This window comes from Seriola aureovittata, chromosome 2 (genome assembly GCF_021018895.1).
Source record: "Seriola aureovittata isolate HTS-2021-v1 ecotype China chromosome 2, ASM2101889v1, whole genome shotgun sequence".
Lineage (NCBI taxonomy): Eukaryota > Metazoa > Chordata > Actinopteri > Carangiformes > Carangidae > Seriola > Seriola aureovittata.
Window position 1 is genome coordinate 15,883,298 of NC_079365.1, and position 272,690 is coordinate 16,155,987.

The 272,690-nt window shown below is 40.9% G+C and overlaps 35 protein-coding genes and 1 long non-coding RNA gene across 56 annotated transcripts in view; 19 read left to right on the forward strand and 17 right to left on the reverse strand.

Moving 5' to 3' along the window:
* The first annotated feature begins 19,595 nt into the window (after positions 1-19,595).
* On the forward strand, positions 19,596-29,165 carry LOC130177923 (von Willebrand factor A domain-containing protein 1-like). Its single transcript, XM_056389943.1, has 7 exons — positions 19,596-19,659; positions 19,887-19,993; positions 24,862-25,395; positions 25,589-25,867; positions 26,392-26,667; positions 26,949-27,224; positions 27,349-29,165. Exons 2-7 carry the CDS (start codon positions 19,912-19,914, stop codon positions 27,366-27,368), a joined length of 1,467 nt encoding a protein of 488 aa, XP_056245918.1. The 5' UTR covers positions 19,596-19,659; positions 19,887-19,911; the 3' UTR covers positions 27,369-29,165.
* LOC130178263 (uncharacterized) lies at positions 26,501-43,541 on the reverse strand. The gene is made up of 4 exons (XR_008829136.1): positions 43,466-43,541; positions 39,517-39,619; positions 30,313-30,406; positions 26,501-26,612 (listed from the first exon to the last, which is right to left on the reverse strand). It is a non-coding gene; the product is annotated as an uncharacterized LOC130178263 (long non-coding RNA).
* LOC130178046 (olfactory receptor class A-like protein 4) lies at positions 30,566-32,702 on the forward strand. Its single transcript, XM_056390133.1, has 4 exons — positions 30,566-30,841; positions 30,917-31,177; positions 31,412-31,657; positions 31,879-32,702. Exons 1-4 carry the CDS (start codon positions 30,566-30,568, stop codon positions 32,089-32,091), a joined length of 996 nt encoding a protein of 331 aa, XP_056246108.1. The 3' UTR covers positions 32,092-32,702.
* LOC130177995 (olfactory receptor class A-like protein 4) lies at positions 33,034-34,455 on the reverse strand. The gene is made up of 2 exons (XM_056390063.1): positions 34,369-34,455; positions 33,034-34,280 (listed from the first exon to the last, which is right to left on the reverse strand). Exons 1-2 carry the CDS (start codon positions 34,453-34,455, stop codon positions 33,258-33,260), a joined length of 1,110 nt encoding a protein of 369 aa, XP_056246038.1. The 3' UTR covers positions 33,034-33,257.
* On the forward strand, positions 36,705-38,811 carry fndc10 (fibronectin type III domain containing 10). The gene is made up of 2 exons (XM_056390074.1): positions 36,705-36,814; positions 36,984-38,811. The coding sequence occupies exon 2, from the start codon at positions 37,132-37,134 to the stop codon at positions 38,200-38,202; it is 1,071 nt and encodes a 356-aa protein (XP_056246049.1). The 5' UTR covers positions 36,705-36,814; positions 36,984-37,131; the 3' UTR covers positions 38,203-38,811.
* Positions 40,380-45,264, forward strand: ssu72 (SSU72 homolog, RNA polymerase II CTD phosphatase). The gene is made up of 5 exons (XM_056390276.1): positions 40,380-40,648; positions 41,631-41,774; positions 43,519-43,658; positions 43,909-44,027; positions 44,317-45,264. The coding sequence occupies exons 1-5, from the start codon at positions 40,569-40,571 to the stop codon at positions 44,416-44,418; spliced, it is 585 nt and encodes a 194-aa protein (XP_056246251.1). The 5' UTR covers positions 40,380-40,568; the 3' UTR covers positions 44,419-45,264.
* A 505-nt stretch (positions 45,265-45,769) lies between these two features.
* On the forward strand, positions 45,770-47,800 carry LOC130178240 (transmembrane protein 240-like). Of its 2 annotated transcripts, none has more exons than XM_056390318.1 (4): positions 45,770-45,966; positions 46,194-46,300; positions 46,907-47,115; positions 47,689-47,800. In XM_056390318.1, the coding sequence occupies exons 2-4, from the start codon at positions 46,209-46,211 to the stop codon at positions 47,754-47,756; spliced, it is 369 nt and encodes a 122-aa protein (XP_056246293.1). In that variant the 5' UTR covers positions 45,770-45,966; positions 46,194-46,208; the 3' UTR covers positions 47,757-47,800. The 2 variants fall into 2 exon arrangements, with proteins under 2 accessions (XP_056246293.1, XP_056246285.1); XM_056390310.1 differs by having other exon boundaries at positions 45,770-45,905.
* A 318-nt stretch (positions 47,801-48,118) lies between these two features.
* On the reverse strand, positions 48,119-54,701 carry atad3 (ATPase family AAA domain containing 3). Its single transcript, XM_056389871.1, has 16 exons — positions 54,385-54,701; positions 53,738-53,814; positions 52,877-52,978; positions 52,708-52,767; positions 52,544-52,613; positions 52,275-52,440; positions 51,953-52,022; positions 51,299-51,454; positions 51,149-51,205; positions 50,925-51,050; positions 50,704-50,828; positions 50,556-50,607; positions 50,367-50,437; positions 50,076-50,243; positions 49,549-49,657; positions 48,119-49,437 (listed from the first exon to the last, which is right to left on the reverse strand). The coding sequence occupies exons 1-16, from the start codon at positions 54,575-54,577 to the stop codon at positions 48,970-48,972; spliced, it is 2,070 nt and encodes a 689-aa protein (XP_056245846.1). The 5' UTR covers positions 54,578-54,701; the 3' UTR covers positions 48,119-48,969.
* A 548-nt stretch (positions 54,702-55,249) lies between these two features.
* mrpl20 (mitochondrial ribosomal protein L20) lies at positions 55,250-57,936 on the reverse strand. Its single transcript, XM_056390304.1, has 4 exons — positions 57,714-57,936; positions 57,370-57,480; positions 56,671-56,748; positions 55,250-56,561 (listed from the first exon to the last, which is right to left on the reverse strand). The coding sequence occupies exons 1-4, from the start codon at positions 57,798-57,800 to the stop codon at positions 56,388-56,390; spliced, it is 450 nt and encodes a 149-aa protein (XP_056246279.1). The 5' UTR covers positions 57,801-57,936; the 3' UTR covers positions 55,250-56,387.
* A 294-nt stretch (positions 57,937-58,230) lies between these two features.
* Positions 58,231-62,846, forward strand: sdhb (succinate dehydrogenase complex, subunit B, iron sulfur (Ip)). The gene is made up of 8 exons (XM_056390158.1): positions 58,231-58,350; positions 59,287-59,420; positions 60,118-60,203; positions 60,731-60,867; positions 61,316-61,432; positions 61,535-61,636; positions 61,762-61,884; positions 62,276-62,846. Exons 1-8 carry the CDS (start codon positions 58,279-58,281, stop codon positions 62,354-62,356), a joined length of 852 nt encoding a protein of 283 aa, XP_056246133.1. The 5' UTR covers positions 58,231-58,278; the 3' UTR covers positions 62,357-62,846.
* A 1,190-nt stretch (positions 62,847-64,036) lies between these two features.
* On the forward strand, positions 64,037-70,004 carry mfap2 (microfibril associated protein 2). The gene is made up of 9 exons (XM_056390302.1): positions 64,037-64,174; positions 66,022-66,083; positions 67,195-67,242; positions 67,675-67,701; positions 67,795-67,884; positions 67,987-68,028; positions 68,115-68,202; positions 69,000-69,073; positions 69,158-70,004. Exons 2-9 carry the CDS (start codon positions 66,053-66,055, stop codon positions 69,259-69,261), a joined length of 504 nt encoding a protein of 167 aa, XP_056246277.1. The 5' UTR covers positions 64,037-64,174; positions 66,022-66,052; the 3' UTR covers positions 69,262-70,004.
* A 72-nt stretch (positions 70,005-70,076) lies between these two features.
* LOC130177790 (rootletin-like) lies at positions 70,077-91,416 on the reverse strand. Of its 3 annotated transcripts, none has more exons than XM_056389754.1 (38): positions 91,230-91,416; positions 88,711-88,968; positions 88,213-88,339; positions 87,981-88,126; positions 86,450-86,641; positions 86,288-86,371; positions 86,113-86,204; positions 85,845-86,010; positions 85,637-85,743; positions 85,303-85,530; positions 84,745-84,835; positions 84,555-84,641; positions 84,266-84,478; positions 83,618-83,817; positions 83,322-83,504; positions 82,687-82,831; positions 82,437-82,583; positions 81,366-81,596; positions 80,780-80,973; positions 80,565-80,692; positions 80,181-80,350; positions 79,887-80,066; positions 79,502-79,636; positions 79,238-79,381; positions 78,606-78,844; positions 78,348-78,507; positions 78,041-78,208; positions 77,522-77,945; positions 76,584-76,747; positions 76,332-76,452; positions 75,825-75,988; positions 75,052-75,267; positions 74,602-74,826; positions 74,366-74,515; positions 74,030-74,230; positions 73,284-73,415; positions 72,051-72,224; positions 70,077-71,016 (listed from the first exon to the last, which is right to left on the reverse strand). In XM_056389754.1, exons 2-38 carry the CDS (start codon positions 88,765-88,767, stop codon positions 70,930-70,932), a joined length of 6,072 nt encoding a protein of 2,023 aa, XP_056245729.1. In that variant the 5' UTR covers positions 88,768-88,968; positions 91,230-91,416; the 3' UTR covers positions 70,077-70,929. The 3 variants fall into 3 exon arrangements, with proteins under 3 accessions (XP_056245729.1, XP_056245722.1, XP_056245736.1); XM_056389747.1 differs by having other exon boundaries at positions 88,711-88,971; XM_056389761.1 differs by lacking the exon at positions 88,711-88,968.
* Positions 91,417-92,256: 840 nt separating this feature from the next.
* necap2 (NECAP endocytosis associated 2) lies at positions 92,257-97,464 on the reverse strand. 2 transcript variants are annotated; one of them, XM_056390219.1, is made up of 8 exons: positions 97,307-97,464; positions 96,355-96,455; positions 95,317-95,421; positions 94,689-94,770; positions 93,988-94,096; positions 93,725-93,869; positions 93,542-93,590; positions 92,257-93,384 (listed from the first exon to the last, which is right to left on the reverse strand). In XM_056390219.1, exons 1-8 carry the CDS (start codon positions 97,399-97,401, stop codon positions 93,339-93,341), a joined length of 732 nt encoding a protein of 243 aa, XP_056246194.1. In that variant the 5' UTR covers positions 97,402-97,464; the 3' UTR covers positions 92,257-93,338. The 2 variants fall into 2 exon arrangements, with proteins under 2 accessions (XP_056246194.1, XP_056246185.1); XM_056390210.1 differs by having other exon boundaries at positions 93,542-93,626.
* Positions 97,465-98,380: 916 nt separating this feature from the next.
* Positions 98,381-102,879, reverse strand: LOC130178210 (SUZ domain-containing protein 1-like). The gene is made up of 4 exons (XM_056390303.1): positions 102,747-102,879; positions 101,572-101,621; positions 101,168-101,437; positions 98,381-101,030 (listed from the first exon to the last, which is right to left on the reverse strand). The coding sequence occupies exons 1-4, from the start codon at positions 102,795-102,797 to the stop codon at positions 100,919-100,921; spliced, it is 483 nt and encodes a 160-aa protein (XP_056246278.1). The 5' UTR covers positions 102,798-102,879; the 3' UTR covers positions 98,381-100,918.
* Positions 102,880-102,958: 79 nt separating this feature from the next.
* Positions 102,959-111,223, forward strand: fbxo42 (F-box protein 42). Of its 2 annotated transcripts, XM_056389849.1 has the most exons (11): positions 102,959-103,091; positions 104,275-104,488; positions 105,440-105,719; positions 105,936-106,052; positions 106,893-107,027; positions 107,878-108,031; positions 108,161-108,271; positions 108,636-108,732; positions 109,140-109,196; positions 109,344-109,460; positions 109,547-111,223. In XM_056389849.1, exons 3-11 carry the CDS (start codon positions 105,446-105,448, stop codon positions 110,603-110,605), a joined length of 2,121 nt encoding a protein of 706 aa, XP_056245824.1. In that variant the 5' UTR covers positions 102,959-103,091; positions 104,275-104,488; positions 105,440-105,445; the 3' UTR covers positions 110,606-111,223. The 2 variants fall into 2 exon arrangements, with proteins under 2 accessions (XP_056245824.1, XP_056245833.1); XM_056389858.1 differs by lacking the exons at positions 102,959-103,091; positions 104,275-104,488 and adding an exon at positions 105,147-105,297.
* A 1,651-nt stretch (positions 111,224-112,874) lies between these two features.
* slc25a34 (solute carrier family 25 member 34) lies at positions 112,875-118,853 on the forward strand. The gene is made up of 6 exons (XM_056390097.1): positions 112,875-112,978; positions 113,457-114,181; positions 116,698-116,763; positions 117,427-117,579; positions 117,659-117,793; positions 117,910-118,853. The coding sequence occupies exons 2-6, from the start codon at positions 113,681-113,683 to the stop codon at positions 118,084-118,086; spliced, it is 1,032 nt and encodes a 343-aa protein (XP_056246072.1). The 5' UTR covers positions 112,875-112,978; positions 113,457-113,680; the 3' UTR covers positions 118,087-118,853.
* Positions 118,854-119,175: 322 nt separating this feature from the next.
* On the forward strand, positions 119,176-121,391 carry LOC130178012 (transmembrane protein 82-like). The gene is made up of 6 exons (XM_056390086.1): positions 119,176-119,459; positions 119,587-119,659; positions 119,747-119,933; positions 120,118-120,535; positions 120,858-121,042; positions 121,198-121,391. Exons 1-6 carry the CDS (start codon positions 119,378-119,380, stop codon positions 121,297-121,299), a joined length of 1,047 nt encoding a protein of 348 aa, XP_056246061.1. The 5' UTR covers positions 119,176-119,377; the 3' UTR covers positions 121,300-121,391.
* Positions 121,392-123,636: 2,245 nt separating this feature from the next.
* fblim1 (filamin binding LIM protein 1) lies at positions 123,637-129,545 on the forward strand. Of its 2 annotated transcripts, none has more exons than XM_056390038.1 (9): positions 123,637-123,782; positions 123,937-124,175; positions 124,535-124,904; positions 126,002-126,168; positions 127,211-127,298; positions 127,411-127,580; positions 127,736-127,914; positions 128,129-128,249; positions 128,358-129,545. In XM_056390038.1, the coding sequence occupies exons 3-9, from the start codon at positions 124,559-124,561 to the stop codon at positions 128,466-128,468; spliced, it is 1,182 nt and encodes a 393-aa protein (XP_056246013.1). In that variant the 5' UTR covers positions 123,637-123,782; positions 123,937-124,175; positions 124,535-124,558; the 3' UTR covers positions 128,469-129,545. The 2 variants fall into 2 exon arrangements, with proteins under 2 accessions (XP_056246013.1, XP_056246002.1); XM_056390027.1 differs by having other exon boundaries at positions 123,639-123,782; positions 123,891-124,175.
* Positions 129,546-130,488: 943 nt separating this feature from the next.
* Positions 130,489-149,970, forward strand: si:ch1073-335m2.2 (msx2-interacting protein). 4 transcript variants are annotated; one of them, XM_056389683.1, is made up of 15 exons: positions 130,489-130,763; positions 132,041-132,355; positions 135,361-135,837; positions 135,959-136,113; positions 137,813-138,013; positions 138,168-138,319; positions 138,406-138,531; positions 138,624-138,737; positions 138,852-138,965; positions 139,075-139,175; positions 139,412-146,822; positions 147,183-147,251; positions 147,356-147,550; positions 147,639-147,797; positions 148,932-149,970. In XM_056389683.1, exons 1-15 carry the CDS (start codon positions 130,681-130,683, stop codon positions 149,061-149,063), a joined length of 9,804 nt encoding a protein of 3,267 aa, XP_056245658.1. In that variant the 5' UTR covers positions 130,489-130,680; the 3' UTR covers positions 149,064-149,970. The 4 variants fall into 4 exon arrangements, with proteins under 4 accessions (XP_056245658.1, XP_056245666.1, XP_056245674.1 ...); XM_056389691.1 differs by having other exon boundaries at positions 135,364-135,837; XM_056389699.1 differs by lacking the exons at positions 130,489-130,763; positions 132,041-132,355 and adding an exon at positions 132,377-134,053.
* Positions 149,172-163,838, reverse strand: LOC130177947 (mitochondrial carnitine/acylcarnitine carrier protein-like). Of its 3 annotated transcripts, XM_056389973.1 has the most exons (16): positions 163,743-163,838; positions 163,533-163,645; positions 162,013-162,105; positions 161,267-161,363; positions 160,478-160,550; positions 158,329-158,331; positions 155,194-155,447; positions 154,801-154,836; positions 154,582-154,721; positions 154,261-154,367; positions 153,980-154,133; positions 153,688-153,789; positions 153,327-153,401; positions 153,162-153,227; positions 152,835-152,973; positions 149,172-151,236 (listed from the first exon to the last, which is right to left on the reverse strand). In XM_056389973.1, the coding sequence occupies exons 2-16, from the start codon at positions 163,629-163,631 to the stop codon at positions 151,112-151,114; spliced, it is 1,563 nt and encodes a 520-aa protein (XP_056245948.1). In that variant the 5' UTR covers positions 163,632-163,645; positions 163,743-163,838; the 3' UTR covers positions 149,172-151,111. The 3 variants fall into 3 exon arrangements, with proteins under 3 accessions (XP_056245948.1, XP_056245956.1, XP_056245965.1); XM_056389990.1 differs by lacking the exons at positions 149,172-151,236; positions 152,835-152,973; positions 153,162-153,227; ... (5 more) ...; positions 154,801-154,836; positions 155,194-155,447 and adding exons at positions 159,551-159,675; positions 160,282-160,391; positions 161,583-161,673; positions 161,783-161,910 and having other exon boundaries at positions 158,160-158,881; positions 161,267-161,384; XM_056389981.1 differs by lacking the exons at positions 153,162-153,227; positions 158,329-158,331; positions 160,478-160,550; ... (2 more) ...; positions 163,533-163,645; positions 163,743-163,838 and having other exon boundaries at positions 155,194-155,452.
* Positions 163,839-164,775: 937 nt separating this feature from the next.
* LOC130177839 (NCK-interacting protein with SH3 domain-like) lies at positions 164,776-173,750 on the reverse strand. 2 transcript variants are annotated; one of them, XM_056389828.1, is made up of 13 exons: positions 173,389-173,750; positions 172,316-172,428; positions 172,009-172,219; positions 171,055-171,130; positions 170,269-170,810; positions 169,136-169,306; positions 168,308-168,394; positions 167,864-168,002; positions 167,686-167,766; positions 167,254-167,382; positions 166,928-167,017; positions 166,649-166,821; positions 164,776-166,527 (listed from the first exon to the last, which is right to left on the reverse strand). In XM_056389828.1, the coding sequence occupies exons 1-13, from the start codon at positions 173,557-173,559 to the stop codon at positions 166,303-166,305; spliced, it is 2,208 nt and encodes a 735-aa protein (XP_056245803.1). In that variant the 5' UTR covers positions 173,560-173,750; the 3' UTR covers positions 164,776-166,302. The 2 variants fall into 2 exon arrangements, with proteins under 2 accessions (XP_056245803.1, XP_056245794.1); XM_056389819.1 differs by having other exon boundaries at positions 170,269-170,813.
* Positions 173,751-174,260: 510 nt separating this feature from the next.
* ndufaf3 (NADH:ubiquinone oxidoreductase complex assembly factor) lies at positions 174,261-177,336 on the forward strand. Its single transcript, XM_056390300.1, has 5 exons — positions 174,261-174,416; positions 175,759-175,954; positions 176,049-176,115; positions 176,539-176,639; positions 176,769-177,336. The coding sequence occupies exons 1-5, from the start codon at positions 174,328-174,330 to the stop codon at positions 176,874-176,876; spliced, it is 561 nt and encodes a 186-aa protein (XP_056246275.1). The 5' UTR covers positions 174,261-174,327; the 3' UTR covers positions 176,877-177,336.
* An 893-nt stretch (positions 177,337-178,229) lies between these two features.
* zgc:112334 (uncharacterized protein LOC619199 homolog) lies at positions 178,230-181,478 on the reverse strand. The gene is made up of 11 exons (XM_056388615.1): positions 181,437-181,478; positions 180,578-180,685; positions 180,365-180,461; positions 180,129-180,263; positions 179,830-180,028; positions 179,601-179,732; positions 179,383-179,482; positions 179,115-179,286; positions 178,766-178,910; positions 178,594-178,648; positions 178,230-178,492 (listed from the first exon to the last, which is right to left on the reverse strand). Exons 1-11 carry the CDS (start codon positions 181,476-181,478, stop codon positions 178,346-178,348), a joined length of 1,332 nt encoding a protein of 443 aa, XP_056244590.1. The 3' UTR covers positions 178,230-178,345.
* Positions 181,479-182,517: 1,039 nt separating this feature from the next.
* Positions 182,518-187,924, forward strand: LOC130177972 (transmembrane protein 43). Its single transcript, XM_056390014.1, has 12 exons — positions 182,518-182,662; positions 183,375-183,521; positions 183,675-183,809; positions 184,310-184,404; positions 184,523-184,572; positions 184,696-184,765; positions 184,869-184,939; positions 185,061-185,188; positions 185,304-185,378; positions 186,308-186,409; positions 186,496-186,613; positions 186,703-187,924. The coding sequence occupies exons 1-12, from the start codon at positions 182,558-182,560 to the stop codon at positions 186,903-186,905; spliced, it is 1,299 nt and encodes a 432-aa protein (XP_056245989.1). The 5' UTR covers positions 182,518-182,557; the 3' UTR covers positions 186,906-187,924.
* Positions 187,925-188,503: 579 nt separating this feature from the next.
* LOC130178146 (transforming protein RhoA) lies at positions 188,504-192,379 on the reverse strand. 2 transcript variants are annotated; one of them, XM_056390288.1, is made up of 5 exons: positions 192,250-192,379; positions 191,134-191,294; positions 190,219-190,339; positions 189,331-189,461; positions 188,504-189,249 (listed from the first exon to the last, which is right to left on the reverse strand). In XM_056390288.1, exons 2-5 carry the CDS (start codon positions 191,287-191,289, stop codon positions 189,076-189,078), a joined length of 582 nt encoding a protein of 193 aa, XP_056246263.1. In that variant the 5' UTR covers positions 191,290-191,294; positions 192,250-192,379; the 3' UTR covers positions 188,504-189,075. The 2 variants fall into 2 exon arrangements, with proteins under 2 accessions (XP_056246263.1, XP_056246271.1); XM_056390296.1 differs by having other exon boundaries at positions 191,134-191,291; positions 192,250-192,376.
* Positions 192,380-194,957: 2,578 nt separating this feature from the next.
* Positions 194,958-198,913, reverse strand: LOC130178120 (cytokine-inducible SH2-containing protein-like). The gene is made up of 3 exons (XM_056390253.1): positions 198,591-198,913; positions 197,632-197,788; positions 194,958-197,122 (listed from the first exon to the last, which is right to left on the reverse strand). Exons 2-3 carry the CDS (start codon positions 197,768-197,770, stop codon positions 196,617-196,619), a joined length of 645 nt encoding a protein of 214 aa, XP_056246228.1. The 5' UTR covers positions 197,771-197,788; positions 198,591-198,913; the 3' UTR covers positions 194,958-196,616.
* A 1,247-nt stretch (positions 198,914-200,160) lies between these two features.
* LOC130178051 (twinfilin-2-like) lies at positions 200,161-205,803 on the reverse strand. The gene is made up of 9 exons (XM_056390146.1): positions 205,779-205,803; positions 204,857-204,934; positions 204,577-204,755; positions 203,673-203,768; positions 203,479-203,583; positions 202,994-203,119; positions 202,704-202,854; positions 201,624-201,745; positions 200,161-201,414 (listed from the first exon to the last, which is right to left on the reverse strand). The coding sequence occupies exons 1-9, from the start codon at positions 205,801-205,803 to the stop codon at positions 201,247-201,249; spliced, it is 1,050 nt and encodes a 349-aa protein (XP_056246121.1). The 3' UTR covers positions 200,161-201,246.
* A 1,547-nt stretch (positions 205,804-207,350) lies between these two features.
* Positions 207,351-210,503, reverse strand: LOC130178039 (WD repeat-containing protein 82-like). The gene is made up of 9 exons (XM_056390121.1): positions 210,085-210,503; positions 209,741-209,841; positions 209,549-209,615; positions 209,035-209,134; positions 208,497-208,613; positions 208,221-208,376; positions 208,034-208,103; positions 207,799-207,941; positions 207,351-207,703 (listed from the first exon to the last, which is right to left on the reverse strand). Exons 1-9 carry the CDS (start codon positions 210,243-210,245, stop codon positions 207,671-207,673), a joined length of 948 nt encoding a protein of 315 aa, XP_056246096.1. The 5' UTR covers positions 210,246-210,503; the 3' UTR covers positions 207,351-207,670.
* Positions 210,504-211,264: 761 nt separating this feature from the next.
* On the forward strand, positions 211,265-215,292 carry LOC130177986 (pseudouridylate synthase RPUSD4, mitochondrial-like). Its single transcript, XM_056390051.1, has 6 exons — positions 211,265-211,738; positions 212,426-212,633; positions 212,782-212,875; positions 213,139-213,289; positions 213,400-213,497; positions 214,847-215,292. Exons 1-6 carry the CDS (start codon positions 211,351-211,353, stop codon positions 215,039-215,041), a joined length of 1,134 nt encoding a protein of 377 aa, XP_056246026.1. The 5' UTR covers positions 211,265-211,350; the 3' UTR covers positions 215,042-215,292.
* LOC130177814 (transcriptional regulator QRICH1-like) lies at positions 215,246-221,716 on the reverse strand. Of its 4 annotated transcripts, none has more exons than XM_056389788.1 (12): positions 221,352-221,716; positions 220,100-220,360; positions 219,878-219,952; positions 219,337-219,474; positions 218,344-219,246; positions 217,797-217,956; positions 217,417-217,571; positions 217,217-217,331; positions 217,026-217,134; positions 216,770-216,921; positions 216,578-216,668; positions 215,246-216,484 (listed from the first exon to the last, which is right to left on the reverse strand). In XM_056389788.1, exons 1-12 carry the CDS (start codon positions 221,388-221,390, stop codon positions 216,295-216,297), a joined length of 2,388 nt encoding a protein of 795 aa, XP_056245763.1. In that variant the 5' UTR covers positions 221,391-221,716; the 3' UTR covers positions 215,246-216,294. The 4 variants fall into 4 exon arrangements, with proteins under 4 accessions (XP_056245763.1, XP_056245769.1, XP_056245776.1 ...); XM_056389794.1 differs by having other exon boundaries at positions 221,364-221,715; XM_056389801.1 differs by having other exon boundaries at positions 221,067-221,714.
* A 732-nt stretch (positions 221,717-222,448) lies between these two features.
* On the forward strand, positions 222,449-226,971 carry LOC130177851 (proline-rich transmembrane protein 3-like). Its single transcript, XM_056389837.1, has 3 exons — positions 222,449-222,963; positions 223,909-224,440; positions 224,710-226,971. Exons 2-3 carry the CDS (start codon positions 223,939-223,941, stop codon positions 226,377-226,379), a joined length of 2,172 nt encoding a protein of 723 aa, XP_056245812.1. The 5' UTR covers positions 222,449-222,963; positions 223,909-223,938; the 3' UTR covers positions 226,380-226,971.
* A 3,144-nt stretch (positions 226,972-230,115) lies between these two features.
* Positions 230,116-242,960, forward strand: tmcc1b (transmembrane and coiled-coil domain family 1b). Of its 3 annotated transcripts, none has more exons than XM_056389902.1 (9): positions 230,136-230,173; positions 231,143-231,211; positions 233,464-233,638; positions 235,791-235,834; positions 236,639-237,413; positions 239,657-240,076; positions 240,727-241,211; positions 241,310-241,445; positions 241,524-242,960. In XM_056389902.1, exons 5-9 carry the CDS (start codon positions 236,814-236,816, stop codon positions 241,836-241,838), a joined length of 1,956 nt encoding a protein of 651 aa, XP_056245877.1. In that variant the 5' UTR covers positions 230,136-230,173; positions 231,143-231,211; positions 233,464-233,638; positions 235,791-235,834; positions 236,639-236,813; the 3' UTR covers positions 241,839-242,960. The 3 variants fall into 3 exon arrangements, with proteins under 3 accessions (XP_056245884.1, XP_056245877.1, XP_056245895.1); XM_056389920.1 differs by having other exon boundaries at positions 230,139-230,173; positions 237,151-237,413; XM_056389909.1 differs by lacking the exon at positions 231,143-231,211 and having other exon boundaries at positions 230,116-230,173.
* A 2,932-nt stretch (positions 242,961-245,892) lies between these two features.
* LOC130178087 (protein B4) lies at positions 245,893-248,163 on the reverse strand. The gene is made up of 5 exons (XM_056390198.1): positions 247,022-248,163; positions 246,660-246,916; positions 246,473-246,581; positions 246,329-246,384; positions 245,893-246,228 (listed from the first exon to the last, which is right to left on the reverse strand). The coding sequence occupies exons 1-5, from the start codon at positions 247,113-247,115 to the stop codon at positions 245,959-245,961; spliced, it is 786 nt and encodes a 261-aa protein (XP_056246173.1). The 5' UTR covers positions 247,116-248,163; the 3' UTR covers positions 245,893-245,958.
* An 840-nt stretch (positions 248,164-249,003) lies between these two features.
* On the forward strand, positions 249,004-256,284 carry LOC130184850 (uncharacterized). 2 transcript variants are annotated; one of them, XM_056400937.1, is made up of 13 exons: positions 249,004-249,096; positions 250,015-250,041; positions 250,725-251,036; positions 251,676-251,726; positions 251,823-251,882; positions 252,039-252,077; positions 252,156-252,206; positions 252,278-252,355; positions 252,843-252,944; positions 253,479-253,519; positions 253,905-253,971; positions 254,297-254,337; positions 254,458-256,284. In XM_056400937.1, the coding sequence occupies exons 1-13, from the start codon at positions 249,066-249,068 to the stop codon at positions 254,548-254,550; spliced, it is 993 nt and encodes a 330-aa protein (XP_056256912.1). In that variant the 5' UTR covers positions 249,004-249,065; the 3' UTR covers positions 254,551-256,284. The 2 variants fall into 2 exon arrangements, with proteins under 2 accessions (XP_056256912.1, XP_056256919.1); XM_056400944.1 differs by lacking the exons at positions 253,479-253,519; positions 253,905-253,971.
* Positions 256,285-256,605: 321 nt separating this feature from the next.
* On the forward strand, positions 256,606-261,481 carry LOC130175011 (mucin-5AC-like). 2 transcript variants are annotated; one of them, XM_056385274.1, is made up of 9 exons: positions 256,606-256,885; positions 257,161-257,436; positions 258,436-258,495; positions 258,592-258,666; positions 258,996-259,049; positions 259,142-259,198; positions 259,516-259,617; positions 261,011-261,054; positions 261,138-261,481. In XM_056385274.1, exons 1-9 carry the CDS (start codon positions 256,771-256,773, stop codon positions 261,228-261,230), a joined length of 876 nt encoding a protein of 291 aa, XP_056241249.1. In that variant the 5' UTR covers positions 256,606-256,770; the 3' UTR covers positions 261,231-261,481. The 2 variants fall into 2 exon arrangements, with proteins under 2 accessions (XP_056241249.1, XP_056241257.1); XM_056385282.1 differs by having other exon boundaries at positions 261,014-261,054.
* Positions 261,482-261,921: 440 nt separating this feature from the next.
* cacna2d3 (calcium channel, voltage dependent, alpha2/delta subunit 3) overlaps positions 261,922-272,690 on the reverse strand; it is a 33,627-nt gene continuing 22,858 nt past the window's right edge. The window contains exons 16-39 of the mRNA XM_056385292.1: positions 272,374-272,445; positions 272,132-272,212; positions 271,974-272,048; positions 270,926-271,009; positions 270,567-270,638; positions 270,391-270,452; positions 270,211-270,278; positions 270,012-270,057; positions 269,802-269,899; positions 269,508-269,601; positions 268,567-268,662; positions 268,317-268,438; positions 267,577-267,654; positions 267,195-267,256; positions 267,075-267,119; positions 266,923-266,985; positions 265,890-265,960; positions 265,705-265,780; positions 265,437-265,477; positions 264,955-265,010; positions 264,698-264,815; positions 264,416-264,529; positions 264,069-264,150; positions 261,922-262,810 (exon numbers count right to left, since the gene is read on the reverse strand). Of these exons, the coding sequence (XP_056241267.1) occupies positions 262,718-262,810; positions 264,069-264,150; positions 264,416-264,529; positions 264,698-264,815; positions 264,955-265,010; positions 265,437-265,477; positions 265,705-265,780; positions 265,890-265,960; positions 266,923-266,985; positions 267,075-267,119; positions 267,195-267,256; positions 267,577-267,654; positions 268,317-268,438; positions 268,567-268,662; positions 269,508-269,601; positions 269,802-269,899; positions 270,012-270,057; positions 270,211-270,278; positions 270,391-270,452; positions 270,567-270,638; positions 270,926-271,009; positions 271,974-272,048; positions 272,132-272,212; positions 272,374-272,445 (1,869 nt within the window). The 3' untranslated portion in view covers positions 261,922-262,717. The remainder of the gene's footprint in view (positions 262,811-264,068; positions 264,151-264,415; positions 264,530-264,697; positions 264,816-264,954; positions 265,011-265,436; positions 265,478-265,704; positions 265,781-265,889; positions 265,961-266,922; positions 266,986-267,074; positions 267,120-267,194; positions 267,257-267,576; positions 267,655-268,316; positions 268,439-268,566; positions 268,663-269,507; positions 269,602-269,801; positions 269,900-270,011; positions 270,058-270,210; positions 270,279-270,390; positions 270,453-270,566; positions 270,639-270,925; positions 271,010-271,973; positions 272,049-272,131; positions 272,213-272,373; positions 272,446-272,690) is intronic.

Here is a 272,690-nt window from a genome sequence, read left to right on the forward strand (position 1 = left end):
CATTGAGACATGCCTGCACATTCCTGCACTGACAAAGCAACAGAGCTGCTGCTGCTGTAAGATTAGGTACCTCTGGGATCCCCTCATTTCCCTCTGTTCGTGGTCAGAGCCTCTAAAGCCGGAGCAGAGAAGAGTTATAGTGGATGGATTACAGCTGCAGACTTAACTGAGGGTAAAGAATAGTTCATGTGGGTTTTGATTCATGGAAAATGAAAAAGTTATTTAAAAAAGACAGTTACTTGTATTATTACAAATGAATTATTCAAGTAAATTAGTTAGAATAGAAACTTAACACATTTTACAAATCCCTTTATAGAAGTTGGAGGTTACAGATTTGACTTAACTTATGTTTTAAAGTTTCTTCTCCACACCTTTGTTTTCCGAGATGACAATGGAAACTCTTCCCATGATGTCGGCTGGTTACACTTGGAAGAGGGAAGCGGTTTTTAAAGTGAAGAAAGAGAGATCGCTGGAGGTTGAGGCTGAAACGTCTTTTGGCTCCCGTTGTTGCATGGTCAGCTGTTTTCTGAGACACACTGTCTAAATAAAAGTGTTTACCTTCCCTCAGGATGATAACATCTCCACATATGGCTGTCTGAATATCAACACTGAGGCTAGCAGCTACACGACATTCTTCTTCCTCTCAGTCTTCTTCCACTTAAGCAGTAGAACCATGAATGAAGCCATGAGCCTCAACCAAAAACAAACAAACAAAAAGAGGCTTTGTTAATATACTTCCTGTATTTATATACATGTTTTATAACCTAGTAAATAAGACATGATGGCAGAACATCTTGTCATCTTGCCTCTAATAATAACTGAAGTCTAAGAAAAGACTTTTAGTTCATTTTTATCTGACAGGATGTTTAATTCTAGTGGCTTTTTGGGTGAACTTTTTTGGGGGGATGGAAATGTTGGTCTGTTAGTCCTGTCCATTGGTCGATCCTCTACTTTGGTCCGGACTATATCTCAGCAAATATTGGATGGATTTTTTTGTACATTTTGATATTCATGGTCACCAGAGGATAAATCCTGAGGAAATTGGTGATGCCCTTTGAGTACATTGTTTCAACAACTGATTGATGGATTATTACCAAGAAGTTTGGTCCAATCATTTATGTCCCCCTCAGCATGAAGTGACTTTTTATCTCGCTCCACCATCAAAACTTTAATCTATCCAGTAATTTAATTGTCATGTTTTATGGACCGGACTTTGGCAGCAATGACTCATGCCCTGAATCAGCTTTTTGGCTTGAAATGACTTAAAGTCCCCAAACCAAAAGATTTAAAAAATGTGGTGTACAGCATATTGCATAGTACGAAGGGCAATGGCCTCGCAGACCTGCAGGTAGACTCATAATTGAATTTAAAGTTTCTTACTGTGAACACGTGGTAACAACTGAAGGCAAACTAGATGATCACCATTTTTATTAACTCAGATCCTCTTGCATCAGAATTACAACAGCTGGATGATAACACTGTTTAGAAAAAGGGTGCAGTGAGTAAATCAAACTGCAACCCTAAAACTGTAAACGTGTGTGAGGGTGGTGGAACGAGGAACACGATTTTTAAAAGTCATCATGCTCTTGGTCGGGCCCGTGATTAAGTAAAAGTAATCAGGTTTCATTACTGACTGTGACCCATGAAGCAGCAACATATGAACGTGCAGGATCATGTCCTCAACCACAATCATATTTGATGAGAAGTCCCAGAAGCACGCACACAGACTAAAGCTCAAAACCAAAACATAAGAAGTCATCTTCACTCTCCTCGGTGTGCCGTGCCTCCCGCCTCAGATCGATACTACAGGAGGTCTCAGTGCCTGAACATCTTTTATTGTACTTGTCAGTCTATACCTGCTCCTGCAAAATGTCTTCCTTTAAACCATCACCCACATCTCTTCATATATGATTTAAATACAAACAAAGAGTAAAATGCAATTCAGTCAGTGTATAAGAAATAGTCTAATTGGATCATTTTAATAAACTGGCAACACATAAGGGATTTTTATTAATCAATTGATGTATAGGCCCAAAGCATTAGTGAATGATTCATCAACCATCAATACAGTTTATTTATAAAGGATGTTTGATGCTGACATTGTGCCTGATTTCACATGTAACTCCGTTGGTCAGCTCCTTCACGCTGTCCTCTGTGTGTAGGTGTCAGCTGCTTAATCACAGCTGATTAGAGCCAGCTGGTGTCTCAGGTGTAAGATTAGTCCTGATTGGATGGCGGCAGTGGAAAGCAGCGCAGCGCTCTGAGTCCTGTGGAGGACTGACAGCGTGATGTGTTCAGGGTTAAGTATGAAGAGAGCTGCAGAATGATGAGTGCTGTATGTAGTCATGTCCTCCTCATGGACACAGTGAGCAGAATAACAATGAATCTGACAGACAGAAAACATGCTGGAGATCGAAAGCTGAGGAGGTCAGGAGGGAAGGCAGGTCCACTGTTTGAAGTATCGATGGTAAATTTAGAAAAAGCCCACACGCACACACAACTGTCAAAAGATAGTGTGATAGTGATGAATATTAAGGTCATAATTAGGTGTCACATACGAGTCAAGTCAGTTTTTATTTACATAGCGCCAAATCATAACAGAAGTTATGTCAAGGTAATTTTCATGTAGAGCAGGTCTAGACCGTATTTTTTATAATATTGAGTACAGAGACCCAAACAATTCCCGCCATGAGTAAGCACTCGGCGACGGTAGTAAGGAAAAACTTACGAGACAGAGTCCTTGAGCAGAACCAGACTGGTGGTCTACTGAAGTATGGTAGGTCTTATTGGTTTGAGGATGTTTGGGGAGTCTGGTGGTCCACCGGTTTTACTTTAATGTTCAAGTGTCCTTGGTCCGAAAAAGTTTGAGAAACACTGATCTGCACTAAAGCAGAGATTCATATTCAGCAGACTTGTAGTGAACTCTGAACCTCTTCATCACATTCCTGTATATCACACTGTAAATGACTGAACTGGGCAAACTTGATGTCGTTTGAAATGCCTCATTAAGAGACAGGTCCCTTCAAAATTTTGTGCCCCTAGCTGCTTCTTTCCCCCCCAAGCAGTCTCACAGACAGACAAGCTAACACACAAACCGCTCTCCAATTATAGTAGCAGGATGTAACATAGGTATGTGTCACAGTACACATTCACAGATGAGCGATGGCCACAAGATAAAATACGCTAGTCAGCTAAAATCAACTGTATATGAACTCTGAAGGTGTAATAATAATTGATGCCGTATAAGATTTAATTTTTATTTCTTATAAGGAAACATCCACTTCGCCTTTTGCACAGCACAGTGTCTCTAACCCTTATGAGGGTAACTTTTCTAACACATTTGAGGCCAGACCCCCTAGAAACTGTCAACTCCTCAAACTAGAGACACACTGTGAATTTATTCTTGTCTTCTACGTGTCACTTATATGCTGAGTTTTCACTCGACTTGAGTGTAGAAGGTCTTTCTACTGCTACGCATGTGTTCTCAGCAGAAATGGTGTTTTGACACATTTTCTTCCGGCGGCATACCTGCCATCCTCACCACACACAGATATCTATGAGCCTGCGAGAAATATCCTGTAATGTGGTGCACCAGGCAAACAGAGAGCACCCATAAATAAAACAGCTCCCTCTCTGCCATTTCCCTCTTGATGTGCTGCGCTGAGAGCCGAGCCAGACTCCTCAGTTTGCCCCCAGGGGCAGATGAAAGAGAAATACTGATGAAGAGGAAGCAGCTGATGGATGCCAGAGACAGCGAGGTGAAGGTGGAAATTGGGAATGAAGTTAAGAGGAGCGAAAGGTCAGACCGACGAGGGGAAAGAACTGAAACTCAGCACAGTGTTAACCCAATACAACAGGAGGTTGCTGTCAATGTTCAGCACACACTCATCTGAACCTTCAAAAATCGGGAGAAAAAAACGTATCTATCAGGAACGCCTAAGCACTCATTACCTGAACAGCAGGAAAAGAGTGTCTCAGATATGCAAATCAGGAATCCAGTGAGTTTCAACTACTTAATTTTCCATTTTGAGGCTTAAATGTCCTGAGAATCATGAGAGTCATTGTGGTGTACAGGTATAAAATATAGACATGTGTAGAAACGGTAGAGGGGATTGTTGTGGTCTGCAGTGAGTAAATACAGCCTAGACCTTCAAACCTCATCACACAAGTTAATTTAAATCTGACCTTTTAAAGCTAAAACACCACCATCATTACGTTTTTTTTCAATTTCGAGGATCGATTAATGTGACTGTCGATCACGTTAATCCCAAAGCCCAAGTTCAAGGCTTACGACTAAATAAACCAACATTCACATTTGAGATGTTTGAGATGATTTGAATGAATTATTTATGAGTAAAGTTAATTAAAACAGTCTCAAGTGAATCTTCTGTTGACTCATTACTTGATTAACTGACAAATTGTTTCACAATCCCAACTCATGGTCCACTTATTTATTTTTATTAGTCAATTAATTTATTTAATGGTTTATTAAACAGGGACCGTGTTTTTCATCTGTAGTCCAGGAAGTCATCTGAAAAACAATATAAGATTAAAATTACAGAAGTCATTGAAATAATTTATAAGATTTCAGAGCAATAATAAAAAAATTTGAAGATTACATAGATTACATTAATAAACCATGCAGCACAGAAGCACATAAACTAAGCAGTGAAATGGGGAATACTTATATATTCACAAAGTAAGACATTTTTCTGCATTATTAAGCACAAACTGAGACACACAGAGCAGATGCATGCAGTCAGAAAAAGTTCATATTAGCGTTTTCTTCAACAACCATCTTTCGTATGTTTATACTTTTCTTACATGATAATTTGTTCATCAAACAATTTGCTTGGCTCTTTATTCAGAGGTTCATTAACAACACCGCCACACCATTAACACAGTAATTACAACATCTGTAGGATAGTGGAGTTTATTCTCTGAAAATGACTTTAATAAATGCAAAGCCGGAACAAGAAAATTACAAAAATATCTTTTTTCCATGTGAATAATTTTTATCCTTCACACATCTGTGAAAATGTAACTGATAAGTGACATCAAGTGCTTGAAAGGTGTCATATTTACGTAAGAGCTGGAGGAAGAGATTATAGCATAGACCTTTTCTAATCTCTCTAAACCAACAGTAGACCTCCTCACTCCCCTGTGTCTCTGCCTCAGGCAGGAATACGAGGCAGAAAATACTGCTGAGCACCTCTCACCCTCCCTCTGTGCTTTACCTGTCTCTTTATTGCTTCAGTCAGCACCAGAGTGCCAACTGCCTGTGTGTGTGTGTGTGTGTGTGTGTGTGTGTGTGTGTGTGTGTGTGCAAGGATAGAATATGTATGAGGATTGCTCTGACATTGCAGTTCATCAGTGTGCACACTATTTCACATAATGTAACACACTCACCACACAAACAAAATATCTGGTAGATTAGATATAATATTCAGTTTTTAACATTGAATGTCATGATTTGTTAAAGATACAGTGAAATACAGAAATGCAGATAATATGTTGGTTAAAATACAAATAAACTCTATTTAAGGTAAAAAGGTCCAGATGAGATTAGGTTTCAGGTGATTGTGGGATTAAACCAGTGCCAGTGCAACTACAATACATTTACTGAAAAGCTACAGAAACTGAAATACAAAAGGCTGATAAATAACCAACACTGATGCATTACTGAGGGAAGAACAAATGACAACAAGATACAAGCAGATAATGTTTTAGACACTGTCCAATGCAACAAGAGCTACAGACCTACACATTAGGAAGACAGAAGAGTGAGAGCATGACCCAGCATAGGAGGATCAGCAGTTTTCCTAAAGAACAGGCGGTAGAGTGCTGCAGCGATGATGTATTTTTATAGGCCAACCTGCCCTGGTTCCTTCGACAAAAAACCAAAGGGAATTTTCCACTGGCTTTTGGACTATTGTAGAAAATAGACTTTGTGACTAACAAAAGTTTAAGATACTCACTTGTTTTCAGCGGGATAACTTTCACTAATAGACACCACTTTTTAGATTGTTGAAGCCTAAATACAATTGCGAGAAGTAAAAGGCTAACGTCGTCTGTTATAAACAAACTACACCACTGTTGTAGGACTTTAGCATAACCACCACTAAGCTTCCAACTTGTCATTTGGTTTAACACAAAGCTTTTCCTTCTATAAAGTAATAGTTTGCAAGAGAAAGAGCATGAACACAACGAGGCTGTAAAGGCGGACTGGTGAGTAGATTGGGTTTCGTGTTCGGTGTGATGATGTTTGACGTCCCTAACAACCTCTGTAGTCTCATTTAGCCACTTGTTAGCAACCCGCCTGTTTAAGACACATAAAAGGTTAGAAAAAAAAACACAACTGCTGTTTTTACTGATGTATTTTATGTTGTAGAATAAACTGTGAAAATGTCTTGAGCTTGTGTTAACCACAGAGGTAATTTCAGGCATCTGACCAATACCCACTCAAAAACCCACTGACTTACGGAGGTTCTGTGTTTCAGGACTCTTTTTCCTGCAGCACTCTTTTTCTTTGCAGCCAGCAACAAAGACAGATGAAGGTTTGAAAAAAGCAGCGAGGAGGCCTGGAACAGCCCAAGAAAAGGAAAAACTGAGACACCTGCTGCCAACAAAATGCTTTCCTCAGATCCTTCCCAGGCGGTCTCACACCAATTCACACCTTGATTCATGTGACTCTGGCGACTCTCCCATGACTGTTATATGACACCAACCACGTACATGTGACTCTCAAGTCGACAACGACCAGCAGAGGTTTAATTACCTGGAAGTCTTTAATCAATCTGCTGCTAAAACCTTGTGGATTAGTGGAGAAGTGTCTCCAGACAAGAAGCCGAGGAAGTACTGGGCAATTGGATCCACTGTTGTCTGTCAACATTTACATTACTTAAATAATGTTATAAATGTAATAATGTAATAAATGTATTTATTACATGCACCGTTATCGCTAAGGGGGGCAGAGGAACAACTAAACATTGGACACACGGAGCAAGAGAGAGGGCAGGAGAGTGGGAGGGACAGAGAGAAGCCATCTGTAACTGCAACCGGAAATGAGACCATACACTTACTGCAGCACATCAGCACAGCAATAAAAGCCCTGTCCAAAATAAAAAGATTCTGTCCACTGAAATGCTAGAGGGCTTTTAATCTGTAGAGTCACAGGAGTGGATCAAACCAATTACACATACATATCTATCAGCGGGAATTAAAAATAAAGGCCTGTTACCTTCGGAAGTTGAGGTAATTAAAGGTCCTGCTGTGCTGACGAAGTCCAGGAACAAAAGTCTCTAAATTGTTGTCAACACTGCGGGCCGTAAACGTCTTCCCTAATAGACACTGTTTGCCTCAATTCATTTTGACAGAGAGAGTTGGGGAAACTCCAGCTCGGCCATGTGGCCGTTGGTTGACCAATGGAGGAATTATGATCACTCAACTATGACCGCTCACTCAGTCGGTCAGTCAGTCATAGAAATTGGCTGATTATAGGTCTGGCCCCACTGTTGCAGTCCAGCCCAAAAAAAAAACAATCTGATTTACAAGCAAACATAAAATGACACAAAGGAACTATGTGAGCAGCATGGAAATAATCCTATCCACTGCTGAGCACTTGAACAAACCCCCAATCTACTAGAATAAGGCAGTAAATGAGAAGAATGCATGAAGGGCCCTGGAGACTCGCTATAAACCCCAAAATGAACAGATGTTTGAGACTACAATACAGCACCAGTGCTTCAAAAATGGATGAGCTGCGTGATGCAGAAAACCTGAATAAGAACAGGGAGACTGCCTCCTGGTGACCTTTATGACTCCTCCTCACTGACTTGTGGACATAATAATAGGGCTGCTACAGTCACAAGAGACAACAACCTGTCGCTGCCGCCATTTTTGCACAGTAAGACAATTTATTACCAAACGCAGACCCATGCCAGAACATTGATAGTTAAAGGAAAGCGCTGCAGTGTCAGATACCGACAGGAAATATATGAGAATATTATTTCTACCCCTCGAGTTTAAAATTATACACAAGATAGTATCTCCTTACCAAATCAAATGTTTCCAAAAGTGTACATATATTTATGAAATGTCTTGGATTTCTTCTTTAAAACTCAAGAGTTTTTCTAATAAACATGTCCACTGTCATTTCTGGTGTTTACTACGTTGGAAAATCTCCTGTACCCTACTTCTTCTCAGAGATATGATATGATTTTTTTCTAACCTATTTAACAGCTTCAAAAAGCTACCTTCCAGTTAAAATGTACTTACACCACTACCAACCAACTACTGTCGTCCTTTTCTTCTTCGAACAGTCTTGTTTATGTGGTAACCTTTGCTGTTATCTCTGTAGTTTCTGTGTAGTGGTTCCTGGATTTACCACAAAGTGATTTTGAATGTCACTGATGTTATCAATCTTTATTTTATCTTCCTTGTCCTTTTTCATTTTTCATGTGTGTCCCATTTGTTTATGTTCAGATCAGGATGGGGGTGATTGAAGGGTAGATGTGTCAATGATATGTTTTGTCTAAAAGAAACGATCTTGGAGGAAGGATAACTTCAGAGAAAAATGAGAGCGTGAGAGGGGATTTTTTTTCTTTGAAGAATTGCTCTTTATGTAATCAACTCTCTTTAGATAAAATTTTACTGCAAAAAAAGTAATTAAAGGAAATGAATTTCTTTGAGAATTAGATGTGAACGAGACATGGTTAGCTTAGCTTAGCTGTGTCTCAATTAAGACGCTGCATCTTTCGGTGGACGCACTGAAGGCCGATTGAGTCGCAGTGGCGTGACGGGGCTGTCCCATTTCAAAACACTCCTTCAAATGCAGCTGTTTCCTAAGCAACAATGTCTCCAGTTGGTGAATCTCTCACGGCATCACAAGATTCATTGCGTGCCAGTGATGAAAGCACATTGTATCAGGTTTGTTTTATTTCTATATGCGAAATGCAAAACCATTTTGTGGTTTTAGGCAGGGCGGGGTAGAAGTAGGTGTTTTTTTTTTCAGCCTAGCTGTTGACCTCTTCTTCCAGTCTTAATGCTAAGCTAAGCTAACATCGACCTGCCTCCTGATACAGTATGAGAGTGGGCTCATCAGTCTTCGCATGTCACTCAGCAAAGCAGAATAAATGCAAAATAATCATCTTAATCTAAATAATCAGCAGACAGAGACCAAGCCATGATGAAACCAGTCCTTAAACAGCTTCATGGGATGCAGGGAGATTTTTCATCATTTCATGCCTCAAATTCAAGTCCAAATACAAGTCATAAGAATATTATGTGTCTAACAAATGTCAACAAACGCCCAGTGACTAATTCAGTGTCAACGGTTCACAGTGTCTGCTGACATTATCAGTGTTAGTGTCTGATTTCCACGGTGGAGTAATATGGTAAAATAAATGTAGCAGCAGAGTGTGAATTCTGTTTAAAGGTTTATCCCTAATCAATCAAGGATATTTATATTTGACTCATCTTACTGTTTAGTCTGTTAATTGTAATGCTGTTGGACTTTTTCTTGGCAATACATGCAACATTACAGACTTGAAACACTTAAAATGTTAATACTTCACTTGGGCTACAAGATCATCTAAATGTATTATTTGAAAAACAGAAAGCTTTCATATTTTTTTGAAATGTTCATCTGAATGTTGGTGTGCATTAAAATACTCACTGTGAAAGACAATTATAGGATAGATGTCAGGTTTGTTTTCCATTCAATGAGGTCCGCAGGTTCATGAGGAAACAGCCAAATGTTAAAAAAACAAACAAATTCTTTCTTGGATCTGCACCAAAAATAATCACTTGCACCTTTTCTAACGAATGTCACTGAAATATGTGAATATGTTTTTTTGGAACCTGTTAAGTAACAGACAGAAACAACGGGACAGAATAAATAAACCTCTTTAGCAGAGGAAAAACACCTGAAGCCTCAGAGTGACGACCGCAGACCCCTGAGAGTGCTCTCATCAATGAGCCGTGATTAGGTTGTCCAACATGCAGACACTAGGTCGATTGATCCTTTACTGGTCTGATACACTCCGATTGATTGATTGGTTCCAGGTCACAGGAGGTCAAACATGCAGCGACACTGTATTTATCTATTCCTGCTCAATGTTCCAGACAAAGGCAAATCAGTGTGTTCATTTTTGCGCCCGAGGCTTCGGCACAGACTGTGAAATATAGTGTGTGACCATAATATTGACCTTGCTGCTGTTTTTATGGTTATATCAGTGGATATTCTCTGCAGCCTGCCGGAAATCGATGAGTAAATGTGCTGTATGTGTGCAGGGCACAAACACGCTGTTTGATATGAGCTGCTGCTTTTTTGAATGTTTACTGCATCTGTCTGTGATGTTCAGCTACACCTGCAAGTAGCGGATCGTTTTCCCCTCTATTGTCAGTCTGCTGGAGAGTTAGTGCATCATTTACACCACTTCATGAAACTGAAAATGAACTGATTTATATTATTATAGGTTTTTAAACGAATGATCAATCGTGTTTTTCATGATTTTCCTCATTTTCAACCACAGACAGTCAATATTGCAGCGCACCATTTTCTAAAGCATTCTTTACTGCTTTACTGATAATGAGTTTTCCCAACATCCAGAAAGACATTATCTAACATTCATTTCCTTATAAAAATCAATAAATGATTCACTTCATCCGCCACAGTGCACATCACCATCTGTTTTGTGTTGTGTGTAGTCAAAGTTACATTTTCACTGCATCATAATACAGCTCTAAGAGCAGACGAGAAACTAGTGTGATAAAACAAAGAACGGCCCGATGTTCACAGTGTTGGTGACCCATCTTATGAAGTGTTCCTGACTCCCTTGAAAGATGTTCACACTCTACAGGAATGACTCGAAACCAGCTGCTTGGAGAGTAAGAGTAATGCATCAAATTATCCAGAACAGTGATTCCCAGTCTTTGTAACTTGAAACCCCCGGAAACACGTCTTGTAACCCGTTTACAGTTCAGTCCCTTGTTTTGTTTGAATAGTCCTGAAGTAAAATTAACCAGTAATTCATAAGGAAGATTAGAGGAACATTTTAAAAACAAGTATAACTTTGTGTAGCCGACATCAGCAAGATCTTCATGAAACCAAACCCCATACCATTGTTGACAGAGTATTCTCACAATGAATTCAAATTGCCTTCACATTCACAAAGGATTCACAGGTATCCATAATTTCATCTCACTGATGACGGCCATTGTTTACTCTGTTGCACATTAAAAGCACCGAACTGCTGAAATGTGGTGAAGCAGCCAAAGAAACATAATCATAATTGATCATCATCAAAAAAAAAAAAAAAAGACAATGGTAATTTTCTGCATTTTTTCATCAGCTGATCATTTCATAATTTCGAGCAAAGGAACAAGAGGGAACGGCCACAGTGCGCTGTGAGGTGAAGCATTACAGGTGACAGACTGCAGACCTCCTAACGCCTCAGCAAGTTCATCAGCTGTGCTGCGTCCTGCTGTTGTGCGGAAAATGACTTGGGCTGTGTACAGGCAGATTATTGGCAAACGTCTTTATTAAAACAATGTGAGGTTGTTTGGTTGCACTGTGACCACACTGACCAGGTTCTCCTCTGTTCAACCAATGTTAACTGCCGCATTAAACTGTTTGTACAATTTCACATTTGAAGTACGTGTAAAAACTGGTCTGGTCCTCTGGTGGTTTGAAGTCTTTTTTTAAGAAATAGATTTGGGATCTGTAACTTGCACTTTATATCGTCTAGACTTGAAATGTGAAGATGAAAAGTTGCTGAGGGAAGAAACAAACAGCTCAGTTTGTCTTTACTAACTGGAATTTCACTGTTGGTAAGAAAAAATAAGACAGACAGTCATTTCATTTAAAGTGGGACTTTGAGTTTTGCTGGAAACTGGGCTCAGATTGCTGCACTTGTCCCATTACTGAAGAATGTGTATTTCAGTATTTCATAACATGTGACTCCTCTGGAGCACACTGCTCGCTGTCTGCAACTCCAACACACAAATGAAAAACAGAGCGGATGACAAAAAGGTCTGCGTCATTGAATCTTTAATAATGTGGCCCTGAACATGTCAAACCTAATCTGAGCCTAATGATTAAACCAGAAAATTAAGGAATTCATAAATGACACTATTATACCACCATCTATTCTCGCTGCAGCTTTCAGCAAAGGTCATGGCAAAGGTCAAAGGTATTCAGATACATTACAAACATACGTACATTTCTCCGCAGCTTTCGCTCTCTGCTGCTAGCGTTTTTTGTTCCAAGCTCATTTTCCAGGTTTTGCGTCAGCGGAGAGCTACTTAGTGTTGGCTTCGCTTCAGTTTTGACCTCTGTTTTCTCTCCCAGTTGTCTCTGTTACTCTAAGCTTATTCTGGGCGTCCCTCACTCTAGTTCCTGTATCCTTTCCCTAAAGTCCTGCATTTTTCTTCATAATGACTGTTCTAATACTTTTATCTGATTACAAATGAGACTGGTAGACATTAAAGTCAATTACAGGACTTCAGCTGCCCCATTAACTAAATGGCGTTAGAATCAGAAACCTGCCATCATCCGTTACACTCCAGTCAACCAAATCAGCCTCTAGATGAATAGATGAATGGGGATTCAAGTATGCTTTCAGAGTGCGGTGTCAGAGTAACTAACTGGCGAAATGCCCATAGCCTACGTGCGCAGCCAAAACTGAATTCATGAAGCGCTCCTCCGTGTTTTATGAGGCAGCTGAAGGTTAGTGCTCTCTAGACTGACACTGAAGAGTTTTATTTACTCCAGCAGTCTCATCCTCCGACAAAGCTCTGAAACCGGTGATTAGATTTTACTCTGTGCCAACTTTCTAACACACTCACACACACACAAATCACAAGTAGACTACACATAGAGAAAGAAGTCATTTCACACTTTGGACATTTAAATTGGAGCAAAATTGTGCTTTGTCTCTTCCCTCACAATGTAGAACACCGTAACAATCATAAATTGATAAACAAAATTGATCGATTGAAGCTGCAAAAGTTATATAATTACATCTCTTTCCTTCTTACATTCTCTGTTTTTCTGTTTGTGTTCCTCTCCGGCTCCTCACCGTTCACAAAGCTAGTGGCAAGGCAATGTCAATCTGACGTATTTGAACCAAAGTGGTTGGGACTGAAACTATTTTTATCTACGGATGGAATAGTATGAAATTTTGTGCAAATTATCATGATTCCCAGAAGAGGAATCCTAATGACTTTGATGATCCCCAGACTTTTCCAATAGCACCACCATGAGGTTGACGTTTGTGGTTTTTAGTGAAATAGCTCAACAGATTTGGTGCAGGTATTCATGTTCCCCTCCGAATTAATTACAATAATTCTATAATAATACATTCTATAAAATAATAAATCTTGCTCCATCGCCGTTACTTTGGTTTATGACCAAATATCTGTAAAACTAATGACATTCCCATCAGCCTCAGCTGTACTTGTGTATACTGCTAATCAGCTAAATGTGCATGCTAACACAACAACTAAGATGATAAACATGATAAACTTTAGAGCTGATAAACATCAGCATGTTGGCATGCTGACATTAGCATTTAGCTCAAAGCACAGGTATGCTTGAGTACAGCCTCACAGAGCCACTAGAATAGCTGTAGACTCTTATGCCATGTTCAGCCTTGTGTGAAAAACACAGTCCACTCATTCATTTGAATGGAGTCAGTCCGTCTGTGCAGTGTGGGTGCCAACACAGAGAGTGTTCTGACAAAACAACACAAGGTCATCCAGCGCAAAAGTTGAACCTGGTTCAACAAACACCAGAACGCAACATCAAGGCGCCTCAATGGCCAATCGCAGATTCCTGGTAGAGTATTTTGTGACGTGAACGCCGTATTATTACTAGCTTACCTGTCTGTGAGTATAACAAACCATTGTGGTGCGTTTTGGCACCTGACAAGCCTTTAAATATATTATATCTATATCTGCTGTATAATATTTCATTGTCTCCCCGGTACCTTAAACAACACACACCCATCAACGCGGCATCCTGCGCTGTTTTAACGCAGAGTTGCTTGTTTTTCCAAATTATGACTCCGGGGAAGAAGGCGTGGACTATTTCAAATATTGACTCCGCCATGGCCAAAACATGGTCACAATAGAAAAATAAAAGAAAAAAAAATTAACATTACATTAATGATATATTTGTCATAAAACATAAGAGAAGAAGAGAAGAGGAAGAGAAGAAACTGATTAAACTGTCTCACAATGTTAAGGAAAATGATTAATAGAAATTCCTGCTTAAACCGGATTCACACCAAAATTTAAGTGGTTCTTTTCTGGCCCACGTCCCATCCCTCCACTCAGTTTAGTGCAAAACACACCAACAGACGGCGGTGAAAACATACTCGGTGGAAGTTTTAGCACACATCAAAACTCACAGGTACACATTCACACACGCCCAGACTCTCAAACACATATTATGCTCATGTACATGTTTGTCATGAAGAGACAGTTGTCTTTGCCAAACTCCTCATCATGGGAAATTCCAGTTCCCATCTTACAGGGAGAGGGCTTGTGATGCTGCAGGTCCGGACATGCACCAGACAGCAGATGAAGACAGAGACGGAAGGAAGGAAGGCTCCATCATTATTAATCTGTCCTTTAAGTCACTGCCTTCTAATCAATACCTGTAAGTGCTTTGTATGTTGCATTTTCACTGCTTTCATAAGGGAGTTTTTTTTTTTTTTTTGTGTGGTTCAAAGCTGTCCTTGAAGGTTTTCTCTGCCACCAGAGTTCAGCCTAAAAAACCATGGACTCTGCCTTTTAAAGAGCAATGTTCACAATGAAAACATTCAGACTTAAAGGGACAAAGGTTAATACTTAATTCCTGTCCTGTGTGGTCAATATTATTGTATCACTGAGTGCGTTTATATCAAGCAGCAACTTCCAGGATGAAAAATTTACGCAGAAGCAAAAACTGCAGTTCTTTGAATGGCCGCTTGAGTCTGGCTCCAAAAGTGAGCCAATCCCCATAAACATGTAAAAATGCCCAACTTCAAGAGAAATAAACATGTTTTAGTCTCTATAGCTAATTTCCCCCTTCATGACAACTGTAGGGGGGGTGAATTATTTTTTTAATTTTATGACTGAGTTACGGAAGCTACATCCGTCATTATTTACAGTGTATAGATTACATACACACTTGTTTCCTGGTTCTGCCTGGGTTTTTGGAGTATATATGGTTATATTTTGTGCATGTAAACTGCTTCTCACAGTTTCAGAAACCTGGATAAGACCTTATCCCCGTTCTGAGAAACCTGGATAGACCACCTGGAGTGCTCTGATTGAAACCAGACTACTGTGGCATGTAAACACCTTATCCAGATTTGTGAACCATCTCATAGTGACTGAGATGGTGAGAAATCACCGCACATCAGCAGTTACATGATCAGAAACCTGGATAGTTATTATCACACAGGAAAATGAATAGGCAAGTTTTCATGTTCCATGTAAACACCATGTCCCAAATGTAATCAAGAACAGGATGAGGTTCAAGATCAGGATACTAATGCATATGTAAACACACTCACTGCGCTGTGATAACAACTCCTGTTAATTTGTGTGGCAGAGGCAGAGAGCTGACAGCACATTAATCTGAAACTTAATCAGCAGGACTCCTCAGAAGAGGCAGAGCTCATCAACATGGTGTTAATAAAATGGCTTTTTAATAGCATGTCTTCCTTCTTTGTGCACAGTCAGGCCATGCGTTTTTTACACTGTGAAGAATAAGGCGCTGGTAGTTTGTTAATCGAGGATGTTGTCATGCTGCATGCACAGAAGGAATTTATAATACTGCTTGCACAGCTTTCTTACAGATTAAATGAGTTAGGAGCATGAACACATAGACACACACATAATACATAGACTCCACTACAGTGGAAGTTATTATCAATCAAGCAAAAACAGCATGCTTTCAATGCACCAGAGTTAGTCATGAGGTGCTGATGATGGCGAAGAGGACTCATCCATCACTTTAGAAACAATGTGAAGCAGTGTGTGGCCTACAGACTGTATCTGCTTTATATGACTGTTAGACCATCTTATTTATCTGATTATAAACTAATATTGTGAAGGCTTTATAATAACAAGCTGTGTTCAGGACTGATAACATTTGCTGTTGTAAAGTCAATCAAACAACTACAAAGAGAGGCTAAATGACCGCATAAAGAGACAAAACAACCACAAAGAAATGCAGTAATTGTTTTTCGTCTGTTTGAATCTGTGGTCTGTGCCCATTGTCTCGTAATCCGTCCATGGATACGTACTAATAATCATCCTAGTCTCCTGTTTTAACAGGAACTCAATATATATATGATTTTGGTTGTAAATCAAAGTGCAACTTTGGAAAGTTACTGGCAGTTAAACATCACAAATGCTTTTTGATTTAATATACTTTTGATTTTCAGCAGCAGCAGCTCCTCCATTTCCTTTGAGTATTGCATTGTGGGAGAATACTGTCCACAGTCGTCTCAAAAGTCATGTTTATTATGCATGCTGTCTGGTTTGAAACACTTTGAATCAGTATACAGTATGGAACTGGGACAGGGAACATCTATACTCATGCTAGTGGCTCTGTGAGGCTGCACTTAGGCTTTGAGTATGATACTTATGGCAGCACATGTACATGCTCATGCTGATGGGAATGTCATTGGTTTTTGTCATTGGACACATTTAAATTTTACTGGATGACGGTGCTATGTGAAACATTATCACAAAAGAATTTCGTGGCTAAAAATGTGAAGCAAAGTGTGGTGTGTTGACTGTATCTACCTGAAACGTTAGACCTTATCATTAGTCTGAGTATAAAGCTGGGAAAAAAAAAAAACTGTGGCGGCTTTATAATAAAAAACTTTAAAAACCTGACGTCAAGTCTGATTATATTTCTGTCTCACAAGCTAAACGACAGTAAAATCAATATCCCAAAATAAGATGTTTGTGTTCAATAAGCGGAAAACTCAAGCTCAAAGGTTTAAATGTAAAATATCCAAGACAATGGGTTTCAAAATGAGGAAACGTTCATGGATACCAAAATGTCTCACTTGTGCCCAATGGCACATTAGATTCTGTTCTCAATTAAAGCCATTATGTGCTCCTTTGAGCCTGAGTGTGCATGTGTGAGAGTGTGCATGTGTAATTTTTCAGTTTAATTATGGAGTGTCTGGTTAGTTCAAGAGTGTGGAGTCGAGCTGGATTTAAGGCTTCATACACTGTGGCCTCAGATATCGAACATATTACAAAGCCTCACCACAACTTGCATTTTAAAGGGATAGTTTGACATTCTGGGAAATGAACCTTTTTGCTGATGAGAAGATCTCACATTGGTCCGTACAATACGAAGCTACAGCCAACTTGTAGTTTAGCACGAAGACTGGAAACTTGTGTAAAATGTATATGGAAGTCATTTTGTGTGGTGTTGAAATTATTTTTCTGTCCGGACTGAATGAACTGATTAGATTTTGGTCAAAGAGCAAAGGTCAAGGTCACAGTGACTTCACAAAATGTGGTTTTGGCCTTGTGGACATGATATCTCAGTAATGCTTTGAGGGAATTTCTTCAAATTTGGCACAAACATTCACCTGGACTCAAGGATGAACTGATTGGATTTTGGTGGTCGAGGGTCAAAGGTCAAGGTCACAGGGACCTCACAAAAAAAGGTTTTGGCCTTGTGAACCTGATATCTTGAGAATTCCATATGGGAATCTCTTCAAATTTGGCACAAACATTCACCTGGACTCAAGGATGAACTGGTTAGATTTTGGCTTTAACACTGAGGTTTAAGCTTAAAGTTCAAGACTTCACACAGAAATAATGACCAAATTTCACACAAATGGTTCATATTTTATATGATTCTGGATAAACATGGATGCAACCTGAAACTAGTCTGAAGCATACAACTGCAAGGCGCTAATTCTAGTTTATGCTAAGCTGAGCTAATCACTATGAGAGTCGTATCAATCATTTCATCTAACTGTCAACAATAACATGAATAGGCATTTTTCCCAAAATGTCAAACTATTCATTTAAGGTGCTTGGAGGCCAGCAGACATTTACAGTCATTCATTCGCTTCAACCTCTTGAAGATCCATAAACCTCCAGACAGACTGTATCTTTGTGCACAGACTTAATGCCTGCTTTACATCTGCACTGTCTACTGGTTGGAGATACCAGCCTGGTATGTAAGCAAAAGTGTTTTGTGTCACATATCAAGAGGCAGAATCAAAATATATCTTCTCTAAAAGAAATCATCTTTGTACTATCTGTCTCTGTCCTGCCATTCCACCACTATCTAACCCTGAACCTCGCCCTGCCTGGGTGTTTCCACAAAATAAAAAAAGGTTATAAAAACGTTGTCATATTCTGGCAAATTCTGATCATCCACATTATTTCCACTGTAGCAGATGTGGGCACATGCTGGGTACTCTCATCTCACAATGGTACATTCAGTCAGTGCGCTCCATTTAGTGAGCCTTTTACCTTTATCTGGTTACACACACACAGGGTAGGCATAGACGTGGGTCCTATTGTAGTCAACTGTAATAAATGCATGTGAATAGCCTGCACTTGATCCAAGTTTTCTTTCTAATAAGTGGCAGCTGTGGTATTTAGTGTAATCCTGTCTAATGGAGTGGCTGAATGGTTTCCTATGCTGCTGCTTGATCCAAATGGATGTCTTACCCTGCTGCCGTTTCCCAAAGTGGGGTCCAGTTTTGTGGTCAGTTTGAGGGGCTTCCAGGGAGTCCCCAGAGAAAATAGAGATCAGATCATATTCACGGTTATTTCTCTAGCCATGGATGGATTACTCAATGGGTCTACTGGGCTACAGGGGCAGAGAGGTCAGAGGGGCCCTGGGCCAGAGCATTTGTTTGACTGTTAACATTTCTTTTTGCAAAGTCAATCAAACAACTATTGTAAAAAGAGGTGCAAAGAAGGACATGAAATGACCACAGAGAGACAAAATTATCACAAAGACACACGGAACAACCTCAAAGAGACATACAACAAACAATGTGAGATGCAAAACAACCACAAAAAGACAGAGACCCAAAACAACTACAAAGAGTTGTTCAAATACAAATAGACACAAAATGACCATAAAAAAAACACAAAGTGACGATAAACAGTTGCATCGTTTGCAAACATCTCTTTCAGTCTGGCCATCTTGCTCCTATGTAAGAGCAGTGGGGGGGCCTGATCTTGAACATGTCTGTGCTCAGAGACGCATTGTCTCATAGTCCACCCATGCTGCTAGCACAAGATCATGTACAGGCAAAACAGATGTTATTTTTCTTGCAGCCAGAGCCACGTTTACATCTGGCATGCTTATGATGAGATTTTCTTGGTTCCTCTGGGGCACCCCATCTTTTGTCCATCTGGTCTAGTGCCTGAATGTTTGTATGATTAAGTGTGATGACCCCTGGACTGTGAAAATTACAGTACAGGAGGAAAGCAGGGAAACAGCAGTCATCCTGGAAGCTTTTTAAAAGTCCCATCAAAGTCCAAAGTCCAGAAGAAGGTGACAATGATTTTTATTTCCTGGCTCAGCAGCTGGAGGAGGAGGAGTAATCTCAGCTCCCTGGAAAGTGAACTGTGTAGAGTCATGAAACAGTGCGGGAGACTGGGAGAGTAAGTAATGTTACATTAATTGAAATAACTGCACCGCGGAAACAACCCTGTGGAGAGTGAGGAGTATGAATGACGCAGGTGTTTTCTAAAGAAAATTTACCACAAGTGGCGGCAGCGCTGCTTCGACACAGAGTGGATCATTAGTGACAGTGATCAGTGCGATGGGAACCGGGGGATCCGGTGTGAGTTCTTTCACTTGATTGATCTGTCTGTTTTTAATCTCACAGGGGTTTTTGATGCTGCCCGGAGAGGATGCAGGCCTTTTTACTTCGCTGCGTTTTTCTCTGGGCGACGTTGCCGCGGAGCAACATGCAAATTGCTGTACCTGCCACAGGTGAGTTGATAACATAAGCTACGACACAGACATGAAACAGAAGATGTGCAGATATGTAGTCGAACAAAACATTAACAGCACACATACCTAATACACAAATGCAACGTTTAAAGACTGCAGTCGTATTCGTCTTCAGGGTGGGGTAATGAAAAATAGACTTTTTGTAAGTGGAGTCTGGGCTTAAAGTTAAAGACACGAGAACACGTTTCTTTAATTGTATAAATCACCTAACAGCTCTAAAGCGAGAGCAGTCTTTTTCCTTTCAGTGTGTAAATTATTTACACATTGTTGTTAATAAATGTTGATGAGTCAGATCGCAGCAAACCGCAGTGAGACATAAAAACACGATCATTGACATTTAATAAGTAGCAACAGGCCGGGATCATTTGCATAGGCAGTCTGGTTTGAACAAGTAGTCACATGGACAGTGTTGTTCCGGGGGGTTAATGTGTGGTGATACGTTGCGTAACAGTGGTTCATCACTTTTAATTCAGAACATAAAGAATGTCATTTATATGGTCACAGTTTATTATCTAATCAATATCTGTAATATAAATATAATGAATGTAAATAATGGCTGTTATAGGCAACAGTATGAAGGGTCACTGGAGAAAAACGTACTATACTTCAGCACAGCTTTTGTACTTTCTTGAGCATTTAAATTGAATGCTTCTTACACTTTAACTCTGACAGCTTCAGTCACTGCAGATTATCATTTTACACATAAAATGTTTGATCACTGTATAAAATATGATGCATTATTAAAGATAAAACTACCCAACAGTATATAAAGTAGTTAAAGCTGTCTTCACCTTAATTATCTAATATTAACATGCTACTCTTTGAATATTTTGCTGATAATATTAGTGTACCTTTACTTAAGTAAGGTTTTTAATTTTACTTTTAATAGAGTATTTATATATATTAGTGCAGCAATTCTTCCCTCGTCTCTGCAGCTGATATCAGATTTATTTCAGTTTAAGCTGGAAAAGAAGCCAGGTGGCTGTAACTGGACTGAAGTCACAAAGTTGTTTTTGTGACTTTCTATGGAACAAATTATTAGAGGGTATGAACTGTAACAAACTATAATGTCATCTCTTCCAAATTATGACACCACTAGCGATATTACAGCTAAATTGGAGCTCAATTTGTAATGCAGGTTTTCTGTTGATTCTTTCTTTCTGTACTCTCCAAGCCCAAGCCACGATAACCCTGGTTACTTTTGATTATTTCTGATTACTTGACAAACCACCTTCTGCAGACTCCCCATGATTGTCACACTGACCTTTATTTGTAAAATTTGTTGAGTAGCCATGAACGAAATGAACACAACATGAGGGTTAAACACAGACCAGTTTGTTGGGTTTAGATGTGGTTTGGAGGTTTGACAAGATAACGTGCTGTAGATGCCTGTCGTTTCTGCTGTGTGCTTTTGATGCTGTTGGGGGGAGGCTGACTAGTGTCATTATCAACATTCAACAAATGATTGTTTTAGACCAGACAAGATGCCCAAGTGTTGGGGAAACAAGCGCCTACACAGGCTTGTTGGTATATTTATATACTGAGTCAAATCAACAGATAAGACACTGTTTATTAGTTATCCTTCAAACACAATTTGTGCATATTAACTGACTTAAAATAATGAACTAGAATACAGATCTGTTGGTTGTAAATAATGCCACTAGACAGCTTTTGTCCAGTTCCAAAAGAAGCAGAGAGCAGTCAGGAAATGCATCTGTCCACAGTAATGCACAGTACTGTATATCAGTACATAAGAAATTGAAATAATCAATTGTAATTAAACATACAAGGACACAATTAGAATGTTCCACAATAAATCAGCCATGTCATGTCATAACTTTCAAAATGCTATGTCTTTACACTAGCAACTACACCAGCATCTCTGAAACTGGAGTCCACAGCTGATTAGCTTAGTTTATCACAAAAACTGCAAACAGGCAAACAGCTAGGCGACCAGCAGACACTCCATAAAGTTACTGCTCACAGCCAAGAAGTAGTACAGAACTAGGTGAGCTGCTTCCCCCGTTTTACAATCTTTATGCTAAGCTAAGCTAAGCTAACCCAGATGTTGCCTCCAGCTTCATATTTGCAATGTGAAATGAGAGGGGTTTATCGTCTAACTCTCAGCAAGAAAATGTATTTCCACTAATATCAAACTATTTATCTAACATGGGTTGTAAGGGAAGATCTAATACAGGGACGAAAGAGATTAGAAATAAAAACTGGTGCATGCCGTGTTTGGATCTTCCACATCATCTCATTAATGCAGGTGAACTGTTTATTGTTCATGTTTAATTCTTCTCCAGGTGCAGTGCATTACAGACAATAGGGATGATAGGAGCTTTGGTCTTAATGCTGACTTTGACACAGAGAAAGTTGTGGTCCTTACAGGTGGCCACAGCTAATTAAAAGAAAATATTTTGACTGATTACCTAAGTTAGAGACCCCCTGACCCCCCCCGCCGGAAAAAAGGCCACGTGGAATGTGTGGAATTTTTAATTAATTTGCGGCTTCACTTTTCTGCAGGAAATCTGTAAATGTTTAAAGCAACAAAATGCAACATGCAGTTTATGTGTAAAAATCAACAGTTTAGTTGCCTGGAATGATTTTGATCTAACAGAGAGTAGATAGTCTACCATCTGTCTGTTTGATGTCAGTGTATGTTGGTAGTGCACTCAGTAAACTTCACAGGAAGCATTAACATATTTTTCATTCATCTGTGCAGCTCTGCCGTGTGGCATATGGCCTTGGCACAGCTTGAAACCAATTAAATGACAGATGACATGCTCAAATGTCCCTCTCGCTCACACAAATATACAAATGCACATGCACTTCTCTGAGGAACGCAAAGATGGAGCAATTCCTCCACATCTCCATCACCAACTCTAATATCTCCTTATCTTTCTGTTTCTGTGTTCTCCGTCTCATTTTCCTCTTTTAGTTACACACACACACACACACACACACACACACACACACACACACACACACATATGTCTACAGTATATATATATATATATATAGGTAGGTAGTAGATAGGTAGGTAGGTATATGTCTGTTGAAACCTCTGCTGTTTCCCCCTGCAGCATCTGTCTCCTCTTGTAATCTTTGTAAGTTAAGATGTTGGCTGACGCCTCTTCATCTGATTGCGCTTTTCTCCCTCATTTCCTCTCTGCCTGTTTATTTTCCTACTGCTTCAATTTCTGCCTTCCTATGAAAGTTTAATGATTATGGACCATTGCTGCAATAAAATAATGGGTGTGTTCTGCAGAGGAGCTGCAAATGGAAAAGACAGAGAAGTGTGAATGACATGGAAGAAGTGATGCAATAAAGCAAATGTATCATGCGGTGGACAATTAATGAATGAATGGGTCCTCAATTCAAATTATCTAATGTCACAGTATTAGTCATTTATAATAGGTGAAGGTGTAAGACCAATATTTCATATAGTACAGGCACCAAATGTACCAAAAGTCTCTTGCACTTAGCAGGATTTTCAGGAAACACTCATTGTTTTTCTTGGAGAAACAGATGAGAAACGGATGAGTGAGTCACCAGATGCATTGGACATGTATCTGATGGTACAGGATGGTGCTTGTAGATAGAATTGATTCCTTTCATTGAAAGTTATTCCAGTAAGACGACTTTGTGACAACGAAATGGAGCACAATTGCTTCTGAGAAATGATGATGGGTGAAATGGAGAAACCAGTGTGTGTTCGTTCAAGTGGAGAAATCCCATGATGCTGGATGTGCTTTCTCTTCTTCTCTCTGCTCTGTTTCTTTTTTACTGATTTATTTACAAAGTAAATCTCACGCCGGTTTCATACAATAAATCGTCTCCTGTGACCAATTCTCTCAGCTCCTCACCATCATAAATCCTCTGATGTAGCTCCATCTAAAGTATTGTCACTGCACTGTTTTTGACATGTTTTGATACAGTGCAAGCTGTACAGCAGATTGTACTCAGGACTTCAGCCATATCTATGAAACAAGACATCTCATATACCTGTTATTGCTTCTTGTTTTTTATATCAATGCTTCTCCAAGAACTAACTGCATCTGTGGCATTAATAAGTTCAGACATCAGTCATGTCTTAAATACCACAAATCAGTGTGCCTTTTTATATGACTGAGATATTACCGTGGTCACGGGGTGGAATGGGATGATTCATCACTGCGAGCAGTTGCTAGTATCTTTGCAGGATGCAGCGTTAGCACCTTATAATTCACCATGGTTTATAAAAATTGTACATAACCGTTAATTAAAACCTTGCCTGTCTGTACCTTGATCCAGTGCCTAAAAAAAGGGGAAATTGAAGCTCTTCCTTAAAGCTGTTGTCATCAGTATTCTTACATTAACATGGATCGAATGACGATGTAATGTAAACGGTTTCACTCATAGTGACAAACCCACAGAGAATTATCACTTGACTCTGCTGCTCTCATCAGCATCTTTTCTAGATGCAGCATGCACCTGCCCAGCATCAAATATCAGGCAGACAAAGTCAAAGACGAGCTTGTGAACATAGTGGCAAATTCGGTGGGTAAAGACCCAGATATTTCCCTTTGTTTTGGAGACCAAAATAGAGCAGAGGAGCGAGAATATATTAACCTGCTGAACAAACGACCTATGGGCTCGTTTTTTACAGGAGGGCAGTCTCATCCAGAAACATGACTTTAAATTAAGGCTAATGTTACTGCGTAACTGCTGAAAGTGTAAATACACCAATCTGTCTACTCAAGTTTGCCATATCAATTTAAAAGGCTTAGAAAAATCGAGCGTGAAGTTCACACAGCATTCAAATATTAAAATGGCCTTCCTGTTTTTCTTCCTGTTGTTCACAGTGTTGAACTGCTGTGAAGGGGATATTCTCCTTTTGCTGGACTCCTCAGGAAGTCTTGCAAACTACGAGTTCTCACGCCTGCTGCATTTCACTGCCGAGCTGCTTCGCCCCTTCTCATTGGGCCGTGGGCATGTAAGAGTCGGGCTGCTGCAGGTGGGCACGACCCCAAACCTGAAGTTCGACCTGGACGTCCACAGCAGTCAGGAAAGTTTGCAGACAGCCCTGCAAAGTGTCAGCCACCTGCAGGGAGACACCAACACTGTGGCGGCGCTCAAGGTGGCCCAGCGGCTCCTGACAGAGAAGAACGTCCCAAAGGTGCTGCTGTGGCTGACTGATGGTGTGGAGCCTGGAGACGTGGACAAGCCCATGACGGAGCTGAAGGCGCAGGGAGTTTCTGTGTTAATTATATCTACAGTACATGGTAACTACCAGGTGTTACAACGTGTAGTGACACCTCCTCTGGAGTCCCACCTCTACTCTGTGGACATTGATAACATCGACATCATCACAGAAGACCTGAGGGAGGCCATCATCAGTATGTGTGTGTTTTAAATTTTGGGTTCAGCACGGTACAGCACAGTAGTTCCATGGCAGACATTTTATTTTAAGAAAGAAAAAGTGTCTTGTGACAACAGAATTAATAACTCCAGTCTCTATATTTTATCTCTTTCTCTCTCTCTATCTCTCTTATCCCTGCTCTCTGTCCCCTCGTCTTGTTTTATCTATAGAAATTATTCGTGCAGAACGGCTGAGTGTGGTTCACTTGACTTCCCACAGTGCTGTGCTGCAATGGCGTCCTATTCTCAGAGCAGACAGCGGTTACTATGAGCTCTGGTATAACTCCATATTGAATACAGAACCTGAGAGTAGACGTACCCTCTCAGGTGACTCCAGCTGGGTAGAGCTGACTAACCTCCAGCCTGATACCACCTATACAGCATCCCTCCGCCCAGAGTCCAACCACAGGCTGTTTAACACACTCTCTGTTGACTTCACCACACTTCCTGGTGAGATGATTTACAAGGGATTTCCACATGTGTTTTTATAGTCCTGCAATGAGCTTCACTTAAGAAGAAATAGCTGAGAAGTCCACTCAGTCATGGAGCTTTTGGGCATTTTTCACTATCTTCCTTAGAAGATGGAGTTTGTAGACATTCGAATTTCCATTTTCCTCATATTAGAAAACTGAGCACCAAATCATTCCGCCGGCACCTGTCAAGCGGGTTCTTGGTTTTCTACAATACAGATATTCATGCCATTAGTAAGCTGTTTATTGTAACATGAGTGCACATGTCTGCACATTTACAGTCTGTAATAACACACAAAACCCTGTACAGCTTCACATCAATCTAAAGCACAGTAGGGTTTCTGTAGTGCGATTGTTTGCTTCAAGTGAGGTGTTCAAACAGGTCACGTCGGGCGTGTTTATATTCACCAGATTTGATCTAATCTAAGTTCATAAGAGTTCATCTAAATTTGATGCTGGTAGTCATAACCTTACCTGTATCCCTTCTTCCTGCGCTCACTTCAGATGTTTTAAGCCCGGCAGTGGTCTCTGTGTCAGACTCCGGCCCTCATCAGATCCGTGTGAGCTGGGGTCCCCTGCAACTGGCTCGGGTCCAGAGATACACGGTGGAGTACGGAGCCATCCCGAGCGGACATGTCCAGACTGTGACGTTAGACAGCCACAAAAACTCGACCTTACTTACCGGCCTGGAGCCGGGCGCTCAGTACCTGGTCACAGTCAGTGCTCTGCATATGAATGGGAAAGAAATAGCCATGTCAGTGAGGGCATGCACTCAGGAGGGTACGCTTTCTGTTTGACATTTGTATACCATGTTTTATGTCTGTGTGTAAGTATGAGCTTGTGTCTTTCAAATGTTATTCCAGGTAATTCAGTTGTCTTTGCTTAAAAGCATCACATTTGTTCTGTTTATTTTCCTTTTGTGAAAGCTGACCTTTTGAAGTTGCCAATTTAGAGTTCCTTTATGAATCACTCCTACTTTTTTCTCGGTGTATCAGCTTCACTTGACTAAACTGTTAAAATCTTGCCCCTTGTTTTTCTTTTGTTTCTTTCCCTTGCAACAGCTCTGCCTGCTCTGGCCGACCTTCAGCTGACCCCAGTGGGGCGTCAGGAGGTGCAGGTCGCATGGCAGGCCCATCAGGAAGGCTTGAAAGGTTATTGGCTGAACTGGGAGAGAGAAAACACTCACAGGTCCTCCTCAAAGTCCTCTGTCTACCTGTCTGCTGCCTCTCAATCCACACGGCTCACACATCTCGCCCCGAGCAGCCGAGTGTGTGTGTCTCCAGTCTATAGCTCAGGCCTAGGAGACGGGTTATGCTGCACCGCCGAGAGTCACACAGGTTAGCTGAGCTGAATATTATCATCTGCTTTTTTCCTAATTCCTGCAATTATGTTCATACATAGCAGATTTGATTCAATAGAGGAAGTGTAATTTCCCGTTTCTCTGTCTCTGCTCTCTGATAGATTCCAGCCAGTGGGGTTAACAGCCAGAGTCTGAAGCACCGTCTGCAGCAAAAAACATGGATGAAATCAAGCATTAAGTGCTGGATGCACTAGATAACTTGTGCAGGACTGAATATTATTTCAAGTTAAGTTCAGTTTTCATCTTAAAATGAATTACAATGACAGAAAAGACTTTATCGCATCACCTCAGCCCTCACAATGGCTGAGTAAATACCAAGCATAATAGTCTTTTTCTCCTGCAAATGAAAATATCACCAACTTCATAAGAAGTGCCACAGCACTATACCTTTGTTCAGACGTATCAGTTAGTCGGGAACATACACAGCTGCAGAGTATGCATATTCAACATTCAGTCAGTATGAGGAACTACTGTTACTGAAAAAAGTTGTTCATTATTCTGATTACCATTCTGCAATTTCAGCCTTCTCTTAAATTGTACTGTTAATAATATAATTATAATTATAGCTGGTATTTACTTGAAATTAAATGAAAACGTATTTACTGTACCTTCCTACTGGCCCTGGTGTCAGATCATGTAGAGCTAATGCTATGCAATTAAAAATACAAGTACCATAATGAATTTCAACCTGAGAATCTGAGCTGCAGGAGCCTGATAATCACATTGACCTGCATTTAATTTTCACAGCATTAGTAATTTCAGTTGCTACAAAAAGAGACATGGGCATCAATTTGGAGGCCTGGCACTACAGTGGTATTGCCACAAAGTCCTCACACAGGTCACCATATCCCTCAAACCCTTTTAAAACACAGTATTTTAAATTCAATGATGTCTTCATTCACAAATGTAATATCTTTCCACTACTAGTTTTCACATGAATGTTGTTAAATGAGTTAGTCTAATATTAGCCTGAAGCTGAAGAAACTTTGAATGCTTAGGACTATGACTTTGCCTGTTAATGTTTTTCTCAGATTGGCAAATCACTTGCTCTGACTGCGGATGACTCATCCTTTGAAACGTATGAAAGCAGTGTTAATTTGTGAAAATGATCAAAATACATTGATATAACACAGAGTGGTATCAGTGCAAAGTTACTGTCTACAATCCGAGGGCTGCCGACACCAAATCATGATAGATATGATGAGTTGATAGAAGATAAAAGACCAACAAAAAATAATGCTGCATCATAGTCCTTTTGGAATAATTTTCAGTCACCAGATTTCTGCTTGTTATTTACCACTTTGTGGCCTCTCAAGTGACTCTTCACTAGTTGGACTGTTGATTGTGTTGATTATAGGAGTTTAAAATGTTCTGATTTTAAAGCTGATCACGAATAAGTTAGGAAAAAATGTTTTTTTTGCCCAGAGAGAAAAGCTGCATTCATGATTTTCTGGGTTTCACTGAGTGATGGACATTTAGCAGGCAACAAGCAAACAAGCAGCAAATACAGAAATCACAGACGGGTGCGTTTCTGTATTGCTGTGAGTGATAAGAAGCAGGGAGGAAGTGATGCCTGCATGAAGATGATTGTGGTATTTTATGTTATCCACTTTTGAGATCAGAGTAAATTCCTCTCTGTACCAGCATCCGGTTTCTGTACATTGTGTACGCTGCAGAGTACAGAGTGAATATCTACTGTGAATATTATTTTTTTTTACATTCTTTGCTTTGTATTTAACTTTATGTGCTACTGAATTTGTGGCCAGGTTTGTCTGGTGAAATGTTTTTCTTAGCAAATTAAATGACAAGATTTCCAGATAAAAAAAAAAAACATATTTGCACTGTGTCCATATGCATTTGATCTTTTTGTAATTAATAGGGCATAAAAAGTTCTCTATTAAAAATGTGTTGTTCTCTCTGGTGTTGTGGTTTTTGGTTGTTTGTGGGGCCATCTAGTGGCTTTAGACTGTAATCAGATGTTTCAAACTAATATCTTTCACTGTAAGAACGAAATAGGAAACACTGCTTTTTGCATATACTGTATATTTGTCTGCAGTGTCCTGGATACACCTACTCCACCAGGACCTGGTGAGACAGAGACTGTTTTGAGTACTCTGGTAGGTGTTTATATGTCTGTCTGTCTGTCTGTCTGTCTGTCTGTCTGTCTGTCTGTCTGTCTGTCTGCGCAGCTTTTGTCACCAAAGATAACCGTGTAAGGAACAGTCATGAAACTTTACGCGTGTAGTTGAGATCAAAATGAAGGTCGAGCTAAAAAATGGGTGGTCCGACCCATGAGTGCTGAGTACCCATGGGTCTAAGTACTAATGTAGTAATGACTACTGGGTGCTCATGGGTCTGGACTTCAGCATGCTGACAGGCGTCACAGCGGGTGTGATCTCATTTTACGATGGCCTCTAGTTTTAGTATTTTCTAATCACAATAATTTACGTTAATGTTGAATATCTCCTGCATGGACTCCCTGCTTATTACAATCCCTGAACCAATAAGTGACAAGTGGAGGTTTGTATAGGATATGAACTGTGGACTTCTCGCACCCCAAGCAACAAATAAACCCCTAGACCCATCACCTGCTGCTAATGGTGGCACATCTTGATCTGTGATGAGAGCATAATGGAAAGATTTGATTGCTATACTGTACATGCTAACTCCTGTGACAGATGTATGCTTGTTTCTAGTAATGTTAGTGATCAGTGTGATTTGTGACTTGTGGTTCATTCAATGCTAAATGACAAGTGTTTCAGTGTTTATGAGCACCCACCTCTGGCCTGGTGACTTTAAGCCAAAATACTGCATTAAAGTTCCTTCAGTTTTTTGCTCATTTGCTGAAACCCCACCCACATGCATTACATACATGAAATAATGCAAAAAAGCTTCCACTCCCAATAGGATGATGGTGTAACGAATTAAGTGGCAAAGAAAGCAGATTTCACTCAGGGAAGCTGATTAATCTCTTGTGTCTCATCGACTTGCACCTCAAGCTCCCTGAGGCATAAAACATAATGTTGCTTTGTGGCTTTCTGAGGGCCTAACAGGGGTTGCCTTACCAGAACGTAGCGTAGAGACAGCCCTGTTATCATGATGACACAAGTTGGATTGCCTTTTTCCATTGGTCCAAAAGGGTGTCTTAAATGACTGCACCTGCAAAGATCAAGCAGAACAAAGCACCAACAGGGGATTAAACTGGTGCTCACCGTGTTGGCAGCATGTTGGAGAAAAATTATGATGAAGGATGCTTTAAGACTTTATATCATCTGTTAAAACTGATTCACAGACAAGGTTGTTAAATCAGTGGCAACAATGAGCAACATAATGGAGCGAGATGAAGATGAGACGCTTGTTGGGATGGGACTTCGTGTTTCTGTGTCCCCTACACAGTTGTCTTTTTACGTCATCTTGGTGACGTTGGGCATCCTGGGTAATGCCATTGTGATTGGAGTGATTGGTAAGAGTGTGTTTATGGACCGTGGCGGAGGACGTAACTCGGATATCATTATCATCAACATGGCACTGTCTAACGTGCTGGTGTCCGTGATGAGGAACACACTGCTTGTTATTTCAGACATGGGACTCGAGGTATGTGATCTTAGTAGCCGAAAAGTTAAGTTGATGTTACAGATTTTTATTCATACTCTCATCTTTCTTTTATAGCTGTACTCATCCAAAGAGTGGTGTCAGTTCCTGATGGGTGTGTGGGTGTGGCTGCGATCGGTCAATGTCTGGTCAACACTCTTCCTCAGTGCGTTCCACCTCCAGACTTTGAGGCGTGTGGCTCCCACTATCGGGAATGTTCATGGGCCCCGGGGTGCTCCTAAGCTACTGCTGAGTCTTGGCTTCATATGGCTTCTCAACTTTATCTACTCCATTCCTGCTTATATATTTTCCACTAATGGGGGTGTGAACACCACAGAGGTGATTCCAGTGGTTTTGCATGTTTCAGTCCATTGAACTAGCAATAGCACAGTATAAAACATTCTTTCAAGTATATTTCATTTCAGTTCAGACAGATTAGCAGTAAAATGTAAACGAGTGTCAAAAGTAGAACTACTTCTTCTGAAGAAAGTGTATGTTGTAGCTAAATCGCTGGTGTATGTTCCTCTCTCTTTCCGCCATGTTCTGCCTCCACTCCTTTCTTCCTCATCTCAGACTCTGATGCTGGTGAGCAGCACAACACGCCCCCTGCTGGGCTGTGTGTGGAACTTTCCCAACAGCCACAGTGGCCTGGCCTATGCCACCACATCTATGGTGATCCATGAGTCAGTCCCCATAATCTTGATGGCTTTTACCAACCTGGGCTCCCTTTACACACTCTACACCCATGGCAGGACGCGCAGTACGGTGCAAGATGCACCTGTCATAAAACGGGTGCCAGCTGAGCGACGAGCAGCCAAGGTGAGGAAGAAGAGGGTGACTAGAAGCCATGTAAATAAGTTGTAAATGAGTAAATTAAAATGTACAGCAGACCTGCGATTTTATTAAAAGAACAGACAAACATAGCCAATATGGAAATTGTTTTAAGAACATTTTTATTGGACTCAAAGTGACCGTATTTCATCATATCTTATCATATGTTTTTGTGACCCAATTCTTTGTCCTGTGTGTGTGATTTTCAGGTGATTCTTGGTCTCATAATGCTCTTCATTGCATCCTGGGGAACCAGCATTATCTCTGTCAACTATTACAACTACAACCGTGGCGGAGCGGCTGAGTTTCTTCTGGTTATTGCTCGTTTTGCTAACATTATCTTCATCGCCATGTCACCTGTTGTTCTGGCAGTCGGCCACAGGCGGCTGCGTTCTTTCGTCAAGTCTCTGCTCTCTCACTGACAGAGCTCTTGGCCGACAGTTCACTCTGCTGAAGCCATGGAGGTGCATCTCACACAATTCTGCTAACCATGAACTATTCCTAGCCTCATCTTCTCCAAGTAGTTAAAGGTGGTTTGTGGGCACAGGTGTGAATATACTGTATGTTTTTCTCTGTAAACCTCCACATATGTGTGTGTCAATGGAGATGGACTCAATGGAAAGGAAAGTCATTCAGGCTACAAGGATTTGTGCTACATGACCCAGTGAATTCAATTCTTTATGTAAATGGTGCTGATAGTTGGTGTGATAATTTACAATCCAAACAAATGGTCCAAATAAAAATGAAAATCTACCAAAACTGTCAAAACCAATTCATTTAGATTGCATTGCAACACGTTTCTATTAGTTTGCCAGCCAATATCTGGGTCTAACATTTTTTTGTATATGTTCAGTGTAACGTTATTTGTTACCTCGATGGCTTCGGACTAAGCATTTCATATTTTGACCACCTATTTGTAATAGCACAGAATAATATTTTAAATACATCTCAAAGAAATAAATTATGACTCAGAAATCCCTGGCACACAATTTGAAATATCTTGGTTTCTGGATCTTTGTAGATCCTTATAAGGGATTTTAGTGATAAAAAAGGGGGAAAGCCGTAAGAGAACATAAAGGACAAATTTATAGTATTAGACCTACAATAATAGCAAACCTTCAAGGATCCCTTATTGAGTTACGTCACCCAAGTTACTTCTCATTTTCCATATGTGCTAAATTTTTGGGGAACAGTTTTACTTTTTGCTATTAGAGATTGGAGATTGACTGGACTGGGTTTGAGCCATTAGAAAGTTGTGTTGGAAGCGTGTGAAGCCTTTAACCAAAATACTCTTGAATTGACGGCACAAACAACATGTACAAGTGAGATCACTCAAAGTATTATTAGAATACATCTCAGCTAAAATGAAACAACAAAGAAGCAATAATGTGTTGTGTCTCAATTTGACTTCCATTAAATGGCTGCTTGTAATGACATATCTCAAAATAATCTAAAATAATACCTGACAACAGTTCTGTCCAGACAGTAAAGGGGAGGATTCAAACAGATAATGCATCAGTGCTTATCTGGGTATACATTTTTTGTACTTTTCAGTGTTTAAATGAATATCATGATGTCACACTTTGCATCATTTGCTTGCTTTACCTTTCTCCTCTACTTTTATGACTTTCCTCTCTTGTTGAACAACAGAAATGGTTTGTTCTTCCTTTTTTCCGTTAGTCTTTGGGGATTTACTCCCCTGATCAGTGTCCTCACTAGCACATTTAAGATCTTTAGAACACCCCAGTATCATGTTCGTGATTCTCCTCCTCAGCTTGCCATGTCCTAGGGCCACCACCATTGGACTGAATCCTACAAACAGAGAGGCAGAAAAATGGGCCACGGTCAGCAGCCCTTCAGCATGGTGTCCCCCATCGTGGTTGTAGTACGTCACTGCAGCGACCTGTAGCGCCCAGCAGACCACGAACAGCGACACCAGCGACATGATGACATTAGCTGCCTTGCGTTCAGTGGACACATGTTTGTCCAGCTCTCCATGAGTTCCTCCTGACTCTCCCCCTGAAGTGACAGCTCTGATGTGCTTGGCCAGAGCATGAAGTGTGGCCAGATTAGTGAAAACCATCAGCACCAGCGGCAGCACCTCATTAAGTGCCAGTGAAGTGGAGGCAAAAGCTGAGCCCTGCTGTTCAGAGGGGAATTCCCAGATGCAGCCCAGCAGAGGCCTGGTGGTGCAGCTGATCACCATCAGCTCCACGGTGGCGTTGCCATGAACATGGGTGCTATACACCAGAGCTGGAATAGAGAAGGCCAGGTTAGCCCCCCACACCAGCCCCAGAATGATCCATATCCGCCGCCTTTCCCTCTGCTGTGCGAGAGGTCCAAAGGCCACATGCTGTCGCTTCAGGGTTGTGCAGTGGAAGACACTAAGTGCTAGAGTCACCCAACAGCCCACAGCTCGCCACCACACCCAGAGCAGCATGAAGACTCGGCACCAGCCCGGAGACAGAGACACATTCAAGCCCAGGTCCGACACAAAGATGGGCACGGTGCGGAAAAGTGAAGTCAGCAAGTTGGCCAGTGACAGGTGCACCAAAATAGTGTCAGAAGGAGGAAGTCTCCGAGCTGGACTCTCACTGGCTGACTGAAACACCTGAGAGTAAAAGCAAGACAGACTGAGAACAATGCTACCAAAAACACTGAGCCCACAACTACAAATATAATATTCCATATCATCTCACCACATGGATGACCAAGATGTTTCCCAGTATGCCAGAAAATACCAAGAGCCCAAACAAAATAGCGTCTACAGTGAGGACTTCTGACATGGCATCATCCTCTGCATGGCGACATAGTTTGCTTTTTCTTTGTGTACAGCATGTGTAAGAGAGTAGAGCGAAACATCAAGGCTTCATTTATACAACCGCTGCTGCTGATATTCCTCGTGATATTTTATATATGCACACACAGACAAACAAATAGGTTCATCAGACCCAAGGTTTCATCTTTGCTGACCAGGTTCAAGGTCGATTTAGTTCAATATGCTGATGCGTTCACTGTATATGCAACGGCTGGCATTTTCCACATTAGCTTTCTGCATCGCCAACCAACTGTAAATGAAAACGTTGTCTCTTGACCTGAACAATAACATCAACAGGTGTGCGTTGCTGTTATTTGTTCTGTTCATAAGAGTCTGTTCACATTAAATAAATATAAATAAAATAATTCATACTGTCACTTAAGTCTGCTACGGAAATGCACGTTGTGATGGACCAGTAATCCATCCAGGGTGTTTCCCCTGTTGGCTCATTTATTTTTCAGTTCATCTTGTTAACGTCCCATGACTAGCTTGGCTAAATAACAATGTGTGGTGTCAGACAATCATATGTGCCAAAAACCACTGATCACACAGATTTAAGCAATTATCCAACGTGACCTTTTAGGAACAGGTGGTGCTGAGCCAGTCCCACTGATGCAGCATTTTTTTCTCTTATTAGTCAGCTATTCATACTCTCCCCTGATATTAATTGTTTGCTGGGTTGCCAAGTTTCTCCTTTGGGATGAGGCATTGTTCATCATTGTTAAGAATAATCTCACATAAGCACTACTTAATTAAATGTAATGTCAATGATGCATCTTAATCATAAATCAATATTAGATTTATTCTTATTGTGTTTGGTATTATTTATTATCTGTAGATCTTCCTTCCTTTTTAAGAACCCATGGACAAAATGAAAGCAACACTTGTACAGCTACTTAATGCAATCTGATACAAAAACCCTGCATTTATTACCTTGCAGCATTTGATTTAGTTGAGACTGTGTCAGAGAGGTCTTAGTACAACTGAGGTTTAACTTTTGAGGGTGTATTTAGCATTTTGGCAATATCCTGTACTGTTTAAGTATTTCTGTCATTGCTATCAGAGGGGTGGACAATATGATGAAGACCTTACCACATAATTCACCATTTAACACATTCAAAAAATACCATAAAGTTGAACATCTAAACTCTTACACAGTCTCAACAAAATGCAAACACAAGCTTCACAAAGGTATAACTGCAGGGGTTGATGTAACTGCATCATGCTGTAGTCATTCCCTTCAACATAAACTACTTTTTTACTGAAGTAATAAAATTTGCAATATAGTTAATTCCCCTTTTGTGGTGGATAACTGCATTATAAAGGGTTTGAAATTGTATTTTATTTTTGTCTTGTCAATTTCTCCAAAGGTATGTGCAGAAACACACAGACAAGACGATTCATATTTCAGATATACAAACTATTTGTAAATACAGGTTTTCCAATACATGTCTTGCTTTAGTGCCAACACTCTGTAAGGTATTTCTGCCTGCAAGGCAGTCACTGAAGGGCATAGAACTAAAAGTGAGAGCGGTCAAATGCAACAAAGCTAAACAATATGGAAAATGAAGTATATGGAATGAATTTACCACTAGCAAAATGAATTTGAACTGTATTTAAAAGCACCAAGACATAAGTTTACAGAGAGCATGTGTAGTCAAGCAAGTTGTCCTTATCACAAAACTGACCAAGATTTAGCATTTAAACATATGCATAAATTTATAGGTAATATTGAGTCAGTATCATTGCATGAATGTTGAATTAATTTCCAAAACAATGAGCATAACTGATAATTCAACACAAAATATTAATGTTAATTTTTAATATACATTTTTACCTGATAGTCTATCTAAGCAACATTATTTCAAACACTTCTGGCTCTCTGAGACCATAAATAATACAGGATTAGGAAAAGGTGTCAGATTGTTTTAGGGAAACAGTTTTGGATGTTGCTGTAGGTGTTATTTGCACTGATGGGCCTAAGAGCAGCACTGATCTGATGCGTACTCCGCCTGGATGTGAGAGACGTGCAGGTGAGCAGCACAGGTGTTTAAACCCTCCATCCATCGGTGTTGTCAGGACTCTGATTGTTGTCTCTGTTACTGACAGACGCCTGAAGCACTGTGTGGGATGATGACTCACAGACCGACTGTTTATAACTACAAATATTTTGTGCACGCACCCACGCTCCCAAGCACTCCGCGGCGCGCGCGCCTCCACGTGCACTCTCACACAGCGGGCATCAAAGCCTTTACGTCAAGCCAGGCAGGAAGAAGAAAGCAAATCTGATGGCACGATAGCCGGATCCTCTCATCCCACCGAAACAAGTAAGTGGTTTTCATAAATGCCTGTGAGTCGGTAGCTACACTGAGGTGACTTGATCACCATTTATCCTTTACTGACATCACCCTGCAAGCTTATCCTATGCAAGGTCATACTCGGATCTCTTACTGTCTGAATGGACGCTTGATTAAATGTTATTTATTTCTGTCGTAGATGCAAACCCGCTTCTCTCGCCCATGGACGTACAATCCAGTTTTACACGGATTTCGTCGAGTGCAGTGAAGCTGAGTTGATCCTATGGCAGACATCAGCCCGCCCTGTACCGTCGCCAAACTGATCCACTGTGAGAGAAAATAATTTGATGAGAGTGAGTGAGATGAAAAGCCAACAACGACCATCATTGCTCGCCTTATCGGCACTCCTGCTCTGCACATTACACCAGACAGCTGGGTCCAGCAGATCTCATCGCAGCAGCTCAACATCATCAACATTATCATCACCAACAACAACCGCATCAGAGGTGAGAGGCAGGAATAATGTGGGGACACTCCAAAACTGGCTAAAAGAGACTAACATCAGTTCTAACTATGGCAATCACAGCCACAAAAGTAGGCCATCGCCAAAGCTTGAAGAGGTAACAGGCCATGTGAAAAGCTTCTCTTTCAACACCAGCAGAGGCAATATTACTACTGTGATATCTGAAAGGTCTGGCAGGGCACCAAGCTGGAGCCCAGAGGAAGGGGTGTCACCACTGTGTGCCTACCGAGTGATTGAGGGCGGCATTGGGGGGCAGCTGTGTTTTCGAGACACACTGTTTGGGTACAAGTGTCACAAGGGAGACTGCAGGACGGTGGTGTCTTTCAGGAATCTGGTGGCAAATATTCTTATCAATGGCAGCGTACTGTTACAGTGGACCCATGAGGGAGAATCCACGACGACTGGCCGAGGAATAAAGACAGAAGAGACTGCAGCTGGTCAGAAGAGCAGTGGGGATCCTGGGACAAATTTAACAAGAGAGGAAACACAACGATCAAACACTGTTTTAAGTGGCCGACGTCACAGACGTGGAGGCTATGAGTTAAGCTGCTGGTGGAATGGAAGCTATACTCAGTTTGAGTGTGCTGGTGTCCATCTTGGATCTGGCTGCAGGGACTTTCTCCTGACCGAGCTGCATGAGAACATCCCGTACCGACTCTGCCTGCGTTCCCTGCCCCGCTCTGATCCAGCTCAGAGAGCAGACCACCAGGACTGTGTAGAGTTTACCCTGCCGCCATCTGGGATGCAGGACATTGTGATTGCCATGACAACGGTGGGGGGAGCTATTTGTGTGATGCTGGTCATCATTTGCTTGCTGGTGGCATATATCACAGAAAACATCATGAGCCCCACAACACAACACACATACTCCTATCGCACTCACTCGCATCACTGATGCACTGCTAAATAAATAAAATGTCCTACATTTAACATAGTCACTCATTGTCTGAAATAATTATTTTTCAATCAGCCACATAATATGATATATACATCCTGTTATGACTGAATTGAAGCACAATCTACTATGGCTCTGCAAATAACATGCCTTGTCAACCTCTGCGAGGATGCACTGAACCAAAAGTACTGATAACCTACGTTTAGTAAATACAGTAGTTTACTGTGTTTTGTTTTCGTTCAAGGTTGTCTGTGAATAAGTCTGTCAATGTGTGTGCTGGCAGCATTTACACAGCAATACAAGTAATGAAATGGCTTTGAGTACATCAGAAACAGCAGTTTTGCTAAATGTGCACCCTGTGAAAGAGTCCAGACAGGTCCTGTCCTTGTTGGGTCACAGACGTAACTGAATCACATTTTTCACTTGACTAAATCGTCTCACCATCTTGTTTTGCTTTTAGCTCTGCATACAGTATGTACTTGTACCATTTTGTGAAGGGCAATACAATCTGGTGTACAATCTCCAAATACTGTGCCAAAGTTAGGACGAGTTAAAATGCCTTCATGTCCAGCTGTCAGTGAATAAAGAACCATGAGGTCATTTCTAATACATTGCAGCTGTTGTTATTTTTCTCCTTGTGTGTTTGAGTGTGTGTGGATGTGATAGCTTTCACATCCCAGGCCGAGCTACAAGAATCAGACCAACAGGAATTAAAAATATTTATATAAACACAAACCCTTACAGGGCAATCACAAAACAGAAAAGGGGGATTAATCCCATTACTTAGCTTGTTTTGTTTTATATGAATAATGCCTTAACGGATAGTTAAACTGGAAACAAATGTATCATAAAATATGATCAGAGTGGGAGTGGGTGATATGATCTAATACTGTACAAGTCATATAGTTATATCGCAATACATACAGTGATTTTCTGAAAAGACCAAAAATAATCACACAGAAATGTCCATTTTTGGCCGACCCGGTAAATTAAATACAGAGAAAATCAAAGTAGTGAATCACATTGATCCATGAATCATATCAAAATCCCATATTGCCATAGAGCCTATTCATTGATTTGCAGCATTGCCTAAAATGGCCAAATACATCCAGAGATAATAAAGCGAGCATTAGACCAATATAACACTGTCACAAAATTTCTGATGTTGTCTGAGGCTGTGTTTTATCTCTGGGTAAACACATAAATATTGATACTGAACGAGTAAAGGGAAAAATTATGCCATGAAATGTGGCATAAAGGTTTGCACTATGTATTCTTATGTAGTACTCCACTGTAAGAACTGCATCTACTTACATACTACTCCAGGGCCGGAAGCGTTATGTTTTTGGGTTGCCCGTCGTTCTGTCCATCTGTCCATCCATCCGTCCCATCCTCATGAACGCGAAATCTCAAAATGCTGTAACTCAGGAAGGGGAGATCGGGAGATAATTCTAGTTCACTCAGGTATACTGGGAGTCACTCAGTTTGAAACACAAATTAGCCCCAATTTTTTATGTCCCACCACCATGCAGGATGTCATCTTCCTATGCTTCCTCCATGCCTACACCCCAGGTATGGAGGAGATAATCTGATTAGATTTTGGAGCACCTTTTATCAATTAGCATATTAAGGAGGTAACAAAGATTTCCCCAGAAATGCTGTAACTCATCAACACTTCAGGTTAACAAATTCAAACTGACAGCAGATATTTAATATGCAAAATCAAACATTTTGGTGTAAAATTCTTCTAATAAGCTACTTGGCTCTAAAAAGGATGAAACAGATTTTTCTTGTGAACCAAAACCACTAAAGAACGATACATAAGTACGAACTTCATCATACACCACAGGTACCCCATATGTACTAGATTATAAGATTAAATTGTGGTGTGTCTTGCTACATTCATTTGCATATTAATTGGGTATTTCAAAAAAAAGCATCCTTGATGAAAAACTGCTAGTACTATGAGCATATGTTTTATTTTGTCATGGCGGTACATAAGGCAATCCAAGTGCATGTTATAAAATACCCTAGGTCTTCTCGTAGCCACTGTTACTGTAGTACAAACTATTTCAAAGAAAGTCATATTTTTCACAGAATGTTTGTGTATAGTTTGGCTTGGCAAGTACGAAACCCCACCCTCACATGACATCACCGGATAAAGCCGTATTCAAGTCACAGGACTCCGCCATTTTAACTTCCTGCTTCTAAAGGAGACGAGCACGTCGCACAGTATTTGCTCTCGAACCGCGTTGTTGTTTAGCCTAACGTAGGAGTTTGTCTTGTGATTTTTTTCTTACAGGGATCAAACTAACTACATTAGTTTCTGACATCTTGTATCGGGTAGTTTCAGCCGAAGAGTCGCAATGCCGAGCCACCCGCTGCGTGTAGCGGTTGTGTGCTCGAGCAACCAGAACCGCAGTATGGAAGCGCACAATATCCTCAGGTAAAGACGAGCTGCCGGGAAGAGGAGAGACGAGAAACGACCGTCAAGTGAACGAAATCTGTGCGGAATCGGGACATTTTCTGAGCGGTCTTAAGCCATACCGACATGGTTACAGATAGTTCGTCGGGCCTCAGCTGCGTTTAACAATGGATTCGCTCCTCCACAACTACACCGGGGCCACAGCGCAGTGTTAACGCTGCTTTTCACTAGGGTTCAGGTTTACTGTTGCCTAAAGTAAACGTCAACACAGATTGTTGTCAAAAAGATTTCAGGGTTTTCAAAATTACCGGCCCAAGTTGTTAGGTAGTTGTCTTTTTTTTTCCCCCCACATGTTGACAAGAGCGCCCCCCTGTAGGGAAAAATCCGGAAGGGGGAACTGCAACTCCACAATACAGTGGGGCTTGTCATTTCTGATCAGTCCCCTCATTCCCATTTAGAAAATTTTGCTTGACTTATTAATTTTTAAACAAAGGCGTGTGCTGGTTGTACAGCCTTACAGTGCACACTTGGTCTCATTTCCACATAGTTGTTAAGTTCTCATTGGACATTTGCTGAACAACAGGACCTGACTGGAAACAAAAACCAGGAGTCACAATTACTGGTAGTGTGACTGTCTAAGATAAAATGATCTACAGACCAAGATAGCTTGTTGGTGACAATTTCACCCATGTGATCGTCTGAAATAAAAAAAAAAAAATCCCCCCTATAGGGTTTTGTCTGATTCTGATACAGCACGGGAGAGAGGTGGCAATGACAGACAGTGATGTCTTAATTCAACCTGTGACGCACAACAGCCACTGTTTTGCTTACTCATTATGCTTAGGTCTGAGGAGACAACTGAAAACGCAGATTGTGTAGGATACACTGCAGGCATGGAAAGATGCTGATTAATGCATTCTGCTTGTTTGTAATATTTTCTTGTATCTAATGTCGATTCAAGAAATGTTATGTGATTTACTCTGTTGTCTTTTCCTCTTTTCAGCAAACGTGGATTTGATGTGCGTTCATTTGGGACAGGGTCTCATGTCAAGCTACCCGGTCCTGCCCCGGATAAGCCAAATGTGTATGACTTCAAAACAACATATGAACAGATGTACAACGACTTGGTCCGCAAGGACAAGGAACTGTATCCCCTTCTCACTCACTTTTTCCTTACTCACTCTCGCGCACACACACACACACACACACACACACACACACACACACACACACACACAGATACACTAGAAGCCAGAAAAGTGAACATGGCCTATGTACATGTATCTTGTTTAGGTATTAATCATTGTGGGGGTTCACGCACTGTGATGGCGTTGGAGCGACTCAGCAGAACGGAGACCACTGATGGGTAAATCACATGTTGGGATTTTAAAATGGGTGACAGATATACAGTACGCTTTAAGAAACTCTGAAATACAGGAGAAGCACCTTGCAGTACAACAGCTGTGCAGCAGTAAGTGCAATTTGGTGAAGATCATAAAGTTTTTGCTGAGACCATCTGATTGAAATCTATAGTCTCTTCTAACACCTTAGCTTATATTGTGTGTATTTGCAAGGGTCTTCTTGTCACTTGTCACTGTTCCTTTCTAATGCAGTTTTCCTACATTTTAATATGTTGTAACTTCTCTCTTTGTCACAGTAGATACTTTTGCAATTTGCGTAACACCAGAAAGTTAGACAGAACCTTTTTTTCTTGTCTGCACTTTGCTCTTGCTCACTTGTCGTTTTTTTTTTTTTTTGGTATTAATTGCACTAAATTAGGCACTGGTGCTTTGTTTAAGATATTATTGACTATAGTGCCCCGAGGTAAGTTAAAGCTTATCAATTACAATCACCTGCGTCACCTGAGCACTCAAACATGGACCATGTTACAAAAAGCCTGTAATGCGCTAGAGGAGTACAAATTGCAGTAGTGTGTGATTTTTCTTTCGCACTTTATTTGAACATGCATAAACTGTCTGGTTTGGTCTTCACCGACACCATTCAAAATATTAATGTCAGCAGTAATACCTGCCCCATTTTGAGTGCTTCTTTTATTACTACATTATCTCAAATTTTCCTATTAGGTAATTGGTTTGTTTACTAAAATACCAGGCTAAATGTAGGGATGTCCAGGACAAAACTACTTCACCAGATTTTTACTTACTATTGTGCTATTTTTATTAATATTATTGTATTGCAGGTGTAAATGTTGCCTACCTACTATACTATGTTGCAAAATTGTAAACTAGCTGTTACAAACAGTAAATAACTGCATTATGAATATAGGGTGTACATAAAACTGTAGTGTTCTTGCAACTGTGCATGGATTTCTTACAAATATAGCCACAGTTATAGACAATCCAGCATAGTGGTTGGTCTTTTTTTTTTTTTTTTTGTATTTGGCAATGTCAAGCAAGGTGGCCATGGAGGGAACAATGCAGTACAGACACATTGAGTATCTTTGTTGTAAGTCAGCCTAGCAGTATCAGAACGTTTTGATAACATTAATATCAAAACTTGGTTGAATGGATTAATTGCAGTCAGTAAACGTTTCACATTTTACTGACATTGCACTGAAACGCCTTTCTTCTATCCACCTTGGTTTTTACAGCTGACCACTAACATAGGCTTTTCGTACCCCACTAGAGGGTGCTGCAGTTTGACTAATGCAAACACTGACACTATTCAAATGTGTATGTACTGCTCTTTGTGTCTATGATTTGACTGACGCATAACCCGACAGGTACAAGCAAAATATATAGTCCCATTCAGAAAAATGAATATCTTACTGGGTGTTGAAATCCTCTGTCTGATAGTGTGGTGAATGTGTTGTATTACCTTGAAATGTTTCTCTTGCTCGTGCTGTGTTCCTTGACCTTCCCACTCTTCAGATACACACAGAACGGCATCCTGCACATGCTGGACCGCAACAAGCGCATCAAATCAAAGCCAGAGCGCTTTCAAAACTGCAAGGAGAAGTTTGACCTGGTCATCACCTGTGAAGAGAGAGTGTATGACCAAGTGCTGGAGGGTGAGGCTTCTAATAAGAAATGTCTAGTCACTGAAGGAATAGAGTTGGTGACTGAGAGCCACTCATACTCACAAATATTGCACTAATACAATCTTTATGGGATTTTTTAAATAGCTGTTTTCACCCCATTAGCCACAGCACTGAGTCATTGCATGGTTACAAACACCCTCTTTTTGTGTGTAGTTCAAGGTTGTACTCCAACACTTCTGAGTGTATGGCGCTTTCTCTCTTATCTGTTGTTGCTCCGCAGATCTGAATTCAAGAGAGCAGGAGACTTTGCAGCCTGTACACGTCATCAATGTAGACATTCAGGACAACCATGAGGAAGCCACGCTGGGCGCCTTCCTCATCTGTGAGCTGTGTCAATGTGTGAGTGTCTACTAGGGTTCTCAAATACTATTGCACAGTGGGAGCAAAGTATAACGAAGTCACCACAGACTACTGTAGTTATTATATGACAGGCATGTTAAGGCACTAAGTGGTTAAATAATAACATTTTTAAGTAAATCTATATCTTCAGGTAATATACATTAAATTACTTTTGTGTAGATAAAAGAAGAGATTCTGTCATCACCTAATGAAAACACCAATGAAATGTTGGTGTGTCTTTGTGTGTGAGCAGGCTGTGTTAAATGTGCGTCCTCCTCCACCCCTGCAGATCCAGCACACTGATGACATGGAAAATGAAATCGATGAGCTCCTACAAGAGTTTGAGGAGAAGAGCAACAGGCCTTTTCTTCACACTGTCTGCTTCTACTGATGCACAGAAAAATTGCAATAAACACAGACCCAGATCACAAGCAATCAGACAATAGAACACAGACACACACTACCTACACCTCAATCATCTGTAACAAATACACACACACACACACACACACACACACACACACACACACAGGTTTGGGTCAGGACCTAACAAGTGGCTGCTGTTGGACATATTGGTGATGATGGGTTTTTCCTCTATGCAGAGGACGGACTCGCTGCTCTCGCTCTGCCTTTATTCCTTCGGATCAAGGTCAGGCCAAGGTCCTCCCTCCATCCCAGTTCAGTGAAATCACTCAGCCATGTCTCCTCAGGGAGAGCCATAACACCCACACCCCAGTCAAACAACTGCTTTACAAGTTCCTCTGATTTTTGTTGAGTACAGCATATTGATGCGGATTTTTTTTTTTCTCTAGATGATATATAATTGTAATTCATTTTCAGCATTCAGCATATATGTCAGATTTTTATTTCTGACCTAAGACAGTGTAAATGTCTTTCTTGGGGTCAGATAGGGAAGATAATTAATTGAATTGAATGCGTGTTTTGTGCGACCATGTGTTGTAGATTAGTTAGGAATAAGTTAAAGTGGGTGGGCTAATAATAAATAACCAAACCTAGACCTCTCTGAGGCTCTCCTCCAATGTGTTTCCAATATAATGTGTTGATTCATATTTAAACTCGGATATGCTATCTTTCAGGGCATAGTATTTTTTTTCCTTTGTAAATGTCAAAGAATTGAAGCATTGTAATTATCTGCAAATTGCGAGCTCAGCTCAGAGTGCCTGAATTTTCTGTATGTACATATGAATCCACTAAAAAGAGAAACATCTCTAAGAAACATGCTGTGACTCTTTATTTGCTTTGTGATATGTGGTTTATGTTCGAGTAGTAATGCACTTAAATATTAGTATGCCACTTGAAAATACTTTAATACAGAAGTCAAAACAATCGCTCATCTGGTTTGATTTTGTTAAATGTTAGAGCTTTTTGTGAACAAGGGCAATAATTTCATTAATTTAAAATATTTTTAACAAATCAATAATGGGTTAAGGGCAAATATATTTAAACCATATCATCAGTTTGGCTTTGGGCAGTAATCACTCCCTCTCCATCTTGTGGTTCACAGACATTTCGTGTAAGTTATTGAGGTGTGCTGAATAAAGCTGACCTGGGTGAAGCATAAGTAAATGTGCATGGACTGACTATCTATCTATCCATCTATCTGTCTATCTTTCTATCTTTCTATCTAATCTTCATTTTAACAATAAAAACAAACGAAAAATTCAAAAGAAAACTGACGTTAGCTAACTTGGTACTGAGAGTAACCATGACAACCCATTTCATTCGTTTCAAGCATTGACTCATTAAACTACTTCTGACTTGGAAAGTAACAGTACCTTGTCAGCCATCACCGAGTTCACCCCAGCGGCGTCCAGCTCGATTGGGTTGAACACTGAGGGCAGGACCGAGTGGATGCAGGTTTGAACAGTTACCGGTAGATCTAATATCCCCCTCGTCTTGCCTCGGAGCGCAATAATATGTAAGTTAACTTGATATGAAAACACCTCAATGCTAATGTTATTGTCTTCTGAAGTCGCGGTAATAACTAGTGCCACTTTAATAGCGTGTTCACAACGACAATTAGCGAATAAATCGATAGTAAGCCAGTTAATCAATATCTAAAAACTCGTTTTACCCCGACTTGTTTTGAATATGTGTCAGTGCTGTGGTGTATCTCCGCGTACTCCAGTTATTATTTTGTTTCAGATCGTTACTATCCTAATGGACATAAACGCGCTTCTCGACCGCATCCACAACTTCATCATACCGTTAGTGCGAGGGAGGGACCACGTCTGTGATTGCACCTGCGGAAGGTAAAATACAATTCAGCACTAACCTTAGTAAATTTGATTTATCGTTTATATATTGTGTGTGACACTTTGTGTATTCCCAATATTGTTTTAATGACTGCCGTTGCATTTCAAAAACCAGAGGTCACTCAGCGTTAATTATGAACCCTGGGTATTTATCTCCTGGATGTCAGCTCATCAGTTTTCTGTAAGATCCTCACTCTGTGTCAAAGTTGTGTGTGCAATCAATGCTCAGATAAACCCCAGAGGGCATGCAGGCCAGCTGTAGGTGATTTCTCTGTCCTGCTATTTCAGACAATGTATGTGCAACCCCATTGCACGTACATTGTGGCACTATGGTGGAGACCTGTATTTATAGAAGCACCAACATATCAGCAAGGGTATTAGCCTATATATATAGCCTATATACTAGAAAATGTGTCAGATAAAAATAATACACTATTCCTCAAGCAAGGATATGTTTCTTAATTAATGAAAAGTTCACATTTTGGAAATTTTAAGTTACACCAAACAACCACAGAAATATTCATGTCCTTATCATTTTTCAGCATCATGGATTAATTTATCTATGTACAAATCTCCCAATGGCTACTGCTCTGTCTGCTGCAGGCATCAAGCCTATCATGTCATTCCATATAATGGGGCTGAGGAGATGGTGGATTCCAGAGAAAACGACTTTGTAAGTGACATCATGACCCAGCAGGAGATGGACGTGATAAGTGGACTGCTGTTGGGCCTCTGCATCGGCTGGTTCTTGTTGTGGCTGGATGGTGTTTGGCACTCGGGGCTCATATACTGGAGGGCAAACCGAATGAACGGTGAGTAATAAGCCAGCAGAAACTGAACTAACATATAGGAAAAGCTTCGGGGTTCCTGAGGAATGTTTAAATATATTTAAGCAGTGCTTTCTTTAAAGTGACAATTTTCATCCTGATGTCACGGCAAATTCATACACAACCATACCTCCCACAACTTAAATAAAACAGAAGTAAATACATTTGTAGGAAATGTACCAAAATTAGAGCCACTTTGGGAAACATGTTGAAATGTCTCAGGTATTACAAGCTATTCTGTCCTCAAAGAAACACTGGGGAGGAAATTGGTGGACAGGGTGCAAACAAATTACCTTCTTAAATGCCCTCTATTTGCTCCCTCTCACCTCTTCTTGTGTTAACTGCTCTGACTAATTAAATGGACCACTCCCCTTACACTTCATCCAGCAGCAAACACACTGTTAATATACAGGAAACCCTCAAACACAGACTTGGCTGTACATGAGGAGTCTTAACTACATCCATGTATTTCCTTCTCATGCCATCAAAAATTATGTTTTCTTTTAAAATGCAATCCCCTCTTTACCTTTCTGATTTTTCACTTCCTTCAATTTCCAGGCAGGTACTTCCAAAACACAAAGGACTCCAGGGGGGATATAGTGCACCATGATGTTAATGACACTTAAAACATAAAATGTGCATTAAATTCAACAGTTGCTGTGTGCTGTTTTCTGTTGAATAAGCAAATGCCTTGCAGTAATGATTTAGTTTTTAAAGTATTCATGGAAGCATGTGCCTTTATTAAATAGTGTATAGTAGAGACCTGATAGAAAATTAAGGGAGACATGCAACAAAGGTCTCCAGCCAGTCAGTATCTAAAACCACCAGGCAAAGTCACCACTTATTAATTTATCATACTGGAACAGTTACGTGGTTCCTGTGCGATGACCTATGACTGCCCACCCACTTACTGTATAAGGAATTAAAAGATCAAAAAATTGGGGTCAGTCTACAAAAAGAGCCTTAAAATTATTTCTGAACGAGGTGACCTTGTTGCAGTGTTGTGAGCACACTTTTTAATTCATGAAAAAAAAAACTTTCACTTATATATCATACCTATGTTAAAACATACGTACATCTTAGTACACAGAGGCATCCTTTAATGTCTGACAGGGAGTTTTATCATGAAGCCTATTCCAAACCAAGGACAGTTCCACGCCCTTGACTTTGCAGACGCAGACGCAGCTCCCTCAATCCATTAGCCATTAGTGTGAAATATTGAAATTCCTGCGTGCACCTCTGCTGTTAGAGTAAAGCAACACAAAACATGTCTGCCTTGCAAAACCACATATACTGCTTGACAACATCATTGATAAGACTGCAATCTCTAAATACTACATCAGCATTTTAAAAAGGGCCTGGTAGGGCTAGACCAACAGATACCAAGCCACTGACTGTTGATTTGACAATGTAGCTCTCTGAGAGAAATTTTAACTTCAATTTGTACCACAAGCTACATTGTTGATTGTGTATTTCCATGTAACAACTGTACCCCAACCAGTTTACAAGAACCATCAGAACCTTTAGTGTTTATAAAAACACAGACCCATTTAATCATTTCAACAGAGACACTCCACTGTGCACAACATTTATATACTGTTATTACAGACACAGAATCTGATTCCCATGTAAAGTACACTTTTACAATGTATACATTATATATTAGAATGAAAGTCTCCGGCATTGTTTTGTTAATGGATTATCTCCCCCAACCATGTGAACTCATCTTCTGTCATAAAAGACAGTCCAACAGGTTTATGGACATTGACTGACAGAATAGTTAAAGGGGCAGGACACTAATCTTTCAAATCCGGCACCCCGCTGAAAAAAATCTTGGATTCAAACTGGAGTTCCATCCTTTGGAGGAGAGGATCCAGTCTTGTCTTCCTTTTCCACCTTGCTCTCACTGTCAGTGGAGGTAGCAGGCGGGGCTAAACTCTCCGCTGCTGTTGTAGCTTCTGCTTTGACAGCATCTTCACAGTCCTGACCAACGGCACTTTTGCCCTCTGCCGATTGGTCGATATCAGAAGGAGGTGGTATATTGTCACCTTCTTGCTTTGCATTTATCTCAAGGACTGGCGCGATCACCTCCTGAGCCTCGGGTGCTTCACTGAGAGGCAGATTGAAGCCCATTTTGCCTCCACTGCCTGCCACCCCAGCTGCAGGAGGGGTAAGGGTCTTGACCTGAGCCTCCTCATCTCCACGCAGCCAGTCCATCTTCTGAAGGTGTTGCTTGACAGCGTCGTCAACCCGAGCGTCAATCATAGCCTCTGTCAGGACACCATCTTCAGAGGAATATGCTGCTGCCTATGAGAACATGAAGCACAACACGTGTTATACATCTTTTTTTTTTTTGTTTACTAAATGAAACGAAAATCTTATATAGTAACAGCTTCACAATGACTTCAGGGAACATACCTGCCAGGCCACACCCAGCTTGGAGATCTCTCTTCCCGACATGCCCTCTGTCCTCTTTGCTATCTCAGAGCACTTTTTACCGTAGTCAAACTGTGCCAGCTTCATCCTCCTGCAGAACAGAAACACAAAGATGATAGTGCGATGAGTTCCCACTAGCCTGGATGCAATTTCTTTCAGATCTTGTTGTGTTTTTGCAGCTTACTTGAATGACTCCTGGCCGGTGTGTGTCACCCCACCCACCCGTCAGCCTCCATCACACATCTGAGCTCACATCTGTAATTAATGCCTCAGCATGGCTGGCCAACCTTCACATGCTCAGCAGGCTATTTCTTGGCCTTCAGCTCAAAAAGGCCATGAATCTAAACTAATCCTCATTCTGGCATTTAAGTGAAGGAATATAATACAACACCTTAAAATTACTATACATCCCTCTACACGTGTGAGTGTGTACCCATGGTCGACTGAACCCAATTACTTTTTTCAGTATGCATCGCAAAGCTGTGTTATAGTGTTGGGATTTTACTCACTGCCTCCCTCCAGTGGCGGGCTCCAGCACATATCTGTCAAAGTACAACCGCACCAGCCTCTCCCTCTCCTCAGGACCCGGCAGAGCAAAATTCACTATTTCATCTATACGGTCGTTTATGGCCCAGTCAAACTGCTCTGGTTGGTTACTGGCCAACACCAGCATGAATCTGCAGGGGAGAAAAAAAAAAAACAGGAATTAAGTAGCTTAGAGATGTGATGGAAAGAGTATGAAACAGTTAAGGTTTAGGGTCAAAGCCCCAGTGTGGCACCGAATGTAAATAAATGTTTACTTGTTGCTCTGTTCTCCAGTGCGATACAAGAACGCATTCAAAGTGGCTCTGAGGTCTTCACTGATCTTCTCCTACAAATGTAAGAATGAAGAATACACATTATGTAGTTCAAGATAAATGAAGGGATATATAATTATAAAAGCAATAAACTTCCAAGGCTTCTGTGTCATGAAATACATGGACACTTACAGTGGATCTCTTGCGAAGGAAGGCATCAGCTTCATCAACAAAGAGCAGCAGCCTGTAACAGAATAAAAACACATTAGAACTTCACTGTCTTATCTTCAGATTATTTGTTTGTACATCATCAATTTCTCCACTTAATATAGTAACATACCCTCGTCGACTTGTGCCGGCCCAGTCAAAAACTTTATGCATGGCGGTCACACCATCACGACCCATGGGTGCTACATCACCACCGGTCATAATTGCATAGTCCATGCCAGAATGCATTGCCAGCTTCTACTCAGCACAAAGACAGAAGCGTCACAATTAGATAAAGCATCACTGTCCATCTACCGTATGTAACATTCAACATGACTCAGTCCTCAGGTGTACCTTGGCAAACAGTGTTTTGCCCGTGCCTGGTGGGCCGTACATTAGGATGTTCCTGTAGAGGCCGTTATTCTGTCTTGTGTTTCTTGTTGCTATGGCGATGTCACGCACACGTTCCTCAAGGGAAGGCTAAGAAAAAACAAAAAAGTATTTATTTCAAACTGTTACAAAACTTTAATAAATGCAAATTCGTTTCACCTTCCGTGAAGACTTTGAGGTCCACTTACGTTGAGCACGACTCCCTCAAGTGCATCCTGAGGTTTGCTCTTCAGTCGTTTAGCTGTCTAAATAGTTGAGGCGGGACAGGAAAAATTATAATTAACATATTATAATCTGCAGTTACAAAATATAAAAAGGATTAATATCTAATCAGCTACCTTGACTGGATGCTTGATTGCCTCTCCCACAGTGAATCGGGACGTCTCTCGCACCAGCGACGGCTTCCCGAGCCTCGCCTCGATGTAACGTCCGGCCACCGCTGTTGCGTTTCGGGCTGAATAGACTCCCACGGCTAAAAGGGTCAGTCCTGCCACCTGGTGACATGATAAAACAGTTCGACCTTATTCAAATATTGGTCACAGCAAAGATCAGGAAAACTTGTCCAATCAAACCCGTTTTTTGTTTGCCCATACTAATGGTCTGGTTACTTGTCTATTGGATGTCCTCAATGGCATAATACCAGTAAATACAAATACACCTTAGAAGGATTGTAATTGTATGAAGGAATCACTACTTTTCTGCTTTAAACTAAATTTTTCACTTGGGCTTAATGTGTGAGAATGAATGATGGTCCAGTCATTTTACACACACTGTGTGTGTTGAACGGACACTTCAGTCAGTGATAGACATCTCTGTATATCTGTAATGTATTTATTTGTTGGTACTTATACACCTAACTAACCCTGACTGTATTTCAGAGAACTAATCTGGCTGCCCAGTCTGTCTTTCTATCAGTGAAATCCAGTCCTTACTATGTATTTTTAATATAATCTCTCACTAAAACCAACTGTGGATGGAAACAGACGTCTCACCGTGGCTGTGACTTTGTCCCAGTCGGACACAAAGGCCCTGAATCCTTCTCCAAACACAGCACCTGCAGTCCTAAAAGCAAATACACATTAACCGTCAGTTGGACTTTACGGTGTTGACAGTACGCAACTGTCGAGTAACTGACCATTTCTGTGTCATATACTGGTGTGATGGTGACTGCATGCGATTTAAATACTCCTTCAACATCTTCAGTTATGACTAGATATACGGTTCAGGACACTGTCAACCATCCATTCACTACATCGAGTCTTTCCCATCATAAACACTGTAGTGTGAAATCACAGATGAGACAGTGTGTCTTACTTTATGGACTCCAGGACAGTCTGCCTGTGTTCTGCAGCCTTCAGTCGGATTTGCTCGCGGATTATATCGGCGTTCTCTCTCTCCACACGGCCTCGAGCTTTAGATTCGGCCTCTATGCGCAGTAGCTCGTTTTTGTGCCTCAGCTCCATCTCATGCTCTATCGTGGCTATAAAAACCATGACACAACAAGCACATAAACCACCACTCGTCAGCTACAAAAGCTTCCACATGATCCTGTCATCAGTGTATAACAGTGGGGACCTCCGCACCTTTCCTCATGGCCTCCTGTTTTTGTACAGACTCTTCCTGTTTGCGGAGGTTCTCCTCATTCAGGGCTTGCTGTTGGAACAAAAGAAAAAGAAACGATCGTCAGTTTGGTACCGCAGCTCTTTTTAAAAGCATTTTAAACTAAATTTGGAGGAGATAAACTCACCTGTTGCCTTAGTTGGTCCTCATACCGCTGCCGAGCCAGCTTATCTTGGTACTGAGCTCTCTGCAGAAATAATGAACTGTAACTAGTCTAGTTCACTGCCATGATATACTTCTAATTATTCTTTACTTCAAAATACTAAAAGAAAAAGAAACATCTTTTGTGTTCTTACCGCTTGATGCTGCTTGGTCTCCTCATTCAGAGTTTTCCTCCTCTCCTCAGCTTGGACTCGGATCTGGTCGCCTTTTAGCTGCTCAACTGCTGCTTCGTACTCCTGTTGCAGAGGCAAGCAAAATATTACAAATATTAAACCGAAGCAACACACTAGAGCACACTTAACATTCATTGTAAGTCCTTGGTCGACTGGTTCATGCCATGAAAGTCCTCAACAAGATACAGAGGTACACACATGGGGCTAGATCAGACTTATGTTTTATTACACTATACTTCAGTCTGAAACATGGACACATCCTAGATGAGATAAGTAGAAGTGCAAATGAAAACTTTATTTATATTTGCCATTAGTCTGTATTTTTAAGTTACATTCATTATATATATATATATATACTTTGAACTTAATTCAAAAGCCATAACAGCAGTCTTTAACTCTTGTGGTTAAAATCTGTCCAGCTTCCATCTAGATGTAAAGTTAAAGCTCTAAATAAACTTTTGACCCTGTAAATAATGTGCAATATTTACTGTAGATTATTTCTCTGTTCTGTTTTCTCAGTGTTCAAGTTTCACAACATAACAGCACACACAAAAATCACTACTGACAAACTCACTACTTCACTAAAATATAGATATGGGCAGTATCCACACTCAGTGTTGCTCCAAGAAATCTTTCAACACTTATGCTCACAGGGTAAGAAAAAAATAAAAAAGCATTATTCCAATCTTACTATCCAGCTGATGAAATGACACTTGCAAACTAACTCTAATCCTCTGGAAAACTACCACCGTCCTGCAGAAGATCTAGAGTGAAGTATGATTTAACTCTGAGTTCAGTGGAGGTGTAAAGTGTCTGCTTTACCTTTATTTTGCTCTGGTGCTCCATCTGAGTGCTCTGCTCCTGCATGCGAGCCAAATCCAGAGCTTCTTTGGCATGTCCTGGGTAGAGGTGACAAGGAAAGACAACAACACAAAGCTCAAAGACCTATCTTACACAAAAACGGGAGATTTTGATTCATCTTGGTGGCTCCAGCTCAGTGATCTGCAGTGTGCAGCCATGACTGATCTGACTGTGAATACTGGGATCCTCTTCATCTTTTTAATGTGCCTTTCTGGTTTTCATTCCCCCTTTTAAAATTAAATGATATACACACAACACGAAAGAAGCAATTGGTGAAAGCTGTGCATGCATGTGGCACAGGTGGAATTTGGGTGTTGCAAGCCAGAGTGATAGGTGATGACCTTTGAACCCAAGCCGCTAGTTTGAATGAAATTGATGGCAGCAGAGGGTTATTTTAATAAGTTACCGGAAAATTAACAAAGATTAAATCAAATATATATGTTCAGCTGCTGTCTTAGGTCATGAGGGTGGGCCTCGTTGCATCACTGAAGCGACCATGAACCGGAGAGGGGCTGGGTGCTGGTGCATCAAGACTTTCGGGCTGCAGTAATGTTGTTAGAATATGGATAAACCTCCACCCCGGTGGCCCCACTGAGCTCAACACTTACGGGACTTGTCGAGGTCCTTGGCCGCCTGAGCAGCCCGCTCCAGCCCGGTGGGATCGAAGTTGCTCCATTTGTCCTTGGGTTTATCTCCGCCGCCGCTGGAGCCTCCGGCCGGCGGCGGTGGTGGTGGAGGCTGAACCGGGAGGCCGGAAGGCGCTTCAGGCTGCCCCTTGTTAAGGCCGAACAGCCACGACATTTTACTGAGATTAAATAAAGCACAGTTTGGCCGGTTCTGTGTGAAGCGAGAGGAGCCTGCCGCAACAGATCTGTCACTGCACACGCGTGTCACGCCGCAATCTTCTGCGCAAGTGCATCAGAAAGTGCAGGTTTCTCTGAATAACAGCAACGACGATTGGCTGCTGACAAGTACGTCTTCTTCTCATTGGCTGTTCAGCGGCGGCGTTCACTAGAGGTCATTCACGTAGTCCCGCCCAGAGTTGATACGGTAGCCGCAGAAGGTCAAAATGTCTACAACGTATGTGAACTGAGATGGTCTTTTTCTTTGGTTGCATCAGGCCGATTCTGGTTTTGTAAGTCAGAGGGCATTGACTTTGATGTGATTTATTCTCAACACATCACTTTCTAGCAAAGAGCGATCACCGGGTTTCATCTGCGCAGGATCATCATAAATATACGCTGGACTAGAGGACTGTGTAAACTTCAAACCTGGGTGTTTCTGCTTCTCAAATACCACTGGTTAATTTAATTTAAATAATTTTGTCGTTGTGTTTTATATTATGCACTATCATGGTTGTAAAAGAAGAACATTTGCAGGGAAATACGAATGATTAGTGGAGAATGAAATACCCCTCAAAACCACACCCTTAAAATAACTATCAATGAGGAGAATCAAGACAGGACAACAGAATATATATCAAAATGTTTAATGAACTAAACATTATGAGGACAATCTTACCACAACAAAGGGTAAAATACATATAAAATAAAGTCATCACATGAAAAAATTTGAGGTCATCCTTTTCTTCCCAACCCCAACTCACAATCAAACAGCATCAAGTCATAACTTAACAAAGGTTGTCAGATATACACAGGGAGAGTTATGGAAATAATCACATCCTCTATCATGGTACTGGAGGTAATTAGGAGAGATGCGGAGCAGCAGTTTTATAGGCAACGCTGCAGCAGGAAACCTCTGGCACACATGATAGATATGTTGGACTGAAGTCAGTGAATGTAGCAGGAGCAGGTCTGTCTGTTACTATGTTATTTAACGTCAGCTGCGAGCTTGGATTATGATGATGCTCCGGTGATGATTTAAGAGTGCAGAAGTGACGACAGTATTACAGAGTGTCAGCACTGTCACACAGGCCACAATAAATAATAAGGGCTTTAATAGAGTTGGAAAATTCATATAAATTTGAGTGAAAACTGAGTTTGAACAGCAAAATCACAGCATGGGTGCAGGGGAACGTAATGAGTAAAGAAACTGTCCTCCAAGGCCAGGGACCAAGGCACTTCAACAGTAATCATCTGTCCTGCTAAAGTGTCCTTGAGAGAGATATTACACCCCTTTCTACTTCAGGGACGTCGCTCTCTTGGCAACTTTTTCATTTTGAAGGACAAGGGATTAGTGACAAGGAAAACTTTCTCTTTTACACGTAAGACCAGCGTAGAGCTGACCAGTGTGTGACATGCAGGCAAGAGACACAGATCAGGCAGTGCATCACAAAAATGTTGACCCTCTGGTCAGCCAGTGAACTCCTCACCACGAACACAAAGCAACCCACGTTACATTTAGTGGTCGGACCCTGGTCTCAATGTGGGTGATTTATGCGAGTCATTAAGCATGGGGCAACCCAAGCACACTGATGAAGAGAAAAAAAAAAAAAACTAAATTAGCCATATATGATTATATGAAAAATACGACTGTAGAGCAAAGTGGTGAGTGTGCGTCTGGTCGACTCTTTCACGATCATCTCAACAATCCAAGGGCGCTGCTCTTTAAACCACACATCAACTGGAAATCCACAACTGTCGCAAGTCCTTTATTGTAGTAAAACAACACGGGAGAAGACACCAGGAGGCTCTTTGCCGTCACCCAGCGCTGCCCGGAAGCCTTCTTGTTTCCGAGCCTGTGCCAGCGTAGCAAGTGAGAGGAATGACCGAGGTTCTGTGATGGCCAGATCACTGATAACACGTCGGTTCAACTGAACGCTGCTCTGTACGGAGGAAAAGAGGAAATGTTTTACATACAAATAGAGTGAAACCTCAAAGCTAAGTGAGCCTAGCGATAACTGGTGCAATGCTGTAATATGCGACACAACCAACCTTTGTAAGGTTGTGCATAAGGGCAGGATACTTCATGCCATGCTCTCGTGATGCAGCTGCAATACGTGTGATCCAGAGCTGAAGAAATCAGAACACAGGAAGTGATACATCATATTGATTCACTTGTTCAAGCGCAGATCAACAATTATATTGTATATAAAATGTTGCTTTGTTTTTTTTGCAAGAACGCATCAAACTCCCCATACTGTTCATTAGTAATACACCCTTCTGCAAGCTGAAGTTGTTAAGTAGTAACAAACACAACAGGGATTGGAAAGACAGCTGGTTTTTCTTTGGCCTCTAATCATCTTGTGACCCCTCAGATTTACCTTTGGGTCCCATGGAGGATCCCGAGTCCTGTGTTGGAAACCACTGAACTGCAGGGTTGTCCATTTAATGAGTGTCCTAACGGTCAAGGCCTAGAGGTAAACTACCATCTGGACGAATTGATATGTTTTAATTGTGTTGTGTTATGTTTTGAAATATGAATGTTCCATTCCTCGGAAAGCAGAATTAATACTGATTAATATTGGTTTGGCTAGAGGAGGGATGGACACCGGTGCAAAACTTGAGTTTGAAGATTTCCAAAGACCAAGAGGACACGACCAGGTTGTGAACACAAACTGGGTTACACAACAGTAAGAAGATATTTCTCTGATATTCCACATAAAATGCAAACAACAAATCCCTGCGTCTTACCGTCCTCATGTTACGTTTCTTCACCCTCCGGGCTTTGGTGGCGTAGACGAAAGCCCTCCTGACCGCCCGCACAGCCAGACTGTAGCAGCGGTTCCGCCTGCCTCTGAAGTGCTGGAGGAAGAACCGACAAGAGGATGACTTGAACAAAACTAACAACGTGATGTTCTTAACATTAGATCAGGGTGATGAGGCACCTTTCTGATTGGCCATCTCTGAACACCAACATACAGCAGAATGACTCACTGCATTTCTAGTTTTCTGAGGTGACAACAACACAGATTACAACATTTAGTCAGTGAGGAAGCAGGTTATCACTCTGCTCCAGGAAATAGTCCGGACCTTACCCGAGCATGTTTCAGAACTTCTTGAACTTTCCAGTATCTGTCGGGTCCACGGCTTCTGATCCAATTAGACAGCGTCAGGAATACCATGCTTGTTTTTCAGTCCACTTCACCACAGTCTCCTTCCTAACAGAACGAAAACACTGATTTGAGTGACCTTAACCCAGTTCCACCTGCAAGGAGACTGAGTTTATTCCACACGCCTCGCTTCGACTGACAGAGAAGCACTGGGTATGTTCGCTTTAAAACACAGGTTATCTGGTGTTAGTGTTTCCTAAGCTCCGGCCGGGTTTGCTGACGGGGACTTTTAGCAAAGCGGTCTGTGGTGTGGGTCAAAAATACGAATCCGTTCATTAACAGAGAGGACAACATGTATAGGTGAAAAACGACAAAACAAAGACAGAAAAGAAAAAAGGCACAATTGAGTTTAAAAATCACGGTTCTCTTACAAGTGCGTGGTTGCGAAGCCGGTAGACGTCTGTGAATGAAACACGCGCTCCCATGAGAGCAGTGACGCAGCCACGGTGGCTGCTGGGATACAGGCGGTGGAGGTCAGAGAAACTCCAAGATGTCGGCTGCTAGTCTCGCGTCCTTGAGCCGCTGTGGTTTTTGGGCATTTCGCTCCCCCGCAGGACTGGTGGTATGTTTGAATACATTACAACAAGTGAACAGTTTACATTGTATGTTATGGCCCGCTCTGGTATTGTCACGGAGTTCTGTGACTTTGTTCAGGGTAACCCATTCCGGTTTGACAACGGTGGGCTCCGTCTATGCTCTGATGTCTTGGTTACGTAGTCTTGCTTTAGCTGCTAACTAGCTACCGCTCACTTTCAACTGCAGTTCGATTGACTCTGCAATAACTTCCTAAATGTTTTAACTTCTTGGTCATTGGTTGGTGTGTTCATTATCAAATATAGACGACAAAAACCCGGTTAATGACACTTGTAAACAGTGTTCAGCAAAGTTTAGCCTATAACGCAGTCTGACAGTGTCATGTGCGAAATTCAATCAAAACAAACAACCAGACAAAAATTTTCTTTATATTATATAGTATGAAAAACGAAATATACTTCTGTTGGTTGGTCAACACCATCTTTTTTGAAGACATTACAAGGGACTTTGTTCACTGTTTATTGACATTTTATAGACTATATGATCAACTGATTAATTAAGAAAATGTATTTTATAATTAATTATATATATTAATTGCCACTAAAAGTAATCATTGGTTGCAGTCGTAGTTTACAGTAATGCTACAGTTTAAGTTATCAAAATCAGAAGATCCACTGATATCTAAAAGTTGTAAGACTAGAGTTACTCCAAAGAGCAGGTAATAGCTGATGCTTCAAAAGTACATTTGAAAGCTTGCCGATATGTCTCTTATCATAGTAGTGGAGTACCAGATAAATAATAAACTGTGATAGTCAGCAAGATAATTGAATGAAAGAAGCAAAGATAGAGTATTTTAAATTTCCATTTTGTGCATCATGTTAGCGTGAAGACATTTTTCTTGTCCATAATGAAAATAGTAGAGGGTCAAAATAATCATGATTCTTCTTCTTGTCGCTGCTGTCAGGCGGTGCGGTATGCCCAAACAGCAGCAGCTCCAGCATCACAGCCCAGAGTAAAGAAGTTCCAGGTGTACAGATGGGACCCAGACACTCCAGGAGACAAACCCCGCATGCAGACCTACGAAATCGACCTCAACACGTAGGTGTTACAGCTTTTCTCTTTGAAGTGAGGAGGACAAGCAAAGCCAGTATGTGCTACAGTGTGTCAGTGACAGCTTCAACTTTCAAACTGTGTTGGCAGTTATTATCCACTTAAATACATAAGCATCGCAGAGGCTGTCGTTGCACTTATACTGTGGATGCTTTATTGGCTCCTGTCAGCCAGTCAGTCAGGAACAACTATTTTCTGTGGGAATTGTATACTAGTGTTTATTGTTATTACAGTGTAGCTGTAGTGAAGGGGACTTTGTCAGATTAAGCATTAACGATTAAGTTAAATTGAAGCTTATCTTTTCTGATGAATAGTGCTGACTCAAGCAATTTTAATAGAGGTCCTATTAGGTCATGCCAATGATAATAACAGATTCTCTTGTTCTAGTCATGTTCACTTGCACTGATGGTGGCTTAGGGCTTAGGGCATTGAAAACATCACCCGAGCACGTGTAAACAGAGGGCACGATTAATGAACTGAGAACAAGCTTCAGGTGGATTTAACACAGGTGGCTCTGACAGCCTGGTATATTTCCGGTCCTCTTCCTTCATCTGTTCCTCTAATCAGCTTGAGGAGACTCAACTCTAGCACCTGTGAGGATGCCATGGCAGTAAAACACATCCGAGTTGTTTTCTTTTACACTTATATGTTTTATCGACTCACTGACTGGTTCTTCTTCATCTAGTTGTGGTCCAATGGTTCTTGATGCCCTGATCAAGATAAAAAATGAGATGGACTCCACTCTGACCTTCCGTCGCTCCTGCAGAGAAGGTCAGTGACGTGGAGGCTGGAGAGCGCTGCCAGAATAATTCTCAACTTTTTAAAGTGTGTCATAAGACATGAATTTAATGCAAAGGTTTACACATGCATTAGTTACATTTGACTTCAGATGATAGAATTATCAATAAATATGGCAAATAATATTTCTGTGTAATTAACCTGTAGTAATTTGATAATTAGATTATCCCCACAAAAATTTCCAAATGACTCTGTTGTGATGTTGCAGAACACTTTTGTTTTGTTTTGTGTTTAAGGGAATATACCAAAGTTTTGGTAGATGCAGATACATTTTCTTCTTAAGTTATTATCTGTTCAAGTCAACCACTGCACAGTTGCCTCTTTCCCCCCAAGAAAATTACTGTCTAAATTACACTTCTGAAGTTGTTTTCCAACAAAATATATCTATTACTACAATACAGTGATAAAATACTAAAGTACAGTATTTTAGTAGAACATTGTTCAGATTTTCCTGTCTCAGAAATGATACTCACAATGTTTTTTATATCTCTTAATTGTAGGTATTTGTGGATCCTGTGCAATGAACATTAATGGAGGAAACACACTTGCTTGTCTTAACAAGATTGACACCAACATTAGCAAGCCAACTAAGATTTACCCCCTGCCACATATGTATGTGGTCAAAGACCTTGTACCTGTGAGTAACAAGTCCTGAGTTAAGAGTAGAATACACCATGGACGGTTGGAACAGCTCCGACTTGTACCTGATGTACTTCAGTCATGATTGATCAAAGTCATAATGTTAAACCTTGTAATAAAATGTAAAGAGTTTTAATTAATTTATCATACCTATCATTGCTCTGTGTTTATATGGCAGCTGAGATTGAAAATAATAATTGCAGCCTTTTTTTCATTTACAAACTCTATGGTAATATGACATGTTCAAACACTTTCCTACAAGTTTTCACGTCTTCTTTGTTGATATATTTCTGGCCTTTTTTGAACCATGTCAAGTTACTCAGTCACATGGATAAATTCTATTATCACATTTCAGAAGCAGTTTGCAAAGTTTTTTTTCAGTTAAGTTTTAGTCTGACATATTTTTTCTTCTGACTGGATCCCTAAATGCACGATTGTGTTTGCAGGACATGAGTAACTTCTACGCCCAGTACAAGTCTATTGAGCCCTACCTGAAGAAGAAGGATGAGTCAATGGAGGGGAAACAGCAGTACCTGCAGTCTGTAGAGGACCGACAGAAACTGGTACACCACTTTTTTTATTTTGGTAAAGCGTTAAAGAATGGTTTTGCAGTGCTCAGAGTCAAATGAAAATGAATCCCCTTATCTTGCTTTTCTCCTGTGTAGGACGGCCTGTATGAATGTATCCTGTGTGCCTGCTGCAGTACGAGCTGTCCAAGTTACTGGTGGAACGGAGACAAATACCTCGGACCTGCTGTGCTGATGCAGGTGTGTGTGTGTGTGTGTGTTTGTGTGTGAGCACATAAACATTTAGGATGGCTCGTTGTATTCTGAATCACCTCAAAACACGACCATACGTATAAATAATAAGAATATATCCTGTTGTCTCTCAGGCGTATCGCTGGATGATTGACTCGCGAGACGAGTTCACAGAGGAGCGTCTGTCCAAGCTGCAGGATCCTTTCTCCCTCTATCGCTGCCACACTATCATGAACTGCACTAAGACCTGCCCCAAGGTAACCTGTCAGCACTCATCTACATGCACATGCGCACCTCAGGCGATGCTATAGGATCTTTTTAATGTGTTGATTTGCATCTGCATTTATTTATCTGTTGGTTGCAGGTTATGATCAGAATACTACTTTATAGAAATAATGAAGTGGACTAAATGTTATAGGGAAAATGGAAATTCTTTTAATGTATCTCTTGTCAAAATTTAGTTTTTATCTGATGCAAAAAGATTAAAGTTGAACTTAGGAAACAGGGATGTACCTTTATCTTGTATCATTAAAACACAGACTACATATGCTGTTTGTACTTTACAGATGCAACGTCCTGCCTCTCCATTCATCAAATATCAAAATGATTCTTACTGATCTCTCCATATCCATCTCCTCTTTCTCTCAGGGGCTGAACCCAGGAAAAGCGATAGCTGAGATCAAGAAGATGATGGCTACATACAAAGAGAAGAAGGCTGCCGCCGTCTGAAACCGCAGTCGTCTTGTTTTACAACCTTTTCCCTCCATGATTAAATTATATATTGATTAAAATGCTCAATGAGGTCTGAAGGGCCAGTACACCAGTCAACTCCCCCACCACCACACCCTAAACACCACAGAGTCAACTAATGCAAATAAGTGTGTGTGTGTGTGTGTGTGGTGGGAGGGATTGGTGTTACACAAACGCACATGTACAGTATGAATGCAGGAGAGAGAGAGAGTGTGTGTCTGAGTCTTACATGTACCATAACAGAGGTATTTATCTCCAACTCCTGTGTATGTTTGAGCACTAGGGAGACGTGATGCTGCGTATTACTAAAGTAAAAACGAGGCATTTTAATGTGCATAGACATTTTTTTAGCTTGTTGCTCTTCAGGCTAGCAGCTGGTCCACAGACATACAGTGTATATGTTCCCTCAGATCTTCCAACATACCAACAGCAGTCTTTGTTTTAATGGAAAATAAATAGTTTAAATGCCTGCCTTTGTTTTCATTGGATGTTACTTGCTGTCATTAATGCCACTTCTACCAGCCGCCCTCAGTCATTAGTAGTCAGTGTCCACTAGGTGCCATTATTGTGCAGCTGTAAATGAACCATCAGCAGCTTCCTTACTGGGTTTACTTGAAGTCTGTCATGAATGCAGATGTTTGTGTTGATGTGTCTGTGTCTCAATGTTCATGTATTATAAGTGTGATATTTAGTGTAGACAGGCGTCTTATGTGCCATACACATGCTGCGACCTAAAGTGAAAGATCAAAGAACTGAATGAAACAGCAAAGCTCGCAGAGCCCTAATTAGAAGTGGATACAGTAACACAATCTAATACAGCAGCACTGCAACAAATTGAGAAGCTCATATTTAACATTTGCTTAAACTGACATGTTGATTTGAGTTAAAGACCATTATTTGTGGCATATTTGGCTCATTATATTGTGAGGGGAAACATGTTTGAAACAATTTGTCTCCTCTCCTATAAACAACAGTTACATGTTATAGGTAGGACTATGTAATTATATGTACACAGAGATTTCCATTATGGAAAATTATCAACATAATTTAATCTGGATGCACTTGGATAATTGAAGAATTGTGCTGGTGAGAATACAGGGAAAAAAGTAAATTCAAGAAACTAAACTTGATATTTGAAAAATAAAAAAAAGAACATCTCGAATGAATCATGAGATACTGCACATACATACTGCAAGTAGTTTGGCTAATCACAGCTAATAAGTTTGTTAAAGATGAAGGTTGTGTTGCAGTATGGTGGGATTTATTTCTCAGCTGTGGTCTCTTGGATTTGATGTTTTGAATCTTATAGGATTCAAATAGTCTGAAAAAAATAATCCATCAGTTATTATAAGTATTAAATAAATACACTGAGATTCTGAGACCTCAATAAGATTTTTTGTCATGATCGCAAACCAAACTTTGATTGATCTGATACATAGTTTTCACATCTTCATAGCTATTTATACAATAGTGACACCCTAACCCTGGTAACCTAGCAACAGTATGTATAGCAGTAATTTCAAGTCCACTAATACTAATACTACTAATAATTAGTTCATTAGTATATGTATATACTATATATTTTACATCGGTGTCTGTTGGCTAACCGGTGTTGGTCTGACCCAGGTCTTGCAGGGATCGGGGGATCGGGGGATCGGGGTTGGGGGCTGGAGGCTGGGACTGGACGGGGAGGAGACTGCAGATGCGGGGTGGTACAATGTGGCTCTGCGAGGTCCTCCTGCACTCAGAGGACGCATGAGAGCTGAGGAAAGTCGGAGCAAACTGAACCAAAGTTAGGTAAGACACTCGGAAAGAAGTCATAAGTTTGCATTTTTTACTTTTTGGTTTAATTGGATCTTCTTTTTTTGGTTTTATTTTATGCACGTGATAGTTAAGAAAACTTGTGCTGAGAGTTATGGAGGAAAAGAAATCAGGAGGTATGAGGAGACAGAGTGCATGCAACCTAGTCCTTGTTTCAAGGACATTAAAGCATCCCAGGCGTTTAACAGTCCGCTCAAAGCAGAGCGAATAACTGTGGATAATTAGTGTGCATGTTAATGGCTGTGGAGAGCTGACATGTGGTCCTGTGTTTTCACTGGAGAGAAGGAGGAGGAGGGACTTCACAGCACAGCCTGCAGCAATGGCACTACAATGGAGACTGGGTGCCAAGAGGGAAAACTTAAAAAAAAAAATCAGCTGCTTCCAGAGGGTTTGGGTCATTGAGGGCACATGGAAAAATGATTTTTAATTTTTATTTATTTATTTGTCATGGTTGCATACAATCAAAAGGCGTAAAATAGATGACAGCACTCAAACCTCCTGTTGCTGTCCTCAGAAACTCTTACTAATAGTGTGTGTGTGTGTGTGTGTGTGTGTGTGTGTGTGTGTGTGTGTGTGTGTGTGTGTGTGTGTGTGGTGTGTGTGTGTGTGTGTGTGTGTGTGTGTGTGTGTGTGTGGGGGGGGGGGGAGATGGGGTCTCTAGCTGGGAAGGGAAGGACTAAATGGGGAGAGGGGGGCTAATCGCTCCCAGATGTGTGCTGTGAAAACATATGGTTTCCGATAGCCACTGTGATGCACAAGAAGAATGTGTGTGTGTGTGTGTGTGTGTGTGTGTTATGCTGGGACACAAACACACACACACACACACACACACACACACAGATTTATTGTTACATATGCAGAGCTTGTGCAAACAATGTTTCTGTCACGTTTTTTGTTCAGTGCGGCCTCACAAAAATCTGCATGCAGTCACACAGAGAGAGCTCAAAAGTCCACAGTGTAGGACGTGTTGAAAGCACAAATTAACTGCTTCATGTTGTGTGCATGAAGGAGTCTACAGTGCAGCAGCGGAGGAGGAGCGTTCATACTTTCCACAAAGTGGAAAAGTAGTTTAGTCAGTGCTGCAGGAAGCTAAGGTAATGGATTTTACTGTATGTAAAACACTGTGACTTCACGTATCTCATTGACAGCTTGAGAACAAAAAAAACACTGACCAGGTTTGCTAGTCGGTGATGTCTTGGATGTTGTCAGTGTTCATGTTTTTCTGTCCACATGTCATCTTGACTCAACCTGAGAGGCCCTTTTGTTTGGTGGAGTGAAGAAGAAAGAAAAGGGGGGAAGAAGAGGAGGGGAGGGGAGGGGGGGGTTCGAGGAAATGACCAGTGAGGGCGACAGAAGGGAAATGAAGGATGTGGAGACAGACGGATAGAGGGAGGGAGGGAGAGAGGGAGGGATGAAGAAAACTCAGAGAGTGGGGTGGGGTTGAGGGGTCCTCTGTTTCTTTTCCTGGAATGCAGCCTCCAGACTGTCTGCTGCAGCGAGGAAAAGTAGGAAAACAGAGAGATTGTTCTTAGGAAGACAAACGTGCCACATTCTTGCTGTCAGAGTTTTCTCCCCCTCTTTTTCTTGCTGTGGCTGTTTGGGGCCATTTGAGGGGGGTTTGGTGGAGGGTGGGGAGGATGAGGGGGGTGGGGGGGGTTTACAGGCAGAGGAAGAGCAGTGGGGGGTTTGAGAGGTGATAGAGGGCAGGGGGAAAGAGAGGACAAGAGAGTTCAGGAGACCAAAGGCATATCCAGACCCAAGCAGTTTATTAACCTCATGTTGCTCTGCTTTGATTGTTCGTCCTCTCCTCATGTCCCCTACAGTGTTGAAGTCAGTCTACCTCCCAAAGTGACCATGAGAGTCCTCCTACTAATCTGCATGCCAGGTAACTGCACTGTATTCCTCTTTCAGCGGAATTTGAAGCCTCTGAAAATGTGGTTTCAAATCTGACATATTAAATACTCATTACTAAATATAGAACTATAAAAGCTAAAGGAATAGTTTGATGATTTTGAAATTGCTGTCTTGCCCAGAGATAGAGAAGATAGAAGATTAAACACTAAACGCTCATGTCTGTACGATAAATAGGAAGCGACAGCCAGTTAGCTTAGCTTAGCATAAACACTGGAAACAGAGGGAAACAGCTAGCCTGGCTCTGCCCACAGGTAACTAAGCTGACTATCCAACCACCTCTTTCAAACTGCATCCCACCCACTTCAAACCAGTGAGGAGAATACAACCAAAATCAAAAAAATACAACAAAATCTCTCATGTGCAACAACCAAAACAGTTTCAGCTTAGGCAGAAAATTGTTGGACACCATTGCTCATAGTAAAGAAGTTCAAAAATGGTTTTAGGCCTTTAAAGCATTAAGTATTTCTTAAATAGCAGTAAGAGTAGCTGTACTGAAAATTAATAAAGCACAAAATAAAAATGTCCGAAGCCAATCAACTCAACTCCACCAGGTCACTACCATGTCGGAGTGGTTCAAAGCCAGCAAGACTACAAGACTATGTCATTTTCTTCTTCTTACTGATTAAAAAAGTTGAATTTATAAGAAGAAAAATCAGTTTAATACACTCAGACACCCCCTGATGAAAACACTGAATAAAGCATGGTGCACTGCAGAGGAGTTGTTGAAGGAGTTATTATGTTAATGGACTTAAAAACATTAAAGTGAATTATTGTAACTTTTACTAACTGTGGCCACAGGTGGAAGTTACAGGACAATGGTAAATGCTAAAAAAAAAAGAAGTAGTGTAGGAAACACATTTGAAACCTTTTTGTTTAGAGGAGGTGGGTACGTGTTCAGAAATTGAAATTATAAAATCAAAAGTGATTACAGATATTAGAAAACACCTGAAAAGAGGCACCGGTGCATGATAGTGCTACACAGTCACAGTATTCAGAGCATTTGTAATTAGTCACTCTCCACCCCTGCATTTCATTCATCACCTCATCTTTGTGATTACTTTATTTGTCTAAAATGTCGACAGTTCTGCTGCTCGCCCAGGCCCAGTACCAGGAATCGTTTCCTTTTTTGGGTGAGTTCATTAAGAGAATATTGGCCTGGATTGTTCCAGCTCAGCATCGGTTTATATCAGCGCTCTCCACATCTGTTCCTGATCTCCCGTTGTCCTCTGATGTGTCACCTAGCCTCAAGGAGTTCTCTCTCCTCCTCTGATTGTTATTTACCACCCGCATAGCAACTGTTGTCACAGTGTAAAACTTTGACCGCTCTGCATGTTGTTATTTGTAAACATCTTGCATATGAGGTCATGGATTACACCCTCACAAGCGGCTCATTTTCTTCAGCTTTGGCATGCAGGTGGCTCCGTTCATACGGAGCAGTGCTTTTTGTGTGTGTGTGTGTGTGTGTTTGTGTATTTGTGGGGGAAGGGGACAGACTGTAATTGGTTTCACAATGTTGATCTCATGAAACATTTTTCTCTCCTGCTTACTTTATGGCTTCACAGAGGACTATGATCCAGATTATCTTCCAGGTAAAACATTTTCAGCTCCATAGAGATGTTCCTCGATGTTCTTGAAATGTTACTGTGATGTTTAAAAAGGGATTCCTCTCCTTCTTCTTTTAGGGAATCCAGATACTGAAAACCATGATTCCCTTCCTGGAACCTACCAGCAGCAGGTTCGACTGGAGCCAGTGATCCGTCCAGAAAAATCAGGTATATCTGCTGAATTCTGCTCCTGTCACATCATGATATTTAAAATAGCTTCGTATTGTGTCAGCGACTCATTTTTAAATCTGTTCTCCACGTGCGTGTCAGGGTCCGAGTTGGAGACAGAGCCCACCGAGCCCGGGCCTCTTGGTGAGAAAGCTGCAGAGATGAGAACAATTAGAATCAGCTGTTTTCTTTGAGTGGAGATGTGATTTTTCTTTGTGTCTGATTTCCAGATTGCAGAGAGGAGCAGTACCCCTGCACCAGACTCTACTCTGTTCACAAGCCATGCAAGCAGTGCCTCAACAGCCTCTGCTTCTACAGGTGTGTGAGCCGAGGACTTTTGAATGACTTACAGACAGACAGATCACCCCCCGAGTTAACAGCCAGTCATTATCTCTTTTGCACTTACGTCAGTGACAACCCCTCTGAAGTCTGTTGGACAAACAAACACACTGAGTCACTGCACATTGATCCATTTCAACCTCCTCCCAAAAACTATTCAAACTACTGTCCCTGCTCCAAAAAGCACACAGTGTCTGAAGGATTGGGACAAAGCGAATCCTTACCGTCTGCAAAGGCCATGAAAAGAATGAAACTAATAATGCATTAGCCAGTTCCTGTGTTTCTCAGTACTGTGACACACCTTTTTTATTCCTAATGAAGAAAAAACTGGTGTGAGGACCCCACCTCTGTTGGCTGGTCACAAATATACATGTGCATGTTTTTGAAGAAGAATATTTCTTACAACAGCCGGGCACCGTAGTTTTTTTTTTGTGTGTGCAAACATTACTCACACAGGCGTAAATAGTACATTTGTTGGGGACTGTTTTCTTTTTCTATCATTTTGTGCTCTAGCAAGTGTTTACAGCAGCAGCCCAGTGTATGTGGTATCTACTTAAAATAAATGACAGCGCCCATGTTTTTGTCGCTATGAAGAAACATGTCACCCAGCGTCACTGTGTGGTTCACGGATCTGTTTTTAATCGTTTCTGGACGACAGTGGAGGTTTAATGCGCCGATTAATGAGTTGTCTGGTTTTTTCGCAACATTGATACTAAGATCACTGGCACTTCAGTGATTCAGCCTCACGTGTGACCTCTACATGTGTTTTCACTCAGTTTGCGACGGGTATACGTCATCAACAAGGAGGTTTGCGTGAGGACCGTGTGTGCGCACGAAGAGCTGCTCAGAGGTGGGTTCAGTGTATTGTGTGTTTGTTTATATGTGTTTGTACACAGCTATTTTTAACTCGGGACTCTTCTCTGTCTGTGTTTAGCGGACCTGTGCCGCGATCAGTTCTCCCGCTGCGGCGTGGCAGCGCTGAGCGGACAGTGCGCATTACTAGGAGGAAGCTGTGGAAAGAGCTGCGGTGGCTGCTGATGGAGCACTGAGATCAGGGACACTACCTGCCCAGATACTGCCGCTTTTCTACCAACTCGTCCTCTGACTTTGTCCGCCTTCTCCCCCGTTTCTCCTCCTCACTTCTCCTCGTGACTCCTCTGTACAACTCATTACTCCTGTGCGGAAAGCACCTCTGTACCACTTCTCTGTACCTTTTATTTTTCCACATGTATGTCAGCCCAGTAGATCCTGTGTGTATGGTTAAATATACTCCAAAGAACGTTGATGATTGTATAAATCACTGGTGCTATAAAATCATCACACTGGTGCTATAAAAAGTTAACCTTTAGAGATGCACATAAAACTGCAGAACATCTTTTTTCTATTTTTTTGGCATATTGTATCATATTAATCTCATGCTTTGTGTTTGTTCATATGTTACTGTACTTGTGTTGAGAAGCAGTCATTGTCAAGATGATCAACTCATCAATGGCGGCCACTGTGCACTGACATCAGACAAAACGAATCAATATCCAGCCGTCAGCCGTCTCGTCCTTGAAGATCATGAGACGTGTGAAAGAAACAGGTGGTGAGTGACCTCAGCTTTTGTACTACTGCCACCTGGATCTGTGCTTAGCAACCAAGCAGCAAGCTTATATAAATATATTCCAGTGGCAACAAGTGCTCTGAAAAGGCATCTCACAAACGGCCTCTGTACTACTGCTTTGTTAAACTGTCACTATAAAGACTGAGGAAAAAAATAAACTTTTTTTTTTACTACAGCTGTTCGGTGTGTGTGATTGAGTCAAACATGATTCATTGCGGTAACGTAATCAGAGGCTGCAGCTCAGTGCTGAAAGGTATTTATGGAGCACACAGTGAGTTTATTCTCCTGCAAACATGTGGCCTCCATGTGTACTGTCCATACAAGTCACATTGCTGTTATTAATCATCAGTCCGTCGGCTTCATACAGTAAGTAAAAAGTATATACACCAAATAAAACTAGTAATAACTATTAAAAAAAACATACTGTAAGTATACTGTCACACTGCAGCACTCGACTGCTTCTGGTCCCTTTTCTCAGTTATAAAATAGAGTCTGTGCACATAATCAGTAAAATCTGTGTCTGTTTCTAAGAAAAAAAATACAGGGCAGTTGCCTTATTATGCACAATTCGTTTGTTTCCTGGCACTCGCGCTCAGTGAAGACCTTCCTTCTTTCTTTTTCTGTCCTCGACTGTTAATATAAATGTGGAGGAATCGATGCCAAACTGCAAAACTGGCAGAGTTTCCTTCCTGCGCTACATCCAGATTCTGTGTGGAGGAGAATCCTGCGGTGATTTGGGTTTCTTTCTTGAGTAAGAGCAGGAAGTTTTGCGAAGATGTTGAGCAAGGATCAAGTACAGATGGTTGCCAGTAATCAGCAGGCTGCTGGCGTTTTCAGCACAGCTGTGGAATCACATCACTGCGTTCCCTCGAGTTAAGTGTTCTTTACTGTACAAAATATTTAAAAAAAAAGAAAACACCATCAAGATGACACAAGTGTTCATTTCAGTGTCACAAAATAAAAGGAATTAAATAGTTAGAGTTTGAACACTGAGAAACATTTGTGTGGGTCAATATTGCTTTTCAGACATTCGTGATGAGTGGGGTTTTCCCTGGATTACAAGGTGGTGTGCTGGTGATTCTGGGTTTGAGCTCTTGATCTCAGTTTCCTGCCAACAGTAAGGACGATGGAAGAGGAGGTTGCCGCCGTTTCATCTCCTGCTGCAGCTGCTCCTTCAGGGTGGATACCTGGGGGGGGAAACAGAGGGTGAATAAACTATATTCTACATTTCTATACATCTGTAATTTAGATCACATGGTTACAAACTGATGCCAAAAGCTTCTCCCTCAGGTGGCTGCAGATAACAAGAGGGATGAGGACCTCGCCGTGTCCCATTTGTTTCCATGTGGAACTGTGTATCCATATAAGAAGTGGGAATAACAGCTGTGCGGCTGCGGCTATCTTATTTAATAGGGACGATGCAATTTAACATAGTTCCAATACAAAAGCATGAAACTGATGTGTTAAACAGAGAAGCTGATGAGAGTGCACAGGCCAGGCAGGTTTGACTTGGTTATAACGACTTACTATAAGTCTGTCTCAAGCTAAACAGACTATTGTAATGTAAAAACGCCACCAACGATTGAACATGCAACAACACCGCAGGTGGACAGGAGTATTTTCTGCACATTTTTTTGCTACAGCACAGATACATGCTTTTATTTTGTTGAAGCTAAAGAAATAATCCAAAAAGCTGAAGCAAAGCACTGCTGAACCAGCGTGTGTTCAGAAGTAGGTGACACAAACAGCAGAGATCATCGCCTCAGGCTGAGTGACGCTATGAAACCACAGTGAAGTTCTTTAATTCCCTGGTTTTGGTTTTGGTTCAGAATGTTATTGTTCGTCATCTTCATGATTATAAGCCACCAAACTCTGTGATGTGTGTGAGGACCATCCATCTTTGTAAACAGGCCAGTTCATACTGTATATGCCTCCCACTGCTGTTCTGCTGCTTCATGAAGTTTGTTTTAAAAAAAGAAAAAGTCTGAAATTAGCAGTGACTCGTTCTTGAAGCATTCACCTCAAACTGTAGCTCAACAAAAGCAGCTTTATTCTTTATACTTGTATCATCAAAACCTCACGAGGACTGAACACAGATATGAAATATCCCGAATATGTCACCATGACTCTGATCATACAGGTGTGATCACTCATTGTAGCAGCGAATAAAAAAGTGTGAAAGGTTAAACCTGAGAGACCTCAGCCAGCGCAGCGTGCATACCTGCTCCTCCAGGCCTTTGACTCGGTGTCGGTGAGCTCGCTCTCTGGTGCCCAGCGTTCGCTCCATGTCCCTGAAGCTGGTCTTCACTCTCTCCGCCTCCCGCTGAGCCTCGTCACGCTGTCTCGCCAAACTCTCACACAGACTGTGTGACTGCTCCATCTCGGTAAGCTGAGTCTGTTCATCACACACACACACACACACACACACACACACACACACACACACACACACACACACACACACACACACACACAAGTGGAAGAGAATATATATCATATTGAAAAACTCAAGAGTTTGGCTAGAAAACTCTAACTCAGTTCTTGATCAAACGCAGACAGCGAACAACCCGACGACCACGTTGGAGCCTCTGTGGTGACCGAGGGGAAAACTGTACTCGTGTTTTCTGGAGTTGCACTTAACTAAAGCCGTTTGGAACAATATGAATGTAAGCACAAAATCATGGGATTTGCCTTTCCAAACAACTGTGCTGTGATGCGCCTATAGGGAACATTGAGGAGACTATATTTTGCTGGTAAACGCTGGTGTAAAGCTGATCCTCGAGGTAAAAAGAAGCAGCTTCATGTATTATATTTATTGTACCGTCTCATGTTCTCGCTTCCAGATCTGAAGCCCCTCCCCAAAAAATTTAAGTATAATAAAAATAAGAATAATATATTACATTTACACAAACATTTAATAATTAGGTATTTAGTCACAGAATTTACAGATGAGTATATGTAATAAATCTAATGTTTTCTCCAGGTACGGCTAACACCTGGGATCTTTATAAAGCCTGGAGAAGCTTTTCCACCTCTTCCTACTAACTTTCACTTCAAGTTCAGTGGCTCTGATTTTTTTTTTGCACGTTAACCAGCAGCTGTTGGGTTTAATAATTGTGAAAGTGAAAGGGAAAGAACTTACATACCCCAAAAACATTCAGTCAAAAAAGTTCACTAACTATGGAATTAATTTGTCGTGGCAAAGAGCAGTTGTTCTCACTGTGAAGTGTGTTTGGTTTTGTCCTTCAGTGAAAGGCGATGGACTCCAGGCTGCGCGCAAGCTGTCACCTGTGATCGCAGGTGTGAAGCAACAGCTAAGAAAACAACTTCTGTGGCGAGTCGTGTCACGAGGATTCACTTTGCAATAACTTTTGAGGGTTTTTTCTGCCTATTTAACGCACAGTTTGTCGTACTGAGGACTGATCTGTCAGTGTATTGCAGATCACCTCCTCACCTGCAGCATCAGTATCTGTTGCTGTGCTTCCTGCAGCTCCTGCTCGGTGGTGTTCAGCGAGCGATCCAAACGGCTCTTCTCTGCAGACAGTCGCATGCTGCCTTCTTCAGTCTTCAGCTTCTGACGCTCAACCTAATAACATTTGTATTTATAGAAATATAACCAATAGAAAGAGTGAGATCCCTTCCAAAAAAAAAAAAAAGTCAAATGTGAAAACCTGATTGTGATTTCAAAGCAGAAAACAGAGAATCAGAGAATCATCAATTACTCAAAGCACAAGTTAATGTCATTAAAATGTTGGTTTTGTGTGACCAACAGTCCAAAACCTAAAGATCTTAAGTTTGCTGCGTTATAAGACAAAGAAGAGCAGAAAATCCTCACTATTGAGAGGCTGAAACTCGCTGAAACACAACCCTAATTGAATAATTGAGCAGTTGTTACAACTCTATTGTATAGCAACTGGTGACATTTGTGAATCAGATGTTTTTTGAACTTTATATACAGAATAAAAACCAGGGGAAAGCTCAGATGAGGACAAAGAAAGCCAACAACAACAATGTCTGCTCGAACTCACAAAATATTTACTGCATCCGTCTGACCCGAGAAGATGCGTCTTCAGCAACACAATTTGAGAAAAACATGTAGCGCACTTTCTCTGACACTGTAAATTTGGAAACTTTCCAAACGGCTCACGGACCTTTGAGTTTCTTAAACCACAAAAGGCTCTTTGTAAAGACAGTGCTGACCTTATCTAGTGTATTCCTCAGTGCATTCTTGTCTTTCTCCAGCCTCACAGCCTGTCTCTCAGCATCTTTTTTCTCCGTCTCAAGCATGGCGACCGCTCGCTGCAGCCCACGCAGTCGCTCCTCTACAGCGGCCCGCTCTGTCTGAGCTGACTGGGCGCTGCGCTGCGCCTCCAGGAGGGCAGCCGAACGCTGACGCAGAGCCTGACAGAAGGAAACACACAGATCGCACACGATGACATCAAGCGCAGGAGTTACACTCCTGTTACAGTGAGCCTTGAGTTAGGGCGTTTGCTGAGGACTTTATTTGGGCAGATGTTTGTTTGAGATTATCTACACCTCTTGAGCGTTATTGAGCTCAGCCTCCAGCTCCTCTCGTCTCAGCTCGCTCTGGTTCAGCTCGCTCTGAAGGCTTTGCAGGCGCTCAGCGAGGGTGGCCATGCTCCTCCTCGATTCACCAGATGACGCCCGGACTTCATCCATTCGTTCCTTAGTGACACAGAGTAATCACCGCATAAACATTCACTTTTTTCATCCACATTGTTTCAGGCTTTGTCTCCTTCTGTTTCACCCACCTGTAGAAGTCGTTTGTCCTGTTCAGCCACACTCAGTGTCTTTTGCAGAGCCACCAGACGACTCTGTGTGCTGCTGTGAGCAGCCGCCGCCTCCTGAAGGCTCTGGTTTAGAGAAGCGGTTTTCTCTTTGAGGAAAGTTTCACCTTCCTGAGCTTTGAGCAGAGCCTGGCTCAGCCTCTCCACCTCTCTCTGCAGCAGAGACACACGAGCTTCTCCTTCTGCCACCTGCGGGTTGTAAAAATCACATTCATGCAAAATTCATTCGGCAAACAAATAATAAGAAAGCACACATACTTCCCTTAAAAAATATTACAAACTTACAGACCCGTAAAATAAAGTTTTACCAAACTCAGTAACTGACATTGCAAACTGTGTGTTTCAAAACCAGGATAAACAGATGCAGCACTCAGATATGAAAAGGAAAGGACTCTGTATCAGCCTGTGCTGTACCTGTTTGAGTAGAGAGTCATGGCGGTCCTGGGAGGCCTGGCTGTCAGCCTCCCGGTCTCCCAGACTCAGTTTGAGTCTCTGCAGCTCCCCCTCCAGACTGCGCCTCCCCAGCTCCACCCTGGTGGCCCGGGCTTCAGCTGCCTCCAGCGCTTCCCGCAGACGCTTCCTCTCTGCCTCCAGACGCATCTCAGCAGCGCGCTGCTTTTTCAACTGATCCTGCGGAGGCAGAGAGAGTACTGAGATGATTTTAAAGACCAGTTGGTCTTTATTAGAGAGCAGATTTCTTTGTTTGTACAACGGAGACCTGAGATTAAAGACGGTCTTCATAAATCCTCCTGAGCCTTTTTTCGAAAATGCCTCTTGTTCTAAAAATGTCTTCAGCTAACAAATATACATTTCTTCCCTCGCACACACACACACTCATGAAGTTTTGTCTGTCTGTGCTGTAAGCTGCTTCTTTTCCCAAGCGCCTCACTGTCACGCTGTGTCCCTGCTCCTCCTGGAGTCCAGAAGGTGAATTATTATGAAAGGCGCTGGCATTAAAAACAGACATATGGAGAGCTGACATGGGACAACACAAAAGGTGTGACACCGTGTGTGTGTGGCATCTGTTGTTATTACATTCCCTGACCGTTTTTGCTTCTAGATATTGCTCCACTATTGAGAGCTGCCATATGGTGATCATGACAGATCAGCGGCCACCGCTGAGCGAGTCACAATACAAATACATGGTGTTTACGTACGTGCACACAAGAGCACGACCGTGCGTGTACCTGCGTGTGTTTCTTATCCGTCTCAGAGGCCTGCAGTGCTCGCTCTAAATCCTTCACCCTGTCACTGAGAGCTCTCCTCTCTCTGTCTCCTCTCCTCACCGTCTCCTCCTGCTGCTGGAGCAAAATCTGAGTGGTGGTCAGACGCTCGTCCAGACCACGCTTCCCTACAATCACACACATTAACACACATCAATACAAGACAACGTAATGTAACTGCTGCGGCTTTTTGTCGTAGTTGTAGTTCATGTTAAGATTGTAGTTATTTATGTTTTCATTATTCCTTTTTGTTATTTACCTTTTTGTGTCTCCTTACGTTGTTTTGATTTTGTGATTCATATGTGACGCTGCTATCTATCTATCTATCTATCTATCTATCTATCTCTCTATCTATCTATCCATCCATCTATCTATCTATCTAGCTAATCAAGTGTATGGGCAGTTGGACAGGAGATATTTGTGCGCCTGTTTCTCTTCAGACTACATGGACAAATGAGAAAAATGTTTAACCTTCTTGGTATTCCTGTAAGGTGTTTTGTAGCTGAGTGAGACGACTCTGAGTGGAGTCTCTTTCCTGCGTCAGCTCCTCCGCCTCCCGCTGCAGGGCCCCCAGCTGGCATCGAGCATCATCCTTCACAAAATCAACAATAAACAAAGACTTGAACCACACAAACCAAAATAATTGTCCTTGAATGACCATGAATATTTACTTTGTGTTTTTTTCGTGTGTGTGTGTTTGTGTGTGTTGTGCAGTTCTTTTACCCGCTCTTTGTGTGCGTCACGCAGCTCCTGGAGGAAGTCTCTGAGACCGCTTCGCAGAGTCTCGGGGTCCAGCTCTGACTGAGGGAGAGGCAGCGGTGTGTCGCCTCTCTCAGGAGACACCGCCCCGGAGCCTAAAGTATTGTCAGGGGTGCTCACTCGAAATTCTGTAGAAGAGAAACAAAGAAAAAAAAAAGAAGAGAAAGAGTTTAAATCAACTACTGTTTTTTATTTTATTTTGAAACATCTACAGGAGGGAAGGAGGGGTCACATTTGTCCGTCACATTTGTCAATAATCTAGAACAAAAGGCTTTATGAAGCAACTAAAGAAGTTATCCTCGAAGACGGGCCTGCAAAGGTTTAAATAAACTGAGATTTTCTTTTTTATTTTACTTTACAATTCTTCATTTTAATGTTTTTCATGTTATTTATTCTGTCTATATTGATTGTATAAATACATATAAAATGTATGTATCTTTATTTTTTTTACTCCTTTTTTGTGTAAAGCTCTTTGACACATTTGATTTGCTGTGTCTCAATATAGTTTTGTAGTCACTATTTATATATGGTGTATACAGTATTTATTCATTTTTTATAGTAGATACTAATAATTTAATTAGGTTACTTATCTGTAATATGCACATGTTTTTGCTCTTCTGTTGGATGCAAGTGATCAATAAAGTTTATCTTTTCTTATTTATTGAATGTAGTATAAGTGTAAACATTTGTTGATTTTACTGTATTTTCTTCAGATGGACCCCTGGAAAAGAAATTGTTGCCAAGGTAACAATTAAATGGGATCTGAATAAACATCACAACAATAAAAACCAAATCATCCAATTAAAAGTTACCATATTATAATTTTTTTAATTATTATTTAATGTCAGAATAAAAGCCTAAATCCCATGTTGCAGAGATGAACCTGCATGTTTCATTCTTACCTTTAGGAGGCGAGAGAGAGGAGCGCATGGGTGAGATGCTCTGGTGGCGTGACATGGTGCAGGGTGATGTGGGGCTCCCCCCCGGGCTCCTTCCCCGGCATCCTCTGCCGCTCGCGCCGATGCCGAGCGTTCGCGTCAGTGCCGACTGGAGGCTGCTCAGACGAAACTCCAGGTCCCTCCTCCCGGCCTCGGCCCGGGTCAGCTCCGCCTCTGTGGCGGCCAGGCGGCCCTGGGCCTCGCTCAGCTGCAGGCTGGAGTGGGCGGCAGAGTCCTGAGCTGTCTGAGCACGCAGCGACAGGTTCTTAGCTTCATCCTGAAGCTTCTTCTCACAGCCACGCGCCTCCTGCAGCTGAGCAGTCAGTTCTCTCTCGCAGCCACGCCAGCCCGACTCAGACTCCACCAGGCGCTTCTGAATCTGAGAAAGCTACAATGAAAAATAAAAAGAATAAAGATCATGACACAGTGAAGACCGTAAATATGACAAGAGCCATCACATCTTTCCCCCTCCTCCGTCCTCACCTCTTTCTTGAGGGAGTCTCTGGTTGCTTCAGCTTCAGTTAACTTCTGTTTGAAGGTGAAAACCTCCTTCCCTCTCTCCTCCTCTCTTTGCTCCTCCAGTGACAGGCGAGTCTGCAGATCTGCAACCTCCCTCCCTTTCTGCTCCTTCTCTCCGTCCAGAACCTTCAGCTGCAGCCAAGAAAAGCAAAAATCAAAAAACTTCATTGTGGTTTATTTCTTCCCGACTAAATGTGACATTTGAACCGGAAAGTTTTAAAGCAAAGCGAAGCACACGATCCAAAGCATGTAGTGTGACAGCTTGTCTGACCTGTCTGCGGAGCTCCTGCAGTTCTCTCCGAGCTTCCAGTCGTGACCTCTCCACTTCTCTCAGGCAGCTGCGCAGCTCCATCACCTCTTTCTGAGCGGATGAAAAATTCTCTTCCAGCACAGCCAGCCTCTGCTCCTTCTCCTCACACTGTCGTTTCACACTGACAAACCAAACACACACACACACTCTCTTACACACTACTCTTAACGGACCTGCATTTGTCTTATCTCTGTCTTTCCAATTCATTCAAGCGTTTACCTGATTCTCTCTGTTTCTACACTTCGTAGAGTTTCTCTCAGCTGCGTGTTTGATTGGCTGAGAGTGTCTCTCTCCTTGCTGACATCACTGAGGTTGCGTCGCAGCTCTGTGCTTTCTCGTCTGTAGTTTTCTGCTGCGTCCTGAGTTTGGTTGTGACGGCGCTCGGTGTCCAGCATGTCCCGTCTGAGCTGGTCTCTGCTCTCCTCGCTCGCTGAGAGAGAAGCTCTGCACTGGTCCAACTGGAGGGTGAAACTCATGTGTGTTACTACAAACTGATGTAACAGAGAGGAGCAACAAATATGGCAAATACAGTCATTACATCCACCAGGGAGGTTTGATTGTTTATTACTTTATTTTTTCAGTAGAGTGAAAAGTTGGGGCACAGGCCAAAGAACAAGGGATCAGTTTTTTGGTGCAGATCCTGATTTTTTTTTTAACATTTTAATTATCAAATAGATTTCTTTTTTTTTTTGGAACGTTTTTGTCCCATGATGCATGTGTCATATTTGTCAAAGCACATCCAGATCCAGAGATAGAGAGACTTTTATCAAAACAACAGCTGCCTTGATGGAGGTAGGCTTTGTCTCTTCTCATGCATCACTTCCATGTTCTGTGTGTACAGGATCATCTACCTCTTTGAGAGCAACATCAGCGCGGGACTGAAGGTCAATGCAAGTCTCTCGTAGACTGTGGAGTTCACGTTCATGAACAGAGGCCGAATCCTCCAGCCGACAGCGAAGCTCCAGCAGCTCAGCGGTCAGAGCCTCGACTCTGATCTGGAGGGAAAAAAAAAAAGTATAATATTTTAGTTGATCTTTCTGATGCTTTTGTGTTAGAATAGAGTGGTGATAATTCAACAACAACAGAAGATAAATTCAGACAGGAAGTCGCATCACCTGCTCCTGCTCTTTGTAATGAGCCGCTTCTCTGGACATCCTCTCGGCCTCCAGGGCAGCAGCTGACAGCTCGGCCTGCAGACTGGACAGCCTGTCAGACAGAACTGTTTTCTCCGCCTCTTTCAGAGAGAGGGCCTGAGAAAAAGAAAAACTCTGGTTAACGCTGAGAATGAACTTATATGAGATGTGCCAGAGTTGAACCACACTGTTTCTATACTGTATCTAATACGATAATAACCGTTATCATATAATTACAAATTACCACACCTCCTTGTTTTCATAATTTTAACCTGATATTATGATTCCACTTTATGAGTCTAAATTATTATATATATAACCCGTCTCTACAGCACCACAGTCCCTCAGTCTTGGCCCCAGATCAGACCTGTTGTTTCTCAGTCTCAGCCTGCAGAAGACTCTGATCTCTGTCGTGCTGGAGACTCCTCAGTTCATCCTGCAGCTCTTCGCTTTCCGTCTGCGCTCTTTGGAGCTGATCGTCCGTCTCCTGCCGGAGTTTCCTCAGCACGACCTCGTGCTCCATCAGCAGGCCGTGTCGCACGACCTCCTGCGAAACAGAGCAGCCAGGAGCACAAACACAGATTAAAGAGTCACTTGCAGAAGTAAAACATGTCTACAATTAGCACTTTAATTTACACATTGAACCACTGAACCTTCTGACCTTTTCTGAGACCAGTCTCTCCACCTCCTCCTGATGTTCGGAGATGGCCTTGCGCAAAGCCTGCTGGGCCTCCAGCTGTGCTGCATTTAGAGTCTGAGTCAGAGCCTGTTTCTCCCTCTCAGCCTGGGCCAACGCATTCTCCCCATCTGAGCGAACACGCCTCAGTTCAGCTAAAAGTCCATCCAGGAAAACAAAACAGAGGGAAACACAACATTCAACCACCAGGTTGTTATTAGTCATATCACCAACCAACTGGGTTTCTCACTATATCAAATATCTTCAGTTTAGCATATTTGTGCCATTGTTTTCTCTCTTTTGCTTTAGTCCTCTTCTATCTTTGCTTTTTACATGTTTTCTCCTACACGCTGTCTCCTTGTCACTCACCAGCAGCAGTTTCAAAGCGGACTCGAAGGTTTTGGTTCTCCGCCTCCAGCTGCTCCCTGCGAGACTCCACCTGAACGAGCTGCTGCTGCACCTCGAACAGACTGGTCTCCAGGGACTCCCGCTCCGACCTGTGGGGTTGTACAAACACGATGTTACACACACACACAGAGACACGCGTGAAAACGTATGTGCCATGGACAAACAACAACACACACCTGAAAGCAGCCAGTTCCTCCGACAGCACGGTGTTTTCTCTCTCAGATGCCGTCAGCTGGACCACCAGAGCTGCTTTGTCTCGGGCCAGTTCTGCCCGACCGCGGCCGACCTCCTCTAAGGCTACCTCGTTCCTCTGGCCCTCTCCTCTGGCAAGACTTAACTCTGATCCCAGAGAGGTCACCTCGCCACAAAGCTGTCGACAGAGGCCGAAAACAATGTGGGGGGGAGAAATTATAGAAATGAAAAGCCATGCGTAAAATTAAAAAACTCCTTCCCATGTGATGCTTCTAGGAAAAACATGCTGTGATTGTGTTATTCACTTTTTTCTTCTGGCATTTCATGCTGTTGAGAAATGACTCTCTTTAACAAGGTCAGTTTCCATTGTTGTTTTAGACAAATGAACATCTTTGAAACATTGTAGCTGCATGAAAGTATTTCTGGATGAGGTCACATCCTCTACTTATAAGGCATGTGACCTAATTAACAATTAAATAGGCCCATAAATGACAGGTGATTGCCCATAGCTAAGTGCTTTTAGGTCGGACTTAGCCTTTCAATGATGATGTAATATAAGCTTTTATGTACCTGGGTGACTTTCTCCTGCAGCTTAAACCTCTCAGCCCTGAGACTCTGGAGCTCTGCCTCCATCCCCACGCGGCTTAACTCAGTGTCCTGCAGTGACTGGTGCAGAGTGATGCGGGTAGAGTCCAGCTCCAGCCGGTCCTGCTCCAGCCGGACCAGCTCATCTCTGATGGTCAGCTTCTCCTGCTCCACCTCCCGTTTCTGAGTCTGCAGGAGGGCCTTCTCTTCCTCCAGCTTAGAGACAGAGGTGAGGGTGAGACTGAGTGAGGAGGCTGAAACGTTCACATTAAAAGGCCCTGAAAGCCTGTTTTCCCCAACCAGCCTTTTACCATGGGTGATGAGATCCTGCATTAACACAGCTTTCTTCCAGTGGCGGTTATTTCACATTAGAGATTTCTGTTTTTTATGTTTGTGCTCTTCTCACTGGGTTAAAGTGGACAGGACTGTTCAGCAACATTTGGATCTGAATCTAGTGATTGAGGGCCACACCCGCACGGTCCTGATGAAGCAGGTTAGCTGAATTTTGAGTGTTAAACCCTGAATAAAATAAAACAAGGCGGCTGCTTATTCAGTCATGAATATTTAATATCATGGAGAGATGGGAGCTTTAATTAGGGCTTCACTTGGCCAACCATGAATTGGGGGAAGGCTGCAACTGATTTTTGTAACTTTCCGGCAACCACGCCCACTTTACACGGCGAATGGCCAGGTGTGCGGCCGTGTCAAGGTAAGGCAGAGTTTAAACTTCTCTGTAGCTATTTTCTTCTATTTTAACCAGGTTTTAACCATGATCGCCTTCGAGGACAGATGGTCCAAAAGTCTGTACCTTCATCCCCATTTGTGCGATTCATTGCGTTGAGACTATAAAAGACATGCAAAAGACACAGAAATATTCAGGTGTGTAGCCAAAGGAGGCTATGAAGGCAACCTTCTGCCTCACCTTCAAATGTGTCCGTTTGGAACAGGAAAAAAACTAAATAAATAAAATGTGATCAAACACGACACAGCAACAGGTTCATTTCAAGCTTATTGACCCCTTTAAGAGAGTCAAATACATTCTTGAAATCCCCTTACCTGGAGGATGTAGGTGTTTAGGTCAGCTTTATCCTGGGCCAGGCCCTCATTCATGCTGCTCATTTTGGCCAGGGAGTCTCTGAGAGCAGCCTCCTCAGACTGTAGCTTGTTGAGCAGCAGAGAGAGCTCTGCATTATTGCTCTCAGCCTGGGGGGGTCAATAAAGGTCATAAGATATTAAAGGTCGTATGCAAAATAGAAAACACAAAATACTGAATCAGTAAAAATTAAATGAGTCAACGTTTTCTTACACGAGCAAGTGCCTCAGACAGTTGGGTTTTCTCTCTCTCCAGCAGCTGCCTCTCAACCTCCCCCTGCTGGTGAGTTTCCTTCACCGCAGACAGCTCTCCACGCTGAGCAGAGGCTCGACTCTCACTCTGATCCCACTGCTTCTGTCTGTATCAAGGCAATGCATACAGTATGTAGTACTACATCAATACATTTTATGGCTACTAATGAGAAAGTTCGGCTCTGTGCGTGTGTGTGCTTGTTTCTGTGTAAAGGTTATGGGTAAAGCCTTAAAGGCCCAGTATAAGATATTCGACATATCACAGTTTTACATATTTTATTCATGTTTTCTCTTAAGGAAAAACAATGTGTCCAAAAAGGCGAGCGCTGTCAGCCATGCGACAAAGCAGCAGTCAAGACAGGATAAGAGACTTTCATCCGATCTGTTCAACAATGTTTGTTGGTCAAGGAGGTCGGAGTGTTGAGAGAGGCAGGAAGGCTTTGTAAAAAGACGAGGAAGAGCTTTCGGTTTTGTAAGCTCATACAGATCTTTTGAATGGCTCCCTGTGAGCCGATGCACTGTGTGTTGGCTGCACTAGACCTGGTGGATTAGCACCTACATCACATTCACTTAATCACTATGAATTAGCCGACTTACATCCTCTGAGTCTCTGCCTTCGCCCGGTCTCTCTCCTGAACGGCGGCCTCCTTCTCCTCCCTCTCGTGATCTCGCTCTCGCTGCGTGGACGCCACAGTCAGCTGCAGCTTCTCACAGTCCATCTGCAGGATCTGGTTGCTGCTCTGTGCTGCTTGTACGGTCTTCTCCAAGTTCAACTTCTCACTGCAATGTTCATGATGCACGTAGAAGAGCACATTTTACACTTATGGTTATATTACCGAAAGGATTCAAGGATTAGAAGCAGATCGTTAATGGTGATGTAACTGTCTGTAAACCTGGCCAGCGTGTCCCTCTCCTGCTTCAGACGGTCCTTTTCTCTCTGTGTGGTGTCTCTCTCTCTCTGAGCGGTGTCCCTCTCTCTCTGCAGAGCTTGGTTCCGCTGTTCTGCATCTCTTTTAGCCGAATCTGCTTCTGAAAGCTGCTTTCGTAACTGTTGTAATGTGGACTGGGCAGAGAGCAGGCGCCCTCGAACGTCCTGCAAACACACAGCAAGACAGTGGAGGGAATGACATGTTATATGCATATAATAATAATTACTAAGTGCCCACATAGCTTAGGGGTTAAGATGTAACCATGAATCCATCATGTCGCTCTACTGTCTGTAACAAAGGCTTAAAATGCCCCAAAATACTTTAAGAAAGAGGTTTTAGCTGTGCTAACTGTGCAGATAACAAGTCTACATCTCTCTCCCAAGACCCCTGAGCTTCCCCCATTTACAACATCTACCATCTCATACATTTGCATATGTGTGGTCATGTTAATGTTGTACACAGCTCCTTGCAGTTTAAATCCTGGCCACAGATAAATAAAGAAAAGAGTAATTATTGCAGTGGAGTGGAGCACTGTGTGTGTGTGTGTGTGTGTGTGTGTGTGTGTGTGTGTGTGTGTGTGTGTGTCTGCGCACGCGTGTGTTGACATGTCACCTGCAGCTGCAGTGTCTTGTTTGTGACTGCAGAGTGGAGAGCAGACAGCGCCGCCTCCGGGAGAGCAGCCAGTGAGGAGGGACGAGAGGGGGAGGACGACCTCCGAGGAGAGGAGGAGCGGTGAGGGGAGGAGCCGCGCATCAAGGCCAGCAGCGGAGCCCAAGAGTTGTCCTGGTCCGCTTCTGATGACGACTCTCCATCTGACAAAACCGTCTATAAAAGAAAATTCAAATGAGGCACTGGCATCCTAATGTTATGAGAGTGTGTGCAGACGTTCTTTTTTTTTTACCTGAGCAATGTCCCGCAGTGTGTCTAACAGTGTTTCAGTGTGAGCTCTCATCATCTGCATGTCAGTCTCATCATTACCACTCTGCTCCTGCAGGAAAACCAGGGAAATGAAGCACAGACACCTCAGCCGCCTGAAGGAGGAAGATTAAAGCAACGGAGCAGTTACACAGCCTTTAAAACCCTCCACTCACCTCCAGCCTCCTCGCCAGTGCCACGATTTCTCTTTCTCGCTCTTCCATTTGGCCCTTTAGTCTCTCCGCCTCTCGCACTGAATCTGACAACCTGATAGTTGACACAATAACAAGAATTAAACAAAATATTTGAGAAAAATTGCTGTTCAATTAAGTTGTAAAGTGGGAGGACCTGCAGGTTCTGGAAGTATTTTCCCCCCACTCTGAAATTAACTTTCAATGATACTCAATGTTACGCAACATAGAAAAACAGGAAGGACAATGTAATGATGCCACAGGTTTATGTTGTGGTCACCAGTTTTCAGCAGAAATCATGTGTCAGTTTGGCGTGAGAGGTGTGAATCAGAGCTGTAGGGATTTTAAAATACTTCACGAACAACACACAGCGCAATAGTTACTAAATTAATCCAGAATCCGAAAGTGAATGGATTTAAGATGGATAAAGTTTTGTCAGTAGGGCACTTAAGGAGCTGTGAGGTCTCTGATTGTACGTTTCTTACTGAAATGCACCTTGGGAGCCATGACAAACCTGTAAGAGAGGTCCACACTGTCACTGACCTGACGTTGAGCTCACTTCTCTCTGCGTCCGTTCTGGTCTGAAGATTCATCATCTCTGCCACGCGTTCTTTCAGCTGCTGCTCCAGCTGAACCCTCAGAGCTTTCTCCCGCTCCAGAGCCAGAGCTGCTCCTCCCTCGCGGCTCTGCAGCGCGGCTGACAGACCGGCACAGGACACCTGAGAGGAGTGGGACACCCGAGCCAGCTCGTTACGCATGTCCGACAAGTCCCTGAGATTGGAGCGAGGGAGGGGGAGGAGGAAAAACAAACAAACTGTGAATGTGCACATTTTCCGAAATGCAAACAACGTGCAGTTTACACATGAATCATCTTAACCTTTCAGTGGCACTCTTTAATTCACAGACATGCCTCCTGAACCCGACCACTTGCCGCCACAGCATCAGCAAACGACTGTGTTCACTGCTGAAATAACTGTGGAAAGACTGAAAGGAAGGATGGAGAGAAAACAATGAGTAAACGATGCTGACTCCACATTTTCCTTGATTTTTTAAATGTTTTGCCGTTCACAGCATCCTTCTCCCACCTCTTCTTCTCTCCTCCAGTCAGACTCCTTTTGTTCCAGTTCCTCCCTGGCTTTCGTCCAATCGGCAGTGAGCCTGCGGATGTCCTGGCTGAGAGCCTCATTGGCCAAACCGGCCTGTTCCAACTGCTCTCTCAGCATCGCGTTCACCGCAGACAAACTGCTGCTCCTGAAAACAGAGTAAGTCAGGCAAAAACAATGTGATATTTTGAGATGTCTCAGGAGGCTGAAGTTTTCACCAGTATGTTACATCTCTCGTGTGATCAGTCACCTCTGCTGTTCTTCCTCCAGGCGGATTAAAGCATCTTCCAGGTTGCTGCTTGATTCGTCTTGATGGCCACCGTTTGACGTCTCACTGTGACTCTAAAACGTCATGAAAAGTGCGGGAAGTTAATGATTATAGGCATAAAAGCTGGCTTCCTTAATGTTAAATAAATAACACTTACACTCAGCCTGTGTTTCTCCTGCTCTGACGACTTCTCCTGCAGCATCTGCTCCAAATCTCCACACCTCTTTTTGTACTGGAGCACCTGAAGAAGCAGCACAAATGTTACTGTATGTCTCACTGATGACATCTCAGCAAAACACAGAATAAAATAGAGTCATACTTTGGCCTGCAACTTCTGCACCAGCTGTGCCTGCCTCTGCTGACCCTCCTGGTACGCCGTGAGTTTACGCCTGTAGGAGGCTTGTTCCTCATCCAGTCGCCTGCGTAAATCCACATTCTGCTGAGCCAGGCTGCGTGACTCAGGTGAGTCATGGTCCCCATCTCCCGTGTCGAAACGCAGCGCCTGCTCCAGCTGTAGGTGGAATTAAAAATAGGACACAGACATATTTCACACTGTTAATCTAGACCTACATGTATTGTAAATCCCAACATACTTAGTATCTGAGACTGAAAAGTTCCTTTTCACCTTGAAAACAGCAGGTGGAGAAACAATCTCACCCCAAGCTCCATCCAGTCACTGTTCTGGAGGTTTAGGTTCATACTTTAATTGAACTTAGTGAAGACACTGAGGGCAATAAAAGGTTGCTCTTTCAGTAATGTCATAGTATTTGAAGGGTTTCATTTATTTATCTTAACAATTTTACCCACCTCCCCAAACCTGTGTGTGAATATCCAGTATTATAATTTTCACTATAGGAGCTAGAAGTCAAGTATGTGTTTCAGCATGTGTTTCATAAAACATAATTCAAAGTTCATTATTGTTATAATGTTTTGGCTGTCCAGCTACATCACTTCAATAAAGATTTGGGAACTTGTTGTCTACTCCTCTCCGAATCAGTCTTCGAATGTTGTCAATGTTTAACAGTACATTGAAGTATATATACATTTAAAAACTTTTATGCTCCACTCATAATTGTAGACAAAGTACTGTGAACTTTTTTGTTTTTTTTACACTAATGGAAGCTCTTTAATCAGCATCACGTCTACAGGTGTAATAGGTGGTAGCTGGTGTCAAAAAAGAAAAAAAGGGCCTAAGACCACTCTATTTCTAAGCAATGGCATGTTGCAGAGAACATGTACGGGTTATTTAGTACAGTGATTAATATCAATCTATAATAATGAATAGTTTTTGTAAAGGAGCCATTTTATCTGAAAGAGAACGTGTTTTGATCAGAGTTGCCTTCTGGTTTTGGACCTGCGTGTTTCCTTTAGTAATGTTCAACCCAAAATGGGATGTGGTGCCCACCCACCACTACGACACCTCCTCTCCTCTCCACTGAAGCCCCTGTTTACAGTTACCCTGGGTGATAGATGCCATGGCAACATTCCACTTCAGCTCATTCCAGCCCCCATCACCTGGGAGACCGGCAGATCTCAGACAAAGAAACACCAAGAAAACAGGCAAATGGGGAAAAGGGAAAAAGCCCCTCTAGGTATATACAACCTGGAGGATTTTGAAAGTCTTGCAAACGTACTTTTTATACGAAGAGTGCAGATGATCAGTGGTTAAATCATGTATAGAAAACAACATACTTAGGTGGGACGTCATATCTATTATCACCCTGAGCCGTGTTTTTATCTAGTTCTCAGCTCACAGTTTTAAGTGTCTTAATGCACCTCTGCCCATCTTGCCATCAGTGCCAGGTTGTTGCTATCGTTGCTGTTGTTGCTGTCCTGGTGTCCTGCCTTACCCTCTCACTAATTGCACCATATTTGATGGCGAGCTCATCTCGGTCCGCTCTGCTGTGGGCCAGCAGGTCCTCCAGCCTCGCCAGCTCTCCCTGCAGCACTCGGTTCTCCTCCTGGAGGGACATGACCGAGGACATGGCCCCTGCCGCTGAGAGGAAAACGAGGACGGAGGCAACGATTAGGGCAAAGAAAAGAGTCCAAACTTTAATTTGACAGGACGAGGAGCAGACTCACAGCTGTCGTTGAGGTTCTTTGTGACAATCTCTCGTACTCGTGCTGGTAGACATGTAGGGGGGTCATCTGGTGAAGGGCCCCGGACTATCAGCCTCTTCTCCTCAGACAAAACACTCTCCTCCAGCCTCTGATAAAAAAAAAAAACCACACACACATTTACCATTTCAGTTCGTGACATTTACATAGAGAGAAACAATAATAACAGCCCTGCAAAAATATGAAGTATGCCTACATCTCAATATACAGGCAATGACAACTTAAATAAACTGAGAGATGATGGTGATTATGTGATTAAGTCCCACAAGACTAGGTCGAGCCACAGCAGCCACACCAGTCCAAAACTGCTGCCTTATAAAAACACATAATACTGTCCACCAACACAAACATGCACACACACAGAGGCCCGCGGCTTTATTTGTCACATCTCACACCAGGCAGCAGCACTTACTGCACATTCAATAAGCGATGGGAGATGGAGGAAGACCCGGTGCACCTCACCTGTATCACAGACTCCAGTTTGTTGGAGTCCGAGTCTGAGTTTTCCGCAGCGCTCATCGCGGCTGGCCGCAGATATTTCAAATCCTCCGGGGATTAACTCCGAGTAAAATACGTCTTCACAAGTTCAACGACCGTCTTTTGCTTCCCAACCGGTGCGAAACAGAAGAAAAGCTCACGACCTCAGCCTGGTTATTTGTTGCTGTTGGAGCCGACCAAGTTTGGTCGCAGAGGAGCTGCGTGTGACCGTCCTGTCGCCTCCTCCTCCGGTACAGGGAGGCACAGATTGAGGACAGCAGGATTAGTAGGTTTAAAGATGCACACCCCTCCACCTCCACCTCCACCTCCACCTCCACCACACCACCGCTACACTCTCACTGCTCGCTTTCGTAAACCACTGCTATACAGCTGCACAACAAAGAGAAACCAAAATAAAACTTTAGTAGCCCCCTCCCTCTCCATAAAGAATATAAACAGTGTTTTGACCACTGTTGTTGTGGACTATACTACTGATTTTCAAAATAAAATTCAGAGAAGGGGACGAGGACCGGGTTAGGTGTGTTTTTATTTTGTCCATTATTTCTAAATGGACAAATCAATACTAAGACCATATTTCTAATAATTTATGACTGCAGGTATTTTCCATGTGCTATTAGTTAAAGCTTGCCTAACCACTTTAACTAGTACTACCAGTTCCACTCAGTGGCCCCAGGGCAGAAAGTACGCTGCAGGCCCCACGTTTTCCGCAGATGAGTTTGGATATTACAACTATGATATGTTTTTTCTCTATAAGAAAGGACCTCAAGATTGGGTAAACATGTAGGGGGCATTTTAAAGCCCTTTTCCTTCCAATCTTCATTACCCAGTTAACCAAGTTATCACATTCCCACAACCTGTTGGGCCCTGAGGGTCTGGGGGTCTAGAAAACACTTGAAAATAAAAGCGGTTATCCACGTGTGGCGTATGGCTTCATTCTTCTTTGGTGGTATAAAACCTTTTTGAGGTTAACTGAACTGTATGTTCAGTATGGCAACATTAAGTCCCCCTATTGATATAAGTGATTATTCATGTATTTGTCAACAACTATAAATGCTATGGACGCCCATAAGTGAAGGCTGGTGCATGAACAGATATTGAATGACAATACAGTGATATACAATTTTAATAACATAAAATATGAAGTTATAATTATCATATATTGTACATTAATAAATAGGTTAAAATGACCTTATGTCTGCTTACAACTATTATTGCGTGAGAAACGATTTATTAAATGTCTGTATACTTGTTATAAATGCTACACAGGGTTAAGTTAACTACATGTAAGTGTTAGCAACCTCAGAACAATGTTTTCAAAGGGGTCTGTAGACATGTAAATGTGAAACTATGACAGCAGCATTAAACATGAGGGGTCTGAGCTGCTCCACATAGTGTTTGGATTGTCATAGTTACAGACAAGAGGATCATTGTGTCAATACCAGACCCCCAACACAGCCTTGACACACACACACACACACACACACACACACACACACACACACACACACACACACTCATGCAAAGTGACTCACAGCATTTTAACTGTGTGGTTTCAGCTCAGTTAAACATGTCAGATATCTACAATAATATATTAACGTTAATGTTATTTCATATGCTGACCAGGATATGAATGTTAGGTCATTGTGCATCCACGTTCAGAACAATGAAACAAAGGCCCACTGTCAGTGCTGAGTTTCCTATCAACTGTTTTTAGCATTACATTTTAGTATTACATTTTAGTATTACATTTTAGCATTCATAGAAATTTCTTAACTTTAAATAATGGTCAGCTGCTACTTTAAAAGTTTTTTCTTTTTGTGTGTGTGTGTGTGTGTGTCAAAAATTCACTTTTAACTGCTTAACATCTGTGGCGCCCCCAGTTGGTGTGTTAGTATATGACTAGCACTGATTTCAATGAGATCTTGTATCTGATGAACTATAGGCTACATTTACACCTGTTGATCTCTCTGCAGACTACAGCCCAAACTCTCCACTGTTCACTCCAGCTGCCATTAAACAATCAGATCAACCGCAGAATAAACAGTGGGAACTCCAGTCAGTGACCATCAGCTGCCCCCTCTCCACTTCTTGTTTGTCACCCTCATAAAGAGGAACTGTACGACTTATCACCAACATGCTCTTTATCCAAATGCATCCAGAAAGACACACCCAAGTTTTCAAAAGTCTGGGTCAAGAGTTGGTGGAGGAGGAGGAGGAGGAGGGGGAGGAGAGAGGGGGACTGTTCATTAAACTGTGAAACATCCAACGACATTTGCGAGATGATGAATTAAGACTTTGGTTCACAGTAATAGAGACTAAGATGCCGACACAAACCTGCTGATGTGGAAGCAACAGCCTAAATATAAAAGGCTTTACAATCGATATCAGCACAGTGTGTGTGTGTGTGTGTGTGTGTATGTGTCGTGTTTGCTGCAGCTTTCGCAGTGAAAACATCCACTTCCCTGTTTGATTTCTAACCTCACCTCGTCTGTTCGTTCCGCTCAGCGTCAGTCCGCCGTCCCTCCATGTTTCTGAGCGGGCGTCGAGATAACTGAGGCCGAGACAAACCCCATCCACAGCAGCTATAACGGCAACATCAGCTGGTCTCTGGCGCTGCTGCCTCGCTCACAAATCTTCTCCATGCTTTTTCCGGGGAGGGACTTCACGCCAGGCTGCCGTCTCTGGATCCAGCACAGTCTATTAACACGACGGTCCACTGTCATGACGTCATATGACCGTACGCATCTCGTTCCTATCAAAACATTTTCAATGAAATCCACCAATAAATAATGTTGTTTTTTCTTTCGTACAAATAACTGAGCAGATACAGGTAAAATATCCTGAAGTGGTAAAAACGTATTTTCCCTGAAAAAACTTTTAGTAAATTAATTAGTTTTCAGTTATATATATTTTCAGTATTTACTGGTAATACTTAATGTAAAAGACAATAATTACATAAGAGGCTTGTACCGCAGTAAATAAATAGCGATGTGTGTATTGTAGATGTAAATCTTTAGCGTCACAAAATCACCAGTGTTATGACTGAAACTTCCCCCCTATTGTTCCTGTGTCTTTACACCAGTGTGTGGCAAGAGGACAAAAGCCATCAGAAGAATCCTGTAATAGATTTATTATCACAGATTTCCAGATACCATTTTATACAACTATAGATTGTTTTGGTGCTGAATATTTGTAAAAGCTGCACACTAGCCTACACTTCAAATGTTTCATTTATGGCCAAGTTTCTTATATGAAATAAATGACTGTGAGAAAAAGTATTTGGTAACAAATCCTTATTAGATTATTTATTAGTTTATTATTACTTATTAAATTGTTATTTTATTGTTTATTGTTATTAATTGTTTGACTACATACTGAAGAAGTGAAAAGGTGAATGAGCTCAATGAGCTTTAAAAACCAGAGGCATTCAGATTAAACCCTCTCTGTAATTCCACAGAGAGACACTGGTTACACTTTACTGATTAACATTTAAAAAAAAAAAAGAGCCAATGAAATATATAGTTTATTTACAAGAAGACATGGGCTTACATTTTATACACATTTTAGATCTTTTTCAGAAAGGCACTTAATCAAATACTCGATGCAAATTATCAACAAGATTTAGGAAAATTCAATTTGGTAAAAGGCACATTTAAAAAAAGCAACAGCACACGAGGAAAAGGTATAAGAGGGGTGTACACAAAACCAACCATGAATAAACCAACAAAACATTTTCAAACTTTGAATGACAGACAAAATGGCAATCATGACTTTAGTCCAACACCATGATTAAAAAAATCCTGGTATTTATGATGAGGGGCTTAAGAGCTTTAATGTAAAACTAATCATCAGCTATCAATGTAGCCTTGAAAGATCTCCCAAAACAAGAACTACAAGCAGAAAACAAAACACACACAGACTCACACACACACACACACACGCACACACACACTGGTACACACCTAAACAAAACATGGATACTTCAATAGGTAAACTATTTTACCTTCCCAGATGGTAAAGAAAACCTTGAGATGAGTGGTGTTGGTGCAATGAGATAACTGTATGATAGCAGAAAGAAAATATATGCATGATGTTGTGAAGACAAGGACCAGAGGGATACAATCAAATCTGGTTCTGAACAGATTGAGAGTGAAAGGAGGAAGGAATAAAATACGGGAACATTTGATTTAAGGCAATGGATAGACGTTCCGACCTGGTTAGTGTGAGGAGACGACGTTTCACTTCAACCATCGGTATGCTCACTTTTCTCACAGGGAGCAGAGGCTCCAACAGTGACAGTTTAGTGGTTACCTGGCGACTAAAAATCAAAAGACAGATCCCACTGCATAGCAGAGAGTGAAAATACAGAGTAAGATTGTAAAGAATATGTACATTGTACTGTTTGTTCCTCCAGAGTGTGTTGGTCAGCGGGCTATAGTTATACATGAACAGATTCTTGACAGTACAAGTGCAGTGAATGAGCCGGTCAAGTTTTACTAACAGTTCCTCTCTTTTAGTTTCTTTCTGTTTTGCCACAATGGTCCTGTCCATGGAATGTATGGAACCTGAGTGTGTGCACGTTCTCCCACAACTCAACTAAACTGCACCCATCCTGATTTGACAGCATCTTTACTGGAGCTGTGGAGGAGAGGGGGGGGTTTGGAGGATGAGAGTGATGATGGAGTGAGGAAAGACACGAAAACAATCATGTAAAACCAACACAAATTTGACAGATGGATGAGATGGATTATTAAACAAGAAAAAGATGCTACGGACAATTTCTGGAAAAACTTACTTGGAACCTGCAGATGTGAAATCCCCCCACACGTCAGAGCTGGGCTGGGCTGCAGGGACAGAGGAACCAAAGTCTAAAAGAGAGGCTGCGTACGGAGAAAAACAATTATGGAAATGTTGTTTACATCATGTGAAAATGTTTGTTTTAAAATGTTTTGATCTGATACAAAAGCAGTGTGATCACCAGTGTTAGACTGAACAGCTGCGACTGTCTGCTGTCCGCCAGGAGGCGGCATGACCCCTCCGGCCTTTGCTCCTGGTGGAGGTGGGAGCAGACCGCCACCCATCGGCCGCGCTTTAGCACCACCTGCATCCTTCTTCTTGATGTTCTGTGGCAGACAGAATCATGACAGTAACTAGATGTTCATATATTTGTTTTCTTGTTTAAAAATGTATTACAATGTTATTATTATTCCATCTTTCCATCTGTGATGGCGACATGCTCACCCCAATGCTGATCTTGATGGTCTGTCCTTCTTTGAAGCTCAGGTCCAGTTTAGGTGCTGCGCTCTGAGAAGCTTCCAGTTTTGCGAGCTCACCTTCTTGCTTCACCCACCTTTAGAAACCAAGTTTATTTTTAAAAATCAAGTTTATTTTAGTAATTTTATTCAAGTAATTTTGGGTTGAGTTAAACTTTAAAATAATATGAGTGAAACTGGGCTTGCGCAATAATAGATACAGGACATCTAAATAATTATAGATCAATGGCTCAACATTTTTGCAATGTTAGTTTGAAAATATTGTTAAACAAATATTTTTGCCTTTCTGTAAATATGTTTTCATTCTAAAAATGTTAAAATATTATATACTTTTATTTATAATATTTACTTTTAAGTAAATGATTTTATAACATTATGTATTAAGTTGGCTCAATAATTAACTTAAAATAATTTTTAGGCAGCAGTCAATATGTGAGTGTGCACTTAAGAATAAAACGGACACATGCATGCTATGTAAATGTGCATTACTGTCCACTCACACATCAAAGGAGGAATGTTGCAGTTTCCATAATAATTTAAACATGAAAAAAAGTTTCAAATATGTGTCTAAAAACATGCACAAGTCAAACAGTGATATGTTCATGTACAGGTTGTATGTATAAATACACAACAGGTGCTGAAAGTCCTACACAGCAGAGGGTTACTCACTTAAAATGGTCTTGTAAAGCGACATTGAAGTCAAATGAGTCTCCGCGATCAGCAAAACCCAGACCAATAAAAGCATGACGTCCTTCAATCAAAGCAATTGTAAAGACAAAAACACGTTAGCGTACCCTTTGCATCCCACGATAAAACATAAAAAACATCTTCCTGCAATATCAATACAATAAATGTATTAAAAATCTTCTTTCACTTGACAACGCCAGTGTGAGACTGACTGACAGATGGAGAAAAATGGCTGACCAATGATGCAACAAGCTAATGCACTATTCACTACCACCATCTAATCTGAGTACTATTATTTTGACATGGAGAAATGTAATTCGAAAGTCTGACTATAGTTTGTCGTATTTACAGCCTTGTTGTTTCATTTAAATCATACATTTAGATTCAAAGAGATTTGTTTATATAAATGTGACACTAAACTTAAGAGATGATTAGCACAGTATATCTGCCGACTTTCTTTTAATCAAAGTATATCTTTTATTTTGTAGATTTAAAAATGGATTTTATACAAAAACTAAGCTGTCTCTATAATCGGGGTTGTCATTACTGACTTCTACAATATACAAGTGTAACATTTTAAATCAATATAGTTGTGATGAAAGTATCTTACCATTGCCATCCTCTATCCGGATCACAAAATACCTGCTGGAGTCTGTGACTGCTTCAACTACACAACCTGGATACTGTTCGACTGGAGCTTGTGCAAACAGCTCTCCTGCAAAGAACAAATTTACACCACATTGTGCCGTAGGAGTTTTTTCTGTGCGGTAAATAATCAGGTGAAAAGTGCCGGTGGAAGACAAAGCAAGCTTGTTGACAGGTGCTTTGATCACACTGTGCCAAACTGGTGAGTTTGTACATATCTTCTTTAAGGAAATGAAACATGTTCTCTATGATAAATGTCACTAGAACTGAAGGCAAGACAAGTCTGGATCAAATGAATCTGGTGACAGTCGTAGTAACTGGTTGCCATGGTTGAGTTGCATTTGAGACAAAATGTTACAATAAAATGTGAAAGAGCGGCAACATGCTTGTATTATTTAGTCAGCTGCAAATTCACCCCAAGAGATACTCACCTGTACAACTGCACCACAAAACAAGTCATGTGTCTAACTAGCCTGGAGCGTGTGCTGAGCAAACATGTGGCAGATAAAAATGGAGGGTCAGTAGACTTGTTAATGTGAAGCAAGCAAGGCCAAGAATCTGCTGTAATCCTCTGCTCAGTAATGTTAAATTGTTGCATACTGCGTTTCCTCACACAACTTTTCAGCTCGTCATCTTCCTAAAGGTCACAAACACCGTTAAATGTGGAAGACGTGTTATCATCAGTTTTGTTTGGAGAGTCAAGCTCTCTCTCTGTTTCATGGCTTAACTTAGCCATCTTTCTGGCTACACTAATCAGGGCTACTCTAATGTTCAAAGGAACTGATGGTTCACTTTAAACAGTGCTTTCCTGACACTTGGTACTCTGGTGGTTATGGAAAGTTAAGAGACTCACTTCTGAGTCAAGTAAAATATTGCCTAAAGGAGTTGATTGTTTGTCTTGGTGACATAAGTCGAGAGACATACAAACATACATTGTGAATTATGTACACACACATATGCAGAAAACACAACTTAAAATTTAGTTGCAAGGAGATTTATTTACCTGTATTTTTGTCCTCTAACTTAATGAAGGCCATTTTGCCTTTAGCAGTGATTTTCATCCTACCGCTCCATGCAGGTTCATCCAGCTTCCAGTCAGCAGCGCTAGAAAAACAAGAAACACACATCTGAATGTGAAAGTGGTTTGTGTAATGTTCATTCAGGGGAACAGCTGACTCGATCAATGTCAGGCTGTAGCTTTTTGCAGCAGGAGGAAGTGAGATTATAAGTTTTTAGGAAGACTAAAACAAGACATTTTTGGAAACAGCGAGCTCTTTTGTTCTGCTGCCAACTGAAGATAAGCAATCCTGTGAGCGACTTCAGCTTAAAAGCTACAGAAAAAGTTATCAATATTTTGATAATGCAAATAATTGTTGGTTGCAGCCTTACATTACTTCTGTGATGGGATAATGCTGCTTTGGCCTTAGTTTTCTGTGTATTCATTACTTGACAAGCACAAAAAAAATAGAATTTGTTTCTTTACAACAAATGAGGACAATGTAAACCAAAATAATTTATATCTTTAAATTTTACACTAGTAGTGCAAATGTGCTTTTAATCATATTCTGCAGAGGAAACGCCGCAGAGCGAAGCTGGAGGTGGAGCCTTGCATTAGCTCTGCCGCTTTGACTGCCCAGGTTTCATTAAACCTCATCAGCAATGTCAGCATTTCTCGTGTCTTTCACGACTAACTCGCGGTAACGGAGGAGAAAGCGGAGAAAGCGGTTGTTTGTCAGCAGCGACACTTGTTAGCCTCTCGCCTCTGGAGACTTTGTCCCTTAATCTAAACACTTTTAGTACTTTTGTGGCTGTGTGGGCTGTAAGCGTCGACAACATCTAGCAGGGAAAAGAGAAGAGTAACAAACATCCATCCTGACGACCCCTGTCCGTTACGTTAGCTTTGCGGAACGTCACTTGTCTGTGACAAACGTTAACGCGCTCTGTGGTCATCTTACCGGTATCCACGGTTAGAGGCCCGCGGCGGGATCCGGTAAACATGAACCTCAGGCTTTACGCAGAGCATCGACTCGTAAGTGTTGTCTTCTGCCATTTTGTCAAGTTTCACTGACTAAAAAAAAAAAAACAACTTCCGACTTTCAATGGACACCAGCGCTGGGGCACAACTAGACGACGACATCCCACAGGAGCAGGGGCGCTGGTTCAGACAGCGCCGCTTCTGGTCAGGATGGTCCGAGCACCTGAAATGTACGGAAACAGACGGCCAGTACAAAACTGAGCGAGGGCCAGTCTACGGCTGCAGCAAAGGCTGGACTTTCTAGGGCCCCCAGATCCCCAGTTTCACTTCATATCGTGTTGAGGAAACTCAGTGTCAAACTCTATTTCTGTTTTAATTTATACAGTACTCATTTGTTGCAGATTGGTTCATCATATTACATCATTTTTTTCAGATTGACTGCAACCAACAATTATTTTCATCATCTATACATCATCCCTCAAACCATAAGTTAACATTCAAATTTAATTTTTGTTTGACCAAAAGTCCAATAAGGTGGAGGTCATTTGGGGTCCCTGGGGAACTCAGCAGATCATGACACAAGCAACTCCTCTGACTGATTTGACTCAAACCTGAAGATGTCATCTCAAGCCACTCAATTCTTTCAGTCGACTCACATCATCAGCAGAGTAAAAGGTAAAATAAAAAGTGGGAGTGCATTATTAGTTAAAGAAAAATACACTGCACATCTTCCAGCATGGCTCTGCTAGGAGCAAAAGCATAAATGTTCCCAGCTAAACAACAAATAGATTATAGTGGTCCTGCACCCTAATAGGTGCTGGGCATATTTGCTGCTGTACATTTTTGTCTAAGTTTCTCCCTCAAATCCATAACCTGACCTCATGTCTATACAAATCCCAAGGTACAATCCCTTATAAACGTATATTCATATCCCCTGTTTGTAATGTATGAACACAGGAGGGTGCACAGTCTCTCAATGCTTTATGAGGAATAAATCATACAACTTTCTGCTCAAGAACCAGGTTTCATGAAATATAAAACATACACCAAGCTCTCTCCTTGAAGTGTGTTTATTAAAGGGTATTCAAATTTCATGTGTTTTTCAAGTTTCAAAATAACAATGACATCAAACCAGCCACAAACACAACAGGAGCTGTGAATGTCTGAAACAAAGCATCATGGGTAAAATCACACATATACAGCATGGTCATTTGCTTTTAGTGATCAATTTAAATTTATAACAAACCCCTCTCATTTCATCCCAGTCCCTGGGAGGAGTGTATTACACGCATGAATAGAAATCAGTGACGTTACAACCTTTCATGTCACTCCTTCAAACAGCGTATATTATCTCATAAAACAAAAATACCGAGATATTAGAACTGCAACAGAGAACTTATTAGCTTTCTGTCCTCAAACAGCAAAAAAACTTCAGTTCTACTCTAACTTAAATTCCCAGAGATCATTAGTGAACGATGCACTCCTCTGACCTGAAGTTTCTTATTCTTTGGCAGGTAGTGAGGTTGAATAGGTGGAACAAATGCAGCAGTTTTTGCCATATTGAACAGTTTGCTCTATAGCAGATTCGCTCACTGCAAGGTGTTTAATTTACTGTTAATTATAGTTTCAGTTCATTACACTTCCTGCGAATAATCTATTTACCTGGAATTATTGGGACAAATTATGGTGAAAGCAAAGCCATGGAGCACTTCTCCAAGAGAAGCTTTGCTTTACATTTACTGAGTGTGGTTTCGTATTTTCCTATAACTCTAGGTCAGTGTGGCTATCAACTGTGCATCAATTATCTAGGATTTACATATGTAGGATGTAGGATTTACAACAAAATAATTGCCCTACTACATGTGCACAAAAAGCAAGATTAACCAGCATGAACTACACATAACTATCCATGGAAAATGTAACCAGGGATAATTGTTATTTAAGGCAAAGTGTTAAAAGGTTAAAAATTTGCTGCAGGTTCATTTATTGTGAACCTTTCAATAACTGTCAGTACTAGCAAGTCATCAGTAATTGATTACATGATTGATTTCATGGTTTGCAAACTTTCATTTTCAATTGGATGCAAAAAAGCAGACAATGTTGTAAAACCCTGGAGCGGAAAAAACAAAATCAAAACACACAGCACTGAGGACATTCATCTAAACCAGAAAGTGGAATCTGGCTTCCTTCTACAGGACACTGATTAAAAGGTGAGATTTCCATTATTATTTCTATATAATTTTCATAGTTTAAATCACACTTTTCCCTGACCCCGACAGAATATTTGCCAAAAGGAAGCATGGGATTATGACACGCTTGGCATGAAACTGTTATTTCTGAACAATTAACAACCATCATTTTAATAGCACACCGTCAGTCCACATACTGCAACAAAGTCTTCTTTGCTGGACAGATGAATTGCATTTGGCTGTAAGAGAAGCTCCAACTAAGCTATACCGATTAGAAGCAGTGAGACAACAAAGACAAAGATGCATGATTACTTCTTTCAATTCATGGATAGGTCCGACTTATTCCTATTTGATGAACTTTAATATGACTCTACAAGTAAAGTTTGCTATGCAGACTACATCATCTATTCTGGTACAAACTACTGATCTCCTGACTTAAACAGACTATGACTCAAAAAAAAAGAAAAAAAGAAAAACACACACAAACATGAAAAATACTATGTAAACTGTTTAAAACAAAACACAGCACAGGTAATTAGTCAATACATAAAAAAACAAACAAAATTCAGGGAGTAATTTCATTATTATTGCTTGAATAAGCTTAGATTTAGTGACACTGTCCTTCCGATCTATAATCTTTGGCCACAGGCTGTGTGCCCACCGGGCGTTTCTCCAATAGCCACCAGTGCCAAACAGAGGCCTATGGACTGTTGAAAGTGCTGGTCTGGGCCACTACAGTATCAAAACACACTTTTGAGCACAGGGCACTTTTACTCAAAGGGCTTTCTATCACCTCGTTCTGAAGCTGCTGAACACACAGTAAACTCTCGGCACTGTCAAGCACTTAATTTCCACTGAACCCAACAAACTGAGGCCAGCTTCCCGGTGGACACCCAGCCATAATCCACGCACCATCAGTGGAAAGGCCCGTTTGTTTGTTTGCATGTCTCTGGGGAATTCCCACAGATTCACAAGCTCTCTTTATTCTCCCTGAAGAGACAGACACCTGATACCCTGGCACTCGGCCGGCCAATCAGACTTAAAATCATAGGGCACCTCATGGTACATCGAAGTATCACAGTGTGTAGGGATGTGAGGCAAAAACCTGTTCACAGTGTGGAACAGAAGGGGTTTCAGATCTTTGGCTGATCTCTGCCAGCCCCTTGCAACGATCCACATAAGGGAGAAGACAAGGCGAAAGGCAAAGACCATGCCAGTAAGCAGAGAAGAGAGAGGGTGGAGAAGATCGTCCCAATCCATGCAACGCCTTCATATTTCTAATGTCTGTCAAATTTTATGTCATCCCACCACTCTGCTCTTCATATCACAGACAACCCCTTTAACTGCCACCCTTCATGGCCTCTCAGGGAGACAGCTGTTTCCTTGCAGCAGGCAGCTCCAGTTTATCTGCACAGTCGAAAGCCTGAGGTGCCATCTGGGCCGGTGGGCTGGCGGATCACATGATTGTTTGGACGAACTGGTTCTGGTGGTTGCTGCGCACTCAGACGAGTTGGCCTAATAACACAGGGAAAAAACGTAGAATAAATTACATGTTTTTTCTACTAATATTATCCACTAATTTCTATCTACATCTTTTCTTCTCCACTTTAACAAATGTGGGTTTTGTAGTTTTTACCATAATAATGTCTTACCTGTCCTGGCTTGGATTGTCCTGAGGAGTTTCCTCTGAAGAAGCACTACCCAAAATCCTTCTCCTGGCTTCTGCATACTCTGCCTCCCTCTGGGCCAAAGACTTCATCTGCTGAGAGGGACGAGACGAGGATGCAGGGTTTCCTGTGGTACCGTTATTTGAAGGACGCTTTAAAATTCGAATTTGTGGTGGGGGTGCTGCAGGCAGAGAGTCATCCTGGATTACTATAGCAGTTTGCACAGGTGAACCACCTGAACCCAACCTGGACTTCCTGCACAGGTGAGAAAGTGTGAGAAAAATATTTAAAAAAATTTAAATTAAAAAAAAAAAAAAAATATATATATACTGAATGTATATATACACATCATATATTTAAGACTTTTGATAAATCTGCTGTTTACTTACTTTGCCTCCTGATTTATTTTCAGTTTAGCTTCAAGCCTTCTCTCTATTTCCTGAGGAGAAAGACATATTTATCTTTACTGTACAAGTTAATTTTCTGTCTCATTGACAGCAGACATGTTCACGAGATCTGTGTTTCTAAGTTGCTGGCATCTGAGAAAACATACTTCTGGAAGATATTCTGATACAATTCAACCATTACAGAGCAATAAACGCTATAGTAAGGGATCTATTTAATCTCTGGACAACAGAGAGTACAGACTACAGAACACATTACTCTGTAATACCACATGGAGGGCCTAACATAGACTTCAATTGTGTTGTATTTTCAGCGCGTTTGTGTGTTTGGCTGTGTTGTGAGTATTTGCAGCATGTGTTATCAAATTGATTAAACTGTTTTAGAATTTGATTGTGCATTGTCTATTTGCATGTGTTTTTGCTTAAGTTTCGGTGCGTTGACATTTCAGGGCCACCGTAGGCAAAATATATGTAGTTGTAATTAACAAATATTCAAATACAGCCTACTAATGCATTTTACTCCTAAATCATTTTAATCTCCCTTAGATGATAATAGATTAGCTGCTTTTAACAATAAAAGGTATTGATATTGACATTCTGGTCATTTTATCACTTGGAATTGGATTGAAACCAACTTTTTTTTATTCCACCTGTAGTATAATCTACCAACACATGCTAGAAACCCCTGCTAGAGCTCTCTGGTTATACTACAACTATTCTCTCTCAGTGAACCTGACTCAATGCACTGTTATGCTATTCTAATGATTCACCTCAGTGCAGCCTGTCATTTCCGCAATGGGCGGGTCTAAACAATGGTGCCTTTATAGGAAAAAGTCTGCTTTGTAAAAATTGAGCCTTCTTTATGGTTACTACTCCGGTTTTGCACGCATTAAATAAATAATAATTTCGTAGAGCAGATGACAAGAAGCCAGGCTCAGTCCCAAATCGTAGTGGGACAGCGAGGCCTGCAGGACTCAGCCCGGAAGAGAGGCTGCTGTCTTTGATAAGAAAACAAACCGAAATAAATAAATAAATAAAAAGCGTGTATTAATTTTCAAGCATTACACCCATCCAGCGTTTCGTGGGTCACTGCTAAGTGGCTGTCGAACCGAAATAGGGTTACAACCTGGTTTCGCACGCCATGTATTAGTGTTTCTCACCCCGCTGTCCGCTGCCTCTTCCCAGCTCTCTGCAACCTCCTCATCCTCCATGTTTAACAGGACTACTGGCTGGTTACCTCCTCGGCTCCGCCGGCTAACTATTTCCCATTCACGTCGAGGACAATTGGCGGAGAGCAGCTTCTGCACCGACCCACCGATAGTACGATTTAACGGGTTTTTGTTGTCAGATGAAGGTTGAAGGACCAGATTCACAAATCTTTGCCTGGCCGCGTGTGTTAGCCTGTTAGCTTAACGCTCCACCGTGGACACCCTCCTCCCCTCCTCCGGCTGCCTGTTACTTTAAATTTGGCGTCACGTCCACCTCGGTAAATCAACCGGTTGCCGGTAGGTCCCACACACCGCTCAGAGGAAAAATGACGACTGTATATGTAAACAGTAACCTCTACCTGTCGACAGTTATGTTAGCTGTTAGCCAGGTTTAAGACCTAGCGAAGCGACGTTGAAGATCTCTTCTGATTGGGCAGTTAAAGGGAAAGTTAACGGAAACTTAACTTTGGTTAACCGGTTCTCCGTTTTCTGCTCCTCTGACTGTTGAGAAAACTAGTGCTGTTTGAGACCGACTCTTGGATTTGTGAAAACTCTATTTTATTTATGAAAGCAAGAAAGGACGAGTTTACTGTTGTTTTTAATCGTCTAGACCACATTGATAATGTTCAAGATCAAAAACCACTACTTCCCAAATATGGACTAGATTATGACAAATTTAAGATACTTTAAAACACGATTTCAGATTGGTAAAAACCTTTATTGTATTTGTGAAAACGCATTGTACTTTTTAATACTATTGTACTACATCACTACATTTATTTGGCGGCTTTAATTAGTTAAGTTTACACATAAAAAATTTAATTAAAAAATAATATGGAAATCTCTTAAAATATGATGCTTTGTTATAATTTAAACTGTATAGTACAGTTGAAAAAACAGAAAATTCATTGGAAACTATTTGGATAATCATTTAAATCATTTTTCATACAAAATGCCAAACAATCATGGTTCCAGGTTCTCAAGAATTTGCTGCTTTTAATAATATTGTAATAATTGGTTGGGCAAGCATCATGTAGGTGGGCTCTGGGTATTGGGTAACTATGACGGTCATTTCTTATTATTTTCTTAATTGTTTCAAACCAAATAATTAGCAGATTAATCCATAATGAAATTAATCATTAGTTGCTCCACCTCAAACAACTGCAACAGTAAAATGCTTTTACATGAACACACGAGTAATAATGTAAGGGTGTAAAGTATATAGTTTAACACTCATGGGGATTTTGGGGACACGTTTCTGCATTCAGCACATTTTCCTGATTATACCTAGACATTTTTACTTAAGTAACATTTTCAATGCAAAAAACCTTTTCATGTAACAGAGTATTTTACAGTGCGGTTTTAGTGCTTTTTTTAATTAAAAGATCTGAATACTTCCTCCCACAAGAACACTTTTTATATTTTAATGGGTTTCATACGGTAATCACAACTTTCCCCTGGGCAACACTTTTGCCTGCAGCGGCTGGGGGCGCAGTGTCTGGGGCTGGGGACCCACCCTGGTGCCACGGACGGTCCGCGGCTGCTGGAGCGTCGCTGTGTTGCGGAGGACGCTCTTCACAGAGCGGAAGATGGCGACTGTTTGGAGGCTGCAGAGGAACCTCCGGAGCTGATACCGGGGAGGAGGAGAGAAGAGACACACTCAGAGACCACAGAACACCACGTCTAAAACAACGGTATTAACAAGGCCGGGTTCAGGGTTTTCAGTTTCAGGGTTGAAATCCCGACAAAGTGTCTGACATTAGAGGAGCTACCGTTAGCAAAGATTACCAGCAGTACACCTGACTCAAGATAGCAGCTAGCTTGTTAGCTGCCAGGGTGTAACTGAGCCTGAAATGATGTCGTGTCATTGAGGTAATTAGGAAGTGGATGTGTTTCCATGCGGTGTCGAGCAGAGGTATGTAAAAGAAAACGCATCAGCTGTGGCTCTTTGCGTTTATCTAAAGATTCGTTAATGCTAACGTTAGCTTGGGTGCTCATGAAAAGTTAGCTAGCGTCGTTAGCCAGTGCTAGCACATATTCTCTGAGGATCAAACGTTAAATTCAGCAACATGTTCACGCTGGTTAGTCAGCGAAAAAGTGTTTTGCAGCATAAGCCATTCCTCGTTTAGCTGTATGACATAGCACACGTTCAATGTATTTTTCCTATGTAGATATCTTTCGTAGATAATTAGCATTAGCAGTCCAACATTTCATTTATTATGTCACGGCTAACGACAGCTAGTTAGATGTAGCTAACGATATAAGAGGGACGTGCTGTGTGCTGGGGCCAGCTGTGAAGGCTAAAGAAAGGGCACCACCCGTTTTAAACAATGGGTGTAACAATTAAGCCTGCTGCCACAAAAATACTATATTGGTTACAGGTCTGCAGTGTCATTGGGTTTCTAGGGTAGGATCAGATCTTATCCAGTTTTCTTTAAGTATTTCTCATTAAATTTGCTTTCCAGAAATCCAATAAGGAACATATAGGGCAGATGTGCAACGGGTGAGTCTACCAGCATAAATAGAATAATTGACTTAAAAGCTGTTTTATTGTAGCTAAATGTGTCTAATAGATGCTATACATGTTCCTGAGCATCATGACATCGGTGCATACATCACTAATATGTCTCCGGATGTCTCAACAGACAACAATGTCCCGCTCCCCTGACAATGAGGATGGATGCTTTGTTGCCATGGATACGGAAGACGATGGTACAGAGCCTGCTGGGATAACAGAGGAAGTAGAGGCAAAGATGGGGTCCTGCCGACAAGAAGGGAACATGGACAGTGGTGCCAAAGGAGGAGGGAGAACAATGATGGAGTTGCCAGAGGAAGTTCTTGAATATATTTTGTCCTTCCTCTCACCTTACCAGGAGCACAAGACTGCTGCGCTTGTATGTAAGCAGTGGTATCGCCTCATTAAAGGTATGCCTCTCGTATTTGCATAATCATGCTCAAAACTGAATCAGAAGGTGGAGTGGATAGTGTCACTGTGGTGTGAGTACACCATGAGCAGAGCAGGGAAACAAGGCTTTAAAAAAGGATTCAGTGAAATGTACTCATACTCCAATTTGAACATTCTGCATGTGGTAACATAACCTCTTGAGTGCCTTTTATTTACTTACATTTTCTCTTAACTAGGTGTTGCTTATCAGTGCTACCATGGTTTCTTGAGAGCTGTCCAGGAGGGAAATATCCAGTGGGAAAGTCGAACATACCCATATCCAGGAACCCCTATTACTCAGCGCTTCTCACACAGTCAGTATATGTTGCTTTACCACAATTTGAGTTTTACATCATATATTCAGTGTTGAATGATACCCCTTTTTTTCCCAATAAACCCATGAAGTTGCTGAGAAATACAGTACTTAAGGTTTTGCATCTAGCGCCTCAAAATGTTTTTATGCAGTATTATCTGTGGATCAGGTTATGAGTCCAGGGTAAAGCAGAAAAATTCCCTTCTACCTTGTGCAAGATTAGTGATTCATAAAAAAAGAGCAATGTCAGATACATTATCGGTTTTGTTATGATATGGACTCCAACATATCTTAAAGATTTAGTTTTCAAGTTTATGTTTTCAAGCTGATGCCACAATCACAAGCTTTGCATTTTTGCATCTCTCTCCTGCCTGTGTACCAGGAAGTTTGTGAACATTGTTCTTTTCCTAAACCAATAGAAGTAACAGAAATGTTGTTTATTTGTACTTGCTTTAAAAGCATTTTTTTCAATTAACATTGAACTGTGCATATATCCAGTGTCAAAGACTGTTGCTTAATTTACTGAATTGAAGGTCACTTATTTCTTAAGCTTATCTTCATGTTGATGCAAATCCCCATGTATGTAATCATTTAAATGCAGTATTAGTTGACTGGATTTTTAAAGTAATATGACAGAGACTAGATGCAGATCTGGAAATTTCTTCCATTTATCATTTAATTGCAAACACTCGCCTCTGGTTTTCCTGTTCTTGCACATGAAAAGAAAAATGTATATTAAAAAAGTAACAATAAGAAGTAGATGTAAAACACTTGAAGCTCTCACTGTTTGCTGCATTTTGCTGTAAATTTGTGGCTAATTTTTCTTTTTTGGGGTTTGCAGGTGCATGTTACTATGACTCAAACCAGTCCATGTATGTGTTTGGGGGTTGTACTCAGAGTAGCTGCAATGCTGCCTTCAATGATCTATGGAGACTTGACCTCAACAGCAAGGAGTGGATCCGCCCTTTAGCCTCAGGTATGAGTACATGGGGCTTATGTAAGGGGAACTGTGGGAGGGTGAACTCACAAATGTGGATACAGTGCTAAGAGCACAGTGTTTGAGGAGGTGGCAGTGAAAAAGAAAGAAGCACCAGTGAAATCAGATGTTGGCAATAACGTGTCTTCAGTAATCTGATCACAACAGCTCTAAGCGTGTCAGTTCACACATGGCATTAAAATGCATCTCCACATGGGTCTTGAGTGTCCAGTTGTGATCATATCTCACTTCCCCACTCTATATTCAGATAAATAAGTACACGTTGTTGTTTTTAGCCGCTCCGACTCGGACCAGGACCCATTCACGTTCACACTGCTCGAAGAATGTGGCCAGAATGTGGTCTGAGGGATCAGATATGAAATGCATCCGCAGTGCGCCCTGGGTGCATTCACACCTGTACTCAGAGCTCTCCACTTGTGATTGTATTACCCAAGATGGATGTTAATGCCCGGTCTGAACAGGGCCTAGGTCACTTCTGCAAAGACTATCTACTGTCAGAGACTTTGTCTAATGTATCATAAAATTAATGTTCATTCAATGTTGTCATGTAAAAATTTCAGCCACTTGTATGTGAAGTAGAAAAAGTATTACTTAGTCTTAGTCTGTGCCATATTTTCAATTTCTGTTCAGACATTTTCACATAAGGAAATAAGTGGGAGTCAACTTAAAGTTTTAGGTCAGTTTGGTCAGTCATTTTCTCCACTAAATTGTTTTGGGGTTTATTTATTGGATTAAAGAATTACAGATATATAAAGCATCATGCTTATTCAGCCAAAAAGCCCCCCCCTATAATAATAATAAATCCTGTCTCTGCTCTTTTCTTTTACAGGCTCTTATCCATCTCCCAAAGCTGGAGCAACTCTAGTGATGCACAAAGATCTGTTAGTGCTCTTTGGGGGATGGACTCGCCCAAGCCCTTATCCACTGCACCAACCAGAAAGGTTTTTTGATGAAATCCACACATACTCTCCTTCAAAGAACTGGTGAGTTGGATTTCAGTGCCGGGAGGTAGATGTCATAGTTATCACGAATGATGAAGTAGTTGAAGCTCAGTACTTTTCATCATAATTTTTCTCTCTTCGTTTGATTTATTATTTCTTTTGCTTTATCAGGTGGAACTGTATCGTAACAACACATGGACCTCCACCCATGGCTGGCCACTCTTCCTCTGTAATTGGAAACACCATGGTGGTGTTTGGGGGATCTTTAGGAGCACGTCAAATGTATGAATGTATTACTTGAATTTAAATACACTTTATCTAAAACTGAGCTGCATAGATTAAAGCTGAAATCTGTAACTTTCTGCAAAGTCAAACTACTGGAAAGATGATGAGGTGTGCATTGCATTGCATGTTTGCAAAGGTCTTTCACCTCGTTGTTTCTAGACAGTAAAAATGTTATTGACTTCTCAGGTGTCATGTGATTCTGGGTATATTCTTTACTGTATAAAGTTACATCTGCAGTGCTCAGAACCCATGAACAATCACTGTTGTTAAGCCCATAAAATGCAACACAACAAAAGCAATGAATGAAACCCTTGGCTGTCACACCTCACTGCGTTGTTCTGCCCTTTGTTGGTTCTTACAGGAGTAATGAAGTCTGGGTTCTGGATCTTGAACAGTGGTCCTGGTCCAAACCACCCATATCTGGCCCTTCACCACACCCACGAGGAGGCCAGTCACAAGTAAGGATTTCTTTGTTGATTCAAGCTATAGAAAATTATCCACTGTGTTTTTAACCATCTTTGATAGTGTTTTTGTTGATCACAACTTTTTTACATGGTCCCACTTTGGTATATAGTATATATATGGTATATAATTGTTGTGAATTTTTAAAGGAGCTTTCCATGTTTTGCTAACGCTACAAAGCCAATGTTAGCATTAATAGTTGTTTACTTACCTGTCTAGAAGAAACATTAATCAAACTTAATTAATTTACTTGCCAAGAGCTGCCTCCAGCACTGGAAAGCAACACCCTCGTTTTGCTTCTTTTTTTATCACTTCTTCTCTTGTACTGAGGTTAGCATGCTTAACAGCTAGCCCTTTTTTTTATATGAAATGAAATGATACCATTTAAATGTTTTCCTATTAGATTGTCATTGATGATCAGACGTTGCTCATCTTGGGAGGATGTGGTGGCCCGAATGCAGTAAGTTTCTTTTTTTTTTTTCTTCATATTAATATCAGAACAACATACAGAGAAAGAGAGAGTTACAAAAAGTATCTCCCAGCAAAGGTTTCATGTGACTACATGTGACTGCAGTTTTGACTTAACCTTTTATTTTGTGTATTAAAGCTCCTTAAAGATGCCTGGCTGCTACACATGGATGCGCCACCATGGAGATGGCAGCAGCTGCAGGTGGAAAATGAAGACCATGGAGCCCCAGAGCTTTGGTGTCACCCAGCTTGTAGAGTAAGTATCTGTCCTAACTGTCCCGCAATCATAGTGTGTTTGTGAAATTATAAAATCCATCACTAATGTGTCATTCTTTCTTCAAGGTGGGTCAGTGTGTGGTGGTTTTCTCACAGGCTCCATCTGGCCGTGCACCACTCAGCCCAAGTCTTAACTCTCGGCCCTCCCCCATAAGTGCCACACCTGCCCCTCTGGGCCCCGAACCGCCTTCCTTGCGCTCTCAGTCCCCTGTTCGGAGTGGGGCTGCCGGTGTTGTCCTGGGAGCTGTTGAAGAGGCTCCGTGTGTAAATGGTCGATGGGGAACATTGAGACCTCGGCCTTCAGCGAGAGGGAGTGCCAGAGATGGAAGCCCATCCTCATCCCAACAGCCGTCTCCTTCACAAGGCCCAGACAGCCCTCCTCTTCCACCACTTCCTCCATTATTAAATGGATCCTCCCCTTCACCCCGGACCAGCCCAGCCCAGGCTGCATCTCCTCCTTCCCGCCCTCACCCGCCTGCCTCCACAGACTATGGTTGGGAGTCTCCCCCTTCTGCCTCTCACCATGTTGAGGTCCCCAGCACTAACGGCCTACATACGCCTCCTGTAGGCTCCCCACGCACTCCCCCAGGCGCAGTGTCCCCCGCTGCCTTACGACGAGGTCTGGAGGCAGTGAAAAACAAATCTTCCTCATCTTTACCATCGTCTTCTTCATCGTCTTCCCTTCAAACACAGGGAGCTTCTCCTGGAGGAGGAGGAGGAGGAGCAGCAGCCGGTCCTCCTGGAACCCCTCCCTCATCATCCTCCAGCCCTCCACAGGCCGCTGGAGCTGATGGACATGCTATCCCACCTATTGCACGGCGTCTCGGTCATCACCCACCTCAGAGCCTGAACGTAGGCAAGCCTCTGTACCAGTCTCTCAACTGCAAGCCCATGCAGATGTACGTACTGGATGTGTCACGGGCCAAATCTGCTGGGGTGGTGTCCTGGAGAGTTTACGGGAACGGGACTCCTGCAGCAGTTACAGGGCCCCCGGAGACCAGCCTTCACACAGTGGTACAGGGCAGGGGAGAGCTCATCATTTTTGGAGGCCTCATGGACAAAAAACAGAATGTGAAGTACTACCCTAAAACCAACGCCTTGTACTTTGTACGCGCTAAAAGGTAATGCAGCTCCAGGTGGGATTGGGAAGACAGACGCTTCGCCCTGTGACCACACAAGGGAACTGACACACAAGGCCTTTTTCCTATAGAGAGGATTATGGGAAAAAAACATAATCATTGTTAGATGTTCCACTTCAGAACTTCACGATCCCCCTTCTGCCTACTGCAAGCATTCAATATAAAACACTTTAACTACACTTTGATAAAAACATTTGGTTGAGTGAGAATCTTGGCTGTGTGTGTGTGTGTGTGTTTGTGAGTGCAGTGATTAGAGAGAACAGGACATTTCTTGTTGTTCCCCAAAAGGTGATCAACCAAACAATAACATTTCTGTTTTTCTGTGTCACCCTCCTCTGAACTCTTGAAAGAGGAACTATGGAAGAACGGACACTGTTGACAGAAACGGTTGACCTTGCATTTTGTATCACTCTTTAAGCCTGCAATGTTTACATTGAAAACGGTGTGAGTGTGTGTGTGTATGTGTGTGTTATGTGTGCACGGTGGTGGTTAAAAGTTGTTGACTAATGTGTGTCGGGGGCCATGGTGGGTGAGAGAGATGGCACTGTACTATAAACATAGTTAAACAATAAAGGCCTCCATGTCTGCTCTGTCACAGTCTTAACATGCCTGCTGTGTGTGTTTGTTTGTTGTCTATCAGTCATTGCTGATTTTTTTTGATGAAAATGCCTCAGGACAAGGTTCATTAGTAGCTGTTGTGGAGCTTTCAATCGTATCACATGATCCTCCTCAGCAGATGCACTTTGTCCAAGTTGTCATGGAAATGGAGAATGAATTTTCAGTCTGAATTTTGAAGCCAACATGAAGGAGAAGTGTGAACGCAAAGACAGGCCAAAATAATTTGAATTTTATAAGCAAGTGGAAATCTGAGATTTAATCACTACACAATACTTCATGTTAATATTTTAATGCTATTGAATTCAAGGCATAAAAATATTTTCCTTTAAAGACCATCTGATTTTATTCTGTTTGAATTCCCCTATCTGAAATTTCCTGTAGGTCATTTGAAGTAGTGCACAAACTACGTTTCTTGGTTTGTTTTCACATATTCAAACAGAAAATTTAAATGTCTTAATATCCAAAGATTTATATCCAAGTTGTGTGAATCCAGTTATGGATCTAAAAATTCAAGTCGAGATAGTTTTAGTTGGTTTAATTCAAGCACCAAAATTAAAGATGAAAACTTCAAACCTGAACATCGGGGCTTTTGCTCTTTTGTAATTATACGTTTCTGACTTGTTCATGTTAGTTGGAATTTTTCAAAATTAAACCAATCCAAGTTAAGCAACTCATTTTTTAAATTAGATATTTACTCAAATGTGCCTTTTTTTTGAATATTTAACTCTTGAGTTTTCCGTCTGAAATTGTAATAAAGAAGAGGAAGGACACATGGTCCTCAATGTTAAATATTTCAATGCTCTAAATTCAGTTGTATTTACATTTTAACAAAGTACTGAGAAGTGATTCAATTTCACAATAAGGTGTTCAATTTATAAGATTCAAATGACCAAGGCCTGTCTTTGCTTCCATAAGAAGTGACAACTGAGCAAACTTCATCTGCTGAAGAAGATCATGTTATATGATCGAAAGCTCCAGAACGGCTACTAATGGACCCCGTAATGAGATTATTTTATCAACTTTGAGCATTTGATTTACTCGTTCAGAGGCATTTGATTAATATTTAATATATTTTTATGATGTACTTTATGGAGCTGTAGACCAGCGGCCTCTAGTGGCTGCTGACACAACACAGAAAGAAAAAGGGCAAATAGATGAGTCATCTCAACTGGAAGTAGCATAATTTATTCTACATATAATTTACGCATTTCCCAGCAAATGCTTCTTAGCATTTATATTGTTTTTTTTAAATAACAGAGCAACCACATATTATATCCCTGTTTACTAAATTCATCTTTATGCTCAAAATGTGTCTAAAGCAATCAATTACACTAGGAAATATTTAATTAAATGATATGGTGCTGACGTAAAGGTACAGGTTTGTTTTGTTTCTGAGACTATCCATGCTGTTTGTGGCAGATTAACCTTTCTTCAACACCTATCCCTAGTCAGCATTTGGATCTCTGCTCTCCTTTCCCTCAGACACTCCACCCCCCTCTTTGACCAACAATAACCTTTTACCCAGAGAGCTCCTATAGGACCAGAGCAGGGGCAGTTTAGAGCAGAGCCATTTGATTCGTTCAGACTCAGGGATATGGTGAGGTGGCAGACAGGACTGAAATGGTATTGGCTCTGACCCGAGGCAGTGGGAGGAGACTTTGACAATGAATATGCTGAGGACACATGTTTACAATGATGGGAGAGAGGGGAAGAATGGAGCTGCACAGGATCACTGAACACTGTGAGTTTCTCAATGAAGTAACCAAATACAAGAGATATTTTCTAACTTTTCTAAAGGCAAGTGAGAGGAGTTTTTTATTTCAGTGTGTTTGTAACTCATGCTTTTACTGCGCATGTTTGTGTAGTTGTGTGTTGGTTTGAATGAACTTGAGTGTGTTGTGTCTATTGATCTTGTCTGCTTGCAAGGATGCATCGTTTAATGTTTGATTTACTATTAAATCTGTTTATGTATTTTCGGGTGTAGTGGTGTTGCATTTCCGCTCAACACTACTACACACTGCAAGTTTAGAGTTAAACTGCCGGACAGGTTTCTAAAATATGTTTGTCATGAGTCATGAGTATTTCCTGGAGGACAATAGGTTTCTTCTCAGTTTTCCTCTCTCCTGATATGAAGGGCTGAGCCTTTGTAAACATACCTGCACCTTATATTTCAAAAATGTTGACATAAACATGAATACACTCTCTCATTCTCCTTGCAGGTGGTGCCTCTCTTAAACAGACTGACAGTCTAGGAAGCTAACGAAAGTCACTACAGAAAGACATCAGAGTGACGCATTGTCCTGTGAGACACAGGCAAAACAAATTCAATGAGTTATCACAAAAGCTGATAGAATTTGTTTTTGACATCACTGTTCTGTACCAAGTACAATACACTCCCTGTTCCCTACCAACTTAGCTAAGGGGGACAAGTCATTTCTCAGGGATGACCAGTGCTCAGCTGCAGAAAACTTCATCCAAAGAGTCTGTGTTTGGTGCCCAACCTTCGCACAGGATGGCGTCCACTGTGTCTGCAGTTCCCCGTGGTGTATTCGGCCCTTCATCACCCCATCCAGCTGTCTGGCCTCCTTTGGACTTCGCCCTGGGTGCTCTTGCCTGCTGCACAGCCTGTGTGTTCACCAATCCTCTGGAGGTTGTGAAGACTCGTCTGCAGCTTCAGGGAGAGTTGCGTGCACGGGGATCCTACCAGAGACACTATCGCGGAGTCTTGCAGGCCCTCTGGGTAGTGGGCCGCACAGATGGGATCCGGGGCCTGCAGAAGGGGCTCTCAGTCGGCCTGATCTACCAGGGTGTTATGAACGGTGTGAGGCTGGGCTCCTACTCCTACTGTGAAGCTTTGGGCATCACCTCGTTCCACGGGGGGAGTCTGCTGTCAGGGGCAGGGGCCGGGGCACTGGGTGCCTTCATTGCCTCTCCTGCCTACCTGGTAAGTTTTCTAGGGTTTAAGGTTTCTTTTATTGTTCCTCTACTGCATTGGTTCCCAGTGTCCCGAAGGAAGGCTTAAGGTGGAATCACATCAGGGATGATATTTTAACAAAATATGAAGTAGACGTTGACTGCTTCAGTGGGGGGGGGGGGCATCTTTCTCTCCTTATAAACTGATTTGTATTTTTGAGGTTGGACACCACACTTACTGGGCCTTTTATTGGTTCACAATATTCACAAAGCAATTTCTACTTGTGACTGCTCATTACAGGGTGCTCATTACCCTTTCAGAGTGCTTCATTTTAATTATTTTTAGAGGTCTGAAGAGGTAAAATTACACAGTATTTGACAAGAAAAAAGAAAATCTTAGAGAAAAGTTTGTGTGGTATAATTTAGTCTTATTTTCTACAATAGTTAACACCTTGTTAATTTTTGCATCCTCATATTGCATTCAGGATATATACTGTAGATGTTACTGTTTGTGCATTATATTTTAACAGGAGTCACCTCTTATGCTCCTATTACTTCTGAATATTTTAAGTGTGTCCCTCAATTATTGTGCAGGATGTCGGCCATTATGTCGTTATGCTGGTATCTGTTATACAGTATCTGTCAGTGTGTGTGAAATCAAAAAAACCTCATAGGAAATTGAAACCCCGTGAACCATTGAAAGTGGATCTCATCTGATTAGGTTACACTCAACACACTCATGTCTTACACACAGGTTAAAGAAAACCAAATGAGTTAATTAACAGCCAAACAACAGACATAAGATAAAAGAGGAGCAGTGAGCTAATGTAGAAAGATGATACAGATAATTGTCTTCTGAGTCAAGTATTGGATATATATTACGCTAAAGGTTTCAGCACAACACTGCTTTTGTGCAAACAGATGCGTAAGACTGTAAGATTAACCTGTAATTGAACCAGTTAGGTCAACCCTCCCCCAAGCTGTAATCTATAGCAACAAAACGCATACAAAAGTTTTGTAAACAAATTAGTGACAGGCAGCACACTACAAGGCCTGTGCAGAATCAGTCACCAGTTTACAGACTTTATAAGCTGCAGTAGGACATTTCTACATTAAAGGATAAGTTCACATTTTGCAACATTGCAGTACTCGCATGTCCTTATGTACACTGAAACAGTTTCTGCTTGCTGTAATCATTCCTCCTGTCCACACTGATCCTTTGTACCACAATTTCAGTTCAGTGATGGGGGGGACAAAATCTGTGTCAAAGCATTTTAATGTTTAGCCAAAACTAATATAAGGCTTTAGCAGTCTGTGATATAAAAATTAAAGCGAATATCTTCCAAAGTTATGTTCTTTTCACTATGAAATTCTCTCTTTTTGTTTCCCTGGACTGTTTCCTTACTGAGCGATTGTAAAACAAAGAGGGGATTTTGTACTCAGCAGCCAATAACTATTTCAATATACAATACATATGGGTATATTAATCTTGTTTTAAGAAAGACTTGAAAAAAATGTGAATCTGTCCTTTTTGGAACCATTAAAGAGAAAGTTAAAGGGAGTTAAAAGGGAAAACGTGGAAAACAACAAAAACTGGCTCATCTTCAAGCCTGACATTGTGAACCATCTTGATTTGACTCTCAAGCACAAACAAGAGACATGAAGGCACACAGCTCAGTTTCAAAGGCGTCTCATGTGCTCTAAATCTATTTTCAGCCGGTTACTGGAACTTGTGAGGAAAAGTACCATTACATTAGTCTGTGTAGTAGAGTCAGTTTAGTCATAGAAAGTGTCAATGCATGTCTTGATATATCATTTCATTACCCATCTGTCCACATGAGATCCACAACCAGGTCCCGCTCAGCTTTGTAGATGCAGATTTAATGTGCATCTATGAAGTCGGGCAAGATTTAAAGCGCTCGTAATGTTTGTTTTTTTACAACATAATGTCAGAATCACAGTCTCTTGATTTACTGCACATTTTTCTATGTGTCCTAATGTTGTTGTTTTTTTGCCACAGCTGTCCGTCAATACATTTTAAACCATCTAACCTTTTGCTCTGTCATGGAAAGACAATCTTATGTGATGACATGTTTGTCTATATCTAGGTCACTGAATATATCCTGCATGTTGCTGCCACGAATAGAAAGTATCTTATATCTTCTTGCTGTGTGCTGCTGGCAGTGAATGAAGGAAGGAGTTTTATTGACACTACGTATGAGGTCGAGTGGAGAGGCTTCTTGTTGTTGTTCGGCTATGAGTGTGGTCTGCATGTTGATCCTCTAGGTTTGCTGCAAATGAATGACTCAGGAAATGAGTTTGACCATTTTCTGGCAAAGTATGAGTTTTATAACTCATGCATGGTGAACATTAGCAGAGTTACCTGTAATTGTTGCACAACTCATCCTGGCATCAGATATTATCTGACATACTGACAGGTCTGGTTTATATCTGTATTTAGCTTCATTTTAAGCACAGTATGTAAAACAGTCTGTTGTATAAACCTGAATGCACATTAAACCTTGTGTGCTGCATTTTTGTTCATAGGTGAAGACCCATCTGCAAGCTCAAACTGTGGAAGCTATAGCCGTAGGTCATCAGCATAACCATCTGGTAAGGCGGGCATATTCAAATAAGACATGTGCATACATTATAAGTTGTTTTTATATAAGTTTACTCCATTACAAGTAAAAGTAAATTCATGCGCTCATTATGCATAGTGGAATCTTTCAGTGTGATATTTTTTATTTATTTTTGATTTGCTACAACATTAAAGTACAAACAATATTTTAATTCTATAGCTGGTCTAGTTTTGGTAGTTTAAACTATAATGCTACATCATTATTTATACAGTGATCATTTAGTTTGTATGCATATCCATAGCCCCATATGAGTGTTTTCAGGTTTCAGTTATTTATTTACCTCCGTTCCACGCTTTATTTACTTAGAAATACATTATGTTTGGGGTTTAAAAAATTCATATCATCAAAAATAATACAGATACTATACAGAGAGATTCAGCTTGGAATCTGTATTACATTAATTGGTGTTTTCAGTTATGCTGTCTTGTTTAGACTTCTCAGGAGTGTGTTTGCATGTATACCTGGGCCTGACTGACAGCATCACACTTGCCCTGCCCTACCTCATTACCAATTTGTTGGTTTGGTGACATTATGTAATTTCCAGCATAGCCCCACCTAGTTTGTCCCTGACCTTAGGCACTATTATCTGCTACTTCCAATTCACTCTTCACCTTTGTTTTTTTTTTTATGTCAGGGAGTGTCTGATGCCTTTGTTACCATCTATAGAAGAGAGGGTTTAATTGGTCTCTGGAGGGGTGTGAACGGGGCCGTGCCTCGTGTAATGGTGGGATCAGCTGCTCAACTGGCAACCTTCACCTCCGCCAAGGACTGGGTGTCGCATTCTCAGGTAGGTGTGATGAACAGCTGACATTTTTACAGTACATGTAGCTGAACAGTTGTCATCAGATTCTTTTCTTTCCTTGCAGTGGCTTGGTTCAAACAGATGGCTCACGGCTCTGATAGCTGCCATGATCAGTGGAGTCGCTGTGGCTGTCACTATGACGCCGTTTGACGTCATTAGTACGAGGCTCTACAACCAGCCGGTGGATGAGTTTCGTAAGGTCAGTTTAAATAATCTCTTTTCATCAAATTTGTGCTTGCGCTCAGTAATTGCACAAGGGAGTGTTGTAGGATTAAGATCTGGAGACTAAGTGTTTTCCTTTTCTGCCTTTTAAAGGGACGTCTGTACCATGGATTTTCAGACTGTATGCTGAAAGTCTGCCAAGCTGAGGGCCTGTTGGGGTTGTACAAAGGCATGGGCCCTGTCTTTGTGCGCTTAGCCCCTCACACAGTGCTCAGCATGCTGTTCTGGGATCTGATGAGGGATCAGACTGTGAAGGTCAACCAGAGCTAAAACATCCTAAAGGCCTGCTTATAATCACTGGACTCAGTTATAGATATCAAAGTGTCCATCCATCAATGAGTGGAAAGCTGAATTTAAAGAAAAAGTTTGACATTTTGGAAAATATACTTATTGGCTTTGTTGCTGAGAGTTAGATGAGAGGATTGAAAGCCTCTCATGGCTGTATGATAGTCAGAGCTGGGCTAGACGTGTCCCTCTGTCTCCAGCCTTTGCGCTGTAGTTTTATAGTCACTGTACAGACAGGAGCACTCTCAGTCTTCTCTTCAAATTCTCCATCAGAAAGCAAACTTGGTGAAAATGTCAAACTATTCCTTTAAGTGAGACTTGTCCCTGTCCCATGAAGAAAGGACGGTGGATGAATATTCAATTACTTGACAGAAGATGGACACTTGCTGCACAGACTCTGAGAGACGTTTTGAATCACAATCTTCAAATCTATGAAGTGGGTGATGAACTTTCAGGTTTTACTTTAAATTACCTCAAATAATGAATTTGAGAAAAGTGACTCCCATAAGCTAGTCAATGACGTGCCGATGAACGAAAGAACAAGTCCGGATTATTGAAACATAAACTCTGTATTCCATGGTTATGATCCAGTGTGGGTGCTGTAATCTGTCACAGTTTAATGCATAACTCCTGTTGCCTTGTCTGTTATATGTAAGGAAAGACATCTGATGGAAATGTTTTTATTTACTGCCATATGAACTACTGGTACCTAAAGCCAAGGATGCCATTTGATGTGAGTTTTTTTTTTTTTTTTTTTTTTTCAGAAACGGGTACTTAAAGCTTTTGAACAGCAGTTAATAATAATAATAATAATAATAATAATAATAATAATAAAGACATTTTTTATATGAAATGAATGATGTATTTGTTTTTGTATCCTCTGGGACACAAGCGCTGCGACTTTGAAACACATCTAAGAGGCATTGTAAGCAAAGTGTGATTTTATTCTGACCCAGCTAATAGGTGTCTGATTCTTCTGTAAATCTAATCATCTTTCCTGAGAGGACTTTCAGCCTCTTTCATCAGGAAATAGTGAGACTGGCAACTACAGTCAAATCACATTTGACCTTTGGAACTGGAGCATGGAGCGCGCTCAGACCTGACCAACAGGAAGGGAACAGAGGCAACGTGAAATCTTTACCAAAGGTTTGGCTTAGAGGAATTTAGCATAAACAGACTTGTTCTTCGCTGCTGTTTGTGAGCAGGTTTCAGATTGTGGTAGCATGAGTGAGAGATCATAGCGCTTTTGTCCTTGTGTCCTTGTGAAAACATAAAAATGTTTCTCCCCTTCTCATGGATCCTGGGAACTTCTGAATGGACGCCTTTTGATTCAAACCCAATTGACTGTTTTCTTCAAGGTGAGTTGACATGCTTTTCTTCCTTGTGCCAAAAAAAGCTTGTATTTTTATTTTCTCTAGATTCTCAACACTTCTGCAAACAGTTTCTTTACATACTTACTTTTTGGTTGTGGTGTTTTTGTCAAAGGTCTGGTGGGTGCGTGTGGGATATCAGTGCTGTGCAATCTGATGAGAGTTTACAACTTCATTCAAACATGCAGGTGAGTTTATTCTTGAAAAGAAGAGACGAGAAATGTAATGAACTTTTAAGAGTAGCAGAGTTATTCTCTAATTTTCTCCCCACACAGTGATTCTGAAATTGAAAGTAAACAGAGGTCATCTTCACTCACCAGTCCTCTGGGAGGGAACTGGAGGGCAGCACTTCAGTTCTGGTCTGTGACACTCCTCCTGTCTCTGGTGGGCTCGAGGGTCTCCTCTCTCATAGTGCTGGAGTTCTCGCTCAGAGCTGTTTCTGCCTGGGCATCAGCAGGACTGGTGAGTTCTTCAGACACACAAACAGTGCAGCTGATATACAATACAATGCAGTACAATGGTTTTGTCCTCGTTTACATCTATTTTGATGGTACTTGCTGTGTTCTTTCTTGTCTTCAACATATAAGTTCTCCTAACACTGAATTTACCCATTTTCATCCACACTCTTGTATTTGTTTTAACTCAGGATGCTGATGGCAGAGGCCTAGACCTTGTCTTGATCCAGTGCCAGTTTTCTCTGGGTTGTTGCCTCACCTGTACTCTGGTCTTCCTCCATCAGGGGGCTCCACACTGCTCCCTCAGTTTGTTTCTGGCAGCTGCACTCAGCTGGGCACTGGCAAGTGTCTGCCACAGTCTGTGGAGCCATGTGGCCAGACTCTACCCACTGCATAGCACAGAGCGTTACTGTGGGAAATGCATCACCCTCCTGACCTCCGGACACACCATACTGGCTTCACTGCAAAGAGTGGTTGTCTTGGCTTTTGCTCTTGCAACTGTGGCTTCCACCGCTACGGTTTATAACCACTTCCTGTCCCAGAAGGATGCTCTTAAGTTTTGGACTCCACTGACACTCTGCTACACTATGCTGGTGGTCTATATTCAAGGTGATGATCATGGCAGCTATGTGGAAAATGAAGACTTCTGGAGATAGAAAAAACGTTTAGATTAGATAAGTTTAAGAGGGGAAACTGGTCTGGTAACCCATGTACAGTGACAAATAACACACAAGGCAGAACACAGCAGAGAACATAATGAAAGACTTAGTGCCACCACCAACAGTACCACTAATACACAAACTAACACATATTACAGCGGCATTAACACATGTGAAATAAGACCTTACAAATGATGTTAAAAACACAACTCATATCTCAGGCACAAGAACGTTCAGCATTATCGTATAACTTTTGTTTTCATTTTATTCAGCGGATCAGCATCGGCAGGCTTCTGCAGAGGGCCTCTTGCACACTGTAGTGCTGAGACTGGGAGCCTTACTGGTGCTCATGCTGACGGTGGGCGAGTGGTCGGATGTCCTCCACGTCCTCATCACTTTCCTGGGAGAAGCGGCCTGTCTGCTGCCCTCTCAGGACCTTCTGCAAGCTGTGTTAACGGTCTGTATGAAGAAGCTGTTCCACTCAGAAACGATATACAGTATTTTATGTTTCCCTTTTTTGCATCTAAGCTGTCATCTCAAACAACATGATTTTGTTGGTAGTAATGCTGCCCAATGTGAAAATGACATTTAATCGTCATGCTTCGTTTTTAGGAAGAAGAAGAAGAAGAAGAAACAAGTCTGAACAAATACAAACGGAGCTCCGGTCACAAAACAAGGGAATGCACAAGGAGAACATCATCAGACAGAAGTTGATGGTGTAACTGAAGTCTACCTCAAATATCAATGACTACCTCAAATGTTAAGACACTAATATTCAATATTACCATTGATAATAAAAAGATTATTGTGGCCTCACTCACTGACTCTTACTGAATTTTGCAGCTGTTTTAAACAGAGGGGAAAAGACTTGGGAGTTTGTAACTTTGCACCATATCACAGCTGCTGTTTTGTTTCTTGTATTGACAAGAAGATCCAACCCACACTGAGCTCGTGGGTTTTTCAGCAAATGTGAATTATGAAAGATTTTACTTTACTCTGATGTGGCAGATATGTTACTATACTCCATGCAATGGGAGACAAAGGCATGACAGAGCAGTGATGAACCGAACAAAATGTTATTCATATAGGATGTTGTTCTGTTATGACACAGCATAGTTATAACAAGCTGGAGCTGTTTTAAAAAGCCAGTACAGTGGAACACAGATCAGCAGAAAGCTGATGAAAGGAACGCAGTGTAAAAAGATAAGGACTGCACCAGATGTAGAACAGTACTTTATTCATTTATGAGTCTCCAGTATGGTCCAGGGTAAAAAAAGTAACAACTTCAAATTACTCATCGCTGGAATTGAGAAGCCTTTTGATTTATTTCTACATGAAATACATCATCTTAAATTGGTGTTGATCAAATATTCTACACAACAACTTTTGGTTTCTTAGAGAAACACTTCCTTAATGAATAATACCAGAAAAGCGCCGATGACTTTCACAGTGTTTGATCATGGCGTCTTCATTTTAAGATGCTTCTCATCGAGATGTGAGGCGACACTGGCCCATTGATGGTGTCCGTGTGTCACTAATTAAAGGGGCCCTCATTTACACATGAAGATCGGTTCAGTCTCCAGTAGAAGTGCCCAGCCTGTGGAAGTGGTTGTATAACATCCTCTGTGGGGCAGAAAGCCTGCATTACAAGCTGGATGTGTGGGGTTTTAAAGAAGTTGTGATGTAGGTGGCAGGGGGGTCTAATGAAAGACACTATCCAGTTGCATCATGGGAAATGTAGGATCCATGTTGTTGTTTTTTAGCTTTACCGTTACTCAGGACTAAAAGACAGATTGTTTCAGGTTCTCTTACTTCGAGTTTCACCATTTTCTTTTCAATCTGTCTCTCACAACTCCCCCAGCCTTATTCCTGAAGTTCTCCTTTAGCTGCTACTCAAAGCTACTTCTGTAGAGTAATTGTCAACAAAAGCATAGTTTTTCAGTATTTCTCTCTGTCGAAGTCTTCCCACCCCTGCAGATGTTTACAGTTAGGAAATCAGCATCAGCTGTAATTGTGAACATGCAATTGTCGTTGTTTTCCCTATCTGCTGTGTTTCTTCCTGTTCCTTTCCCTTGATTTCCCTTCATTCATTTCATTTTCTTTTCATTGTTTTCCTGCACATCCCCTGAAACTTTTTAAAGGATTAAAGTAAAGCGTGACGTGATGTTGGTGAGAAAATTGAAAAGTCATGCTGCTAGAAGCAGTGAAGAGGTTCAGAAGGTTTAATGGGGATTTTAGCTGCTGAGAGTGGGGGGTGGAGGGGCGGAGCATGGAGGTCTGGGGATTGTGTCATCAGTAGGCATGCTCCCTCCTGCAGCCGTAACATCACTGCAGCATTCCTTTCCACAGAGCTGGAACAACAGAGACCCTCATCACTCTCCTCATCTGCTTGTCCTGTTAACCCTCTCTCACACATTCCTGCCTCGCTCTTCCTCCACGTTGATCAGGAAAGTTTTACTCAACATCAAGTCCCTCACTCCATCCTCCTCTTTGACTCTCAGGAAGGGAGTAGACCTCACAAAGTTTTGGCTCCAGAAACTAACCACAATATTTGCTGTTCAGCAGACCTGATATTGCTTTGACTCATTCTGGTGGAGAGCAAACACAACAAAGCAGCTTTTTCATAGCTCTCACAGACATCACTCACTGTTCTCCCCCCTCTCCTAATATACCAACATCTCCTCTTGCACAATGCCCTGATTCATTGCACTGTAATGCTGCTGCTCCTTGTGCAGCTAAACACAAAAGCTTCAGCAGGAGAGTCTGTTGAGGTCCACCACATATTATCAGACTGTGTGTTCTGCTCCGGACAGTCGGTGAGGCACAAATGGAAGCAATGCCATGAGACGCTGATAGTGAGTCAAGGCTAAAGTGATATAATGTAGTGGGGGAAGGGAAGAAGGAAAGAGGGAGAAGAAAAAAGGAGGCAGACTCGATGAGGGAGGTAGGGAAAATAAAGCTGACAGAACAATAAGGCAGAGCTGCACAGGAGAGAGAGAGAGAGAGAGAGAGAGAGAGAGAGAGAGAGAGAGAGAGGGCAGTTTGAGATAGAGAGGAGATAGAAAAGGCAGGTACAGTCACATCCTGCTGGCATGCAGAAAGATAAAGAAGAGGGTGGTGGCGGTGTGTCTACGCTTATGAGAAACTTTATGACATGACATTGCATTTGTTGAAACACAACTGTTGCATAACTTAATGTGAGTATGTGTCTACGTGCATGCGTGCAAGTGAGTGTGTGTGTGTGTGTGTGTGTGTGTATGCCTGCCAAGTTTTCATAGTGGATGAATGTGTCATGTTTTTTACAGAACTTTGCCCGAGATTAACTGTTCACCTTTTACGGTTGGGAGGGAGGTGGTATTGTCATTCAGCCAGAGAAGGAGGAGGAGGGGTCGACGGACGGGAGAATTGGGGAGGGAGGTACAGAAGGAAAAGGAGTGGCCTTCTGCAGATAGTTGCCCTCTCTGCCGGAGTAAAGTCTTCTCACTGTGGCAGCTTGTAGGAGGGAAAACAAACCAGAAGTTTTGAGATACAGAACAAGGAAGGAGAAAGAAGAAAAGAGAGAGCCGTCTTCAAACCACATTTTCTCACAGGTATGTAATGGCAGCTCGCAGCCAGTGTGAGTGCGTTTAAAGGAAGCAGATGATACAGACTTGTGCTTTCTGCTTCTAAAACCATTCATTATAGGTAGAGAGAGCTGTGAGTGTGTGAATCTACCTCTCTGAAGTGAGAGAGAGAGCTCCCACAGGGTTGACTGAGAGGGTGTGTACACTTAGAATAAATACTGTTAAGCTGATAGAGATAAAATGTTTGCTATTCATATGTTTTATTCTTATTCCCTCTTCTTATTCTTATGATGTGCTTCTATGTATCTGTTTTATGATTGTCCTTTTAAACAGGTCTGTAAAACAATATGATAATCATGATAATCATTGTCCTGTCCTCCTGTTAGGCTTTATGTAGGTTATATACAGTCATGGCATCAGCAGCTTCACCAAAAAGGATGGTGTCCTCTGTCTTTATCACTCTGGCATCTCCTTATCGAGCCACTGTGACACAGCAGCAGCCCGCCCTCCAAGCTCACAGTGCCCCTGCTAGAGACAAGCAGCACACTGCTGTGCGAGTCAGCCCAGGTGACAGCATCCCCGCCCTCAGACACAGGAAAGAGGACCATTCACCATCCGACTCTCACAGCAGCATGGACAGCAAAGACCGGACTCGTGCAGGAGCTCCAGCCCGAGCTTCAGTTCCACAGAGTCCCAAACCCGCCCAACCTGGACCCAGCAGAGGAAAGTTGCAAGAAGTCGACAGAGGTGCTGCAGGTATTCATGACAAATTCTTTTTTTTTTTTTAAATCTTGGATTCAATACAAAATAGTGCACTGGACAAAATGTAGACTACCTTACATGTAGTGACATACAGTGATGCCATCAGGCCCCAGCTGACCTGTTTTTCAATCCCATGTTGAGATGGTGTGATTGCCAATTCATAGAGCCGATTATCAATTACAAATTATGGCTCATTGCTTTCCTGAGCATTATTGCATGCTGTCTGAACTATGATTTTATGCATCAAAACCTGTTTCCTGGTGTTGGAGAATACTACTGCCACTGCATATGTGAAAAGGTTTAAGTGTAAAGCCTTTTGCGGCTCCAGAGGGAATCCATCGGTTGAGGCTGAAGACTACAAGTTTGAAAATAAAAAATCTGGGGGTGTGGAGTTAGAAAGATGTGAGCTTACCAGATTTCTGTAGCCTGCTCATCATCTCTGCTTGAGGCTAGTTGCTCCAGGCTACAGTAGTTGCATTGTGGGTTATGTAGGTGCCAGGTTTTGACAAGGCAGAAGAATAAGTGAGAAAAAAAAGACATCTCTGGTTCTGCTGCATCAATTTTGATCCTTTTTTTTTGTCCATCGTGGATTCCACAATGTTGGGAGTGTAAAGCTAAATTGGTGTCGTACTTTTTCTTTTCCAGTACTTTAAACTGGAAAAATCAGTTAACCCTCTTCTCACACTTGCTGGGTTCAAGAAGTATTTATGTTATCAGGTCTGAAATGATAAAGTATCATCTGCGAAGAACAGTTGCTAAATCTGATCACAGCTGGCTTCCTGTTTTGGAAACAAGCAGAAAAGTTGTTATTTTAGAGACAAATGTTTAGAAGAAACCCCTAAGCTTCAGTTTCTCCCCTTATTTTATTTGATTATTGTTTTGTCTCTTTTCTTGTTTTTCTAATTTTTAGGGGTGAAAATATCTTACAATATGCATGCTCATGTATGCATATATATGTGTATATGCAGTATATTTGTATATATTTTGTTGGGTCATAACGTTAATCTTCTCCTGAATTTCAGGAAATGTCATTGCTTACTGGAAACTATTTCGACTATTTTTCTGAAATAAGTCTTTTTCTTGCCAAACAGAGCTCTTCCCTCCTCGTCCTCCTCCTACCCCTCCTGCTGCTGCTGCACTGCCTTCATCTCTGGGAGCAGCGATCCCTGAAGGATCGGCACTTCCACCACCTCCTCCTGTCCAGACACCTCTCTCACACCCTCTGACCCCAGGCCAGCAGCCAGTTTACAACAGAGAGGTATGCGACTTCCCTCACAATGTTGCTACAAATCACATTTTCACCCGCCCTATCTTCATGTTTACCATTGATGTCACTGTTTTAAACACTTGAACCCAATTTCCCTCAATAAATTTCTCCTGAAGTAGACAAGTCACTTTTTCCCACAGTGAAGGATTAAAACTTTCCACAACTTTTACAGATACTGTATTATGTTCTGCAGTGGTTGTAAAGAGTCATCTGCAAAACACATTATGAAGGAAAAAAAACAGCTGTCTTTTATGGATAATGATCAGAAGGACTTTATGAACTGTACAAATTTTTCCTTCACAAACAGAGCTCTTTCCAAACTGTTGATATCTTTATAAGAAACTTTTTGTTCCCATAATTTCAGCTCAGTATCTGTGTACAAACACTAAAGCACTGACCAGGAAACAGGCTGAGTATGACTTTTTCCCATCGTCATCTGTGTAATGCTTTATAGATGATAGGATTTCTTGTATACCCCAAAACTTTAAAGTTAGATTTAAATAAAACTATTCCTTTCAACTACTTTTCAGTCTGGGAAAAAGTACAGCTTTGAGACTTTAATAGGTGCAGTTTTCCTATGTTTGTAATTCTAATGTTAAACACAGAGAATGTAAGATTGATACGACACTGTGTTTCAACCTTGGGAAAGTCTGAAGGTTTTAAATAACAAGTGACTCAACTGTGATTCGTACATCAAAAGAAATGTGACTCAATTTTTTATATCAGAGTCTGTATTTGTATTAAGCGTCTCTTAATTAAAAGCATTGAAATGAAAAGTCAACATCGTGTGATATGTATACTCTTAAATCGATACTCCGCAGCCTTGATTGTCTTGGATGACTTTTATATTTCAACCTGTAAGCTCCACAGCTATTCTTAACCCCCTCTCTTTCCAGCATCAGACAAAACCCCTGCACACTCAAAACCAAGCGTTGTTACATCGTGTGGTTCATCTTATGAGGCCAAACTCAAACTTGTTAGTAGTCTCAATTTAAAGTTTAGTTTTACATTGACAAAGTGCTTTACATTCAAGGTGGAAACAAGCACACCATCTAGTGGGTTAAACCAAGAGGAACAGTCCCATGGGATCCATAAAAACGGCCAAGACACAGGCAGTAAAGGTAACATGATCTCTATTTACACATTTACCACTCAGGTTTTAAACTCTTCTGTTGTGACAACACGCATATTATTATAAACTGCTCTGATGTTTGATGTTTGTGTGCAATGCAGAGGTGTGTGGCTTCTGCCGGAAGCCCGTGGCTCTTTCTGAACCCGCGATAGAGGCCTTAAACAGGACCTACCATGATGGTTGCTTCCAGTGTAGATCTTGTCACATTCCCCTGGCTGGTAAACACTACTACAACAAGGCGGGAATTCCACTCTGTGAAGCCTGCTACCATGTAGGTCCAAGTCAATACATCTTCCACTACAGGATGTTCACATGCAAATCTTTGTAAAGGACAATTCCAATGTTTTTGCATGCTCATTTTCTTCAAACTATGTATGTTTTAAATCAGTCAATGTATTTTATTAACTATTCAATTCTGTCTCTTAGACCAGTCTGGAACTGTGTTGGGCATGTGGGGAAGTCATCACAGACCATGTGATCCGCGCATTGGAGCGAGCGTACCACCCTTCTTGCTTCACCTGTACAACATGTAAACAGCAAATTGGAGAGCAAGCTTTTGCTCAGGGAGAAGTTGGAGAGGTGTATTGCCTCCAGGACTACTACAGGTATGAGAGTTAAATTTAATCTCAAGCATTACAGGACAACTTTACACAACCTAAGAGATTTTAAACCTCATTTTATTCCATTTTATTTTCCTTCTTATAGTGCTTTTAAATGTAATCTTCATCTTGGGTAAAGCGGCATCTGTAGTAAAAGGTGCTGTACAAATAAAGTTGCCTTGCCTTACAGTTTCTTTCTTTCAAACTTTTGTCCATGAAGGAAGTATGCTCCAAAGTGTAATGCCTGTAAGCAGCTAATTATTCCAAAAGAGGATGGTACTGACAGCTACACTGTTGAATGTCTTGGGCGCTCCTACCATGAGAACTGCTACAGATGTGAGGTGGGTGTTCTGAGTGCAAACATTGTACTGGACACACTGACAAGTATGCAAAACACACAGACACACACTTATCACTACCAGTTAATCAGTCTTTCATACCGTCTGCAGGTCTGTGTCATCCAGCTTTCTCCTGAACCAAATGAGCACGGCTGCTATCCTTTGGATGGGAAGATGCTTTGCAAATCTTGCCATCTGAGCCTGGTTTCTGGCCAGCACTAACGCAGGCCTTGTTGCCCGTGATAAACTGCAACCAACGGAAAAGCCGCATGTCCAGGTTTAAGAGATGGGAGACTGTGCATGTGCGATTAAGATTCTACCATACGAATGTCACACATCTTTTTTGTAATAGAACATTAATGAAATATGGTTATTTTTTATAATATATCATGCTTTCTGAAGATCCTCCTATTCCTCTTTTATACTTGATAATTTTGCACTCAATAAACTCTTCAAAATGCACCAAATATATTTATGCAACAGACTTACCACAGAAATTATTAGAAATTTTTGTAAGTCTTAATCAGTATACTGTTTCTCAATCACGTTAACCCTTTATATAAAAAAAAAAAAAAACTTTTATATAAAAAAAAAAAAAAAACTTTTATATAAAAAACACAAAAACTTTTATATAAAAATAAACTAATATATTTTATCTCGAGGCAGGCTTCAACATACATAACATTTGTTATATTACACAAACAATATCAATAAGTATTACGATGTGAAAAAACTTTACAATTCAATTCATGATTGTGTAAGTGATACGATAAACTGCAATCAAACTCATGCGAAACCTTTTTGCTGAATATAGAAGGTGATTTTAAACACATTTAAATATGTTTTTTGTCATCCTAGCAGCCAAGACCTCTGCATTTAAAGCTGCAACAACTTTAGGCAGCGTCCTGAATTCACACTATGCTGGGTTTAACCTTAACAATCAGGTTAAGTAGTTAAAAAAAAAAACCTTCAGGCAACCGATTCAACTCATCTAAACTGCATGAGACACGTTTACAAAACTAAAAATAGGCATTAGAGCTTTTGTACAATAATGTGTGACAGTACAACAACTGATTCTAAAGTCTTCATTATAGACCAAAACTTGAAGGTGATTTTGATTTGAATGTCATTACATCAACATTTTTAACACCTGAAGATCTTCACTAGTCACACAAAGTCTCATTCAGATCCCAGCCGAATTACTTGGTTATTTATGTTCTGTATCTCAAAATGACCTGTTTGTGGAATTATATTTTTGTGTATCATAAACATTTATTAAAACATTTTTTCTGGAAAAAGTACATTTGCCATTTATGTTTCTGTTCACCACACTTCAGTTTTTACGTTCTTTTATTTGTCTAGGTAGGCCTAAATATTGTAACCATGGTTTGATCTTTTCTGGCTGGTCTTTAAAGTGAGACAAGTTAACTTTTGAAACGACTAACAGTACAGTACAAACTGGGGCTAGTTGCAGCTCTAGTTTCATTAGTATGCACAATACTTTAAAAGACAAACCTCAGCCTGTGGCCAAAAAACCTGACTGGTGGCCCTGGGGCTAGAATTTGCTGTTGGGTCCCTTTTGCCTCTATGTCCCCATCATGTACAGTGCATAGCACAATATTGATGGCAGTTTCTTTTTACATTCTGCACACAGACCCAAAAACCAACCAATACTTCCTATACTGGAACACTAACTTTATACAGGTTTTTCTGTGATTTGATGAAACACAACACAATTTAGAAAGGCAGGGTTAGGTGGACATTCAAAGTGCTTAACAGAAATAAAAGAGGCATAAAAAAATAGTAGTTCAATGTGCTTAACAAGAAGCATAATAATATAAGTAAAAAGCATAAGAGAAAAGTATAAAAACAGCATAAAATACGGATTAGAAAACAGATAATATCTAATGAAGTAGGAAAATGCACCATATTAGCACAAGTAAGTAGCCTACAGAAAAAGTAACTGATACTGATCCAGCCTCATGTTTTAAACTAGTTGTCATTTTATAGGCTATACTCATTTTTATGAAATAATTCAACAACGGTTCAATGTGTATCCACTGACTGGATCTCCTTTAAGTCTAATGGGATTTACTCTAATCTATAATCTTGATCACCGCAGTGACGTTGCAGACAAATCTACTTCGCGGGCTGCAGTTTGATCCTCGACGAGAAATCGCGTGCTCAGTGTCGGCAACGCGCAGAACACCGGGGCCGCGCAGCTCGCACCCAGAACCGTCAGGAGCGAGGCTTGTGCGCGTTCCCGCGGACGACTCGGGGACACAGCAGCTAAAGCTACACGGGCAGCGGCCACCGGGCCTAGATCATTCACGGAATCCACCGTCGTTCATTTTGTTTGGGCGCACCTCCGACCGGCAGGGATTAAAAAACGTGCCAGATCATATGTGTGTGAAGGGGGAAAGAATAGCGCACGATGGTTCGGGAAACCAGACACCTTTGGGTGGGAAATTTACCCGAACATGTCCGAGAGGAGAAAATTGTGGAGCATTTCAAACGGTAGGTTACGCAAGAGGGATCCCCTGTCGGAGGAGCAGCGCGGGCTAGCTGCAGCTCTATCGTTAGCTATGTAGCTTGCCACCAATGCTAATACAGCTAACGTTAGCATTTTTAAGTTTTATAAGTCAGCGGATTTCTTGTGTGCTGCATATGGTACATTGCAGCACATGTGTATTCGTTGAAGCGAAATACCGGGAATAGAAGTACTCTAGTGCAAATGTTTACGATTAATACTGTTTAGCTAACTTTTGCTAACGCCAAGAGGCAAGTTGCTAGGTGTGCTAGCAACCGAGCTACCACCCAAGCAACCATCCGACCATTTTGTGGGAAGTGGAGACGTTTTCATGATCAGTACAAGCCAAAAGGCAGCTAACATTAGCTACACAGCGGGGCAAATAACAACAGATGACGTGTGTTATTTTATCTATTATTTAAGCCACAACGTTATTTCTCTGATCAACAGTGGTGTTAAGAGAAAAACTGAAATGAGAAGCTAAAAATCTGAGACCGATCAGCGAGCTCACTGTTCTGATAATCAAATGTTAGCAAGTAGTTGACTCGCTTGACCAAGGAAGACATCACTGTACTTAAACTCGCCTAAGATACTCGTTGTTGTCTTGCAAGTTACAAGTAAACTGCAGGTTATGCCCCCAATAGTCAGCAACTATTTTGGATTTTAAAGAGTGCTAAAAGTCTTAACTTTTGTGCTTTTCCTCGTTCACTGAAGGCTATGTTAGGTTTCATGTCATTATCATTTGCTACGTAATGTAAAGCCCACGCCTGTAACTGATAAACAGATCTTTAACACAACAAACTTAACATCCAGTCACAGTTAATGGGAGATGTTGCTATATCACTTTAATACTGGTCTGGTGACAACTGTGTGTTTACAGATGATGCTTTTTGTACTTGTTTAACACTGACAATTCACATGTGTGAAGTCCCAAGGGATCTTTTGAATAAAACTATTACTTTGCAGGTGTTGTTCAGAAACTTCAACTGTCGAAGCAATACATATGACTCCCAAGTGAAGTCCTCCATCACAATAACTGCAAACATGTTCTAGACGTTCGTTCCTGTGTTTCTAAAAGGAAACACTAGTGGAAACTTGTCTTGTCTCATAATTATAGTTGAATCATTAGTTTGCTTGTCATATCAGTGTCTTTTCTGCTCTTTATTTACCAGACTCTGGCACACATGGAAATAGCTATACTTAACCTATTCTTAGCTGGTGTATATGTAATTGCCTCTTTGTTTTCATTGTAATTTCCTCTCAGGTATGGGCGTGTGGAGAGTGTTAAAGTTCTGCGGAAGCGAGGGTCAGAGGGTGGTGTTGCAGCTTTTGTGGATTTTGTGGATATCAAAAGTGCACAGAAGGCTCACAATGCTGTCAACAAGATGGGAGACAGGGACCTGCGGACTGACTACAATGAACCTGGATCAGTTCCTAGTGCTGTTCGGGGCCTTGAAGACAGCTCCCCCTCGAGCAGTCGAGACGTTACAGGATTCTCTAGGGGAACAGTTGGTCCAGTGTTTGGCCCACCTGTTTCCCTTCACACCAGAGAGGGACGTTATGAACGGAGAATAGATGGGTAAGTGGACACGGCCTCCCCTTAAAATCCAGGGGATTCTAGGTATTGGATAGGTGTAAGACCTAGACAAATAGTGGGGTTATTCGTGAGAGATAGATGCCTCAAGGGGTTACACAAAGGTAATCTAGGGATTGTTCCACTTTTCATCATAATTGACTCGCCATTCCCACGGGATCTAAATAAATTAACTACACATTATCATTTGGTAAGGTAACTATGATTCAAGGTTTGACATCTGGTTTGGATATTACATCTGTGAGGAATATCCTAGTGAGTTTTGGATTTATTACATTTTGTGGGAAACTACCTCGGGAACATTTGGATATTTTTAACATTTTTCTCCTAAAAATGGGATCTAACCTTAATTTCTACTTGGAGTCGCTTGAAACTGGAAGTAAATCCCTACTACTAAGGATGCACTTTTCTCTGAAGAATCTATATAGGTAATATATAATTACTTAAAGGACCTTCCATCTTGGGTTGTCAGTTTTTTTCCCCTTTTGGCAACAACTGATGGTTGGAGTACTTTAACCATTTTTGCCTCTGTGGATACGACTTTATCTGGATTTACGTTTTGAACAAGTGGATGGAAGAACTTTATATTCGTTACACATCTAAAGAAAGACAGATTAGCGTATATATCCACGGCTATGTCAGTAATTTTAGGATGAGATTAACTATATATCACAAACACCTTTTGTCCCAAATATGGAAGTTATACCAAGAAGACTTTGCAAGAACACTGAGGATCCACACCACCAGCCATCGAAAGTTTGTGGAGCTAATCTTGTTTTGGATTGATGGCCATGAAGACACACGAAGGCTGCATAGTTGGAATGTAACCTGCTGGATGTACGCAATACAAACGTGATGTTGGATCTACTGATGTGAACCTTAGTATGGATAGGTATAGCTGCCAATCATTTGGATTACTCAAGTGTGGATTTAGCTGTGTAAGGCCTCAGTCAGGAGAAGAGCACTCCCAAGTATGTTACAGAGAGCTTAAGACAACTTTTTCAAACTTGAAACTTTACTACAAAAAGATGAAGCCTGCCAGTGAGTACGCAAACCTGATGGGATCCATGGATTGTGGAATTATGTCATCCAATGAGCCCATGAGGATTTTATGTGTTGTTATCGTAGTGTCTGCAAGTCTACAAGCTTGTGTGCTGTTTAACTACTTGACATTAACCAGTGGAATACATTTTTGACATTTTTCGATATAAAGGTTAATTTTTTGGACATACTACCTCCTCGTACAAGAAGACAAGACTGATCCAGTTGGATGTATTTTCCATTTGGGCACCATCTTGCTGTGTAGTCAACCTGGAGTCTGCTGAATTACCCTGAAGTTCATCATCCTATTTTTTAAATTCATATTTATTTATTGAGGTTGTATGTTCCTATGTTTTTTCACATGTCCTGAAATCCATAAAGAGGTCCATTTCTGTGGTTGTTTTTGTTTTTCCCTTTTTCCATCCAGTGAAGAGAATTAAGTAGCCTACTGTGGATTATACATCAACAATCTACTGGCCTGGTGCTCCACAGTATTTGAAGATAACGTGCAGTGCGATTCAAGAGAACCGTTTTTGCCTAATTAGATCAGTTGATTTTTCTCCTTGGTTTTTCATTCGGGCTCTCACATTCTGACCACCTAGATTTTATTTGGATTAGTTTCGGTAACTTCTTTTCCAAAAGGTTGGTATTGCTCTGCCCTCTGCATATTTTCTTTCTCTAACATTCCTTAGTGCTTTGTCTAATATTAGGTTTTGCACTGCTTTTAGGGAAAGATTAATTTGATGCAAGACAGAAAAAAAAAATTATAGAATGCATATATAAAATATATACACATTATTTTTAATTTGTTTATGCAAGTTCTTTCTTTTCTCCAGATCACATAAGTACTACATAGTATTGTGTGAACTTTTTATGTGACTCTGTAAAGCACTTTGTGCTATATAAATACATTTTTCTTACTTATTTTGTTTCAGATTAAATATATTGATTTGATCTCTGCAGGGCATTTTAATATTTTAAATTTCAAAACCACATATTTCCTCAATAGGAGAATTGTCCAGTTGAATATTTAAGAGAAATGTTTCATTTTTATATTTTATTTTTCTTACCAGCAAAAGTTCATGAACAGTCAGCCTCTGAAATCAACTCCCCTGGACACCCCGAGGAGACTTTTTGCAAATAAAAGTAACAAATAGACCAAGCACAGCATTTCAACCTTGCTGAATTATGTGGTTGTATGAGTAGATTTTCAGTCTGGGGTGGCTTTGTTTCATGTGACTGTTTATGAATTTACTGTATAGAATGTTGATAGTAAGTCTTGTTTCTTTTGATGACTGAAATGTCATTTTAGGCTGCAGACAGTTAAGATACGGGAGCCGCAACTACAAAAGTTATCCACATTAGTATTTACAGACAGTGCCAGTATTTGGCTTATTTGTCTTATTGTGGGGAATTTGGTGTTTTGTTTCTAACCATTCCTAAATCATTTTCTTATGCCAAAAACATTGTAAACCCCCAAAACACGACATTTGAATGAAAATATGCAACTATTTGTGAAATGTGTTGCTGTTAAGTTTAAAAAGAAGTTATTTAACATACATTAATTCTCACTTATTTTTCCTTTGTTGACAAACTGGAACACGTTAGGAGACCCTTTTGTTTGAGTTTGATGGTAAAAAATCACTTGACAAAATTGACAGGGACAGGCTAATGGGTTTTGCCAAATGATGAATGATGGGATCACTATTTATAATACTGGCACTGATCTATGTATCAGTACTAAGCTACTGAAGTTGTCCCCACATCTGGCCTGTTCTCAGCTGTGTCTCTCAGCTATGTCTTTGCTGTACCGGACATTTGTATATTTGCTATTGCGCATTTAGATGCCAAAATGGCTTATTATACAGTAAATAGGTTTTTTTTTTGCCTTATTTATTTCAAATCATAATAACTCTCTTTTCCCTCTCTGCACTTTTCTTACTTCACAGTAGCTCAGAAAGCCGTGAACGTGCATATGATCACAGCCCATATGGACACCATGACCGCAGTGGAACTTTCGACAGACAGCGGCACTACAACGCTGATTATTACCGTGATCGTTCTATGTTTGCTGCTACTGGCCCAGGGAGCAGTGCTATTGGGGGCAGCTTTGAGACATCAGACCCACATTTTGACTCTAGGATTCGAGACCCCTTCACTCTTACTAATTCTACACGACGTGACCTGTATAGAGATGACAGAGGACGACGTGTTGATAGAACTTACCATCACCGTCGAAGCAGATCATCTCATTCCTCACAGTCAAGGCACCCTTCCCCACAACGGACCACAGGACAAACACCCAAAACTGCTCATTCCCCTAAAAGAGCACCTTTGTCCCCTGGGAGAGGCCCAAGATCTCGATCCCACAGTAGATCTTCAAGCTCCGATTCTGTCAGCAGCACCAGTAGCACAGGCAGTGGCAGGTGTGACATTTGTTTTGTCATGATATTAACACTTCATGTTTCATGGGTTTATTGACTTAGACTGACAAGTGTCAGATCATTATCTGTTTTTTTAGATTAATTTTGTTTTTTGTGATAACAGTGATTCGAACAGCAGCTCAAGTGATGGGTCGCGTGCACGCTCTGTTCAGTCGTCAGCTGCCCACGCCCCTCCTCAGTCATCTATGGTGCTTGACTCAGATGAGCCACGCAGAAGCTTTGGAATTAAAGTTCAAAACCTACCAGTGCGCTCCACAGGTGAGTTTCTACATGTTTGACTTGCCTCTCACAGAGTCCTGTCCATGAAATTTATAAATAGTTTTTGCCTTAACTGGGATTCAAATTGGACATCAGTTCACACAGCCCATGATATAGATAAAACATGAACCAGATCAAAATTAGGTGGCACAAGCAGGTCATATAACCATGTTCAGAAACTTAGTTTCAGGCTCCTGCAAATGTATATGTTGGAGCACACAAACCTTAGCCAGTGGACATTGTCTGAATTTAAGGGATAGGGATTCATCACTTGGACTATTGTTTACCGTAATTTGTTTAGCCGATTATATACACAATTAGCCCTCCATGTGCCACTGAAAAACATACAGAATATAGTCTTAATCATTAGTGTCCAAATATTTCATATATGAAACCCAGTTGTACCTTCCATGACTGTTTTTTACAACTAAATGTTATTTCATAATTGGTGTGAAATATTCAAGAAGTAACACAGAACCACCTGGGAAGACTTTATTGGATACTGGAAAAGTGCAGGCACTTTGAAAAAAAATTTGTTCGTCATATTTTTGTCTCATTCTTCATTTTGTCTTAGCTATTTCATTATATTCACACAAGTTTTCACTGTTACTTGGTGCCTTGGTGCTTGGTAGCCTTTAATTTTGGATGTGATCCCACTGGTGTAAAGGTCACTCTGCTTCTAATATTTCCACATTTGTGCTCTTGCAAGTTTACTTATAATTATAGCAAAGATTTCCAGACCTCTTTTATCAGGAGTTTTTGTAAATTTCACTTTGCAAACTGAAAACATACTGAATATGTTGTCACTTTGTAATTAATGCTGCCTTCTAAGTGAAAACCTTTGATTTGTTTATACCCATTAAAATCAAGTCAATTAGTCAAGGCCAAAGCGAGATGCAGTGTGTATAACATTAAACAATGTGTACATGCATCAGACAGCCACATCAGTGTCACTGTAACAAAGTGTTAGTCATGTTTGAGTTAAAAACCAGCAATATAGAAAAGTGTAATATGGAGAGCTATGCACAGATTTCTGAGGGTATGATTTCTTCTGACAAAAACCTCAATGCTTTTGCATAGCGTATAGATTAGGTCATGATAACAGGGTTTTTCCTGGCTCAAAATGAGGTGGAGGTGTTTCCTTCGTGATCATATGATCACACGTGCATGTGTACTGCACCTTCAACTGGCTCAAGCAACATATTTTAAGAGAGTGAATCCTGAGGAATTTCCAGAAGGATAAGAAAATATAACAATTTAAGAGATGTCAAACACAATATTCACCTGTTCACAAAAGTATCAGGGTGCTGCCACCTGACACATTCCTGCTGTAGGGGGGAAAAACAGACTCTCAGGAGGAAATAACTTGAGGAAAGTTGGCTGTTCTCTCCTTCGGCAGTTTTGGCAGCACCTTTCCCTGTGCAATGTGCTGATTACGATACAGCGCAACTAAATTTGCAGTGACAAATTACATAAACCCACTGAGTGCAACATTTTTTTTTTTTTTTTTTAGAAAATAATGCGTCAGTTTGTCGAAAGCTGGAGGCAGCACAAAATTTGACAGTCGGCTGCCTCATAATTATCTATGCAGGAAAACCCTGTATTATGATTCTTAACTCTTCAGAAAATCTGTGTTTTCAGTAGGCTACTCTTTTTGGAGACTGAGCATTGAATTATAGTAATCCATTTCCCTTGACAGATACAAGTTTAAAAGACGGACTTTTCCACGAATTCAAGAAACATGGGAAAGTGACCTCAGTGCAGATCCATGGAGCATCAGAGGACCGCTATGGTTTGGTCTTCTTCAGACAGCAAGAGGATCAAGAGAAGGCCCTTAGTGTCTCCAAAGGAAAGCTGTTCTTTGGCATGCTTATTGAAGTCACTGCGTGGAATGGTCCTGGTAAGTGATGATAAATATAATTTATTGACAGTTTTATTCATTCCCCAAAAGTAATTTTACAAAAAGCTGTTTGTGTGCTGATGGTGGAGAATTCGAACCTGAACCCGGGTAGCATGTCAGTAATATTAATGGTAAATCTCTTCCTTTCTATCAGAAACAGAGAGTGAAAATGAGTTCAGGCCCTTGGATGGGCGAATAGATGAGTTCCACCCAAAGGCCACAAGGACACTGTTTATAGGCAACCTTGAGAAGACCACCAGTTATCAACAACTCCTTGACATTTTTCAGCGCTTTGGAGAAATTGTGGTAAGCTACCATTTGTGATATGTACTGTATAAGTAAATTTGTACATCTTATATTCTTCTCTAATTGTTCTGTCTCTTCTCCTCAAGGACATTGACATCAAGAAAGTAAATGGAGTTCCCCAGTATGCCTTTGTGCAGTATTCTGATATTGCCAGTGTGTGCAAGGCCATAAAAAAGATGGATGGAGAGTATCTGGGGAGCAACAGACTGAAGGTGTTTTAACTGTAAACAATAATAACATTTATGGTTTGTGTATGTTTTCAATCGAGTGTATATTATAATATATATGTTCTTTCTTTTTGAAGCTTGGTTTTGGGAAGAGTATGCCCACAACGTGTGTTTGGCTGGATGGTTTGGCAACCAATATTACAGAACAATACCTCACACGGCATTTCTGTCGCTATGGACATGTAGTTAAGGTAAGGCTTTATATTTTCTCTTGCTAAAGATTTGTTGTGATTGTTGTTTGTTTTTTTGATTTCAGCGTTATTTTAAAAATTGTAAATGTGACTTTAATTTGTTCTTGTTTTTAGGTCGTATTTGATAGATTGAAAGGGATGGCCCTCATCATGTACAACAACACAGATTTTGCTCAGGCAGCTGTAAGGGAAACCAAAGGCTGGAAGATTGGTGGGAATAAAATAAAGGTAAAAAAAGATAAAAAAAAAAAAACCAACTATTTATTTGTTGAGTAAAATGTACTTTTCATGTGTTTGTCTTTATTTACCTATGTATGTATTTGTTTATTTATGATAGGTTGACTTTGCAAGTCAAGAGAGTCAGATGGCGTTCTACCGATCTATGCAGGCATCTGGTCAAGACATTAGAGACTTCTATGAAATTCCTCCTGAGCGACGGTAAATAGACCATGTTATTGATTGGATACAATTGTCATTTATTCATTTATCGCAATTTCAAACAAGTATTTCAAATTATATTAATCTTGACAAAATATGTATTATCTAAGGTGATGGTGTGTAGAATCAGATCCATTGCAAAATATGTAAATGATGCAACTTTATAGAATGATTCATTATTTAGGTTAGCAGAATTCATTACTTTTCGCTTCCTGTTCTCTCCTTCCACTCCACAGAGAGGATCGCAGGCCTCCATATCACGAATTCACAGCAGAAAGGGCTTATTATGAGAATATAAGAACCCCTGGTCTCTATCCAGAGGATGCTCGAAGAGATTATGCAGCTCGGAGCAGAGACCGCTTTCCTGAACTGGAACATTATCAGGGTGATCACTTTGACCCACGTTATCATGAAGACCCACGAGACTATAGGGACTACAGAGACCCATTTGAGCAAGACATTCGAAAATACACATATATTCAAAGAGAGCGAGAAAGAGAGCGAGAAAGGTTTGAGGCTGACCGCAGCAGGTGGAGCCCTTCACATCCAAGGCGACCTATTACTCCTACAGTATCACCTTCGCCATCTGAGCGTGCTCCCAGAGACTCAGAAAGACGGGTTTATAGCCAGTCCTCTGAGCGAAGTGGTAGTGTAAGTTCAATGTCACCACCACACTTTGACAAATCGGAAAAGACCTTGCTAGAACATGCCTCTAAGAGTGACAAAAGTGAGAAGAGCAGTCAACCAGATCGTGTGGCAGGTGCTGAGAAAACCAAACGTGCAAAAAGAAAAGAGAAAGGTGACAAAGACAAAGCTGAGAAGATTAAATCAAGAAAAGCAAAGGGGCAATCCCCATCCAACACATTACCTGAAACGGACCTTGAGACTGGTTTTGATGGAGGCTCTGGAAGAGGAAGGGGATCAGACCAAGATGCTCTTGAGAGGCAGAAATGTAAGGGGGATAGTGACTCTGTTTCTGGAAATCAGTTACCAACTGCTCATCACGACTCTGTAAAAACAGAAAGATCTGAAATGAGTAAAGGTGATAATTCAGACTTGGATGGGAAAAATCGACTTAAAAAACATCTGCGGTCTGATGCTGGAAATGACGGGAAAGATTTGTCAGTGAATTCGGATCGCCTTGCTGCAAGAAAAAGGCGCTTTGCTGATTCCGGTGGAAGGACTATTCGCCAGAAGAGAAGCAGGCATGAGGAGGAAGATGGTAATCAGTCCTCTGACTTTGGTGCCAGTGCAACATATTTAAAAGAGTCAGACACTGACAAACACAAAGAATCACAACGGAGAGATTCAAGACTGAAAACTGATAAAAGTGGCAGTCAAAAGGATAGTCAAGAGGACCTTAGAGGACAAAGAGAGAAATCAGAAGGATCTTTGGACGCACTGGAGTCAAAACGACATCCTGGGAACACCACATCCAGAAGGTTTTCACATGAGGGGATTGCAGAACAAAGCAGTACAAGAGAACCAGAACACCATGCGGCTTTCAAATTTGGTGCTCAGAATACTGACACTGACAAAAGTGCCAAGAACAAGGAAGACCATGTTGACATTGACCTGTCTCAGAGTTACCGCAAACAAATGGAGCAAAATAGACGTTTGCACCAGCAGCAACAGCAGCGCGAGTCTGACAAACCTGACAAACCAGAAAGTCCTCAAGGAAGTGAAACTGATGACTTGGAACATCGCAGTCTTGTGCATGATGTTGGTAAACCACCTGAGGATGTCACAGATAATTTCCCATCTCACAAACTAAAGAAACTAGACCAATTTGACACAGACTCAGGGATGAAGAGGGAGCGTATCTACAGGAGCTTTAGACAAAAAAGTGAAGATCCTGATTGGAACAACACCTCCTCCCCAGGACATCAGCACTTTTCTCACCATGCAGATGAGGACTTTGTAGATCCTACTCAGAAAGAGTTAAGTAGAAATGATGAAAAAATTCACCCGGATCTGGAGCATTTAGTCAAAAGGACACATAACACACAAGTAAACAAACCAAACACTCCTTTACTTGGTGTGGAAGAAGAGCATCAAAAGAGATGGGAGAGCAGAGTGAAACAAGACTTGTTACCTGACCTGAACTTTTCCAGAAGTCTAAATAAAAACATTCACAATTGCAAGCGTTTGGAATATGGTATCTGGCATGACTTGGAGCCTGGGGAAGTGAGATCTGACTCTGAAGAGGACAGAGAGCCCAAACCCCACTCCCCTGTGCCCTCAACATCTGTGCCTTTTTCCGAGAGGCCAAGGGTTGATAGGTTTTCAGATCCCAAACTAGCACATCTTGAAAGGAACAAATTCTACTCCTTTGCACTTGACCAGACCATTACACCTGATACAAAGGCTCTGCTTGAGCGTGCAAAATCTCTGTCATCTTCCAGAGAAGATAACTGGTCATTTTTGGATTACGATTCTCATTTTGCAAGATTCCGTGACAGAAAAGATACTGAGAAAGTAGAATCGACACCAAGACCAACTCCTTCCTGGTACATGAAAAAGAAAAAGATTCGAAGTGGATCTGAAGACAAACTTGATGACAGGAAGGAAGAGCCTAAGCCTGAGGAGCAGGAACGCAGGGAACTATTTGCATCCCGCTTCCTTCATAGCCCTGTCTTTGAGCTGGACTCTAGACGACTTCAACACTTGGAACGCAAACATGAAGAACCTGAGCATACACAAACTCAACAACCTGGTCAGCAAGGGACAGTAGATGGAGAACTTGACTCAGGGCCAGTTGTCCTTTTCCATAGTCGTTTTTTGGAACTCACACGACTACAACAGAAGAATAAAACCCCACAGCTGCAAGAGGCAAAAGTGGATACCGTGGTTACGGATGAGAATAAAGTGGAAAAAGCACCTGTTCAAGAGCAGCAAGCTTTGTGCTCACCTGAAACAACAGGACCTATCATGGAGCCAGAAATTAAACCCATCAGTCCTGCTGAAGAGTTGACCTCTGAACCGAGACTGACACCTACTTGTGTCGCCCAATCTGTCGTCAAGGGCTCTCCTCCACGAGAAGACAAATGTGTTACGGTAAATCCAGTCCCTGATCCGTATCCCCCTGTGACTTTCATAAAGGAAGAGGTAAAGGAAGAAGTAAAAGATAACAAACATGTACCTATGCACCACCCACCAACTGAGATGACATCAACATCTGATTCTGAACCTGCACCTATAGCAGCATGTGAACCCACTTACTCAGTAGATAGATGTAAACTTTCTCCATCTGAAGGGAAATTGGATATTGTTACTGAGGATGTAAAACCTCCAGTTACAGAACAACCAAGCCGCCGTGATTCTCATGATGAGTTTGTTAGCAGTTCAGAAGCAGAGCTGGATCTTGAAACGACACAACCAGAAGTGCCTGAAGCCACTAGTCCCATACAATCTAGTTTTACAGAGGAGGTGGATGTAATCAAGAAAGAGGCACATTCCACTTGTAAGGCAGAGCCTGAGGGAGAGAAGAAACTTCAAGTTAGTAAAGTGCAGATGCCTATTGATAATGACACAAATGATGAGCCAGTCTCATCTCAGAAAGAGCATAAAACAAAAGAAATAAAAAATAAAAAGTGTAAACAATCCCCTGCCCAAGGTACTTCTTTTCCTGTGATGTCTGCCTCTGGTTCTGAGAAACAAGCTACACGCAAGAGTGAGCGCATTGACAAAGAGAAGCTGAAACGTGGATCATCCCCTAGAGCTGAGCCAAAGTCCACAGGAAAATCTCCCATTCATGGATCAGATCCTGATGTATCGGAGCAGAATATACCATTAGGCAGAGCCAGAAGAAGAAATGTAAAATCTGTGTATGCCACCCCAGTTGAAGATGATGCACCAGTTCGTTCTGGAAAGGAAATTACAGAGTCACCACGCTCTGCACGAAAGCGAGGTACAGACAAAGATGCAACACAACAACAAAATATTGAACAGGATCCACCTGTGCCAGTCCCTCCAACTAAACGGGGTCGTCCTCCCAAGAATCGCAGACAAGGTGAAGAGACTTCAACCATTAAAGTAGAAAAATCTAAAATGGACAATAAAGACACGGACTCAAATGAATCTGAAAGTGGAGAACGAATTCCAAGAGCGTCAAAAGGGAAAACATCCCCTCATGTCACAAAGGGTTCATCTAATCAGATGTCCACAGCCCTAGGATCTGGATCAACAAAGAAGAGAGACAAAACTGAGGTGGCTGAGGACGATGATCAGGAAATTGATTTCACAGATGAAGATACCTTGGTTTTGCAGGATTCATCAAGTTCATGTAAAGAAGATCCATCCAAAAAAGTTGACCAAACAAAAGAGGAGAAAGACAAACAAGGTAGAGAATTGGGCAAAGATAAAGATGTTCTCCATGAAAAGGCTTGTGAAGGTAAATCAAATGGCAAAGAGACAGATTCCCTGGTCATAGAGGAGAAACCCACCTTGGAAAAAGAGAGGATTATTAGAGGAAAACCAAAGTTGACAAGGACTCCTAAGTCTCCTGTCCTCAAGAACCTCAAAATAAGACTAAATGTCACAGAAGTGAAAGATCTTCTTCAATTAGGGGACGATGAGCTTGGAAATCAAGAAGATTCTTCAAAAAAGATCAGACCTGGTGACCATAGTGATCAGGTTTCAAAGTGCACTGATGGTCCCAAGGGAGACTCCAACAATGAAGAAAATGAAAACGCTGCCTTGGAAAATAAGGAGCTCCTTGAAACATCAAAAAGCTCAATTTTACATGAGTTGGAATTAGAGCAGGCTGTGGAGAACATTGCCAAACTTACAGATCCAGCTTTTCCGGCACAACCACCAATACCACCTGGCCCACAGTCAGAAGTAAAAAGTGACCCAGATGAAGGAAAACCTTCTAATCCTGCCAGCGAAACAGAACTCATGGCTGCTATTGACTCGATAACTGCAGAGGATATACCTGTACCCATAACCCAGCCACCTCCAATTGGTGCAGCTGTAGGTTCTGAACCTGAGATACAAGACTTAGTTCAGCCTGCTAAGGAAGATGAACCTGAAACAAATTCATCTGCTATACAGGATGAACCTGTCTTTCCAACCACACCCAAAAGGGGAACTAAGGGAAGACCCAAAACACCTAAACGTAAAGGCCAAAAGCAAGTAAGAAAGGATTTAAAGGAAGGACATTCAGTAAGTGAGGAATTGACAGCTACAGTAGCAGATAACATAGCTTCTAGTGTTAAGATTGTTTCTGAGACAACTCCATCAGCAGCAGCTGCTGCAGTTATTACTCCTACTACTTGGAAGTCAGAACCTGAGCCTTCAGCTCCTAAGGCTACAGATGTAAATGCAGAGTCGGAGTCAACTTCTGAAGAACAGGTTCAACATCTTAAATCTGTTTACCCACAGTCTAAAAGTCCAATATGCCCAAAGCCTCAACAGATGCCATCTGAGTGCATCTCCCCTTCCCTGTCTCCACTAGCAAACAGGCCAAATATCAGGCCTATTCAAACAAGCAGAATTCCTGTTTCTCCACCAGATTGGCGCCATCATTCTAAAGACACAGGCATCTCCACTTCACCTGTCATGCCATTAGCTTCCAAGGAAAACCAACCTTTGCCCTCAGACTCCGAAAACACAGAAACTGAACATGGCACAAGTGACTTGAGACAGATTCTCTTGAAACACAAAAATATTTCACTGCCAGGCAGTAGTTCTATTTCTAGTAATCTGCCCACTCTCCGAGATCAGAACCCATCTGAAAGTAATACTCCATCAGCTGTTGTGCCAAATAAGTCGCCACTACCTGATAATAGAATGGCAGCTCATTCAGCCCCTCCTATTGTGCGACCTCCAGCCTCATTACCATCTCCCGAGACAAAGTCTGTGATCTCTGTTATTGCATCCACTGCAACTTCTGTTATCAGTCGTGTTTGCAACCCTCCTGAGCCTGAAGACAAAGTAAATATGAGCATTGGAAATCCCTGTATGGACATGACTCTACCCAAATCAACCTATAGGCCCAGCAAAGATGACACTGGATCATATCATAGTTCATCTGTTGCTGATGAGGGGGGAAGTGCTGCACGATGCCTTGTTGAGAGTCCCACTCTTGGTATGGGATCTTGCCCTGGTCTCAGGGTAAATACGTCTGAAGGAGTGGTCGTATTGAGCCACTCAGGGCAGAAAACAGAGGGACCCCAGCGGATAAGTGCGAAAATAAGTCAGATCCCACAAGCAACAGCAGGTGACATGGAATCTCAGCAGTTGGTATCAATGCCCCAGATAAAACAGGAAATGTATGGTCATTCTCAGGCAGGACTTCAAAAGGGCCCTTCGTCGCAGACTGATCATGGGCATCCTGGTAAGACGCAGTCAGCTTTGTCTTCTATTAAACAAGAAAACTCTGGTTTGGAAAAGATTGAATCTACTTACCAGTCTGGACCTCAAGGAGTAGTGAAGCGTCTCACACCAGGTAACCAACAAGTATTGAGTTACCATCAAGACTACATGCCATTAAAACATCAAAAGAAAATGGACAGTGCTGATCCTCATAGTACAGATGGAGCTAAACCACCTTGGACCTCTGCTATAAGTCCTGCAATTAGCCCCCATTTGCCATCTCCACCAGGCAACCATGTAGGATTTGTTACAGCAGCTGGTGACAGAGCTACTTCACATCTCAGTGGGGTCAAACAGGAACCACGGTCCCCACGCAAGTCAGGTCATCCGCACTCTCCGTTTACTAAAGTGTCCTCACCCATAGGCTCCTCATCACCCAAGGGCATACCAGTGATGTTATCCACTGGCCTTCCTGCCATGCAACAGTTTATTACAGGTGTTCATCATCCAGAGCAGTCTGTTATCATGCCACCTCACAGTGTGCCTGGAGGCTTGGGGCGGATGTCTCCACACTGTGTTACCCAATCAATTCCAGTGGGCCATCTTGTCCAAGGAGATGTTCGAGTCAATACTCCACCTCTTTCTGTGATGAGCTATGGGATGCATAGTGAATCTCTCGCCTCTCCCTGGTCTGGTCCCATGCAGCCACGGCCCTCCTCACCCCAGGCTGTCGGCAGAGACAAGGTTCTCAAAGTAAATCCTGGTTCTTTGAGGAGTCATGAGGGGGAACAGGAAGAGGCCAGACACTTCCACATGACAGGAAGACAATCAGCCACACAGCTAAAACCGGAGACTATGCAGTCAGATCCACGTGGATCTCTGCGGAGTAGTGTCCAGTTGGAAACATACATGGCACAGAGTAATATTCGTGTACTCTTGCACCAACAGGGGGAGCGTTCAGCCACAGACCCACACTCTGGACACATTCAAGAGACTCTTCCCCCCTCTTCAACACCTTCCAACATACCTTTGTCCTTGTCACCAAGATCACATGTTTTGCCTAAAGGTGTGTCTGAAAAGGATATAACAAAGCCATTAGATGCAAAGAGGTCCCACTCCCCTCTTCCTAAAGATGGAATGATGAGTATCCGACAATCTGGGCCAGCAATGGCGTCTCCCCAGAGAGTTCAGCTAATGCCACCGGGACCTAGTGGCTCATTCCCAGAGTACTCGGGGATGTACCAAAACCCAAGAAGCATCCATTCTCAGATACCAGAGACGTCTCCTGTTGGACTTAACCAGCCACCACTGAATGTCACACCAACTATGGTGAGTTTACTGCTGTTAAAATGCCAGTTAAATATGTATTTAGCTAAAATTAATATGACATTCCTGCATTAAAAAAACTACCATCATGAAGGTTTTACTTATTTTTTTACTTTTGTCCACCCCATTGAGCGGAGACTTGCAAAGCATCAGTAATGCATAACAGTTCATCAGCACCAAAATAATTATTCAGTTGAATCAACACCTCTTAAAACAATTTATTATAACATTATAAGCATTATAACCTTTGTGAAGGTAGAATTTATTGCATGGCTATTGAATTAGACTGCACTCAAATCCACAGTCTGTTTTGGTATCTTCTTGTAACAGATGAAACAATGCACTATTTTGTTGCATCCTTAGGGTGCAGAGCTCCAGGCAAAACCAGATGGCAAGATGACGCAGCCTGTCAATATGGTGCAGTTGCTCACGGTAATACAGAAATTTTACTAACAATTGTGTTCAGGATTGTTGGGCTAAACAAGAGTTAGCTTTGTCTGACAAACTTGTCTTTGTTTTGTCTCATACTTAAATAGAAATACCCTATTGTGTGGCAAGGCCTGCTAGCACTGAAGAATGACACAGCTGCAGTCCAGTTGCATTTTGTCTGTGGCAACAAAGCTTTGGCTCATCGATCACTCCCCTTACAAGAAGGAGGTGCACTGCTTAGGATTGTCCAGAGAATGAGACTAGAGGCTTCACAACTGGAGAGTGTAGCCAGAAGAATGACAGTACGTGTGTTTTCTCTTACTCATATTAAGTCATTTTCTGTTTCACTGAACTTTGTCTGTTAACACTTTATTTATTTTCCCTCTTCAGGGGGACAGTGACTACTGTCTTCTCCTTGCGCTGCCATGTGGAAGAGATCAAGACGATGTCCTAAACCAAACTCAAGCTCTTAAGGCTGCTTTCATTAACTACTTGCAGACAAAGTTGGCTGCTGGTATCATCAATATCCCCAACCCAGGTTCCAATCAGGTGAGACATAATGGTTGATGTGTTGCACTGTCAAGTGCTGCTGCCATTACTATGATGGCAGTGGATTTATTATTTATTCACACTGAAGAAAACTCACATTTCTGAGTTGTTCACAACTGTCAGTCTTCCCCTTTGCCAGATGAAAATAGTCTGTGAATGTGGAAGTTATTCAGTCTCAAAGCAGTAATCTGAAATTGGTATTCTGGGGGAAAATAACATTGACATGCTGCTTCTGTACAACTTGCACAGTGTGGATGTGAAAGTGTTGTGTGCAGTAGTCAATTAAACCCAGCAGGGATTATATAAATCAACAAACTTCATGATTCCTGGCCCTTTCATCAGAAGAAATACATCATTTAATAAAAATCAGAAAAGCATGATGCTGTAGAAGTGGTATTTTCGCCAGGAAATGTAGTAGCGAGCTACAAGATGTGTAGGGTAGCAGCTCACTGTTGGCAGATTGCTATGTCTTTAGCTGCGCCTGGTCATACCTTTGTCGGCAAGCTGCTCAGAATGTGATTGAAACAGAAGAATTTATTAATAATGGATATTTAGGAGCGACCTGATGGTCGAGTTGTTATGGTGCATATCATATGTGTGTATGGGCCCTGAGCAGCATGTCCCCGGTGCGACTCCTGGCCGAAATGTCTCTCCCCCACTCTCCCTCCCATATTTCCCGTCCGTCTCCACTTTCCTATCAAATAAAGACATAAAAAAAAAAATGATGGATATGTAGTAAAGTAAAATTTAATTCATGGAGTTGAGACTGGTGGTTTTTACTTAAGCTCTTTTGTGTGTTTGTTGCACAGAACAGGAAAAACATCCAGTTGTCGTTAAAACTGGGCAACATTTTGTGGAAAGGTTTTGTAGATTATAACCTTAATTTTAATGGCATTTGATGACCTTGATTTCAACATAACGAGTTCTACAGGATCTTCTGAATAGACTTATAAAACTGGTGAAATCCTTTACATACAGTAGAGTGTGAAGAGAACAATGTGGATTTTTTTTTTGTTTGTTTTACTGTTGATGGGTTGTTGCACAAACAATGCACATAACCAGGTATCAGATGTGTTGGTTCTCTTTAACTTCACATGTGTAATTGAGGCTTTTGATTGTTTTTTTTTTTTTCAGCCCGCCTATGTGCTACAGATTTTCCCACCGTGCGAATTTTCAGAGAGCCACTTATCCCAGCTCGCCCCCGACCTCCTCAACAGGATCTCCAGCATCTCACCACACCTCATGATTGTCATCACCTCTGTGTAACCTTCACTGCTGGGAACTGTCCCATGGATGAATGTTCTCACTGATGAGCCTCAGGAAACCAGAGGAATATGAGAACTTTTTTTCCCTGAACACAATGGGAATGTGTAGGATATATCCTATCAACACTTTTTGCTTTTTCCCATCAGTCCTTTTTTTTTTTTTTTTTTTTTTTCTTTTGTCACTCCTGTCTGGTATTTTTGTCCTTCTCAAAAGAACTCAGGGATGGACCAAACCAGAATCAGTCTTATTTGACCATCTCTCTGCTGTATTTCTATTTATTGGAGTTTTATTTTAATGTTCGGAGATGCTCTGAAGAAAAATGTTTAATGAACAAGCGTGATTATTTGGGTGGCCTTTTTCTTTCATCTGTCTTTTATTGATTGTCATATTAAATTCTTCACAAGAGAGGATCATAGATGCTGTTGTACTACAACGGCTAAAAAGACATTTCAACATGTAATTTTAAATAATTATGTACAGACTTCCTCACCCAGGCTTTCTTTAGAGGAGGAAGAATTACATTGTAAAACTATGGAGCCCCTGTAGAGGACCACGTTCGTTTAACAGCTCCTTTAATTCCACCAGCTCTGCTCATTTTCTCACACTACTGAAGCAGTTACACGTCTGGCACCTGCCTTTGCATTGAACAAGCTACAGTATGATTTGGGAGTTTTTGAATACAGGACTTTGTAAATATTTTAAATATTTAAACTTGACTATGAACTTGGACAACAGAGACGTGAAGTCTGGGACTTACCAGAACGCAGTGTGAAAATTTAGATGGATATCCTTGACTTTCGGGTGTAAATACTTGTAACACAAGAAGGTTGGCAAACTCTCCTGTGGAGTCTGCTGATGGCACTTCATATTTTGTAACTCAAATAAAACAAACTCCAGAAAACTTGAATATTTAATATATAATCCTTTATTTTTTTTACGTTGTGTGTTTTTGGCAAGAATATTACCTTTTCTATTGAGCTATGCTCATACTTAGTTGCCTGTTTATTAGATATTACATCTTGCTAAAAATAATGCAGTTCAATTCAACAGTCCTGCCATAAACCTTCCCTTCATGAAGGTTGCGATGTTAAGTTTATGTTGAAACTGTTCTTTTGCTTGGAGGTGCTGAATCAAGTGGATGATCATTTTGGAGGATGTAGTTTATGCTGTTGCTGAACTGTGTTTACAGAGAGGTGTTTTGATCATTTAGCCTCACATCATTGATAAAAAAAGTGTGGACAGAATATCAGGACATCTCTAAAACAGTTTCAACACAAACTGAACATAATCTTCATGAAACTAGGATTTATTGCAGGGCTGTTGTATTAGACTGCATTATATTTAGGCAGGTGTTCCTAATAAACTGCCAACTGAGTATATCCAGGTTTACATAAACAACTTTTTTTGCTGAGTGCAAATGGAAATGGCACAGCACCTTGTATAATTAAATAATGAAGGCAGTGATTGGCCAGAACAGTAACAGCAAATGAACATGACACAGTGTGTATGTGCACAACAATTGCAAAAACTGGAACTAAAGTGACAGTGGAACTGAGCCACTGTTACAGTTATTTTTAGGTCTGGCTGCTCATTGACAACGTGGCTATTTGGGCAGTTCAGTATTTTGTTCTTGTGAAAGCTTGAGCTAATTTGAAAGTTGAAATTTTCAAACCAGGAGCTTTATAAAAGGATCTGATGAAAAGCTTCATAAAAAGTTATGACATTTTCTTGCGATCATCAACCAGTCCAGAATTTGAAGGTAAGGTACTGTATAATGGGTTATGAATCCCTCCCAGTGAACTGGACTGTCAGTGGGTTAACTGGAGTTTCACCTGTTTGTCTGACTTCATTTGAGTATTAGAGTTGCATAGATGTCCTCTGGGTGATTATCAGGATTGTCACATAAGAAACATGATGTATTCTACTCACAACATATTTACCTCGTAGCAGCAGAGTTGTACAGAAACAGTACATTTTACTGCATATAAGACATATAGGACATGCAATTCTACTATGTTATACTGAAATGCTGGTAATGAATTTGTGTACTAGTGTTTCAAGTCTACACTGGAGCCAAACAGTGCCACCAGCTGGTCTTCATACTGGGAGATGTTCCTCTTCATAATGTCCATACAGGGACCCAGCAAACGCTCAAAGGCCTGGATGTCAATTACTGAAAGAAAAACACAGACATTTAGAATTATATCGGCCCATTTCAGGCTTCTTAGTTTCTATAACAACAGTCTAAATAGGGAGAAAAGAAGTTTGTGCACACATTAGTGTGCTGTCACACAATTGTCATAAAGTGTTGTAGAGGATCAATATGAGGTTAAACCATTATGATATTGAATTTCCACATGGTGGATCAATAAAGGTACATCAACAAGAGTTTGAAAAGAGAAAAAATATTTTTGGGATACATTTAAATCACGATCTGTGGGTATAACCCACGCCTTGACCCCCCTTGTGTGTCAGCTTCATACAATGTGGGACATCTTGTTTTGTGAAGTCACACACTTCAGCCTTTTCAAGCTCATAGATAAGAATAGGAATGGCCACATCTTTATTTCTGTACTTCTCTAATGGAAGCATTCATGGGATTTTGGTTAATGTTAAGTCAACTCTATCTTGTGGCTCCTGCAGATTTTTTTTTTTACATGCTGTCAACTCCTGTTCCACCTAATCCCATCTCTGCTGTGATCTGAGGCCTGTGCACATCAGTGGAGGGAAGTCCCTGTCTACTTCCTGGAACCATCTTAACGTTTTAATATTTTGGAGGTATGCATTTGTAAAAATTGAACTGTAGCACTCTTTTGTTGTATGAACAGAAAATGTTTTTTTCAGAAAAACATGTTTATATTTTTTCAAACTAAGACATAGAAAAGTATATTGTTTTGGCATTTGTACTGAAATGATATCGTATCTGCACTTGTGGCAAAAAATTTGAAATGATACCCAGCTCTAGTTGTGGTCTTCCTTGTATCAAGAAAACACTTCCAACACCATTATAACATCAACACGAGTCGACTTTGATTCAGGAGAAAATGTTTCCCCCTCTTAGTGCAACTATTGACCCGGTCCATGGACGGGTTGTGAGACGATGGGCCCAGGGCACAAACGTATAAAAGCCCCTCACCTTTTCTACACAGAGGGAAGATGCTTCCATTGAAAAAGTCACAAAACATTTTATTCTCTCTGTGTGATGGTTTTGTTTCTCTTTTTGTGTCTTTGTGGTCATTTTGTCTCCCTCTGTTGTGGATTTGTCTCTTTGTGGTCATTATAGATCTCTGAAGCCATTTTGCATCTCTAGTAGTTGATTTCCATCTTTGTGGCTGTTTTGCATTTCTGGGATAATTTTATTTCTCCTTTTAGTCGCTCTGAATCTCTGTAGTTACTTTATTTCTCTTCGTAGTCACTCTGCATCTCTTTGTGGTTGTTTCATGTCTCTTTGTGGTTCTTTTGATTGACTTTTCAGACCAGAAATGGTAATAGTCACTTGAGGCGGAAGCTCTAGGGCCCCATGACCCCTTGGGCCCCTGGGCCTGTGCCATGTTGATCCATTCAGTAATCTGTCTGAACGCTGACAAGCACAAACAAGTTACATAACAGCCACTGACTGTGTGTTTTTCAAGTTACTGTTAGTTTGTCTCTGCTACATCCCCCCTACATTCAACATCCCAACCGGAACTACAGCATCTTTCCCTGGAAACGAACTGCAGAAAGTAAATGTTTAGTTTCTCCCGAAACAAACACAAACATATAGACACTCACCTAAGCATTTGGTTTCTCCCACAGCGTAAACAGATGCTGCTCGCGGTTTGTTGGTGACTAGTGCCAGTTCCCCAAAATACTGCCCTCTAGAGCAACGAGCCACCTCAACCTCTGTATTATCCTGCTGGCCCGCCTTCGTCTGTAACAGACAGAGGCACCTGTGAGTCCTGCAGTCATTTAGTGCCGCAAACACCAGATTAGAAAACAAAATAAAACTAATTTATCACATCCACCTTTTGGCAAACACTAGCAAATTCATAGATAAAAAAATTTATTTTGAAGAGACAACTGAAATAGATTCAGTTATAACATTGACACTGTGCTTACTTTGCTTTTTATCATGATCTTCACCTCTCCTGATTCCACAATGTAGAAACAGTGGGCCTTCTCCCCCTGCAGGTACATAAAAGCAGCAGAGACACCTCATCCGTTAAGTCTAACCAAACCAATATTAAAAAATAACATACAGCAACAAATGTCCCAACACTGTACCTGTGTTATTATGCGATCTCCATCTTTGAATCCTCGTGCTCCCAAAACATCAACAATCTTCATTCTTTCAGAGAGCTTGTGACAAGAAAATGAAGCATGGTGACAAAACAAATACACTGCTGCACACACTGTTTTTATTATTATTATTATTATTATTATTATTATTATTATTATTATTATTATTATTATTATCATCATCATCATCATCAACAATGAGCTAATTACATTAATTAATTTGCCCTAGGGGATGAATAAAGTATCTATCTATCTGAAATTATCTTAAGCATAAGGATAAGATGACTGAATGTCCATCTATTAAACAATTGTTTTGTTGTGTAGCGGTTGTGTTTCTAATACAAACCTCAAGAGAGTTCAGAAGAGGAACACACTCGATGAAGGCCTCGTACATCCTCCTTTTTTTCGCGTTGTTTTTCACGATCAGTCTGTGAAATGTGGCTCGATCCTAAAAAAGAAACCAAAAAAAAGTTTTGTGTTTAATCATCTTCAGTTCTACGTTTCGATTTTAATCTGTTAGAGTGGACTTCTTCACCTCAGCTTTTACTAGAATCTATGCGGCAACATATTTAATACACTCCTCAGATAATACACGACGCTTTGCAGCGGTGAGGGTCATGACCCTTTGTCGGACTCACCAGGCCCCACAGGGCGCCTTCATCCGTTGCAATGATTGTGGCAGCTCGTGGCGTGTTGTACATAAGAGCCAGCTCACCAAAACTCCCCTTGTTGTTGTATTTTCCAACACAAACACTGACTCCGTCCTTCTGCACAAAAATATCATACACACCCCTGGGAATGATGGGAGATACAGAGGGAGGGGGAGGGTGGGGGGCGGTAGAGGTCATTGTCAGTCTGGCACAACTTACTCTAGTTTAAATATTATTTTAAAAAAAAGTATTTGAAATCTTTCACTCACTTCTCTATGACATAGAAATTGTCCCCGTCGTCCCCTTGGTCTATGATGTGCTCCTGAGGTTTGACCAGCACCTCGAACATGGCGTCCAAAACCTCATAGAACTGCTCCTGGAGGACATTAGTCAAGTTTATGTGTATAACACCTTCCACTAACAGGGCAATTCAAAGTGCCAAATGTAAAGCATTAAGATATTAAAGACACTTAAATAGGATTTAATAAGAGGAAAATCAAGTGGAATAAAAGTCATCATCAAAAGGAGATTGTTTTTTTTTTTTAATCCTTCTTATAAAAACATAATAATAAATAAATGATCTGTTGTACCTGCTCCAATGTTTTAAACAGTAAAATGTCTCTGCATGCGTCCTGAAGTCTGCGACGCTGCTCGTCTGTTTTGGGATGCACAACCCGAGGCTCTGCATCGTCGTCCTCATCATCATCAGGGTTGTACGCCTCTGCACAAACTAGAGCAGGACAAACGAATGAAAATACTGTACCAACATTAATTGATATTCATTACACAATCATGTTCCAGTTACTGACCTGAAACTCTGCGATTGTATTTGCCGGTGGTGGGTTCTGCAGAGAGAGATAATGGTGAATATATTTGACTAGATTTGAAGGAAGGTCATCCTACTTTTGTTACTTCTCATTTCTACAGATTATTCTCTGCAAAAAATGTCAAAATGTGGGTATTTATTTGCATAGGGAATTACTTTTTGCTCACATGGATGTCGGCTCGACTACGACCTTGTAATTTGAAACTTTGCATCAAAACAAAATTTTTGTGAACTTGCAAATCTCAGCCTGCAGACAATTTCTCCATTTCCGACAGTATGAAGCTTTGTGGTTTGAAACATTTACAAGATGACATTTCTTAAAGTTAAATTTTTCATCTGGAGCAGAAAACAAACACAATAATGTAGTAATACTCACTAATGGTATCCTCCTCCTCCTCCTCCTCCTCCTCCTCGTCATCATCCTTTGTGGACTTGTTTATTTCAAAGGTGACACCTTTTCTTGCTGGTTTGTCGCTGCGTTTCTTGGCTCGTTGGTCATTCCTTTGGTTTTCCAGAACTTGTGTGAAATGCTGCACTGCAAATTCAACCAAGTTTGGCGGCCTGCGGCGAAGCACCTCCACAGTGTATCCCTGCAAGAGCTCTTTTAAACCAGCTGGTATCTCGACATTACTCATCATTCAGCTTCAGAGGTCAGAGGTTGAATTTTGATCGTTAACAATGAGCCAATAACCTCTAGAGGGCCTGCATTTCCACTGAGCTCAGTTATTAATACCAGGAATATCAAATCTCAGCATCAGCAGCACTAAACGTCCGGCAGATTTGGTAAACAATCTTCTGTCCGGACCATCATCACAGGAGCAAACCCACTCCTCCCCCACTGTCATTCAGCAGCGTATTGATTTCTTTATTTAGCGCAGCCTGTCGGAAAGTATTGACCCGGACTTTTCACAGTTGTAATTAAAGGCTGTCCGATGGATTACACATCAGAACTTGATTTGGCAAAGACACAACACAGAGAGAGAGACAGGACTGTTAATCATTTGTACTGGATGTCAGGCTGGTGTTGACATCTGCAAAAACAGGAACCATCACATCAAAAAGTACACAAGATTTCTTTTGTATGGAGCTGTACATTGTTAAATTCAAACTCTTAAACTGCATAGGAGTCTAAAAGAAACAAAAAGAAACTCATCCGTCTGATCTGACATAGGAAAGGGAACGTGACTTAAATGCGGGTTTCAACAGGAAATTACACCTGTTCAAAGACGCACTATATTAATCCTTCAGCTGCTTTGGGACATCCCAAACAAATCATTATCATTTATTTGAACTTGGACAGATGTTCATAAAGTTTTATAAAACGCACCCTAGATAGAAATCCTGTTTAATTTGGGGAAAATGTTAAATTTCAGATATTACAGTGGCTTGCAAAAGTATTCATACCCCTTGAACTTTTCCACATTTTACAACCACAAACAAAAATGTATTTCATTGGGATTTTATGTGATAGACTAACACAAAGTGGCACATAATTGTGAAGTGGAAGGAAAATGATACATGATTTTCAATTTTTTTTTTTTTTTTTTACAAATAAAAAACTGAAAAATGTGGCGTGCAAAAGTATTCAGCCCACCTGAGTCAATACTTTGTAGAACAACCTTTCGCTGCAATTACAGCTGCAAGTCTTTTGGGGTATGTTTCTACCAGTTTGGCAAATCTAGAGACTGAAATTTTTGCCCATTCTTCTTTGCAAAATAGCTCAAGCTCAGTCAGATTGGATGGAGAGTGTCTGTGAACAGCAATTTTCAAGTCTTGCCAGAGATCGTCAGTTGGATTTACGTCTGGACTTTGACTGGGCCAGTCTAACACATGAATATGCTTTGATCTAAACCATTCCACTGTAGCTCTGGCTGTATGTTTAGGGTCGTTGTCCCGCTGGAAGGTGAACCTCTGCCCCGGATCTCAAGTCTTTTGCAGACTCTAACAGGGTTTCTTCCAAGATTGCCCTGTATTTGGCTCCATCCATCTTCCCATCAACTCTGACCAGCTTCCCTGTCCCTGCTGAAGAAAAGCATCCCCACAGCACGATGCTGCCACCACCATGTTTCACGGTGGGGATGGTGTGTTCAGGGTGATGTGCAGTGTTAGTTTTCCGCCACACATAGCGTTTTGCATTTAGGCCAAAAACTTAAATTTTGGTCTCATCTGACCAGAGCACCTTCCTCCACATGTTTGCTGTGTCCCCCACATGGCTTGTTGTAAACTGCAAACAGGACTTCTTATGGCTTTGTTTCAACAATGGCTTTCTTCTTGCCACTCTTCCATAAAGGCCTGATTTGTTGAGGTGCACGACTAATAGATGTCCTGTGGACAGATTCTCCCACCTGAGCTGTGGATCTCTGCAGCTCCTCCAGAGTTACTGTGGGCCTCTTGGCTGCTTCTCTGATCAATGCTCTCCTTGCCCGGCCTGTCAGTTTAGGTGGACGGCCATGTCTTGGCAGGTTTGCAGTTGTGCCATACTCTTTCCATTTTTCGGATGATGGATTGAACATTGCTCTGTGAGATGTTCAAAGCTTGGAATATTTTTTTATAACCTAACCCTGCTTTAAACTTCTCCACAACTTTATCCCTGACCTGTCTGGTTTGTTCCTTGGGCTTCATGATGCTGTTTGTTCACTAATGTTCTCCAACAAACCTCTGAGGCCTTCACAGAACAGCTGTATTTATACTGAGATTAGATTACACACAGGTGGACTTGATTAACTAATTAGGGGACTTCTGAAGGCAATTGGTTGCAATGGATTTTATTTAGGGGGTATCAGAGTAAAGGGGGGGTGAATACTTTTGCACGCCACACTTTTCAGTTTTCTATTTGTAAAAAAATTTGAAAATCATCTATCATTTTCCTTCCACTTCACAATTATGCACCACTTTGTGTTGGTCTATCACATAAAATCCCAATAAATCACATTTACGTTTGTGGTTGTAACGTGACAAAATGTGGAAAAGTTGAAGGGGTATGAATACTTCCCACTGTAAACGCTGCAGTAAACGCTGCAGGTAAAAAGGCCATTAGGCAGAAATACCTTCAGTTGAGGACTGAACTGATATTATTTACAAAATATTTATTATGGAAAGAATAAGTGGTTCCTCGTTCTGTGTATATTTTATTGTATCATGTATTTTCACTTTTAAATTCGTTGTACTTATTTGCTTTTGTATAATCTATTATTACTCAATTTTATTATTATCCTCTACTTTGTTGTTTTAATAGACAGAGACAGTCAAGGCTTCTTTGTTTTATGGCTAAGAGATTTTTTGTATATTGTTTTTTAGTAAACGCAACTACGGAGAGAATTTACAAAAATGTGCGACACCATCTCATTTCTAAATATGGATTCTGCTCTTTATTTCTTTACATGTCAACATTCAAATACAGTTCACTGAATCTCATGATGACTACTCTCATAATTTCACATTAAACAAACAGAAAGTGAAGTTAGTATCAGTGGTCACTGAGTGGTGTGTGACCGTGCAGGATGCAATGGACAGTCTGAAAGGCGTGTATTGCTGAGAGACTGCACACGGTACGACACAGTGCACCTTTTCCCTGATATGTACACTTGCACGCAGGTAACAAAAGGTAAGGCACAACATGTTCAGTTTACTCCTTTTCTTATATAAAAAAAATAACAGAATTTTAAAATAAATCAAAAACAAGTAAAACAAGAAGGAGTGAGAACATTCGACTGCCTGTCTGTGTGTGTGTGTGTGTGTGTGTGTGTGTGTGTGTGTGTGTAGGTGTTTGTGTATTGGAACTGGCACAGAGTCATCACAACAGCTCTGAACCCTCAGCAGGTCTGATGCGCGTGCTCTACAGGAACACAAAGTTTCAAAGATAATCAAGTACATTATTGGAAAATTATTAAAACCTCTTCTTATTGTTTGATTCCGCGTGTGTGCGCACTGCTTATCTCTCCATTGTTATGTTACACAGCCGTCTTCCTGGGATTCACATATGAGGCGACGCTGAGCCTTCATCACAGGTTTGGTGCTAACCAGTTCAGGAACTTCATTGCGAGCTCAAATCCTAAGAAACAAGCCTGAAAACAAGAGTCAAGAAAACAAAGTCAGTTTGTTTGTAACAGTGATGGAATAAATAACTTTTTCTGTTGTCTGTGAAAAAATTTACAATAAGTATTATTTCATCACAACAGAGCCACATACATTATTATAGTGCCCATATTTTATATTTATGTATTTTCTGTAGGTTTCTTTTTGATGATCCCTTTTCATTGAGCTGCTTCATATGTAACTTTCACCTGCAGCAGTGGGGTTAGCTTTTAGTTTATATTATCAGATTATTGGTGTTAACTGATATCATCTTTAGGAGCGTCCTGGTGGTTTAAGCTTTCCATGTAATCGCAACAGCCAGTCGCAACAGAGTTCAGTGACCTTTGCTGCATGGTGCATTTCCAGTCACTTCTCTTCTTTGATTCCTCCTACATTAATCTCAATTTGTTCTGGTTTGAAAGAGGGAAAAAAAAATTGTGGCCTTTTGGTGTGTTCAAATGTTTCATGCTTTGGTTTTGCTCTTGGTCTTACACTTTAACATGTTAACTTAATTACTTACTATATGTTTTCAATTTTTACTTTTATTTATCCTCTATATTCTCCCCATCATCCTCATGCTCACTGTCTAAATGGACCTTACAGCTCACATGAGCCCTTCACAATGTCACAGAACTGAAGAATAAGAGAAGTGTACTCACTGCGTTTGCAGGGAAAGCTCTGAGCATGACAGCATTAAAGCCTTTGTACAGCGAGCCCACGCCCTCCTCTCTGATCAGCTCCCGCAAAACATCCCGAAAACCGTTGGGATATTTTCCCTCAGGAGCTGAGGGAAAGACACATTACAAGAGTCAGCCAAACACACATTTTAACAGTCAGAGTCTGCCTGTGTAAGAAAAAGTACAAAGTAAGTAAAGTAAGTCGAACTTTTTTTTTTTATTCTTGAAGACATTTCATTACTCATCCAAGAGGCATCTTTAACAAAAATCAATCCCACCAATAATTCCAGTTTCCAGTGACTTAGTTCCTCTGGAAATCCTATTGCCTACGACTATAATGGAGAATCTTCATAGACACTAAATACTGAACTTCTCACAGACGATTTCACTCTCCTACATCACATATTACCACATCTTACCACAATGAATCGAATTTAAGATCATTTTAAAAACTGAAAATACAGAAAGCTGTAAAAACCAGTCCAGTTCTGACTGAACTTATGTAATGTAATCTCAGGAACTATAAAGAAAAAAAAAAATCCAACAACTGCATCGATGGCATGAAATCACACTGTGTTTAGTCGACAGGACGCAGACTGAACTATTAACTCTCCTCTGTAATAGTAGACCTAAAAATTTCAAGCACGATCTGAGTTTTTTCAAGCTTGGTGAGAGGAAACAAAATAAATATTTGATCGGATCTAAAAGCAAACCTGTCTGGAAACGAGACTTGAGAACGTCGGGTGGAATTGCGACCGCCCAGTTAAAGATTCCAGCCATTCCTCCAGCAAACAGCACGCTGGGAACACTGAGCTCGTTGGGGCTGCAGAGAAAAGACAACAGGCTCAACTGCTCGGGTCTTTTTAAAGCAGACAGTTGTAAATACTGAGGGGAAAAACAAATACACACCTTTTTCCTGCAGGTGTGAGGAGCTTCTTCAACCACTCATAGGACATGAAGTACATCCCACTCGCTGGAACATCTGAGTTACAAAACAAAAAGGAGTCAATTCAGATGCAAAATATTCCAACACAAACGCAATAATATACATATATATTTACATTTATTAGATAAATAATTGAATGGATAATTGACAATTATTACGCAGTTATACTGTACTTTTTCTCACATTATATACAAGTGGTTATTGTAAGTTGAAGCAGACACATTTACACAGACACTATGATAACAACCTAGACAGAATAATGACAACACCTCATGGCTAAGCTCAGATGTAACTTAATTCAAATTACACACATTCACATTTATAAAAGAAGATCATATTAGATCACACATCAACTAGCAGTCCTACAGACAGCAGAAAAGTAGCAGAGCTCTAAATGTACTGTGTGTGTTTTCACTGTAGCAACATGTGTGAGTAACTGGAACGTTAAGAAATATGTCGAGGGGAGAAATTATGACAAAATGATGAAGACAAACTGCATCAAGGAAAAAGAAACAGCAGCAGCAAGTTGAAGTAGGATGATAGTGACACATAAATTACACTGTACATTGAAGGATGATAAATTATGCTAATATTAGGACAAAACCTACACTGTTTTCGTGCAAATATATAATATATATATATATATATATATATATATATATATACACACACACACACACACACACACACACACACTTTAAACAAGTTGTGATGTTTGCTCAGAGTCCGGATCTATCAGAGTAAAGAACCACCTCTCATGAGAGTCAGGGCGGTGCCTTTGTAGATTCCTCTGATCCCAGACTCTCGGTACAGCTGTTTGACACAGTCCATGGGTCCAGCATACTTAACCTCTCCAGATGCTGCCTGGATCTGTAAAATAAACAAACAAACAAACAATTCCACACTCTTTTCTCACAAATAACAATATTTCCAGAATTTGAAGCAACAAAGGAAGTGCCCGATGAAATACCAGCTCTATTTTGGCATAGGAAATGTATTTTGTCAGTAGCACAAGGGTCACTGATTAGATCCTGTTTATCTGAACAAACACATTAAAAATCCTCTGACCTGTAGGAGGCATTTGATTCGTTCTCCAGGAGCCATGATGGCCGTGGTGAACACACCAGACAACATCCCTGCAGCAAACAGCTGTGGATACCTGCAGGAGACGAGGGAAAGAGGCTGATTCACGTACAAATTATCCCCCACTGAGTGTTTGGAAGAGTCTGCCACAAAATACAGCCGCCTCAGGCAGAGCAATCACCTACGTAAGGATATCATCAGGAGTTCTCTGTTGTAGTTTCTTGCCTAGTCCGAATCCAAAAAAACAGACGGCAAACATGGGTGTGACTCCAATGATCGGGGCTGCCATGCCTTTATAAAGCCCCTTCACACCCTGCAAGAGAAGAAGACGACGACAAGGAAACATCAGCACGAGGGAGAGAAGAAACTTTGGTCAACAGTTCATCCTTGAGGTTAAAGCAACACGCATCCTCACCTCTTTGGCTAAGGTCTTTTTGAAACAGTCAATGGTTCCAGCATATACGAGGCTCTCTCCAGGTTTGGGCTTTGGCTGAGTTTGTAAACGCACCTGAGAGAAAAAGAAGATGGTCACACATAAAGAATACAGCATAGATGTGGCAAGAGTTTTGGACCTCACAAGAAATAGTTTTCACAGTTTGAAGGGTGAGAACTTGACTGCCCTGACCTGCACCTCACCCGTCACCCTCTGGTCGAGTTAGAATTCGTCCAAATATTTAGGAAGTAAACATTGGATTTTTCTTTGAAACATGGCCAGAAACACAACTTCAAATAAATGCTAATGTTGCTCTGTGTCTGTTGGATATGTAAATAGGCAACTGTTTGCTAACTTGTTTGCCGTAATAACTGTGACTAAGATGATAATGTGTCAGTGTTGTGTTTACAGCTTATGTCTCTGCTCCTACATGGCCAAAAGAAATATTAGTTAATGCAGGTTTAAATCACTGTGACCACAAAATGAACAGAGCATGGCATTTAAAGTCCAACTGAAATCAAAGTTAGTCATCCCATTTTTGCAGTGTAAAATAATGTCAGTGTTTTTTAAATTTATTTTCAATAATTTTGTTTTATTTAAAGGAAGAAAAGGGTATTTGGAGAAATTTCAGAAACATTACTTTCTTATTTGTTATGCTGATGTTACTTTTGTTAGTGGGTGCATCTGCACTTTTACACCCTGCTGCCTGTCCTCGTTCATTTCTCACTACTCGTAGAGCTAACTCAGATTCTTATCCATAACGCAGTACCATCAGGGAGATGTCTGATCGGTGCCACAATCATAAGTCATAAAGAACCAACTTCAGCAACAAGAAGAACAAGAAGTCCTGCAACAGTTGGTCTGACCACCTGATCTCAACGTCATGGGATTACGTGAAGAGACAGAAGACACTGACGCAGCCGAAGTCAAAGCCAAGCACCTTGAAGAAAAATGTGCACCTGGGAGAACTGGTGCTGTTTTGAAGGCAAAGTGTGGCCTCACACAATTATTTGATTTAGGTTTTTTCTGTATCAAGTTAACTCATGAATAAATAACAATTCGTGGCATTATAATTTAACACATCCACACTTTACTTTTAGCACCTTAAACCTTTGCACAGCGCTGCATCCGCAATGCCATAATATTTACAAATATATAGGCTGATTTATGAGACTTTACTCTCTGAGAATCTATTCAGGAGCACAGAGCTAAATACTGTAGGTCTAATGCGATGACAGCCTGATGACAGCTGTGCTGCATTCAGGTGAGATCTCGGCTTTAACAGCAGCACTGAGCTGAGTCATTAAATAGACCCTATGTAGGTGAAAGGGCTGCAGCAGCCTGAGCTGACACCCTGACACTCTGCAGTAAAACTGAACACACTAACTGCAGCAGTAAGTTACATCCACACAGTCTGAGTCCGACCACAACCAGGAACATGTCTTTCTCTGCTGCCCGTTTCCTAAATGAAATGCAGTGTGTAAGTGAGACACAGAAATTACTTTAATGGTGTCGAGTGGATGTCCGGCGAAGACGAGGCAGACCCCTCCAAAGCCTCCAGCGAAGAAGTTCTTCAGCGGGCTGATCGGTTGTTGGGACATTTTTACTTTCCGTTCTGCTGAAGAGAAACACAATGAAACCGACACCGAGAGAAAACCGAGACACGCCGACAAGATAAATAAAAAACACCAAGGCGAGAAATACCAGCTCACCTGGTCGGTGTTTCTGTGAGAGGTGTCAGTGCGCTGCTGTCTCCCCTGTCTGTTGGACCTTTGACCCACTTATCTACCCGGACCGGTCTGACTGCAACACCGCTCTACTCTGGTACGTCTCGGTTTGGTGTCCGAGTGGAAACACTTTGATTGGCAACAATCACTGTGTATAAAGAAAGATAAACAAATCACATAATATTAATGTCTGCGTGTGTGTATTTATGTGTGTATGGAGGTTGGTTCAAATAATATATGTTTATTTATCTTTGTTCATCTGTTTTTTCCGCTGTTCAACTATATTTAGATAAAGAAGAGGAAAACATCAGTAGCATTGTCACATATACTAATATTTAACATTTTATTACATGCATATAAAGAATAGATCCTAAGATTAAAAAACAAAAAGTTTTTAATATAACTATATATGTGTGATACACAAATGTAAACAAGAAAAGCCTCCTATTTGTCACTTATTAGCATTATTTGAATATCTGGGCCCAGGTTCTAATCCGACCTGCAGCCCTTTGCAGCATGTCATCCCCTCTCTCTCCCCAACTTTCCTGTTTCTCTCTCACTGCTACTAACATGAAGACATGATGTTCTTCTATAAACAGGTATATGGACATTTCTAAGTGATTATTAATGTAAAGCAAAGTGTAAAGCAGTGTTTTTGTATGTTGTCATTCACTAGCTATCTGTTTATACAGCAGCCTCCAAGAGTGAGTGCCTGTAGAAAGAGTTAATCATTATTATTATCCTCATTATTATTTGTGTATGTCTTAAAATGTTCCACCTATCAATCGGTGCTCATTGTCATGTATCGTTTATGTTTTATGACTCTTTTGTGATTTAGTATTTTGTGTTTTACACACAAGTGTATATCAAGCATTTCATTAATACAACAAAATATTGGTTACAAGTGGTTACATGAAGACAAATATACAAACATGCATTATGTATAAAAAAGCTGAAAGTCAAAGAAAGAGGACATTCCCATTTTACTTTGTTTTTTGATACATAAATGTCTGACCACTTCCACTGTTAAAATATAGCTTTATTAGTTTTATTACAACACAGTTGTAGCAGTTTTGCAGATAATGTTAATCATGGAAAGGAGACGTTCATCTCTCTCTCACACACACTGTAAACAGACACACAAACAGGTAATGAATGAGTACTTGGACACAAACTAAAATCTGATATCACTTCTGGATTGTGTCTACCTTCTCGAGATGGAAGAAGCCATGCCAGGGACAAAAACAGATAAGTTCAAGTGTAAGATGGGAGAACAACATCAATCACTACATTGTGGGGAAGAAACAGGGAACAGTACACGTTGCTGTTAAAGTATAAGACCACGAGGAGATAAAAGAAATGCCCTGTATGCCCTCTCCCTCCTCTTGATTTTCAGTAGGACCATGAGATTATAACTGGAAAACACTGACTAATTTAATATCTTAGATAATAACTGCAGAACACTTTTTCCTCACATCAGTCAAGACTCAGTATTTTACAGCGAGGTGTTAAAAGCCTTATTGCAGCACAGTTAGGTTGAATGTGAATGCAGCATAAAGACAAAAACCCCTCAGTCCAACACTAATCTGTAAACATCCAAAACCCCTGACGCTTGAGGAGCTTCACATACGTAAGTACAGAGTGATCGTCTTTAAGTGTCTGAAAAGCAGTAAAGAGACAAGCGTACCAGACTGAGAAAACTGCAGACGGAGCCACAGGAGAGACTCGATATGTAGCAGCAAGTTACTCAGCTAAAAGCTTAGTAATGATAACACATGAGTCAGAGTGTGCTTTTTCTCGCGATGATAGTACACTTGTTCGACTGGATTTTAATTTGAATGTGATAAAAGAGAAGGTGAGTGAAAGAGGAAAAGTCAGTTTTAGGACCACTGTACTCTACAAAGAAAATAATGCTCTCAGTAACACACAGTAGTTTGGTCCCACTATTAAGGGAAGCACATAAAGGGTCAAAGTCTTCTCACAGCAGTTCCTGTCGTGGCTTTCAAAATCTGCCTTTCCATCACAATTTGTTTTAAAATAAATTTGGTTGAAGTTACTTTGGTTAGAATAAGGTTTAGTCGCGGTTGCTGTTTCTTTAATTTCAAGATACTCTGAGTACATTTAGTAAATGTATGATTTTTAAGGTAATTATTGCTAAAAATTCACTGTGAGAGGCTCCACAGCTCGGCATAGATTTTGGCTACTTTTAATCTCCAAGTATGGCTAAACCTCACAGGTTTGTTTTGTCCATTTGTTCATTTCTTTTTTTCCCTTCTTGAAGTGCACACCAAAGACAACCTCCCACTCAAATAAAGGGGAAAATCTGTGAAAAACATTTCTGAAATCAACATCACATGGATGCTGTAGCCCTGGGCAATGAGTCCAAGAAAAATATTGGCAAAACTGATTTGCTTCTCTCAGTACAGGCTGGCACAGAATACAGGACGTCCCATCAAACATCAGTTCTTTCTTCTTTCAAGCTTTATCGTACCTCCCTGCAGTAGACGGGAGCAGACTACAGTGCGTGAGCATGATAATGATATGGTTAGTCCTGGTTCTCACAGATCTTTGGGAATTCCTTGTAGATCTGTTGTACAATTAGCTTATCCATCTGCTTCGCTGTAGCGCTCCCCTCATCCTCTCCCGGATCTTCCTCCTCCCTGAGAATCCTCTGCAACGCCCCCTGCAGGTCACGCAGGCGGTGCTGGTGCTCGAGGTAATCCGTCGAGCGCATTATGGAGTGCATGAGGGACAGGTACTCCATCCGCAGCTTCACAGTGAGGCAAAGAGAGAGGGGATTATAATCAGACATGTTAATGAGCTGTTGATATAGCAGAAGTAGCATCACGAAAGCCTGAGAACGGCGGCTGTGCAGCGTGTCGGCGTCTCACCTTGTCTCCAGGTGAAAGGTCAGATATTTGCCGGACGGCGATGTCTATCATCACCATCATGTCAGTGCTGTAAAATATGTCGGCTGTCTCTCTGCTGGCAAAGACATCCTGCAGAAACTTGAGAACGGAGTGCGGTGCAGGTGGGGTGTGTTTGAACATACACACAGGATCGTCTGGAGAGCAGAGGACAAAAGGTGATAAGGATGTGAGGAATAAAGGTGAGGGCGCTCCGAGCATGAATATGAAAACCGGGAAATGTGACAAACAATGGTCTTTTACCGCCTCTGTTCAGAAGCAGCAGCACTTTCTCTGACAGGATCTTGACATTTTTCTTCTTCAGCTCCTGCATGATCACGTTGTTGCTGGGCGCTGGGTGACACAGACAAGACACAGACATGCAGCACAAATAAGTATCTAAAGTAAAACTATAGATATATAGTAAACTCATTTAAAGCTCAGCAGAGCCGGGCACAAAACAACACCAGGACCCTGGAGATGGTAAACAGTAATGGATTCCAGCCATCATTAACTCTATCAGCTACACTTTCCAGCTGTGACAGCTCAAAATGTCTGCTGACAGAAAAGCTTATTGAGGGTGTTCTCACCCGTGTGGTGCAGGTTGAAGGCCAGCAGGAGGTTGAGGAAGGTGTCAGGCAGCTGCTCTGTGGGATCAGAGGGAAGCCCGTCCTCCACCACACCCAGCAGAAACTGAACAAAGTCAGCGTTCAAGTGTTCTGAAAGCAGGGAGGGGCAGGATTACGTCTTAACTACTGCACACAGTGTCCTTTTAATTCACCTTTTAATGCATGCACGTCAAGCAGATTTGTCAAGCTTTGGAAAACCTTTTGTAATTTGTCAGACGAGGTTAAAAAAAAAAAAAAAAAAAAAAAAAAAGCATTGTCATGAGGCTAAAAACAAAATAGTTTTTCACTGTTTTGGAAGAATTGGCTTTGTTCTTTAATGATTCTCTGTTTTTATGTGCATAAGATTATATGCAGAGGTTCAGTATAGAGGATAGAACACATGTTATTTCATACCATAGTGATGATATGGCACCTGTTCACCCATTGAGAAGATCATAGTGAGTACCAAAGCTGTGTAACACATCTTCTGGTGCTCTGAGGACAGAAAAACAGACAGAAAAAACAAAAAATTAAAAAATGTGTTCATTTGGTCACGTTAAGAGGAGGCAGTGCACAACGTAAATGTTTGCACCTTGCGTGTCTGTCTGTAGGTCTCTGGCCAGCTCCATGGGGAGGATGGCGTTGAGGAGCGTGGAGATGAGGGCAGCATCCAGGCTGCACATCGCCCCGAACACTTTGAGCAGCAGCAGCCGCAAAGACACTCGATGCTCCTGCGGGGTCACGCGACGGCAACAATGAGCCAACACTGACCGAATGTACACTGAACCTCGCCAACATCCACACCAACTCAGTAATTACACATTCAGACCACTGAGGCTAAAAACTAGTGAACTCATAGTACTGCACAGAGCTATGAAGCATTTATTAAACAGAATATATCATGAACAACAACTATGACTTGCATATTATCGTTGAACAGGTTCTTAGGTAAACTAATGAGAAGAATAAACTTTTTTCTACTTAACCTAACATTAAAATTATTATTATTATCATTATTATTATCATTACGTCTTACCATCTGATAATATGAAACCAGAGAGAGCACATTCTCATAGTGGTTGGCCTTGCACATCCTCTTACACACCTCTGGATCTGCATCAGTCTGAGGGAAAAAAACAAAAAAAACAACAGCTTTTAGTTGTAACAGCAATGATGTAATAACATCATAACTATGTAACTTCATAATCTGTTCGACTGGACAAAGCAGAGGATTATGGAGCCCATTAACAACTCGTCTGAACATCCCAACCCTGATCTAAGGTTTGGGTGGGACGAACTGCCAACAAAGAATATGTGGCAGCCTGGAGGGTTTACAGATGCAGTTTTTCACCACACTGTTGGATTTACAGAGTCGTCTGAGCCGCTCTGATCCCATCAAACATGTCTGGTATTTACAACACGACATCTGGACGGGTCCTGTGGCCACATCATCATCCCGACGGAAAACTTCTCATAATATAATAATGAGGATAAAACAACTGAGCGACTCTTGTCCAGCCTATAATATATGTTGAATTAGTGGCCTCTCACTGAAAATGTTCTTTTTGTAGGTCAATTTTCTCACATTTAAATTAATAAATTAACTAATTAAAATAAATGAATTTACTGTGCACATTAACCCATATTGACTAATGTCGGAGGCACTTTACAACTTGTCTGTTTTGAAAAGTGCAATATAAATAAATCTTTACCTAGTTATGACTGACAGACCCAAAATTTATATTTACATGTGTGACATTTAGTCGGGATGTTACAGACTTTCTTACACTTCACTGTGTCGTGCAGACGGTTAGAAACATGAACAGTTACAGGACAGAGAGGTCGGCAGCTCCCTGCGTCATACCAGTATCTTCAGCAGCTCCTCGAGGTAACAGGCGATTAGAGCGTGGTCTTCGTGAAGCGCCCAGCTACGCTGCTGCGAGTCATCCCGGTGACGGGCAAGGTCGCTGAAGATCACCTCCAGCCGCTGTTCATCATGACACACCTGGCCCTGCGGCAGAGCTGCACTCAAATCCTACAGAGACATGAAACATTACAGAGGAGCTTTGACTATCTATCCTCTAACATACAAGGGTCCTGCTTAACTTATCAAGTAAAAATATATTTTATACGTACAATTAATATTCCTTTTATTATGGAATTAAGTGGATTTTAGTGTAATTTAGACACTGAGCTGTGTGTAAACTTTAGCTGAGAATTTACATTAACATCTCACTAGTAAAAACACCGGGAATACTTTTATAAACCTGCAGGCATCCATTTATACGGGTATTTAGTCTGTGTGTTTGACCCATTTCACATTACAAATTGTAATTTCATCCATTGAAAATAGAAATGTATTAATTAGAACAGCTTTAAACAGGATAATATCTGAGTTTTTAAAGTGTGTGTCAATCCTGTTGCATGCTTCTCTGCTCTACATTGTGTTGTCTGCGTGTGAACAGCACAGCTGGAGATATCAGCGCTTGTTTTCCTTCCTTCAGAACAGGCTATTCTCTGTAATTCATTGGTACAACCCTCAGTTTGGTTTTGTTTAAAAGTCTTTGCTTTATCAATATTTTGTGAAGCCCAAGTTGAGGGTTTCATATCTAAAAGCAAAAGAGGCCTCCACTGGATCACAGAGTCCTTCAGGCTTTGCAGTTAGATGAGGATGAGAATCCGGGACGGAGACAAAAAACTTTCACCAATGGCCTCTTGGCATGACATTACACGCTGCCGACTATTAATCACCTTAAACCAAGAGGAAGACACGGAAATGTCTGCCAGGAAACATTCAGCAGCTCTTTCATGCTTGGTTTCACACTGTAAAGTGTGCATTTAAAAACAGGAAATGAGTGAAAGGTACTGTCCTACGCCTTTCAAAATGTCAGCTAAATGCAGACTGAGCTGTAATTTAAAACGACACCGGTATTCTCCTCTAAGCTGGCGAGGCTCCAAGAGGCTGAATCCACATGATGTAATGAAAGCAAATCTGACCTTGCTCTCCACCAGTGACACGAGAACTTGCTCCAAGGCGGAGGAGGCTTGAGGTAAAGCGGTCTGCAGATGGCCAACGACCACGCCAACAGCGACCCGCGACAGCTCGTAACTCAAGCCCGTGTTCTTCCGCACCAGCTCGATCAGTTCAGCCCCAATAGTCATTGGAACTGGCTCAGATGTAGTGGGGCTGCCAGGAGGGCTTTCAGCGACAGACGGGGGGGCAACGGGCCATTCACTTTCAGGCTGGTTCTCCTCAGCGGGCTGTAAAGGGGGGGTGGGCTTGGGAGGCTGTGGTGCCGGGCTTTTCTTTGCAGGAGCCGGCTGAGGAGAAGAGTCAGAGGGCTGCGCGTCTGGAGGCAGCGCAGAGGGCTTCACACGGGATGGCACGGGAGGAGGGGGGGTGCTGGAAACACTTGGGAAACTGACATCAGAGGAGACCAGGGAGTGGGAGGAGCCCGACTCCAAAGAGGTGGTGCTGATTGAGAGGGAGGGAGCAGGGGACGGAGGAAGAGAGGAGACTCTGGAGGGGACCTCCGGCTCTGCTGGCAGGGGGGAAGAGAGAGAGAGAGAGAGAGAGAGAGAGAGAGAGAGAGAGAGAGAGAGAGAGTGTGTGAAAGAGCTCCAGTTACAGAGAGGAGAGAGTGAACAGGAATGACCTGACTAAGAATAGAGTATGTTTGTAAAGTACAGAGCTGAAGCAGGTAGCATCAGCTAAAAGCAGCAGCAAGAACGCTCCGCTGTAATGTCTGTTTGGAAGTAATGTTACCGCTGCTGTTCACTGACCTGGACGCCGGCTGTTTCTCTGTTTCTCAGGGGGAGGAGGGGTGATCGGAGCCGCACGCCGAGGCTGAGGAGGCACCTGCAGGAGGAGACACGGGCAAGGCTGGATTAACAACCGGGCAAAGCAGGCAACTGCCACAGGGGCCCAGACCTCCAGGGGCCCCAAAAGCTTCAGTTCCATTATTCTGTCGCTTGACTTTTGGTGATTTGACTCATTGCACATTTGTTACTGAATCTACACCACAGAAGAACAATATCAATTTAGACCAATCCAGCGTGATAACTGTGTCCAGCCGCAACTAGTGATTATTTTCATGATCAATTATTGTTTTCCCAGAGTCCCAGGTGATGCACTCAAATGTCTTGTTTTGTCCAATCAACAGCCCAAAAGCCAAATATTCAGTTTACAATGATATAAAACAGAGAGTGGCAAATGTGGCAAATACTCACATTGGAGAAGCTGGAACTGGGTAATGTTGGTCACTTTTGCATGGAAAAATAACTTAACACAATTGATTCATTTTCAAGGAGATGCCAATTCAATAATTGATTAATTGCAGCTCTATATTACTCCCTAAAAAAAAGTCAAATTTTATTATCAGTCTGTTTTGAGGAGACATGCTGTATATCCTCGATCCTCGAGCAGATGTGAACACAACATGTTGCAGCTCAGGGCCGACATTTTAACTGCTAAGTCAAGGGTTTGGCTCATAAACTTATGTTTTATCAAAATTACCACAAACTAATTGAGACATAAAAATACCTGAGCTAAAGAATGAACAGACATGATTTCCAAACCAAAGATTTACATGGAAAGATTGAAAATGGAAAAATAGAAATTACGATTTTGTAAACCCACATTTGTGTTTTTTCAGGAGGGAAATAAGTGGGATTTAAATTGTGAGGCTGATCTTTAGTATGTTTATTAACAGGTTAATATGGCCATGAGTGTGTTACCTGGTAAAAGCCCTGCTCTGCTTGCATATTGTCCATGCTTCCTGATAATGGCATGCTTCCCTGTCGTCCATAGTCTCGGTTAAGGCCATTGGGTGGAGGAGGAGTTTGACTGAGAGAGATTTCACTGCTGGAAGATGGGAGGCCTTGTTTATGACCAGAGGAGGAGGAACTCCGCCGTGCAAGGGTCTCCTTTCTGTGATGGATCAACTTTCTGTGACGGAGGAGAATAATGACTCATATGCAGGACATACTGTAGGTAGGACAATGTCTTACTATTTGACATTTATCATGTGCATATTTGACTCACTGCAGAACATCTCGCTGTTCCAGATTGTATTTGCCTCCATTTTTTAAGGCCACATTATGGATGCCTTCGATTGCTCTGTCAATAGACTGCAACACCTCATCCTGCTCTGGAGCCTGGCAGATAAAAAGAGAAAATATGGTGGGAGGAGATGACCAAATAAAATATTCATTAACAAGGCAGCATGCCTAATTATTCAACTTTAAACATAACAGAACAAAAAATTCAGCCTTGGGGACATATGCGACTCCAGGCAGAAACAAACTGGGGCAGTTATCTAACAAAAACAGCCTTTTAGCCAGTGTCACACGAGCTCAGTGAGGCCTCGCATTCAGGCTCATTAAACCTCCACAGCCAATGTCATTACCAACAGTTGAGAGCATTCCTATCCTGCCAGTGTGTCTGAGCCTATGATTTTACCAAATACATGCTCTGACTAGTTCAGTCCGTCTTAGTCTGGATCCTTGGAAAAAGGGAGTCCTCTCACATTAGAGCTCATGTGGGTGTGACTGAGAGAAAACCAAAAGCTATGTGGGAGGAGGTAGCTACTTATTCAACAATGAGAAGATTAGTTAAGAGTGATTCTTGATAATAAAATGCAGAGTCATAGGAGGAGATGATTTTTATTTGAGCAGAAACAATGGCTTTCTGTTTTGGTGGCTTTGCTGGTCTAGTCCTTGGAGCTGTCCCATCTCATATGCTATTCTGTCCTGGACTCAGTCTCTCCGTCCTGTCTCTCATCTCACATCCTTCTCTGACTCCTTTCCTGTGATTCCCCTCTGTCGCAGTCAGCAGCTGCACTGCAGAAGGCCATGACTCTACATAATGCAATCCCTCCAATAATTTATGGGTTCTTCTGCAAACGTGCAACAACCAGCAGTCAGCTTCAACATGGCCTGCACTGCAACACACACACACACACACACACGGCACTGCACAGCTACACTGGATCTGTCTCTGCCGATCCTATCAACCCTCCTCAACCCCTTACAACACTCACTAGATTTCTCTTCACCTCAGGATGCGACATGGTCACAAAGAGACAAAAAGCGAGAAGGTCAGAAAGTGGTGTTTACCTGTATTTTTTCGATGTATGAGGCGGGGATGTAGCCGGTTTCTCCCGAGCTGCAGCGGGACCCCAGCCACCAGTGTTTGTTGCTCCTCTCCAGGATTAGGAAGCTCTCTCCGGCCGCGAAGTGCAGCGAGTTGGGCTCCGCGGATCGGAAGGCGTACAGCGACCGGTACATACTTTTAACAACACTTCAACACGCCGAGATGAGCCGAAGCAGCTGGAAGGGCGGTGTCTGGGGATAAGGGGTGTCCGGGTGCTGCGATCTGCTCTGTCGGAGGTGATTTAAAGAGGCTATGAAGGCATGGCCCCGGCGGAGAGCTGCTGTCTATTTACAATGTAGCTCGATCATCTGACCCGTGACTGTTTCCAGTAAACACCACAGGGGGGCGCTGTCACGCCCTGAACACGCCCCCCAGGCATTTTAATCAAAGGCAGAGTAAAGTGCAGCGTCACATAGTTTCATAAAGTATTTCATGAGCCTTTCTTACAAAATATGATTTTTAAAGGCACCTTTCATTTACGCATTATAACTGTCACTAACTAACTATTATAGATTTAGCGACAATCCCTGAGACATTGATTGCATATTTCAATATACTCAGTATTACACTCATCAGTTGTACATAAGCCATTATAGTATCACAAACAGTTTATGAATTGTAAGGAACTATATAAGTATCAGAGTCTGTGGAGGATAAACGGTTTTCATCAGCTGGTTGTCACATATGAGCTTTATGTTCAACAACAAACGGAGACACATATGTCTGTTAGGACAATTAGAATACAAATGTGATAATCTCTAATATAAATGAATAAAAAGCTTAGTTAGACTTGAGTTTTAAGAATTGTTCGATTGTGCGTTATACAACACCGGAAACGAGCGGCTTGTGTCACACAGAACTCTGTCCCCCCTGTCAGTCACCGGGTGCCTCGCTCCGTCAACATGTCCACTGCCGTGTGTACACGATTCCTGCTTCAGAGAGCAACAGAGAGGTTTCTCTTCTCCTCCAGGGCAGTACCCGCTTTCTCAAGGTATGGTGGTGTTTTGTTCAGGGCTTGTGATTCATTTAGAGCGAAAACCAAAACAAACCTCAGAGGGGTCGGTTAAATAACTGTCCCTTAATTTGACTTCCCTCCTCTCAGACTGTCCTCCCGGGAGACGAGGGCTTTAAAAGTCATGTCTTTGCTATGAAATGCTCAACTATCCCACGAATTGTTTCATTCAACGGGTAGTATTGATTTATAAAGACGTATTTGTACTAAATGATACCCATAATACCCTGTTTGTTCAACTGCACCCATACCCTTCAGCTGCAACCATCATTTTCACGATTAATTAATAACTCCATTATCATCCTTTTATTAACTGACTAAGGTCCAGCAGATGTCAGAAGATAGTGAAGCCCAGACATCTTCAGAAATTAATTTTTCTTATTTTCTCTTTGGGGTTCTGTCTGACTGTAAATGTTGACACCTGTGATAGATGATTAGCCAGCTGTTTTCTGAAGACACATGTGGTTTCCTTAGACTACAGCCAATGGCTTTTCAGGTCGGTCACCTGTTGCAAACTATATATACTTAAAACTTTGAGATGTGCACATGTAATGTGATGTTTGTTGGTGATGTTTTGTTTTGTTTTGATTGAAACGTTGCTCGGTAACAGTGAATACAGAAACACTGTGGAAGAGAAGAACAGTTATTGCTTGGTCCAGCGTCTGTTGAAGAGGTTTTGTTTTCTGCTTCGTCCATTATAACTCCGAACATTCCCATTTGGAACAAGCCCTAATCCTGTTTGCCCCTTCAGGCAGCATCTCTGGCTCCATCTGCTGGAGTCACTTATTACATTCACACTTTGTTCAGGCCAGGTCACCTCATGAGCCCTGGTGAGGCAGCAGCTGAGCAGAAAATGCAGTGCACCACTTCTCAGAAACAAAGGATTGCTGAACTTGCTCAGAGTTTTGTAATAGTCAGGAAGAAAAGGTGTGAGAAGAACAGGGGGGGTGAAACTTGCTACCGCTCCTTACACAAGCAGAAATGTTTGTTTCTTGGCTGCCTCTTTTCTGCAGAAACAGGCCTAAAGCTTTTGGCTGTCAGCCCTGTCAGTAGGTTGGCATTCAGTTTCTGGCTTTTAAACTGGGCCATATGGCAGGAGTTCTGCAGTGCAGTCTGTTTATGTGAAATTTAAAGTGATGGAGAGGAAGATAAAACCTGTGCACTAAATACAAAATCACACAGACTGTTTCAGGTCTACAGTTTTTAGGCCACTAGCTATTTTTGTAATAATAATACTGACAGTAAGTAATGGAAAATGATCAGACTAGTGCACTTAATATGTTATCGGTTCTAACTGAGTTTCCCTGTCTTTTCATTCCAGCCCATTTCTTTCTCGTGGTCATAGATTGGGACCCAGTGATGATGAAATGTACCAGCGTACCACAGTGTCCGTCATGCAGAAGGAGCCCGGCAGTGGGGTCATGATCCAAAGCTACAGTCCCAGAGGATTCAACATCGATGGCAATAAGGTGTTTGGACCCTGCGCTGTGCTGCCTCCTGCCATCCTGCAGTGGAATGTGAGAGAAATATCCAGACTACCTTCACAAACCATAGTTTGTTGCATCATTGTATTTAGTTTTTTTTAATGGTTTTAAATCTCTCTCTCTGCAGGTTGGCAGTCATAAAGACATCACAGAGGAAAGTGTCTCACTCTTCCACATGCTTGAACCAAGAATAGGTAAAAGAAAAAAAGATGGATAAATAAAAGCACACAAACATACAGATGAGTGTATGATATAAAATGTTTTAGTGAGGTGTTGAGCACAGCTTCAGTGACCCTTGGCATTGTCTACAAGTATCTGAAACCATTCTTCCAAAAGATATTCCCTCATTTGATGTTTTGATGACGGTGGTGGAGAACGCTGTCTAACACGTCGGTCTAAAATACCCCATGTGTGTAACTGGGTCGAGATCTGGTGATTCGGAGGGTGTGAAAACATGATTTACATAATTTTCATCAAACCATGGAAGCATCTCAGTGTATAGTTATTCATGTTTTTCCTTGATGTTGTCACTCATCTAGGTTCATATATGGTGTACATACATGTAAAAACATTTCCTCATGCATGTCGTGTGACTTATTTTCCTGTTATTTATGCAGAGATTCTTGTGCTGGGCACAGGCGCACGTCTTGAACGAATTAACCCCTCGGTCCTCGCTCTCCTCAAGAGTAAAGGCATCGCTGTGGAGGTGCAAGACACGGTAAAGCAGGCCCATTTTATCAGTGTAGTAAAGTGTAAATGCTCATCCTGACAGCATGAAGGACTTTAACAAAGACAAAGACAGGATGACTTTCACAGCTGTCCTAATTTTCATCTGACTGTTTTTCAGCCGAATGCATGTGCAACCTTCAACTTCCTGACCAGTGAGAGACGAGTTGCAGCTGCTGGTCTGATCCCTCCACCTGTTAGCACAGCTCTGGAAGTAACACAGGAATAAGTTCTGTCATGTCCTTTGAGACGGTTTTTTTTTCTTCCGCATAAACCTCCCAAAGGAACAAAAACAGTGATCTCCACCTTCAGTATTTGGTTACAGCAGTTACTTTATAGATGAATCATTGACTCAGATCATCCATTGATCTGAGGCTCGCTGGACATTGAGCTGACAACGATCCTCACAAGCATTTGGACTGCTTTGAAATCGAAGTGTAGAAGTGTAGAAGTGTGTGTGTGTGTGTGTGTGTGTGCGTGCGTGCGTGCGTGTGTGTGCAAGTGCTCAGCAAATGTAGTCAAGTGAGGGGACACCAATGACGGAGAATTAGACTGCAATAAAGCGCAGCTGTATTCTTGTATAGAAATACTGTGTGTATAAATTATATATTTAAATGCTTTACATGTAACAAAAAATGAGTATCATGCATTTAATGTGTTTTCATGCATACCATAAATGTATAATAAGACCAACCTAGTATACTGTATTTTTTCAATTTAAACAGACACAGTGAAGAGCTGATGTCGTCTGTGCAGCAGATCTATAGGCAAAGAAAATTAAATTTTATATGTGTGAATATGTTCCAAGCCTTTGCCCGAGGTGTTGGTGGCGACTGTCCTTCACTTCGATAAGCCTCTTATATCTGTGCGTTTGTGCGTCCTCTGCCTCCAGCAGCGCTGGCACGCCGGTCTGCAGCATGACATATTTCAGTGGCTTTGTCCTCGCACTTAAGCTCCATAGATAAGAGAATCCACAAATCCTCTACAGATCACTGTGATTCATCTCTAATCATCTGCCTCTGTGCCACATGTCCAGCGTCAGTCTGAATGCTTAAATCACTGTTGTTGACATGCAGGGTGCTGCTTGATTACATTCACCTGCTGCTACTATGTAATAGTTGCACTGGTTTGGTGCTTAAAGGATAAAAAATGATTTAATCCAGTCAAATGAACGCCTGTTGAGTCACCCTGGTCCATTTGAAGAAATCATGTGTTAGGTCAATTAAGATTATACCCCATTCAGACCCCGTGTTGGTGGTCTGTTAAACAATATGTCAAGTTAATACTAAAAACAAAGTAGGAATATGTGAGAGACTATTTTTTTTAGACAAATGTAAGAGGAATTTTGATTGTCACAAAAGCCACTGTGCTCAGGATTTTACTTTGGTATTGTAAAGAATAAATCCTAAAATCGTGTAGCAAAAAAATTGTATTTATGGTTACAGATAATTATTCTTGTCTCATACCAAAACAATGCAAATGCAGAAGAATGGCTCTTAAAAGAACTGACACAAGACAAAGATGTTTTCCAAACTGTTCCTCAACATCATCATATTTTAGAATTTCACAAAAGGGAGAAATTATACCAAACAAATTCGAGGGAAAGAAAGATATCCAACATTTACATAGTACACTCACTGTCCAGTCTACATGTTACCTAACACACTCTGCCCAGCTGTTTGGTCCTGATGTTGAAAGTCAGTCGTCATCAGAGTTGTGAGACTGGTGTCTCTGCGACCCTCCGAAGCAGAGCTCTGCTCCTGTGATCCGGCGGTACAGGTCTTTGATGTCTTCACATTCACTCTCACAGTGGTTTGTTGCATCACATGAGCGTGACACAAATATCTAGTGAAGAACGAGCACAGAGGAGAAATCTGTTACCAACACTGGACCCACCACACTCCACTCCATTAAAAAATCTTCTTCTGGAGGAATCCCCTCATTACCTGACTCTTTTTTCCATCTTCGTTGGGAACGAACAGGTTGCTGACTGAAACGAATCTAAATTCAAGGCGGTCACAGAAAATAACATCAATTAAATATTGTTCAAATTCAATTTTACTGACACAACCATGAAACGTAAACAGTAAAAATTAAAGATTTATAAGTGTCACTAACTTTTGCATGATAGGCTCAAGAAGCTCCAGCCCAGGCTGCACCTCCTTCTCTGGGTTACTGGTTTCTGCCGTCGTGCTGACTGTGGCGATGTACATCCCATCTGAGGCCACATTGTGGGCATAGGACGCTACAGATATGTAAATGTCTGCATGAAAAGAAAAAACAGAGAAGCAGTAGTCCATACATTAGAAGTCGTTGTGATCATCTTTTCAAAGATTAAATTTAACCAATATCATTTATTTACAAAGATTGTGTGGAGTGGTTGACAGCAAACACACGTTTCTAATGACAGACTGGTAATAAATGAAATAAAACCTTCACTTATTTTTCAGGCTTTGACAAATTATACCTGATTTCCTGTTGAGTTGAGCTTGAGGGATGACGATTTGACAGGAGCTGGCCTCGTGGGTGTTTTTAACTGGATGATTTAATAAACAGATGACCCTTACGGCACGCCCCACTTTCCTCACTCGATTGGGAACATAGCTGGGGTCACAGATTAGCTGTTTACAGTGGAACAGCTGAGGGAGAAAAGACAAAATCACAATTGTACCACCGGATATTTTATTCAGTGCCTCCACCACTTTTTTTTTTTTTTTTTTTTGCATCTACCTTACCTTCCCCTCAGATTTCACAGCTTTTACTTTGCCGTTCTCCATCACAATCTCCTCCACTGTTTTGTTCAACAGGAAAGTTCCTCCGTACTCGGCACTCAGTCTGAAACACAGAGGCAGGATAGGCAACATGAAGAAAACATACCGACTGCATCTTTAGTAGCCGGCGAGAATCTCTGAACGTTTGCGATCGTGATGCTAAAAACTAGTGTGAGTGTAACCTCGCAAATCCCTGTGGTAATTCTCCCAGCCCGTACACAGGGTAGAGGTATGGACTGGTGTTGTGGCGGGACAAAGACTCAGAGTACAGCCTGATCCGTCTGATGGTTTCCAAACAGGGCTGGTCCAGGTAACTGCAGGGATACCAGGTGACAGTAAATGAGATCAGGCAGGTTTCAGCTTCAAGGAGAATCTGTCAGCATCTGGTTTCTAAAAGTTCCCGTGACTGACCTGTCACTGCCGTGTAAGGCTATGGCATGACCTGTGAACTCCATAACATCTAATCCCAGGTCAAAGCGGCAGAAAAGGTCCCGTGTGGTCGTTTTGTTAGGGTCCACCTCCTGGTAGGTCCGAGGGTTTCTCACGTCAAAGTTCAGGGCGAAGAGCAGCAGCTTCCTGAACCTTCTCTTGTCAAACATGCCCATCAGATCTGAAACATTATGGGTTTTTAAAAAAAAAAAACATTATTAAACAGAATGATAAACGTGCATGGAAAATGATATAAAAACAGGGCAATAAAAGAGCATCACCTGAAGCTTGGGCATCTTCCTCTGTGGCGGGGACTTTGTGCACTTTCCCCGCTTTGTAAACAAAGCTGCCATCAACAACTCTGAAGTCCAGATAGCGAGTAACATCAGTGTGCACCAAGATCTTCACCAACTCACCTAAAGCAAACAGACAGCTCTCACGGACACTCATTTACACTAAAGCAATGCAAACAGAATGCATTGCACAAGTCCCACTTCAGATGAATAACACTGCTCACCATTGGTAAGAAAAAATTTGGGGATGAGGTCAACGTTCCACTCTTTCCCACGGCCCATAGATTTAGCAGGACCTGAAACCTTGAACTTCTTATACAGCTGTAAATGCAGAAACACATTGAATAATAAACACCACAAATCAGCAGAGTTGCACAACTTTGGTTATGGACGGCACACGCATGTCTGCTAATGTGTTGCTGTTTGTGTGAACACACCTCCTGAAGGGGAGAAATGGATGCGCTCTCTCCTCCATAGAAGGGATTTTTGTCAATGTGAAGAACCTTTTTCCCATTTAGAGACATTAAACCAGAGAGGATGCATTCCTGGGAGAGACGGGGAGCAGTCAGTTAGAGGGTCAGATGCTGTCAGAATCACACAAGGTGTAGGGCAGCAGTTGGCAGTGTGCATCCACAGATCAGGACAAGCATAATGATGTCATTTAATTACTATAAATCCCTTTAACAGCCAACGGGCGATTAGGAAGTCAGCACGTGGGTAAACAGTAAAACTGTGAAAAATATGGGAAGAATTTTACTGAAGTGATGATTCAGTATATTTTTAAGTACCAAGTGCAAAACATAAATGTGTATCTCTGCATCTGAGCTTAAAGAACAATTTGATGTCGGTAATGGAGATGATAACAATCATTGTGAGGGATAATCTTAATTTCTTTAGCACGTTCCGATGAATGACATATCTCTGCCATGGCTTTGCTTGACCCTTTTTGTCAAGTTTAAAGCTCACGCATCTGAGAAAACAAAACTTTCACTGACGCTTAATGGATTTCCACGTGCAATAAGCAGATTTTGATGAGGGTTAGGTTTATATATTTTTTTGCATTTGAAATAAAAATGTACCCTAAATATAATTACCATTCACACTTTATTCATACACTCAATATTAGATAACACTTGTTTCAGCTTTCAAATGAATTAAATAGCTGCCAGTTACTGTGCTCTTAAGAAGGTGTCTGAGTAAATCTAAAGTACTACTCCATGAACTGACAGACATCTGTTATTTTCCTCACATGACTCATGCAGGAGGCTACATATATATTTATAAAAGTTTTCTTACCTTAAGTCCAGTTCCAAGCACTATAATATCATATTCCTGCATCCTAACGCTCTCTCCACTTGTTTTTCACTGCCTCACTGAGTCCCAGTGGTTTTCCTGTGTGCAGTCTGTTGCAGTGTGTGTGGTGTGTGTCTATGTGTGTGTATGTGTGTGTGTGTGTGTGTGTGTGTGTGTATGTGCCTGTGGGCATGTGCATGTATACATATAGAGACACAGGTGTGATGATGATAAGTGCTTTGTGTTCCTTGATAATGCAATAATCCTATTATGAGTTGTGTGAGAGAGAGAGAGAGAGAGAGAGAGAGAGAGAGAGAGAGAGAGATTAACTACAAGAGGTGGGGTTTCCCATTCGCTGCAGATTGAGGTATTAGATGAAGATCATGACATCATTGGTGAAAGAAGTATTCAGATCCCTCGTTTTAGAGAAAGTATTAATACAACAATGTAAAAGTACAAATAAAAATAATTATTTCAAAATCTCCTATCACCAAAATGCAGCCTACTCAAAGTATCAACAAAGTGCTTCTTCTGTAAAATAGCACAATTCAAAGTGTGATATTTATCATGTTATTGGTATATTACTGATTCATTTAAGTGTGTATATGCATTTTTTTTTTTTTTAAATGATCATGTATTTTATGTAATAAATCTTGAACTGAAAAATAACTAGCAGACTAACTTTTGCAGGACAAATGTAGTAGAATAAAAATATGCAACATGTCCTTCTGAAATGTGGTGGAGAAGAAGTGAATATTATCATAAAATGGAAATACTCAAGTAAAGTACAAGGACCTCATAATTTTTACTGAAATAAAGTACTTGAGTGACTGTACTAGTTTATATTCCACCACTGGATACCTTAATTCTCAAACAACAAAAAACAGCATAATTTCAACATTACATCACATTAAACTGAAGTCAGTAACGCCTTCCTGTTCTGAATGACCTGCTACAAAAACTCCATTACCCATGATAACGTGAGCCGAAGATGTTGCGCTTCTTATTAATACCTGGGTACTCGAGCGGCGTAGACGGAATCCAAACTTATGAGGTACAGCGCCGACTCCGCCTACCGGTGCTACTTTCGGGACACGCCGTGTAAAAAATAGAGCGGACCTTTTATGTCAAGTAGCCGTTGGTGTTACAGCTTTCAGTCGCTGGCATCTTCAACTTTACTGTTTGATTGTGGAGCTGAACAAGTCAGAGAAATGTCTTCAGCACAGGCAGTAAGTGGATCACTTCAACCACTCTTGTTTTATTTCAGTAACAATAACTCCTTCCGGTTTTCGTGATGCAGTTAAAGTTACCCGTTAGCACCTTAACTACCGCCGTTTCTCATTTTGCTTCAGTTTACAGTGTGATACATAGCTAGTTACATCTTTACGGAGGCGTAACTGGTAAACCTGGTTACACGTTTCTTGTTACAGCAATTCGTTTCATATTTCTGATGAATTTTCATTCGTTGAATAATGAAAATGAGGGTTGGAAGGAAAATTAGCACAGCACAAAAGAGGTGTGTCATTTGCTCACACCTAAGTCTGTGACATGGTGCAGAGTTCCTGGCTAACCCTGAATTAACATGGTACTTTCACTTGCCTCGCTACTCGGAAACAAATCCAACTGTCTGATGCAATGAGTCCGTGTCAAATGCACATAAACAGAGAAGTTGACCTCACTAAGTTTATCTAATCAATGAAACTGCTCTTTAAATTTGTCATTACACACACTGGGTTAACACCGGAGAAAGTTTTTACTTGTTTCTTTAGTGGAGTCAAATCTGAATCCTCAACTAGAATAACCAGAACTTTTCTTTTATTTGAGAAGAATGAATCCTAATTCCTTGTTCCAGTTGAAGTCACACAAGTCATCCATGTTTCATTTTGATGTTGTGCTTATTGCAGACATTCAGCTATAGTTTTATATGCTTGTTTGTCTCAGTTTTCAGGAAAAAACCCAAACCAACACAAGCGTGTATCTGTTCAAGCTAACCCTGGATTCCTGGAGCGACTAAGTGAAACTGCAGGAGGAACAGTTGTTGGTGTCGGACTGTTTTTCCTCTCTATTTATGTTCTCTTTACCAATGAGGTAGGAACCATTGATTCAGTCTCAAACAGTTGTCTTTAATTGTATCACATCAAGGTGCTTGCTGTTATACTCAGGGTTAAATTGTTGTGTTGCAAGTTAATGTCACATCAGACTAACACAGTGCATGTTCTCTGTAACTGTTTCTGTCCTCAGGGACGAGCTCTGCAAACAGCATCTTCCCTGGATGAAGGTCTTTCTCAGGTTGTGTCGTTGGGGCCCTACATCAGCCTGGACCTGCAGAACAACAACCGTTTAGTTCACCTGTCTGCACAGCTGCACACTGCACAGGTAGGTTGTACTTGACTATTGGTTGCAGTTTTAATTCTCCCTTGTGTCAAACTGCTCCTCCCATTTACATATCAATCATAATAAATGATCAAGTGAGTAACTGAGATTTGACTTTAAAAAAGTTTATTATTTAACTACATCTGATCACCATCAAAATCAAAAAAACAAAATCACTCACTATATTGTAATCACATTCTTTAAAATCTTAAATGCCAATACCTGTATCAGTCTACCAACTAGTACTGAAGTTTTCAGTACTAGTTGGACTAGATTAGTATTTTCCAACTCATATAAGCTGAAACTAAATTACATTTTTGTTAGAAGCTTAACCAGGTTGGGGTGTAAGCAGGTTATCATCTTTAGGTGATGTTTGTTTTATTCTGTTGCTGATTTGACAGGTGTATAAAAAATTTCAAAATCAACTACGTTTGAGAAGTAAGTGATACTCAATGCACTAAATTTTACTTCAGGTTATAAATCATCTGCTTCTGTTTCTGTAGCCGCTGCATGACCCCAACTACAGAGTGGTGGTGCAGGCAGTGAAACTGAAGAGGCAGGTGGAGATGTATCAGTGGGTGGAGTACCGGGAGAGCAAGTGAGTCTGTTGTCTATGTGTCAGCAGTCAGGGCGGGGTCAGGTGTAAAAATGTTGGCTGGATTATAGAATATACAGAATGAAGACAAGGGAGTTTGTTACTTTATGATTAATTTCAGGGACTACCAAGAGGATGGTGAAACCAAAACTGAGACGACGTACAGCTACAGTGAGTTTTTTTTTTTTTCTTAAGTTAGTAATATCTGGTTACAAGATGGCCTGCTTGACTCTGGTTGAAGTTGTGTGCATTTTGTTGTGTCCGATGTGAAGCATTGTGATTCCTTTTTTTCAGACACTGAGTGGAAGTCAGAGTTGATCAACAGTCGTAATTTTGACAAGGAAATCGGTCACCAGAACCCAAGGTACTCTAGTGCTTGTAAGATTATTGTGTTGTGTTCTGTGGTATCTGAAATCATTTTCTATGCTTTTGTGTGCACTTCATATTTAATTTAATCTTTATTACAGTGCCATGGCGGTTGAGAGTGTCACGGTAGCGGCTCCTGAAGTCAGAGTTGGGCCTTTCATTCTCTCTAAAGGTATCTCCAATATCTGAACAATCTGACATAAACACACTTAATATAGTATATTATACAATATTATACGCCTATTGTTTGTCGGACTGAAGACTGTTGAGACTCACTAGTTGATTGTCCTCAGGCCTGGTGGAGCAGATAAATGACTTCCAGACACTGAGTTTGAGGGATTTTTCTGCCTTAAACGTGGACCCTTTCCTCTCCATTGATGACGATTATTTCTATCACACTCAATACCCACGTAGGCCGGAGGTGAGTATCAAGATTTTAACTCCTTCCAGATACATAAAGTGCATTATTTATTTCATTTTCCTTTAATCCTCTGCACTTCCTGAGTTGTTACTATTTGTTTGGTTTTATTCACAAGGTTGGGGATGTGCGCGTGAGATTCTCCTTCGCTGGACTGAGTGGTGAGACGTCTCGACTCGGCCCAGCTCAAACTGTGAGTGCCGCAGATGACACGGTCAATATTCATCTCAATTATGATGACACACGTCAGTGAATAATAGACATCAAGCATTTTCTGCATGCATTTCTGCTGTGTCCTTACCCATACTTATATGTATGTGTTGGTATTTAAAACTCTCCACAATTAAGTATTTTGATGCTTCAGAAGATGCATCAGAATCCATCCATGACAAATGAACTGAACTGTTTTAACTAGTGCTGAAACAATTAGTCTGGTGGACTAGTTGATCGACAGAAAATTAAGCAAACAACAGTTTAATCAGTGTAAATTGAATATCTTTGTTTTGGACTGCTGATTTAAGACTATCTGAGCCTTGAAAAGGTAATTTTACAACATTTTATAGATTAAATGATCATTAGTTGCAGCTGTAGTTTTAATAATCCTTGTACTATTTCTTTTGAATAATGAAACTATAGCTGTAACTAATGATTATTTTATTTATTGCTGATTATTTTCACAAGTTATTGCTTTGGTCTGAAAAATTTAATGCGGCCAACAGCTTAATGGTATACTATAAAGATTAGCATATACAGTTACTGTTTAACATGAATTGAACTGGGTAAGATGTCATAAAATAGTGAAAAATCACAATATCCTTCAATCCCAGTGAAATACCTTCAAATGTCATGTCTGGTTAACGATACAAAACCCAAAGATTTTCAGTTCACTGTCACACAAGACAAAGAAAATCGTTTTTAAAAAGCTAGGACCAGGGAATGTTTGGCATTTTACCTGAAGAATTACCTAAACAAGGAATCATTGATCAAAATAGTTGCTGGTTAATTGAGTGATTGACTATTGCTCCAGCCCATAATGAAACTATTAGATTCTGCCTTACTCTGTTTTTGTCTAAATTGTAGTTTCCCTCTTCAGTTACTGGAGAAACAATACTTATTTTTCAGGTCAGTATTGTGGCCATGCAGAGGGGGGAGCAGCTGAAGCCTTTTAAAACCAAGTCAGGAGACACCCTGGAGATCCTGTACCTGGAGGAGCTCTCTGCAGAGGTCACTGTGGAGTTTTTCTCTTTTGGTTCATATTTTCCATGTGGTCTTTGTTCTCGTACTTGATGCCTTTGTATTGTTGTCTGTAGGAGGTTTTTACAAAGGAGCACCAGTACAACAGTATGAAGACATGGGGACTCAGGGCTGCAGGATGGGCTCTCATGTTCCTTAGCATTCAGCTGACCATGCGCATCATCTACACACTCGGTAAACAAACACTCACTGCCACACCATCCATGGATCTCATTCATCCCTGCGTCTGTCATTCATATTCCCTGTATGTTTTGTGCCTGCAGTGGATTGGGTTCCTATTCTCAGAGAGCTGGTGTCCGTGGGCCTGAAGATCTTCGCCTTGTGCGTCTCCTGCTCTCTGTCTCTTCTCACCATTGGAGTAGGTTGGATTTTTTACCGACCCTTAGTGGCAGCAGCTCTGGGAGCACTAGCTCTCCTGCCGATGTTTCTTGCCCGCTCAGGACTTCCAGCCAAGAAGAACGAGTGACTATTGAGCTGATGACTATTACAGCAGTTCCCGATGCCTGGCTGTAGCCATCCATCAACGGTGTGAGACAGTATTGTACTGCTGGTTTTTCCACAGCAGGGTTGCGAACTGCATAGGACTTGTTTTCTTGGGTTAAATAGACGTTCTACGATAATAAATGTTTTTCTGTAATGAATACAATAGGTTTAATCCACCATCCATCAGTGTTTAAATGGATTTGAAAATTATTTTACACTTTCTCACCCTGATAATATATTGAAATACAAAAAAAAATCACCTCAACCACACTGCTTATTCGGTCAGAAATCGGTGGAAGCTGTTTGCTGTTGCCTTTAGATCTGCTATCAGATGTGGCCTTTTCCTCCGCCCATGCAACTCTTCACTGTTCTCACTTGATAAACTGCTGATCAGTGAGCAACATGCAGTCACAGTAGTGTCATTTTAACTGTAAAAAGAACTCACCAAAGACTTGTTGCTATCCCCACAATACTGAGACTCAGTTGTCAGTTTATTAGGTACATCTAGCCAAAAAAAACTAATGCAGTCCTATACAGAAGCCCCGCAGTGAACCCTACCATCATGAAGATTATAGTGTTCAGTTTTGAACACTATACATTGAACATAAATTTCATGTAGGTACGATTTATTGCAGGGCTGTTGTTAGACTGCATGTGTTTCAGGTTGGTGTACCTAATAAACTGCTTAACTGAGTTCATTGTGTAAAATATAAGTAATATAATATAAGCTTCATATATTCTCCATTTCCACCATCTCACTTGAGGGAATACTGTGTATCTCACCATGGAATTTGTCCAAACTTGAAAAAGAACCGGTAAACGCACATACTTCTCATTTGGAAAGTGATGAATGTCACCACTCCTGACAAAAAAAAAAAAAAAAAAAAAAGAGACCAATTCTGGTCAGCACCAAAGTGGAGATCTACAATTTTGTTCTATTGTTTGTATGCAGTGTATGTCAAATAAAGCACTTTTTTGTCTATCAACTTCAGACCTAAACAACTTCTGGCTCATGTTTTCGATAGAGGTGCAAGTCAAGTTAGCCTGGAAGTGCAGAGGCTTACAAGTTGAGCCTAAACAATATTATCTAATGACAGCAATATCAGCAGTGGCATATGTACAAGCTAATATCTAACTAAAAGGTAAAGTATTACAGAAATGTCAATGGCTGCTGTAACTTAGAAACTGTACAATTTGTCCACCAGAGAGCAATGACAGGTTTATTTTTCAACTGTAAGATGTTTTTCGCTCAGTAAATATTTTGGTCTTGAGTTGTTAACCAATTTAAGGGATCCTTATCACAAATAGTTGTTGACAACATAGATTGATCAGATATTTTAACCTTAAAAGAGTGGCTTGTGTTAGTCTACAATTCCCACCGCTGTATTAACAAAGTGGCCTTGAGCTTGCACTTAAATGCATATGCAAAAAGACCAGTATCAAATTGCATGTGCATGATCAAAAAGTTGAATTCTAGTAAACATTTTGCCTGAAAGTTGCTTAAAAAGTCTTCAATCTGTTTCTGAGCTGGACTATGATTCACTGTGTTAAATGTCACTCAGTGACTGTTAAGTGATGCAATTTATCAAGATTCTTACAAAGTAATTTATTACACAAAACACTAAGTTTCCATTTGCGTTTTAACAAAATGAGTTTCCAGTCTCATGTTGTGCATGTGATCATAATGCACATAGGATTTGTATATGAAGCGCACAAACAAATTTCTACTTCATGTGTGCATCAGTTTGTTGAAATAATTAAAGGACTACGGGTCACAGTGTAGAGGTACTTCACCCTAGTTGGCTGTGGAAACATTCCTCAGATCAGCAGGCAGGGCTTAAGCACTTAACTGTAGTTGGCAGGTATGACACAACAGGTCCCCTGGCTGACCTCTTTGATTACATGTTGACAAAGGAGGTTTCATTATGGCAAATTTACTCATGTTAAAGTACAAAAAAGTATTTTTCCATTACCTCAAAATTGAATACTGACAGAACCTGACTACTTTTGCTTAAGACAAAAAAAAGTAAAAGCATTACACCTTTAGTAAAAACTGGGGAGAACAGTCTTTTTTTGTGGGTGTGGTTGGGGGTAGGTTTGACCTAATGCTCCTTTTTCCTTTCCCCCGTAGGAAGCAGTCCTCGTGCCCCTGTTTACAGTAGGACACATTTACTGCTCTTCTTTCCTCGCCTGGCTTGTAGTGCAGCCCTGGTGGCCATCTCGAAGACTTCCCTCACACCATCCTTTGTTTTTGCAGAGCACTCCATGTATCCAAAGGCACCGATCCTGTTAGCCATGTCCCGTCCATCCTCTGGTTTCACAGGTTCCTAGAGAGAGAGAGTCAAGGAGTTTTAGGAAACATGCATCCATCAGTAGCAGAGTGTAATGTGTCTGTTCTAAATTTGTACCTGCTTCATTTTGGCAAGCTCCCTCCGGGTGTGCTCATCATTACGCAGGTCCTTTTTATTTCCCACCAGTATAATGGGAACATTAGGGCAGAAGTGTTTCACCTCAGGGGTCCACTTCTCAGGGATGTTCTCTGAATGAGGGGACGAAAGACACCACCAGTCAGAGCAGACTCACACTGTTGAAGTGCTGCAACTGCCAATTATTTTCATTATTGATTGACCTGTGGATTATTTTCTCAATGCATCAATTCATTTGGTTTGTAAAAAAACAGAATACAGTGTAAAAAATGCCCATTGCAATTTTCTACAGCCAAAGGTGATCAAGAGTATCACTTTTATCATGACACAAGATAATTAAAAAAAAAGAAAACTCTCGCAGTTAAGACTCTGCAACCATCAAATCTTTAGCATTTCTGCCTGAAAAAAACAATGGAACGATAAAGTAATCATGAAAACACTTGACAATTAATTTTCTGTCCATGACTAATTGACTAATCTATGCAGCTCTAGACAGTAGGCTACATGTAGGTGAGATGACGTGGTCTAGACTTAAATTAAGGAGAGCAAAAAATCATCAGTGCCTGTTCAGCTTTTTTGCTCTTGGCTGGTTATTTACATGAAATTATTGGAGTGAGTCTAAATCTTCAACTGGTCTCGTCTCTTCTCTGGGTTCTCTCCAAATGTTTACCTATTATTAATATTATCCTATTATTATTATTATTACTACGAGATACCAGTTAACTGAAACAACATACAAAGCATGGCTAGGCTTTCTAATTAGTTTTTTCCCCACAAATCCCTTGGTGGCATTTAGATCAAATTTACATGAAAAAGAATAATGCACCATAAACATTAACATACACATCAGAGCTTTCTGTTATCACTTACCAAGACTGTCAGGACTGTCGATGGAGAAGCACATGAGAATGACATCAGTGTCTGGATATGAGAGCGGACGCAGTCTGTCATAGTCTTCTTGACCTGCTGTATCCCAGAGCGCTAACTCGACCTGCCACAAGAGTTAACAAGTTATCACCCACACAAAGTCAAACCGTGTTCAGGATGCTATTGGTCTGACATTATATTGACCTAATGAGTGCATTCTCACTACTATCCTGGATTCAGAAATACTCATGGGGCGCATAAAACCACATCCCATTTGCAATGACTCTGATTAACTATTTTACATAAAACATCACCTTATGATACACCAGGACCATCAGGATGAACAGTTTCATAGGTCAAGTTCATGTTTTGAGAAAATACTGGCATAATTATAAATTTCAATGTTGTTATGGACTGATGTTAAGCATTAATTTTTACTCTTACTTCCTATACAATAGCAGCAGTAAATTGGGATTTTGGACACTTAAGCAATTAACAGTTGGTGTCATCACTGAAGGGTGTACAATCCATTGTATTCTGGGATTGTTTATAGAAAGTCATGTACATGCCATGGACCCTACTTTTTTGTTCCGTTGCAGGGATTTTAAGAGTACTCTAAAAAGGACACTCAGAATTCAGACACATGGGAATAAAATGCACTATATCGTAAGTAAGGACTGATATTGGACACAGTCAGGTTCAAACTTATCCCGATTATCGTGAAGCACACAAGGAATCAAAACACTCAAATGACTACACTTTACCACCTGTACCACTGTGGGTGAAAGGAAGTGGAAAGAAAATACAACCAGCACATAGTTGTTGTTGTTGTTGTTGTTGTTGTCATCATTATCAAGGTGCCGAGTTACGTAATGTTGATTATAGTCAGAAATGTGACAAGAGTTAAATAATTCATACCTGTTTGCTATCAACTTCAATGTCTGCAACATAGTTCTCGAAGACTGTTGGCACATAGACCTCTGGAAACTGGTCCTTACTGAACACAATGAGCAGACAGGTCTTCCCACAGGCTCCATCTCCCACTATGACCAGCTTTTTCCTGATTGCTGCCATAGCTGCTGACAAAGCACAGAAAACAGCAAAGGTTACGACGTGAGAACAACATCTTTAACAACAGGGAGGGATGTTTTATTGCATTCATGCATTATGCAACCACTACCACTGTGAGAAACGATGAGCAGCAGTAACCTTCAGCTGTGTTGACACAACGCCAGACCCGTCTGAAACCAACACCCGAGGCTAACTATTCAGCTTTCTACTCCAAAGCTGTTCATACTCAGGCATACAGTAGGTTGTGTACAAGGAAAGACACGTGGATTTTATAAAACAGCTGACATCCCCTAAGAATTTAGTTGACTTTAAGTGTTAAGCGAGAGTAGGGACCTTCTTGTACGATGATACGTTTCCGCTCCAGTGTTTCTGACCCACCCCGGCATCAAGCTCGACTAATTTTCCCCTAAAACGTTTGTCCCGCATCACAATTACTGCAGTGATTAAACTAACATCAAAGTTAATAAACTGACAGCTGGAATCGATATAAAATTATAAATCACTCCACCGCTGGTTGACCTAGATTTCAGCGAGCGAGGAGGATGTTCTGTTTACAAAAGACTTGACGCTAGCTAGCGTAGCTAACCAGCTAGCGTTAGCCGGATGTGTGGCTAGTGCGCTAAGTTCACATCTTTATGGCTTTATTCAAAGATTGTGTACGATACATATACAATACTTATCATACAATTCATCTAATGTCACAACAGTGTTTGTGGCTCCCTCCCAACCACTCAGTCAAAACTTGCTTTTCACTTTGAATCACAAGCCCGTACGACTAGCTAGCTAGGCTTAGCTTAGCATAACGGAAGTCAATGCGACTTCATCGGTTCGTTAGCTAGCTAGCGTAGACACGATATCGGAAGAAAATATAGGTTAATTAAATATATTTAACGATATTATTGCCAATAAAACAAACTGACAAAAACTGAAACTCAATTTTTGGTGTTAATATTATACTCTTACCTTCTGATTGGTTTAAAATGTGTCCAAATGGTCTCCAAGTAGTGCTTTGTTGGCCTCCGTCGCTTCTCCCTGACTGCGCCGCTGCTGCTGGAGGATTAACAGGAGGGAAGTGACCGAGGGGCGGGGAGAGAATAACAATACCCCGCTGTATAAACATTATAAATTATACTTTATACATGTAATACATTATTGTTATTTATTAGAAGATACGGTTGATGTGTTGAACCATTTACTGTACTTAATCTTAAATATGAATGTATTTTGTCTTACATTAAATACAATACATATTTTGTTTATTGGACTGCTGTGAATTAGATTGTCCCATATTTGTTGTGGTGGAGGAAGTATGCAAGCAAAAGTACAAATACTACTCTATAAAATTCTTAAATGTATTTAATATAAGTATAATCAGGAAAATGTACTTGAAGAATTAAAAGTAGAAGTGTTCTTTCAAAAAATGGCCCCTGTGACCTAGTGATGGTATATATATCATTAGATATCAACATTTTACTGCTGTGGTTGGTTGGGATGGGGCTCATTTTTAATTTAAAACATTATTTATTTAATTCTGATTTGATTGGTTTGCAAAACTTCAGAAAACAGTCAGAAATGCACATCACAATTAGGCCTGCCCAGAGCCCAAAGTGGCACATTCACATTGCTTGTTTGATATTTGTCCACACCTCAAAATTATAAAAAAAGAATAAATCAAAATGATCAAAAATAGTTGAAAGGGAATAAAGAAAATCCTCACATTTGAGAAGCAGGAACCATAAATAAAAAGTTTCACATGAAAAAGAGTTTAAATTAGTTGACAATTAATTTTCTAACAGTGGAGATTAACCAATTAATCTTTTAACCTCTATTCCTATACTGTTGGGTAGTTTAATCTATTATAAAGCATCATATTATCAACTCCATGTCTATTCCTTGCAATTTGTAAAGTAACTAGTAATTAAAGCTGTCAAATAATTGTAGTGGAGTACAGTACTTGAGTAAATGTACAGAGTTACATTCAGAAATGTAGCTTCCATTTACTCAAGCATTGTACTGAAGAGCAATTTTGAGTTGCCATAGCTGATGTTGACCTGTTTGGGGTGCCTCTGAGCTCCGGCACAAAATTGAGCAGCTGGGTCCCCTCTCTTCATGCACTGTGTATATTATTGCTATGGGCTCAGAGTTGTTGTTTGGTAATTGATCATTGATTGTTAATTTTATGAATGAATCACACAATAATAATAATAATAATAATAATAATAATGATAATAATAATAATAATAATAATAATAATATGTACCATGTAAACACAATAGGCCCTTATGCACTGGAGATATTTTGACTTGTCATAGTAGAAAAAGCACAGGTGTTACTAATAACATTAACGATGTTTGTTCAAGTGTCCAAGTAAAACATGTCAGTGTGACAATGAGCCAGCATGAACAATACTAGGAAAATGAAACTGAAGCAGTTAAATGGAATTCAGCCATCATTAATTTTATTATTTACGCCTGTGCTTTTCCTACTGTGACATGTCAGAATATCTTCTGTGAAAAGGTCTTAAGACAAGATTTTGACACAGGCCCTCATCCCGACAGGACCAACCATGTCATGTCAACAGATATTGTGCTTTAGTAGCGCACATTTTTTTCTTCTTGGGGCTTTCCGAGATGTTTTCACATAGCCATGTGAGATACTTAATTTACTTGTTTTTTCTTTATGGTATACTTCTACTCCACAACATTTTAGAGGGAAATACTGTACTATAACTATAGTTACTAATTACGTAGATTATGATTTCACAAAACATATGATCAGTAAACATGATGCATTGTTACACATTAAACTACACAGTGGGAGCATTCTCTAGCCTTTATATAGCTTCACCTCAACCAGCTACATTAAAATGCCTCTTACACATGAATGCACCCATATTTATAATCAAAAGAAATACAGAGGGGTTCAAAAGTGGGAAAGTGGTCTCAAACTTTTTGACTTTTGGACCGTGACCCAGACTTTTGATACTTCAATAACAATCTCCAAATAAAAATGGTACGTTTACTGAAATAGAATAGAATTACTTAGAATGGAGTATTTTTACACTGTGTTATACTTTTACACTGATATGACTTCTAAGAAGTGTATGTCATACTGATAAACATCAGCTACAGCCTCTTCTGTCTGTTCTGTGTGGTAGATATGGCGCAAGGATGTTGCTGACTGCAGGTCAAAACATTTAGTCATCTATAATGGAGACAGGGATTGTAATAAGAAAAGTGTTTTGTTGATGCTGATCATTTAAATGTGGACTGAGAAACGATTAAAACACTTTAGACTGATAGGATGAGGCAGAGACAGACAGAGATAGTGTGTTCTCAGTTGGTGCAGCAGTGTATTAATAACTACAGCTCTTACTCTAATCCAGATAAGAGGCTTTCTCAGCACTGCTCAGTTCCACCTCACGGAAATCAACTCAGGCGTGTTTCCATGAAAACAGTAACACTAATACTTCACATCCACGTGTATGTTCAAGTGGCCGGTCATTCAATGGTGAAAGGAAAAAAAACCTTGGGAAAAAAAAAAAGAGAAAATATTTGAGGTTAATTTCTCTGAAATCCACAGGCTGCATGATCCACTTCTGAGAATAACATCAATTTGTAAGCAGATGTCCTTTTAATAGCTAACAACAGTTTTCCACGAACAGCCTTTGACTTTCATTCGGGTAATGATTTTGCAAGAGGGTGTGTTTTACTTTTTCAAATGGAAGATATCTGTCATGGCTGGTGGTAGGAGCACAGCCAAGGAGGACCCAAATGCAGACACACATGGCGGGCTGATGTAGTGAAGGAACTTTAATAGATTAAGTGATGAGGAGCAGGCTTACAGGGAAATGGCTAGACAGGTAGGCAGGCTGGTATACATACAGGTAATAGGAACAGGAGTCCACATCGTGAGCAGCACAAAGGAAAACATGCAGAGTCATTAGCAAACAATCTGGCAACTGACAGGGGAAAAAGGGCTGTTATAAGTACCAGGGAGGGAAATGAGGAAGGCAAGGGAGTTCCAGTGATTGGAAATGCCAAACAGGTGAAGCAGGTGGATCTGGAAACAGGAAAAAAGTCCAAGGGTATCTGGTGGGCAGGTGGACTATGACAGGAAGCCAAAAAAGAATAGGGTTGAGACAGTAAGTTCAAATGGCCAGTCAGGTGAAAAGACAATCCTGAGGTTTATTTCTCCACAGGAATGTATGATCCTCTTCTGAGAATAACAGCAGTTGGAAAAAGATGTCCTTTAATAACTAACAACAGTTTGATTTACATAACAGCCTTGAAGTGGTTTTGTAAAAAGGTGTGCTTGACTTCTGCAAATGGAAGATATCTGATTTAAGAAAAGGATTCTGCACATAAAAGAAATACAAAACACACACTGTACCCTGTCCTTTATCTAATCTTTTAAAATGACTTGTCAGCAACCTGTGACCCTCCAGTCTGCAGGTCATGTAGTGTCAGCCTGACCTCAATATATCCACTCAAAATATTGGTTACAACACGTCTCATCAGTGTAACCTCGAATATTCAAAATCTTGATCATAGTTTGATTGGAAGAGCATCATTACAGTGACACGCAGAGGGGAACAGACCACTCATGCTCTCCCTCCAGTCTGTTGGATTTTGTGCTAGATCATGAACACTTTCATCAGGATAACCATAACAGGAAATCAATTAGTATGTGGGGACATATTTAATGGTGAGGATGGCCATAATGGTTCCCAGAAGTTGCAAGTGTTACAGGATATCACTGTTGGCTTAGCCATGATTCATCAGGTTCATTGATTTAATGAACAGTGTATAAACATTTCTCTCTGCAAATGTAAGCCCCCCCCCCCAAAAAAAAAGAAGAGAAAAACAAAAAGATGAAAACCCAAATTATTTGAATTGTTATGTCTGCTGGAACAGTTTGAGCTGCTTTGTTGAAGACACAGTTGAGGCCACTGACCTAACATCATGCTAAAAACCAGTACGTCTCTCTCTTCTTACTAAATGGGGCAAGTAAAGATTAAAAAAAACAAAAGCTTACGTATTGGCATTGTAGAAATAAAATGGATTCACAGAAGCTGAAACATATAAAAATATTAAAGATATTATTCTGGAGAACAACAGTAGCACTGTAATAAGACTGAGCTCATTCATGAGCGCTGATGTTGCACTGAGGTTTATTGTACTTGAAACATTACAATATTCTCCCTCTGGGCCAGTCTCTGCTGCCCGGGGGGCCAAACTGTCCCAGAGTCACAGTGTGTGTGGTCATGGAGTGTGACCCTGAGCCATGTGTTCAGTCTCTGTGTCCTGTGTCTAAAGGGGCAGAGACTCTTATATGTGGAAAGGGTAGTCCTGCAAGTAGCGCAGCAGAGGCTTTGGGAGTGGCAGCTGGTCTGTGCAGCTTGTGTGTCTGTTGATAGTGAGGCGGGCCAGATGCTGCAAAGAAGGGAAGGCCTCTGGTTTGTGTAAGGGGTGCATCAACTTTAGAGGAACTCCGCTGTCTTTAGCCACGTGCCTGGCAGGGTCGGTCTTTTTTTTGGGGTGGATGTCATTAGATGCCTGTTCCTGTGGTGTGTGGCCTGAGCTTTTGTAGTGCTGTATGAGACTGAGAACATCTGGGAAGGACTGCAGGTGAGATAGACCAGGGGAGATGGAGTCCAGCCAGAAACAGCCCCTGCTGTACTCTATTCGAACACTCGTGGGTCCACAGCGGGTCTTCACTGACAGGGCCAGCATATACTGAGGGTGACTGCTATCCCGCACCAGGAACGTACCTTCAGACTTTGTCAGGAGAGCTTCCCGAGCTTCACTTGCGGAGATGGAACCCCAGTACCATCCTGGAAAAAGAGAGACGGTTTGAATTTTTAAAGTTTTTTATTTCTATATTTTATTTATTTATTTATTTCTATTTTCATTCCATACATTTAGATCTGGTGAATATAGCCATTTAAATAGTGTTTGGGTGAGGTTAGATTTCTACCTAGAAAACACCCTCAAATTCTTATGACAAGAATCACTTTATTTATAAAAGCCACAACATGTTCAGCTGTTCATGCTTCTTCAGTGTCTCAAATGTGTGGTGTAGCTGCCTTTTAAATAGCAAACACACAGGTGATTCTCATCAGCGTGTGCTAAATAGCTCTGGCACCTGGCAAGGCAGTCAAAGACATGACGATGAGCATCCAGCGTTGGAACAAGAAAGAAGGAAAATGTTGGATTTGTTCTGTGGACCCACCGTCTCCCTTTACACATGTCAACAGGTATTCCAACTATTACTAGTTACCACAGTTACACCACTAAAACATCATCTCTACACGTTTGCATTAGAAGTTAAAGGAGGGTGTACCTGAGGTCTGTAGATACTGGAAGGTGGTGGTGATGTAGCTGAGGTCCTCTGCTTGGTCCCAGGGGGGAGGAGAAGGATGTGGGCAGCATGAGCCTCCTTGCTCCTCATGATGGAAAATGGTCACCGCCCGGGCAACCATTTCAGACTGACAGTAGACCTGATGAAATAAGGTTCATGTCATGGAGCATTAAGAAAATTTACAGCGGGGTGTCAAATAAGATTCTTGTGTCAAGTTTATGCTGTGTTCTGTTCAGTTTGCACTATTTTATTTGTGATATCGTCATAATAATTGTGACAAAAATGAGAAAACAAGCTCAAAACCATACAGACAAATAAACTAAAAACTAATAGTAAAAAGGATAACAGACAATCATTTGTGAAGATTTGGACAAATGGGCGTGGTTGAGGGTTGGGTGAGTGTGATTAAAAAGAAGAAAATTACAATAATTTAAAAAAAACTAGGCTATAAAATATCTCATTATTAAAGGTCTGTATATACTCAGAGTCTTAAAACTACTCAGGCATTAGTATGTTGTATCGTTTACACTACATTTCCTTAAGAAGATGTTAGAATAAATTTGATTTTGAAACCATAAGTAAAAGATATATTTATGTCAGTTTATTTGTATATTTGTTTTAATTCCCATTAGTTGTTACTAGCACAGCAGCTACTCTTGCTGGAGTGCATAGAAAAAAATATCACTACAATTTCATTTCAAGCAAAAGTAAAATAAAAGTAATGTTAATTTTATTATCATTATATATATATATGTATATGTATATATGTGTGTGTATATATATATATATATATATATATATATATATATGCATAATCCATACAATAATTATATAAAATTATGTATACGGCACCAGTATATGATATTATATAACAATACTACATCATACATACTGCAAGAAAATTGCTTTAACTACCCAGTCTGCGTTTTAGTTTATCTTACCTTAAATCCAGCAAGATCATAAGGATTGCGGCCAGTTTAAAAAACAGTCCAGCGCATAATCCATCAAATTCTCAGAGTATAGAATTAAATATCATGAGCGAGAAGTCTCGGATTATAGCGACAATGAAAACTCCTTGTAACTATCTATTGTAAAATATCCCGTGTGTGTCCGCTGTAGGTAACAGTGTGAGCGAGGAGCGCAGTGTGTGTGCTCTTTACTCCGTGAACTAAAGGACAGAGAACAGCACAGTTCAGTTTAGATTTACGGAGGTTCCTGGAATCTGTTTCCAAGAAAGGTTTTGTGTTTCAGGACAGGCTGCAGCCTCTCCGAGCTCCGTCAACTCATACACTGTCGACTCACACCACCTCCTGTACCGATTTCAAAATAAAACGCATTGCTGTGGCTCACATGGGACATCTATGAGGAGAGCTCAAATTTCATGCTTTATAAAAGAGGATGAATAGAATTAGTGTTGAAAAAATACAGTATAGATGTTACAGATAAGCTCAGAGTCCCGGGCTACACAAAGGATAGATCGCCGATGTATCACGGGGATGACATACAGTATACAGACTAATTCATGCTCACATTCACACATATCGGCAATTTTAGGGGAGATGCCAGTTTACATAGCCTGCATGTCTTTGGACTGTGGGAGGAAGCCTGGGTGGGTATACCCAAGGTAGACGTACCTACCTGAATACGACTGACTGCAGGGTTTTAATATAATTTTATTGTTTTGTTTCTTCCATCACATGTTGATCATTCTACACTGGCAGTTTATAGCCTTTTAAATTGAAGGCAAATACCTTGACTTCCGGTAATGTTTGTGTTACTGCTGTCTGCCTTGATGCCGCTGCTGCCAGTAATGTTTTTAAAGCGTTCATGTGCACTGGAATGGAAATACCGCCTTATAACCATTATACTGTATATGTGAACTATTATATGTGTATTATATTTATATGACTTTTTTTTTTTTGCTCACATGCATTTGCTTTATGTTAGACAGTACATCACAAACACTAACACATGTTAATATCCAGTCACTATCTCCAGGCTCCACAGAATGGTCTGAACAAAATGTTTTCAGCCACTGATTATATGTTGTTATATTATCATGAAGAACATTCCCTTGTAGTTCAAATGGCTGATTTGTTTTCCGGGAAATGAACTGAACTGTGTCATGTCAGAAGTCAGTATGCCTTCAAAACGTCATCAGGTTCATCATCACCCACCCCACAGTTCCCATGCACAGAGATAATGACCACTTGAAAACTGCCATTCAGCTCTGCACTGCGTTTCCAAGAAAAAATGTTCACATCAACCGTCTTTCCCTGTGAGGTATGAAAGCAGCAGAACGCACAGCTGAAGGCTTCTGAGTACAGAGCCTTCCTGGAAAACACACAACAAATTGACCTCTACTACTGAGCCGTGATCCCTGCTGCTGCTGGTCTGCGTGACTATAGGATATCACTCGCGCACACGCACACACACGCGCGCGCACGCACACACGCACAAACAAAGTCAGAGAGAGAGAGAGACTGTAATGACGTGGCAAACACGGGGAAATAAAGAAAATATTTTATTGTAGGTGTCCATGTAAAACAACAGCCTTCACCTGAATGTAGTCAAACCTCGATTGTGTGACTGGAGAAGGCAAGTGACGGGGAGGATGAATTTACATGTGGTAAAGAGTGAACCACAGGCACAGCATAGGCCTGTACCTATGCAGTATAAAGGATAATCCACCCTAAAATAGAAATTTCATTGTCATTCCAAATGATCTTGAATAACTGAATCAATATTAAAGATCAATGAAGCAAGTAACTAATTCCCAAAGTGGAGAGCAGAGACAGGAGGGACAACTCAGATGGGAAATATTGTCGTCAACTTTGAATGAAATTGGCAAATGTAAGTAAATTCAGAAAATAAAAAGCATCATCACCATCGTCATCGTCGTAGATATAATGTATCAGCTTGTTCAAATTCTTTTATTGAAGCCTTATTAATGTTCACAGACTGACACTGTCAAATCTAAGACTCCATGTTTTTATGGGTGTGCCATTACGTCAAATAGACATGTTCAAGATTTTGTGTGCATCCTTTTATACACAGTTTTCTCAAATTCCACCTGACATATTTAGTATCTTTGGAAACAGTTGGATCAAAACCAGAATTTAAAACAAACTTCTGTGGATCTGAACAAAGTTTGGCTGCACAGCAGGAGTTTGAAATGACTGATACACTGTTGGATCGAATGGGTTTAAGAAGATAAACAAGACTGTAGATTTTTATCCCTCAAAGTATTGACACTTTTTCATGTGGACTGATATTTAGTTTTATTTTTGATGAACTGAAATATATCAATCAGCCATCAACTGTGTTCAATTCTAACTCAGTGTGGACGGTATTTTGATGAGAATTTAGTATCTCGGCTATCACTTTAAAATGGTCCCATTTATATCACCACAGGATAACATATGAATGAATTCTGCTTTATGATGGATCTAGTTTTTCTTTATCTTCAGAGTGAAATATATGATCTTGAGTAAAAATAAAGAAGGAGTGGCTAGAAGCTAAACAGTCAAATAACAAGTCAATTCATAGATATCGGGTGGGTTTGCTTGTGTGCTTGAACATGTGTGTGTATAGTGTCTAACTTTCTTCCCCGTTCTCCCCCGCACCCTTGATGAGGCGTTTGTTGCCCCTCTTGCCTCCTGGTCCACGCGGCTTGGCAAAGGCCTGCTTTAAGGTGTGCTCCATCGGGTGGACCTCCTCGTACAGGAAGTCTTCTGTCAGGCCATCACCGCTGTCTATCTCCATCTATGCACACACACACACACACACACGCACACGCACACACACACAGTAATACAGACACATATAAAGTGTGTACACAGATGAATCACTCTTTTCAATATCATGATTCCTAATGGTCATAATCTATAATCTTCGACAGTTCATAGGTAAATTATGGAGACTTTGTGTGTAGGTCATTCGGTCATGCTGTGGGTGATTTTATTGACCTGTACCTTTTTGGTGACCTCCAGCTGGTAGTCTCTCTCCACCTCATCCAGTAGCCTGTTCTTACAGCTGGAGTACAACATCCTTTCCTTGATACTACAGGTGTACCCAGGCATCGAATAAATGAACACTGGAAGAGGCAGGAAGTCGTCAGTTAAGCAGATAATATTTGCTGCGTCACTGGGTCAGTTTATAACTTTCATTTCTGCTGTTAAAGCGCAGAAGCACAGAACCAGAAGCCTGGCTCACATACAGTCAACAGTATTTGAGATCAATCAATTAGGCGTGAGGGTTTGAATTGCCCAACAGTAGCTGTTTTGAAACCAATGTGAGTAACTACATATGGTCACTATGAAACGGGAGATGAACATATAGTGTCTGAAAGCTGCTATTAATTCGTTTTTGGCCACATTTCTGAATGTGATGAATGTAAGACCAACATTTACTTTCCTTTTTTAGCTCTCTATGCTCTATTGAGGGCAACATCTGATGCTTAAAGCTACTAAATGTTCACCAGGCAATTGCTAACTCTGTCTGTGTCTGCTGTTTGGTGCGGGGCAGGGAGCATACAGTGGAAGTTTTAGAGAGAAACAATAAGCTGAAAGACACTAAAACACTCTGTAGAGATGAGGGGAGCATCGCATTGAGAGTGAACTCTTTCTCATGACTCATAGACATTTGGTCCATTGTTAATATAAAATTACTGATTAGTGCAGCTTCAAGCTCAGGGTTGGGACCTCACATAACAAGGAGGCGAGGTAATGGGAGTCTCAAGGAAGTAGACATTGCAAATTCATTGCTGCATTACTGCATTTAGTCAAGAAAAAACCTCGCTTGGATTAAAATCTCTTTTACTGAGAAATGTTTTGATGAAAATAAAACAAATTAGACTTTTGATATAATAAGTTGGTATAATAATTCCTATAAAATTCACATGGATCTCCCTCCAGCCTCTTGAAAATAAGGAGCTAAATGACAGAACTTAATATCTCCATATGATACTTGATAAGCAGAGAATTTGATGTTACTTTCCATCTCTGCCTTAGCCCACCTCTGCACTCACACCTACAGTGAGACTGAGTACTGACCCAGCGCCTCCTGCAGCTGGCCCTGGTGGGAATGTCTGAAGATGAAGAAGTGGTATCTGGGTGTGTCTGTGGGGATCCTGTAGGGAAGCTCGTGGGTCGCTGTAGGTTTGGTGTGAACCAGCTCAATGGTCTCTTTCTCTACATCCAGCCTCTGCGACACAACGTATACAAACAAGCTTTGTTCAGGGGTCAAGTCATGCACAGCCAATTTCACTGCACTTCACTGACAAACACTGCTACATAGTTTGTTTCAAAAATAGATCTTTTTTTACACTTCTGTAAGGGCTCACCAGCTGTATGTAGTTGATGCGTTTCTGCTTGAGTTGCTGCAGAGCTTGTTTGGCCTCTTCTTGTAACGGGAATGCAAGACCCTGAAGAGTCTGTGCCCTTTTGTCTAAGCCAAACTCCATTGTAACCTGCAGGATTGAAAAAAGAATTTTCAAAAATCTTTTCTGACTTCTCTTAACATAAAACAATATAACTACTTGAGCAAAAGAATGTATGTCCGTGCAAAGGAGCGAACAAACCCTCGCTCGTGCGGTTGGAGTCCCAATTCGTCTACGTTCATCCTGTGGGCGTAAGAGACAGTTTTAAAATCTGTTCTCCTCTCTCGTCTTCATGCACGCACACTTGAATTTGTATAAGGAGGAAATTCTATACACCCATACAACTTTATCCTGTGGGAAAAATGTAGAAGCAGACAGGGTGAGTACACATAATATACATAACATATTAAGCATGCGTATTAAGACAGTTGATGTTGTTTAGACTTGACCTCCGTGACTTTAATTCGTTGTAATTCCTGCTCGGCTGCTGTGAGAGGAGCCGGAGAGGAGCAGGAGGACATGTGTCGCAGGTAACCCTGGAAGCACAGGTCCTCCTGCAAACAGAGACACACCAACAGGAAGGTATTTAATGAACAAAAAGAAAATTCACAGAACAGTTTTCATACTGGAAGATTTTACTCACCTCGACTGTGCCGAACATTTCGTCTTTAATATGACCTCCCCCAAACTCTTTCTTCAGTGTGGCACGAGTTGCTGCGTACATCATCTTTTGCCTCACCTGGAGGGTGGCACCACACACAGGACATAAAGAGCTTCAAACATGGTTATTATATGATGTTCATTACTTTGGATTTTTATGGTCATCTGTTTTTATTTTGGTTTTAGCATTTTTGTGTGTTGGTTTGATTGCGGCTTTGGTAGTTTATAAATGAGTGACTGATTGATTGTACACTCTTATATAGAGGCCTATTCTATTGTACATGTTTTGTTGAGTAGCTTTTATTTAATTTCTGATCTGATTATTGTGTATTTAGTAGTAATTATAATTTAAAACAGGTTCGGTGTAATACCATGTAAACAATGTCTTAATTTACCCCCCCAAAAATTTCAAGAAATAGCAAAGAAATCACCTCATATGTTGATCTTTTGGTTAAATTTCTGTTTCAGTCAATGGGCTGGCAAATTTGTTGCAGCGTGAGGCTTTCATTAGAGCATCCAAAGAAAAAAGAAAAAGAAGTGAACGATACATGATGATTTTTTTGCTTTTTCTTCTGATGCAGAGCACCCAACAGAACTTCAGGGTACACCTTTCCTCATAAGAAGCATGTTAAAAAATATATAATGAACTCTTTTCCCATATCCACAGCCTAATCCTGAAGCTGTGTTTGTTTTGGTTTTGTCTACACATAAAATAATAATCTTAAAATGTTCCTTATTATGTAATTATAGTTTCACAAACACAAAATTTAATTTAAAGCTATTTAACTGGGTCTGGGTTTTAGCCTTAAACCTTAGTTTACAATATCGTTGCAGTGCTTTGAAATGACTAAATTTGAAACAGTCATGATGTGGATCTCGAGACATACTGGTGATTGGTCAGGTGACCAGGCGATGAAGATCCACTCGTATCCCTGTGCATTCTGGGAATCCAGACGATAGAGGATGTAGCACGGCTCCTGAGGCGTGAGCAGAGGAAGCAGGGAGTGATCATAGTCTTTGTCCCAGCTGTGTGCAGGCTCCCTGTATGAATCGAGCACCAACTCCTCTGCAGACAAAATGTCCATCAGTAAACTCACCTCAGGATTTAGAATGAGCCAGTCAAAAGCTTAATGATCCTTTTGAATATGAGACACATCTAATGTTTACCATTTCTGATGACAATCTTCATTATTCTGATGGCACCTCCCCTCGCTCGGGCCAGAAACTCTTTCAGCTCAGATGTTGCTAAAGTAATCAGATATAAGGCAGACAAGTCAAAACTGAGGATGGGGGGTTGAAAGCAAGTGAGACAGAGTTGGTTAAGTAAGAACCTGAGACTCCACTTCAGGGAGAAAATTTGATCCACTGCCAGATACTCACGCTATCACCTAACGTGCCTCAGATGGGGACAAGTAAACGAAATAATCGCTGAGAAATCGGAGAGTTACGGATACACCTCACCATTCACCAGTTTTCAAACCCCGCAAGGTCAGTTTGGTACCGAAACCTAGATTTAGCTCTTTGTTGAACCCCCTCCTTCTCTCTCACCATGGTTACCAAACACGGCGGTCTCATAAATGATGGAAGATCAAGTGAGAAAGGTGAGAGAGGTATGCTTCCGCCAACCTGTCCCCCTACGCTCCAATTACCAAATGCCATAACACACATATATACGTAACTCTTAAACTACCCATAAATGCCTGTAGCTGCTAAATATCACAATTACTGGTATCACAACATAGAAACACAGACATTTTGTTTTACTGTGAATCAGGTGTATACAGACTTAAAATGTCAAAGATGTGTGGCTTTTACAGTCCACGATTATTTATATCCACAGCAGGTAAATGAAGTAGGTGAAGTTAAGTGACCACATCAGGATGAGCTTAAAATCCCTTTTTTTGGGGAAAAACATTATGATGAGTGAGATTATGATGATGCATTATTTGCAATGGCATTGATCAAAGGCTAAAAAGATTTTTTTTTTTTTTAAAAAGCACCAAAACTGCATGTGGAAACAATTTGGAGATACTAGACTAATACAGTTTTTTCTTTAAAGAATATTTACAAAAAAAAGTAAAGAACTCACCATTAATTCCAGTTTGGTGTGACATCTTTTGGCAGTCAGTTTTCACCGCTTCACACTCCTCTCATGCAAGAAGGACCAGGTCCAGGTCTCCGTGTCCTCGCTCTTCTTGCTCAGCAGGTATGTTGCCTCTCCACTGATGGACAGACAGATGGACCCACGCGCACCAGTGACATAAACGCCTCGAGGGTGACTCGGGAGATTCCTAACACTTGAAATACAATCTGCGGAACTGTGGCTGACGAGCAATAACGTGCCTGTCAGTGGATATGCCACCCTAACCACTGATCTAAAACTCTTTGCGTATCGATGACCACAACTTAAAAAAAAAAAAAAAGCCTTGGTGGGGGTGCGTCTCCCAGGTCACACACTGTCCTGTTCTGCAGTGCAATGTGTGTGAGAGGTACACCGGGCTGTGTAGAAATCCACTGCTCATGAGATCATTGCAGTATTTTCAGATGCTGCCAGTGTGCCACATGTAATGACATTTTATCACTCATTCACATAGAGTGGCCACAGCGGACGCAACCAGCATGATCTCAAATTCCAGCCATCTGGTCACTGAAACGTGACACCAAGCAAGAATCTGACCGCTACACTTCAACATCGTTACCTGGACCAAGAACGGGGTCTTTCAGGTATTTGTGCTCAGTACATCATGTGCATTTTGACGGACAAGGTTGCCGTTAAAAGCTGATGAAAAGACGAGAATGAGGAAGATACCTCAGGCAACACCTTCACACCGCTCATCCCAAAGTGTAAGTTGAAGAGCTCCAAACGTCAGGTGTGTACACTGGACGAGCACATGCAGCACTGACCACTGACAAAAACACTAACAGGGTCAGGAGCGTGGAAAGCTTGTAAGAGTCAGTGCAACAAATGCTTAAACTATCAGAACGTCTTCCTCCATCTCTCCCTCATACACACACACACACACACACACACACACACACACACACACACACAGGTTGGTGAGAGAAAGATAAGTGTGTACCTGTGAGGTTACCTGTGATGGGATCATCCATTATTCACTCAGTGGTGAGTACATAACCCAAGCATCTATACATTATTCAAGAGAGCCCCCCCCCCCCCCCCCCCTACTTCAGCAAGACAGACTTTATGTGAACAAAACAAGAAAAAGAAAAACACCCATTCATCAAAATGATGACATCTGCCTGTGTTTCTCTCACACTTGCATGTGTCTTCACAGATTGGTTTACTGACTGACTGTCAGTGATCGTGTCACTGTTCTGTAAACCAGTTATGATCTTGTAATTATCTAATCTTGTGATTGTTCATGTACAAAGAGCAGATTGTGGAATTTTATCAATATTGGTCTTTTCTATATTCTGTTTGGATTCTGGACCATCAGTCGAACAAAATCATCAACTGCAAGAGGAAACCTTGGGCTTTGCTTGGGCTTTCACAATTCTCTGATATTTTACAGACCAAAGCAAAATTTACTGATTAATAAAAAAAATAAAAAAAATAAAAAAAACTGCATAACCATATATCAAGATGTAGGTAATGGACAAGAAAAGTAAGGATGGCAAGAAAGGAAAAAAAAAACAGTGATACTTTTCTTAACAGTTTATTATCAAATATTTATACAATAAAAACACTGATGATTAATCTGTTAATTATATTTGAAGTTTCAAGGTATGGGGTTAAAATATTACACTGAACTGTGTAAAAAAATGTCCTTTTATGGGAGGTATTTTGTTCTGTCATAGCAGTAACGACCCTTTCAAGTTTAAAAATACTGTTGATAAAACGTTTAACATTAAACATGAAGTCATGAGGTTGTTATCAGGCCACAAAAAGGCAGTCCGACACATGAATGTATCCCTGCATCACCGCCTGACGGTAACGTGTTATACGATGACTCAATCCCACTATAAGTCATCCACACACGGGAGCCAAAAGGCCTGTTAAGAGAACAGGAGAATAAAGTAAAAATGAGCACTCTGCCCACAGCAGCTTGTCCTGCAACAGTGGATTTTAGTGTGTTTGATTGTCTCACCATGTTAGTGCAGGCGCTGGCAAACGTCATGTATCTGGGGTTGAACTGCAGAGTGTTGATGGGTCCTGGGTGTTTCCCGTCCAGCACGGCCACCTTCATCCCACTCTCTGTGCTCCAGACATGGACTCTCCCGTCCTCTGAGCCTGCACAGCAAAACACAGTTAAACACAGTCAGAACAGAGATCTTACAGGAGGGATGCCCAACTATAAAATATATAAAGCTGCGGTATTTTACCAATCATGACAAACTGTGAGTCGGGAGTGAAGCAGGCCTCCAGGGAGATGCCTCTACTGTTGTTGTAGCCCTTTAAGTGAGCAAAGACAGGGACTTTCAGTTACTTAAACCTAATTGAACTGATATACAAAGAGCTGCATTTCATTAGGGTTGTGGCAAAGTGATTTAATTACTGTAATTCTCTTACAGAAAAAGTGTGCAGCACGGATCCATTGAAAGCATTAAGGACACGGATCATCCCTCCATTTGTAGAGATGAGAATCTGTTTCCCATCGTTACTGAATTTGAGTCCAGTCCAGTCACAGACACGATTAAACCTCGTCTCAAAGGAGGCAAACGGACCCTTTTAACAGGGAAATAAACATGTGATGAATACAGTGTAAAAGCAGCAGTACAAACGACTCCCGCACTCATGCATACAGGCAAAAACACAAACCGTTAACACGCCGAATTTGTATATCACCTTGTCAAAAGCGCGAAGGTCGTACAATTTAATGGCCTGTGATTCCACCCCTGCAGCAAATATCAGCCCATCAGGGTCAAAGGAACATACAGGTTTCCCCAGTGGATTAGTCAAACCCTGAAACACAAACACACAAATAACAGCAAACAAAAGGAGTGAGAAATTACAACAGGAAGTTTGGATTAACACCATATTTCACCCTTCCTTAATAAAGACTTGTGTTTGTGACATACATTGTTCATATTGTCTCCCCTTCCATTTAGTCCATGTTCATTAATAATATTTTACAGTACTGTGCTCTAGCTACTGTGTGTTGGTCCATCTGAGAGCGCTGATCTATATGGTTCCTAAGGCAGATCTGGGGACACCCAGTGGTCACAGGACAAATTCTTATCAAAAGGGGATCTGCATGCTATTGATACACAGTACCTTGATGTGTAACCAACAGCTATAGCAGTAGGTGTAATTACACATTTAATTAACTGCCTACAGAGAGCAGAGGAAGTGTCATTATCCAGCCTGTTCACAGATTACTCACTTGACAGTTTGGAGAGCGCAGGTCCCAGATTCGGATCGTCTTGTCCAACGAGCCTGAGATAAACGTATCATCCACTGGTGACATGGAGAGAGCAATAACCCTGAAACCATGATGTGATGAACAGTGAACTTAGAGGAAGTAAGAGACAACAACAAAAGACCGGATAACACAAAGTGAAACTGGGAAACTACATGCTATGACAGAGGTAAACATGCTGATCAGGAATAGATTTTATGAATACAACTTTCTTCGTGTCTTTGTAAAACATTTGAGTGTAAATGCAAACATATTTTTATCAGCATATTAGGATAAGACAATTCTGACGATTTTGACAGAATTCCATTTATTAAAAAGCAAGTTGTAGTTTCTTGGTTTGATGTGATCAGAGCCACAAGGCCTAAACAGCTCTCCAGTAAACAAGTGCCTAAGCACAAACCCTACCTTCACTCTATTGTGTACACAACACTACATTTCTATTGTTCCTTTGGATGCACATGGGTCCAGGTGAACTCACCTTGCAGTGTGACCGGGGAAATACCGAATGTACTTGTTGTCAGTCAGCGACAGGTATCGTATGGTATCTACAAGACATAAAACCATTTTATTTTTCCAAAACTAAGACACCCTGTATTTGTGAGTCTATTTCCCATCGTGTTGTTATTTGGTGCTTTGTGCCACCGGCTGACAGTCAGTACTGAGTTTCTACCATCTAGTTTGTTGGAGCTGTAGACGACTGTCTGTGTATCTCCATGAGTGTAGCGGATGAGGTCCACTCCATACTTCTTGCTGAACAGAGTCCGTTCGGGTCTGAGAGAGGACAATATTCATATTGTCAGTCATTTTGATCACCTGACAGCACAGGTAACACACATCCTATTTATCATCACCCACACATTCACATGGCCATCTTATATTGAAACAGCGGGTTTCAAACATGTGGAAATTTAATATTATTTGTATATGTTGTTAATGCATTCCAGTTTGAGCTGAGTCATGAAGTGAATTACACAGTAACAACTTGTTTCTTCACAGAATATACTGGGCCCTTACTTTCCCTCCCGGATGTCATATAACACAATGCAGTCGTCGTCGCTGCTTGATATTGCACTTTCGCCATTCGGGCTGTAGTCCACACAGTTGACTTTCTCTGAATTTTCTCTATATGTCCTGGCGACCCTGAAACTCCGAAACACGCTGTCTGTGATCTTCATGTCTGCAGCTACATATACTACATTTACTAAATACGCAGCGTAAAACCATAGAGAGGACCTCCGTTCAAAGTCTGCGAGTCATTTCTGTAGTTTCTCTGTCCTCCGCAGAGCCTTGATGAAAATTCACTCTTACAGTTTCATTAAAAACAACAAAACATTAAAATCTAAAACGATACGATGCGTCTACCTGGACTAACAACAACAACGACACATTCGGTTTATTTCACATTATCAACCAGATGGGCGGTGTTTTACAATCGCCATGGTATTCAATGGCTTCAACGGGTCAAGCGGTGTAGAGAAACGAGCGAACCAGCGGATAGAAAAAGGAAATTACAACACACCACAGGAAATTGTTGCGTTTACTGGGTCAATTCATAGATGTACTGTAGAGGCACAATAAGACCCCAGGATTTATCTTTGGTTCAAATAAGGTACAAGAAGTTACCCTGTTAATTCAGTCATTGTAAAATATAGGTTAAATGCTGACTTTGTTCCTTCTGTCACAACACAGATGAAACCCATATCTCGTTTTAAAAACTAATTTTAATGTCTTTATGTCCCACATAAAATCCTACTTGGACCATAGACTTGGACACAGGTGAATACTACATAAACTCTAAAGCTGTGAAAAAATAGCCTCATGCATTGAATTTGACCTTTAATTTATTTTGTAGATTTGTTGCCTTTTATCTATTAGATTTATTTACTGATGTAGCCACACACAAAAAAACAGAAGTATGGAGATAGTTTAAGGTCAGATATAATTTGTGTGTGGTCGCTTGGTCTTTAATATTTTTTGTTAAAACGCAATTTTTAGGAGTTTCAGAACAATTGGAAATTGTTTTTTAATGTCCTTATAAACTATGGATCTTTGCAATCTGGAAATTTGCAGTTAGTTGGTTGGTTCAATAAAAGTCCCTGTTAAAACTATCATAATGTGTTTTTTGGATTTTCTTGCTTTTTTATTTTTGTGGAAAATAAACTTTGCACGCTTTTATTGTGAAAGGCGGCACTCGGAAGTAATTTAATGGTGAGCAGCGCATGGTTCCGCTGGGGTTTGTTTCCCCTCAGCTAATGTCACAACTACCTACATTGTTCCGCAATGAACAGCTCCAGAATATTAGCCCGTAGGAGAGAATGGATCTCCGGCCTGGACACCGTCTTCTCCCGGGTCAAACCACGGTCAAACTGCCGCCGGGACCCGGAGGCAGCGCCGTGCCACAGCCGGAGCCAGGCCACCGACGCAAGTGAGAAACCCCGCCGGACAGCGATCGACCTGGCCCGCAAAGTCCAGCAGGAGAGGACGACGCGAGAGGCTGCGGAGCCTCCGGTGTCCGGCCAACAGAGGAGGGTGATGGAGCTGAAACGGTTCAGTCTGCAGCTTCAAAATGTTCATCCCAACGTGCTGGCCAAACACCTCCACAGAAGCGTGCTGTACCAGGATAAACATGTAGTGGTCATCAATAAACCCTTTGGTGTCCCTGTCCGAGGTAAACTAACCAGCTGGACTGTCTAATTTATATATATATATATATAATATATATATATAGATTTACACTGCTTTCATTTACAGTTCAAGAGTTTGTGTTTCAAATTTGAAGGGACATAACTTCAACCTGTATCTGAGGATTAATTTCACTGTTGATCAATCTGTCGAATATTTATGTTCATATAAGTTAATAAGATAATCCATTAATTGAAATGTAAAAGAAATCCCGAAAAATATCTTGGATCTAAGATGACATCTTTAAATATTTTGTCCAAACAAACTGTCCAAAACAGTATAAGATCTTCAACTATGATATAAAACTAAAAGCAAACACATATTTAATAAGCTGCAAATGACTATATGTGTTTTGATTATTAAAATTGCTGCCTAATAACATTCTGGCAATTGACTAATCATTTAATTAACTTATTGTGTTAACTCTACTCAGTTTGTGTCACTGTAAATTGTCTTGGAATTTGGTTGGATTAAACAAGCAATTTAAAGATTTAAAGACACCACCCTTGGCTCTGTAACTCTTATGATTATGGTAATTGATTATGGTAGTGATAGTGATTGCAGTTATCAGTATTGGAGGTGTGTGTACTGATATTTTCAATTGATGGAAATCTACAAAAAAAAGTGGAACCTGGACCTGGATACATGTGCATATGTTGTTACTGTTTCTCAGATGACTCGAGGGTCACATCCATCTCCTCTGTGCTTCCTGTTCTTTCCAAAATGATGGATGGGATGAAGGTCAAGTCTGATTCTCAGATGCTCCCGTCTCTGGGACTGGAGAAGGAGGCAACAGGAGTTCTCCTGCTGGCCAGGAGTGAAGAGGCGGTGGAGCACATACTCAACCTGCACAGAAATAACCAAGTGCAGAGAAAATATTGGTAATATAAAGGATGGTGGATAGAACATATATATATGTATGCATTTTTTTTTTTTCAAGAAGTAAGAGATTCAAGGTCTCACTCTCACATGTCACATTTCTCACCCAGGTGTGTGTCGGTCATTCTCCTGCTCCCTCTTCTTCCACAGGGTCATCACAGTCGGTGTACCTGTACCTTCTGAAGGAGTGATTGACATTCCCATCATAGAGAGAGAGGTCACAGGGCCTCGGCCGCACTACAAGGTGTCTCTTCTTCTGTGGTTTTGATGCTGTAACGATTGTCTGTCATTAAGTCAAATGACAGAAAATCAATGCTGAAATTGATAATCTACTTATTGCTTTAGTGAGTTGCACAAATTTTCTGTTTCATGCTATCAGTTGAAAACTATCTAGAGGTGCTTGGACTAGTCAACGATTAAAACAAAAATAAACTTTGTTATTGTAGAACTATTCATATTGAGGTGCATGATTTGTCAAATCTCACTACTTCTTTTTTTAAATTACAGATGGCGTTAAGTCCTCTTTTCAGAATGAATGATGCAGGTGATGGTGTTACCAAAGTGCGAGCCCATCGGCAAGCTCATCCCGCTGTGACCAAGTACAGAGTCCTGGACAGCAGCAGTGGTTGCAGCCTTGTGGAGCTTCAGCCTTTTACCGGTAAGAGGCCCGTGCTACCGGGAAACATATCAAAGTGAATTACTGACAAACTCTTTTTTCTCTATGAAGAATGGACACTATTTGTACTTTCTTTTTTCTTGTGCCCACAGGAGTGAAGCACCAGATGAGGGTTCACATGGCATTAGCTCTGGCATGTCCCATTCTCGGTGACCATAAATACTCCCACTCGAGCAAACTGGCACCCCAGGTAAATCTGTTTTCAATGTACTACAAAGAACAGGGTGCCCTTAAATAAACCCATTAGTATTAATTAGTGGTACATAAAGAAGGCAGCAACACCACTGAGTGGCTGACAGTATGCCACTCTTGCTTTAGTGGCAGATGCTGATTTCACACTTTCCACTTATTAACGGCATGTCGTTTGTGATCTACAGACAGACATGATTCTCCATCTGCATATATTAATACCATACCATGCCACTCGTTTTATAGTCATAAGTCGATTGTTAGTGGTCTGAATACTTTGACTAGCTCAGCCACCAAAAGAGTACAGCGTTTCTTAGTTACAGTCTTACATAATAACTGAATAGTTAGCAGTAGCATATGCCGGAGAGAATCATTAAATGCAGGTGGGGACTGTATCTGCCAGTTGAACATTAGTGACATACTAACAACGAGCCAATGCCTCTAAAGTAAGAGTGGTATATCATGAGTCACTTTTTGATCTCAAGGTCAGTCAAAGGACGAACCGAGACAAAGCTAGTGTTCAAGCCGTACTTTGATAGGGGGGTGGTCCTTTTTTTTTTAAAGACGCTGTGTTTGTGTTCATCCATACTTAAACGGCTCTTTAGTTGTTTTTTTTGCCTAATCACAAAGAGAATTGTCGTATTAAAAGAATCAGGACATGGTGCCATGAGTGAAAACATCTGTATGGCCACCATTCGATACTTTGGTATGCTTGGGCATAAAGGTGCAGTGTTGATCTTTATGGTCTCTGTGTATCCCTGTTGAGAATGTTGAGTTATATTTGCTGTATATGTTTAAGTCACATTGATCCTACAGCCATTGTGCAGCTGAAACCAAGATTTAACAAACGCAACATCCTTGTAGTAGCTGCTGACAGCTTGGTGCTTGTGTTGTTATTCTGCTGTAGATGTCTTTGGCAGTTAAAACTGAGAGCTGCTGTTGTTGTCTGCTTTATACCTCAGATCAGCAGGCAACAGTGGGATGTACCCTGGTGCAGATATGTGCCTTGTTACTGTAATTTAAACTTTCACACTGTAGAATGAGCATTACTTGCAATTGCTTGAGCCAATCAGCATCTTGTACTTTAATCTCCCTCTCACACGGTAAACACTGATTAGGTCTCTCCACTGATCCTCAGACCTACCCTATTGGGAGCCAAACAATACCTTTAATCAGCTTGCTCATGCTTTAATTAATTCACCTCAAGTGAAGTGTAGAAATTGATTTTTGTTGCCTGCATGTGGGCACATTGTTACACGTGTACAAATGGAAAAGGAGGACCCACATTTCTGCAAGGGGCTTGGTTCCTGATGTGTCACTGTTAACTAAATCGTACATTTTGGTCCACAGAAATTACCGGAACGCGTGTTGGGAAAGCTTGGACTGGAACAGAGCAAGATCCGGTATCTTCCTCTTCATTTGCACGCTCGACAGCTGACAGTGTCAGGAGCCAGTCAAGCAGACATTGATGTGTCCTGTCCCCTGCCTAAATACTTCACACAGACATTGAAACAACTGCATTTAAGCCTTACTGATGAAAAATAACAACATCCTTGCTTTTGGTTAAATTCTTTGCAATCCAGTGGATGTCTGCAAGTACTGGGCATCACGTGTGAAGGATTTCAGTCATGGGGGGGAAAGTGTAACCATTTAAATTAAATGGGAAATTAAATTATATCAAGCTGGGTTTTTCGTAGGGCTGTTGTGTAAAATGATCAAACACAGAAGAGACTGTGTAGAAAAGGACTGTACAGTACTATACAACTCGTTTTTAGTAATAAACAAATTAAGCAGAACTGTATTAAAACCTTTTGTCAATCTAGTTAATCCACATTTACATGTAATTTCCCTGGAGGTACCACTAGGCTATGGATGCTGTTGGTGCAAGAAGTCATTTTTAAAAGGCCCACAGTTAATCCTTATTTCAAATGTCAACAGAGTTGCATTTCAAGACACTCACAGCGCTAAATACTTTTCATTATTGAACTGCTTGACATGACTCTTGATACAAGGATTAATACTGCATTAGCTAAACAAAGATGATTCCATCTGCATATCCTGTTTAATAACCTACTATACATACATACAGGAATAAGTTGGCAAAAATCCTTGACGGGTGTTTGAATCGATAGCTTAGACCTGAGAAAAATGTTTCCAACCACCTGCATGACTATAATATAGCACTTGACCTTGCGAATATCGGAGGTTCGACTCACTCAAAGATCCACAAGCATAAATTATGATGTACTTTTTGAAAAAAGAAAAAAAAAAAACAGGCACAAGTTCTTCAGGTTTGAACATATCAATACATATGATCCAAAATGCAGTCAGTATCCAAAAAAAGTCATGAGCGGTGGTCCCGGCAACTGTCCATTAAGATGTAATGCATCATAGTGGGACTTTGAGGAGAAGCAAGACGTGGTTAACGGTCTGTAAGGTTACGAAGTGAAGGGTCAAAGATCTTCATGTATTGAGAACACTGCACCACCTCTGCTCAGCTCAGAGAGCAGCAGCCCAAGAGATTGATCATGATCCAGCGGTGGTGAGACTAAAGCCTCGTTTAAATTGCCAGTTAAAAAGGTTCTAGACGTGATTGCTGAAAACAGAAAATGTAAGAAGAGAAATTCTTGTGAGTGATTTCATGATACACTCCTCAGAAGAAAATAATGATTGTTTCAGAAGTTGATCCATTTTATTTGAGATGGTCAGTGATGTTTATAGAGTCGGGACAGGTACTGCATAGTCAACAATCAGTGACTGGAGAACTAGTTCCCATCACTCCAGTCAGTCCTCTCAGTTTAACTCATGTTCTCTGGACCAGCACCAATGATCTCATGGATCTCTCGGACCACGATAATGCGAGCTAGCATGTGCTCCACTTGCTGCATCGTGAGGGGTTGAGATGAGTACCACATCGGGCTGTTGGGTGCAACGACGGGTTCTGGGGTCATGTAGTATGCGTCGTTGCGTCCTTTAACGCTTTGAGGACTGGAAAAGGAAAAGGGGAGTCAAGTTTCTTTTTGTGTACATACTTAAGAATAATCCAGTTGGGCAGAATTATTGCGATCGAGCATCACTCACCACTTGAAGAGGTAAAAGTCATAAAGTTTAATGGGACAACGAAGAGGATTCTCTGGATCCTCGATCTGCTCTTCGTACATGTCATCAGTTCCTGAAACAGACGTCACAAAACAGGTCAGCACCAGCAATTTCTGCTGTCAGAGGCTGTGTTTCATAGCAAGACTTCATTTTGACGCTAACTGTATTGAGCACCTTTCTGCGTGGCACTGTGTGGACCTTGTCCTTTGAGAAGGCGGATACTGGTTGCTTTGTCCTTGGCATTAGTGGGGTTCTTCCTCGTGTGTCTTAGGACCTTGGAGAAAGCTACTTTCATGTGCTGTTCAGCTGTTATCAGGCGGAAATGCCTATGACAAAGACATATTTTTACCACACTGTAATTTACACACATGTCTGTGTCATTAAAAGAGAGTAGATTCAGGTCATTTGGTGCTGAGCGGTGGTTACTCACTTAGTATTGAAGTACATTAGAGTTGTGAGCAGTGTGGCTGGTGAATGTGCACCAAGCTGTTTACACTCCCACAGCATCTCCTCTGTCACATGACTTGGAATAATGTAACCTAAGATGAAAATACAAAATAAGTAATTCTTTTTAATTGAAAAAAAACCCAAAAACACAAGGAAATGTTGATTTGCTCTTACCTAACGGATGGACACTTGGTTTCCAACCATCCAGGATGTTGTGTAAAGACCCACAGAAACGTGTGTAATATGGATCAGAGAAAATATCATCCACGCGTCCATTTTCAGAGAGATACTACAGATGGAAACACACATAAGTACCTTCACATAGCTTTCTGGCATGGTACACAATCTTCATATTCGAACAGGGCAATACTAACCTTTTGTATACACAAGAAGACGTAATACAGAACATCGGGCGCAAATTGTTCTTCCTCTGTTCCACGAGCTTCCTGTGTCATTAGGGAAAGACCCAAGTTTAACTCAGCCACCGCACTGGACACCAAGTCTTCTTGAAAACGCAGGGGTTGACGACCTGGACGCAGCCACAGAGAGAAGAGCACAGACAAACTTGTGTTAGTGCTAAAAAGTTTACTTGCTTATTTCTCAGTTTCAAGCAGAATAAAAGTTGTTATCACATCAGCGATTTAAAAAAGAAATTATATTGCGTCCAGTGGTTTAAGTAAGAACATGTAATCATAATGATGTCTGACAAATGTCATAAATGAATGTATGACAAAATGATTTCAGGTTGACTTACGTCCTATGGGTGCAAGCTTTGTCTTTTCCTGCTTGCTTAGCTCTGTGTTTTTTCGCTTCACCCAAAGGCGCCAGACCTCCAAGCCCTCCTCTGGCTTCAGACAGACAGGAACCAGAATCTCAGTGGGTGGTTCAGCATGAGACTCTGCCTGTAGTTGACCCTGCACAGGAACAAAATAAAAACAAAGTTAATGCTGTGTGTTAAAAAGGTCAGCAAGAATAAAACACATCTCAATATTCACATGATAATCAGATAATAGTAAAATCATGCAGTAATAAGTAAATAACACCAAGATGTATTTGCAAGGTTTCCCACAGTATCAGCAGCTTTGAATTAGTAGATTTTAGGTATTATTCTTGGTATTCCCTGACTATAAGGACTCATGGCTGCCACAATTTTCATTCTCATCACAGCATAAGGATTCATTTTTTAATTGTTCATCCACTGTATGCATTGAGCTATGAAAAAACAGGCTACAAAGCAGTTCCAGCCATACAGATGTGTAGTTAGTCCACAGTATGGCTGTTAGGAAAGGGTTTCTTCTAACCTGCAGATGGAGCTGCTGTTCTTGTCCCTCTTCTCCTTGGCTCTGCTGTTGACTTGGGTCCCATATGTGTACCGACTGTGTAGTGTTGTAAGTCCCTCCTACAGTCTGCACTGCCACAGGGATGTGAATGTTCCCGTTCATGAACTGTGCTGGGAACAGGGTCTGTACTATTTCTTCCTGTGTTCCAGTGGAGGCCAACTGCCCATCTGCAGACCTTGATGAGGAACTGGGGGACATTTTGTCCTTACCGTTGGTGGTGGTAACTTGCACTGTGCTGTATGTCTCCTGTGGTATAGCAATGTGAGTTACACCCTGCTGTTGAGGAGCGGAGTACACAGGGATGGTCCAGGTCTCACCTGTGGGACCTGTGATTGTTCCTGTTGTACTGTACAGTTGAGCGCTGTCAACAGTGAGCAGATCTGGTCGTAGGGACACGTAGCTTTGCTGCTGCCCTTGAGGGATGGCCAGAACTGTAGCCACCTGCTGACCCTGTGGAACCGCATAGGAAACAGCTAGAGGGACATCCACTTTACGCTTCTTGGCAGGTTGGAGAACAGTTGAGACAGTGCCGGACCTCCTCTCTGCCTCCCTGGGAGAGTCCTGTTGCTGGGAAGGAGACATGGCCTCTATGGTCTGAATCTGGATCTGCTGGCCACCTTGTAGTTGAATTTGTTGTCCACCTTGTAGTTGAATTTGTTGGCCGCCCTGTAGTTGAATCTGTTGGCCGCCCTGTAGTTGAATCTGTTGGCCGCCCTGTAGTTGAATCTGTTGGCCGCCCTGTAGTTGAATCTGTTGGCCAGCCTGAAGTTGAATTTGCTGACCCCCTGGCAGCTGAATATGCTGCGCTCCTTGTAAGTGGATTTGTTGTCCTCCGGCCACAGCTGCAACCAACTGTGCCTGAATCTGTAAAATACAGGCAGCGTTGTGAAAAAACCCAGCAGAAATTCATCACATGGATACACTTGATATGGGTGATGGAAATTAATACTGTACCTGCTGTTGCTGCTCCTCTGTGAGCTCTCCCTGCTGGACAAGCTGGGCTGTGGAGATTCCCTGCAGGTCCTGCTGAGAGGGAGAGGCCACCTGAAGAACCTGGCCGACTGTCTGGCCCTGCTGTTCCTGGATCTGAACCTGGAACAGTGTGGGAGCATGAAAAATAAACAGGCTCAGCAGCAAGCAATAACATACTTTCTGTTCACTCAAAAATTGTGAAGTACTCTTTTCTGTGAAGTAAGTAAATTCATTTCGATGATAAATTCACCTTATCTCCAAATTAATTATGGCATTCCTTGTAATAAAATGTGATAAATCTGTTAATAACGTGCACTGATACCAAAACAATCAATACTGACCAGGTCAGACAGACAGGTATTTTGCCCAAGAAACAATTTCTTCCCCACAGAAAAAGTCACATTTGTTACAGAATTGTATTTTCATAGTGATATTAATACATTTTTCTGGGCCTTTCCAGACCCATCTGTTTTGAGAAGTTTAAACATGGTATGAGATACCAGATACTGGCGTATAAACTAACCTGCACTTGAAGCTGCTGCTCAGACCCTTGGTGCACAGACAGATGAGGTGAAATATCTGCCGAGGTCACCTGTACCTGTCATAAAACATGCACATATATATATATATAAATATATAAATAAATAAATAAGAAGAATATATAAATAAAAGGTGCAACATATTGTACCACTCTGAACAATAGCAATAATATCATTCAACAATAACCATGTTAAAAGATTTTTACCGGGCAAGCCAGCTCTAAAAGCGACCCAGCCACCTCTGTGCTGTCTGTGTAGACACAGTTGGTACCCTGCTGCTGGTACACCATGGCTGTGGTGGTGGCTGCCCCTTCCTGCTGGCTGAACTCCTGCAGCACCTCTGGGCCCTTGGCAAGACACTCCAGGAACTCCTTCATCCTGTGTTGAGGCACAGTGCGCGCCTTCTGCCGCACATATTCATCGAAGGAAACAACCCCACTCTCCTGCTCATTCATCGTCACTTTGACCTAGACAGAAGGGAACAGATCTTTAAACATTGTAGATTATAATCAAGTACCAAACAGTTTACATTCACAATGGGGCGTATTGAAATCTTTAATAGAGAAAATTCTCATGAAGAGGGGGCGGTGGTGTAATCTTGCATCTACATTTACAGGAACAAGACATAATGAGCTAAAGAGTACGATTTAAACAGTTACTAATTAGATAGGGGGCGTTGAAATAACAAAATGGGACAAAGTGCATTTAGACTTGTAATACAAAGTCTGCTGCGTTTCAATCAACTTTGTCTAGTAATTTAAACATTACATTCACAGCTGAGCCTTTTTTTTCTTTTTTACTGAGACTTTTCGTTAAGTGTTTATAAAGCCACTGATCAAGGCACCAACAGTATGATTTCCAGACTGTATGTGCAGACTGCCTAATAATAGTATCTACGTTATAGCTAGTGGTTAGCAAGCTAGCTTCACACTGTTAGCAAGGCACTGTTTTGTCACAACCCATATGGATAATTGGCTCGCTGACTGTATCAAAACACCGACAGATACCAATGCGGTGTCTAATGTATAAGATCTGCCTGCATATCATAGGATACGTTAACAAACATTTAGAGCAACAGCCCATTCATTAAAGTAACATGACGCTAGCTAACTAGCTAACCATTGTGCTAACGTTAGCTAGCTAGCTCGATGACTCCGGATCCTGTCATGCTACCTTAAATAAAACGAAATCCTCTCCTTTCCGCCAAGGCACGGTGTTTAAAACTAAAAAGCCGATAAACGTCTAACAGCTACCAGCAGCATGCCATTCACTTCGCTACATAGTGCATGTGGCAGCGGTGTAATCCCGCAAACAATGCTTCGATTAGATAAAATTAAGCAGCAGCGACGGCAGCAAGCAGGCGAGGTCTCTGACGTCTGCTTGTTTCAGGGTGAGATCCAGGCTGCTGTCCGTACAAAACAAGTTTCCCAAGCAGATTGATTTATCCAGCAGAATCACCAGTAGTATTACCACAGCCTGCGCCACACCGCCACACATGCAGAATCGGGTCCACAGTGTTTATCCAGTGAGATATAAAATGACGGAAGTATAGGCCCCGAGAAAAACGCGACTCCTCTTCAGACTGCTCTGCCAGGCGACGGGCCTGCCGCGCTGTCCTGTTAACAAGCGTCCCATCCCACAGCATGACCAAGACCTGCATTAATATGTGGCTCTTTGCAAATGTCACATGGAAACTAAAATTACATTCAGACGCCACATATGCAGCTATGATGGGCATAAGTCAACGCTCAGTCCGTCACGAGCTGTAATGATGCTTAATCAGATTTCATTATTTGTCTGTTTAAATGAGTCAAAATCAGATCATCAGCCAAATCTCTTAGATTAATAGTGGGTCATTTGGAGACATACCATATTATCTGTACATACAATCATTCTGTATTACCTGTAATTATTATTACACTGAAAAGCTGAAGGAAAACAGTAGATGAGAAATTATTATGCAATCAAATAGATAGATAGATAGATAGATAGATAGATAGATAGATAGATAGATAGATAGATAGATAGATAAATATATAGAGTTAAAAGGATTTTCAGTATGGTTTTGGCAAAGCCTGGTAAATATTTGAATGCATGTACCTTTAACAAAATCTAACTTCCCCAGTCTGCCTTAAAGAGCCAGGCATGTGCCACTGAGGGCCTCCCCCTGTTTGCTCCACAACAAACTGCCTCTCACCCCTCTTAAGGTGGACCAAGACAGATGAACCATGTGCATAGGCTATGTCCTCTACACACTGGATGGGAAACAGTTAATTCCCACACTTACTGCAGTCTGTCTGAGACTCTGTAAGAGCTCTCTGGTGGAAATGGTAGTATTTATATATGTATATTAATATTTTTCCTTTAATAAAATTATGTAGATCCCAATGATAGAGAAAACACCATTTCTAACAATCTTGTATACATTTTCTTACATCATATAGAATGCATAACATCTACTGTCCATGTGCTATGTCATGTTTAACATAAGACTTTTCAAATGCATACATACAAACTAATAAGCCCATAAACTGGCATGAAACAATACTATAGTACTCGTGTCTAGTTGGCTGCACATTATCACTTCATGTGACTTTGTGCCACTGTAAGAATCTTACTGTAATCCTTTCTAGAAGGGATTTGCCTTCACACAACTGTTGTAGAGAGAGGTAGCTAGGTGAGACATGTGGACTTTTATTAAGTAAATTATTTACAAAAATATTTTCCTTTTTAAATATCCATGCGTGAAGACGATCACCTGGCAGATATTCATGCAAGCAATTCTATTTCTGAAGGGACCCCTGGCATTCAGGTCATGCTCTTTGTCTCTGCAGGTGACTTCGTGATGGGAGGCTGCCAAGTCACCAGACGGCGCAGTAATACGAATAAGACGTCAGCTTGAAGGCTAGATGGCTGTGAGCGTGTCTATAAATCCAATGTGATCAACCCTCACTGTGATGCTCCTTATTCTCCACATCATAAATCAGATGTTACACACCTTTGAACTGCAACTAGAGATGGAGTGCAACCTGTGAAGCATTAACAGGAAGCAGCGCACAAGGAATCACAGGTACACAGTCACTTTACTGAGCATTTTAATTTGTGTGTGTGTGTGTGTGTGTGTGTGTGTGTGTGTGTGTGTGGAGTTAGTTGGGGTGGTTGTTTAGCAGAGATTGTTTTGGCAATGGACTAATGTGTTTTGGTTATGTTGTAAAATGGCTGTAATAGTTGGAAAATCCACTACAAATTGCATCGCATGTAAAGCTTTTTCAATGTTTCTGTATTTCTTTTTTGGAAAGATCGCACTTTTTAAAAATCTAATAGTAGAATTTCTCAGCAGTAAGTCGGGACACAGGGCATTTCTTAACCTTATGGTTTATGTTTTGAGCAATGTTAAAATAAACAGCAACAGAAATAACATTAAATTATGATCTGAACTCACCTGAAGTTCCATTTGGAAAATCAGGTCACCTGCAAGAAATGTTGTCAGGATGAACATAACATTCATGGCACTTGGGCTCTAGTGTATTTCCTACTCACTTTAGTCATTTATGATTTGTTTTTATTGTTTTGTGATTTGCGTACCACTGAAATGGCAGCTTGACCTTTATGCCCCGAAGGGCACGAACAGCTTGGCAGAGACACAGCATGAGCCAGTCCTCGTGCTGTGTCTCTGCTAAGCTGTGCTGTATTTTTGTTGAAAAAATAGTGGGCAGCCCCACTGGATTACACAGGCGAATGATTGTTCTTTATAGGATTGAAAGTCAAGATCAATTATCTGGCAATCTGCGGGACTCTTTACGTCTACCTAACCTCTTAAGTCTTTCTACTAACAACTGTTTCACAATTATGTAAAATAGTGTCCTAGTGTCTTAAATAGTAAAGTCCATATCATGTTGATACATGATAAGGGCGGTTGTTCTGCAGTTGAATAGTTATGTGTGTGTAGCCCAGAATGTTTCCATATAGATGTGGAAGTACATGTCAACTTTTCCTCTTTTTTGTTGACCTACAGGTCTTGGAATTTTTATTTTGGTGACAAAAAATGGGGCGTTCATCTTTGTTCTTCGTTACACTGTCTCTCTTTTCACTTGGATGTCTTATTCAAACTTCACATTCACTGGACAACTCCGATTCGGTCCGAGTAACCCGAAGCACGGACAGGAACAGCAATGCCACTGACAGCTTGGCCGGGGAAGTAATCTTCCATTCAGAAAGCAGCAGTGACTCCGTGGAAGGCAGTGGACATAATGTCGACAGTGTAACATCACAGAAACTCATCAATAAGACAAAGGAACATGAGCCAGCCAGCAATGAAAACCATTCTGGGTCTGGAAAAACTTTAACTACAACCCTGGAGCTTATTCTACACCACTTACAGGCTCATGACCAAGGAGCTGACAAAGCTAATACTTCAATTACAGGACACACCCACTCCAGTGTACACATCGTCTCAGAGGAAGCTTTCTCGGAAGGCAGCCACATAACAAGTGAGGAACAGTTCAAAGAGAGTCATACATCCATAGTAAATGATGAGTCTCTGGATGGTGAGTGAACATATGATAGTAAATTGAAGTCAAACATAACGTCATTGTTCTCATTCTCCTTTTTCTTCTTTAAATACACTCAAGCTGAGTCACTTTCTGATACATCATTTAATTATCACTATTAGATGAAAAACAAAAAAACCCCTCCCCCCTTAGCCATATATTAAAATATACAACAGATGCAAAAGATATTTTCACAACACTGTGTTTTATACTGTTACAAATTGCCAGTTGAATTCTTCTCCTTTATCTCTCTGTCTCTCTTTCAGGTGGGGAAGTCTCTGAACTCCCTGTCCAAACTTATGTGTTTACTGCTGTGACGAACCAGGACCCGTCAGGACCTGGAAGTCCCTGTTTCCTTGGTCTTAGACCTTGTGTTGTTCTTAAAAACTTAAATGGCACCAGTCTGCTCTGGGATGACATGAGCCGCACACTGGCATTTGCCTGGGAAATACATGTTTTTGGATCTGCCAGCCTTTTCATATTGATGGCAGTCCTGGCGCTTTTGGGAATGGCTGGTGCATGCACTCTTCCTCATCCCCTCTGTGATTCCCTGACCCTGGCGAATAGCCTCCTAATTATAGGTGGTACTTTACGTGGTGTCCTCCTTCTACTTGATCCTTATGGCACCCGTCAAATCCTGTCTCGTGCTACTCTGGCTGCGTTCCATAACATTCCTCTCCAGCTTCTTCTGTGGGCACAGGTCGCCCTCGCTCTGGTCACACTCAGAGGGTTGAAATTACTACTTTTTCCACTAAAGCTGCAGAGCCCATGGGTGGTTGGAGGGCTGGCTGTATCACATTGCACCGCATTACTTATAGCAGACCTACACTCCTCAATTTTATCCCCTGCTCTCCCTCTGTTGCTACAGACCCTCTCCCTCTGCTGGGGCCTCCCATTCTGCATGGGAATAATCACCAAGTCTCTTTCTCACCTACAACCCTTCCTCAGGTCCTCTGTACCTCAGTGGTTTCCTTCACAGATGATTGAGAAGCGAGCAAAGCGGGTAGCAGCAGTGTGTGCCTTCCTCGGGGTGCTCTGCTGCAGCCTTCAGATGTATAGTCTCCTCTGGCTTTATGGGTTACTGGGGAACTGGAGGCGCTTTGGCTGGGGCTGGTGGCTCAGTCAGTTTTGGGCAAGAATCCTTGAGTTAGCCTGGGGATTCTCTTTGCTTGTCCTTGGATCTTGGCTCTTCTGGCTTCCCTCTAGGGGTAATTCAAGGGGTGATAATGGACAGGGCAGAAGTGATGTGTCTAAAGGGGTGGAGGAGAAAAGCTTGTGGGGTAGGGTCTTGGCCACTGTACGAAAAGGGCCACTAAGAAAATCAGAGAAAACATGGGAAGGCCTGATGCCAAATAACTGGGCAAAATATAACCTGTCTCGAGCAGCTATCAGCAACAATGTAATGTGCCAGTATGATGATCAGCCATCTACCATTATAACCGAATACAAGCCTGATCCTGTTAGCAATAGCAGCTCTGACTCCCAGGCTGCACTGCTGTGGCAAAAAGTTGGGGAACATGAATGTGTCCTTTCACTTATAGAATTCGACATGCGGCCCCCATCTCCTATTAACCTCAGGCGCAGCATTGACAATGCCCTTCATCACGGACAGCTTGTAGCAGGAGGTCTGTTCACACCTCCACCTCCCTCTTGGACTCACACCGTGATCACAAACACCAGTGATGGAGATGGTGGCACAACAATATTACCTCCAGCTTATGTCGGCTATGGGTGGATGTTGGATACTGAGTCCATTTCTGCATCTCTTGACCATTTCCAAGCCAAAGAGCCAATACAGTCACCCAGTGCTACAGCGGATTATAATGGTAGCATTGGGTCACCAACCACTGTATATCAGGGAGAAGAGTTAAATTCAGCGCTCTCAGCGGTCATGCATCAGCATGACTGGTCTGATGATGATGTCACAGACCTCTAAGCTTATGTCCCTTACATGAGGAGCGACTTGTACTATTTTAATCATCTGACCTCGATGAAAAGGCATAATCACATATTGTGAACAGTAATGCTCTTGAAAGACAAGGCCTCATCTAAGTAAAAACTGATATTGATTACTGATCACTAATATTATCTTGAAAGTAATTGAACAACCCTACAGTATCACACAGATCCTCCTTGATTTTATAAGATGTGTCTGCTTTGGAAAAGATAAGGCTTTGACTTTCATCAGATCTTGATATATTTTCATGTTCATGTGTTAAACATTTAACTGCATGGAAATGGTAGGAGCAAGGTGCAAATGACAATATTTTATTCCTAGTGGATGTTATGAGCATTTCAACATTAGACTTTTATAATGCTTGTTTCTATATGTCAATGTTATGCAGGACATACCAGTTTTCAGACAGTATGTTGAAAATTTTAATCGCAGCTCTCCTGTTTACATCAGATTAGTGTAGAAACCTCACTGGTTAAAAGTCAGGTGAGCATTTATTATTTGTTATCTATGGTAATGTGCAAAACTTTACATGATTTGATGTTTTCCTTTTCTTGTTTCTAAATAAAGTGACTTTTATATGAATTATCTGTAATTGTTTTTTATCAACTTGCTTGAAATGTGTTTTTAAAAGAAAGACTATCTTAACTGCCTTTTTAGTTGAACTAAAGGCAGATGAAAAGTGAATGCCAGAACTACATTTAATGGGTCAGAATATGAACCAGCATTGCTATCAAAAACTTGTTTTTTCTTTCACTGATTGAAAATCCAGATTAATCAAGCAAAGTGCCTATTCACCTGACCACACAAACCAATGCTGTCCCCCAAAGCTAGAGAAGTGTCAGGATCCAATACGTTGACTGTTGGACTATAAAAGCTACTGATGCTTGGTTAATACCAACAGGCCTGTTAGGCAACTATGAAAGCCGTTTTCTTTCATTATAAAACCTGCAAGTCTTGGGTTCATCTGATTTCTCAAAAACATGTCAGCCTCATATGATAATAGATGATTATTTTTGACATGTGACGTGAAGGGGTATGATACCCGTTATAGTCCCCAGGGTACATTGAGACCTGGTGTGTATGGCCCTCCACAGTGGGCAGAAAAGTATAATATGTCATGAACATGCTCATAGCCTGCATGGGGGTCCTTGTGTGCATGCTGGCAGAGCAATGGACCATGCTCCTCAAACCATTACTCTACAGCAACACAGCTGATCAAAAACTCCTGGGTATTTTTTAAGCATGTTGCAATATATCAGTTTTGAGAGAGAGCGAATGAAAGTGAATTTAATGTTACAGTTTTCCATGGCAGGGCAAATTGAATTTGTCCTTATGTTTCCAGTGTTGCACAGTTTGATGGATGCAAAACTCAAGCACCTGGATCCATCAGTATGATGTAGTGACAACTTGACGACTCTGACAGTCAAACAGGTCTGAGCTCCTCATATTCCCGTGGACAGCGGTAAGTTCCAGGTTAAGAGTTAGTTCCAAAGCATGTATGTCTTGTTCTCAACAGTAAGCTGTACAAAAACTGAATTTCAATTAAGAATCTTAATAAATTTGTCCTAATACTGGTCCCAGTACCTCAGTAAATTAACTTCAACTCCAATTCACCTAAAACTCTTACAATCTGAGCTTAACCTTTTCTCACCCTTTTTCCCAAACCATAGCGTGGTGATTATGTGCTACCACTACATTCATGGGGTCACCAATGACAGTGTCTTGCCTTGCTGTGAAGTGTTTTCCTGAGGACTGACACTCACTGCACTGATTGTGTATAGAGTTCAAGGTGGTGGCGCCTCTTGTGGTAAAAAGCTGAAATGTACACATGCTTTTAATTTACCCCATTTGTTTCATTGTAGGATTCGGAGTGTCTACTTTCTCTTCTGTTAGTGGATGTTGAGCTCTTAGTCATGTGCTCTTCATTACCGGACATTAAGCCTACCACAGCAACAACTATGCCTCCCAGTGACAGTGGTCAGGTAGTAAGATCAGTTCCCCCATTTTCCAGTGTTTACATGATACTTAGTGCTTCCTGAGCCCACCCCTCCGGCACACACCCCTGCTCCTACAACAGGTACAGTCGCACCACGGCCCCAATAACCACAGTTACCCTCAGGTCCTACTGCAGATTCTAAGAGCAAAAACCAAGAAGGGCCTGCAGCTCAGCATCCTGTGTTCGCATTAATACTTCAGTATCCACAATTCTCTCAGTAAGTCTTGTTTCTCAGACCTGTACCACCAACACAGTCTACTTCTGATAAAAACACTGCTGCTCTCCTGGCTCAGTTACCTCAGATGCCACAGTCTGAGCATGATGGGAAGGCTGATCCCCAGCAGCCAGTTTCTAATGCCACCTCAGTATTGTATAGACATTCCCTAAACTCCCACTGCCTCCAGAGGGCCAACCCCAAGCCACCACGTGCACCCTCAGACCTACTCGACCCCTGTGTTGCATCCCTCACAAAGACAAAATAGTCAATCTCCAACTGCTACTCCTAGGACCACCCCAACAACCAGTGCAGCCACTGCTCTAAAGCCATTTTATTATCCAAACCCTTATACTAGTATATATGCTCCTCAACAGGCTCCCAGGCCTAATTTCCTGATTCTCCAACCACGCCTCTTACAAACTCATCTCAGTTTGATCAGCATGATCATCAACCTATCTACCACACCATGCCTCCATTTTTATCCCTTTCCTTTTCATCAAAGGCCAAAATCACAGCTGCTGATGGCCCCCAGGAGCATCACAGACTCTCCTTCATACATTTTGATGAACCTCACAGATTTGGCAAGCAAAGCTGTAACAAACTCCCCAAGGATCATTTCCTGCTGAATAGAAATCAATCACTAAATTGCTACAGAGCAAGCAACTGAGTTTCTTGTCATGCATTTAGCAAGAGGGATTCAAAATGTAAATTTTCCTGTGGGGGTGGATAGAGTGCAAGTCTGGCTACACAATTAGCATCTGAATTAGTTTTCTTGATGTTTGATGTCTTGGTAAAGACATTCAGGGTTGTAGCCTAGAAACACTATCAGTCACTTCCCAATTATTTCTGTGATTAACTGACAAATGTTTGGTGCCTAGAATGTCAGAAAGTTGTGAAAAGTGCTCATTAGTTTCCTAGAGCCCAAGGAGGACTTCTTCAATCTGCTTGTTTAGTCTGACCAACAGTCCAAAAATCCAGATATCCAAGAGGGCTAAACAAAACAGTAAAATACATTTCAGAGACTAAAGGCAGTAAATATTTGTTTTTTTTTAAATACTTGAATTGTTAATCATCAAAATAGTGTTATTAGGCTATTTGTTTGATCGACCAATGGAAAAATTGTTTAAAACATTTTCCACACTGCATGGAGCAACATTCTGGTGCATATTTGTTGATATTGAACATTCTAATTTAAATAGGCCTATCGTAAGTCTAAATCACTGAATCAGTTAAAACATTGTTTCTTAGTTGTTTTTTTTATAGACTGTAACTCTCCTAAAACCCTCAAATTCCCAGACATATGAGTGCGGACATGACCCCGGTGTCCTCCAGTGAAGCCACAGGCTTAAAGACCGTCATTTTCAGTGTTTAAAGTTAGTCGTAGATATACGTCCTGGTCATAAACACGGTACTGACTAGGTCCCGCGCGCAAGATGTGGGACGGTGAGCTGTCTGCTGCTCAGCTGTTCTGACGCTGAGCACGCTATTTGACGTCACCGTGGGAGTGTTCCACCGTCGGGAGAAATGAACGGTCATCAACACAATCCTCTCAGCGCCCATGTAAGTCCTAGCCAGCAAAACACTCGTTTTGCGAACTGCTCTATGAATGAAATGAAATTCCATATGCTTTTATCCGGCCTGTTCAAGGGTCACGGTTGGTTAGCGTTATTTATCCTTTTGTTGCTGCCGCCTGGCGCTGTGTCCTGTTTGCCTGTAGCTAACCATGGCTGGAGCTGAAGCGATATTTTTTTTTAGCCTGAGAGCCTAGCCAGCCTGCTAACTGACAGGCTGAGTGGACGGGCTGCGAGTAAGCGCCTGTTTTGCCACCCTGGATAGTCGGGGTGGGCGATGTTAAGGTGTATCTTAATGTGATTGATTACCAAAAGAGAATTAATGCCTGCGCTGTATAGAGAAAACATGTAAAGGTTTAACTTTGGGGACAATACTCAGGCCTGATAACAGTGATATTTTCCACAGCGGCCAGACCAGGATGTGCTAGATTAATTGCACTAGCGTCACATTTAGCTGACTGAACAGTTTAGACTTTGTCCTCAATAAGCACTGGATGATATTACCTATATAAATAGGAGACTCTTAGCTAATGCAAACCTATACTGGAGGAACTGTACCGATACGCCATCATGAAATACAAGACTCCCAAGGTGTGATTAAGAAAGCCTAGAAGGAGTATGTGACAGATGGCCAACCAACACCTCCAATCTAAACTCACCCTGTCTGTTTTATCCATTCACACCTGTGAGGGCTGTTTGATGCCGGTTGGACCGGATTCTGCTGCATTTCCGGAAAATAATGATGTTGGATTTTTAATGGTTAGATTACATATTTATTGTAGAGCTGGTTAAGACAAAAATGGATACCGCAATATTTATAACTAAGTGACATGTGGTTATAACAGTCGGTACAATATTCAATTTAAGATACCAGAGTTTGATGGCCAACAACACAACAACCTCATTTACCTTCATGATTCCGGTCCATCTTTGTTTCATCGTTGTTTTTTTCAAACAGGGGAGGAGACTCTAACATATTATTACCGGTATGCATTAATCTACTGGATTATACTGGAAAGCTTGTCAGGTGTGTATCACATTACACGGTGGCCACCATCTAATTTATGCATTCAAATCAGTAAAATTGAGGTTGGCCAATGAACTTGAATGTAAAAGTACATGAGCAGAGAGGTCTATCAGCAGCTAGAGCAAATAATGAGAGGTAATTTATGTTTGGTAATCAGATGCAGGTCTCCTCCCTGCCTCCTAGCCAACAGCATTCATGACCTGCCGTTTCTCAAAGCCTGTTCATCCCTTTTGAAAAAAAATCTGAGCAGCAAAAACAACACAAACTACTCAGAGAATTTAAAGGCTATGCTCTGGTTGTAAAGCTCTCACAATCCATTGGAACCAGAATGGAGTTTTCAGGTTTTCAGGTGAGCTCACTTCACCTGGAGGGCGGGTAAACACTCTTAATTACAGACTCGGGTCATAAATGCTGCTGTTATACGTGGCAGGTGTTTAGTGCCAAATATTCCGTATACAGACTGTCTGCACGTAAGGTAACACAACGCCATGACCTCGCCCCGCATAGTAACACCGGTGTGCACCGTGAAGTGAAATGAACGTTCTCCGGTGCAGCACGTTAGCTTGTACTGCTAGCTACTAGAGGAGCAGACAAGCCATCAAATCGTGGACAGGGATGGTTTTTACTTTATCTAATGCAACGGCTTGCAACACCCTACAATAAAATGATAAACTACATTGGCGGTTTCAGCAAATATGTCTTACTGTTGTGTGAATTTAAATTCGGGCCTGTGAACGTTGGCTAGTGAGTTGCTAATGTCATCCTCTTCTTATCTGTAGCTAACGTTAAACCGTTGGGCTCAGACTATTTGCAGTAACATCATAACTTTACTCTCATATAAAGTGTAGTATCTGTATACATAATTTACTTTATCACAAAGTCTGCTTTTTACGTGTTGAGCATTATTACATTTACATTACATGTAATTGCACCGAATGCACCTGTTACCTATTGAGTAATTAAGCAACCTAAGCTGTATGCTCATGGTAAGCTCTGCAACGTATAGCGTGCTTACATGAAAGCTTTTCATTTGCGCGATAGTCTAATGAAAAGGAAACTATTGTGGGTAATAACAGTAGATGTTATTACTGACAGGATGGTGGTTGCGATCGGCTCGTAATGCACCATCAACGGTAACATCCAGGGAGAGATGTTTGTATTACAGTATAGTTACTGTACATTATTGTGTTCACCGTTTATTGTTTAAATGTCATTTTATCTCAGTTGTGGTTCTACAAGACAGGCAAATGGTTCATGTCCTGCAGGTATCCTCAAGGGGGCTATTCGGCACCATTAATTAACATTACACAATGGATTAAGCTAAAAGGCCTTGGAGGCCTGCCCTGAACAGAATTAACACACATGTTTTCACTTTGCCATTTAAGTTATGAAACTACAAACTTGTATGAGCTTCTTGTCAAAACAAAAAGCTGTACTGGTTAGTTTCAAATGTTAATGTGTTTAAATGTCAGTTCACACAATGGGCTTCCTTACATGTAGACCCTGTGGCTTAATACATTTGAAAGTAGGAGGAGGATCAAAACCTCAGCTCAGATGGGGAACATTGATTTGGCTTTAACTTATGTGACATTTAAGGTACCCTGTGGAGTTTTGACTGCAAAACTGCACTGATTTTTATTCTTACACTATAACATTGTATTGCTTTAGAAAGTTAGTAGGGTGAATGTACTAACAATTGTCTAATAACACATTTAGCAGACATAAATAAGCAAATATTTTGATCATTTCTGTGCACTTGATAAATGTAAGTAAATCTAATATTCACTCTGCCTTTTAGCTCAGTTTTGGCTTCTGCTAACTCCTAATGATAATATTTTGGTTTTAGTTTCCAAGATGCTGCACACACCCTCCAGACAAAGTCAGCAAGACTTTGTCTTTGCTGTTTGGTTTGCTGCCTCCTGCTGCTGACCACAGGGTCGAGGAGAGTTGAATTTGCAAGATCTAATAAAATAATGTCTCGATCGTCTAAACATTTGTATGTTTCTTTGATTTATTTGGGTCCATATTTGCTTTCACGCTAGTCTGCCCGGGGTCTACAGACATTTCTTTACTGTGCCACAAGTGGGCAAAAACTCTTCATGGTATCCTTAACATTTGGCCTTTGTAGTGCTAACACACACCATGTCTGTGCAGAACCACTGTTTTGTTCTTCAAGAAAAATTGTCAGCTTGCAAAATGTCAGCACTAAATTTCTCATGCTCTCTTGCCTGTGTTTCTGTTTTTCGTTGCAGCATGTGATTTTCCTAAATGTCCTTGGAAACAGCTGACTAAAGTTTGACAGCTATCTCACTAGATTTAATTTGGAAGAATTACCCAAAGAGTGGCGGTGGAAATTCACTTGGATTATTAGGCCTTTTTCCTGTATTGATAGACCCACAAATCATCTGCTGATGACCACATCTGAAGGTATGTTTATCTGAAGTAAGATTCTTGCTTAGCTGGGTACCTCTACCGTAATAAAAGTTCATCATATTTGACTTTGAACGTATTGCTACTGAACAATGCTATTGCTATTACTGTACTGTACACACCATACCATAAAATGTATTCAATCAATTTTCACTTGTATTTTCCAATGTCTTTTTTGTGAGTTCTACTCATGACTGATTATAGGAATATTGGAGTAATAGACCCATGCTGTAGCAATGTATCTTTAACGCAAGTAAAAGCTTAAATGCTCCTAGACATGCACAACACTCTGTAGATGGTGTGACCTTGGTTCACTGCATGTACAGAGAGTGATAGGCGAATGTTGGCTGACCCACTTCAAAGGGAACACTTTGCCCTCAGCCTGGAGGAGCCGGACATCATTGTTTTTTTTTTATTGTAGATGAAGGATATAGTTCCAAGACTGTGTGGAGTGTTTGTTCCTATGTCTTGTCTTGAGCTTACAATACTTACTGCATTGCATTGCACTGAATATCTGTTATGAGCAGTGGTACATGATCAGGGGATGTGGTTGGAGAGTTTTTCTGTAAGACGAGAGGCACCTATAGATGTGGCTCAGTGATACAACCAAATTGGTTGCCAGTGGTCTGGTTATTTCATTTTTTACAGTATTGTGTTTACAGAGGGAGGGATGCTTCAGGCAAACAGTCCTGTTTTTTTCATTTGTTCTAATGACTGAAATGAGTGATGGGAGTAAGTGAACAGTAATAAAATTTAAAAAATGAAACAGTCATTATTCAAGCATGTTGATCAGCAAGAATTGGCTAGGATACTCTTCATTATTAATCTATTTCCTACCACCTACCGTTCAACAGTGCTTTCTTATCACACACTACTGATCTAACAGCAGGAGCTGCACTGAGTCACTATGTATCACTAATGGAGCATTTCACTGTCTTTTTGTCAGGAGATTGTGCTGCTGGCTTGTTAAACGATACTTAGCTCTGCTGAATCATGGAATCATTTTTCCATTTGTCTGCACAAATGTACCAAGTAGTTGTGTATCATATAGACCATATATAAACTTTGGATATTTTCTTCAGGTCTCAGTTAAACGTGCAACACACTACGATTTGTAAAAGAGCCTGTGTGGGGGCTCAAAGACTTAAGGGAGGGCTAATCAGAAACTTGCTGCTGAAGGAGATTATATTCCAGTCTATGTGAAAAGCACTAAGGTCTATAGTTTCTCATGCTTAGTAATAGCTGTGATATGTAATGCAGAACAGATGCTTTGCAAGCAAATCAAACCTTCCAATTTACAGTACGTTTTTACTATGAATTACTATCGTACTACAGAATTGTACATTTTACTGCTGCTGAAACCCAGGACAGCCAATATTTTGGTTTTGATTCAATGCAAGTGAAACATGCATTCACACAGCAGATATGAGCTCTGGTATGAGAAATGGCTATACTTGAGGAATTACTGAATTTTCAGAAATGCGTGATTAGCTTGCAGTTTCATTATTGGAAATTTTGTAGAAAACGTATTTATTTTATTAATAACCATGGAATGTTTATGCTGTAAGTGTTGATGTTGTCAAATAACCAGAGGTGCTGTTAAAAAATCTTTTTAATACTGAAACCCATCAGGTCATGTGAGATATCATCATAAATGAAAAAGGAAAGGAGGATCTTTCTCAGGTTGACGTCCCCCACCCCCTTGTATGTGCTACAGATGTGTTTTTCAGTGACAGCTTTTAGAAGTAGTCTTGAGCAGTGTTTAATGCCATGTTTTGAAGTTCGTTTCTATGTACAACTATAGTAGTACCATTACTTCAACATTATCTACAGCTAATGTCATGTTAATGTAGTCAAAGCATGTCATATAAACATTATGTGTGCTGTAATGTACAGTATTTTCCAAGGCTCCATAAAGTCGTTGACAGTTTCCTATGGTCAGCATGTTAGAAGCATTTGGTTGGTGTCATATTTGGTGTAGCACTTTTTTACATACCCATTATTACCAGTTACTGCTGAGTTAAAGGTTTGTGTCCAAGTCTGTTAATGTTTTTGTCATGCTACGGTGTGTCTATTTCTGTACCTTTTTTCCTTTTGTTTCGTATGGAGCATATTATTTATATTTTTTGTTTGTTTCTGCTTCATTTAGCCAACCCTGAGTTGTGAGTCAGAAGAGGAGAGGCTGGGCTGATGGTAAGCTCTCTGTCACACTCTATCTCACCTCTTCTCTTGCTTTCTCTCTCACTGTCTCATTATATGTTGGTAAACCAAAAGGGTTTTATGTAAGCTGTCATCTGAGAGCCAAAAAACGTGGAATGGTCCTTTACGTTACAGGGTTTATCCTTGTTATAAAATGAAATGCAAAGAGGAAACTGCTCTGGATCATTGAACACCTCAATCAGATAAGAATTAGATAACAAATCACTGTCCATTTAGAATTTCATTTACATTTTTCACACTTTGTAGTTTTTTTGTTAGCGTCATCCAAGCACTCTCAATTATGTTGATTTTATTAATTTCCATAACGAATACTTTCTGAAATGTATTAATTCAACTATCATGAGAGGTTTCGTACAGTTGGGCTCGAATGCCCCGAATGAAACAATGGAAAGTGATTTCACAAACAGCCAAAGGCATCAACCTTCAACATGCACAATAAAACAAACTTCAACATTTCAGAAACTGTTCTCAAAACCTTGTTTATTTTGTATATTTTGTTTTTTGCATTACTGGGTTGGCATTGTCATACATACCACTTGCTGTTTAGCTAAAAATGTTTTGTTTTTTCAGTAATGAATTGTTTGAGAAAAAGATGATTTGAAATTAATAAGAAACTGTCTTATGTTGACCTTAAAGAAAATCATGATATGATCAATGGTCATGTCTGTGTCAACCCAGTTTTTGTTGCTTGGTGTTGGTTTATATTCTGCTGCTGCTTATTATGTTCATCACTCACTGCTGCATGTCATAATCCATTTTATTTTCCTTTTGTGGTAGACAAGCATGACATTGAGCCAAGCCACAGATGCATGCCCACTCAAAAGGCCCAACTGAGCGCCATCCCCTCTGCTCCCTGGCTTTCGACCAGCCTCTCAGAGGGGGGTGGTGTCGACGGGGCGTAGCTAGTCCCTGCGCGGCAAGTAGAACCTCACTGTGAAACTGGAGGTCTCTGATGGATCAGGGTAGTAGTGAGCAGAGTCCAGAGGAGCCAGACACAGGAGGCCGAGCAGAGCTGGAGGTCGGCAGGAGGGCGTCGGAGTCAGAGCACGGCTTGTCCAAAATCACCCATAATGCCCTGGAGAACATGGGAGCGTTGGGCCATGGCCTGAAGCAGTTCTTCCAGCCACAGCGCCGACGCTCCTCCGTTTCCCCACATGACTCCGCCTCATCCTGCGCAGGCGCCCCTCCCTCCGAACCCACTGATGTAGGGTCAGACGTAGGGGACGCTCCTGCCTCCTTGGCCCTCCCTTTGGATTCTGACAACCCTGCTGCTTCCGCCCCCCCTGCAGCTCTGAGCCGTGTTCTACTGCAGATCCGAGGTGGTCCACCAATGAAGCGAGGCACCAGCCTGCAGAGCCGCCGCAGCAAGGCGGGGGGCACTGGGGAACCCCCCCAGAAAGGTAGCCCCCAGATCCACAGGCGCAGCACCCATGAGGCCCTGCTGCAGTCTGGACGCCCACGCTCCTCCTCCACCACAGACACACCCAGCAGCCCAGCCTTGGCTGACATGCTGCTGACCTCTGGTTACCACTCCACTGAGGAGCCTGACAAGGTGAGTGTCAGAGCCCTGTCAGGTGGTCTGGGGTGAGAAGTAAACCATGACCATGCAACAGTACAGATTTTGCTAAGTAGGAAGGTGATATTAGTCATTCACTAGGATATTTCAGTGTTATGAATAGGGCTATAATTATATGCAAGTATTATTTTAATTACTGATTAAACTGCAGATTATTTTTTTGATTAGTTGATTAATCGTTTTGGTTGCCCGTTATAACTTCCCACACCCCTAGGTGATGGCTGATAACTATTGCAATGTCACTTTCCAAGATGTAAATTTGCCAAGTCTAAAACAAATAGGCTGAAATCAGGACTCAACATGTTTCCTACAGTTAACTGTCTCCATGGCAACATTTCCTCCGCTAATATCCCCCAAAGCACAAAGAAAAGTGTAGTTCCAAAAGTAAAAACCTGTATTGTCCCAAATAAAAGTAACAAAATGTAAAACAATAAAAACTTTATGAAGGTGAGTTGTTTCCTTTTTGCACCTTTTTGCAGTATTTGTATGTATTTCTTAGAATAACTGCTAACATTTACTCTCAATTTCCTCTATTTGAAAACCTGTAAAAAAAAAAAAAAAAAATTAAAATGTTATATTTATAAATCTTTTGCCATAAAATTTGCTGTAGTAAATTACAAATGGTATAACAGAATATGGCATTGTTTTATTGAATTCAGTCCTAAAATTTTGTATACATAGAAAGTTTGGCCTTAGGACATAAAACATTCAGATTCAAATCATAATAGAAAGAGACACTGTGCAGTCATGAGGAAACAAATTGTATATGGTGGCTTTTTAGCAGTAAAAATAAAAGATAAAACCGACTGATGCACCAGTGTATGCGCAGGAACGTCTAAAGTAAGTGAACTGGAGAAATGTGTTTAAAAGGCTGTTAATGGTTTAGATGTGCCTGGATGAACCGGTGAATGGGGAGATGAGCTGTCAGTGGTGGAAGGTCAGAGATTGCCTTTGAGTGGTTGGTCACTATGTGCTTTAAGCCTTTCTAAATTTAGCTTTTGCTGCCTGAGTGTACTTCAGGTCAGAGAAGGCTTGCAGCGCTAAACAAACTCAAACTTGTTTCATGATTTGTTTTTTTTTTTTGACACTCAATGATCATCGGAATATGTAAACAACATCTGTGACAGAACAATCTCCGAAATGACAAAACAGGAGAAAGTAGACACCATACAACAGAGGCCATGCAACAGGTTTGGCTACTTGCAGAGGGGTGGAATTAAGTTAATCAACAGCAGTCAAAAGCAAGTTGGAAACATTGCACCCTCCTGTTCATCTGGTAAAACCTTTGACACATATACTTGTATACATATACTTATGATCGACATTTCTCAGCTAAGGTCCATTTATGGCCACTCAACAGCTGATACCAAGGGAGACAGCTTTCAGTCAGTAAAGAAAATTACTCTTAGACCATTCATTGTCTCTTAGTTGTGGTTTACTGATCTTTCAAAAAATAGCAATACCAATTAAAATTAGCATAACCCTGTCTTAATACCTTGGACATCTGGTAGTTTTGGACTTGACTGTTCAGTTTGCCCCTTTGTTAGGTTAAAGTGGTGATATTGTTGCTGTTGTAAATACTGTAATCACAACAAAGACTGAGGGAAAATTAGCATTATATACATTTGAAAACTAGACTAACCTGATCACAAGCCAACACTTGTTAAAACTATTTGTTCGCCAAGACGTTAGGTACCATAAGTCTCAAAAATTGGACATTTGCCAGCTTTTTATGTGTTTGTCCTTCAATACCATATTGTTTCCAGTATTGCATATCCTATCACAGCTGTAGTTGGTGTTAAGGGCAGATCTTAACAGTTGAAATTTTAATGAAATCTTCCTCTTTTGTACATTATCAGACAACATGACTTTCTACTCTCATTATGGGTCACATCATATACAGTAGGTGGCTCTAACATACAGTGCTTCCAGTTCAAAGTATAAGGACCTCACAGCTTTCACGTTTCCATTTGTGATAGATCTTTATTATTATTGGGCCATTTCATTTTGTATCAATCACAAAGATTTATTATTTACCTCTTGCCTCAGTGTGACCCCCAGGGCATCAAGTCGCTCATCCTGGAGTTTGCCCTGTGACAGATAATATATCTTTCTCCACCAAACACCAAATTAAAGTGATTTTAAAGTTCTCTGATAATGAACAAATAAATGTAAGCATTTTTTCACATTTATGGTCTTTTGTTTGTCTATTCCAACAGCTGGATCGTTATGATGGATCAGGCCCTGCTGTGTCACCCAATGCCCTCCCCTATGGCGCAGACGGGTATGATGTAGTTGACAGTACTCCAGACCCCCAGCGAACTAAGCAGGCCATCGCCCAACTACAACAAAAGATCCTCAAGCTCACTGAACAAATCAAGATTGAACAAACTGCACGTGACGACAACGTGGCTGAATACCTGAAACTTGCCAACAATGCAGACAAACAACAGAGTGCACGTATCAAACAGGTGTTTGAGAAGAAGAACCAAAAGTCAGCTCAGACTATTCAGCAACTGCAGAGGAAGCTGGAGCACTATCACCGGAAGCTTCGTGAGGTGGAGCACAACGGCATCCCTCGCCAGCCCAAAGATGTTTTTCGAGACATGCACCAAGGGCTGAAAGATGTTGGAGCCAAGGTGTGTGCTTTTTACTGACGCCTTCAATGTTCTTTGGTGGCAAAGTCCACTCTTAATTATTTGATTAAGGATTTATGTCATTTTATTGGTAAAAGATTACATGTTTAATAATCCCTTTCCACCTTAATGAAAATATTGTTCAGGACATTTTCAGCCTATTGTACGTGTTTACTGTGGTTAACGCAGATGGTTTATAGGCCCTGTTCAGACCAGGTATTAACGTCCGTCTTGGGTGATCCGATCACAAGTGGACAGCTGCGAGTCCAGGTGTGAACACACCCAGGAAGCATTTAGGACGCATAGTCCTGCCACAGTTTCACAAAAAAACGAAAATTTTTACTTTTTCAAATCGATAAAACTTTATTTCATTGTTGAGCTGTGCACAGTGCAAAGATTCTCTCAACCCCTCTTGTCCTGTTCTCGCTGTCTCTCTCTATCTCACACTCACACATTGACAATGGACCTTTCTGTCGGATTGGTTTATTTGCATTTAAAACTGGGAATTGAGATCTGATCATAAGTGGTCTCTTGAGACAGGTGTGATCTGACGCGTCCAGAGCTGACCACTTGTGATCGGATCACCTAAGACGCATGTAAATGCCAGTTCTGAACAGGGCTATAGAGTATTGACCCGATCTTGCTGATTACAGGTGACAGGTGGCTTCTCCAGTTTCTCTCAAGCCACTCATTCTGCAGCTGGAGCTGTGGTGTCCAAGCCTAGAGAAATTGCTTCCCTCATTCGCAACAAGTTTGGCAGCGCTGATAATATTGCAGCCCTGAAAGACTCTTTGGATGAAACCCAGGGAGATGAGGGTGTTGGCTCTGGGGCAACGAGGACCCTTGGGACAGGACAGATGCAGTCCAGCCCAAAGTTTGGCAGTGATGAAGACTGTTCTAGCGGTACATCTGGCTCTGCAGGAGCCAATAGCACTACTGGAGCCCCTGGAGGCCCCCCTAGTTCCAAGGGCAATACCCTTGATCATGCCCAGGCCTCAGGCTTTGACGCTGTTCTGCATGAGATCCAAGAGCTCCGGGAAAACCAAGGTCGACTTGAGGAGTCCTTTGAAAACTTAAAAGCCCACTATCAGCGGGACTATACAATGATCATGGAAGCCCTGCAAGAGGAACGATACAGGTAGCATATCATATCCTCTATACTGTAGAATAGTAGGTCTGTATGGGTGGAAGAAAATGATGTGTTCTTGATGTACATTTGTTTTCACTATTTTGCAGGTGTGAACGTTTAGAGGAACAACTCAATGACCTGACAGAACTGCACCAGAATGAAATTCTGAACTTGAAACAGGAACTAGCCAGCATGGAGGAGAAGATTGCTTACCAGTCTTATGAAAGAGCAAGGGACATTCAGGTAAGCCTCACTGGAATGAACATGTGTCTAATTTGTCATTACAGCTATTTCACTGACAGTTTTGTCTCTGACCTGTAGGAAGCACTGGAGGCATGTCAGACACGTATCTCCAAGATGGAGCTGCAGCAGCAACAGCAGCAGGTGGTGCAGCTGGAGGGTTTGGAGAATGCTACAGCGCGGACTCTTCTTGGAAAACTAATCAATGTGCTGCTAGCTGTTATGGCAGTCCTTTTGGTGTTTGTGTCCACGGTGGCGAACTGTGTCGTCCCATTAATGAAAACACGCAGTCGCACGCTTTCTACGCTGCTCCTTGTAATCCTCCTTGCCTTCCTCTGGAGGCACTGGGATGCCATTTCAGAGTATCTGCATCGCTTTCTTCTGCATCCAAGATGACCGGCTTGGAGAGTCTTATTTAAATGAAGGGACAGAGGGTTTGGGGCTGATGTGTTAAGAGGAGACCCATACAGGGAGTTGAATCTAAATAGTCCTACCTTTTCTTCTTCTTCTTCTGCAAATTCTCAAAACACTTAGGAGGATTGCATCAGAGGTTTGTCACTTTATCACTTTGTGAGATGTGTTTTTGAGAAGAAGAGAATAAGGGGAGAAAGGGTTGGGTATTTGGTATCGACTTTCTATCTTTGGTGCAGTTGTGGCACAAACACATACTGCAAGGGTGAGTGGGGCATAGCTGAAGGAGGGGCTGAGAGAACTGCACACGTGATTTCTCTCTTCTGAGTGAATTTGTTTACATGTGGAAAACTTTGTATTGTTTCCCCACAGAAGAAATTGTAATTCAGAGTTTTTATTACTTTTAAGCTGATCCAAGTGGTATTGTTTTGAAGTCACTGCTATTTTTAATACAGGTGTTGTAATTTAATTTTCTGTCAACTGTAATGAGCTGACAGTGTTCTGCTAATTTAGTTAACCATGTTCTCTTTTTGTAAGTTCTCTCTCTTCTGGTCTTGCCTTTCTGTTTTTTCAGTCTGCCCTTTCCTTCCCCTTTTTCTCAGTCTTATCAAATTTCATTTTGTGTGACCAACTCTCCCTCTTCTTGCTCACTACACTCTGAAGAATGGGGTGCTTGCACATCAGCTACATTGCTCTGGAATCAGACTTGTCACTGTATCAAATAGTAGTGGGTTCTTGACTTGTTTCTTTTGGATATGTGAAGTCAATAACACTGGTTCTGCCACAACCAGGATATTACTATCAAGAACATTTAGTTTGGAGTTGTGACCCTGAGCTCTGGGCCAACTGGATCCTACTGTCCTGGTGGCTTTTCCACTGCAGAAGAATAATCTATGAACTGAATTAACATACTTGAAGAGCGGTTAAAGTGCTCAAAGACTCAGTGCTTCCGTACTGTTTCTGTTAGTGACAATGAAATAGTAATACTTTTTAGTTGATTTTTTTTATTTTTTGAAAAACAAATAAATTTGCTGTTTTAAAAGGTGAAATTTCTAACAGATTTGTCTGCAATGCAAAGATGTGACAATACATTACAAAAAAACTCTTGTTGGGGTCATTTTGGTACACTTGTTGGCCAGTAGTAGTATTTCTCATTGGTGAAAGAATCCATCCACAAAAACGCTTACAACTTACACTCAGTTGGCAGTTTATTATTAGGTACACATAGCTAAAACTGTTTTAGAGAGGTGTTTATTCAGCTATCATTTTGGAAGCTGCAGTTTATGATCCTGAACTGTGTTGCAGTATACGGACAGGTGTTTCTGTTATGTCATCTACCCCATTTATGTTACTGAGGGTACGCTGAGGAACCAAAACACCTCAAAGTTTTATTATATTTATCATCAATACAACAGCACTCCCACCATTATATATCATGTACTGAGGATCTGTCTCTAGAGCAGCATTGTCCTGTGAAGGCAAAGTCCTTGATACCTTGGACAATTTGTGCTTTTGACTTAACCTTTTCATCAGACCCAGTGAGTTATGGGTGAGTGAGGCTGTTTGCTAACAGGTGCAACAAAGCCAACAGGATAGTCAGTCAGGTTCAGTCTGTACAGCCTACAGTCCTGAGAGGAGGTAATCAGGTGCAATAATAATCACCAGTATGGGTTTACTAAGTGTACACAGCATTTTATAGACCTTTTATATTTCCCCTTCCTCATGCACCTCGGAGGTGGATGAAGTCATGCTAGACACTGCTGCTCTGCTTTAAAACTTCAACTTGGCTCAGTTTCATTCAGTAAACGAATCCAGCTCAGCCTGACTCGATCCATTTTCCCTAAGTAGATCTGATATTCAATTGCTGAAGTTTACTTCTGACAACTTATCAAAACTACTCTAGCATAAAAAGTGCAGCTGTGACCAATGTTTGGGCTATTAAGCCTTTCAAAGTTAAAGTGTCCATTTCTGTTTCATAGTGTTAACATGCTGATTCATGGACTGTTTTGCCATTGTTAAGCAACACGAAACCATGTTAACAGTTGGTTGGATGTTAGCTGGCTAACTGCTAACAATAAACACAAAAACGTGAAGGTTTGTGTTGCTGTTCAAGGGATTAATTATAAATTGAATGTCGAGCACACTCATAACAGTATTGTATGCAGAATTAAACCATTTGGATAAATAGCTTTATTCATTTATGCCAAATGAAAATCGACTTGACTTGAATTCAAGTGGCTAAGTTGTAGCCAGGTAAGTGCTATCTAGTTAGCTAGCAATACAAACACAAAAACTTTATTATCTGCAGATTTTTGTTTTGATTGCACATCTTTAGTCAAATCTTTACAAACATATTTGGAGGTGAATGCTCAAAGCTTCAAACATTTTACATCAAGGTAATAGCAATCATCAGACCTAAAGTCTTTGGAGCCAAGCAGTGTGCTTTCCTTGTACCTTCAGTATTTTTGGTGTGGGAACAAGCAGCATTTTTGTTCATACCATTATATGCACAAAGGGCCACGTTATTTTTTACATTTTATTACATAAATGATGAATGATGCAGTTCAGATAGAAACACTGGATAAAAGTGGTTGAGATTTTAATCTTGAACCAGACTAAAGGTTTTATGGAGAGATTCTCACCTTTAAGCAGAACTCTGATCTCAGTTTGTAATGTTTTTATATATTGTGTACAAAATTCATTTGAGCATGACTGTCCTAATACTATTGCAGGAGCACCTAGACACCCCTGTAACTCCAAGGACGATACGCCCAATCATGCCCAGTCCTCAGGTTTTGATGCTTAAAAGCGCTCGGGAAAAACAAGGTCAGCATGAAGGCTTTGAAAACGTTCAAACCAGAGTACTTTAATCCAGTAAGCACATGCTACCTGCATCATTCTTCTTCTCATTGGTGGTTGGTTTTAAATAAGCATGTAACATTTGGGAACTGCACCAGAATTAAATTTTGAACTTGAAAGAGGAACTAGCCAGCATGGAGTAAAAGACTGCTAATCAGTCTTACGAAAGAGCAACAGATATTCATGAAAGTCTTACTAGAATAAACTATTTTTACAGCAGACATTTTGACATGTCATAGCAATAAACATTTGTGTAACTAATAACATTAATATAGGCTATGTTTTGTTTAGCTGAGCCTGGTCAGGGTCCTGGTATTGTGTGTATTAGTGAATATGACTAAATACATCTGTGCTTTTTCATCATGTGACCAATGCTGGATTACAGAACTAAGTGGACTACTGCCTCAGTACTCCAGGGGCTCTGAATGGTGTAGGTTTACTGATACCATCACTGAAAACCCATGTAGTCTAGGAATATGTACTTCTCCAGCATGTTATCTGATAAGAACCTTAAGGTGGGTCCAATGTTAAAAATCTTGATGTCCCATTTCAAAACAGGGATCTCCAAGTCAAAATCTAGATCTGATGTCTATTTTACTTAAGTTTTAAAATAATGTTTGTTAAATGTTGCATATTCTTAAACTTAAAATCAATTCACCACGAAGCATATCAGGCCAGGTAGTACTTAGTACTGTAGAAGATCTGTACATATTGCAGTGAGTGGGGCTGTCAGGGTGGTTTAACAGGAGCCCAGCACCTTTTTTCTCCCGTTGGGGGCAGTTCATTTTGTTGCAGCTATGACAAGTCCAAATATCTGCTATGGAAACAGGATACAACTCACTCAAGTGGTGCTGCTTACCGGTATGCAACTCCTTAGATTAGCAGTGACTTTAAAGTTTTGTCTGACCTGTAGGAGGTGCTGGAGGCCTGTCAAGATGGCGCTGCAGCAACAACAGCTGGAGTGTTGGGAGAATGCCACAGTGTGGACTCTTTATGAAAATGTATCAGTGTGCTGCTGGCTGTTGTGTCAGTCCTTTCGGTGTTTGTGTCCACTGTGACTAACTGTTGGCCCACCAGTTGTATTTGAAGCAGCAATATTGTATGTCCTGAAACGAGCAGAATAAAGACATACACAGCATCATGCTCCAAATGCCAAAAGTTTAAAAAGCACACAAGCTCATAAAGTTAAGATTTTATTGCAACAGTATAAAAACAAACAAAAAAAAAAAACATCAGTCAACTAAATTTACTCTCCAGTTTTCTTCCCTCGCTTCCCAGTTGCTTTAGAGGCAGGGGCATTACTGCCCGCTTTAGCAGCCTTGCTCGTGGATGGTTTTCCCGCCTTTGCCTTTTTAGTGGACTTGGCTGCCTTCGATGCCTTTGTTTTGGTTGAAGCAGAGTCTCCCTCATCATCCCCCTTCTCTGCAGCTTTCTTAGCTTTTGGCTTCTTTGCTGGAGCAGCCTTTGAGGTAGCAGCCTCATCATTTTTCTTTGACTTTTTGGAAGGCTTTGAGTCCTACAACAGGAAAAAAAACAAACAAAATGCAACTCAGATAAATACAGAGGACATGAACCCTTGACACCCCCCCAGTCTCCAAGCATAAAAATATTCTCACCTCCTGTGAATTGGCCTGTTCCTGTTCCTTAACCCCATCTTTCTTCTTTTTGGCACCTTTAGGAATTTGCAAGCAATTAAAAACAGACACCTGTAAGATTGGCCTAAATGACCGTTTGGGTCAATTTTACCATTTTATTCTTACCTGCATTTGAAGGCTTCTTGGCTCCATCCTTGGCTTCTTTTGGAGCTTTTTGCACATTAGGATCTGTGTTCTCAGTTTTAAGCTTTGGCTCCTTGACTTTCGGTGCAAGCTTAAGACAAAACAAAATAGGCCCGATTAATGACGTTATTCGACCCCCTTAGGTGGAGCTGTAGATTTCATATCTTACCCTAAATTTTCCCATGGCGCCTGTAGTGACACTGGAGTTGGCAGGCCGCACCAGCGTGCCATTCTCGATTCCTTTTTTCAGGGCTCTACGAACCAAGTGCTTCAACCTAACCAAATCCACCGAGGGGTATTTCTGTTTAATATAGTTCTGTATCGCCTGGGATGAAACCCCTTTGCGTGAGTCCAGCTCTTTAAGCGCCTCTTTCACCATAATGGCTGTGGATGGATGAGCTGCCAGTTTGCGCAGGGCCGCAGCATCTAGGGAACAAACAATATATACATTTTGAACACGCAACGGCTTTGGGAACTGGGACAGTTTAAAATATTAACTTCTCTCCGATTTATCGGCGTTTGCGCACAGACCTGATTTTGACTCAGCTTTCTCTTCTACTGGGGCATCTTTGGAGGATGACAAAGTCGGATCAGCAGAGTCCGCTGCTTGCTTTTTAGGAGGCATTACTGCGAATATAATATTAAAAAACAAACACTACACACAAAGCAGGCTCTCTAAAGTCTAAAAATGCGCGACATGCACTTTTTGCCCTGTCTCCCACTTTATGCAGCTGCTTCCACTAAACTGAGAGCAGGTGAATCACATCACACCAGGTGCAATTGATTAGGGGTTGTAAATTAAAGCCATCAGGGGATCATGGCGGAAGACTGCATCCGACTTCTGCTGCTACTTTTCTGGCATTAGTTACCTTTTACCGTGTGAACCGGTGGTTTAAAAATAACCAAGCTGAAGGAAGGTGCACAAACTAAACCACCCGGCTTTCCTGTTCTTATCAGGTAACAAGGCAGGTGCAGGACCGTTGTCACACACCCCCCCCCCCCCCCCCTTCAAGTGGATGCGTCCATTATGTCAGGAGGGAAATAATGGAAAGATGACAGAACGAAACGGAAATACAAATTAAATGGTCCCAAAAACGAAAAGGAGGAGCTGAAAAGGTTATAGAAGGAAAAAAAAAAAAAAAAAACTCGAGGCTGTTTTAGTTTTACAAATATTAAGGTAAGAGGGAATTTCAGACTAAAAGGACAGTAACTTTGGAAGATTTCTACTTGATTTTTCCAACTCGGATTGAATGTATTTTTACACAGAACTATGGATTTTGTCGCCCATCAATTTCAGTGGAAACATATAAGGAAGGGACCTTGTAATGGGCAGTATGAACAGGAGGAATAAGTAAAAACAGTTTCAGTGTACACATGTGCACCTGAATATAATTTTAAGACAGTCTTGATTGGAAAACACTGATGTAAGGGGACTACTAATCTCTATGACCTGTAACATCCCTCCCAGCAGTTACATCTTTCAGTAGAATCCACTATGTGTACAACTTGAAAATATTAAACTTAAATATTAAACTCCCCAGTGGCGGCACCAAAAAAGACACCGGCAGATAGCAACTCTCTCCTCCATGACACAACCTGGGCAAACTGAATGAAGGCCTGAAATCCACATGGACTGCACCTATTGTCACAGAAATTCTCTCATTTTGCTACAAACAAAAACGTACACCTCCAGAATGATTTCTAGGATGCTATGATTGCACAGATCTCTACACATTGAGGCCTGAAAACACTGTGTGACTTCTAACTCCTTCAACAACAATTGTATAATATTGCTACTGTATAGATTGGGTTGTAGGTATTGAAACTACTTAGATATTTGCACCAATCATTTGGCACTTCACAACCCTCATGTGAATGTTATATTAATCCCAGGTGTGTGTTGTTGTGTGACAGTGAAAGAGGTGCTCTCTTTGTTGGAGGCGGCTGACACAGCGGCGAGTAGTAAAAGTGTTTGCATGTGTTTGTGTGCTCTGTGTATGTGTCATGATACCAGAAAATTGGTAGTTGGTACGAATACCATTGAACACCAAATTCAATACCACAACAAACAACGGACAACAGAGGCTGCCGCCCACACAGTGTGCTAACACACATGCACACACATGCACACCTCCATATAGTCAGTGTGCAAGAAGTACTTTAAACTACTGTCACAATTCTCAAAGAATAATAGTTACATTTCAGGACATGAACATTTTGATGACTTATAAAGTTAATTGAAACTCACAGGTCCTGAATTCTGTGTAAAGATCTGGATGCCTGTCTTTGAGCTGCTTTGAGGTGTTTCTTCCTGTTGGTTATCTATAACTTTATCAGTCGTGTGCATCTGTGCGTGCGTGCGTGCGTGCGTGCGTGTGTGTATGTGTATGTGTGTGTGTGTGTGTGTGTGTGTGTGTGTGTGTGAGAGAGTATGTAAAGTGTGGGGGTATCTCTGTGATTCACTTCTGATGCTTGCTGTGGTTTTCCTGTTCTGCAAAATGGCACTTGTGCCAGTGTAGTCAGTCACACAACTATCTTTGAAGGATCTTGGACAGTCTCAATATTCAGCTTCATCATGGCTGGACGCCTGTTTGTCATTCTAATGTGTAAGTTAAACCTCCTATACATTTTGTAATTAATGTAGGGCAGTGGTTCTCAAAGTGGGGTGCAGGGGTCCTTGATGGGGTTCCTGTTGGTCCCCAACAAAAGGGAATAGATTATTTTAACATAATTCCATCCATAAGTAACTATTTTGGTCAGGAGTTTCAAACACTTTCTGTAATAAAACGTCTAAAACTAAAAATCTTATCAGATGGGGGACCCTGGGACAAAACCATATTAAATGGTGATCTGTGGTCTAATTTGTCAGTTTAGGGGTTCCTCGATGTGAAAAACTTGGAGAACCACTGATGTCGAGTATTATAAACAAATGCAGATTTACACTGCAATTTGTAATTTCATTCATTATGTGTCAGCAAACCATATCACACCACTTTTATATTTGATCTTTTTATGCTTCCATGCTGAGAACAGCCAGCGCCGCAGGCAGTATTTCTGAGGTTCTCAAATTCTTGTGACTATCTCAGTAACACCTTGAGGGGATTGCTTCAAATTCGGCACAAACATTCACTTGGACTTAAGGATGAACTGATTAGAATTTGGTGATGAAAGGGGGAAAGTCAAGGTCTTTGTGACCATGTCTAATAGGATAAAATTATGGAGTGATGACATTTCATATACAAATGTCAACTTAACTGTGACATCATGAAAACACTTCTGATCATTGTTCAACACTGTAACTCAGGAAAAGGGACATTGTGACTATATTTTGTGCAGGGGGGCAATTCTAGGTTATGGTTTGAAATCTTATGTTATCTCACTGCCTGTGTTTTTGCTCTGTGCAACCTTGAGCTTGACTCCTACCTCTGACAGAATTGCACATTGTGTGGAGTTTTAATCTTCCTTTTTTTGAAGTTATCATTGAGATGTCTATTTACCTTGTTAACGCATCGTATTTCCAACAGGCTCCTTTCATCAGATTCAAGTTCAAGGTCAGTCAGATCTATCACCTTCGCTATGCTTTGCTGTTTTCAGTTTCTTATAGTCTGTTAGCAATTTGTCCAATTTCAATTTTGTTGTACAGTATAATTTTCTTTACTTCCTCTAAATAACAAGTTTCCATTAGAAATATTATGACATTATGGCAAGTATTAAGAATTTGATATAACAAATGTTTTCCTCAAAATTTTCATGACACCTTTTACTTTAACTGAGTGAATCCACTGGTGATCACAGAGACACACTCGGTCACTTTCAACTGTAAGACTCCATTATCTGTTTTTGTGTCTTTTGTGTTTCTACACTGTGGGGGAAGAAACTTTCTCGGTTTCTCTTGTCTGCAGACACTGACAGGTTTCAGGTATTAATAACTGACAGAAAAAAAGAGAAAGATGATTCAACAACTTCTTTTCCCAATAAAATGTCTGTGGTATGAGATGTTAATTTGATTTTGTTGTCAGATTCTACTTTAATTTGAGTAATGACTCTTATCGTACTGTAAGTCACTCTCACCTCAGAACATTTACAGTAAAACATGATGACTGAGGTTGGACTGTAGGACTTATGTGATTGTGAGCATTGTTTAAAATTATTCCTACGGTGCTACAACATGCAGTGCGCTTGTTAGCAGAATGGCACATTTTCTTTAAACAATTTTTCATTGTTCCTTTTGCAGGTCAAAAACCAGAGATAAGTCTTACATATTTTGATGGTGACCATTTTCTCTTCACTTGCTCACTGCCTGGATCTGCTAATGATTCAACAAGCTGTAACCTGTACTTTGGAGAAACAACTCGTCCAGTCCTAACTACAACTCTCTGGAGGACAAAATCCTCACCTAAACAGTTGTTCTGCCAGTTTACTGTCAATACAGATGATTTCCTGAGACACATGCATTTTGTTCAGCAAAAGGATGCCAGTTGTGATTACAGTTTGGGAAGTGAACGCAACTCTTTGTCTCCTCGTAGTGATGTAAAAAACTTGACTGGTAAGTCAGAGATGACATGGATTCACATGGCAGATTGACTTTATGTAGAGTCTAACCATGAACTTAAAGTCATGGAGAGGCTGCACTGTTGGGTTCGTAAATGATGCATCCACCACCACATGGCATACTATGTGTCTAGTGAAATAAGTGTAGTCCAATTATTTCTTCTTCTGGCATTATTTGATATATTTGTTGCTCGCAGCTCAGGGATTTTCAGTTGTTCACACACGGCCACTTCCTATCTATATCATGTCCAAATCCATGAGAGGTGACATCCTGTGTACATACTGTGAACTACAATATATTGACTTCTAACACGGAAATAACTTCTACGCTGTATGTGACACAGCACAACACTTACTCTGAAATGAATTAATTTTTTCAAGTGAATTGCAAGTAAATTGCAACTGAATTTCACGCTAATGAATGCACCAAAAATTTCAATCTGGACCAAAGTGGTGGATTGACTGATCAAGTGATATTTCCATCACTAGACCTATAAAAACAGAGTAAATATTCTCTGGTTATTAGTATTGAGCATTTTTGTGTTGAAGGGACAGTAACAGAAATAGCATGAATGTTAATTCATCTTTACATCCATAAAATTGACAGGTACAAATCTATTTCCTTTCTCTGCAGATATTGTGGAAAGAGAGTCACCCACAAAACCAGTGTTCTCCACAACCACAGGTAGGACATGCTGTACATCTGGACAGCAATATAGAACATCATCCCATATTACTTCTACACAATATTTTTCAAGTTGATTTTGTTTTTAATCACCAGGTTTGACTGTTAGCAGGCCTCATGCCTCCACTCCTGTAACTCCTGTGAAAACAGCATCAGGTAACAAAATTATAAATGTATTTTGTGTGCCATCACTGAATCACAAAGTACATGTTTCTTCTATTGCTGCCTGCTCAAATGACTGCACAAATACGCTGTTGCACACATTTTGTCCACATATAAAGCTGATGGCTCCAAATCAATTTTATTTTGTAGATATTGTGGAAATAGTGTCCACATTTACTACGACCACAGGTAGGACATGCTGCACATTTAAATAGAAATGTAGAACATTGTCATAAAGCGAAAGTTTTAAAGGTTTCAAATCAACAGGTCCGACTGTCAGCAGGACTCATGCTCCAACTCCTGTAACTCCTATAAAAGGTAAACAAAGTTACACATACTATGTAACTTTTTTCCTAGTATTATGAAATGCATGTTTCTTCATTCACTAGGTCTGACTGCTGCTAGACCAAGGAACACCAAGGAATGTGTTATTTCTACTTCCCTAACATCAGTGAAACCAGCATCAGGTAAAACAATCACTAAGTTTCTAATTAATTCACACAGATTAAAAAAATGCTCTTTCATTTGAATTGCAAGACTCCTCAAGGCAATGCTGTCTCCTAGAGATGACATTTTTATACAACTAAACTGCAACAGCAAATAGGTTAGCTTGAGGTAAAGTAAATAGATAAATACAATAAATAAGGTAAACTTTTGCTACTGGATTATGTTTGCTATGACAGTAATGAGGATACAGTATGTTATATTTCAATGCTAAAAATTGTCATCATCTTCAGTATGTTTGTGCTGGGAGTATGTATTTCTCAGCAGTGTCACAATGAAGCAACCTGTATTGCATAATTATGATGCTTAGCATGTACTTACCCTGAATTCAATGATTCATCATGTTCACAACTTTATTTATTCTACTTAAAAAGTTTAACTTTGTAGCAGTTGCGAATAAATGTTTTGTCTTTGATTTCAACTGATACTTGTTTGTGGCTTCAAAAACAGAAATGTGGATATGGAATTTTGTAATAGTTGCGACTGGTTTTGGAGTAACTGCGGGTGTCATCTTACTGGGACTGGCCCTTCTCTGTACCAAAAGAAGAAGCGGTGAGAACTATGTTGATTTATATGTCCAGTAATGTTTGATATAAACTGATCATTTTTTCCCCCAATGTACACACTTAAAGTATATGACTGAAATTTAAAATTTCATGGCAAAAATCTATCACCATCCCCATTAAAACAAATCAAGGCATCAAGAGATTTACTGTCAGTTTCAGAATGGAAAAAGTCAAAAACGTCAAACAAGCAGAAGTGAAAAACAAACAAATCCTGTGTCAAAGAACTGAATGTTTATAGTACTTATACAGTTGGATTTGGTGATCAAGGCTCTGCTGTTTGAGGAACTTCTCAATGAATCAGAGCTTCCCAACCCAGCTGTGAAATAGCTAATGACTATGAAGCATATCAGAAACAGTTGTAGCCAATACAGGTGCGATTTAAGTGCTCTGCCTAAACGCGTCTTATTCTCTTGGTTTTTTTGTTGGGTTTTTTTGCATTTTTATGAAAGATGCTTTTATATTTTTGCATTTATATTTTCGTCATTTAGTATTCTGAGATGTGTTTTGCCTTCTGATGCAGGTGATGTTATGTACCTGAGAAATCATAACCATGGAGAATTGGTAATTGAAAACCCGTCACGTTGTCTAAAATAAAACATTTGAAACACAAGGCCTCACCAGCCAGCGCTCTCACCTACAGATTACATTCATATACAACTAAACTGTAACAGTAAATAGGTTTTTGGGGAAACTTAATTGCTACTGGATTACATAATAAGGATAGATAGATAGATAGATAGATAGATAGATAGATACATACTTGATACTGAATGTTTCAGTATCAAGACATTATATTTGTTTTCTGACAAAATATCTGAGCTTGCACAATATCCTTTTGACAGCGCACAGCATTATTAACCTTTTGTTAAACCTAACCACAGATGGAATTCTAGATGTGAACCCTGGTTTTTGGTCTCTTCCTCTCCCTCTTTTCTGTAATTTAAAGTTACCAACAGGTAATGATGAATCCTACAGTGTGATCACCTATGTACCTGGTGCTGATAGTACTACTGGTGAGCTCTTTTTTGTAATTGAAAAAGCACCACAACAACAAACATAATTTTAGCATATTAACACCAGCACTTGACCCAAAAATGGGGCTGTTGTTTCCATAATATATTTACTGCCTTGTGATACAGGCAGATATGTAATCACTGTGGACAGAATTACTATCAAATTCCTGAAATAAATTGGGTGGAGTATACTGCAGGCTTAATTTAATCTACATAAACCTCACTAAACCTCACCTCACTATGTCTCTTTCTTTCTACAGATGGTGCAGAAAAATGTCAAACTGGACTAAACAATAATCTTACTGTGTGGTTCTCTTACTCGCAGGTTCTGGGAAACTCAACATTCGAGAGCCTCAGAATGAGGATGTGAGTAAGACATGAGGCACATTATTGAATTTATTTGCTTTATAGGTTTAAATATTATATATAATATATATAATATTATAGATTTAAAGAGCTCTTACATTTGGTGTCTTTCTTTTCTAGTCTGAACTATACCATGTGTACGCCACCATCTCTGACGAGCCGGCTGCATCAGCCCTGAAGGAAATGGTGTACAGCACCTCGCAGCTACACTGAGACCTGTACAGAGGAAAAAAAAGCAGCCGAAAGAGCTGTTTTTAAAAAATGTGTAATTTTTTACTTTGTTTTTTATACTGTATTTTATGACCTGACAGAGGGGAATTGATGGTAATATATGTGATCTGATACAGGCAACTGTGGAGGCCCTCTCTCCAAGCTAAAGGCAGCTGGGTGGCTTTTTATCTGTCAGAGAGACTAGGAGGTTAGAGAGTATCTCTAGGAGCCTTAAGATGTCACTGGAGAGTACCACAAGGCAGCGTCCAGGGCCCCCTTGTATTTATACTATAAAGTCTGCATTTATACTTTGTCTATCTTGTAGTCTAAATTGATTAAGTGAAGGAATGATTGTGACTTGGACATTACAGTAAGACTGATAGAGTAATCCTTGGATGTGAGTCAAGGAGTCATGTTGGGAAGTGATTTTGAGTGTGCTTACATGAACATGAGTATGGCAGTTATTCAGGAGATGATGCTTACATGGAACACAAAACACAGAAATGTTATAATAAGTACTTCTGTAAACATGACATGATAAACATGTTGATTATTACATGCTGTTTGCACAGGCGCATGTGACGTTTATAAATATAAAACATTAGTACATACATTCATGTTAAATTAATTCTGCAGGAGAGCATGTTGGGCATGTTGAGTATGTTGAATCATTTATATTTGAATAAATTTTTTCCTAAAGACTTCTGTAACTATGCACTATAAATACACATTCACACATCAAAAATATGTGCTACAGCCGTTATCTATTTCTCTTCAAAGTGGCTATTAGTACGTTTTCTCTGCCACTGAATCTGGGTCCTTGCTGGTTTCTTGGAGTGTTTTGAATCAGTGAGTTGAACGTTAAATGTAAAACATGGTCATTGTGGTTTCTGTTTCTGTAGGAAGTGGGACTGTCACTTGTTTGTGGCCTTTATTATTCCACAATAGAAAAATGGATATGGAAGTTTGAAGTGGTTGTGATTGGTTTTGGTGGAACTGTGAGAAACAGTTTAGAAAAGGACAGGCGCTTTTAAAAAACTACTTAGTTTGTGATAGATTGTATCACTGTCAATCACAGGCTAACTTCAACCAATCAGATTCTGCATCCCTCCCATATCTTATTTTTTTTAACTACCAGTGGAAGTGAAGCACAAAATGACCAAAACTGAGACACAAACCAACCTCTTTCAATCTGGTTGTCTTGTTCTTATATAGGGTGTCATAATCTTGTTGTGTCACAATCTGTCCATTAACTTTATGGTGTAGATTCTTGGTTTAGCAACTTAAAACTTTTGAGTCTCTATACTTACTGATATTGCATGAAGAATGCTGAAAGGAACCTGCTTTAAATGGCCCTGGATGTTTTAACTACTACAGAAGCACTGTTATGTTTTGACTGACATGATAATATGTAGGTTCAATGATAAAATAAAGGTTGAACTATATCACGTGTGCTGGGGTTGTCAGGAGCTGAATATGTTTCTGTGGCCTCTCTAAGTATTATTAGATTCTGTTGCTTGCTGTGCTTTTTCTGAGGGCGGGTCTTGCAAAAATGCTTCTTATGTAGGTCAAAGTAAGACATGTTTAGTCTTCTTTGGGGATTTCATGACAGTCACAGTATTCAGCTTCATCATGGCTAGACAGCTGCTGTTTGTCATCCTCATTTGTAAGTTAAACCTCCTATCTTATACATTTTCTCATCATTAATTTAGGTTCTTACACAAAAATACACATACACTTTTCCTTGCAAGCATCAAATGTAGTGTCAGCCCTTACAAAGCGCTATCTGCATAAAATGTTGAATCATTTTTACAGTTGATTGACACAATTGCACATTAGTTGGAGTTTTAATCTTTCAACATTTCATTAAAATTGTTGATGAGTTGTAATTGCAGCTTTTCACTTGTTAATAAATTGTTTTTCAAATAGATTCTTTTGATGAGATCAAACTACAAGGTCAGTCCCTGATCTTAATATTTGTTTAAATGTCCATCTGTACTGCTATTATACATATTTCATACATATTTATTAATCTCTGCCTTTCCAGGGCTTCCTAAACCTAAACTGACAGTGAATCCACCGGTGATCACAGTGACAGACTCAACCACATTGAACTGTCAGTCTTCTTTTCCTGTGTCTCAATGCTATTACTCCACGGAGGTCAGGGGAACTGTCAGACATCTCCCTTGTCTGCAGAAACTGACAGGGATTCAGCTTCTATCGATGGCAGCTCAGCGTGCACCTGTTGAGGTCAAAGTGATATGTTTTTACATTGTAAAGCTTGGAGAGAGAAGTTTTCCATCTCCATACAGTGACAAAGCCTCCATCACCATAAACAGTGAGTGAGTTTACTGTCATGCACTGATGTTATATGTTGCTACAAAATCATTGCAAACAAACACACTGATGACTTTCAGTATGGAGGTCATGTTCTAATAAGTATGGGACAAGATGTTTAAGGAGCATCAGATTTCTATCAAAATAATATTTTACTACAGTTAATGCATGCAGCCACAGGGCTTCCTATGCTGTAATAAATAAATCTAATGTTCGAAATGTTTTGAAATAAATGAAGTTTTACTTTTATAATTTTACAAATGCTTAAATTTCCAGGGCTTCCTAAACCTAAACTGACAGTGAATCCACTGGTGATCACAGTGACAGACACAGTCGATCTGCACTGTCAGACTTCATCTGTGGCTCAGTGTTTTTTCTACATTGGAAAAAGAATCAGTAACTTGCCCTGTCTGACGACACTGTCAGGGACTGAGCTGCTGAACATGGCACATCAGAGTCCACCTACTGAGGTTGAAGTGATATGTTATTACAGTGTTGGAGAGAGAAATTCTGTTTCTTCATACAGTGACGCATTCTCTGTCACCATAAACAGTGAGTGACTGATTTACTTATTTAACAACTTTAATTTCCATTAAAATTTCACATGTACTAAAGGAGATATTTGGAAGTTTTGCTATTGCTACATTGCCAATGTTAGCATTAACACCTGTTTACTTACCAGTCTTTCCAAGAGCTTCAGCCCTCGTTACATTTACAATACAAGAGGTTATAATATGCTGTTACTTATTCAGGGCAGACAGGACGCTACAGTGACTCGGTATCAGAAAGTAACGATATGTGTCCAGCCAGGGCAAGGCTAGCTGGTTAGCATGCTAACTCCAGTAGAAGAAAAGAAGTGATAGATATAGAAGCAAAACGGGAGTGTTGATTTCCTCCGCTGGAGACAGCTCTTGGCAAGTAAAAAAAAAAAAGTTTGATGCTGAACTTGAAGCGTTTTTTCTAGACTTGTAAGTAAACTGCTGTTAATGCTAATGTTGGCTATGTAGCAAGAGCAAAACTTTCAAATAGCTCCTTTAATAAGTGTATGACAGAAGGACTTAAAATGCAGATACATCATACTATATAGTGTACTTCATTGCAGAAAACAGACACACGTGCTACACTACTACAACATATCCACTGAAATAGATTCATTAATGAAGTGAATTCTGATTGTGTAAAATTAGACAGACACCATAGAACAACTTCATCCATTATGTCATTTGAAAAGTTTAATTGTGACATTGTGAAATCAGAATCAAATTTCAGTATCCATACTAAAAACATTGAATCAAAAACATCCATGCACATGGACATAATTGTAATAAAAGGCTGTTCTCTGGTTTCTAGTTTTGTTAATATAATTGCTGAAGTGATTGCAGAAATGCACTGTCCTACTTAGTTGCCCACATATGAAACTAACAAGTCCAAATCCATCAGCCACACAATGCAGAATATGCCAACATTTATTATGACCACAAGTAGGACATGATATACAGTAAACATTATCCCGAACTACTTATATTTGTTATTTTGCTTTTTATTCACCAGATCTGATTGTTAGTGGGTCTCGTGCTCCCACTCCTGTAACCCCTGCAAGCCTAACATCAGGTAAAAAAATTAAGTGTGACTTGAATTAACCACACAGATCATATGTGTTTGTGAGTATTATGACTATTTTGAGATTTTCTTTTGTTGATTCACAAGGTCAGACTGTTGGGAAGCAGAGTAACCCTGGTAGTACCATCTCTACTTCCCAAACATCTGTGAAACCAACATTAGGTGATGTATTCAGTTTTTACATGATTTGTTTGAACATGTTGATATACAAACTCTAATATTCACATGTAAAACATTAGATGTGTCTATAAAAAGTAAATATTAAAGTAATGGTTGCTGACTGGTTACTCTGATAGTGTGTGATGGGTATGCAGCTCTTTATCCATTTGTGAAGTTAGCCTTGCTATTGCACAGATGCTAGCTGATATTGCTCAAGGAAAATTACATTGTTAAACAGTACATGACAACTATGTACTACTTAATATTTGTACCTCTTACCACAATGGAAGAAAATAGATAATTTAACATCAGTATGTTTTTGTGATTTAAAGAAACAGATACTGGTATGACTCCTATGAACCCAGAATCTGGCGATGAAACAACAGGTACTGTTGACTAAAGATTCTTATTAGCACATCATAATGCTAACATTGCTGTAGATGTTTTTAAAAGAAATTTGTGGCTGTGTACTTACTAGGTTCGCCTGGCACTAAAGATAGCTCTTTTCCTTTAACCCAACTGAAAAGGCCTTCAGGTGAGTACTAATCCTAACATACTAGTTTGTTAGTTTTCCTCTTGGAAATTTGACACATCTTGTAACAAGTTAGCTTGAGCTGTGCAAATTGCACGCCCAAGTTACTTCAGAAATTGGGGGTTAAGAGATGGCAAAGATTAATATTTTAAAGTTAAAATAGTTACTTTCCCGTGTACATTGCTGTAGTGAAAAAATAAACTAGTTAGTGTGGTTTGGTATTGTGGCAGCATAACTGTAGTTATACACACGTCTTCCTGCTTTTTTGTTAATGTAAGAGATGAAACTGACGATTGTTTATGGCTTCTGTTGTTTCAAAGCACAAACAATGATATGGATGTTAATAGTTGTGACTGGTTGTGGAGTGGCTCTGGGTGTCATCATACTACTATCAGCAGTTCTCAGGAAGCAGAAAAAAGCTGGTGAGTTCCATGATAAAATAATAAAGCCTTCATTTACTTTCTTATATGGCTGGTCACACATACTGTTTGATAATGTGTAAACGTGAAGTATTCCATGACAAAAGCCTAAAATCTTCCCCGTCCCTTTCTGAAACAATTGTTTAAAAAGAAAAAAAAAAAAGTAAAAACTGAAATATCACATTGACATAAGTGTTCAGACCCATCATCAGGACAACCTTCACTGCAGCGCTCCACCAGTCTGGGCCATGCTTTGAGAAACAAGACTCTCTGGAAGAAACCAGACATGACACTTGGAATTGGTTTTCCTCCTGGTCAAGGAAAAGTGGTTAGGCAAGGAGATTATTTTGACTTTTCGACCGCAGCCTTGGTTTTTATCTTTGATATGCACTGTCAGCTGTGAGACCTTATATAGACAGGTGTGTGCCTTTGCAAACCATGTCCAATCAATTGAATTGACCACAGGTGCACAGGTGGAAATGGGATGAACCTGAGTTAAATTTCAAGCGTTATAGCAAATGGTCTGAATACTCAATGTGATATTTCGGTTTTTCCTTTTTAATAAATTAAAAAAAAAAAAAAATCTAAAATTCTGATTTCAATTTGTTGTTGTTGGGTGTTGATGAAGATTGATGAAGGAAAAATTTTCTTTTTTGATGTTTCCATAAGCCTGCAACATAACAAAATGGGAAAAAATTTAAGATGTCTGAACACTTTCTGAAAGGATTTTACAATCAGAATCAGCAAAAGACTGTGAGGGAGCTCTCAGAGAATCAAATGGCAATCAATTTTAATTAAATCAACGATATTAAATTGAGTCCATAAAGCAGAGGGTGTGGCAGTGGAAGCAGCCGCAGCAGCAAACGTCATTGGCATGAGTGTATCAGCACAGCTACAGTGACGCAGCACATTAGGCCACACAGCTGGTGAAGGAGCCACTGATGGTGAAGCGTTAATTAAACAGATAACATTTTAGTGCTCAGCCTGAACTAACACCGTGCTTCACTGGGTTAAAATGAGCCACACAGTTGTCCTGTACATACGATCTGGCATTGGTCTTAAAAGCCATTTGCAGTTTGCAGGAAATATTTGTTGCAGTTTCACTTTTTCTTTAGTTGAACAGAGTTCACATTGGTCACAGATACTAAAATAACCACAGATGCAAAGTAATAGCACGCATACAGTGAAGACGTGACACTTGCATCTCAAGTTCAAAGTAGATCATGCATGTGGGAGGCACTGACACAAAAATGACTCTATTTGCTTGGGTCTCACATTCTATTTCACATGTGAGCAATAGCATGCTGTATGAGAAAAGATGGTGATGATATATACAGTGTATGTGCCAAACTTCATGGGAAAGAAATCATCTCACTGTGTGTGTCATTCTCACTAGCAGGTTCTGAGGAAGTTAAAAGTCAACAGTCTCAAAATCTGAATGTAAGTGAGACATGAGGAACAACATTAAGTCTATTTGCCACAAATATTAATAGATGACTAAGTTGGTTTCTGTCTTTTCCCAGTCTGACACATATCACCTTTACTCCACCATCTCTGAGGAGCCAGTTACATTGGTCCTGGGAGGCATGGCGTACAGCACCGTGACGACACACTGACACACAGACATCTTTTCCTGCATAAAGAAAGATGAAGCCTAGAGAACTGTTGGAGGTGTAAACCTTTTGTTTAGAGTTTACCAGCATAAGACAGCAGGCCACAATAGTGTAATGTTAGACTCTTATTATGTCTCTTTCTCACATTTAGCAATCTATAGGAGTTTTCAAGTTTTACAGCAATTTATCTGTAACAAGCACAGCATGTAAAAAATGTATAACGATGTCAAAATAAACATTTGCCTTTACAACTAGCTGCTTCTGGTACATACGTTATATGTTTTCATAGTTTTCACCCACTGTTTCCTCATAATACCATACTTTGAATTGCCTTGTGTTATGTTTTATATTCTGAATCTATGTATTTTTTATAATACAGTTAGTCTCTCAGATACTACACAACTACACAAACACACGCGCACACACACATACATGTTTCCATCACTTCAGTGGACATCACATTAACATTCATTTCCTGTAGACTTAACCTCACCCTAACTATAATCACTATTTGCCTGATCCTGGCCCTAACTTCAACCTTAAACTACGTTTTTAATGATGTATGTAATGGCAACTTGCTTTTTCTTCCCCAAAGGAAGGTGGGTCCCCACAATGTGACATATATCCCCACAACATGAGTAACACAAGTGCACGCCTACACCCGAGAAAATAACACAAGGTGTTAATGAAGGAAAATATTTCTTTGTATTTATTCATCAGCTTTCTCAGACATGTGGTAAAGAGTATGTGGTCACCTTGACAAACTGTGGCTGGATGTGTAAATGTAACATTCTTAAAACTCACCATTGAATCTTCATCATGCATCATTAGCTTATCTGAAACGTCTTCTGACAGAACAACCTTCACATTTTCTGTTGTCTGTGATATTTTACATGATCCATATTATTATCAACATCTAAAGGAACTTAGTTACAAAATAAACAATGTATTTGAAGAAGAAAAGTATAATGGCCCTTTCAATGCTTTTTAGCAATTTAATGCCAAAAATATAGACCACTCTGCATTCTTTAAACATATGACAAAAGTGCATTTTACATTCTGCAGACTTTTACATTAACTTTCATTTTTTCCCTCACAACAAAGAAACAAACATATTTGATGTCTTACCATCATCTGTATGCATAGGCATTTGTTTTCACTGTAGACACGTTACTTTCTCTTTTTTAATTTCAGTACAAATTCAAGTCAATATGACAAACTGTCAGTGACGTGAACTGCAACGCTCTGAGCAAACTCGCCAAGCACTCCCATTAATCGCATTTTCTTTTACTGCACCCCATCATTTATGTTTTCTGCATTAATGGATGCGAGTCTCTGTGCTACAGATAAAGATTTCTTTTTCTTAGAAGAGTGTTGCCTGATGCAGAGGTATGAGCAAATTCAATTCTGATTGGCCTTGTTCTCTATGTGTTTATAAGCATCTTCTTGTTGAGTTAGTCCTTTCTGACGTCCAGTCCTGCTGTTAATGGTCACCTGCTGACGGTCGCTGCTATCAGAGGGAGCAGAGTTGTTGTCAGAGGACTGGAGAGGCGTGTAGCTGAACCACACTCCATGGCATTTTCCTGCAGAAGACACAATCGTTTATGATACATGTGGAGCGGTTAAACATTAACAGGGTTTTATCTGTGAAAGACAGTAACAGATGTGATTCGTTCCTTTTGTTCTTTTTGGCTGGAGGCCAGCCCTGAAACGCAAATGTCTGTGCCTGACTGACCGACTTACTGATGAAGTTTCACCATTGCTGTTTAAGAGGCAGTGAAGATTGTTTGTTGACCCTGCTTTTACAAATATTGCACTCTGCTTTAATGTTGCATTTATTGTTGAAGTGCATCTAAAAGCTGCTGTGTCTTGGAGTTTACCAAGACACCTTTTGTGACTGACTGGATCTCAGTGTTCACATAAATTGGAGTGGATTTAGGCCAGGCAGTGAAATCTGGGCACAATGATAAAAAAGACTGGCTCTCAAGTACATCTTGAGTCCCTTTGTTTGTACCAAAGAGCCATTGAAAAGAATTCCTGTTATAAATTAGTTTGGCTAACCTAGGGGGTCATTCGTAACCAGTATAACTGTCTGACTACCCAGCATACACCAGACGTCAATTTAACATCAGAAACGCGTTGGACACTAACAACTCTAACGTTGGACAGATGTTAAATTTTAGTTGGAAATGAAAAGTGGGTTGACATCAAAACCCAACCTTGGCTAACTGGCATTGTGCCATTTAGTAGAAGCTGGGTGTTGGTCACCATACTTCACATCATGTTGGTATTCTATTTCAACATGGCGTTGGCATGAGATACTTGAAAGACATCGGATTTTGGTTACCTAACAACACAACTTAAAACCTAACGAACATCAACATCAGCTGTCGTCAGTATTCTACGTCAAATTGACATTGGCGGTAGATGTTGTGCTGACATTGCATTTTGATCGCAGGACGTCACAACCTACATTCAACCAAATATCAACGTCTAACGATGTTATTGGCCAGCTGTGTGCCTGCTGGGAACTTGTTTTTCTTGCCTTGTTGGACGTCTTTTTAGCAATATCGCTGTGTTCCCAGAGCTGAGAAATGAACCTGGTAAGTACAGTCATGTTATTACCAATAATAATGATGGACAAAACTATGAAAATAAGTTGTAATAAACCACAACTGTGAGTTAATGATGTATTGTAGCACGGTGTGAGTGAGAGTTCACTTATGTGGTCAACATTGCTTCATGAATTTATGTGAGATCAATCTGCAGCATTTGTAAGTGCATAACTATATATTTAGAGACACACACAGGTACAGTATGCAGGCAAAGATGATCTCATACCTCAGGGTGGAAAGGATGACATGATTCAGGTTTCTTTCTGTCCTTCTGAAACTTCAGTCTGTCACATTTTAGTGACTCGTTGTGTTCAAAGGCGTCAAGGGTAAAAATAAATGAACTAAACATGTTCCGAGGTTTAAAGCTTCACTAATCTACATCATGACTCATTTAGCCTGATGTGAAACAGAGCTTGAGTGGTGCAACTCAAAAATTAACCCTAAGCAATACAATGATTCTCACAGTCAGTAACTTATGAATTCTTATCATTAAACTAGCCATGTACTCAAATGCAAATGCTGTCAGGACAGGTTTCCACATATCAAAAATCAGTGTTTCATTTAGAAAGGATATACATGATCTCGATGGGATCCATAGTTACTGGAGGAGCACTGCTGCAGTCACACTTGTTGTCCACAACAACCATGAAGAGGTTGCTGCTGGGGATCTGCTGTATGACGAATGATCTGCAGCCAGAACACAGACAGTGACCGGCCTCAGAATATTACAGAATGAATAGTGGCAGACTAGAAGTATAATGTTTAATATGGATAGATATTGTGAGTAAGGGAATTAATGAATGATATTGACGATAATTCATTGAGTAATTAATTTAAGGAGGCCTAAAGCAGTACCTGATGCAGCCCTCACAGTCAATGTTGCCTGTTGTTTCTTTGATGGTGCGTTCAGAGACAAAAGCAGGATATTCTGTGTCACATGGAACCATCATGGTTTTACCACGTGACCTCTGAGCTGTACGTGTGACAGAAAAAGTTTTACTGAACCACAGCATCTTGACAAAACCATAGATCGAGAGAATATTTCCAGCTCTCACACATTGACCTCTCTTTCTCACACATACGAGCCCATTACGATCATCACCTACAGTTACCTTTAACTGAAAGGTCGACATTCCACCAGCTGTACAGGTTAAATTCTAGCAGAAAACTAAAGAGAAAAACACAAATATCACATTTAAACCAATGATGTTGGTGACAATAATGAGAATATATTAATTCATATTAGTTAACGCAATTAAAGCATCAGTTAAAAGTTAACTAATGTTTATATAAAAGGGTATAAATAGGTAATGAAGACATTCATTAATATTTATTACCATTTAAGAACATATTAACTAACCCTTAACCAATGCATCTTGTTCTTGGCTGGCATTTTAAGTTATGAACTTGTATTGTTACATAGTTGATAAGAAATAAATGTAACAATCATCCATTTACGTCCATGCCATTCAACTTTTAACTTATTTTATTCCTATAAACATGTAGCTAGTAAGTAGTATAAATATTGTGTATGTCACACTATGTCATTTACGTACCCGTACTAAACAAAAATATAATCTTTAAAAATTCTTACATGACAAGTTCAGTCAGGAGCCACTTGACCACAGTGAAAGGCTAAGAAAGAGAGACAGAGAAAAGCATTTCATATTAGAGTCTGTTTACAATTTTACACATCTCTGTACTGATCTTTCAGTCACTCTGAGGCAGGTACCGTGGTATAGGGTCAAGATCTTAACTCTGGCCATTCAAATGTAGATGCACTGTATCACATATGATAAAATTACTGCTTCTAATGTCTTTATCTCTCATACATCAGCTGATATTCTGTCTTGTGCACTTACATCTGATAAAGTGCGTGCACTGTCGCTGCTCCCAGCGTACTCTTTGCAAAGGGCCTGGTAGTCATACAGCGTGATCCTGCAACACAAACAGGCAGCAGTTACCGACAGAAGACAATAACAACATGTTTTTAAGGTCAGGTTTACTGGATAAGTGGTTTTAGGAAGTGTTAAACTGTGGCTCAGACCTTTTGAAGGAACCCATTTGGAGAAGTTTGTTCATAACAGCACCCTCCACTTCTCCAAAGAAGAGCCCTGTCTGAGAGATATATTATGCCAAAGCACAAAGGCACACACTTCAAAAAATACTGTAGATTGGGGTGTAGAAAATAAAATAAACACCTGATTAAAAGATTATCAAACGTGCAACAACAGTTTTTTTTTAATCACTTGGGGTCTGCAGAAACACGTGAGCACAACACTGATATATCATATTTTAAGTTTATACGATGTTGTAGTTACCAAATAGCTGCTTATTTACAAATCCAGTAGTTACAGAGCAACATTATCATTTATTTAGTCGTGTCTGCGACTACCTGGTGAATGTCAGTCCAATATTCACTCTGTCTGTAGTCTCTGCCGACTCCTGAGGAAATGAGGAGCTCTTTATCTGCTAAATATTTCGCTATGTTTGGTGCGGCCACGTGCTGCCTACAGCTAAACAATGAGCTGAAACTCAGTATAAAGCTCCAGATGAGCTGCAGATTCAGGTGATAATTCTCTGTAGGTTCATCAATACGAGCGACCGCTTTAACACTGTCACATAATCATTATTCATTATTATTACAGATTTTTCTAGCTTATAATAAATGGAGATAAACCAAATCAGAAAAGCAAAGAGAGCACTTGCTAGTTAGTTGAAGCTCACTGAAAAAAATGCCGTAAAATATTAAAAAGAAACATCTTTTACAATAATGTTTAGTTTAAAAAGAAAATAAAAGAAAAAAGAAAACTAGAAGCATACAAGTTAAACATGGTGGATCTGTAGGAAGCCATCTTGTTTAATGTTGGACTGAATCATTTTACCAGGGGCAGGTGTTTGCTATGATGCAAAGTTTTCTCTCATGATCCGTCTTTATTCAAAACAAGAAAATACTTCCATTAACACAGTTCAACACCAAAACGAAGAGTCATGAACCTGCATGAAGTCGGACAATGTTTCCATGATTTCACTTTCTGTTCATAGATGTAAACATACAAACTCATACATACGCACAGTACCTGAGATTGCTCCTCTGTGACAAGAATGAAACCATTGTTGTCAATGAGATAACAGTTGATGTCCTGTCAGAGTAAAAAGATTTTGTGAACAAAACAACGAAACAACCGGAGAAAAAAAAAAAAAAATCAGAAGCCAGAGTTAATGTTCTTACCTCATTATCGCAGCTAATGCTACACTTCCCATCCAGAGCTGTACACTGAGCACAAAACATGGAGTTTAGTTTCATACCCAGTCAGGAAAATCAGTTTTTGCAAACTAGTTGTGTAGTTACCTGTCTGCAGGCAGTCCAGAACTTCCTCTGAAAGAACTCAAGCTTCATCTGGATCCCTACAGCTGAGCACAAGACCAAGCACAAGAGAGACTTACACAATATATAGAATTGAGCATTAACATAATGATGATGATAATAATTGCTTTATTTATATAGCAGCAAGTTATAGTGCTTAACAGTAAACACTAAAAATGATAAGACAATTATAACAGAATAAAACAGTAAAAGAATGAGAAGCATACAAGACAAAATTAAAATAGGATGAAACAAAACAGTTTCATTTTAAGAAAAGGCTTTCAGATAAAAGTCAGTTTTAAGAAATAATTTAAAAGACCCTTAAGAGTTTTCATAATGATATGAAAAATGGTTTAGAGTTTGTTACCTGCAACAATTGGAGACTTTCTGTCATCAAGGAGCTGAATTGCTGTGCTGGCCAAAACCACACTCTTATTTTCTAAAGCTAGAGAGAAAGAACAGAGAATAAACTCTTATTCATTTTTTTCCCCTTTACACTTTCTGTTCAGTAGATGGCGCCCAGTACTCAGCGGCCTCCATCAGCTGGCTGAAAAGAAACGGCAGCACCACTCCATTAGTTTACAGTATTAGAGTCCAGTCAGAGCTTTTTCTACAGCCAGATGACTCTAATATTTCTGAAATGAGTGCTGTGATAGGACATTTCAGGTTATGATGGCAATGCCTGAAAAGATGCAGTCATCATTAAACAGAGGAAAGGTGGTAAATGTCCTGGAGCTGAATACTCTTTCCCCTGGCTAGTAGGCAGAACGTGGGACACATTAACTGCAGAGAAGCCGTGAGGGAGCCGAGCTGTGCCGCACATCCTATCAGTGGAAACCAGTAAAAACCACAAACCATAGCAGACAGAGGGATATAGAGAAAGACTGATTTAGATGTAGAAATGCCGAATGACTACGGCACATGAATTCCAAAAAAGTACTTTATACAATGCTGTACTGGAAAGTGAGAAGTATATTGAGATGAACTTAGATAATAAGCCAATATAAGCAAATAAAGTCATGTCTTGAGGAGTTTTGTCCTGATGTGTTATGCTGCACGGTGCACACATTAAATGCTGCGCTCACTTTTTTGTTCTGTGCTGTGTACCTGTGCTGAAGGGGATGGAGTAGATAAACGTGCCGGGGACCTGCTCTGCTGCTCTCTTGTACCACAGAGGGAAGTGATCTGCATTAAACACACCCTCCTTGTCCTCCGCTGTCAGGAAATCTCTGAGGACGCACACAGAATGAAACTGAAGTGAGGTGCAAAGGATTAGATTCATCAAGCACAATCACTGCCACTCGCCACGTGCACGTAGGTAAGGATTAGAGAAGCGTTGAGCAGCAGCGGCACTCACTGATTGGAAAGCTGATCGACGGGCACAAACAGGTTGGTCCTCGACAGGCCGGTGCGGGTTCCCAGAAAAGCAATCTCCACTCCTTTGTCTGAGTTCCTGTTGGCGTAATGCAGAGCAGTTCCACATTAACACATTTGTGCGTCCTTTTTTGAGTGTGTTCCCTGAACATTACTGACTGCTGAGAACACACAATTACAAAACCCTGTATATAAGTTAGGTTTTCCTTTTAAATGTATCATTTACGTGGGTATTTTTTTAGAGGAAGTTGTGCAGTGTTTGTTTCTCAGAGATTGCGTTAGATAACTTCTTAAAACAACTGAGGAGGAACATTGTAAAAAAAAACCACAGTAAAGATACAATACTTCAAAATAAGCTATTTGAAGTCATGACATAGAAATTTGAGATGGGCCCTTGTCTTTATGTTTGACTTTCTATCTGCTTAATTATTAAAGAAAAAAAAAATCAAAGGATTAATCATTAATGAAAATAATCATTGTGACGTCCTATATGACACAAACATGCAACTTAGAGTAAATTCTATACAACAATATGTGCAGCACAACATAAACATCAGATTTGGTTTCTGCAGATCTTCACTTACATACATTTTACACAAAAACACACATACCCTTTGACAGGACCACATAATAAGATTGAAAGAGCTTTAATGTTTCCTTTTGAAATGTGAATATAGCTTTATTTATGGTTAATCAATGAAATACTATTTTTATCACAGATTCGTTTTTTGGTCTTGCCAGTTTTTGAAAAATTGCTTTGGCTGGTGTTTATCCTGCTTTAACATGACAACTTATGCACTATTGCAACAAGAGCTGTTTATTATTTGTTTAGTTACATTTATAATGATGTCTCACAAACATTTACTGAGGCTTATTAAAAAACAATAAACTTATGAGCCTTTATTAAGAGCTTACGGAGCTTACTCTGACTTGTTGAGGGCCAGTCCCGTCCAGTAGGCCTCCAGCGGAGCAGTCACCACAGCATCAAATAAAACCTCCTGGATCAGCTCTCTGTCACCTGCAGAATGTAACACCATGACCTGATCAACAAATACAGACTTTCTATTTTCTCATCCAAAATGTCCCTCTCATTTGTGACAATCAAATTTTTTTGCGTACTATCTTATTATCATACTACATATGATCATTAGTTTGTCCTGCAGATAATACAGACTCCGTGTATACAACTCATTTAGATCTGCCTCAGATGTCTCTTACATTTGAGGTGCGGTCTGCGGCCCGTCATGAAGAGCTTGATGGCTTGAATCTGGGTCAGGTGACGATGCTCATGCTGCTCCTCTGTGTTGCAGTAGGTCCTGTGGTCCAAACAGAGCCACACTGTTACATCACAGGCCTCAACATCCCTGATGAACACAGAGGGATAACCTACATAACGCATGAATGCCTCTCCCATAACCCCAGCATTACCATTCGTCTGCCAGGGCGACATCTGGCTGTTCCAGATCACGGAGGCCTGAAAAACACAAGTCAGTAACGCTTCAGCAATGCCAGCGTGGGTAGCCTGCAACAATAAGACCCTCCCAAACAAACAGGTCAGAGTGACATGTATCTTAAATGTATTCAGGCTTTTGTTAACAGAGTTAATGACAAAGTTGGAGAGACGTACCTGCTTCAACTGATACATTTCCTCTGAAGAAGTACTTTCCGTGGCCTCTGGAAAGAGCCACTCCGACACTAGAAGCACCGACAGAGGAGAGAATCAACTTGAGTCAGTCACAGTTTAACTGGAACCGAGACGTAACGCTACAGAAAGTTATGTAAGAATGGAATAAAACTTTTCTTGCACCTGAATGGAGTTCCTTTGATGTCAGTGTAATAATAGTCATTGTGCATCTTAAGGACACGCCTCTAAAACAACAGAAGAACAGCTGAGATCAGAGTTACTCCTTTGGTCCACAGACAACAAAAAGAACGCCTCTCATCTGATAGGGAGACACGAAACATATTCATCTGCAGCCTCACCCCTCTATCCACCGTCTTCTTCACCTCCATAGAGAAAGTACCTGTCCTCCTGTTCACCATCGCGTTGCGTAGCTGAAAGATAAAGCACACAAAGAGTCACGTAGAGCCGAGAGGTCAAGGCTGGGTCACCGATCGGTGACAGGAATGATACTGCTGATATTGCTATTATCGGATAAAGTAATGAACATGTAAGTTGTACAGTTGAAGTGTGAAATCAAGTCATTGTATCACAAAACTGTTGTATTTATATTTAAGCACAGTCAGTATTTTGTATTGTGCACAATATATATTCTTAAAATAACGGCAACGTTTCAGTATTTACAATATTTTTTTTCTGTATTACTGTCTTTGACACGTACAATGTCATCTTTGTCCTCCCACTCCACCTCCGAGAGATCCACGCTGCTGTAGTTGGGCTTCCTCCTCTTCTGACCCTCCTGGTACTACACAGAGGAAAACACAATATACACACTTCAATGATCCCTTTGTGTAACAGGGTTTTATTTTCGACTAAAACTTTAACCATTGCTCAATCATGTCAACTAATCTGTCATAACACAACTGCATGTGACACATAATTTTCAAATATATGAGCTTGATATTAAAGAAAATAAATCTATTTAAAAATGTTTTACTGTAATCTGTCTTCTTTGTGTTTCCCTGTTAAAATGAAGACTTGTATGCTCTTATTAATAAAGCACCTGTTGTTGAGGTTTCGCTGAGTAATTATTTATCAACTCATGTGTGAAATTAACGCTGTCAGGTAAATTATAAAGAATTAATATGATTGATAGGAAATCCACGCTCAAACAAGTCTACATCAACGCAGTACATTGTACATGTCATATGCTGCTACTGTATGTAGTCCGCTCCACAAGAAACAACAAGTCACTGACTACAACCACAGCACAGTTTTAGCCACAAAGACACACCCACAAAAAAAAAAAAAAAAAAAAAAAAAAACTGCACAGACCAACACACACACACACACACACACACACACAGTTGCACAGAGAGGAATAGCACTAACACTGGCACACACAGATCCACTAGCACAGCCATAGCTCCTGAGAACCAGCAGTCCCAGGGCGAGCGGCTGTGGTCTCTGCCAGCGAGTGTTAAGTTACCTCTGGGAAATCTCAGGCCAGCCAGCCCTATGAGTGGCCTCTATCCCTGCATGCATACATCAAAGGAAAAGGTGGGGATTACAGACTATACGAGTCCATGTAGCCTCCTAACCAGATAACACATTTGCCTCTGTGTGCCCTCGTCAAGGGAGGTGTTCAGATCATCATTTTTGGTTATGCATACAATTGCATGGACAAAGCAAAAAGGAAAAACAGGGTAAAGTCAGGGAATGCTATGAGACTGTTCAGGTGTAAAAGGGATGTGATGAAGGTGAGTTACCAAAGGTCTGAGGTCCGGATGTGTCAGGATGTAGCCATTGTTTGTGATGGCAAACGCATACCCATGGATCCCTAACTAGAGACACAAAGTGAGATATATTTTACAAAACGCATACTTATACATTCATTTTTTAAAAGCCAAAGAACAGCTGATCGTACCATATGTTTGGGGATGAGCTTCATCAGCTCCTGCAGAGGGATGTCTGTTCCTACGACCCCCAACAGAATACCCTGGTTCTTCTGCATGAAAAAATTCAAAACACACACACACACACACACACACACACACACACACACACACACACACACACACACACACACACACACACAGATGAAAACTGCACAACAAATACTCATTTAGTTTCTCATGTAGTCACTCACTCACTCACTCACTCACTCACCGTTTCATTCTTTGTGCTGAAGACAGGCATGGCTACTGTAGTCATCAGACTTGGGCCCGTTTTGACTTTCAGCTGAAAAAATAAGATTCAGAACTTTGTTACTGATAAATAATCAGACTGAATTGTCATTTTGCTTCTTCGATTTTAAACAAGTCTGATTCAGAGGTCAGACTGTATTTGTACATAATTTACATGACAGATTAAAAGTCTATTCAATATATATATATATATATATATCATACTGTATTATATGATTATCATTACTTATGAATTATAATGCCAACCTAGTGGAGGTGAAGCTGATCTAAACTACTTAA

What these genes read in the sequence shown, in the direction of transcription:
- tmcc1b (XM_056389909.1), top strand. Translation starts at nt 236,814, where the DNA reads ATGGATCAGGGTAGTAGTGAGCAGAGTCCAGAGGAGCCAGACACAGGA. An exon ending in CCACTGAGGAGCCTGACAAG is followed by an intron (nt 237,414 to 239,656) that starts GTGAGTGTCAGA and finishes CTATTCCAACAG; the next exon opens with CTGGATCGTTATGATGGATC. An exon ending in TGAAAGATGTTGGAGCCAAG is followed by an intron (nt 240,077 to 240,726) that starts GTGTGTGCTTTT and finishes TGCTGATTACAG; the next exon opens with GTGACAGGTGGCTTCTCCAG.
- LOC130177851 (XM_056389837.1), top strand. Translation starts at nt 223,939, where the DNA reads ATGGGGCGTTCATCTTTGTTCTTCGTTACACTGTCTCTCTTTTCACTT. An exon ending in AAATGATGAGTCTCTGGATG is followed by an intron (nt 224,441 to 224,709) that starts GTGAGTGAACAT and finishes TCTCTCTTTCAG; the next exon opens with GTGGGGAAGTCTCTGAACTC.
- mrpl20 (XM_056390304.1), bottom strand. Translation starts at nt 57,800, where the DNA reads ATGGTATTCCTGACGCTGTCTAATTGGATCAGAAGCCGTGGACCCGAC. An exon ending in AGAAACGTAACATGAGGACG is followed by an intron (nt 56,749 to 57,369) that starts GTAAGACGCAGG and finishes TGATTTCTTCAG; the next exon opens with CTCTGGATCACACGTATTGC. An exon ending in TTATGCACAACCTTACAAAG is followed by an intron (nt 56,562 to 56,670) that starts GTTGGTTGTGTC and finishes TCCTCCGTACAG; the next exon opens with AGCAGCGTTCAGTTGAACCG.
- si:ch1073-335m2.2 (XM_056389683.1), top strand. Translation starts at nt 130,681, where the DNA reads ATGGTTCGGGAAACCAGACACCTTTGGGTGGGAAATTTACCCGAACAT. An exon ending in TATGAACGGAGAATAGATGG is followed by an intron (nt 132,356 to 135,360) that starts GTAAGTGGACAC and finishes CTTACTTCACAG; the next exon opens with TAGCTCAGAAAGCCGTGAAC. An exon ending in TGAATGTCACACCAACTATG is followed by an intron (nt 146,823 to 147,182) that starts GTGAGTTTACTG and finishes TTGCATCCTTAG; the next exon opens with GGTGCAGAGCTCCAGGCAAA.
- sdhb (XM_056390158.1), top strand. Translation starts at nt 58,279, where the DNA reads ATGTCGGCTGCTAGTCTCGCGTCCTTGAGCCGCTGTGGTTTTTGGGCA. An exon ending in CCGTCGCTCCTGCAGAGAAG is followed by an intron (nt 60,204 to 60,730) that starts GTCAGTGACGTG and finishes TCTTAATTGTAG; the next exon opens with GTATTTGTGGATCCTGTGCA. An exon ending in TGGTCAAAGACCTTGTACCT is followed by an intron (nt 60,868 to 61,315) that starts GTGAGTAACAAG and finishes TTGTGTTTGCAG; the next exon opens with GACATGAGTAACTTCTACGC.
- LOC130178120 (XM_056390253.1), bottom strand. Translation starts at nt 197,770, where the DNA reads ATGGTTGCCCGGGCGGTGACCATTTTCCATCATGAGGAGCAAGGAGGC. An exon ending in CCAGTATCTACAGACCTCAG is followed by an intron (nt 197,123 to 197,631) that starts GTACACCCTCCT and finishes CTCTTTTTCCAG; the next exon opens with GATGGTACTGGGGTTCCATC.
- LOC130177972 (XM_056390014.1), top strand. Translation starts at nt 182,558, where the DNA reads ATGTCAAGTAGCCGTTGGTGTTACAGCTTTCAGTCGCTGGCATCTTCA. An exon ending in TGAGACGACGTACAGCTACA is followed by an intron (nt 184,573 to 184,695) that starts GTGAGTTTTTTT and finishes CCTTTTTTTCAG; the next exon opens with ACACTGAGTGGAAGTCAGAG. An exon ending in ATCGGTCACCAGAACCCAAG is followed by an intron (nt 184,766 to 184,868) that starts GTACTCTAGTGC and finishes TCTTTATTACAG; the next exon opens with TGCCATGGCGGTTGAGAGTG.
- necap2 (XM_056390210.1), bottom strand. Translation starts at nt 97,401, where the DNA reads ATGGCAGAAGACAACACTTACGAGTCGATGCTCTGCGTAAAGCCTGAG. An exon ending in CCGGATAGAGGATGGCAATG is followed by an intron (nt 94,771 to 95,316) that starts GTAAGATACTTT and finishes CTTTGATTGAAG; the next exon opens with GACGTCATGCTTTTATTGGT. An exon ending in AGCTGTTCAGTCTAACACTG is followed by an intron (nt 93,627 to 93,724) that starts GTGATCACACTG and finishes CTCCGTACGCAG; the next exon opens with CCTCTCTTTTAGACTTTGGT.
- LOC130177923 (XM_056389943.1), top strand. Translation starts at nt 19,912, where the DNA reads ATGCAGGCCTTTTTACTTCGCTGCGTTTTTCTCTGGGCGACGTTGCCG. An exon ending in CCTGAGGGAGGCCATCATCA is followed by an intron (nt 25,396 to 25,588) that starts GTATGTGTGTGT and finishes TTTTATCTATAG; the next exon opens with AAATTATTCGTGCAGAACGG. An exon ending in TGACTTCACCACACTTCCTG is followed by an intron (nt 25,868 to 26,391) that starts GTGAGATGATTT and finishes CGCTCACTTCAG; the next exon opens with ATGTTTTAAGCCCGGCAGTG.
- LOC130178046 (XM_056390133.1), top strand. Translation starts at nt 30,566, where the DNA reads ATGAGCAACATAATGGAGCGAGATGAAGATGAGACGCTTGTTGGGATG. An exon ending in TTTCAGACATGGGACTCGAG is followed by an intron (nt 30,842 to 30,916) that starts GTATGTGATCTT and finishes TTTCTTTTATAG; the next exon opens with CTGTACTCATCCAAAGAGTG. An exon ending in GGGGTGTGAACACCACAGAG is followed by an intron (nt 31,178 to 31,411) that starts GTGATTCCAGTG and finishes TCCTCATCTCAG; the next exon opens with ACTCTGATGCTGGTGAGCAG.
- LOC130177986 (XM_056390051.1), top strand. Translation starts at nt 211,351, where the DNA reads ATGAACAGCTCCAGAATATTAGCCCGTAGGAGAGAATGGATCTCCGGC. An exon ending in GGCCTCGGCCGCACTACAAG is followed by an intron (nt 212,876 to 213,138) that starts GTGTCTCTTCTT and finishes TTTAAATTACAG; the next exon opens with ATGGCGTTAAGTCCTCTTTT. An exon ending in CGAGCAAACTGGCACCCCAG is followed by an intron (nt 213,498 to 214,846) that starts GTAAATCTGTTT and finishes TTTGGTCCACAG; the next exon opens with AAATTACCGGAACGCGTGTT.
- LOC130177790 (XM_056389754.1), bottom strand. Translation starts at nt 88,767, where the DNA reads ATGAGCGCTGCGGAAAACTCAGACTCGGACTCCAACAAACTGGAGTCT. An exon ending in CCGCTTTGAAACTGCTGCTG is followed by an intron (nt 80,351 to 80,564) that starts GTGAGTGACAAG and finishes ATGGACTTTTAG; the next exon opens with CTGAACTGAGGCGTGTTCGC. An exon ending in AGAGACTGGTCTCAGAAAAG is followed by an intron (nt 80,067 to 80,180) that starts GTCAGAAGGTTC and finishes TCTGTTTCGCAG; the next exon opens with GAGGTCGTGCGACACGGCCT.
- LOC130177947 (XM_056389973.1), bottom strand. Translation starts at nt 163,631, where the DNA reads ATGTCCCAACAACCGATCAGCCCGCTGAAGAACTTCTTCGCTGGAGGC. An exon ending in ATCCACTCGACACCATTAAA is followed by an intron (nt 162,106 to 163,532) that starts GTAATTTCTGTG and finishes TTTTTCTCTCAG; the next exon opens with GTGCGTTTACAAACTCAGCC. An exon ending in GGGAGAAACCAAATGCTTAG is followed by an intron (nt 151,237 to 152,834) that starts GTGAGTGTCTAT and finishes TTTTTCTTTCAG; the next exon opens with TAATTGACATCCAGGCCTTT.
- mfap2 (XM_056390302.1), top strand. Translation starts at nt 66,053, where the DNA reads ATGAGAGTCCTCCTACTAATCTGCATGCCAG. An exon ending in CCTACTAATCTGCATGCCAG is followed by an intron (nt 66,084 to 67,194) that starts GTAACTGCACTG and finishes AAATGTCGACAG; the next exon opens with TTCTGCTGCTCGCCCAGGCC. An exon ending in CACCGAGCCCGGGCCTCTTG is followed by an intron (nt 68,029 to 68,114) that starts GTGAGAAAGCTG and finishes TCTGATTTCCAG; the next exon opens with ATTGCAGAGAGGAGCAGTAC.
- LOC130178087 (XM_056390198.1), bottom strand. Translation starts at nt 247,115, where the DNA reads ATGCCTCCTAAAAAGCAAGCAGCGGACTCTGCTGATCCGACTTTGTCA. An exon ending in GCGCCATGGGAAAATTTAGG is followed by an intron (nt 246,582 to 246,659) that starts GTAAGATATGAA and finishes TTTTGTCTTAAG; the next exon opens with CTTGCACCGAAAGTCAAGGA. An exon ending in AACAGGCCAATTCACAGGAG is followed by an intron (nt 246,229 to 246,328) that starts GTGAGAATATTT and finishes TTCCTGTTGTAG; the next exon opens with GACTCAAAGCCTTCCAAAAA.
- LOC130178240 (XM_056390310.1), top strand. An exon ending in TGTGATTGCACCTGCGGAAG is followed by an intron (nt 46,301 to 46,906) that starts GTAAAATACAAT and finishes TGTCTGCTGCAG; the next exon opens with GCATCAAGCCTATCATGTCA. An exon ending in GAGGGCAAACCGAATGAACG is followed by an intron (nt 47,116 to 47,688) that starts GTGAGTAATAAG and finishes TTCAATTTCCAG; the next exon opens with GCAGGTACTTCCAAAACACA.
- zgc:112334 (XM_056388615.1), bottom strand. Translation starts at nt 181,478, where the DNA reads ATGCAGGAATATGATATTATAGTGCTTGGAACTGGACTTAAG. An exon ending in TGCTTGGAACTGGACTTAAG is followed by an intron (nt 180,686 to 181,436) that starts GTAAGAAAACTT and finishes CGTCTCTCCCAG; the next exon opens with GAATGCATCCTCTCTGGTTT. An exon ending in TCAACTCAACAGGAAATCAG is followed by an intron (nt 178,911 to 179,114) that starts GTATAATTTGTC and finishes CTTTTCATGCAG; the next exon opens with ACATTTACATATCTGTAGCG.
- LOC130184850 (XM_056400937.1), top strand. Translation starts at nt 249,066, where the DNA reads ATGGCTGGACGCCTGTTTGTCATTCTAATGT. An exon ending in CCTGTTTGTCATTCTAATGT is followed by an intron (nt 249,097 to 250,014) that starts GTAAGTTAAACC and finishes TATTTCCAACAG; the next exon opens with GCTCCTTTCATCAGATTCAA. An exon ending in TGGTGCTGATAGTACTACTG is followed by an intron (nt 253,972 to 254,296) that starts GTGAGCTCTTTT and finishes TCTTACTCGCAG; the next exon opens with GTTCTGGGAAACTCAACATT.
- LOC130177839 (XM_056389819.1), bottom strand. Translation starts at nt 173,559, where the DNA reads ATGTACCGGTCGCTGTACGCCTTCCGATCCGCGGAGCCCAACTCGCTG. An exon ending in CCTACAGACAGACACGCAAG is followed by an intron (nt 167,767 to 167,863) that starts GTGCAAACATTT and finishes TTCTGTCCTCAG; the next exon opens with AGCACCAGAAGATGTGTTAC. An exon ending in GGTGCCATATCATCACTATG is followed by an intron (nt 167,383 to 167,685) that starts GTATGAAATAAC and finishes CCCTGCTTTCAG; the next exon opens with AACACTTGAACGCTGACTTT.
- slc25a34 (XM_056390097.1), top strand. Translation starts at nt 113,681, where the DNA reads ATGACCAGTGCTCAGCTGCAGAAAACTTCATCCAAAGAGTCTGTGTTT. An exon ending in TTGCCTCTCCTGCCTACCTG is followed by an intron (nt 114,182 to 116,697) that starts GTAAGTTTTCTA and finishes TTTTGTTCATAG; the next exon opens with GTGAAGACCCATCTGCAAGC. An exon ending in GTCATCAGCATAACCATCTG is followed by an intron (nt 116,764 to 117,426) that starts GTAAGGCGGGCA and finishes TTTTTATGTCAG; the next exon opens with GGAGTGTCTGATGCCTTTGT.
- fbxo42 (XM_056389849.1), top strand. Translation starts at nt 105,446, where the DNA reads ATGTCCCGCTCCCCTGACAATGAGGATGGATGCTTTGTTGCCATGGAT. An exon ending in GTGGTATCGCCTCATTAAAG is followed by an intron (nt 105,720 to 105,935) that starts GTATGCCTCTCG and finishes TCTCTTAACTAG; the next exon opens with GTGTTGCTTATCAGTGCTAC. An exon ending in GATGTGGTGGCCCGAATGCA is followed by an intron (nt 109,197 to 109,343) that starts GTAAGTTTCTTT and finishes TGTGTATTAAAG; the next exon opens with CTCCTTAAAGATGCCTGGCT.
- LOC130175011 (XM_056385274.1), top strand. Translation starts at nt 256,771, where the DNA reads ATGGCAGCTCAGCGTGCACCTGTTGAGGTCAAAGTGATATGTTTTTAC. An exon ending in CCCTGCAAGCCTAACATCAG is followed by an intron (nt 258,496 to 258,591) that starts GTAAAAAAATTA and finishes TTGATTCACAAG; the next exon opens with GTCAGACTGTTGGGAAGCAG. An exon ending in ATCTGTGAAACCAACATTAG is followed by an intron (nt 258,667 to 258,995) that starts GTGATGTATTCA and finishes TGTGATTTAAAG; the next exon opens with AAACAGATACTGGTATGACT.
- LOC130178012 (XM_056390086.1), top strand. Translation starts at nt 119,378, where the DNA reads ATGTTTCTCCCCTTCTCATGGATCCTGGGAACTTCTGAATGGACGCCT. An exon ending in AATTGACTGTTTTCTTCAAG is followed by an intron (nt 119,460 to 119,586) that starts GTGAGTTGACAT and finishes TTTTTGTCAAAG; the next exon opens with GTCTGGTGGGTGCGTGTGGG. An exon ending in AACTTCATTCAAACATGCAG is followed by an intron (nt 119,660 to 119,746) that starts GTGAGTTTATTC and finishes CTCCCCACACAG; the next exon opens with TGATTCTGAAATTGAAAGTA.
- fblim1 (XM_056390038.1), top strand. Translation starts at nt 124,559, where the DNA reads ATGGCATCAGCAGCTTCACCAAAAAGGATGGTGTCCTCTGTCTTTATC. An exon ending in CCAAGACACAGGCAGTAAAG is followed by an intron (nt 127,299 to 127,410) that starts GTAACATGATCT and finishes TGTGCAATGCAG; the next exon opens with AGGTGTGTGGCTTCTGCCGG. An exon ending in TGCCTCCAGGACTACTACAG is followed by an intron (nt 127,915 to 128,128) that starts GTATGAGAGTTA and finishes TTGTCCATGAAG; the next exon opens with GAAGTATGCTCCAAAGTGTA.
- LOC130177995 (XM_056390063.1), bottom strand. Translation starts at nt 34,455, where the DNA reads ATGTCAGAAGTCCTCACTGTAGACGCTATTTTGTTTGGGCTCTTGGTA. An exon ending in ACATCTTGGTCATCCATGTG is followed by an intron (nt 34,281 to 34,368) that starts GTGAGATGATAT and finishes TTTTACTCTCAG; the next exon opens with GTGTTTCAGTCAGCCAGTGA.
- LOC130178039 (XM_056390121.1), bottom strand. Translation starts at nt 210,245, where the DNA reads ATGAAGATCACAGACAGCGTGTTTCGGAGTTTCAGGGTCGCCAGGACA. An exon ending in ACCTTCGCGCTTTTGACAAG is followed by an intron (nt 208,377 to 208,496) that starts GTGATATACAAA and finishes CCCTGTTAAAAG; the next exon opens with GGTCCGTTTGCCTCCTTTGA. An exon ending in CCAGCGCCTGCACTAACATG is followed by an intron (nt 207,704 to 207,798) that starts GTGAGACAATCA and finishes TTCTCTTAACAG; the next exon opens with GCCTTTTGGCTCCCGTGTGT.
- LOC130178210 (XM_056390303.1), bottom strand. Translation starts at nt 102,797, where the DNA reads ATGGAGGATGAGGAGGTTGCAGAGAGCTGGGAAGAGGCAGCGGACAGC. An exon ending in AAGAGGCAGCGGACAGCGGG is followed by an intron (nt 101,622 to 102,746) that starts GTGAGAAACACT and finishes CTTTCTCCTCAG; the next exon opens with GAAATAGAGAGAAGGCTTGA. An exon ending in AAAATAAATCAGGAGGCAAA is followed by an intron (nt 101,438 to 101,571) that starts GTAAGTAAACAG and finishes TCACCTGTGCAG; the next exon opens with GAAGTCCAGGTTGGGTTCAG.
- fndc10 (XM_056390074.1), top strand. Translation starts at nt 37,132, where the DNA reads ATGAGAGTGAGTGAGATGAAAAGCCAACAACGACCATCATTGCTCGCC.
- ssu72 (XM_056390276.1), top strand. Translation starts at nt 40,569, where the DNA reads ATGCCGAGCCACCCGCTGCGTGTAGCGGTTGTGTGCTCGAGCAACCAG. An exon ending in GTCCGCAAGGACAAGGAACT is followed by an intron (nt 41,775 to 43,518) that starts GTATCCCCTTCT and finishes CCCACTCTTCAG; the next exon opens with ATACACACAGAACGGCATCC. An exon ending in GTATGACCAAGTGCTGGAGG is followed by an intron (nt 43,659 to 43,908) that starts GTGAGGCTTCTA and finishes GTTGCTCCGCAG; the next exon opens with ATCTGAATTCAAGAGAGCAG.
- ndufaf3 (XM_056390300.1), top strand. Translation starts at nt 174,328, where the DNA reads ATGTCCACTGCCGTGTGTACACGATTCCTGCTTCAGAGAGCAACAGAG. An exon ending in CTGCCATCCTGCAGTGGAAT is followed by an intron (nt 175,955 to 176,048) that starts GTGAGAGAAATA and finishes CTCTCTCTGCAG; the next exon opens with GTTGGCAGTCATAAAGACAT. An exon ending in CATGCTTGAACCAAGAATAG is followed by an intron (nt 176,116 to 176,538) that starts GTAAAAGAAAAA and finishes TTATTTATGCAG; the next exon opens with AGATTCTTGTGCTGGGCACA.
- atad3 (XM_056389871.1), bottom strand. Translation starts at nt 54,577, where the DNA reads ATGTCGTGGCTGTTCGGCCTTAACAAGGGGCAGCCTGAAGCGCCTTCC. An exon ending in GGGACAAAGTCACAGCCACG is followed by an intron (nt 51,455 to 51,952) that starts GTGAGACGTCTG and finishes TCATGTCACCAG; the next exon opens with GTGGCAGGACTGACCCTTTT. An exon ending in GCAAAACACTGTTTGCCAAG is followed by an intron (nt 50,829 to 50,924) that starts GTACACCTGAGG and finishes TGTGCTGAGTAG; the next exon opens with AAGCTGGCAATGCATTCTGG.
- LOC130178051 (XM_056390146.1), bottom strand. Translation starts at nt 205,803, where the DNA reads ATGTCACACCAAACTGGAATTAATG. An exon ending in AACGAATTAAAGTCACGGAG is followed by an intron (nt 203,120 to 203,478) that starts GTCAAGTCTAAA and finishes TCAATCCTGCAG; the next exon opens with GTTACAATGGAGTTTGGCTT. An exon ending in GCATCAACTACATACAGCTG is followed by an intron (nt 202,855 to 202,993) that starts GTGAGCCCTTAC and finishes GTTGTGTCGCAG; the next exon opens with AGGCTGGATGTAGAGAAAGA.
- LOC130178146 (XM_056390288.1), bottom strand. Translation starts at nt 191,289, where the DNA reads ATGGCAGCAATCAGGAAAAAGCTGGTCATAGTGGGAGATGGAGCCTGT. An exon ending in TTGAAGTTGATAGCAAACAG is followed by an intron (nt 190,340 to 191,133) that starts GTATGAATTATT and finishes CTCTTGTGGCAG; the next exon opens with GTCGAGTTAGCGCTCTGGGA. An exon ending in CGACAGTCCTGACAGTCTTG is followed by an intron (nt 189,462 to 190,218) that starts GTAAGTGATAAC and finishes CCCCTCATTCAG; the next exon opens with AGAACATCCCTGAGAAGTGG.
- LOC130177814 (XM_056389788.1), bottom strand. Translation starts at nt 221,390, where the DNA reads ATGTGTGGCGGTGTGGCGCAGGCTGTGGTAATACTACTG. An exon ending in AGGCTGTGGTAATACTACTG is followed by an intron (nt 220,361 to 221,351) that starts GTGATTCTGCTG and finishes CCTTCTGTCTAG; the next exon opens with GTCAAAGTGACGATGAATGA. An exon ending in ACCAAGTGTCCATCCGTTAG is followed by an intron (nt 217,135 to 217,216) that starts GTAAGAGCAAAT and finishes TTTTCATCTTAG; the next exon opens with GTTACATTATTCCAAGTCAT.